Here is a 288,358-nt window from a genome sequence, read left to right on the forward strand (position 1 = left end):
GGACTTTGCAAGGTGGGAAGATTCTTGGTTTTTAATTGTGGCACGTGGCAGTCCTCATACATGACTTCATTTGGTTCTCCCAGCAATTTGTGGAGATGCACATGGGGCAGGAAATAGACTCTCTCCAAGCAAACCAGCTGTTAGGTGGCAGCACTGGGACTCAGATCAAGTCTCCTGACTGTAGTTTGCCTGTTGCTCTACATACTCTTCACAGTAGGAGATCAACCCCTTAGAAAGAAAACTTCTTTAAAGACTCTTTTTACACAGAAAAGAAGAAAGATTTCTCTAAGTTTTCTTCACCTTAGACTCTGTGCTAAAAAATCTTTAGGTTGTAAATGTGGGAGAAGGGCTGTTGGGCTGTCAGAAACCAGCCCAGCAGAGGTTCCTATGATGCCACCTAGTGTCCGTGATTGGACTTATCCACAAAGCTTCAGCTATAAACATCCTGAAAAATAATTTAAGGAAATTACTAGTAGCTGATTAATTTTGCAAGAGAATAGCTACTGAAACACCTAACATGTTTCTCTCCTTACCAGACAGGTTTCTTAGTCTGTCCTCCTGATTACCCCGAGGACCAGACCATTTCAATGAATTACTCTGTTGGATAAAACAGAAATGATGACCTAGTGAACTCCAAGATTATCTGAAAATTAACATGTTATATAAGGTCTTGGGTCAACTTGTATAATGGAAAGATCACTAGGATTAGTTCAGATCTTCACTCAGTGGGATGGTGTATGAAAGGTGCTTCATAAACTATAAAGTGCCCAGCAAAAGTGTTACATATAGCTTATTTCACAAGCACTCTCCCAGACCCTTTACACACCTCCCTTCTAATCCTCATAACATACCTTTAAGATAGGAGTTACTATGCAGATTTTACATCTGAAGAAACTGAGTCTCAGAGAGGTTAAATAACTTGCCCAAGGTCACATCGTTTTCTCTCTGCTGCACTAGATGGCCATTACATACTGACACAAAGAATTAATATTAAATCATTCAGCAAAAGTTTATGTGGAGATGAGGACTATAAGAAAAAGTAAGGTTAAATGAGGTCATAAGGGTAGGACCCTGATCCAATGGGATTATTGTCCTTAGAAGAGGAAGAGAGACTGGAGCTCTCTCTTTCTCTGCTCACCCCCACCAAGGAAAGGTCACGTGAGCACAGTGAAAAGGCAGGTGTCTGCAAGCCAGGAAGAGAGCCCTCACCAGAGCCTGGCCATACTGGCACCCTGATCTTGGACTTCCAGCCTTCAGAACTGTGAAAATGGATTTCTGTTATTTCAGCACCCAGCCTGTGGTATTTTGTTATGTCAGCTCGAGCTGACTAGTACAATGAGTATCTACTTCCCTCAAGATGCCTCCAGCTTGGTAGGGGAGATCAATAGTTAGATACATTGCAATCCACATTGCTGAGCTAGATGTATGAACACAGCGCTATATATTCCTAAATGGTTGCTGTAGCACCGAATCCTGACAATGCGTGAGATTGGCAGTCGCTTTCTACACCTGATTCCAGACAGTGGCTCTAAACTCAGTGCATTTCACAGCGATGACCTCTTACTTAGAGGTGCCTCCTCACTGATGAGCACGGACTTTCTCACAGAACCCTGTGCCAGCTCCTCTGGAGTGGAGTGTCTGGAGTGGGGTGGAGCTGTAGAGCCAGGGACTGAGTGTGGCCTTGGGTTCTGGTTCAAGAACAGAACTCTGGTTCTTAGTTGCCACATCTACAAGATGAATGGCTTTTGATTAGTTGCCATCTAAGGCAGTCATCTGAATATTTTTGCTCACCATCTCCTCTAAAAGATTTTAGAAAAACTGTGAAACTGTTCCCACATTTAAAAATTGACATCTAAAATTTTCTGTTAGAAACTTAGTTTTAAAGGATGTAATTTCCATTGTATTGTAAATGAATATTGATATTTTAAAATAAAATCATCACATGATTCTTAAGTTTCCAACAGTATCTAAATAACGAAAAAAGAAAACAAGAAAAAAACTAAATAAAAATAGATATAAATAACATATTTATTTAGAAATTCATTATCATTCATAAAAAACTGACTGTAATTTTACATTGTTCCTTTTTCTCATTGAATTACTTCCTTTCCACTTCCCATTCCCAGAATTTTATTTAATCCGATATATTTTTTATCTTTAAAGTCTTTTATTACTTAAAATTACTTGAAAGTTTATTATGGCAATTAGTAGTAAAATTTGATCAAAATGATATAAATTTTGGTAATTATTACATATGCTTAGTAAAATCTTATTGAATACATCTCTTTCAAAATCTATTGATGAATGTATTTATTATTAAAAGAGAATGTGTTTATTATTAATTTCAATTCTATTCCTATTTTTGGGTTTTATAGATGCAAACACTGAGAAACACTGTTCTCACAAATAAACAGATGGAAGTGGAGTTTTGTTATAACAAAATCAATTCTTTGAACTTCTGAATTGCATGCCAAAAATATTATAGTAGTATTTCATTAGATATTATTTTTTCAGCAGAACAGCTTTAGGTTCTCCTTCAAATTTGTTGAAAGCAAAAAATTAGAAACCACCTAACTTGCAAAGGATGGATTATCTACTTATTAGAGTCAATCACCTTCTCTGTTTCTGGGAAGTACCATAAGACACCATCTCACTTTAAGTTCTCATTCTAAAGCAAGTGCTAGGTAAGGCAAAGAGCCTTGCCATGAATCTATCACATGGATGACATAAGATGCCACCAATATTTCTTTTTGATAATCTCTGCTTTGTTTTCCCAAGACTCTATTCAGGAACAGGGTGTCTTTGAATGAAATTAAAGGCTCAAAATTTCAGGCTCAGAGAAGTTAAATCACTTGCCTATAGTCCTATAGCTAGTTTTCTCTTTGCTATCCAACATCACCCTTACCATTCCACTCTACAATATGTCTGAATTAACATATTGGCCAAAATACTCCTTTTAAACATCAAAATGCCCACTCTTAAGGGAAGAAAAGGAAAGATATGAAGCCCAAGTGTAAGTTTTTGGTGACTTATATTGAAGGCATCTCTGAAAGCAATATTTAAGTTGTCCCTTTTGTTTTGAAGCTCTTGAACGCACTATTTAATAGAAATATAATGTGAGCCACATGATACATAATTTAAAATTTTCTAGTAGCCATATAAAAAATGTAAAAACAAGTGAAATGAACATTTTATATAATGCAGTATTTCTAAAATTTTATTATTTCAGCAGGTATTCAGTATAAAAAATTACAAATGTGAAATTCTACATTCTTTTTTTTTGGTACTAAGTCCGTGAAATTCTGTGTGTATTTTACACAAACAGCAAATCTGAATTCTGACCAGCTACATTTCACATGCTCAATGGGCACGCGTGACTATTGGCTACTGTACTGGACAGCACAGCTCTTGAGTCACAAACTGTAGTGAGATTAGGGATGGCTGAGATTTAAGCCCTCTGTTTTTGTAACAAAGGAATATAGTGAACGTGAAGGAAGTGGTCGGAAAGGAGCACAGACCTATCCATGTCCTCATACACCTGTGAAAGGCATCTTTCACCCCAGGGCCTCTGCCGCACAATGGTATGAAGTGGCCTTGCTGCAGGTGGACGTACCTCAGTTTGAAGACCACTATTTTAAGACGGATTCTAGCTGCCAACATCAGTGGGAATGATGCAGTGATGCTCAAATCATACATCCATACCTTCTGAAAAAGACCTAGTTGACTAGGTTATTGAAAAATGCATGCGACAAAATATTAGCAGAAACCCCCGAAAGCCCTTGTTACTTTGTCAGCAATATCCTGGTATGACTTCTTTAAGGTGAGGTTGACAACCCAACTTCTATCACAAGTAGAATTTCTGTTAATAGCAGGAAGATGCTTTTCCCTTTGACTGTGATAGAGATAAGATTGGGTTATATTTGGATCAACAAACTAACATCAGACTACTTGAGAAGGTGAAGGTTTTTAGTAAGTGACAAAGGATCTCTTACCTTTATTTTCTTAGGAAACTCTACAGTGTGCCCTGCTAGCTCTTTTTAACTTCCCCTGTGCAATATGAATGATGGGCTTTCTTTTCAAAGGAAACCATATGCTTGATCTGAAAGGTAAGTGTAAGGACGTACTTAGTGATGCTGTCTGAGTCTGCTCAGGTGGCCATAACAAAATACCATGGACTGGGTGACGTAAATACAGAAATTAACTTTCTCACAGTTCTGGAGGCTGGAAAGTAAGATCAAGGTGCCAGCTGATTTTGTCTCTGGTGAGGACTCTCTTCCTGGCTTTGAGAAGGCTGCTTTCTTGCTGTGTCCTCACATGGTAGAGAGAGCGCTCTGGTGTCTCTTCCTCTTCTTATAAGGGCATCAGCACAATCAGATTAGGACTTCACCCTTATGACCTTATTTAACCTTGTCACCTTCTCACAGTTCCTGTCTCCAAATACAGTCACATTGGGAGTTAGGGCTTCAACATATGAATTTTGAGGGGACACAATTCAGTCCATAGCTGATACTAATGTACTAAGAGTATGGAATTCCATTTTAGAAACTCTCCAAATAAATAAAGTTATCATCTGCCTGGATAATTTCGTTAGAATGAAATTCTGTTTAGCTAAAGGCAAATGACTGGCTTAATATTTTCCAGAACTCCAAGTCTGTTTATTATAATAGCATCATTCTCTCTCATCTCCTTATGTATAAAATGGTTTCATTTTCATGGTAAAATAAATTTCATTATGACCCACACTTCTCTCAATAAAATCTCTTGGGGAAAGTTTGGGGGTTTCCAGGTAAACTAATAGTACTGCAAGATTTTTTTTACTGGACTATTTCCCCTATTTTTTTCTTTATAAAGTTATTTCTTTTAGCCTCAGAACTGCAAAGGCACAGTAGGTTTTTCCTCCTCTATTTGTTTTTTTAAAAATGAGCATTCCATAATCAAGAAGTATACTGGAAAAAGTCTTTCAAATTAATACTTAGGTATTCCTTGAGTAGTTAATTTCTAAGTGAAACAATATTTCCTTGCAAGCTTGAGTATAGTACATGAATCTATGGAACTAGAATTAATAAACTAAAAGTACCTTTCCTATGAATACTTTAGAAATTGATGTACAGAATACACTTGAAATCTACTTTTTATTGCTGTGGCATTGGGAAATTCCATGCAGTAAAAATAAAAGGTGTTTTGACTTTACTCTAAAATGAGTTTATGGTATTGAAAAGGGGGGATATTCATCCACCTTGTACTAAGTTCCTTATAAAGAATTAAATAAACAGGAACACTGTAATGGCTCAGTAGTGTTCTTCGTGAACAGTTATTACAAGTAAGGGCTGGACTGATCAAGGAAAAGAAACTCGGAGTCTTTCACACATTAATTATTGTAGGCAAGGCTACTGAAGTAGATTTATTAATTCAAAGTTATTCAAAATGTAAGTTACCAAGGATTTACAAATACAATACGATCATATTACTTTTTAGTTATCTAGTATTTGATTCTAAGAGAAAGCCAGAAACTAACTGGAATTGTCTCTAGCAATGTTATGTACGCCTTTACTTAAGTTTAGTTTTTTAATGTTATTATTTATTCATCTTAACATAAGAATAGGCTGATTGTTGTAATTGTATTACAGTTCCTGGGCTTTCTTCTCATGACTGCCTCTAAGAAACTCTAAGTTTTTGATTTATTCAGTTTGACACCCTTATACAACTCTCTAACAATTTAGCTCTGTAATGTCATAAAAAAATTAGCACATACCCAATATGCACATATCAAAAACTCACACATGCACCTCTGCATTTATGTATTACGTATGCTATAAAAAAATACAACAGAAAATTTAAAAGGTGACATAAAAATAAAATAATTAACATTTAAACATGATTTTTAAAATTGAAATAAAAAAATACAATCTGACTGGATATTCTTCATTATATTGGAAAGTCTTGTTTTAACACTTTATGACATAGTGATTTGAGTTTAATTTTTGATTTTTAAAAATATAATAGACTTTATTTTTTAGAATAGTTTTAGATTTACAGAAAAATTAAGATAATACAGAATTCTTATATACCCTACATCCAATTTCCCCTGTTACTAATATCTCACTTCAGTATGGGACATTTGTTAAAATTAATGAACCAGTATTGATACATTATTAACTAAAGTCCATGGTTTATTCAGATTTCCTTTGTTAACCTAATGTCTTTTTCTGTTCCGGGATCCTATCCAGGATACCACATTCCATTTAGTTGTCATGTCTCCATAGGCTTCTTGTGGCTGTGACAGTTTCTCAGACTTTTCTTGTTTTTGATGACCTTGACAGTTTTGACGAGTACTGGTCAAGTATTTCAGAGGATGCCCCTCTAATGGAGTTGTCTCGTGTTTTATTTCCCTATTAGACTGGGGTTGTGGGTTTGGGGGACGAAAATCCAGAAGTGCAGTGCGATTTTTATTGGATCATATCAAGGTTATTGACTATCAATCTGATTTATCACGGAGTTCAGGGCACATGGCAACTTGGGGGCCTGTGATTAAGTGTTCAGTCTCTACTAAGGTCCAGTAGCAAGCGAAAAGCTGTTTCTCAAAAGGAGAGTAGTTATCCACAGAGGAGGCTTTGCTCCAGAATCCTAAGGGTTTGTGTTGTGATTCACCTGTGGGTGCCTGCCAAAGACTCTAAACAGCATCCAAATCTGCCACGGACACTTCAAGCACCATTGGATCTGCTGGATCATATGGCCCAAGTGGCAGAGCACCTTGCACAATAGCCTGGACTTGTTGTAGAGCCCTCCCTTTCCTTCTCCCACATTGCACCTTTTTTTTGGTTGTAGGAAGAGGCAGATGCAACAACTTATCCTTTACCATAGAAGTGATATATTGACATGTCCCACACTACTGTACCCCTAGAAATTTCACTGAGGTAGAAGGCCCCTGAAGTTTTGTGAGATTTATTTCCTGTCCTCCGACATGCAGATGTCTCACTAATATTTCTAGGGTAATTCCTGATCCCTCCCCACCAGGACTAATCAGCATAATATCATCAACGTAACAGACCAGCATGAGCTCTTTGGAAGGGAAGGTGAACAAAGTTGCTGTGGACTAAATTATGGCATAGGGCCAAAGAGTTGATGTGTCCCTGTGGTAGGACAGGAGAGTGTATTGAAGGTCTTGCCAGTTGAAAGTAAATTCCTTCTAGTGGTTTTTTCCAACAGGTATAGAGGAGAAAGCATTTGCCAGATCAATAGCTGCATACCTGGTACCAGGAGTTGTGTTGATTTGCTGAAGCAGTAAAACCACATCTGAAATAGCAGTGTACTGGAGTTATCCCATAATTAGGTTTATGAGAATCCACTGTCATTCTCCAAGTTCCATCTGTGTTCTGTACATGCCAGATAGGTGAGATGAAAAGAGATATTGTGGATATCACCTCCTCTGCAACTTTAAGTCTTTGACAGTGGCACTAATCTTGGCAATCCCTCCAAGAATGTGGTATTGCTTTTGGTTTACTATTTTTAGAGGTAGAAGCAATTCTAATGGCTTCCATTTGCCCTTTCCTGCCAAAATAGCCTTAATTCTACAAGCCAGGGAACTAATGTGAGGATTCTGCCAGTTGTTGACTATGACTATTTTAATTATGCAGGATGGGTTCAAGGACACACTGGGTCTAGAGAGAGATGAACCTGAGCTAAAACTCCATTCATCACTTGACCTCCATTAAGCCTTCATTCTGACCAGTAGACGCAGTGATGTTTTGGGTTTCCTTGAATTAGTGTCAGGTTAGAGCCATTATCTAGTAATCCCTGAAAAGTCTATTTCCCTTCCCCCAATGTACAGTCACCCTGGAAGATGGCCATAGATCCTTTTGCGGAAGAATGGAAAAAGATTAACAATACTGTGTACATTTTTGGCAATGTAGCAAAATCCTTAAGAGGATCCAGTCTCCCTTTCATTCAAAGAGCTCTGTGTGTTTTAACTGGCTCAAGTCTGGGAATTGATTGAGGGGCTGTGACTCCATTTTGTTGATGCAAATTAGGATTTCTGTTTACTAGACCCAGAATGTTCTGCTTACATAGACCAAGTAAAAATTTAGTAGACTGCCCATCTATTTCTTTTCTAGGGACATGATGATCAACTAGCCAATGCAACAGGTCTCTATGAGTGAGATAATACTGCTTTGGCTCTGCTGGCCATTACAGTAACCATGCCCACCAATTTTTGGCAATTAAGTGCCACCCCTTGATTGCTGCCACTCTGGGATCCCATTATCCCCACTGCATTCAGGAATTCCAGTTTGGTGGTAGCAGAAGATATCTATGACTACAGAGAAGAGCAACCACAGCTGTCTTCAAGGATACTGGGCTCCCTCACAAGTTCATCTCTCATACTCATGATGTTCTCCGAACCCTCCTGGGGTGGGTGAGCAGGTCTGACATGATAAAACCACTCTAATGTTCCAATCTCCCCAATCCTTTGGATACTTTCCTCTACAGTATACCTGGGCACTTCTGGCACTTCAACTGCATTACTAGTAGGCACTTTTGGGTAGATGGTTAAGTGATCAATGGAATTTTCCTTCACTCATCCTTCTCAGTGGGTCCAGTGTATCCCCAAACCTATTCTTGGTTATTTTCTCAGCTCAACATGCATAATAGGAAAAGAAATACTCAGGATAACCAAACATACTGTTGGAGCTTTTTCTAACCCTTTGAAATAAAATGAATACAGAATCTGTGCTTGGTGGGCCCATATCAAAAATTTTGACCTGAGAGAATTTTATAAACTTTCCACCTTGATCCCTGTTTCCTGGGGTTGCCATAACAAAGTACCACAAACTGGGTGGCTTAAAACAACAGAAATTTATTCTCTATTTTGGAGGCTAGAAGTCTGAAATCCAGTTGCTGGTAAGGCCAAGCTTCTGAAGGCTCTTTGGAATAATCCTTCCTTGCCTTTTCTTAGCCTCTGGTGGCTCCCAGCAGTCCTTGGCATGCAGCTGCATAACTCCAATCTTTGCCTTCATCTCCACATGGCCTTGTTCCCTCTGTGTCTATACATCTGAGTGTCTTTTCCTCTTGTAAGGACACCAGTCATTAGATTTAGGACCTATCGAATCCAGTATGACCTCATCCTAACTAATTACATCTGCAAAGACCCTACTGCCAAAAAAGGTCACATTGTGAGGTTCCAGGTGGATATGAATTATGGTAGACACTATTCAACCCACTACAGTCTTACACCCTTAATATCCATAATAAATATACTTTGTAAGTTTTTTTGTATGCTCTGAATTTTCTAGCATGTGTATTTACTTCTTTTTCAAGTAAAATTAAAGGAAAAAACAACACCCCAGAGTTCTTCGCCTCAAAATGCAAACATTCTTTACATTCCATCTCTCCTTTTAATATCCACTACTATTTAGTTTCCCTAAGCTGGTCTCCCAGTCTTGCCGTTCTCCAATCTTTTCTCTTGCTGCAGACAAAATGATCTGTCAAAATGATCTCAAGGCCTTTCCATGAGGATAAGCATAAGCTCATTAGTAATCCTAACATTACTCTTCACGATCTGGCCTCCAGCATCCCTGCTCCAGTTTCATCTTTCAAGGAAATCTTCTGCTACCTACCTGTTCCGCCCCTAGACTACTTGCAGGTTTCTGAACTGCCCAAGCCATTCCATTCCTCCATGCTTTGGTCCTGCTCTCTTGGCTGAGCAAATTGCTCCTCATCCTTAGTGGCTACTCTTCTACTCCCTCACCAGAGAAGAAACATTTCATCTTCGGGTCTTTGAAGTCTGTTAATATCTGCACTTTGCTTTTGTTCCTCTTAAATCAAAATTTCCATATGAAATTTCCATACTAAATTTTGCTCCAATACTTACATAGCACTTGAGCTTTGCAACTTTTACCCAAGAGAAATCTTCCCAGATGCAGTTTTTACACTTACCCAAGAACACACGCTGCTGCGCTCGCTCTACTGGGTCGAGTTGAACCGGTTCGCCCAGCCCGCCCCCAGCCCCGGAGTCACAGGCCCGACCTCACACCTGAGGCCAAAGCCCGCCGAGCTCGGGGTCGGGGCGGGGGAACTGTCACTCGGGGAAGGCCGGAGTCAACGCAGCATCACCGGCTCTGATCACACGCGTCGCTTTACAGCTAAGGAAACCCTGCCTGGGTGGAGGGCGACGCTCGGAAGTCGAGCGTGACACTGCAAAGCACCCAAACGCGTTAGCGTCCTTCACACCCCGGCCGCTCCTCCTCCCCATCGCCCAGGACACGTGCCGCCACGCACCCGTTCTCCTCGCGCCGTCTCCCACCACCCGCCCATCTCCACACGACCGCGAACGAGGTAGGCCGGCGGCACGCGGGAGCGGAGCATGCGCAGTGACTGCGCAGCGCGGGCCCCGCCCCCGTCGTGCCCGTGCGCAGGCGCCGCGTCGCCGGCCTCCCTGCCGCAGGTCAGAGGCCACGGGACGGGCCGCGGTGACGCACGCGGAAGTGCCCGTGGGCCGTGGAAAGCATCCCTGGCAGCAGAGCGGCGGCGGCCACGGCCGGGCGCCCCGACCGCAGGGGCCCTGGATCGCTCCCAGTCGGTTGAAGCCCATCGGCGCCGCCGCCGCGGGCGGCCGCATGAGTCGGGGAATCATGCCCCAGCCCGGAGCGTGGCCGGGCGCCAGCTGCGCCGAGACTCCTGCGCGGGAGGGCGGGAAGGCGGCGGCCGGCGAGCAGCCCCGGCCCGCGGTGCGGTGCCCGGTCGAGCAGTGAGTGCGCGGGGCGCGGGCCGAGGCGGCGGCGGGGGTGGCTCGGGTCCCTTCCGCAGGGCTGGGCTGGGGAGTCCTTCGGCGTCCTCAGTTCTAACGGAGGTCGGAATTTGAAGACGTTGCCCGGTGTCCAAGTTTTTCCCGAGGGCCCCGCTCACAGTTCTGGTCACCCAGTGTCTCCCGCCCCCCCTTTGGATATCTGCATATCTCTAAAGTAAAGAAAGCTCCAGAAACTTGGGAAACGGGCTCGAGAAGAGTCTTAGTTTATTGCTAGGTCCCGGTAGATCTATCCTCCATCCTGGCACGGGGAAGAAGGAAGGCTGCCCCTGTCACACCCACGGGAAGACTGAGCCTCGCGACATGTGTGCTCTGGATGAGCGTCCCACCTGTTGGACAGACTTTGCACGGAACCCACTGTGTTTTACCTTTAACTGCTTGCCACATATCCCCTCCCCCTTTTGCTTTTACACACGAAAGTCCGTGCTGGTTTCATCAGTTCACTCTGACTTGTGAAACACAAATCGGAAGCGTTCGTAGGTGCTGCAAGGGCCTGGGAGTGCGGGTGGAAGCCAGATACTAAATTGGGTGAAACTTTTCTATACTTTCAAGTTCGAGGCACACAAGAATGCCTTTGGAATTGCAAAATTGACTTAAGCACTCCAATAACCAGTTTGACAGATATCTTGATTAGCCAGAAAGTTAATTTGCAAGGTGTGTTTAAATGTGCTTTTAGAGCTTTTTAAAAAACAAGTTTACTAAAAAAGGGTCCTCTGGAGGCTTGCTATGTAGATATTATAATAACTCATTTGCATAATATTGTACAGTGGGCTTTGGCATTCTGTTTATTGAGCACCCAACCCCCTTGGGATGGCATTATTCAGATTTAATTGGCTTATTGCCACTGGGAAAGATTTAGAGTAGGAGGTCTCAAACTCCTGCCCCCAGAGCTAGGCAGGTAACTTAAATTAGAGGAGTTGACCAGGGGTAGGCTATGAAGACCTGGAAAGCTGGTGTGTCTCTCTCTTGGGTGCAGGGTTCCCTAAGCTCCAGCCTATTGTTGCTGGATCTTCCATACTTAAAGAATCCAGATATCCTAAATTTGGAAGAAATACTCTGATTTTTAAATAGTGGCATCTATGTTTTTTAAAAAAATTGAAACCACTGTACAGGCTCATGTGTGAGCTGATGTGGCCTGTGTCTGCCAGTTTGCTCTCTCTGTTCAAGACCTATCTGAGATTCTGTAGAGGGTTATGTAGGGGATCTCTTGCCTCTGCCGCTCTGTGGGCTCATGCTGGTTCCTTTTCTGCCTTGCCCCTGCCCTGGTGGTGAGAACTGTTCGCCCATTTAGATGCTCTTCCTCTCACTTGCTGCACCTCAGTCTGAGCAGTTTCTGCCACCTGAGAGATGAAGAAACTTTGCTGCCAGAACTACGTTTCCAAATGTACACATAATTATTTGGCAAGTTTTCTGGTGGATGTAGTTCTCAAAGTCTCAGCACCTGGGGAAATGGACCAAGGTGGGAAGGAATGATCTTTCTTGAGGAAAAGCTGTTGTGGCATAGGTGCCTCTTCTGTCTACTGTCAGTAGAATTAGAGACTTAGAGCTGGAAGGAATCTTAAAAGCCTAGCATAGGTTTGTCATTTTACAGGTTAGGAAACAGTTGCGGATTCCTTAGGTGCAGCTTGGCCAGGGAGACACATAGGGTTTCAGGGCCAAGTTCCCTTATGCTTTGGTGGGAGCCTTCCCCCACCTCTTCCTGGTGTTCTCAGCAAAGGCAGAGGGACATGATTTATAATGACAGCCAAGCTTCAGGTTTTTTTTTTTTTTTTTTTCTCCTGGAGTAGATGTTCCAGTTTGTGGTTTATTTAGCAGCTTAGTTTCTTCTTCTCCCTCCTTTTGTTGCCTTTGATTATCTCGGTCCCCTTTAACTCTCATATAATGGGGAAAATAAAGGGAGGTGAGTATAACTTTCAGATGTCAACTTTTGAACATTGTATCGTAAGTTTTGTGCTTTCTAGTCTATTTCCATCTTTCTGGATCAGTATATGGGTAGTGGGGCGATTTCTCTGTGCTCTGTGATGTTTTCTCATGGGCTGGAGAAACTACTGCAAGTATCAGAAAAATACATAATTTGCAATATAATGTATGCAGTTCAATTCCTACCTGATGATATATGCAGCTTAATAGTTGAGAGTAAATTTAAATAGTGTGATGCCATTTTTCAGTCTCTCTTTTTGTCATTGAGCCAAGGTCTTTCTTTCCATCCAGATAATTGGGTTTGCTATGCACAGGAATCATTTAAAATATTTGCACCTGGAAATATGGAATACCATAAGATTGCAAACGTTTTGAGATACCCCATGGAGTCATTTTAAATATATTTAGTGGACAGTAGTTTTGAATACAAATCATAGCCCAGCTTCTGCAGCTGAATTATTGCGTTTGGGATGTGACTCTTTGAAGGCTGTGGTGATGGGTAGAAGAAAGGATGGCCTTTTTCTGAGGCAGCACAGTAGATTACCATGATTCCTTTGTGCTAGGCACACCGCATTTCACAAGGAGAGAAGTGGGAAGAGACATATAAACCACATGGATAAAGTACTTTCTAAAGTTCATTGCAGTTTTTCTTTCTTTCTTTCTTTCTTTTTGTAATCAGCTCATCTGAGAGCTGTGGTTGGCTGGCTTCTCCTGGACAAGCCCTAAAGATGGCTCCCAAGATAACTTAGGGTCCCATTTGAAGAAGTCTTATGTCAGACCAGATTAGTTGACTCTCTTGAAACTCCCTTGCTGCTTCTGCCAGCAGGTCGGCTGTGCTCTATCCCCTGCTCACCCCACTCCACCCCCAACACGTGACTCCTGCTGTCTGCTTGTCCTTAGCTAAGTTAATCCATACTATGTTCTTTGAGGACTGAGACAGCCCTGGGACATGGTTGGTGGTCAGGCTGGAAATGCTTAGGGAGTTGAGAAGAGAGACTACTCCATTGCCCTTCTCTGTCTATCTGAGGGAGGGACAGAATCTCGGGTCCATGGGCTGGCTGCTTATGAGGGCACATCATTTGTGAACCCCATTGAAATTGAAGGCAAAATTTGTGTATGTTTAGAAGAAAGGCTGAAGCTCTGGTAAAAGCTGTGGATTCTCAAAAGGATTCTGAACAGAAAAAAAGTGTTAAACCATTGTTGTTGGGTTTTGCTAAGCATACTGTTGTGTGATGTGTTTTCTGCCCTACCCTACCCCAGGAGCTGCTGGGGTGTGGGGTGGGGATAAGTTGTGTGGATGGGGTGAGAGTGACTCCCTCCCACCACTTTCCCCAACCCATGAAAAGCCTGCTTCAGGGTCCAGAGCTAGGGTGTCTCTAAGAATCAAACCTCAGTACTGAGGGTTGCTGCGTAGTCCCCAGGTACCTCTGGAAGTCACATAGAGTAGCATGAGCCAGTCATGGAAAGTCCACTTGCAGAAGGGGGGTAGAATTTTGGCCTGGGTGCCGGTACTTTCCTGCTTTTGATGTGTCGTTCACCCATCTCTGCAACCGCCAAGCCGTGGAGAAAGGCTGGGTTGAGGGGTCTTTGCTTTTCTTGTGCCTGTGTGGGAAGGTGCGTTGGTGTCACACTGGTTGACACTGTCTTACCAACACTACCTGAGCCATTAGTCTTATAGGTCTGACCAAGTTAAGCATGCACTGCAGGACTCAAGTCCAGAGAACTGAAGAAAGCCATACTTAGTTCTTTTAGACATCTAAGGGTAACTTGGTGCAAAGGTTCATAATGGTGAGTGATTTTAATGCTGTCTTGTCAGCTTTGCATATAAATTAGAATTGATTTTTTTCATGTTACGTGTTTGCTTGAATCAGAGATTGAAAAAGTGACTTTATAGAAATGTCTTCTGCTTCACTGAGCTCTGCTTTTAACTTACAGCTTTTCTGGGGAATAGTGTGATTTTGTCTCTATATAGTGAGTATTTTTTAAATGTTTTCGAAAATTTGTTAGTATGCAGGTCTTGAACAGAGCAAGAGGTTTCTTAGCATGCAGTGTCACGTGGCTTACTCAATTTGGTAGGTTACCTTAATATTAAGAATAAAATATTTCATCTCCAGCTTAAGAGAAAATGGGTAAGTACACTTTAATGGGAACTCGAAAATACACACTTTAATGTCATGATGTTAAACTAAGAATTTTCGATCTAGAAATTATTAGCATTCTGGTTTTAAAATTTAACTCAACGTTGTAATTGAGTGTGACTTGCATGCTAGGAAATCAGGTCATTTAAGACTTTGTATTACCTTTCTTTTCTACTTTTATAGCTATTTTTATGTTTTCTAAAAGAGAACTTTTTGCTCTGGTGATCATCTGAATCTGTGGGCTTCAGTGGCCTCTTCTGTGTGCAATAGTGAACACGTCCCCACCCTCACCCCAACTTGACACCCACACAAAGTTTGCCAAATTTCTGGAACTGTTCAGCATTGATGATTTTATCTTGTAATATCCCTTTTTCTTTCATTGTTTCTTTATCTTCCCTTCCCATAACAAAAATTGAAACCAAACCTTTACCGATTTCAGATTCCCAGCTTTAAATATCATTTCATCTTGTGATTATTTTAAACTTTTATATATGTATATTTATTCTTTTGTGCGGCTGGCCGGTTATGGGGATCTGAACCCATGACCTTGGTGTTACCAGCACCACCCTCTCCCAAGTGAGCCAACTGGTCGGCCCTCAGCTTTTTTTTTTAATGGCCAGCTGGTGTGGGGATCCGAAGCCTTGACCTTGGTATTATCAATGCTGCGCTTTGACTAACTGAGCTAACTGGCCAAGCCCAGCTTTAATATTTTGATACTTTAAAAAATTAAAGCAAAAGTTTGAGTGAAGTATTTTTAAAATAAAATTGTTTTTATTTTTCTTGCCCATCCCTCCCTTTCTCCCTTCTTTCCTTCCTTCCTGCTTGATCATTCTTATATTAGATAGATGAATATTTCATTCTGCCTGTTAAATGTCTTCCTTTCCGACTACACTGATTGAGCTTCATTATGTATATTTAAAACTTATCCTTTCTCCAAGGAAATACAGCTTTAGGATCATTTTTAAGGGTGGTCTTTAATAAGGGCCGTATTATGATTTTCATGTGTCCTTTGGAGGCCATGGAAGTTAGCAAATATTTGTGTGCAGCGTCCGAGTGAAATCCGGGGTGACCAAAGTAATCTGAATATGCTCTGGGCTTCTTATTTATCCGCTTCTGCTTTGCTTCTTCTGTGTATCCTGAGTCACTGCTGTTTTTTCCCAATCATCTCGCTTTCTGTTTGTCTTCCCTTTGCATTGAGTTCTCCTGTTTGTTCTGCGGTTTGTTTCTTTTCATTCCCTTCCTGTTGGCCTTCGTAGGAATTTGTATTTGTGGCTGTACAGAGATGCTTATTTAGAGAACCTCCTCTGGGCAATAGTTTTGAGATTGCTTTTTGGTTATTTTGTAGATTAGGAAGGAAGAGGACAAAAGTGAAGCCAAATGTGCATGCAGGATAGTCTCAGAATTCTCTTGAAGTGTAATTTTTAACAAATATATTTGTAGACTGTTAGAACTAAGAACTGGAAGAGGAACCATGTAGATGGTGTAGATCTCGTTCAATCTTCTCATTTTGAAGTCAGAAAACAGATGCTGAGATTGGGGAAGTGGCTTGCCCAAAGGCATACATCTGATAAGGATGTTATGAAAGTGATTCACTCTGATTACTGTTTTAGCGGATAAGAATTTCTCTCTTATTTGATAAAGCTAGGAAGGAGCCTGGAAGATGTCTGTCATTAAATTAGCGAGAGAACGGACATATTTGGTCACTTTTTATTTTAGGTCTTTGATGTATGGTCTCCGTGAATCAGGTTACTGTTTGCTTGCTTTTGACTGTGGCACGGGCTCCCTGGGTGACATCACACCTTTTACTTGAAATCTCATGGAGTTGGAGCACATGGAAAGTACCTTTTCCCTAATATTTCTTCCCTCACCCCCACAACATTAAACACACACATGCTTACACATTTATTTTAGAGAGGGAAAAAAAAAGGAATAAGAAATGATCACTGGGCAAATTGTTTACTAATACTCTGTCCTAATGGCTATAGAATGAGAATTAGTAAGAATAGCTAACTTTTTTGAGTGCTAATTATTTTACATGTGTCTATTTCTCACACTTGCCCTTTGAGGTGAATACTCTCTGTCCTTTTTACAGGTGGTTAACCTGAGATGCCGAGAGGTGTAGTTACTCTAGTGACGGTCATACACAGTGAATAAGGGCTGGAGCGAGGACTGGTTAAACCCTGATGGTCCAACCCCCGGATCCCCACTCTAACCATCGCACTCTGCATAGGGCTCACCTGCACAGCAGGCATCAGGATGTGTTAGGCAGGAGGCAGGTCAGGAGTTGTGAACCATTCAGGAAGCGGGAACCACCTGGACCGAATCCCAGGTGTGAAAGTTCAGGGTAGAGCCGGTCAAGTGTTTGGACCGAAGCATGAGTAGTGCGTAGGGAAATAATGGAATACAGGCTAGAGCGGCGGGTGAGGTCCACATTTGTTCTGGGAGTGCTTGGGAAACGTCAAACGTTTTCAGTGGTGGGCATGTTAGACTCCCCACCTCAGTCTGCCTCTCCCAGCACCCCTTCTTCATTTAAGCCCTCTGACCCCTTCCTCTTTCCCCTGGCCATACTAGGCCATGTGCTAGGAACTGGGGTGGTAAGGGGAGGTGGGGTATCTCAGTCGTTCACTTAATTCTGTATTTTTTTTTAGCCTGGAACCTCCTCCTTCCTGTGTTCCACTGTGTCTGGAGCCTCCTGCCATGTGTGAGGATGGGGAGTGTTGTCAGGGGAGGGAGTATAGGGAATTGGGGGTCTGATTGCTCCTTATGTGCACGTCAGCTGGCCTCCTTTGTCTTCAGCTCAGTGTGTTACCAATACCCTCTGAAGGACTCGGTACCTCCAATTCCTGAGCCTTTCTGGTGTTCTGCCGGGTTTATTGGCTTGCCTTCTGCAGATGCCCGTCCACCAGCCTTGGGCTTCCCTGTCCTGCTCCATTTACCACTCCATCTGCTTTCTGACTGTTTAGGCTTTCATATCTTCTGGTATCAGAGATAGAGTTGATGTTTCTGTTTCCCTTCATTGTCATTTTGGGGTGAATCTTGAGGGGAAAAAGGGGCAACTTTAGACCAGAAGTTCTGTTCTTTATCTTGGTCTACTGCCTAGGCTCTTGTTAGTTCGCTAGAGGGTAGATTCTCTTTAGGAAGCTGTTATTATATGAGTAAGAAGTCAGCAGTAGTGGTGGTAGCCATTGAGGTATGTGGGACAGTGGGGATATACTCAACAGAACATGGGTGGCTGGTTGAATGTGGGAGTCAGGGAGCAATAGGAGTCTTGGGGAGGAGTTTTAGCTTTGGGGACTTGTAATAATTATTGCTCTCCTGTGCTTGTTTTTAGAGCAGCTATTGTTATATTTGCTTGTGACATGTTGTAAAGGTCAGCAATTGGCTTGCATTCCTATAGAAGGACTTTTATTAGCACTATCTGCATTTGAGAATTGACAGAGGCATTTCAGGAGCTTTACTGATAAGACACATGCTAGGATGTCTAGGTATACAGTGGAGGTATTAATGGGTTTTACTTCAAAGCATTATCAAATGCAGTGGTGTAAATTGTCTCATTTAAAGTAAGAAATTTTGAAGTGGAAGAAAGTGGTGAGGTGGAAACATGAGCATCTAAAAGACCTGTATTTTATCAGATTGTCACCATGTAATGTGAAAAAAGTTAAACTTTTAGTGTCTTATACATTTTGTAAGCAGCTATGAATTGTGATATGACAGAAAATGTCAGTAACAAGTATTTGAAAATGTCTCCTTTGGTGTGATTTCAGTGAGGAGGACATGTACCGTGCTGCAGATGAAATAGAAAAGGAGAAAGAATTGCTTATACATGAAAGAGGGGCATCAGGTATGTTTGGAATTGTCTTATTTATAGAGTTCTTTATTTACAATAGAAAATGCAGTTAAATTGGTATATCCATTTTCATAACATATCAACATGTACTTCCTAGGCAATATTTTTACACATATAGTCTTGTCTACATTGATTATTTGTTTTGCTGTAGTATGTTTAGAGAAGACTGTTTCCTGAGGTTTTTAAATGTTAATGCAAGTATTTTCTCTGCATTCTTTACATTCGTATAGTTTTTGCACCTATGATGATTGTTTTATTTAATCTCGACACTATCCTCTCTCGGTTCATGATTTCCTTATACTTTTAGAGAGAGAGTTCAGATTTGAAGTGTGTTTTTCATTTGAAATTGAAGCACTTATTGAGAAGCTGGCTGTACACATCTTTGCATGCAGATGCACGTGAATCTGATTGACTAATGAAAAAGAATGATCATGGAATCCGTAGCTCTTATTGTCATCATCGTTTCGTGATTTCATGTCTATGTTTCTCCTCTGTCATGCCTACTCTTCTCACCCCCGCCAGGACCATCACTGCTGGGGCGAGGTGTTACTCATGGCCCCCTCACTGGTCTCTGGAGAAGTACATCCTTACTTCCTCTGCTGGCCTCAGGCAGGAGCGAGTAGGGATACTCCAATTTGGGGACACGCCATAGATAATATACAACTGGCCTTTTCTCTCTCATTGTCTATGTAATGTATGTAATCTACTAGTGTGTTTTGAGAACTGGCTTCTGTTTACTTTGTTGTTAACGAAAGCATTTTCATAAGTGTAATTAGGAACAAACAATACATAGTGGGGTTTTTGATGATAATTCCTGAGTCTTCCTTATAAGAGCTGGTGAACTCTTTGAGATCCATAGGAGAGATGGTCTCTGTCGTGGTCCGGGTGTGTTCCTGGGCCACATTGATCCTGTCCTCCATAAAGCTTTAGAGGATGCTTGTTCTTTACCGCTGTGGTTGCTCAGAATTTGCTTAGGATGCAGAATCCTTATTAGTCATCTTCCTAAGAGGAAAGTGTGTATCCAGCATTGTTCCTGCTAAGGGACCTTGTTTTCTCTTTCCCTCTGCAGGCTCTCTGCTGTGTGGCTCTTCCGCCTGGCATTGCACTGCACATGGGTATTCTGGCTTTTCAGTGGGTCTTGTAACTTGCAGCTTTAGCATGAGAGTAAAATGGATCCCTCTGCACTGCTCCTTGCACCTCAGTCCCTTTGGGCTCATTGCCCTTCCTGAAATAACACCCTTTGGAAGTGCACCCTCCCCTGAAGCAGAGCCCAGACAGAGGCAGAAAGTTTTCTTATCCACTCCCTTTGTTGGTGAAAAAATCTGGGGTCAGCAAAGTATGGCTCCCAGGTCATATCTGACCAGCCACCAGGTTTTATAAATAAGTTTTACTGGAACTTATTAGTTTACGTACTGTCTGTGGTAGCTTTTATGCATGGTAAAGCTGAGTAGTTGTGACAGAAACCTTATGGCCCTAAAGCCTAAATTGTTTCCTATCTGGCCCATTACAAAAGAAGTTTGAGATTCCTGTCCCAGTCTACCCTGTTTGTTTGAGAGTCCCAGCTTTTTGGAAAAGCTTCAGTTTTAACTTCCTACCTCCTTCTTTGTCACCATGTGGTGGTTAAGGATCAGACCTGTGGATTATTTCAGCTCCTGCTTACCATTCTGGTTTTCAAACCCCTCCCCCCCCTTTTTGGGGGACCATTAGAAATGTTCTTTCTTGAAAACAGCAATCAGAGTCTATTTAGTTTGCAATTAAAAAAGGAACTGTTGTGTTCCACAAGCCGCTTGAGGTCAGGCACTGTCTTGTCCTGTACCTCAGCTCCTAGCCTTGCATGTGACATGTAGTAGCCATTGGAGTTCTTCTCCCAAAGAACCGTAGCACAGTGGAAGTTCAAGTATCATTTTGATTCTGCCATCTGTGCCAGGTCCCCCATTTCCCTAACCCTCACTGTGCTTTGCAGGCCTCTGATTCAGCACAGGACTGTGGCCCGTGGCTTGGCCTCTTGGCCTGGCCTCTTGGCCTGTGTGAGGCCCTGTGCCTGCTCTCCTGAGTTCTAAGGTGGTGAGCCTGCCTTGTCCCCAGGGGGCCAGGTCATGTCTTGGTGTGCACAGGAATGAGGACTGCAGCGATGAGAGCGGGAGGGTGGACTTTCTTCCCTTCCTGAGCTGGACGCATGCTTTGTGATCAGGCTCATAACCCTGCCTGGGGGAAGCGTGGCCCAGCCAGTGTCCCGGCTGCGCACATTTGCAGTTCTTTCTGCTGCGGGTGGGCGAGTGGAAAGGCAGATGCAGGGGACACTTCCCTCCGCTGAGTAGACACTTGGACATTTCCTGATCGTAAACAATGAAGGGTCTTTATTCAAGGATGGGCTGTGCAGCATTGGGATTTACGATCTCTGTATATTACACCTCAGAGGTCTGTTTCACTTTTAAGCTAATTGTGATGTGTACCACAGATAAATGTATCTATATTGTCTGTATATATATTATCTTCCTTTTTAGGTGAAAGGTTGTTTTTCTTTAAAAGGACACACAATGAGATTTTTAAAAATAGACAGTTCTTATAGTTTAGTTTAAAAAAAAAGAAAAAAAGATTTGATTTGCCTAAACTGCCAGGAGAGTTTAGGGCCTCTTCCTTTGTGCTCCTGGAGCATCCTGGCACCTGCCGCACCCTGGCTTGTACAGGCCTGCTGTCCTCCTCCTTCAGCAGTCTGTAAGCCCCTCCGGGCCAGCGTCTGGTCTTCATTGCCTGTGTACCCCAGGTCCTAGCTCAGCGCCTGGCACCTATGTATTAGACAATAAATATTTCTTGAATTGAGTTGAATAAAACATTTTTATTTTGTCTACAGCTTCCTCAGGGGTAAAAATACGTTGTAAGGTACTTCTGTGTTTACATCCTAATATCATGGCTAACATCTGTCTTCAGTAATTTAAAAGGGAAGTCAAGACGTGCCTGAGAATTTACCTCATTTTCTTCCTAAAACACCCACACTGACATATGCATGTGCGTGCATATGTGTATACCACAAAATCAAACCACAAACCTCATATGTTAAACAGGGAAACTCTAAAGGGCATTTTTTAGTATACATTTGTCTGATCGTGAGTTGTATTTTTTAGTTTTTGGGGATGTGTTATTAGAGTCAAATAAAGTCTTTTGATCAACTAACATTGAGAGCTCTGTTAGTTTCTAGTATAATATTGACAATAGCCTTTTGGGATCAGGGCAGAATATAAATAAAGACAATTAAATGTAATTTTTGTTATAGTTGGTGTTATCTCTTTGTATAATGGATGTAAAAACCTAATTACAAATCGTTAGAAGTATTTTCTCACAGTTCAGACCAGTATGTCTGTAATTTGTTTAGAAAAGTATTCATGGACACCCGTGTTTCAGTGCAGTTCCAGGTACTGAAGACATAGCTGAGAAACAGGATAAAGCCCCTGCCTTCAAGGAGCTCATATTTTACTGTGTTTGTGTATGTAGGATACAGAAAAAGAAATATGGCAGGTGTTGATAAGCACTAAGAAGAGAAACAAAATGAAATAAGAGGAATATAGAGAGCATAGATATATGTAAAATAATATGAGGTAGGGGCATCAGGTGGCATTGGAGCAGAGACGCCTGTGTGGAATGAGGGAGCAGCCCTCCAGGTATCTGAGAAGAGTGAGCAGTTGTGTTGGAGAGTATCGCGAGAGGCTGCAGGTGGGGCTAGGGCAGATTCAGTGTGGAGAGTGTTGGGAGCTGAGGCCACAGGGGCAGTGGGGGGCTAGTGAAGGAGACCTTGTGGGCAGTAAGGACATGGGCTTCACTGCAGGTGAGACGGGAAGGCCCTGGAGCTCTCTGAGCCTAGGGGTGATGGCCAGCATCTAACTCATGTTTTAGATGTATCACCCTGGCCAGCTACCATGCTGAGAACGGCCTGAAGGGTATGGTGACAAGGGAGACCCTCTGGTGACCCCCATGGTTATCCAGGGTAAGGTGATGGTGGATCAGTGGGGCAGGCAGTGGTGGAATTGTGAGATTTTTGAAATGGCGAGAGAAAGTAAGGAGTGAAGGATGACTCCCAAGTAACATATTGTAATTCTAATTATGCTTTGACTCACTATTTGCTTTTTAAATTAAATTAAAAAAATTCTTTAAAATTCTTTAACAGAACTCAGATTAAGTGTGGCTCCTGAAATGGACATCATGGACTACTGCAAAAAAGAATGGAGGGGAAATACGCAGAAAGCAGCATGCATGAAAAAGGTATGAGGCAGACGCGCGTGCGTTTCCGGTCTTTCAGATAGCCTGTTGTTAGTTGTTTAATATCTCATTGCATAGTGTTAGACATTAGTTAAGACAACTGCTGTAGAGTAGACATTGTAAATGTCAGAGTTCTAATTTCAGAGACGAAGAAAAGAGACTCCAAAGATAAGGGACTGGTTAGAGTCACAGTATTAATATTGAATCAGCATTAGTTATTCAGTGACTTAGTTTCTTTGGAAAAACATGTAAATGACTGCAGTGTTTAGCGTTGGGCCAGCCATTGGTTGTCCTCTTGGGGTCCTTTGGGAATGCCCTCCTTGGCCTGGTGTCATAAAAACATCAGGATGTAGAAGGGCTGATTCCACACCCCTGCTCTCCATACCCCCTGGGTTTGGATACATGCCCTCTAAGTCCCGTGGGCCTAGAACCCTCCTGCATTCCCTAGAAGAGGAATCTGGAATTGCTCCTTTTAGGGCGTCCCAGGAGCTGCCCCCTCCAAGTCCCATTGCATAGATTGGCAACCCTAAGGTTGTCTCCAAGGCTGTGGGATGATATTGGGGACTCCCATGTTGTGGTTCTGCTGTGGCTGTTTGGGCTGATTACTTGCTCAGCTCAGACACCTTGGCAACTTATACTACATAGCTGAATAGAGCAGTAGACTATGGCTCTACCCACAGAATGTATCCCGAATCCAATATTCCTTATCAGTGGGTTCAATCATGTAAAATTGCTATTACTTAACCATTTTTGGTCTACAGAAATGGCAATTTCAACCTAAGACTTCCACCACATTTTGTAAACTGTGTTATATCTTTTGCTCATTTTTCTCTTGGGATTATTTACATTATGAGTTTGAATGCACTTCTTATGTGTTAGAGATATTTGAAGACATGTATTGTCCTCAGAGCTTGCTTTTGTAGAAAATATTGCTCATCTTTCACCATGCACTTCAACTGCCCAGAGCTGACCTTAGTAAAAATATAAGCTGCCATTAACAGAGCTCTGAGAGCAGATGTCAGCTCTGGTATGTAAACTCTTTGTGTTTTAGGCACTTGCTGGAGAACTCAATCATGAAATACCTGGGACTCTCAGTTCCAGCCAGAGGTTAAGAACATTTGTATTTGTGAGGCCATCTGCTGAAAATGCCATTGGCCACTTGTAGATTTTCTGACCTCCAGCCTTGTATCAAAATAGATAACCAGAGAGCCAGGTATCTAAACTATGTTTTCTTATCTTCCTCAGAAATGCTTTCACTGACTTGTAATTTTATTTTATGACTTCAGTCTCTTCAAAGGACCTGTTCTAGTAGTTGGCATCTTAAATTAGTCCATCATTGAAGATGTCTGAGTTATTCAAATATTCCATACTTCGGAAATCTAGCTAAAATCAATTTTGTATCGGTTTTGTTCCAGGGAAAGGAAGATTTGATGCTGCAGTTGCACTCTTTCAGTGATCACATAGTGAAAGGCACACCAGTTAGAAAAGGGTCTCATCAGGACCCATGGCAGTAATCAGAGCATCTAAGGTGCCTGATAACAGCTTTGATCTCAATTCTGTTTTAGTCCTTATTTGCCCAATTGTCTATTTTTATTTTAGATATTCTTTTGGGAGTAAGTGTGTATAAATCGAAATTTAATTTTAGAAGTTTGATTCATCTCTAAAATGGCATGAGTGATTTATGGATTAGGAAAGGTGCAGTTGAATTCACCATTGTAAGTATTCCTGGGGTAGTTAGAGGTCTACCATGAGGAAGAGGTGCATGTTAGCAGGTGTGATTCTGCCTGTTGGGCCCTTAGATGTTGCAGTGATGGGACCTCTAAATACAAATTCGACTCTTAAAATTTTAAGTACTTTCATACTCACTTAGAACATCGTCTTATGATGATTTGGGGCTTGAAAACAACTAGTAGTGATGTGCCAGTGCTGGGACACACAGGATGCATTGTGCCCACTCCCTGACGAGGGTGATACTCCTTTCTTTGTGTAAATGCAGGGTAGGAAGTAGGGTTTTGAGCAATAGTCAAGGAAGAGTGGGACGAGTGAAAGGGGTGACTGGGTCGGGGACCAGTGAGATTGGTGGCAGTGATGTCAGTCCCAGTGACTGAGCAGTGTCCAGCTGCAGAAGTCAGCATCACACATGCCTGTGGGCCGGAGTCACTAGGATTTTATGGTGTCCTTTTTTGGGGTATGTTCAAAATGGTACATTTGGATGGCTGTTTGGAGTGACCAAGCTTGTCACTGAACATTTTCATTTCCTCTTCTTATTTCCAGACTGAGCAAAAGTGACACTTCAATCTACTTTCAAAAAAAAGTCTAACAGAATTATCCAGACGTGTCCTAGCATGTAGACTTTTATATACACCACACATACCCCTTGGGAACTTGGGACTTTTTAGTATTTTTTAATATGGACTTAAAAACTTAGCACATACCTCTTTTTTCCTGTCTCTCCATTAAAGAGTTTAGGCTCAGTTTTAACTAGATTAAACCTTTCAAAATGTTGGTTATCAGTGAGTAGTGAATGTTACAGCAGTTGCTTAGAAAGGGACATGTAACTCCAACTGAGGGGGTGGCGAGTGCTTTAACACTTGGTTATTATTTTTTATGTCCAGCCTGTTGCATCTGTTACATATGCTGATATTTTGTGCTAACATATATACTCATATTTATTAATACATACTAGTATTTGTTTTAACTTCTTTTGATTAGTAAAAAGGAATTTGAATGTCTTACAGGAGGGACTCAGCCAGTCTTTTTATTTTTCCAGCCACGTGAGGTGAATTTTTTCCACAGGAATGATACTCTCCCTGCTGTCTGAAGTCAGAAGTGACCATTTTGAATTCTTTGATGCTTTCTTCCAGGGCTACGAGGAGGTTTCTCAGAAGTTCACCTCTATAAGGCGAGTCCGCGGTGACAATTACTGTGCACTGAGGGCCACGCTGTTCCAGGCGATGAGCCAGCCTGCAGAGCTGCCTGCCTGGCTGCAGGACCCGGAGCTCACGCTGGTACGCTGCTGCTGCAGGTTTGATTTCGCAATGTTTCAAATCATTTTTGTGAAAAGACTTCCCTTTTCTGCCCATGCTACCTGTTGGTGTGTCTTCAGTCTGATGTCAGCTTATGGGTTTATTCAGTGTTGTGTGGTTGGGATGATGTCACATAGTAAAGTGACCAAAAGTAATTGGTATTTCCCAGAAGAGAAAAAAAAAAAACTTATTCGAACAGTGTAGTTGAATTAGAGAGAAGATGTTTAGAGTTTATAAAAAACACTGAGGAACAGTTTGATTTCAGTTGTGGTGTTTATATTAAGTGGGCTTGTATTTTACTATTTGAGAGCCTGCTGGGGTTTAATAATACACATTTCTTTAGTTCTAGCTGCAATTCAAAAATTAGTACCCTCCACATAGTGGTGAGGGTTGGTCTAGTAGGAGGCTGGATAGCTGGATTACTGGAAGAGAGATGATTAATGTCACATGGAGAGAGGCTTCCTGGGGAGGTGAGGGTAAGGCCTGGTCCTCTATAGTGTTCTAAATCTACCACATGGTAGAGATACCCTGGTAATCTTGTGTCCATGTGTCCTGACACAGTTAAGTTTATGTAATTCATCGGATGATAAAATAGTGAATATCCCAAAAGATTTTGGCAGGCAGGAATGATTGGTCAGAACTTACCATGTGACATTAATTGGAAGGAAATTGAAAATCCCATACTTAAATAAAAAAACAAAACAAAACCCAGAAGTGCTACCAGTGGGAGAGCTGCCTAACAGGAATTTATGAAAGGATTTCAATCGACTGCAAGCCCACTATGACCCTGCATGAAAAGTGATGACAGCAATGAGTCGAAGCTCTGGCTTTTCTGTAAAAGGAATGCTTCTAAGAATCAGGCAGTGAAGTTCCACCTTGAACTGGGGTGGTCAGAGTCCATCTTGAGGGCTGAGTTGAGCTCCGGGCTGTGTCCTCAGTGGCATATGGGGTGTGACCAAGGTAATTGATCTCATTTTGGGAGCAGTTGAAGGAGCTGGGGAGTTTATCTAGAGTGAAGAAGACTTTTAGAGGAAACTTGTTTCTGGCTAAGCTACTTTAGAAGTCTTTCAGGTGGATGAAGGGTCACATGGCTCCAAAGGGCAAAACCAGGCCAGGTGAGTGGATGATATCTCCTGTCTGTTCCACCATTATTTATTTTATAAACCAGTGTAAAATCAGTGTAGCTTTATAAACTGACAAAATGACATCTGGGAAAGATATTTGCTTCTAAGCAAAGATGTATGTCATCTTAAGCAGATTTTTTGTATTAGCTTATTCTTTGACATAGAAGCAAAAGAAATTGATACACTAGGCTGTTTTTTCCTTTGCAAGTAATGACATTTATTAGTAGTAAAATATTTCAGAATTGTTGATCAGTTGGCAAAAGCTTGCCTGTGGATGGATGTAAGACTACTAGAGAAACAAACAGTCATTTCTCTGTTTTTATTTTGTTTTGTTTTAACTTCTGTGCTTGACAACCATAGCTTAATTTATAGATTGTGACATAAAGTCCTCCTAACTTAGCCTAATTTTGGCTCGGTTTTCCTTTTGAGCCTTTACCTTTAAGGGATTATTTAGATTTATGGACTTCATTGACATTGAATTCGAATTTTTATACTTTCTGAGAAACTCTGGTGCTCATAGCATCCTAAGTAATTAAATATATAAAATATGCCCTAAAAAAAGTACAGCACAATGTCCCTTTTCTCTTACTAATAGGATACATTTAGATATCATCTGCTACATTAAACATGTCCAAGTAGATTGCATTTGGTCTCTGATCAGTAGTAGAACATGTTGCATGTGTGAGTGATGGGGTTTTAAGGTGGTTTTCCTGACTTAATTTGAGTAATGTAAAAATAGTTTTTAAATTTTCATTTGCTCTTTCCAATCTCTTCCCTTTTCTATGTGTATCAGCCAGTATATTTTTCTCTTGAGAGCACAGTCTAATTAATTGGACATAATGGTATTTTTAGCATCCAATCTTTATTGAATTTTAAGAGGCTTATATCAAAAACACATTGTACCAGCCTGTGAGTTTAAAATTTACATTGATAAACTTTGATTCTGCTGTCAGCTGAAGTAATGACTTTCTTTTCTTGCTGTTACCTCACCAGAGGACTTGTCTTCATGTTGCTGTCCCAGCCCGCAGCAATTTGACACGGTTTGAACACTTTCTTTACACAGTCCGTTTTGTCGTGGCCCCTCTAAGGCTTGATTGGGTTACAGATGCAGCACATGCGTGGAATTTGAGGTGCCAATGGAGGAGGAAAGGGTATGCACACGTCTCTGGTTGTGCTTGACCAGACTGCTTTTTAACCTCCTCCTCATCATCTCTCAGACCTTCCTATGGGTGCCTTTCCATCCTTGTTCTCATTCTGGCCCCTCTGCCCAGTCTTCCCTTGGAAGGTCCACTGTGACAAGGGCCTCATTGACCAAGGAAGTAAGTGTGTGTCACAGTGTGACTTCAAGAAGTCAGGGGTGGGACTTCTAGCCAGCTGTGTCTGCTTCCATTTGTAGATTGAGAGATGTTCTCCATAGCATTTTGCATCTTCCCTCTCCTAGAACATCATTTGGTTTCAGGACATTAAAGGGAAACAGGAGAGCTGGACTGGGCGACCCTCCCTTAATCTGGGCTCAGTGGAAGAGACCCCACACTTCCTTTCTGTGGGTGCCCACTTTCTCTGGCTTTGCTCTGTTCCCTGCCTGTGAGGGTGAGCTTTGTCCTTACTACCCCTCCGGACGCTTTGGCCACCCCCTCATCTCCTGTCATCCTGCGTGGGCTTCCTGTTGGTCATTCCTGTTTCTGTTCAGATCCCAGTCTCTGTGTTTGACAGCAGTTGGAGTATCTGAGCCTTATCCCAGCCTTGGAGATGGCTTGGTCTGGCTATTCTTAAACTTGGGACAGCACCTTGGTCTCTGAGAGGGGGTACCCTTTAGAGTGTAGGCGTCCTTTGGTTTATAAGTTCACTAAATTTTAGAATGTCTCTGAACAGGTGGTACCTGTGACATTGTTTGCTTAGAGTGAGATAGAATGGTATATGGAAGCTGTTTTTGTGAGTTAGTTTTGGGGATGGCACATGTTTGTTATTTGCTATCTCTGTCGTGATTTAAGAATTACAGGCATGTGGTAGAGAAAACAGGCTGTTTTATAGTTCAGTCATCAATGAAATAACACCTAAGCTAATTACCTACTGTATTCTTAAATATTTCCAGTTATTGTTTCTTGTTTAAATCTTGTTTCTTGCTTAAATCTCCCTTATTCTAATGTAAGTCCAGTCCCTGGGCTTAGTAGAAAAGAGTGGCTATTTACATGTGTTCCATGAGTTAGGACCCCTTAAAGCATTTAAACTTACATTAAAATTTTTCCTTCTGAATAAATAATTCCAACTCCGTTGGTCTTTCCTAATAGTTTCTTTTTCATGCCTCATTTTCCAGGGTTCCTCTCTTGGAGGTATTCAACCTTGAACTGGACAATTACTCTAGCAACAGTTTGATCGATGTGCGGGAGGAATGGGGGAACACTAACTATTGTGTTTCCCTCTGTGTAGTCAGATCTTTGATGTCTCAAGAGTGATTCATTTGAGTATTATGCTCACTTTTTAGATCACGGTACAATGTCACGTGATACTCAGCTGTCTTCTGGGCTTCGCTTTACTTCGAATCCCAGCTCACATCTGTGTAGCCAGTATTTTCTCCGTTGTAGTTCTTTGTGCTTGGTTGTAATTTCTGCTTGTTGCCACCTGAGGGCGTGTTCGCTTCTGGTGATAAATCTGAGAGGTCAAATGGAGTGTCTTGTGGCAGAGCTGCCCAGTGTTGCTGAAATGCAGGACAGTGTGGGCACGGAGCTGGGCTGGTGTGGCTCTTAGGTAGGTGGTCATTTGTCATCATCATAAGATGAGGACATAACCCCTCCTCCCCTTAGTGAGTGATGTAGATCACTATCACTGTGGTAACAGTGAAGAGTGATTTACATTCCTCTTGTGGTTCTGTTTTTTTGTAGAGAGCAAACCACCTTAGTTTCACTTGATTGCTATATATCGAGCAGGTACACCTGGGATTACCATTCATGAAAGGGTCTTTTGAGTCTTAGATCCTAGAAGAACTGAACATATGGCCTCATTTAAACTGTATTTCTAACTGTTAAACAGGTTCAGGTTCCTCATAGGATGTCGTAGGATTTAATTATTGGACGATCTTTTGACTTGGAGGTGGGCTGTTTTTTCTTTTCTAAATTTGGTGGCAGTGAAGTGATATGCCTATGCCCAACTTTTTCTCCTGATACACCCAGGACTGTTGGGAGAGTTCCCATGGTATCATTGATCAAGCTGTGTCTCAGCTTGCCTTTCAAACTCCAGATTCCATTGATAATTAGAGGGAAACAAAATAGTAATTACTCAAGGGGAAGAAAAAGGAAACAAGCAGTGTGGTTCAGGCTGTCACTTTCACAGCTTAACCCCTGCCTCTTGTTCTCAGTTGTATCTTTCTTTAATCTTACTATATTGATTTGGCAGTTAAATTGAATACAATGTTTCTCTTTGAATATTAAAACTTTGAGTATATGTGTTGATATTATTTAACAAAAAATCAGAAATTGGATTATTAGATTACTTAACAAAAAATTGGAAATTATTTTCCTAATCAGGAAAGGAGCAGGGTTTGACTTGGCCCTGAACCTTCTCACATGCCTTCCTGAATCAATCTCATGCATTAGGTAGTGCCAGGGAGGCTGCCAGGAGCCCAGCAGGCTGAAGGTGGCTTGTGTGAAGCCACGGTGTGGACACTGCCTGAGCTTATAATTGCTGTGGAATGTCCCTGGTGTGGTTAGAGTCCTGCAGGGTAGATTGTACCTTTGTACAATCTCAACCAAAAAATACCATTTCACTGTAGCAACCCTCTGTAGGGTAATACTTTCTAAGTCCCTGACTGCCAGATTTAGGTCCCCCACACTAAACCCACATGACAGATTTGTAGGAATTAATTCTGGAAATAAAGGTAGGTTTTATAGGCTTTGTGGTTTGTTACAGCTTGGATTGTGTAATGGATTTCTTGGAATGTTAATACCTATTTATCTCTGTTTCTTGATATTCCAGTTACCAGAAAAACTCATAAGCAAATACAACTGGATCAAGCAGTGGAAACTTGGACTGAAATTTGATGGGAAGAGTGAGGACCTGGTTGATAAAATTAAGGAGTCCCTCACTCTGCTGAGGAAGAAGGTTTGGAACATGTAGTTTCCTGTCTCTGATAAGTGCGAAGCCCTCGCTCCTGATTGCAGACCAGTTCTTAGTTCTCATTCAGTGGATTATCAAATGCTTTTAGCTGATTTTTAGGCAAAATAATTTTTTTTTTTTTTAAAGATGACCAATAAGGAGATCTTAACCCTTGACTTGGTGTTGTCAGTACCACGCTCTCCCAAGTGAGCTAACCGGCCGTCCCTATATAGGGATCCGAACCCGTGGCCTTGGTGTTATCAGCACCACACTCTCCCAAGTGAGCCATGGGCCGGCCCCGTAGGCAAAATAATTTTAAATGAACACAAATGCTTCCCATGAGGTCTTTGGTAAAATGAGAAATATCAATGTTATATATTCTTGGAGGAGATGCTGTACAGTAGTGTGTCAGCTAATAAAATGTTCCTTTCTTAAAAGGAAACCTGAACAAGTATAGTCTTTGTTCTAAGTCATAGTTATAAGTTTTAGAGATATCAGTTTATATTTTATAGTATTATCATGATACTAATTCATGTTTATTAAATTCTTCCAAATTACACTCAGTTTTAAGATTCTGTCCTTATTTATTAAAGACTTTTTCCCCCCAGTGATTTTCCAGTGATTAGATTTAGTAACTTGTCTTTTGAAAACTTTCCTGAGTTGTAGAGAGAAGCTTGGTCCAGTTTCACTGATTTGGTGTTTAAAATTCTACCTTTTTGGGGCTTTCTACTGTGTCATCTGGGCTGGCTAGCCTTCCTGCACACTGGCCTACACTGACTTCTAGGTTGCTTGCTTTGAGCAGCTCAGGGCCCTCCTTACCAGGAACCCCCAGTTGAGGGCCTGGTGATTGCTCCAGGCTTCGTCAGGAGGAAGGGGGGCAGGTAAAGAAGGGTCAGACATGGACTTTCAAGGTCCTTCATAGCATGTAGCCCAGGTGGTGATCTGCTAACTTAAGTGTGGTCTGCTGCCCCTGGTTAGACTTTCAGCTCCATGAGAGACCATCCTATTCATTCTTGGATACGCAATGCCTAGCACCAATCCTGGCACATGATAAGCATTGGTAAATGTTTTGTTGAGTGAATGAACTGAGGGCCCTGACTTCCTGGAAACTAGTTTTTCTTACAGGGATAAGAAATGTTTACTGGAAAATATGCTGTGAAGGGAAATCCTGTATTATCTTCCTTCCACCATAAAGAAATGGGAGAGAGAGAAGGGAAGAGGGATTCTGTTCTTGTTGCCTGTTGGGATGGTACACAGGATTTTGGGGGCTAGAGGCCCATGCTTATCCAGTTCCTAGGTTCGTGGAGGGTTGACACAGGGCTGTAGCCCTGTGTGAGTGAACAGGAGAGCTCTCCAGCACAGCCACAGGTCACAATTTACTTTTCATCTTTTTAAGCATTGTGAAATTGCTATTTTTGCTTTACTAGGTGTGTCTACTGTAATTAGACCCTCATGTTTGGGAATGTTTAACTGATGCCAATTTACAGTAATGTTAAAGTTATTAATAATCACAGCCAGCATTACCAACACTTTTCTGTGCCAGGCTCTACACTAAAAGTTTCATGTGTTTCTTAATTCTCACAGCTACTAAGGTGTTGTTGCTGTGGTCATTCCTGTTTTATAGTTGAGGAAACTCAGGCCCAGAGGTCAGTTAAATAACCTGCAAAAGCCACCAGCCACTCGGGATTGAGGCCTAGAATCTGTCCCAACTGTCTGATTCAAGAGCCGTGCTCTTCATTGACAACCTGGTCTACTTCTGGAAAATATGAGATATAGACAGGATGTTCCAGCTTTCAACCCAGGCATTGGAGAGTTCTGAGCAGTCATTACCATTATTTTTATTTATTTAAGGTTTTTTATTTTTATTTTTATTTTATTGATTATTTGTATTCATGGAGTACAAAGTTGACCATCACCACCTGTACCCAGGATGTGATGGTCAGATCAATACTATCACCATGCCCATTACCACAAATTGCAGTCGTTCCTCTGTCCCCCACTCAGTTAATCCTCCCATTCCCCCCCGCCCCCCTGGGCAACCCTTGGTCTGCTCTCTCTATCTGCAAGTCCAGTGCACCACTGTGATCTTTCTTTCCTTCCTTCTTTCTGACTGTAAATTAGTGGTTGTACTAATTTACAGTCCCACCAACAGTGTAGGAGAGTTCCCTTCTCTCCACACCCTCCCCAGCATTTGTTGTTCTCTGTCTTTTTTATTACAGCCAGTCTGACTGGGGTGAGGTGGTATCTCAGTGTGGTTTTAATTTGCATTTCCCTGATGGCTAGTGATGTTGAGCATTTTTTTAAGTGCCTGTTGTCCATTTGTATGTCTTCCTTCGGCAAATGTCTATTGAGCTATTCTGCCCATTTTTTAATTGGGTTATTTGTTTTTTTTACTGTGTAGTTGCTTGAGTTCCTTGTATATTCCAGATATTAATTCCTTGTCAGATGTATGGTTGGCAAGTATTTTCTCCTGTTCTGTTGGTTGTTTCATTCTATTGTTTCCTTTGCTGTGCAGAAGCTTTTTAGTTTGATATAATCCTATCTATTTTTTTCTTTTATTGCTTGTGCATTTGGGCTCTTGTTCATAAAGTCTTTGCCCAGTCCTACTTCCTGAAGTGTTTCCCCTATATTTTCCCTTAGTAGTTATGCTGGGAAAATTGGACATCCATATGCAGAAGAATGAAACTAGACCTGCACCTCTCACCATATACCAAAATCAACTAAAAATGGATTGAAGACTTAAAAATAAGACCTGAAACTGTGCAACTATTGAGTCATTACCGTTAAATTTTACTCTTGGATTTAAAATCTGTAATGATTTTTGAGAGGAATACTGGTAATTGGTTATTCATAAGGACTGGTATTTATGTTGGCATCTCTTATTCTCATTCAGTGTAACTTAAAAGCACACATATTTATAGTGTTTTCTTGTTCACTTAAAGAGTTTGTCTCTGTTAGCTGAATACTTCACACTCTGCTTTATTCTTAATCAGGAATCAATAAGAATCTCCTGAATGGATTTATTCATTTGAAGCCTGTGTATGTTTTTAAGGGGTAAGCTTAGAAAACTTTATTTAAATATTCAGGAGACACCACAGTCTTCCTCATCTGGCTTTCATGTTGGAGGGTTGGCTTTGTGTTCCTGGTGGTAACAGCTCCTGTAAGCCTCTTTGGGGTGGAGTAATTGTAGCTGGCCTTCATGGCTTCACACGCAGGCCTCACACACACTTTAGCTCTTCCATAAGTGTCTCTGATTGACTGCTCTAATCTCATTGCTTGGGAAGTTAGGGAAGTTGGAATTTCCATTCCATGGCTCCAGTGCTTCTCCTTGTTGCATTGTGCTTTTGTTTTAAGTCAGTCATGGAAAAGTTGAGTAAGGAGTTTGTGTGGTCTAAATAGTACCATTGTCTGAGTTGGAAACTTGAATGTTGTCAGTATTGGTACATGACCCATGATCGCCTACTTTTGAAAATAATTTTTTGCTCATAGTCTGGAAGTATACCAGGGGTTTCTAGGACAAAAATTCTAACTATTACGTTACTTTCTTATTGTAGTGGGCAGGCTTGGCTGAAATGAGAACTGCCGAAGCAAGGCAGATAGCTTGTGATGAACTGTTCACAAATGAAGAAGAGGAATACAGCCTCTATGAAGCTGTAAAATTTCTAATGCTAAACAGAGCCATTGAACTATATGATGATAAAGAGAAGGGAAAGGAAGTACCGTTTTTCTCTGTGCTCCTGTTTGCTCGGGATACATCTAATGACCCTGGACAGCTGCTGAAGAACCATCTAAACCAGGTGGGACACACTGGTGGCCTTGAACAGGTGAGTTGTCCCTTTGGGCATGTATTACCCCCAAACATAGCAGCTTTAACCATCAAATGTGATCTCTCAGGTTTTGTAGGTCAGGAATTGAGGAGCAGCCTGTGGGTGGTAATGGGTCAGGGTCCCATGAACTGCCATCGTATGTTGTTCAGGGCTGCAGTCATCTGAAGGCTTGACTGGGGCTGGGGATCTGCTTTCAACATGGTTCACTCACATGGCTGTTGGCAGGAGGCCTCAGTTCCTCATGGGTAATAGGAGGCTTCAGTTTCTCACCACATGGGTCTCTCCATAGGGCTGTGTGAGTGTCCTCATGACATGGTAGCTGGCTTCTCCCAGAGTGATCCAAGCAGAGAGCAAGGAGGAAGCCACAGTACCTTTTATTATCTAATCTTGGAATGGAAGTCACACACTGTCACTTAAACCATATCCTGCTTGTTAGAAGTGAGTCACTAAATCCATTCCACTCTCAAAGGGAGGGGAATTAGGTGCCACCTTTTCAAGTGAGGAGTGTCAAAGAATTGGACATATTTTATAGCCACCACTGTTATCTCAACCTGAGCATTCTTCTGCAGGGTGGTGGATGGGATTGGTACCCTTGGCTCTGGGAGGCCACAAATAAATGAAGCTCTTGGAAGAGGCATGTGAAGAGTCTTGTTTAATCACGGCAGCTGTACCTGCATTAAGAATAGAAATGCTCACTTGGTTAGAGCACAGTGTTGTAACACCAAGGTCAAGTGTTCGGATCCCCATACCAGCCAGCCACCAAAAAAAAAAAAAAAAAAAAAAATAGAAATGGAGTCACCTTAGCCAGTGGAGCCCAGCCTGCTCTTGGAGTTTTATACAGACGCCCAGTGCAGTACTGTTCCTTATGCGAACACTTGAGGCACCACACCTTGTACTATCTTTGGTGTGTTCATTTCCCTAAAACGTCTTAACAGTTTTCTTAGTGGAATAGCCAACCATTAAAATAGCCTTAAGGTTGTCTGTCAGTTCTACCTTTCTGCTTACATGACTGACTCTCGTGCCCATCTTTTCTGAAAAGGACCAAGTGTGATGACAGGCATTGTCAGGAATAGAGCACTGCATTGGGTTCGTCTCTGAGCCATCCTGGAGGGTGTAAGTCTCTTCCGTTGTTAGTCCCAGTGTGGAGGGAAGAGCAAAGACTGATGGTCACTGCCAGGTCAGGCAGGATTGATGATAATTATTTGAAAAAATTATCTATACTCATAACGGGTTTAGTTAGGTCTCCAGAACCATAGCAAATACCTTGCAGTAAAAAGCCGAGTAGAGCATGGTTTGCCTAGTCTTTTCTGAGACCCTCCAAGGTGTGCTGTAATGGTGAGTCCTTTCTTTTTTTTAATAGCTTTTTTGAAATACAATTTACATCTCATAAAGTTCACCCTTTTAAAGTTTTGCCACCATCACTACAGCCCAATTTTAGACCATCTTATCACCCCAAAAGAATCCCCGTACTCTTTAGCAATCATTCTCCCTCCCCCCAGCCCTGGGCAGCCACTAATCTACTTTCTGTCTCTATAGATTTGCCAATTCTGGACATCTCCTATAAGTGGAATCTTACAATATGTGCTCTTTGTGACTGGTTTCCTTCATTAAGCATAACGTTTTTAAGATTCATCCGTGTTCCTCTTGGGTGTGTGTGCACATGTGCACACACACACGTAATTCATCCATATTGCAGCATGTGTCAGTACTTTGTTCTTTCTTGTGGACCAATAATATTCCATTGTATAGATATATCACATTTTATTCATCCGTCACTTCAGTGGGTATTTGGGTTGTTTCCACTTTTCAGTTATTATGAATAATCCTACTGTGAACATTCATGTAGTTTTTTTGTGGGAACATATGTTTTCAGTTCTCTTGGGTATATACCTAGGAGTGGAATTGCTGGCTCATATGATAATTCTTTGTTTAACATCTTGAGGAACTGCCAAACTTTTTTAAAGCAGCTGCACTGTTCTGCATTCCCACCAGCAAATACATCAGTCTCATTTTTCCACATCTTCACCAACATGGCTTACTGTCTTTTTTAAAAAATTGAGTTGAAATTCTCATAACATAAAATTAACCATTTCAAAGTGTCTAATTCAATGACATTTAGTACATGTACAGTGTTGTGTGACCACCACCCATGTGAAGTTTCAAAACATTTTTGTCACCTCAAAAGAAAACCCTGTACCTGTTAAGCAGTCATCCTCCATTATTGTCTGTCTTTTTGATTGTAGCCATTCTGGTGGTTATGAAGTGGTGTCTCATTGTGGTTTTGATTTGCATTTCTCTAATGACTTACGATGTTAAGCATCTTTTCATGTGCTTATTGGCCTCTGTGTAACTTCTCTGGAGAAATGTCTTTTCACATCCTTTGCTCACTTTTTAACCTGGCTATTTATTTATTTATTTTTTTGTTGAGTTGTAAGAGTTCTTTATATTTTCTGGATTTAGGTTTCCTATCAAACATATGATCTTTTCTTGATTGTCTGCTTTTTTTCATATAGAAAATGATTGGGGCTGGGCGCAGAGGGGAGGAGAAAATGTTGTGGCTTAGCCATTGCTGTGCGTTGTCTGGGATCACGGACGGAGCACCTGTTAAGCCACAGCTTGCTTCCCTCAGAATGGCCATTTGCTGTTTTCTTCCCAGGTTGAAATGTTCCTTCTCGCCTATGCTGTGCGCCACACCATCAAGGTGTACCGGCTTTCCATGTACAACACCGAAGAGTTCATCACAGTCTACCCCACTGACCCTCCCAAGGACTGGCCAGTGGTGACCCTCATCGCCGAGGACGATCGGCACTATAACATCCCTGTCAGAGTGTGCGAGGAGACAAGTCTGTGAGCGACACCTGCACCTGGCCAGCCCAGTCTGGGACAAAGAGCACAGGCAGTTCCTCAGCTTGGGCTTCAGGCCTGTGGGTCTCTAGAACGATCTATGGGAACTCTTGAGTCCCTGCGAGCCACATTGGACTGGGATGTTCTGAAGACTAGCTTTTAATAATAAGAACTAACCAGGTCTTTTCCCTCATCTGTAATGCAATATGTTTCCATGGGGGCCTTCAGAGCACACCTTTGGAAGGTGCAAACTACATCTTGTCCATGAGGCAAATACTTTTGTATCAAAGGAGACTCATTTGGAGAGGAGTATATTCTTTATCTCTCAAATCAAAACTCTGTCTGATGGTAAACTGGCGTTTAATTTTTTTTTAAGACAGTAATTTTTTTTTTTTGGTGGTAATGAGTCTGTGTAGTAATCTTTCTATGCAATCTCAGTGATATAATTCTGGGTGGATCTGTTAATGGCACAGTCTTAACATCCTCTGACAGTCTCATCTTCTTTTGGAGGGAAGAGCAATGGTCTGGATTTACATATTAAGGTTATTTTAAGCAGATCTTATAGAAAATTAAGAATTGGGTCTAAAAGTGGGTTATTTAAAGTCTTTTTTGAAGGCTGGAGGAGCTGCAGGAGGGAGTGGCAGGGGAACCTAGAATGTCTTGCTCTCTGTGACTCCGATAGGCGTCTCACATCTCTGATGTGCTGGAGTCTGGGGCTCACTGCAGATGGTGCCACTTCGGTGTAGATGAACACTGCTAGCAGTTGCGCCCTAGTGTTGGGGCAGTTAATTACTCTAAAGTTCCATAGATTCACGATTTTATAGTCAGAACAGAGTTTATATCCATCTGTGGTTTTCGAGGAGGAAACCAAGGCCAAATGATTTCAGTCACTGATCTAAGTTCCGAGGTGTAGCTGGGCTGGACCCCAGTCTTCCTGTGCTCTTTAATGCAGTGTTTGAGGGTGCGTCCATTGCCCAATCTGCATGACTGCTCTGGAGGCAGATGAGTACCAGCTAACTGCCTGCGATGTGCCGTGAGTTTACTCAGAAGCATGTAGTGTGCATGAGTGCAGAAGTGTGGCTGAGCAGCCCGTGCCCAGGACTTGGTCTGGGAAGCCTGAGGGAGGCAGCTTTCATGGTCCTGAGCGGTAGCCTGCTCAGCTCAGGCTAGGAGCGACCGCGGGGGTGGCAGAGGGGCAGCCTTGCTGAGCATGGTCTGTGCTAAGGCCTGAATTGTCTGCAAGAGGCGTGGACCTTGGCTTTTGTTCAGGGGAACCAGACACATCACTGTTTAGATCTCTCTTGGCAGCACCTGAATTAGCTCAGCATTTGTGGAGGTGGAGTATCCCTGAAGTACTGCTTTATTTTATAAGAATTAAAATCTTTATTTGGTCCAATTTAATATAGTTTATAAATTGTCTAATCTGTTTTTTTGGGGAAGGGCAAACCTTCTTTGAAAATGTAAGTTTTGCTTTTAATTAAAAATGAAGTCTTAGTTAAGAAAACTCAGGATGCACAAAATTATTCAGACTGTTACTTTAGTATTTTTCCTATTACCTCGTTAGTACTATTCACCACGTTTTGTTACATGTTTATTGACTAGAATGTTGGCATCAAATTTCTCTAAATGTGTATGAATGCGTTGGAGAGGCTTTCTGTTTTTCGCTGTGAAATGCAGTGGTGCCTTGAATAAGGAGGTACCCAGAAGCCAAATTAAATTAATAATGATGACTTCTTTTTGGCTTTGATGCTTCATTTTGGTATTTGTAATTATACAGCAGGAAATGCTTACCATTCATTTTTGAGCATTTTTTGAAGCAGAACTTGAAATGTTTAGATTGTACATGGCAGTAGGGATCTGTGCCTTTTGGGTACATTGAATCTGACCGTTGATTCTTATACACTATTGAATTTTAATAGTTCTCATGATAATACTCATGATCATCAATCTTTGCATTTTGAAATAATCTTAGTGAACTTGAACTGGACTTCTGGGCAACTTAATGTTTACATTTCATATTCTTGTTCCTATGTATGATATTGTTAGAGTATTTGCAGAAATTGTGGTCTGAACCACTACATTGATAAAAATTCAAAAGGGTGTGTTTATTTCATATTACTTTCTGTTCCAAGGCCTTGTCAGTCTCTGCTAGCAGACTGTCATCTGGGCTTAGTGGGATCATATCATCAGAGAAGCAAAACTTTCAAAGAAACGGTACTTCAGGAAATAGAAATGATTGGCCAACTTTAAAAATAACATTTCTTGATTGCAGTATAAAACTTCAGTTGCTCAGAGTCTTAATTCCATATTTCATTCTTGCTCTTGAGCTGGTCAAATGACATCAATAGAACAGAAGTTAAATTGAGATCAAAATGGATTCAAGACAATCTACTTAGAGGGATCTCTAAAACAATAAGGTGTTCTAGAAGAAGGGAAGGTAGTAGGAACTGCACTGTGCTTACTCTCTATCCCAGAGTTTATTGCGAGTTCAGAGGTTTTGGACCCTATGGTATTGGCAGAAAAATTATCTCCACCTTAAGCAGGTATGACTTATACCTTTTAACTAATTTAAGGTGCATTTAAACCTTAAGGAATTTCCCTGTGTCATGTTCTGTGGAATTAACATCACTTTTCAGAACATTTTCAGATTCCCCTCGTCTTGTGAGCTGCTACTTCTGCATGTATGACATCCACTGATTTCACTCATGCACATGGAACAATGATGGTGGCATTAGAGAACAGGGAGCCAGTACATGGTCTCTAACTTATGATTTGGGCACATGTGGGATTTGATTTGAAATGTTTACAGTTCTTCTTCCTCAGAATTTGGCATATATGTAAATGTTTTGAATGCACAGGACAGGATTAATCCTTTTTTCTTTATACAGCTATTTATACTTTTATTACACTATTATATTTTCAGTTATTGTCTGATTAGATTTTTTCTTTGATTAAGGAAAAAACAGACATTGCCTTTGTATCCTTTTGTTATTTTTTTCCTCTCTAGTTTTACAGCTTATCACGTAAATCTCAGGCCACACAAATTGATAACCCTTCTCTTGGAAGAAACACTTGTGGGATTTTATGTTTAGTATATTTTTTTTGGTAAGAGACTTATTCTGCCTGTCCTTCCCCTCACCTCAAGGTGCTGTTTTACCTGAGAGTTAGTAATCTACTTTTTGAAGATCTTCCAGTAATGACTGTGAAGTGTCGTATCACCTTTAATGATATAGGACTCCTACCATCTCATCATATACATAGGACTTACACAGACTTCCTGGCTGTGTATTGTTTTGATGTTAAAATATAGTTTGGTCATTTTCCTTTCTCTTTTTCTTAAGCAGTACTTTGCAGGTATGCCCCATTGAAAGCTAGACAGTATTTTCAGAAGCATAAGCCATCAGGGAATCTTACTGGTAAGTACGCATAAAATAAATGCCTTTATGTAAGATCTGTGACTTCTTAAAAAAATAAAAAGGAAGCTCTCAGTGTGTGTGAAGTGAATCTGAAATGTGTGTGAAACACATAAAATGCCCAGATAGTTTTGCAAAGGCAGGCACGACATCAGGTAATTTAAAAATGGTCCAAGGAACTGTAGAAGTGAATTAATGAAGGAACTGATTTTAGAATAAATTTTAAAATTCTGTTTAAAAATAAAACAACAGATGGCTGACAGACCTCCTGAGCTGAAGTTATAGAAGAATAAGAATCTGAATGAATGGAAGGACTTATGTGCATGTACTCTGCAAATTCCTATTTCTAAAAGTTGTTTAAGTTCCCTATTTAACAGAACTATATTTAATGCTTAACTATTTTGGGAAAGCTCGTTTGGGTTCTCAGTTCTAACTAAGGGAGTGGGGAGACCAGGGCACTGAGTTATGCAGTGGTTTAATGAATGTGTGAAAAGAGACATAGGCAACTGATTATTAATATTCTTGTAACTTAGTTTATCACTTGCAGCAATGAAAAGCACAAAACTAAACTGGTTTGGCTGCCTGCCACTCCTGGCTTTTCCTGGAAGTCGGTAGCATGAGGGGTGAGGTGTGGTCGGCCATGGCCAGGAGCGGGGTATGTGTGTACACGTGAGGGCATGTGCAAATGTGTATGCATGTTGGCCTGCAGTCACAGTGTGCTTTCTTTTAACGTGTGCACAGCCCCACAGCTTATAGCACCCAGCAATGTTCTGGGAGGGTGGAGGTCAACTGTCCCTTTTGATTGTAGTTTTTTCATGGTAAGCTGAAATCTGTTACTGGGAATAGTGGAATGGATTAGTATGTATAATTAAAATATAGAGGGTGGTCATTAAGTCTGGAAACAGATATATTAATTATATTGAAATGTGATATCAGTAAATCATTTATTATGTATGTCTTTGTTCCCAGGCCTTATGGTCACCTGCATACTTAAGCATTTTGAATGCTCATTAAAAGCCAGGGCTATTAATGGAAGAGGACATGATTGGAGTTTTATTTCAGTTAATCTTGTTAATTTCTTGGGTATAAGTTTGGGTCACAAATGAAATTGCCGAAACATGGGTCAGTACAAGGAAGGAACTCAGGGCTTGAAATATCAACAGTCTTGGCAGTTGTTTTCCTAGTAACCAGGGGTGTTTGAACTTGGTTCTGAACTTAAAAATAATTTTTTGTACTTAATTTTAGAAGCTTCATTTATATATTGAAAAATGTCTTGATCTGTATTCACACAAATGGTGCTAAAAATATGGTACCCTTATGGGACCTGCAGCAATCCACAGCAATGGTGGTTACTTCTGAGTATTTCAGTATGGGGACAAAGCCAAAAATGAATGTATTTAATGAGCTCTCTTCTCATTTCCATTGTTTTTATAAAAATGTTTTGGTATTGTTACCTGCATTTTCGCAGCTTCTAACTTTCTGTATTATGAATTAGAGAGGATAACAATCCAATTTTAGAACTTCTGCCAGTGGTCATGGTGTTTTTCTTCCCTGGGGGATCTGCCGTGAGTGGAGGCCAGCTGGGTAGCCTGTGGTGTAAACCTGGCCATGCTCACCTTGGCTTGTTTAGCAGTGTCTCCTCTGTTTATACTGGAAGATGTCAGCATTTGTCAAAAATTCACTTGCTCTGAAAACATGCTCCTGAGGCTCCAGGCAGATTGTGGCCTTGTTTCCCACCTGCAAATGTGGCCAACTTCCTGGCTCACAAGCAGAGTGGGAGTTTTCTCTGTCACTTGTTGAGTCTCTTGTCTTCTCTGTCAGAGGCTGAACTGACTGGGGTTTTGCTGGAGATCCCCTTTAGCAAGCCTGGCTGCTTAGGATTGTTAAAATAAATAACTAAAGATAAACCTAGAAAATAAAACTCAGAAGCCTGGCTGTGTTGCTGTGGTTAAATGCCTGCCTCTGAGGACTTTGGCAGGTTTTGGTCCAATGCTTTAACTCTCCAGCACCCCGAAGGCAGACCTCTGAAGTCCATGTGGCTGACTCCTCACTTCGCCTGTGCCCATAATGAGTAGAGGAGTCAAAGATTTAGGGAGGCGGTATTGGGCAGTGCCAAAGAGTTAGATGAGATGAAGTGATTAGCACAGTGCCTAACCCATAGTAAGTCTGGATTCAACAGCAGCCCTACTACCTGCTAACAGGGTGAGCACGGGCAAGTCACTGAACCTCCCTAGCTGTTTGTTTCTTCCTCCCTACCATGCACAGTGCATCCCGGGTGGCAGTGTTGGTTAAGTGAGGTGCCAGCACTTACAGAGGCTTAGAGGAAGACCCCCGAGGCCTGCAAAGTGGGGCTGCATCCACAGTCTTGACCCAGCCATACTTCGTGTTTGTTGAGGAGAGGCCTGCTGTGCATGCGTGGAGCATTCTTAGGCCTTGATGAATCATTCAGACTTCCTGAAATGTACCTGTAAATGTGACAGCAAGAACTTGTGTGCATTGCATCTGAATCCAGCTGTTACTGAAGGAAGTTAATCTAAAGATGGGGAAAGACAGTGAAATTTCAAAGGTATTTTGGGAATAGGGAATGAAGTTCGAGCCAGCAGAGATCTGCCTTCCTCTTAGTCAAAGAACTACTGAGTCTGGTAGTCTTCTGCAAAAAGTGCTGGGTTTCACTGATTAGGGGTTGGCATCCATCAGAAACAGCGTTAGGTTGGTAATGGGCTTCATGATAAAGCAGCAACAAACTGTTTTCCTCTTCCATTATCCCATTCATTTGGGTTAATAGACTTTCTCAGTGTTGAATATCAGCACACTTTCCCCTCTACCTGCCCGAGTTATGGTGCTCTGCTCGGCTCTGAGGGCAGTGGCTATTGCACTTCCTCCTCCACGGCCTTCTCCCACCCTAGGAAGTGGAGGGAAAAACAGAGACCCAGGCTGGTGGTCTTAGGGAATCCCTTCTGAATACTTTTACAACCATCAAATGATAAAGAGAACACCAACTGCATTTTGTGTGTTTAAATGAGGGTATTTATACAGTATGTTTCCACTTACCACTCAGTCTTGCTTGGAGCCTTCTGGGCGTTCTTTCTGTAGTTTCTCTGAATTGTCTCTCTCCTCCCCACTCCTCCTGGCCCTGCCTGTTGTCTGTGCTCAGTTGCCTGTTCATGTTCTTTGCCCCTGACATTAATCTCTTTCCCAGTTGAGTGTGTGTTGAAACATCTTGCCAAATTGTCCTCTAAAGCGGTACCGCTGGTTTACATTCCCACTGGAGAGCATATCTGTACCAGTTTCCTTAGGGCCTGGCAACACCGAGCTTTGTCGAACTCTTCGATCTTTGGAGGGCTGGTAGTTGGAAGTTCAGTGTGTGTTTCTTTACTTGTGTAAAGTTGAGTGTGTGTTGATTTGTATAAACCGTTTGCAAGTCATTTTCAGGGAGCCATCTATTCATATCCTTTGCCCATTAGTTACATTTTATAACTGCTTTTGATTTTTGTATCTGTATTTCACAGAAGAGAGATTTTGTAGGGGTGGGAGCAGCGAGAAGGGAAGGCAGACTGAGAGGAATCTGTGTTGCGCCCTTTGGTTACAGGTAACAAAAACTCAGGTTATCTTAGTTCATGGAGGGTCTGACCTTCAGGGATAGGAGGAGAGCACTGAAGATGAGAAGGCCATGGGAAGGAGGGCTGGGGTGCAGGTGTCCTAGGGACAGGGTGTGTTCAGGGGAGGAAGGTGGGAATGTCTTTATTCGTTCACCATAGAGTGTCTGCTGTGGGCCCGGCAGGGTTCCAGGCTTGGGGATGCAGGGATGAGCTGGCCAAGGCCCAGTCCTGCCAGCCCTCCCCAGCCTTCCCAGGGCTCTTGAGCATTTGTAACAGGTGAGCTGAACCAGCACGACCCCAGGGATGGAACCGCAAAGCAGACGTTTTGTCCTCCATGGTTCAAGTGTGTTCAGTGGGAGAACTTCTCCCCTCCCCCTGGATGAATACCCAGCTCACGGTGTCCCGTGACTTTTCTGAGTATTCTGGGGTAACAGAAAGACCTTATAGTCATCTTAAGTTGCCAAATGCTATTCTAATTGCAAGATTGGGGTATTGCATGTTGTGAGTTGAGGCTACGACTCACTGCTAACTGCTCCCTCTAGAGTCGGCACAGGAGGAGGAAGCCAAGGTGAGGAGGGGGAAGATCTTAACTCTGACAGTTACTGGCCTCAACTGGCCTCACTCCCTGGGCCTGGCCAGGGCTTAGTTCTTGTTTTCTTGTTCTCTCGTGGGGTACTTTCAGGGATATTTGGAAACCCCTCTGTCCCCCACCTTTTGTCCCCAGTTCAGGGCTGCTCAGCAGCAGCTCCCTTGATGTGCTGTTGCTCTCTCCTCTGACCTGCTTCCTCCTCTGCAGCCCCGAGAATCCCGTGATACCTCCAGCTTCTCTCCCTGTTCACTCAACAGGGTAGCTCTGTTGGACAGGCCCTGAGATGCCCCCCCGGCCAGCATGTTGATCTCTGTGGCCCACGTCTGGGCCATGGGAAAGCACCCTGTCCTGTCAAAGTCAAGATGTGCCAGCTAGCCCCAATGCCCCTCTTCTGTCATACTGGACAGCTGAGTCAGATACCAGTCCTCTGAGTCCCCATCACTGTAGGGGCCCATCTCAAGCTCTCTGAATGTCTCCCGAAGAGCCCTCTTGTAGGTGAGAGGTGTCATGAGACCCCTACCTGTAATACACACACATGCACATACCCCTAAGGAGCAGTGGCACTCAGCTCCGCTCTCTGCAAAGAAACCATCTCTATAAATTCTCTTTGTAAATGTCTCCTCTTGGTCCTTGAGGGATGACAGAGGCTGGGAGTTGGCTCCTGGGACAGGAGGCTGGGACACCATCACGGGTACCCCTTGGTGTTGCACCTCTCATTGAGTGTTCGCATCCTCCTCTGGCTGGGTTCGTGTTTTCCGCACATAGCCAGGCATGGCCTGGTGCCCACCCATGTAGGGGTCAGACCCCTTACAGCAACCAGTGCCTAGAGGGAAAGGGAGGGCCAGCCTGGAAGAGCAGGGTGCTCATCAGGCCAGGATGGTCTAGAACTGTCTCTCTGCAATACGAGAGGTGTGGCGAGGGAGCAATCAGCCTGCTGGGAAAGGGTCTGTAGACTATGTGCTGCAAAACTTCAGGAGGTGTCATTTACATTATAGTCAAGGCAGACATATGAGCCTGGAGAAAAGAAACCATTTGGAGGCTCTGTAGCATCCGGGCACAAGGTGAGCAGGAGCACTTGAGCCAAGCTGGTGGGACTGAAGAGGACAGAGAGGGAAGGGCAGAAGTGAGAGATAGCAGGAAGCCGGTGGAAGGGGGCGGTGACTCGACGGTGGGAGGAGTGGCGCCTGGAGTAGGGTCTTGGGTGGGTGCTAGCGTGATCCGCCTAGACAGGGAGGTCAGGAAGAACGTGTGTGAGTGTCGGCAGGGGGGAAGACGTGTACAGAGGGGCCTAAGGCCAAGGCCCCTCTGGGACCCCTTGAGGAGGTGTTGGGAGGTGACTGGATACACCAGCTGAAGCTTGGGAACAAGTCAGGGCTGGAAAAGCAGCCTTGAGAATCACCAGTGTGTATTCAGGACTGGAAACAGGCCCAGATTAGGTCACCCGGGAGCATGTAGAACTGGATTCCCAACTAAGGTGGGAGTAGGCCTGGGGGCCATTGTTATTTTTCAAAGAGGGTGGAATAAAGTAGCATCGAGAAACAGTTGCAGGGCGAGGAGGCTGCTGACATCTGGGCAGCCACAACATTCGGGAGAAAGGCAGAAGGGTGGGCCGGGTTAGGCCGCGGACTTGAGCTCCGTTGACCATGGACGTGCAAGCCTCTGTCCTAGCAGGGCTGGGGCAGTGGAGACACAGCCGGCTCTTCTGGGCCATTTCCTTTAGACCAAAAGTTTTTTTTTCATGAATCAAATGAAAGACCTGAGAGAATTTTAGGTGTATAGTATCATGTAAAGTTTGAAAATAACTATCCCATTTGTTCATTCTACTTTGGTCTTTAGATTCAAGGGTTTCTGAACTTGAGATTAGCCTTTGTATTGTTTCCAGAAGCTCTAGTAATTTTTCTTTGTTGAAAGCAGACTTGAAGTACCGTTAGCCGAGGTGCTTCCATATGTCTTGGCAAACATGGCACCTCATTCTTCGTGAACTGCCTTTGGTCACACTCTGCAGATCCCGACATTGCAGTAGATCAGAGCTATGTAGAAAGGATTTTGCTCTAGAGAGAAGACCAATCCAGAAGCATCCAGTCACTTGCCTGACTCACAAAGAACAAGCAGAGATAGAATGAGGACTCAGTTTCTGATTCGTTTCTCTTTTGTTCACAGACCAGTGTATTGAACAGTGATATTAGTATGATATTTACTGGCTTGCGTTGTCCATTAGGAAGCCTGGAGCTTGTTGGGGGCAGAATTAAAAATGCAAGCAATGCCAGCCTTCCCTCCACCCCAGCATTGCCTATAACAGTGTCAAAAAGGAAAACTTAGAAGAAGGCATGGTTTACTCTGTGATGTTACAGAAATTCTTCGTGCTTCTCTCCTGAGCTAAGCCAGTGGGACTACGGAGGATAAAGAAAGGAATACAAGTGAGAGATACTAGGAGACAGAATTGATGGGGGTGGGCGGGACCCCACTGGCATTGGGTGGGGGGAGGTGATGGAGGAGGTTTCTAGGTGGGGGATCAATGTGACTCATCTAGACAGAGATGTCAGGGGAAGCACGCGAGGGGCGAGGTTTGCCCCTCGTGGTAGTACCGCTCCCCACGGGGAAGGTGAATGACGCCTGGGCCGGCGCAGCTCCACGCGGTCTCGAAGGCAGCTGGGAACTGAACATAGCCTGCCCTTGTAGCTAGGCATGGACACATGCCATGTCCCGCATACAGTGGCTGGCAGCAAAGATGGCCTCTTAATACTGCAAAGACATGGTCAGTGGTAGAGGCAATGAGAGGGAAGCATAGAAAAGGTAGCACTGAGATCTGGGGGTTTAACTAAAAGATGTGTAAAGAGCAGCACAGAAGAAAATACGCAATCTCAAGCAAGTCAGCAGTATGTGTCTGTCCTTACTGATGACAGCTGTAACAAAATGCTTTGTATTACTCTTAGGAGGAGGTTAAAAATTAGAGCTGTCTTTAAGTTGAGATGTTATGTTTTAAAAGTAGAGCAATGCTTTTCACATAAAGATTGATAAGAACAGGAATCTCTTAGATGTGGGCAGGAGGAGTTTCATGTTCTGCTCTTCTCAGAGTCTCCAAACATGCATCTAATTTTGGTATTCCCATTTTAGATGGAGTGTAGGGAAGGAAGTTGGAGAGGGTTCTGAGAAGTACTTTCAATATTACTGAAGTTATGGGAAGTAAAAATAATTTTAATACCGAATAAAATCTGAAGAAATAGGCTATATTTACATAAAATAGGGAGTTTAGAGAAATATCCCAGTGGTTAGAGGTTTGGGCTACCAAGGCAAAGAGTGAAATTTTAGTAACTCAGATAAATTTGAAAAAAGGGAAATTGTAGTCAGGATTAGGAAACCAAGTAACCTTATGGTGAGTTAACAGACTAGTGGTTAGAATAAGAAAATCAGGAAACTAAAAGCAATCTCACTTGTGTGCCAACTGTTTCAGCTTTACTTAAAGTAAAATTAGAGTATGAAACCTATTTGACAATGTGTGAGTACAAATCCAAAAAAAACCCAAACAAAAAAAGCATAGATAAATGCTCTTAACGGTGCAAAAACTCACATCTATTAAATACATAGACAGCACTTATTTAAATGCAACATATATTTTATACTGACCTCTACAGTCAATTTTAATCAAAGGCTACACAAATATTTTAATGTGATTGGTTTTATTTTTTATTTATTTTTATTTTTATTTTTTTAGTGTGTGAAAGGCATGGATGGATTTTATTTATTACCCTATATCTGCAGTTTAATTTGAGGTAAAATATAAGCAACACATAAAAATGCCTATTTCTGCTACCATGTAATATAACTCTCCATTGTGAATATTGTGATTGGTTTTAACAGTTTAGTTTAAACCCACAGTTTTGATGTGAAACTGAAAAGCCTGTGAGCTGACAGCCACAGCACATGGAGAGGACTGACTCCCAGTAGACTTAATTTTGTTAAAGAAAGAAAAATATGGATTGCTGCTAGTGTTCAGATCTGAAATGAAGAATGAGGTAATTTCACTTTTCCATTGTAGGATCCTGTACTGTGTTCTAAATCCTAGATCAGACATAGAATGTTGGACCAGGCAGGAGCCTCAGCAATAATGGCCTAAGCCTCTCATTGGACCTATGAGCAAGATGACGCTGAGAGGTGTGAGTGACATGGACGGTCACGCTATGGGCCCAAGGCCTCCAGCTTGGAAGCTCTCCTTAAATGAATGAGGGCAGGCTTGTCAGTATCAAACAGAATCTTGTGTGTGGCTCTGTCCGGTATTCTGAAGCTCTATGAGTAGCTCCTTGGTCATACCAACTTTACTTACCCTAACAATAAATACATCATTAAGCAAACCAAAGCGTATCATTGAATCCAAGGAGCAATGTATTTGCCACCACAAGCCTTGTGGATATGGCACCCCTGGAGTAATGGGCCTTCTTCATGACGACGTGGCGGCGACATGTCCGGTGCTGTGGGTGCTGGGTGATTAGTGTTGATGTGTACCCTGTATTTCCTGTGTTACATACACAAGGGTGGTTTGAACTTCACCTTTAGTAGCTGGTTCATTCAAATGGTGGGTCCCTGCATGTTCACAGTGCCACACTAAAGGGAACCTGAGTCAACCTGGCCATAATGTTTCCCAACTCCAAAGGCACCATTTCTTGTCCTAGGCTCATAGTTTGGGAACATCTGCCTCTAAATCTTATAGTAACAACCAATGTCACTGAATTTGTAGGAAGTTGTACAGTGAATGATAAAACCATTTTTAGCTGATCCAAGAGAGAGAGAAAGGGTTCTGAGTTGTGTGCTTTTATTTAAATATATACATTGTAGAAGCTGATATCAAGTCTTCTTAGTGAAGTGCACTTTAAGTTACATAGACTAACTTAAAAAGAGGTACCATATAAACAAACATTTGCCGAACCTATGCGTAGCTGATGGCCATCTAAAAAAGTGCATACATCTTGTCCCGTCTTTTAGAGACCCTGGTTGATTGCAAATGAAGCAGAGAAAATATTATCACTAAAGTTAAATATTTTTTGATGGTATTTGCTATAATTCTCCTGGAACCACTTGCACTTGGCAAAGGATTTTTTTTTAATGATTTTGGATGCCCACCTTTGTTGCTCTTCCTAGTAGAGAGCCGCGACAGCTGACACACCTAACCTCCCCTCGTGAGGACAGGCGACGTCTAGACTTACACAAGCCTCACCATCTCTGCATTATTCCTCCTTTTTGAGGTCAGAAACTATATAATTTGTTACACCTTTCTGAGTGGAGTTTGGGTTATTCCGATTATATAATATACATTCTCTCATTTTGAACATTTGTGTAGTTAGACACTTAGACTTTGAAAGGGCAGGCAATGGGGCCTTTTCTTATATTTTTCTTCAGATTTTCTCTACATCCTGTTTTATGTGTGGTTAGATCAGCTGATGAGTCACGTGATGTTTTGCTGCCTTAAGTGACAGAAATAGATTCAGGATAACCACACAGAGGAGTATCTCTAATGTCTACCAAACATGTTGCTCAAAAACATGCTTTTCATGTTCAGCTCCTTCATATGAAAGCGCCGTCTGCGGGTGGTGTGTGCGGCCCCGTCTGTAGGGTGCAGGGAGCAGCTGGTCGCAGGCCCTGCAGGCACTCGACACTCACATCACCCCGGCGTTCAAGGCCCCACAACATACCACGTTGCAACTTCGGTTACAAAAAAAGGGGGACAGGTCTTAGAACTCAAAAGACCCCTTTTCTTGGACTGTGCACCGGCTCGGTGAAGACTTCATCCTGTTTAGAGGGCAGCTGCAGAGTCAGGCGGTCCTGGGCACTGGTCTGCTTAGAGTCCCTGAAGTGCAAAGATTTTTAAATACAGGAAAGTATTTCTCAAGGTAACATAATTTAATCACAATAATATAAACCCTTTCTGTTTTGCAACACACTCTCCCACTTCAGTTTGAAGGAAAAAAAACAAATCCAGTCAGACAGCTACTGAGTCTTTAAATCATGTTTCTAGAAAGTGAGGGTCCAAAAATAGTCTCCCTGGCCCCTTCCCCCCAGAAGGAAAGATCCCTAAATGGGGAACAGTTAAGAGGGTCGGGAGCTGTTGGCTTTTCTCACTTCTAAAGATAGAATTAAAATAACTTTTCTGATAGTTTGGATGCGTCATGACTGTCCACCCTGAGAGAGATCCAGAAAGGGCTGTGGGTGAGGAGCACTGAGCGGTCCCAGCCCCATCACTACCCCAAGGCCCCCAGGCATCCCTCCTCCGGGGCCCCTGCCCCTTGCTCCTTGCCAGGTTATTTACTGGGAAGACTCAGTGAAGTACAAAGTGCTTTTACTACTGTCACAAAGCTTTCCTCAGCCCCATCTGATATGTCTTAAACCAGTATTAAACATTTTAGTTTCTAAGGGAATCAGTCATCCATGGACATTTCCAAGCCAAACCACCTGCAGATGCTAAAAAACCAACCAGAGAAGAGTACCGTTAAAGGACATAAGACAGATCCCATGCAGGCAGTGGGGGTAGTGACTGGCTCTTATCCAGTCATGCAAACAAGTACCCCAATTAAAGAAACCCAAACAGGTGAGGGTTTCCTGCCAACACGCAAATGTCTCCACACTCCCTGTGCCACGTGGCCGGCAGGTCCAATCCTATCCTGACTCTCCCAGAGCAAGCCTCATCCAGTTGCTTTGGCTCATTCTTTGGTGTCTTACTGACGATACCCCGCACCACTGAGATCCCTGTGAGCAGGGGCAGGACGAATGGCAACTGTGCATTTAGAATAAACTCCATGTGCCCCTCAAAAAAAGAGAGGCCACCAAAGGCACTGCTCTGACCTCAGCATGCTCAGAGAAACCCTCACTATAGAAAGACTATGCTTTGAGCTGCCCAGACTTGTTTCTCAGCATTTAGAGGAAAAACTCCTTTATGTTCTTGCATTTTTAGATTATATTTGTCTACAGGCAATCACTCAACCTTGAGAAAGTCACACCTGGTCTTTCTGTGGTCCTTGACAAGAAAATCTCACAGGCGTGGTGCCCTTCTAAATATATGTCAGCTGAACGACCTGCAATGAACATGTGCTGGGGGGACATTTCTTTGGTCTCACAGGCGTGGTGCCCTTCTAAATATATGTCAGCTGAACGACCAACAATAAACATGTGCTGGGGGGACATTTCTTTGGTCGGCAAAGTCAAAGGCTTGCCCCTAATGACTTAAAAGTGGAAAGAAGTGTCTCCTGCTCCTTGGTTTGACCTCCTCTCGCTTCTATCTGGACGAAGGGATTCCTGGTTAGAACAGATGCAGAACAGTGAATCTACCAGCTTTAAGAAGTTTTGCCTTAAAAGTTGAGGCGTGTGTTAGGCGGTGACTTAAGCAGCCCGAGAGAAGGAACTGTACGAAGGATCGTGCGCTTCAAGGCGAGAGGTTTGAACAAGTCCTACAAAACCACAGTTCCGTGTCATGGTCTGGGTCTGGCGTTGCTGCCTGTGTTCTTGGAAACTCTAACAAATATTATGGCTCATTAATCTCTCACTGAAGTTGTCTCCGGAGTTATAATTACATGTTCTGGTTGCATAATGAGTTTCTAGCTGATCTTCCTAGATTTAGAGGGAACAGATTTGCTTTTTCACTGTGATCTTTAAGATCCAACCCCAGAAGCATGAAATAGTCACAAATAGTTAAAAAATACTGCTGTTTAATTTTCTAGTCATGTACTTTAAAAAAGTCAGTACAATTAGATTTTTTTTTTCATCTTCTCAATCTGCCCCTGAAACCACCCCAAAGCACTCATATAGAAAGCTGCTCTGAAGTGGCACGAAAAGACTTGTCCCCAGGGTGGGCACACGCGAGAGGCGCTGGGTATATGGATGCGAATGCAACCCTGTATGTTCACAGCTGACTTTATGGCCTTACATTCTTTTTCTTATGAGGAAAAATATGATTACACAGCACTGAAAACAATAAACACAAAAGGCCTGCTTTTTTCTTCCATTCCCATTACTGTCTACACCAGCGGACCCATTTATTCCTGGGGTACCCATAACAAAAAATAATTCTCGTCATTTTCAACCCTTACATTCATACACAAATGGTGGACTTTGTAAATCTGCTGCAAGTAAAAGACAATGTTCATTGATACAATACGTTTCAACTGCAGGTATGCTGAGCACGCACGCACTTGCCGTACTGTATTAGAGACATTTTATTGAAAATGCGAAAATAGGAAATGTATTATAGCCTAAAATAAATTACATAACATATACAGCATATATTTATATCTTTAAAATATTCTTTTTTTTTTTTTTTGCTTAGGTTCTTTCAGTCTATGAATTTTGACTAAATCAAGAATTTAGTGAACTATGTCCATAATTTTTTAAAGGAAAAAACCCGCTTTCCAAAACTTAGAAAAATATACTGCACTAAATGGACTTCAAATGTGTTATTTCAGGGAATATCACATAGTGACTTTGATATTGTTTACAAAATGTCTTGCTTAAACGTGTGGCGTGAGAGGGAAGTACTGTAGTACACTCTGAATGACCTGTACCGCGTAGTTATGACTAAGAATGGCAGAACCAGGTAATAAATCTACTTCGAAGGTTACGAGACAGCCACCTGGCATTAGAATGCTAGATTATAACTTAAAGCTTCAGTTCACTGTAAAAACTAAAAGGTGAAGTTAAAATGCTCCACTGACTCGCTCTAGCGCCACCTTCAGGAGAGGCAAGTGAAGAGCAAGCCTTTGGGCAGAGTCGTGCGAGGGGTGCTGGGCTTCCCAAACACGCCTTTCGAGATGCGACACTGTGACAACTGTAATATATACACGGTGGGGACAGCTCACTTGGATCTAGGAAAACAACGTGAAATGTTATGGTTTGCACATGTCAGTCTGCTCCAATGGCATCTCAAACCTTTCTGCAGGAGATACGTTGGCCCGACACAGTCACAAATCTCTGCTCCTTGGTGTGAACAGTGACTCCCGGCTGCTGCCTGTCCCCGGCTTTCCATGTGTGCGCAGTAGACAGTTTATAGCTCCATGGTGGCAGAGAAAGACAACAGGCCACCAGGTTCCATCTCATTGTATAGCTGCGTTATTGGGAAGCAAGTCAAAGGAAGGCAAGTTTTAACCTGTTGATTCTTAAGGGAGATGAAGGGGCATGGGGTAGTCTGTGGCCTGCTGGGCAGCGGTGACCCTAGAGGTGATGGCACAGCCAGTCCTTTGGTTCCGGGTGGAGATTGTCCACGGGAGGGGGAGACAGCTTCGACTACAAGGCAGCTATGTCTTTTGGGTTTTCACGAAGCAGGGCATGTAGTCAATTGTTTTGTTTTTACAAAGCAATAGTGAAGACCTTTCTTTAGGTCCCCACGTCAGTGTGAGCATACCCAGTATGCTAGAGAATTACATGAAACCTTAAAATCAAGGCCTCTTTCATTACCTAAAAAAACAAACAAAAAAAAACGTGATGGGAGAGGGAAGAGATGATGCTGAAGTGTCGTCCCGACTGTCCCTGCAGTGCCCCAGGGTGTCCTGTGCCTTATTCATTCTCTTCCCTCATTTCCACGATGTCCGTCACCTCCTCTGCTGGAGGCATGTCGGTCATGGCGGAATCTTCCCCCTCGGCAGCTGACTCATTCTCCATCTTCTTTTTCTGGACCAAAGAAGACTCATCAGTGTGGGGCTGTGGACAGGGACCCATCACAGCAGAACCCAGAGCAGGCGGACGCTGCCAGGGTCTCGGGGACCCGTCGCTACAGACTCGGCCTTCACTTATGGTTGGGGTGACCTCATGGCGGCTGCGTCTGAGTTCAGCATATTCATTCAGTTCAGTTATGTGTGTGCCTGGCGCTGTGCTGGGCACTTTGGAGGACAACATCTGCCTCCCTGCCCTGGACTACCCCCCATGCCCTCTGGAACTCTGCCCCCAGGAACACCACCCCCTGCGGCCCCTGCAGTCCTTTCCCCACCCCTCGGGCTCACCTGCAGACTGTTTTCCCTTCTCCTCCCGACCCCCTTACCACACAGCCCCAGCTTAGCATCTCATGGTATCAGAATGTTCCTCCTCCTCATGTCACGCAGCAGTCATTCTCTCCTACTCATTGCCTGTCCTAATTCCTGGTGACTTCATTGCCATACTGGTTCCCAGCCCCACCTCAGCCACTCCCAGGCTCACTGCACACCTTGTCACTGTCACCACCTTCAGCACCACCGACAGACCTGGTCCCCGTCCCACTGACCTACCCTTCTTTCACTGTGGCTCACCTCTGTGTCCAATCTCCCCTCTATTTTTGTTTTTTTAAGGCCAGTCAAGCGGAGCATGGGAGTAGAGGAGGAACCAAGAAATCTGTAACTGGTTGTGACCCATTAGCAATAAATGTCACTGCACTCAGACTGCCTCCCCTCCTCACTGTCATCACCTAAACGAAGTGCTCAATAATCAACTCCTTGCCCTGCTTTTTAAAAATTATATTTGCCAGGCAAAACCTCATCTCGCTAAGGCCCAGATCTCCACCCATCTCAGCCTGCACCACTCGGCTGACAGCGCTGGTGGAGCCCACAGGGCTGGGGGTGGCCAGTGTCCTGAGTCGCACGTCCAGCAGCCGGGAGTGGGCCTCTGTGCAGCCTGGCCCCTGTGCTCCACTTCCCTCGCCCGTCCACCCTGCCGTCCTCCTGGCCAACTCTGCCACCCTTCGTTTGAACCTCCAGCATCTCCCTTTTCTCAGCTGATGATATGGCTTCCTTTGCGCTGGTTGTCTGAGCTCCTATCTGGGGCGACCCCTCCTCTTGTGCACAGAGCCATTTGCATCCACTATCTGCCCCTACCCCCATTTCCAGCATCTCCTGCCTGCTGGATCATTCCCCAAAGCAAACGACAGGCTGAACTTCTCGTCCTAATTGGTTTTCTGAAATCCACGTCCACACCTCTCTCCTTTAGAACACAACTCCTCAAAAGGCTTGTCTATACTTGCTGTCTTCAGCTTTCCTCCCATTTTCTTTTGGCCCCACTCCATCAGGCTTCCAGCCCCCCAGGCCATAAGACAGTCTGGGCAAGGTCACCAATGTCACCTTCTGATGAATTCTACCATCCCACCCTGGTGTCCGTCTCCCTCCACGTGTCAGCGCAGCTGCTCCCTCCTCTTGCTCTGAGACAATCCTCCAGGGCCCCTCGCTCTCCTGGTTTCCCTTCCACCTCCCTGGGCTCTTCTCACCTCCCCAGACACCACGTGCTGGTGCACCCCAGAGGGCCATCCTCGGACCTTCTCTACCTACATCCACTTTCTGCTTAATCTCATCTCTTTCCTGTTGAATGAGTGAGATGGGATTCCTGCTCCTTAAGAACTCAAAAGAAATACACCCCAGACCATCTGCTAGCCCTGCCTGAAGGATAAACTAGTTACCTGTGACAGGTTGAGTGTGTGTCAACACTGCCTGGAGGGGAGGCGGACACGCGTGGTTGGTTAGGAAAGGCCTCCTGGAGGGGGCTGAAGAGGGGGATGGATTTGTCGCGGCAACGAGAGGGGAGAGGGTGTCTCGATTACCCAACACTTTATAGATGGGTCCTTCCTAGCGACAAAGTCTGAGTTTATAAGGACTTGGAGGAATTTGGTTGCAAGGGGAATTACCTTTTCAGGATTTTCTTACGCAGTCAGACTATTTAGTTTCTACATCCTTTAATTCTCTGGAGGCAGCACTAGGATGCAGGACTTTGACATCCATCCTTTTAACTGTCTCTCCTGAGAAAGACGCTGGCCTTTGGAAACAAGGCGGGGTGGAAGGAACACCCACAAAATCACAGAAGAACTCTGTCCCCTGTTGTCACTAAAAGCTGACTGAGGGCTAGGCAGCGTCGGCCTCGAGGGCTTCTCACGCACACGAGTGGCCTTGGAGCCGTGACAAGCAGCGTGGATCTGTGCTGATGTGTGGGGTGAACGTGAGGTGGCCCCACCATCGCCACCCCTCGTGTGGCCATGGACTTGGGTCTCCCTGCACCTGGGAGGAGGCTTCCCAGCCATGGGGGCTGTGCGCCTCTGTCACCATCCCTTACCTGTTTCCGATAGACATAGCACGCTGCGATGGCGACCATAGTGGATTCACCCACGAACCCCGCGAGGAGGGAGCCCACGCCCAGGGTGGCTCCGTGTACTCTGGGGATGGGAATACACAGGTCATCTGTCTGTTAAAGCCAAGTCCAGGCACACTAGAGTCTATGACAAAACCGAACAGCTGTTGCTCAAACCCAGGAAGACGTACAGAAGAGAGGGCCGAGCAGGACGAGCGGGATGAGAGGGACGAGCGGGACGAGCGGGACGAGCGGGACGAGCGGGAGGAGCGGGAGGAGCGGGAGGAGCGGGACGAGCGGGACGAGAGGGAGGAGCGGGACGAGCGGGACGAGAGGCGCAGCGTCCTGACCCGCCAGCACAGTGGGGGCTGCTGCTGACGTGCCTCCATCTGTGTGGGGGGTCCTGGAACTCTGGGCTGAGCCGTCTCCCTCCCAGGGACGACACAGTGGCTCTTTCCATCCAGCGTCAGCTCAGCCTCTGCTGACAGATGTGTCCCCCTCACGTGTGACCCCAAAACACTTCCCACCCTCCCCCAGGAGACTGGGAGTTCCCTGAGGACAGAGACGAGGTCCTCCCTACTTTTTTGTTTTTTCCTTTCCAGGATATGCTCCGAGGCCAGGCCAGTGCCTGCCATGCTGTCGTCAGCGCTCAGTAATGCTGCTGTGCACGGGCTAGAGGGGCACCCAGGCAGACAAACTCCGCATTTCTAATTCTAGAGATGCTTGGGGATTTCACATGAAAATGCACACTTTAACTGAAGGACCCACAGCCCCAAATCCCCAGACTACATACCCCAGGTAGGGCAGGACCACGAGGCTGGTGATGAGGACGATGATCCGTAGCACAGAGCTGGGGGCCAGGACAAAGGTCTTTTTCAGTGTCATCAGCCACCCGGTGAGATGGGCCCGCACAGTGACTGTGGGAAGAGCAGAAGCAGCTCAGCAATGCTCTGTTTCCCCCTGTCCTGTTGCCGCTGGCCCAGGGCAGCACATCCAAGCCCAGGGGCTGGATGGGACCCAGGCTTTGTTGCTGTGGCCCTGGCTGGTCACCTTGTCTTCCTGCTGGGGTTGCCGAGCCCTGCTCTGAGCCTGGGGTTAGCCCGTTCCCACCCAGCTTCCCACCTCCCCATAGCCCTTGGGGTCTAGATGGCTGGTTGCAGGCGGGTTCCTTGCCCCACCATGACTGCCGCCTGCCAGGTGGGCCCAGCCTGCTCCTGTGACAGTCCTGCCCAATCCTGCCACTCCCAACCCAGCCACAAGTTCTGATTGTCCATGTCTAGAAGAGAAAACTCAGAAAAGAGACAACTCAGTAGTGGTCAAATTTGATGCTGGGTGAGCAGAAAAGATGGGCCCAGCAGCCGTCCTCCCCTCTGGTCTGAGAGTGGCGGGGGACTAGAGGGATGGGAAAGAAGAGGGGACTGCTCTGTCCCCACTGCCCGATCCCTCCCCGAGCTTCTCTGACCACTCCCGCTGCAGTCATTCCCTTTCTCCTCCCCCCACAGGGCTGCCCATCTGCTCTGTTGCTATTTCACAGCGACCTGCCCTGTCTCCCCAGCCAGATCCACGGCCTGTGACCTGAGAGCAAAGGAGGGGCATGGGCAGACGGTACATGCATCACTGAATGCAGGTGCCATGAGGGGACAGACCCGGGCCCTCATCAGTAAAAAGTGCCCCAAAGGTTGAGATTTTATCTGGCACAGGAAAGGGCTGCAGGAAGGACAGGGCTAGGGCCTGCATCATGAGGGGAGGGATCCGTCACCCTATGTGGGCAGCACCAGGCGAAGGCTCTTGGAGCAGGACGTGCCCACCCCTGGCATAAAAACTCATGTCCAGGCTATGTTTATTGGGAAGGAAGAATCTGCCCTCCTCATGGTCTAACAGCATGTCCTGCCATCCCCAGGGCTGGGAGCACTGTATTTACGAGGCTCATTTTCTTCTCTTAGGCACAAACAGACCCACTTAGATTTGGCCAAGGGAGAGGGTGAGGGTTACAGGCGTTTGCTAACTGCTTGGCCCAAACCCAGAAGACTGTGAGGGGCTGGCGGGGCCTGACAGCTGTCTGGAAGCGCTTCACCGTGCAGACGAGGAAGCAGAGTTGGGAGGAGAGGAAAGGCAAATGGCACACCGGCCTGGGCCAGCTGGGGCTGTGTGGGGCCTTCGGCTCCTCCTTGGGTCATGACTGTGGGAAATGAACCGCACGTGTCTTACTCTCCAAGTGCAGCTCCTGCTAAGTGGCATCCCCTTCCAAAGCTTTGCTCACTCAGTGTCTACTGTACAAAGACTGACACTGCTGTGGACCCCCATCCATTCTTCCATTTCTGCCACAGCCCCCAGAGGATGATGCCTGGAGCCCAGGCATCTATGGGCGGGGGCTGCTTGTGGCCTAACTTGGGCACAGCCTGGGGCTGGCAGGCACACCACTGGTCCTGGCCTCCACCAGCTCCACAGCTCATATCTAAACTTAACTATGGCTTTGTAGATTCTGGCTTGTTAGCTTAATGATTTAGGTGGATTATTTTTGGCAATTCATTTTTGACCAGGTGACATGAAATAGCAACAGCTTGATATGTATGCACTCACCATATGCATATTATAATACATATATACGTATATATGTGCGATATGTATGTTATAGCAATGGCCGCATACCATTCAACCATTCTGCCACCTGCTTTTGTATTTGATGTAGAACTACCTCATTTACTACCTCATTCTTGCAGAGTATGCCTCATGATACTGTGTTAGCACAGAAATTCTCAAGCTGCCTTGCATCTCGGCTGTGGGCATTTTCCTTTCTGACCATATGCCAACTTTGCTCCCAGATTCTTCTTTTCTCCAGCAGTCCTCCTCTTTCTTTGTACATCTCCAGATTTTAGCAGTAAGCTCAAACCTATTTTCCTTTTTTTTCATTTTACTTTTAAAATCAATATACTGTAAAACTGACTTTTTGGTGTACAGTTCTAAGAATTTTCATGCATGCATAGATTTTAGTAACCACTACCACAATCAAGACAGAGGACGGTTCTCTTGTTCCCCCAGAACTCCACATGCTGTTCTTTTGGGTCTACTTTCCTTTCACTGTGTTTGCAACTGCTGCCCCTTAAACACAGTCATGCCTGTCTGCTTCATGTCTTGAACTCTCAACCCACTGGCTGATGTCTTTGTATCTTTCTAGTCCGCTGTACAGCTTTACACTTTTGTAGGTGATGTGACTGCAAACATTTCCAAAGGAAGGAAGATTTAATCAAGCCTGAGGGTTAATAGGAATATTTCTTTCACTCTGTTTTTCTTTACCTGGAACTGGGAAGAAGGAGAAGATACGCAAGGGAACCACGCAGAGTTCTGCAAAGGCAAAGTCCACTCCGATGATGTCTATCAAAATTTTCTCGGAAACGTTGGGAGTCCAAAACATCACAAAACAGAGCTGGAGGGAAAAAAGACATTGAGCGAGGTGGTAAGAAAAAGGCATAAGCAAGTGAAGTGAGAAAGTCAGGGATTACCCAGTCCCCGGGGAGTGACAAAGGACGGCGAACCCGCCTGCAGGTGGCTGACACGCCAGTCCCAGAGCTGCCCCTCCCTGCTATGCTGTCAGCTGCCAACACACACCCTGGTCATTTGTCACATTTGCCCCGATGAGACCCCTGCAGCCGGGCAGATGTGGCACAGCCAGTAGAGGGCTGTATGTGAATGGGTAACCGGGTCTCGTGCAAGGCTTCAGTAGGTGCTACACAGCTAGTCAGCTCAGGGTGGACATGTTTATTCACATAATTTTTCCAGCTTTAACAAAATGACAAAAAGTGACGTGAAAGCATCTGGATGGGGACAGAACCACATTGAATCAGCACATGTAATGAAAAGGGAAATATTAACAGTGAGAGTAATTATCCGCTGTAAACTTTGCAAGGTCTAGTTCAGAGGATAAGGGAAGAGACAACAGCAACAAAATTTGCAACTCTGGAAAGCAGATGGCGAGTGGTAAACTGATTGGACAGACTCAAGAAAACGGAATCCTAAACTGACAGGTGGAAGTGGACGCTCTCCCCTCTTCCTGTCCCCACAGGTCAGCAAGTGTGGCACAGGTCCTTCCGGGAGTGGGGGTGAAGGCAGGGCCCAGGGCGGAGTGGCGGAAGGTCTCGTGAGTAAGCAATTCCTCCACAGCTCCCCGTGCACAGCTGGCTACTGTGCCTCCCCAGGCTCGGCAGGACCCAGGAGCTTAGTCTCCAGATCAGATAAAACACAGGGTGCCTGGCATGGCTGAGGGCAGAGGCACTACACAGAAAACTGGGGGATTAAGAGGATTCATGTCGGGTTCCCCATCCTCTTCCTCTACTCAGCTCCTGGAACACAGGAAACCAGCAGAGTCCCACCGAGACAGGTGACCCACAGTGGTCTCTGAAGAATCTGACCAGCCCAAGAGAGGTGACCTAAAGTTTCTGAAAATTCGAGGCTCCCAAAGCAGCAGCCCCTCTGGTCCAGCCCTCAGCGAGGCCTACACAGGTGAGAAAGCTCACCCCGGTGCTCACAGCTTCCGATCAGCTGCTAGTGCCCCACTTATAAAAATGAGCAACCAGGGATCATCAGACTTGGCCGAGGGCCTCCAATAGGAAGAGGCCGAAACAGATAAAGGGGAAAAAACCTTAAAGGAAACAAAGATCATGCAGAGAGGGAGAGGGGGAGGAGAGACCGAGGGAGAGAACTTTTCTCCACCGATATTCTCAGAGATGGGAGATCCTGCATCCGTGAAACAAGAACAGAATAGAAATTTTACAAAAAAGACATTCATGCAACAAAATAGAACTTCTGGAAATTAAAAAGATGAATGCAGAAATGAGAAACCAACTGATAGTAAGATAAAGTTAGGGAAGATAGAGCAGAAGATAAAGGTATGAGAAGTACATGAGAATAGATTTACGAAAAATAAATGCCCCACATTCAAATAACAGGAGTTCCAGAAAAATACAAGTTTCCAGGTGGAAGGGGCCCATCACGTGGGGGTAGCACAGTGGATGGGAAAAGACCCACCAGTGGGGACAGAGAAAAGATCCTAAGAGCTTCCAGCTTCAGGCTCAGTGGCACTGAACACTAGAAGACATGGAGCAATAAGTTTGGAGGGAAAACTGTTTCTATCCTAGAACTCGAAACCAAACTGTCAAGTGTTTTTAAGACTTTTCCAGATATTCAAGTCCTCAAAAAGTCTATCTCTCATGCACACTTTTTCAAGAGCTATTGAGGGATGCTCTGCTTAAGGGAGGAGTCATAGGGAAAGAAAGAGAAAGACACAGGGTGAAATGCAAGAAAAAGCAGAGGCTCTGGACGGAGGTAAAGGGGGGTCCCAGGAGGGCTGCGGTGCGGCAGAAGAGGGTGAAACAGACAGGATACCTGATGTGTTCCAATACATGCAAAGAGATTTACATGATAAGGGGAAAGTGGGACAATCAATTAGTGTTGAGCATACAGAAAGCTAAGAAAAATTATAATTATTAAGTACAGGAAAAACTATAGATATTCAAGAAAAGAAGAGAATCAGGCTCAGCGTCAGAGTTTACCACAGTCATATCTATCAGGAGTTAAGGGGGTACCTCTGGGAGCAGGAAAGGGAACTGGGGGAGGGGGAATGGCTGAAGACATGGGTTGGGGGCACGGCTATTGTTGGTAAAAATCCTTATAGGACTGACCAGCTTACATTTTGTGCTTATTTTAAAAACCTGAATTAAAAGACATAGTGATATACGGCTGGCTGGTTAGCTCAGCTGGTTAGAGCGCGGTGTTGTAACACCAAGGTCAAGGGTTTGGATCTCCATACAGCCCAGCCATAAGAAAAACCCAACAACATAACAACCAACGCCCCCCCCCCCCCAAAAAAAACCTGTAACGATATACTGTGGAGGATCTATTATAAACATGTTTCTCTTTATAAATGCAATAGAGTTTTTTCAGATGTATTTTCAGCATCTGGGAAGTATATCCCAGTTTTCAAAAGTGGCAGATGTACCATCATTTCCTCCTATTGCTTGATGGTAGGACTCACATCCCATCTTTGACATGAAGGGAAAAATACTTCCTTAGATCTAGCAACTCAGAGCTCGGGGACTTTATTACCTGAGTGCCCTGGACAAGTAGACCTGTCATCTCTTCCCACTGCAAAGCTGCCAGCCTAAAATCACTCAGGCTTCAGCCCAGGTATGGCAGCGATTTCATATTACAGCTCCCAAACAACACTGAGCATGGTGTCAAGACACAATTTATTTCCCAGTCTATATGCCATCCTGAAAAACAGATGGATCCTCCCTCCTTCCAGCTTTGCTTTATATGAGGCCCCAAATATTTCCCATAGCAGGAAAGCTGTAAAGAATTGAGAGCAGGGAGCACTGCCCCCAAGTCCGGACTGGATCTGTGCCTTAGGACCTACGGATGGTAAGCCGCCCTGTGCTTCCCTAATGGTTAGAGTAAGAGACCTAGGCTACATTCTGCTAGAAACTTAAGCCTCCAGGAGAATCATTTGCATGCTTTATTTATTTTCCAGCCAGCGATGATCTGAACGTGAGATAATGCCTCAAATGAATGTTGGAATCTCTGTGGGCTTTGCAAAATCATTGTCAAGAGTGAGCCAATTGCACGTCAGAGAGAAGGGTGGTGCGAGCGTGCCTCTGTGGCAAACAAGCCAGGAAATTCCTCTCTCTGGCCTCTCCACAGGGATAATGTTCACCTGGAGGCTTTTTACTGTCTTGTAGGAGATGGCCAGTTAACCTTTGGAGGAGGGAGTCTAATTTGAGGACACAATGATAGATAGTGAATGTGCCCACATCACTTGACGCATTTACATCAATGTCAGCTAACCTGGGCGGGTGACCACAGTTCTGGTACCTTGAACACAACCACAGTGCAAAGATTTGGTGAATCTCTAACAGCAGCTTCCTGGGATGGTGGCTCAATCCAGATGGTCCCTGACTTACAGTGGTTTGACTTAATGATTTTCAACTTCACAATGGCACAAAAGTAATATGCATTCAGTAGGACATCAGTAAATTACATGAGATGTTCAACACTTTATTACAAAACAGGCTTTGTGTGAGATGATTTTGCCCAACAGCAGGCTAACGTTAAGTGTTCTGAGCACATTAAAGGTAGGCTAGGCTAAGCTATGATGTTTGGTAGGTCGGGCATATTAAATGCATTTTCAACTTAAAATATTTTTAATTTATGATGGGTTTATCAGGATGTAGCCCATCGTAACTTGAGGAACATTTGTATTCCATTTCTAAAATTCCACAGTATGATTTAACCCGGGACTTGGAAATCACGCTGTTCTTTAGCTGGTATCTATCTGTGCCAAGCATACTTTAAATGCGCCTTATCAAAGCCACATGCCACAGAGGTGCTTCTTCAGAGTTTTCACCCCCACACACCTAGAGCCTAGATTGCGTCTTCTAGGAACATTGTAACTGAAAGCTGTCAGTCTGTTTTGGGCTCGGGCAATCACAGGTAACTAAAGGAAAGGAATGCTGCACTTATGTTCTTTCTCTTTCTCCCCGAGGCCACTGAAGCCTTTGCCATGCTCCCAGTATGAAATGCTGCCTTGCCTTCCAGCAAGTTCTTCAACACTTGAATATTTCTCGCACTTTCCAGAAAGAAATGCATACAACTTAGAAGTAGGTATGATGTTTGTCAAAGGCTATGGTACCTGTCTGCAGGTCAGCTTTCCCTAAGCAAAGTACTGAGCCCTAGCAAAATAATTAGAGCAAATTTAACCAGTCCATTTCAAAAAACAAGAAGCTTTAGAAGTTAATCTAACAAAGAATATTTCAGGAAAAATGTCATTCTAATGAGTTTACCCAGGGTAGTTTGAACTCAGAACATGCCCTCCCAGGTGACCGTGACATGCTGTGTTCTTCAAATATTTGCAGAGCCTAATGACATTGATTTTCCCAGAACACAAACCTAATAAACTCCTGACAATGAACATGATTTGTTCCTCTGAGCAGCTGTGGGGTTGGGTTTTCTGCTGCAGAGTTTGCTGTCAATATTATCTCATTAGGAAGCAGCCTTCAAAATAGGACAACCCACCCAGTGCCCAGACTTTGGTTTTTCTATTTACTCTCCAAAAAAAGGAACAAGAGCTCCTTGGAGAAATGGCTCATTCTCGGACTAGAGCAGGGAATATGCAAGATAATCGACCTGGAGTATCTGTAGCACCAGAAAGTAAAGAAGTATTCGAAAAAACAAAACAATGGGGACATGTCAAAGGGACACAGGAGCCCACCAGAAAAAGCTCCTAATAGCCAAAGCTGGGACAACTTGAGCAACAAATACGAGGGTACTTCGAAAAGTTCATGAAAAGATTTGCATTATCTTTTAATTCTATTTTCCTGAGAACTTTTTGAATACCCTTGTAATGCAGTATCAAATTATAACCCTTTGTATAAAATAAATACCCATGAGTCCATACTGATATAAACAAATGTGGGAGAAGGGACAAATCTCCTGCACAGAATTCTAAATAACGTATTGGACACCTCCCTCAGAGCTGGGCGGAGCATACCTTCCTGCTTTAAGTGTGGGCTGACCACAGCAACTTCCTTTCGAAGAGCGCGGTATGGAAATAGAGCAAAAGTAGCTTGACAGAGGAGAGACCTGGCAAGCACTAGCTCGGCCAGGTGAGCAAGGTCGGCCAGGTGAGCAAGGTCGACCAGGTGAGCAAGGTCGACCAGGTGAGCAAGCTCGGCCAGGTGAGCAAGGTCGGCCAGGTGAGCAAGGTCGGCCAGGTGAGGAAGGTCGGCCAGGTGAGCAAGGTCGGCCAGGTGAGCAAGGTCGACCAGGTGAGCAAGGTCGACTAGGTGAGCAAGGTCGGCCAGGTGAGCAAGGTCGACCAGGTGAGCAAGGTCGGCCAGGTGAGCAAGGTCGACCAGGTGAGCAAGGTCGGACAGGTGAGCAAGGTCGGCGTCAATGGTGGGAAGTCACAGTGAAGCAACTCAGAGCTCGGGGACTTTATTACCTGAGTGCCCTGGACAAGTAGACCTGTCATCTTTTCCCACTGCAAAGCTGCCAGCCTAAAATCACTCAGCCTAAATGAGACATGATGAGAACTGCCTTTGACCCCTGTGCCTTCCTCCCCAGAATCCACAAGCCCAGTCTAACCACAAGGAAGACCTCAGCAAACCCGCACCGAGGGACAGTCCACCAGTACCTGACAGTGCTCCTCAAAACTGTCAAGGCCACAAAACAAGGAAAGTCTCAGAAACCATCACAGCCTGGAGGAGGCTAAGGAGACACGATGACTAAATGTAATGTGGTGTCTTGGATGGGATCCGAGGACAGAAAAAGAACATGAGGAAAAAAACCAAACAAGTGAAATCCAAATAAACTGTGGAGCTGAGTTCACCATACCGTGCCAGTACTGGTTCCCGGTGTGACACATGCTCCACAGAAAAATAAGACGGGGGGAAGGGTACACAGGAGCTTTCTGCACTATCTTCACAATGTTTCTGTAAATCTAAAGTTATTTTTTAAAAAGTTATTTGAAAAAGGAGTTGAAGAAGACCCATGACCCACTTCTCCTTTGAAGCGTCTGCTTTGAACTCTGAAATACTTATTTGTATTTCAAGATATGGTCCTCTGTGGGACAGTGTAGTCCACGCACTGTCTCTTATTCGGCCTCCGTGATCACTGGGTAGGCTTTCTTGTTTCTTTAATTGTATTAGCTTCTTTAGAATAACCACCACTGGGCCACAGCTTTTTTATTCACAACATTAAAATGCAGTTTCCAGTCAGTACATGTGCCATGGTCACAGTTTCTAATGACAATTTGGTGGGCTGGATTAATGAGTAATTTAACATTTTCTAACAGGTTTTCACTGTATGTAGTTGTCCTGCATTGGGGGTAGTATTTGACCTTTAACAATGAGCAAGGTCATGACAAAGTTTTACCGCATATTAAGGTCAGAGGTGATGAAGTAAGCCCCAAACCACACAGAAATAACCCCCGGGTGTAAGACGGTACAGTCTAAGTCAACTGTGACTAGAACCACAGAAGAGGATCTTAACCAAGACCTGCTTCCTCACACGCAGAATGGGCCCTAGGTGGTCCCTGAGCTTCTCTGGGGACAATCCAATTCTCTTTCCCAAGAATTTGGGATTGGGATTTGAAGAACTCAGGGAACATACAAACCCAGCCACATGGGGACTGCCATTTCTGCATGTCCTTTCCATTCTACAAGGGAAGGGTGCCAAGTGCTCTGGTTTTGACTTAATTTCCATAAGCTGTGGACCATGCTTTTGAAGAACTCACAAAGCTTTCTCCATTACCCTGAATCATCAGGATTAGTAGCAAATGAGAGATTCTTATCCCCTGCAGTTAGAAAAAGTAAGATACTTGTAGCTGTTTTCAATTAAAATAGTTGACCCCGGACATCATTTTTATTTGGAGTTTTTACTTAGAAAGAAAGGCTCAATATATGTTTAATTGGGTTTAAGTCCCCACTGCGCAAGCCAGTGGTTAACTGTCAACGGTACGAGTAGGAAGAGGTGGTTACAAGCTTGGCTCTGGTGCCTGCCTGTCCATGTTGGAATTCCTACCCGGCTGTTTCCCTGTGGCCTGCCTCCAGGCAAGTTTCTTCAGCACTCTGAGCCTCAGTGCCCTCATCTGTGACATGGGATGGTGTCTCTCTCACAGGACGGTGCCACTCAGAGGAGCCAGTCTGTCAACCTGTGGACTAGTCCATGGTGAGCTAAGGAGTTGACTCCATGAAGTAAATCAGTGCCCTGCTTGCTTCATTGAGAAGGTCTTGCTTGCCACCCAAACCATGCCAGCTGAACTAAACACTGCTTGGTGATTGAGTTGATTTACGTTGTGGTGCCAGCTGCTTATTTGGTCACAGCTGGCCAGACCAGCAGCACTAGCCTGTGGACCGGTGCTGAAGACACCACAACATGCACAGAATTCTCCTGCCAGAGCTGGTGCATTGCACATGATCCATCACTGTCAGCTCAACTATTACTGTAAGAGGTTTCCCGGGACTGTAATAAAATGTTAACAGTACAGTCATCTGTAGGTGGTGAGACTGGGATTGATTTTATTTTCCTCTTTGTAGCTTTCCATGGTTTCCACCAAGAACGTGTATTCTTTTTAGAAGAAAAACACTTTAAAACAGACCCCTGTATATCTCTTCACAGATGAAGTCGATCTTCATATGTGCTTGTGACAGGGATGTGAGAAGTCTTGTTTTAGAAGGACGAGCAGCTTTCAGAAGGTGGCTGACAGCCTGGTTTTAACAGCCAGGGTCTTGGGAAACTGTGTCCCACATCTCTCCATGCAGAAGGCACAATGATGTGGGGGTGGAGGTGCCAGAACAAGGCAGGCCACTAACAGATAACACACACGCCTATCTTGCTTGACTCTTCAAGAGAGCCGATGTAGACCTAAGGAATGCCATTTGGCCTTTCGATTCTTAGCATCAAATCGCTTTGGCTGTACACATGTGGGGAGCAGAGGGCAGTTCACAAAGGGTTCTGCAGGTCATGGTTGTGACTCTGGTTTTTACCCCAACAGAGATGGGAGCCATGGCAGGTTGTGGGTGGCAGAGGCATGTGATCAGATTGAAATTGTGACAGCTTCACTCAGTGCTGTTTTGGGGGCAAGGGCGGAAATGGGGGGCCTTGTCAGAGGGCTAGTGTAATCATGCAGGTGGGAGCGGGCAAGGGCTTCGACCAGCAGGGAAGAGAGAAATGGTCACTGTGGAAGCATTTGGAGGTAGAGCTACCAGGATGGGTGAGGGACCACTGTGCAGTATGAGAGAGAGAAGCGAGGGAAGAAAGACTCAGTCAGGCCGGGACGTTGCTGCCCTCTGGGGACTCTGATGGGGTCCTCTCTGAGAGCCTTCCTGGGGCTAACACTCAGCTTATGAGGAGCCACACATCCCACATGGGAGGCCACAGCATTTCACCACGACTGACTCTTAGAATCAGGGTAATTCCCAATTTTGAAAAACGAAATATGCCATTTGACCAGGGTAGAAATGCCTCGAGCAGACATGAGGCGTGAAAGTAGCCAGTGAGCCTAGTGTCTGGGGATCGGCAAGAAAGGGGGGACAGGGATCAAGCCTGTGGTCATCACCAGAAGGAATGGCTATGGTCCTGCAGAGCTGATGCTCTCAGGACGGCTGACCCATCCTCAGAGGGGTGACTGGCTGAAAAGCCACGTGGAACAGCACGTGACAGGAGGATGGGAAACCCTTTTGAGAAAGGATGATGATTATTACAATAACTGTACAGGAATCTGTGTAAGGCCAGGCTAACAAAAATCTTAGTAGGCTGAAACAGGTGTAGTAATTGACATCTACTTGCAATAGATGAAAGTAAATTATATCTACCACTGAGAGAAACAGAGCTTGGTTTTGTAAGCTGGGGAGCTTGGAAAGGCACCTTGCAAAGTGTTTATGTAGTACCTAATATTCTCCATCCAGCTTGCTGATAGTCATAATTATTCTTACACATCTATCTTGAATGCCTCCACGAGGGAGTCAACGCAACCATTACTGTTAATGTTACAGCATATTCCTGGTAAAGAAATTAACATTTTCAGATGTCGTTTTATAATCAGTTTTTTTAATAACATAAAAATGAATTCATCTCTGCTATCATTTAGGTTTAATTAAATTGCCAAATACACACACTTCATGAGGGCACAGTCTTTCAGATGTAAGAAGACCCTAAATTCTTAAGGCCCAAAGCATTGGTTGAAAGAAAGAACTCAAACGGCAGGGGGCGCCACACACCAAGCCCGCAGAGGCTCATCGTTCTAATCTCTCCCGAGTCCCCCAAACCAACCAGTCCGCCCTTCAAATCTACAAAGTGAGCTGACTTAAAATGCAAACCCTGGGCTACTGAAGCTTCCAGAGAGAAGCGTGAAGTGGGCAGAGGCTTGGTGGGAAGGAACGAGGTCTTACCAATGACATGTCACATGCCAGAGCTTTCCGTATGTTACTTCATGTAATCCTCCTACGATCCTGGCACAGTTGCCTGATTCTTTGCTCCTCTACTGATGAGGACACAGGGTCTGAAGGGCCTGTGTGACTTGCCCCAGGTCACCTGTTGTAAAGCGTGGGGCCGAGGCTTCACCCAGGCCTCAGCCTGCTCTCTCCCTATTGCCGGGATGTCTGAAGTGGCTGGAATGTTCTGGCTATTGGTACACAGTGCACTGGTGCTGTGAAGGGCACCAAATGACAAAGTTCTGGATTCCATTTGTATTTACCTTTGGAACGTTTTTTACCTGCCAGGCACAAGCGAGTCGTTGTCTTCCCTGGACTTCGGGAACAATGAGGTCGCAGTCTCTACCTCCCGGCGGGGGGTGGGGTGCCCCGAGCAGAAACGAAGCCTCCCACAGGCCATCTTGGTCCGGGCCAAGGGTCAGCATGGCACCACGGCCGCAAGAAGGCCTCCAGTACCCTCCCGGGATGGCTGAACGACAGCGGCGGCGGGTGGGGAAGGTGAGCCGGGGTCGTTCCATGAACTGAACTCTGAACTTTGAAAAGAGGGCCAGCCGGACAAGGCCCTGTTGAGTAGCAGTTTTTACTATTTATCAGCTAGGACTCTGCTGCTTTCTAGCACACAATCGAAGGACACACGACTAACGTGTGTGACGGAGACGCAGCTTCAAATGATGGGAGGCGACCGAGAGTAGGGAACCCCTGGGTGCTGCCCCACGAGGCGCCGTGCAGAAGTGAAGTGCTGACCCCCCGACACAGGGATGGCACACGGAAGGGCGAGCTGAGGAGCTCGTTCTCAACTGCAAGCTGCAAAACTGGCCCTTACAGGATGAAAAAAGTCTTCTCACTGGGGAAACTGAGGATGCGAGGGGCAGCGCCGGAGCAGCCTCCCAGCCTTGCCTCCTGGCCGGGGAGTTTGCACTCCCGCTGCCGTAACCTTGATCCACCAGCACCGCCTTAGACAGCGGCTCAGACCTTCACAGGAGCAGGTGTCTGGAGCCTGGGTGCTATTGGGGATTAGGGGTGCTAAAAATACCGACACTGGCACTAACCTTGCTGCCTTTCCAAGGTGGTGGCAGGCTTGGGAGGGGGTGGAGGCGGGGGAGAGACAGCTGAATTCTCGTGTGTTCCTTGGGAGTGGTGCTTCCGAGGACTTATCTAGTGTAAGCAGCAGAAAATACCTCACCAAAGGGGATTATCTCAGTGGGCCGCAGAGAAGGAGCCTGACGGGGCGGGTTTCTCAGACTGCTTCCTTCTTTGATGCTGTGCCTTTTTGCTTTCTTTCCCTTTTGGGCTGGTCTCTCTGAGGTCTGAAGTTCTGAAGGTTTAGGACTAAGATGTTTTAAATACTAAATACCTGCATCTCAAGTTGGGCTGCGGTCCCCCCACCCTGAGGGTGCCTGCTTTGCTCCTGGCCCCTGGGCAGGCAGTCAGGCCTGACACAGCAGCCAGCTGGCCGTGTGGCAACTCCATGCCCGGCGTTCTGCAGAACACGAGGAGAGGATCTGCACAGACCCCTCGGCCGCCCCGAACCCTCTCCAGCAGGCTCCAACCCACTCCCTCCCAGATAAGGCTAATGCCAGGAAGCTGCAAGAAGACAGCCTAATTGTGGCAGGGGAAGGGGAGATGGCTACTGTTGTGGGAGAGAGTGACCATGACCTCTGGAATTTACAGGAACCAGGGAGATTTTTTATTTTTATTTTTATTTATTTATTTAAAAAGATGACCGGTAAGGGGATCTTAACCCTTGACTTGGTGTTGTCAGCACCACGCTCAGCCAGTGAGCGAACCAGCCATCTCTATATAGGATCCGAACCCACGGCCTTGGTGTTATCAGCATCACACTCTCCCAAGTGAGCCACGGGCCGGCTCAAAGGGAGATTTTTTTTAAAAGGAATTAAGGAAAACAGACAGGGTCCTGCACGCTCCTCTCATGTGGACATGGTCCCCGCAAGGGGCCTTCCCTGACCGTCCCATACCAAATGGCATCTCCTGCTCCCTCTTTCATCCTTTCACTCTATTCTTCTCCAAACCACCTGTTACTACCTGTAGTAGGCTGCATAAGGACTACCTAAAGATGTATTCACTCCCTAATTCCCAGAACGAGTAGATATTACCTTTTATGGTAACAGGTGCAATTAAATGAAGGATCTTGAGATGAGATTACCTGGGTGGGCCCTAAATGCCTTCACACATGTCCTCCAAGAAAGAGACAAAGGGAGATTGGACACAGACATGCAGAGGAGGTGGTGATGTGAGGACACGGGCAGAGGCTGGAGTGATGCCACCAGGAGCTGGAAGAGGCAAGGAATGGATTCTCCCTAGAGCCTCTGGAGGGAGTGCGCCCTGCCTGCACCTTGATTTCAGTCCAGGGACCCCACGTTGGACTTCTGGCCTCCAGAACTGCAAAAGATTTAATTTCTGGTGTTTTAAGCCACAAGTTCAGCAGCAATTTGTTACAGCAGCCACAGGAACCAAGCACAGTACCCGACACCATCCTATGTATTTATGTTTACTGACTGTCTTTCCCACCAGATGATCAACTTCGCAAGGACAGACTTGTGTGTTCACCGTGGTGGCCAGTACCTGGCACGTAGCAGGGGTGCAAGCACTTGCTGAATGCGTGCACAAATAGATGGGCATGTGCTCTTTCTCTGGGTAACTGCGACCGTCAACAGAGACTCTGTAAACACTGTCAATCCCACTGGAAATGTGCTGCTCCAGTGCCCAGGCACTGGATGATTTCAGTGATGCAGATGTCCACATCTGTGTGCGACAGGGCAGGGTGGAGAGAGACAGGAGAAAGTGGGAAGGGCAGGGCCATGTGCGGGGCTCCCGAGCAAAGAGGCAGTGAGGCGACCCGAGGACGCGTTCACGCGGCCCTGGTGTCCAGGCAGTGCTGCAGCATGCAGGCTTCCCACGTACATGCTGTGGGTATTCCTTCTAGTCTGAGGACTCCTAAATGCAAACATGTTTACTAGGCCTATGTGTGGCTTAAAATCTGTCCTTACTGGCATTGTCTAGTATTTGGTAGATGTCTACAGTTCTATCAGCCATCCAGAGGACTCAACGTATTAATTCCTCTCTTTCTGTGCTCACTGCAGCTTCGTGGATAGTGGGCATGTCTGAATGAGCAAGATGACTGAAGGCTGGGGTGAGCACATCTTTACCTGATGTGGGGGGGCCAGGGGGCTGTGGACAGGGGGAAAAATGGTGCACACATGTGTCTCGTGTCTATAGAAGGTATGCATGAATCTATCAAGAAATGGACTTTTTAAAACACCAAAAAAAAAAAAAAAAAACCCAAAAAACAAAAAAAACCCAAAAGAACCCACAGAAATTTAGAAGGATATATGTACAAAATTCATAAAATTATTAATTGGCATCAAATATACTAATAGCCATTTGTTTACATATACAGTCTCCTTTCCTGTCTCTGAATCCCATGTGCTATGTGTTGAATGTGTCCTCCAAAAGTTCATGTGTTGGAAACGTGATCCCTACTGTAACAGTGTTAAGAGGGTGGGAAATCCGAATATGATATTTGAAAGGTGGGGCCTTTGCGAGGTGACTGGGTTGTGAGGACAGTGTCCTTGTGAATGGCTTAATCCATTCATGGAGTAAAGAGTTATTGTGGGCATGCACTGGTGGCTTTATAAGGAGCACGTGAGAGAGCTCTTACCATTCTCTCGCCATGTGATACCCTGTGTTGGCACAAGACCCTGTAGAGAATTCCCACCCAGAAAGTGGTCTTCAGCAGATGTACCCCTTGGACCATGGACTCACAACCTCCAAAACTGTAATATATAAATTTCATTTTTTTATAAACTACCCAGTTTCAGGTATTCTGTTATAAGCAACAGAAAGGTACTAATGCACAGTGTGCTGGGGACCACTTGAGTACCTGGTGGTCGGGGGATGACTGGGAGGAGAGCCAGCATTCTTTCTTACAGCACAGGCACTTCACTAAGTTATGACCCCTTTTAAAGGTCTTATAAGGTGAGTAATTCTTATCATTTCTGTGTGGCAGCTGAGGAAACTGAGGCTTACAGTTTTCAGTGACCTTCCCAAAGCCACTAAGCGGTTGAGTGGTGAAGCTGGGATTTGAACCCAGGCCCGTGGCTCCAGGGCCCATACCCATAAGCACTGTGCTATGTAGCCCTGAATTCAAACTTGAGCTAAATCCATCTGCCTTCCCCCTCCTTTATATCAACAGGCACAGAGAGGGCGGTCAAGTGTCACAAGCACCCATGTCACACAGTGTGACGAGCAGCTCTCCGGGTTTGAGGACGGGGATCTGTGAGAGGAGATGAGAGGTCCGGTCCTCTGGAAACTTCTTTGTTGGTAACGGTCAATTCATTCTTCAAGCCACATCAGGGAAGAGCCATCTCTAGGGAGGACTATAGACAGGCGCCTGAAAACCTCCTGGTGCCTAATTAATGGTGAGCAGGTGTTTGAGGCACTATTATGCGCCATACATGCTGGGGCTCAGCAGCACACCATGGTTCTTTTGGGCTTGCACTGGGCTCAGAAGGTGTGAAAGGACCCCAGAATAATTCCATGGCACCATTCAAACCCGTTTACTTTACTTTGTCTGAACAATGGGCCCTCAGACCCAGAGCTGGAAACACAGTGGTAAGCCCTTTAAAAGAAAATGAAGAACTTTTTGAACAAAGGCAACATATTAGCTAAAGCCTAATTCTCTTTCCAGGCTGGTTCTAAGTACTGCCTGCAGGCGCAGGAGACACCCAGGCCTGGAAGAGGGAAATCAGTGAAATCCCTCTGTGTGACCAGAGTGTTTTTTGATCTTTTTCCTTTGTTCCTGGGTCAAATGATCTTTTACTTCATTAAACATACAAAATGGCCATTTAGCATACTAAGCAGCTGTTTTAGGTCTTCACCGTGCTTGTTTCACACACTGCTCGATGTAATTACCTCTACTGGGTATGTTGGGGGAGATAATTTACAAAAACAATATTTTGAGATGTTTGGCACGGGCTCTGCTGGGCTCCACCTGCTGTACACAAGGGGATCAGTGGTCCGTCAGGCGCTGCAGCCACCAGGAAAGCGCTCAGGTGCGGAGCCCAAAGCCCCCGGAGCGTCCGAGCAGGCGCTGACCTCAGCCAGCCGAGAAGCCACCAGCACCCCATCCTTGTTTTCTCCCCAGGGCTTATCGTGAATTGTTGTCGGGACAGTGTGGAACTAAGCACCTGGTCAAGCTGATGTCTGGTTCCCACACACAGTCATGTGCCCCTGCGTAAGAAGAAAAATGCTCCCAAGGCTGATTTTTTGTCTTTAAACTGAGACTAATAAAAACAATTTTTTTAAGAGCTGCAGAAAATCATAAGGTATTATGAAAGTCTATTAATTAAGCTCTGCTGGGTTACTCTGCACTCGTGTGGAATGATGGTTCGGGATGGACATCTCCTTACGACACATCTGCTTTTACACCAGTGGAAACGGCATCTGTGAGATGGGACTCGGGTCAGGCAGCACTTGTGAGCAGGGATCCAGGGGGCCTGGGCTCAGTGTCCCTCAGTGCTGGGAGCGGCCGGGAATCAGCTCGTCAGCAGGCCCCGCTGTGTCAATGCAGTGTCCTCCCCATGGTTCTCAACCTCACTCAGGGGGTGGATCCCACACGTGTTCTCTGCAGAACCCAGGTGGGTACTGACACGCTAAACTGAAAATAGGCAATTTTCATAATTTTGTGCCAATCCAGATACCACTGGTAAGGTTCAAGTGGAAAATAGAAAGGATCAAGATTGAGACAATTTGGGGGGATAAATACAAATCTGTAAGATACTAGTTACTTTATTTCTTGAAAATTAGGAAAATATTTCAGCTTTTCAGTGTTAGCAGTGGCACAGGTTAGTCCTGGGTTCTACAGGCTCCTTGTTGAGATGTACTGGGCTATTCAATTAATAGAAAGCAGAATAAAAACAAGAAGCAAAGTAACCTAAATCTAACACGGTACTTCTGTCAGATGCTGTAATAACCCCCATCCCCAAACAGACCATCAGCAAAGATACAATTAAGCACATAAATGCAGACACAGGCTGCACTGCATGCCAAGCATGCCTAAGCAAATCTACTCACATGGGGAATCTGGAGATAAAATAATAGAGATGACTTGTGGAAACTGACGGGAGGGAGAATTTAAAAAGAAAATAAGTCAGTTGAGTAGTGAAAAGTCTGGTTCATCAACATGTTCTCACTTATCTGTGTGGCTAAAAATAAATAAATAAATACGCAAATAAATGGGGGTGGGGTGGGGGTGGGAGCAGACACAACGATCCTTGAAGCTGTTAAGACAAGTGAACAGATAAGAGGCTGATGAGATGGAGGGAGGGAGGATCGGTAAAGGGACACAAAAATCAACCATATTGTATATTGATAAAATAAAATAAAATTAAGAAAAAAAAAAAAAAAAAAGCCCGGTTCATCAACCCACGTGGCCTAAGTGATGACGGTCAGATTCCCTTCATTCAGAAACATGAATGTTAGTTTGCCAGGGCGCCTGTAACAAAGTACCACGAACTGGGTGGTTTAGAGCAACATGAAGTTACTGGCTCACGGTTCTGGAGTTTGAAATCAAGGTGTTGCACACCCTCTGAAGGGCTAGGGAAGGTCCTGCTCCAGGCCTCTCCTGGCTTCTGGTAGTCCCTTGTCTGTGCAGCAGGACCGCAGTCTTCACGTGGCACTCTCCCTGTGTGCACCTCTGTGCCCAAACTCCCCTCTCATAAGAGCACCCGTCATATCGGCTTAGGGGCCCCCTTCCTCACCCACCAGAACCTCATCTTAACCCTATTTTCAAATAAGGTCACATTCTGAGGTACTGGGGGTTAGGATTTCAACACATGAATTTTTGGCAGATACAATTCCACCCATAACAATCAGAATAGAAGGTTCTGGGTTAGTTCTAGGTCTCCTTTTTACCGCTTACTGACTTCAAAACCCAAGGCTCAGAAAGATCTAGAGTAAAAACCTATTTTAACTTTTTTTTTAAGAGCCAGATCCTTAAATCCTAACAGTCACTGCCTTGGATACCCCTGCATCCTACTGGGCGAGGCACTGTAGTTTGAAGGCATACTGGCGGGCTTCCCTCTCTCTCTGCCTTAAGTGACAGCAACACCCCACCACCCGCCCCATCACACACAGTGGGATGTAGTCTGGGCCCTGGTACAGCTCCCTGAACTCAGCACCATCCAAATGTGGGAATGCGGGTGCACAAAGCCCACTCTGAACAGGCCTGGTGAGAGCCCCATTCCACACCTGCCTCTTGAAACAGGCCAGTTCACCAAAAATCAACTTGCAGAATAACTGATTTGCCAACCAACGATTTGTCGAATTTACCGATTCCTTAAAAACTTGTCTCTTTTAAACTCTTCTAAGGTTTATAGTAATTTGTACTGGGAGGACTGGCAGGGCCCTGGAGAGCAAGGTCTCTGGGGCATCGACCTCCCCCCCATCTGTCTATACCCCGACCTCTGCCATTCTGCTCTATTTTCTCTGACTCTTAACCTCCCCTCGCTTTTCCTGACCATCGTCTCAACCCCCTTCTCCTGCCGACCCTCACGCTACTCCACCTCTCTCATATTCAGTCTCTCTCCTTTGCGTGATCCTTGCTTTCCCCCTCCTCTGACTTTCTCTGGGTTTGGCACCCAGGGGGTGCAGGGTATGGCTGTGTAGGTTGTCTACTGCACAAAAGTGCCCTGTTGGCTCTGCTTGCCAAGACCCATCTGGATGGATGCCCATTTCCATTTCAGCAGCAGCCAAGCCTGTGCTTTGCATGGATTCTTCTCCACCTCTCCTGAAGCAAAGGGGCCCTTTTCTTGGCACCAGCTTCCCGAAGCTAGAGCAGCAGGGAGCTTGAGAAGAGAAACATCAAATGTTCTTAAAATGCCATTGTGAAGTCAAAATAGAAATGAGTCAACTAAAAGCATCCAAAGCTGTTAAAACTTCTCTGTTTAATATGATTTGCTATGAACTTCAGAAAGAGTTTTTAAAAAAAAAGTTTTGGGTAAATTGGCAAATTTGGTAAATTCAGCAGCCTGATCTGTTGGCTTTCACTGAATTGGCCTAGCATCCAGGAACAGAGAGCTCGGTTACCCTTTTGGGACACTTCTTCCCCACCAAAAGAACCATTGGGAAGACACCACCCACACTGGTTAGTGGTTCTGTTTTACCCCCAAATCTAGAGTCCAGGAGGAAGTCACGATGGACCCCAAGGGGTTTATGAGAAGCCAGGTTTCTGCAAGTTTAGTGTTCCCAGTCGCTTTCCCCAAGCAAGAGGAAGGACTGCGTGCCTGCTCCCCTCTCATGAGCCATTCGCTGCCACCCTCCTCAGCCTGTGATCCCAGATCGCGTACCTGGGGAATCCCAGCCTTTTAGGACACGCTAAGTGTCACCATGCTTTACAGTCAGGCACTTAAGCGACGGAGGTCTCAGCTCTATGGGAAGGGTCAGGGCGAAGTGGCCATTAGTGCTCTGACTCCAGCACCTGCAGTGCCTTTCTCCACTGTTCTGCCTTCTCCTTGGCATACGGGTCACCAGTCTGCACTCTGGTCTCCTCTGCGTGGCTGCTACACCGCACATTTCCACATGGAAGCACACCCTTTGAAGTGGATCTCCAAATGGCTCTGCGCTGTACGTATTTTCAGACCATTTTCCTTCACCCCAACAGCAGCCTGTCAGTCTGGAGGTACCTGCTAACCTCGGTTTGCATAGGTCCACTCCCTTGTCAACTTCTACCATTGTGAAGCTAATCTTTGGATGGACTAAAGACACCCCTTTGTCTCATGCTCACTCCCATCAGAGGTTTAAAGAGATCAGTCAGCACCTCCTGCTGAGCACACTTAGCTGCAGCTTGGGAGGACTGAAGCAAGATGCTAACAAGAATAGAAAATATGTCTATTTTTCTCCTCTGTGCTCCTGAATTCACCTCCTCTTCCGACTGGGCAGAAGACATTTGCCGCTGTTTTCAGAACCCAGTGTTTCAAAGAGACTTCTGGATAAGAGGAGGGCAGAACCAATTTTTGGAGTAGGAGAGACACTCTAAATTTAAATCGAAAATCTATGACAGGGAATAAATAAATATATGACACTGTAACACGCTGCAACGTTAGTCTCTTGTAACTGTCAAAAGTGACGCAGGTGTATTTTTCACAGGCAAAGGCAGATATTGAACCTGAAATGTCAGGGCCTGAGGAGTGAGTCCATTCTGATGGAAAGGATGAATTTTTGTTCTGGACAGTACGTTTCCCTTTGAAAAGCAGCAACCATCACTGAGTCACTGAACGTTGCAGGATGTGTGGGGACAGCCCTTCTCAAAGACCTGGGGACAAGAGCTAGCTTTGCCGAAGAAGCTGAGCACAGAAAAGTGTGCTAATGTTGGGCGATGCGCAGAGAGCAGTAGAATCGTCACGAAGCTCGTACTTTGTACATAAAATCAGGAATAAACATGAAGTGTGCTGCTCTTCAGTGTTTCAATGACCTCTGCTACATTAATTTCCTGACATTAAGATGTCTTAAAGTTCAAAAAATGGAAATAAACTTGAACATAAAGGGCCCCTTAAAAGCTTTAAAAATAGGATAATCTGAGTATAAATAAGGAAATTGTCTCTTGCCAAGGGTGTCATTGGTACCTTCCTGAGCCTTATCTCATAGCTGATTCATGTGTTTATTTTCTGTTGATTATGCCCTTCTGTGTGTCAGGCAGGATGACAGGCCCTGGGGATAAAAGAGGACCACATTGCAGACCCTGCCTTGTGACGGTCAGAGCCTAAGAGCAGCAATGGAGATACAGAATGGCTACAGTAAGTGATGTAGAGAGGTATGCACACGTTATAGTGACAGTTTAATATTTACTTCAAGAAAAAAAATCTCCCCTTACATTTTTTCTATGCATCTTTTAATGACAATTCCACTAGCCAAGATGTTGGATCAACTGATTGAATCATTATTATAAGGATAATGTACATGAGACACTTCATAAGCTGCAAACTCAAATACTATGGCTTTTCAGGTGAAGAATCCACCATTTCAGGTGTGGTAGCAAAGGCCCCAGGCTGGAGGCCTAGGGACCAATGTTTGTTCCTACTCTGTGGGACCAGTGCAGTTCGGAGGACAGGGCCCCAGAGAACGAGTCCAGGAGGCCGGGGTCTATCCAGTTCTATTACTCGGTACCTGGACAAGTCACTGGTCCTCAGTCACTTCCTCTTCTGAGAAATTATGAGTTCTGACTAGTTCATCTACAATAGAGATGACTAGTTCCTTTCCAATAGAGGAATCCGAGTCTCTGGTGAAAATCTACCAAGATACTTCTAGTTACAGATGGTTTTTAGACCTAGAATTAGAATAATTAATAAAACCTATACCTGGGAAATGTAAGCATTTTTCCAGATCATAAGTAGTTATTTCAAAATGAACATGTCTCAGGACCATTTTTCAAAGGTACAGATTATTGCCCGTGAACTGAAAGAGAGTATCCTTAAACCCAAACTGGGAAAGTTCTCCATCAGACTCAACTTCAACTGTGAGAAGATGTTTAAACGGAATGAAAGAAGACACAGGAGTTGAGTCTCTGGACTGCTGAGCCAGCAACACCCAGAAGCTTCCAGCTTTGTATGCAGATGAGGTCCAAGTCACAGAACCTGGCGTCAGAATCAACTCAACTTTCAACTTCCAGTCAATTAACACGGCCTCTAAAATCTGAGGTCTGTTCCTGGAATAAAAACCTTCTCTGTTTTTCCTAGCATTGCTCTTTTAAATAGTTTCAAGGTTGTTCAGTGTTTTGCTCATATTTTAGGGAACTATGGAAAAACTTGCACACTGTAGAGAGAATGCCAACAAGGGAGCAGGGTCGTCTGGGGTAACGGGTCCCAATGCAAACAGGCATACGCTATCAGAAATTCCTGCTCAGTGAGGTGACACGGGGATATTTCCAACACCCCCCAAGTTTTATGAGGGACAGGCTGGCAGGAGGAGCTGTGTCGTGGGTGATGGGGGCGACTGAGGACACAAGGTCATGAGTCAGTGGTACCAGGCCATTTGCTTTGCGTTGTTACCGTCTGGTTCAGGGGTTGGATCAATGGATCAAATATTAAGCTGTGAGCTTTAAAAATATGTCCATTAAAGGTTTGAAACATGTGAAGGGCTTGATTTTTAAGGCCCACTAACAGGGCTCGTCCAGCTCAATGGTTCTTGTGATGATGGTTACGAAGGTGACAGTTCCTGTGTTCCTGTTACCAGCATGACCCAACTCCTTGTGTGGCCTCAGGTACTCCGTGTTAGTTACTGATGACAGCTGCGCACGCCCAAGCATTTCTGTGACATACTTAGATTGTGTATGTAAATGGAAATATTCTATAGGATTTAAAAAGAAATGTACAGCCATAATAACAAACAAGGAAAACTGAGCTCCAAACACCCATGGTTCTTTTATCCTATTCTCATCTCCATCGTTACAACCTAGAGAGCACCGTCTACAATGTCAGGTTGTTTTAAATGTTTTTTGACAGATGTTATAAAAACCTTAAATCATATACTGTGTCCTCCAGATTGTAAAGCACACACACATTTTCTGCATGTTTTCTGAACCTTATCTTACACATCTGAGTCACCCACGGGAGTCTGATAAGGGATGCGTGTCGTTTGTTAAAGGCTGTGCACGGAGAGCGGGCAGACCCTGCCTGTGGCATGGTGCCACTGCGCTTGTCCTCTCGGCAGACAGGCAGGGCCTGGGACCCAGCAGGAGCTTGATACGACGTGCCGAGTGGCGAACAAACAGGTGGGTGACGACAGCACAAACGTAATTGGAAAGTAACTTTTACCAGGGAACGGAAATAACACCATTACATTTGGAAAAGGGACAGGGATGGTTATAAAGTTGACTTTGGAAGTTTAAAAAATGGGCTGGAAATTATTCAGCAAGACAAGAGTTTTAGTCAAATTAAAGGCAGGGTCTGCCTTTCTTCAGCATTTAGGGAAGTCCCGAGAAACCCCAGAAGGGGACCCTTTATTCCTAGATTCAACGGCCTCTTTCAATAACAGTCGTTCACATTTTGGGAAGAAAATGTTTTGAAGAAGTTGTTAATTAATCTAGCATAACATTACATTAGGGAATACAAGATTTCTTCCTTTAAAATGGCAATTTCCTCCTTTACAAAAACAGAGAGAGAGAGTCTCTCCTTACCGTCAGCGACAAGGCCATGCAGACGAACGTGAACTTCTTGATGTGGGCCGCGGTGACTGTGTTGCTTGTGCTCGCCAGTTTATTGCTGGGGTTATTCTGGGGAAAGAAATGGCAGTAGTGACTGGGCTCTGGCTTAATCCTGGCTGAACCCCCGGGGATCTCAAAGAGCGTCTTGTTTTTGATTCATCTGATGTGCCTGTAGTACATATTTTGAGTGACAGCTTGGAAGGTGGCTGTCATGTTGCGTCTCTCTCAGACAACTGTCAGGTTCCTGTACCTGAACGTTCACCAGGGTGAATTCTGCACTGAATCCCCTTGGTGCTCGGCTGCCCACCTCCCCTAGTGCAGGGCCTCGGCCCCAGCAGACCCTGTGCTCAGACACCAGGGGCATCTCTCTAAATGCCACGGCCCTGCTCAGTGACCTCCAGGGCTCCTCCTTTTCCTACCAAATGGACTATAAATGCCACTGGGTATTCAAAAGGCCCTGCTCTGTCTGATGCATGTTCCCGCCATGACTCCTCCACCTGTGTCTTAATGAGGCTTCCCCTCTTTCCTAACATGACTTGTGCTTTTGTTCCTTCTTCTCCTGTTGGATCTTCTGATTTTCTTCCAGGCCCCTCGTCGTCACGCCCATCTGCTCCCTAAAGCCTCTCTGAGACTGCTGACCTCCAAGCTGACTCCAGCCTCACTTCCTGTACTGCCTGACAACCCTGGAGCTCTCTTAGGGCAGGTACGTGTCCTGTCACATGTTCAACCCCCCAGAGCTGCCCTGAGATAAAGCCGGGGGTGTCCCACCATCTCTAGCACTGAAGCACTTGGCACCATCTTTCTTGAGTAGAAAAGGTGCTCAAAGAGCATGTGCTATGTTGAATTTTATGCAGACACTGCAGGTGGCTCAGATGTCCTCTTGCACATCACTCATCTGAGGCTTGCTGAGGCTTTCCCAGCTCCCCTAAGCATGCTTCTCACTCCCTCAAAAAGAGTGCCTAGCCCCGCAACCATGAAGATCAGCAGAGAAAAATAACCCCTGCTTCATTACGGAGCCAATTAGTCTCAGAGCTGACTAACAAAAACCAACCCTGAACACCTGGCTCTGCATCAGCCTCATGAAACACGCACACGCACAGCTGTTATAGGAGCCACTTGGAAAAAAGCTTTTGATTTTCCCTTATTGCAGAGGCTAAAGTAATCTCTCCAATCTCTTCCCCTTGTGGAGGCCAGCAGCACAAACCTCTCAGTGACTGCACATTTCCTTAATTCTAGTCTTGAAAACCTATCTGCTTTTTGGTATAACAGGTGGTTGCCCCAGCAATGTACGAAGCACGGTGCATTGGAAATCTCCTCTGTTCTCTCCAGGGGTCCCCAGGAGTGGTGCCCTGAAGGGTCCACCAAGAAGGAGGCAGGGTTGGAAAGAATTAGGCAGCCTCAGCAAAACACACACACCTCCCCTGGTGATAGCAACATACTACAGCTACTTCAGGGGCACTTTGCTTTGTAAAACAGCAACTATTTCTGCAAATATAGTTGAAATAAACTAGAATGTATCATTAGACTAGCACTGGTGTTTCATTCTGTTTGCCTAATCTGCTCAGAAGCATACTCTTTCCCAGATGATCACTGAACATTAGAATTTGCACAAGTGGAAACCTCTCTCAGTTCATATTTGGCTAGAACTACCAGAAGGTATGTGAGAAATTTTAAATCCCTTATTCTGGAACTCACAAGAGACTAAAGATTTCAACTGTCAATGCAGCAGATTCTGGAAGTCCGCACAGAGATGTCTGAGATCTTGGTGAATAGACGGTATTCACAGAAATGGCTTGGTTTAGCTCACTGGAATGCTTGGGAACAATAGGTAAGGTTTTAAAGGGATTCTGAGTAACTCGAGTTTCTGGCTAGAGGTATGCTTGTTAAAGGAATTTTTTCATAGCCAGTAACCTCCGTGATCATAAATAAAACAATGTTTTTCTTGGATGCTCCTACCAAAACCATACAGTGTTGTATTGTTAAGTTTTGTTATTTTAAGGTGGCCAAAACCAATTTCAGATGAGACTTTTGCAGCCAGGAGGTTGTAACACTTTAGTACGTGCCCTTCTCATGCAGTTTCATTATATAATCTTATTCTTCAGAAGCTAGAACTGGAATTTAGCAAGAAGACTTATGTCCATTTTGGTTTTCTAGGATTTATGTATATACACACCTGAAAGGAAAACAATGATTTGTATCTATAGACTGATTAAAACCCACTCAAACACAGAGTGCCAGCTCTCTCCTGCAAGGGACTCATGCCTTCTGAAGTCCACTCTCAAAGGCAGGAATCGAGAGCATTTTCTAGGAGGCTCTGCATCCTGAGGTTGCAACTGAATGTTTGCGATGGGTGGTGGGTCCTAACCTAGTCTGCTGAGGAGGTTCCACGCCCAGTAGGGCCATGGGCGGGATCACTAGCTTATCTCACACTAGATGACTCACTGGGGTACACAATGTGTTTGAGGTGAGCATGGGTATGGGAATCGAAGAGGGAGGTGACAGTGACACAGAAGAGCAGCATGGGGGCTGGGCAGTGGGTAAGAATGCTGTGAGAGGGAGGACAGTGGAAACTCTACCCAGGGGCCGCGGGAGCAGAGGAGGAGGTGGATGGAAGTGGTGACATCTCTCCAGACTTGATCTTCCATCTCCACCTCATCCCTGTCGGAGATGCTTGGGAGGCGGCCCTCCAGTCAAGAGTGCAAGGTGGGGTGGGGGGTGCTCAGAAATCTCTCCTGGGACCCCACTCCTCAGGTCTTGCCCCTTCCCCGGAGCCCATGAACAGTTTAAAGGGGCATTTCAGAAGCTGGTGGCCATGTGAAGAAAAGCAGAAGGCTTGCAGCCTGTGGCCTGGCCTTGCTTGTGTGGCTTCCCAGGGCTTCCTGTGCCCACCAGGAGGCAGGGTGGGGGAGGGAGGGAGGAGGCAGCCCCACATTAGCCAGAGTCAGAGCCCCAACTGCCCAACTGCCCGAGCTGATCTGCTGGGGCCCCTGGCCAAGAGGTGTCCTCTCTTCATAGGGCTCTTGTGGGGATAAGACGAAATGGTATCAGCAACGGCTCTGAGCTAGTTCTATAGAAATTCAAGGCAAAACAGGAGCTATTAGTGGTACCAGTGGCAGGCTGTTTCCTTCTTTCCTAGTTTTTATTTTAAAACATTGTGTACTATTTTGGGGGCATGTTCTGCTAGCTGTTTATTTTAGAGTAAAAGCTTGTAGGTTCAAATAATGAAGCTTTAATGAAATAGGCATTTATCAAATGATCAGCGTGACAGTCCCGACTGGACCTCGGGTTACAGGTCCGGAGGGTTATGTTCCTCGGCTGTGATAGAAGCTGGGGGAGGACAGAGCTGCTGTCAACAGAGGTTTTCAGCTGCAATAAGTCTTCTGCATTGGAACCAAACTGTATCCAGGTCTTGCTGTATGGACAACGTGTGCATGCATGAACTGAAAGAGATCTGCATGCCCATGAGCTGAAGCACATAGTCTAGTGTCTTCCCTTAAACACATGGCATGAGGTTGGTAACCTCTTAGTTTAACTAAACAATCCACAAAACAAAATCTAATAGATTAATTTTTTTAAGGTTTATTTTCCCTTTTAGAAACCAACAATTTCTCAATAGGAATAACCTCCACGTGACAATAGGCATATCAATTAGGTAAAGCATTATAGGATCAGCATCAAGGTAAGCTTAAATTTTCCCTGTTATTTTTTGAAGAAAATATTCCACAGTTATCTTCAACACCCCCAACACTGCATTAACCTTCTAAGGGGAGGTGGGACTGAGAAACACCAGTGTTCCCAGAAGAGATCCCTGTCTGTCAAATAGTAATTTTAAAAAGCATGTTCCAGACACCGCACTGCACAGGTCCTCACCTTGTCAAAAGCAGGATAGACGGCGCGGATTTCCGTCAACCAGCCATATGGCATGTGACCCACGGGGTACGTGGCTGTCAAAATTGCCACCGCCTAGAACAGGGGGAATCAGCAGAGTTAGCATGGGCATCATCAGCAGAAAGTCCTCCAGGAGCTGCCCTGTACTCTGTGACAGAGCAAGTGGTCTCAGGTGCGGCTACCAGCGACAGATCCCTCCACACGCGGTGACCAGCACTGGCCAGCCACAGGACGAACGGGAGGGGAGTGGCTGAGAGAGCCTCGTGTTCTAAGGGGCAGGCACTCTGATGCGTCCCTGGGGCCAGTGGAGTAGACAGAAGACCAGAAGGACACGAATCCAGTGAGAAACAGGCTCAGATCACTGGCTCAAGAAGCCAAGGTTTCAACCCGGATCCCCCAGACTCCAGAACCTTTGCTCTTTCCATTGAGCCACACCGACCCTTCTCATCTAGCTCAATTCTCGAGTCTCCAGAGGAAACTGGGAGCCCTCCCCTCTGTCCTGAGAGCCTTTGCTCGGTGTCCCCTCTACGCCTCTGTGCTGTCCTTCATGTGGCTCACATGTTACGTGCGTGTCAGTGGCGTTGTGCTACTCTCCTTCCAACTTGACTCACTTCCATCTTCAGCCAGTATGGCCCAATTTGGATTTTTAATTTAAGAAGATTAACAAATATTTTGTACAGGAAGCTATCAATGTGTTTCCATGAAAATGAGAGTTTCTTCTCATATGAATGGAAAGGAAGAAAAATGAAAGCAAACAAAACATCTAAACCTACATTCCGGCAGGGTGCAACTCTCTACCTAGTAAAGGAGGAGCACAAGCTTCATCTATTTTAATTAGCAGGACAGAAATGCCCAGGGGTGCCAGGAGCATGAGGTAAGTCCCCAGCTGTGTAAAGAAATTATGGTAGAGTGTGGTGTGGTGGAACAAAAAAGACAGCTGGAATTAGGCGGACCTGGATCCAAACCTTCACCTCATCACTTGCCAGCTGTGCAAAGCATGCAACCTCCCAGGGCCTCCCTTCCTGTTCCTGCAGCAGCACAGTGAGAATGATAGCACCCCTCTCAGAGGGCTGTTGCAGAGTCAACAAAATGTACATAAATGCCTAACACATGAGTAGATGATCAATAAACGTCAGCCCCCTACCCCACATGCTGGGTCTATATGCTACTGAGGGCAACTATGAAATATCTCTCATGTACAATTTGTCCTTTTTCTTAAAAAAACAAAATTTAAAGGGAAGATGAAATTCTAGCACACAGGTGATTGAGATAGTCCCATACTTTTTACTGGGCAACTTAAACTCAACTGTTCAAGTAAAATAGCTGCTGTGACATTCATGATTCAAAAAACAAAATCCAGGAACAAACTGAGGCAAAAGAACATTCTGCTTTTGATTTATGGGCTGCTCTTTCCAAGCCAATGTGAGCCGTTTCCCAGGACATGGAAACTGGCAGGACACCCCAGCTGGAGATACGCTGACAGTGCACGCAAGGGCTCCAGGCTGCTCCTTTGCAAAAGCAGCATGTAAACAGGAGGCCCTAGCGAGCAGCCACCAGCCTTCCTTAAGGATCAGCAGTTCCAGAGACAGAATCACTTCTCCAGAGGGCAGTGAACAAAGGAAGTAATTCTATTTGTTCACACCCAACTCGAGAGAGGGAAAAAATGAGTTGACTCTTTCTTTGGAGTAGCTGCCAGTTTCCAGATACATTTCCTGTGTTGTGAGTGATTAAAAAGGTTGGTAGGTTGCCGAAGAGCAGGTAAAGCCATGACAGGTAGGCTGTGTGTGCAAGAAAGTGGGAAGAACAGGGGAGGGTGGGCTGGGAGGCAGTGGCCCTGCACCCTCTGGGTGTTCTCACTTCTGCTACCACGTGGCACGCTCAAGGTGGTATACAGGAAACACCCCCTGCAGCTGCAGCGAAGGGGCCATACTGACTCCATTAAAAAATGGAAACCTGGGTGAGAGTCAGAAAACCTGAATTCTCACACTAGCCCAGCTTCTAGCTAGTTTTGTGTCTTTAACCCTTCCTTCTGTGCTGTTTCTCATACAGTAAATGAGAAGGATGAATTTAATGTTTTCTTCCATAATCATGAAAATATAAAATTACATGATAAGTCACTGAATGAGATCATCATGCTTCCTAGTGTGACTACATCATATAATTCAGTATTGCAGAATTACTTGAGCTCTTAAGATGAACTGGAAATAAATTTTAGTCCCTTCCTCCACTCCCCCACAAGGTGATTACAAGTGCCCACATCCCCCAAAAGTGGCCTACCTCTGTAGCTGCAGAACTGCCACCAAGGTCCCGGGAAACAAAGAGGTTGACAATAGGCCTACTGATTCTCTGTGTGGCCAAAATTAGAGCCAAAGGCCACCAGAAGCTCAGCATTTTTCTTATTGTTGCATCTCCCTGCATTAAGAAACAGAGATACAAGTTCACTAAACTCCAGAAGTAGAACAGAGAAAACAATCAGAATCAATGCTTTTCCTTTTTATGTCAATCACGAGTCAATTCACTATACTTAAAAGTAATATAAGGAAAAGCCTCTGTAGACAAATCAAGATGAATTAAAATAAAATGCACAGTCTTATTAGAAATTAACTCATGCAGTTGGCAAGCTACTGTGAAAACAAAGCACACACTGAAGCTTGATGGATCCCAATCACTACTTTCCACGCAGGGAATCTCTAACCAAGGTGGAACCCAACTGCACATGGTCTGAGAAACAGGTTTGAAATGAGCCTTTGTTTATATCACCAAACTGGCTGGCTAGCAGCCATGTCAGTAAGAGGTAACTCTTAGAAATAAAAAATTATTATAATTTTCTTTGGAATTAGTCAGCTCATATAAATGTGCCTAATTATTCTGGCAATGTATAAATCTACTACAGAGGTTCTTAACTCTCAAAGCTCTCATAGAAGTCATATAAACTGTTCAGAAGCATAAGCAAAATAAAAGTGATAAAGAAAAAGTGATTTCTTAAGATTTATGCAGTGGAAGTGTATGATATCTTTAAAGCCTGGCTTTTATTATGCACTGGTGGTTTTGATTCTTCATGAGTGCAAAAGTTATATCTCAGACGCTTTAATTTATTTCCCTTTGTTGGTGGCTGAATATTAAGAGACAGATTGTTACCATCAAGACGAATTTGATGTGATTGGCCTAGTTATGGAAATAACTAGATAGTGTTTCATTGATGGCTTGACCTCAGATGGAGCTAAGTGGTCAATACAATTACTGTTCTGACATGATGAAAGTAACGTGTGGTCAAAGGAGAGATCAGGGTGGAGTGTGGTGATTTATTCAGGGGTATCTATGATCATTCATATCTGCTTTATAGCTAGATGGAAACAAACCAATGAGGTCATACTTGAGGGTATGAAAAATTAGCATACATATAAATCAGACACTGTTTATGCTTATGATGAACTAAATACTTTGGTTACTTGTGTTAGATTATGTACTATCTTTCTTCTTTCTTGTTCAACTTTCAAGGCACAGGCCAAACTCTACCTCCTCCAAAGACACCTGCTGTGGGTCAAATGTGTCCCCCAAAAGTTCGGTGTTGGCAACTTTACCCCCACTGTAACAATTTTATGAGGGTGGGAAATCCATTTATGATATTTGAAAGGTGGGGCCTTTGAGAGGTGATTGAATCATGAGGACTGTGCCCTTGTGAATGGATTAATCCATTCATGGAGTAATAAGTTATCCTAGGTGTGGACTGGTGGCTTTAAAAGGAGCACATGAGGGAGCTTTTACAATTCTCCCCATACGATACCTTGGTCACCACAGGACCCTACAGAGAGTTCCCACCCAGAAGAACTCCTCACCAGATATGATCCCTGGACTATGGACTTCTCAGCCTCTAAAACTATAAGAAATAAATTTTATTTCTTTATAAATTACCCAGTGTTATGTATTCTGTTATAAGCAACAAAAAATGGACTAATACAGCTTCTTTCACTACACGAATAAGTTCTTTCTCTCAACTTCAGTGGCTTTTATATTCTCACTGAAGTTCATATACTGTCTTGGATTCATGTCTGATTGTTGCTTCTGTGTTGGTCTTATCTGACATATGGGACATAAAGCTACCTGAGGACAGAGACCGTATCTTAAAATTTTCTGTGCTGCCCTATGGTTCCTACTCCTCCGCTTGGTTCCTAGGAGAAACTGAATAAGAGATTGTGATTGGGGCCAGTGCAGAAAGTATAAACTAAGCTTGGATCCCTGCTATGAAATTAAAAATAATGTGAACTCACCGTCCTAAAATCTTTGTTGACTATAGAATAACTTACAATAGAGAGTAAGAGGAGCCATTGATGTTGTACCTACTCCTTGGCCTGACATGACTTGCTGAGCCTCAGTTCCCTCCTATGGTGATAAGGAGGCTGGATAGTAACCTCTAAGATGACTTCGATCTCCAGAATTCATTAATTCTCCAACTGTGGTTCCTTGCACACACTACTGAGGCACTTGGCCTTTGGGTATAACATCATGGCCAATCTGATTATTTGACTTCATTGATTTCTCATTTCACGTGGCGATGGAATACAATTTTATTCTACTTGAATCTCAGACAGGCTGTGGTCGAGTTGGAAATGACATACCCCCAGCTCCGGTCCACTTCTGTCAGGGATGATGTCGTGAATGTTCTTGTAGTAGCCCAGGCACAGAGTGGTGCATCGCACGAGTGCGCCCATGTACAGGGACAGGATGGGGATGAGCAGGGGCTCCCGGCATTCCAGGTGACTGTGAAGCAAAATGGCTACAAAAACAACCTGAGAGATGGGAAAGAGGAAAAAGTCATGGGGGAGAAGAGAAAACTGATCAGCAGAAGCACAGAGTCGACAGATCTCTGAATGAAAACCTTGACTTGTACACAGGGACTTGGGCTTGATTCAACGCTGCTCTTGTACAATTCAGGTGCAGACGTTTGGGGTTCACTGGAAGAACACACCAATCGTTTTGTTATACTCACCATTAAGATTCCTATAAGGCAACTGCACATCTGGTTAAGGTTATTGCTTTAAAAATATCAAGCAACTTTGGCCTCCTAGCTCCCCTTTCCTAAATGTAGTAGAGCTTTTCCCTCTTGAGGCTGGATACTGGGATGCACGTGCAACCCACACCTGAGGACGCAAATTACCTTCCAAAGGAAAAATCAGTGGTGATCAGTGATGATATACAGGAAAAAGGACATTAGCATGTGTAGAGTGAAAGTCACTGAAAATGCTGCAACAAGGACCACCAGTAATTGTTATAAAACAACCTAAATTAAAATTTAAAATATTACCTTATAAAAGTGGAATAGGTTGAAATAATCAGAGTCAGCATAGATTGAAATCATAAAACAGTATCAATCTCTATTGAATGGTACAGTCTCTAAAGCAAATTTAACAGTGTGTTAACCTCCCCATCCTGGAGAAATCAGAGAGTCACCTCAGCCTGTCCAGAGTCCTCCTGGGACTGACTCATTCAGAAGACCCTGGAAGCATACTGAGTGCAAAAGCAGGGTAACTGGGGGAAGGGGGAATATTCCTGAGCAACATCAACTTTAATGACCAAATGTCCATGGAAAAATAGGCATGTTAAGCATAATCCCACTGAGTGATCCTACCCAAAGGATTATCCTGATCACAGCATTATCACGAAATCAGTGATGGTAACAAGTTGCAAAAGGAGCTGGAGAAGGAGCATGGTTCGTGACATCAGGACAGTCATCACCACAGGGAGCACCGAAGAGCAGGACAACGGAGAGAGACCCTTCTGAACTCAGCAAAAGTTTTAGAAACTAGAGGTGGTTTGCTGATAGCACACGCTGACTCTGGAGGCTGGGCTGTCGTTCTGAAACCCAGTACATGAGACTGGCCTTGCCACTGAGTCCTCAGGGGAATTCAGAGGACAGAGGTACTGCTTGGCTGCATGGACATGACCAGGCTGCATGGAGCACAGGCAGTGGGAGTGGACACAGTGGGGGCAGCTGTCCTCCTCCCCGTCCCCCTCCGAGGATTCTGCGGAGCTCAGCAAGGGGAATGAGGGAGCCGTGACTAGCTCCATGCTTGCTGCTTCCACGTGGGCCAAGTGTAATGCATGACCTGAAAGATGAGAACACCTGGTGGAGCCTGGCTAAGGACACACCGTGTCTGGAATCAAAGACTGAGTTCTGTGAGAGGGCCACAATGCTCACTGATTTATCTAACTAGTTAAAGACCTGTAGGACATCCTTATATGCATGCTTTGGAGTCAGTGTATCTTCAGCAAGCTTCCCACTGAACACCTTCAAAACCAACAGTGTGAAACTAAGATGATAATGTTCAGGGACTGAAAACCAGTTGTATGAAAAATGAGTATGTGAACATCAGCCCCTCCTCTGCCAAGTCCAGGAAGGCTCAGCAGGACCAAGGAGGAGGATCTGGACAAGAAGGAAAAGGGAGACACAAGTTCAAGAGGAATGACTGTGGGATGACAAGGAAATGGCTTGAAGAGCGGAAGGGAGGGAGAGCAGCGTGGACTCTCGGTCAGCAGCTCCCTGGGCCAACGTGAAGATGTCAGCCTCCCCCTGCATTTCTGAGTGATGCCATCCCTGGTGCTGGGGATCAGTGATAAATAAGAGAGTCCCAGATGCTGCTCTACTGGAACTGGCAATCTAGAGCAGGAGACAGAGCATTCATCAAACAATGCTCCCAGTGAGCATCCGCTGCCCAACTGCAAGGAAAGATGTCCTGGGAGGGGCTGAGCTGGCGCCGCGGGTGAGGGAGTGGCCCCTGCAGAGCGCTGTCTGAGCTGAGTAGGAGCAGCAGAGTTGATGGGGGTGGGGGGCCAGGACTGAGGCAGCAGAGCGAGCAGTGTGCAAAGACCTTCTGGGGAGGGGACTCAGCCAAAGTGAAGGAAGGACCTGCAGTTGGTGTGCAGAGAGTGAGGGGATGAGGAGAGTGCAGGGCTAGGGAGGGTCTTCAGCACCTTGCAGGCCATGATCAGGGTTTTGGCTTTGTATCAAGAACACCAGGAAGCTATACTTTAAGCAGGTTATAAGCAGGAGGGAGGTGGCCGGAATTTTACTGGGAAGAGATCACTGTGGCTGCAGTGGGGCAGGATGGAGAAAAGCTGGAGGAGATGGGCAGAGGTGAGATAGGGTGAGCCAGGAGGTTTCTCTAGTAGCCCAGGTGGGACAGGATGACCCCGTGGACCAGGGTGAGGGCAGCAGAGATGGGCAGAAGAGGGCAGATTAAAGGAGCATTTAGGATTCAAAACTAAAAGGCTTGGTGATGAAGGGAGACTCTTTTAAGGTGCTGCCCACTTTCTGACCAGATGCTAGTGTCATGGAGTAACTCAGAAATGAAATGCTTGATACAGAAGATCATATCATTAATTCAGGCTTAAGGTGCCTTTGAAGGATCTGGGTGGAAATGTCACCATGACATTTGCATAGGCTTGTCCAGAGCTCAGAGAAGACAAGGCTACAGATATTCATTTGGGGATCATCAATCACGTTGTAGATGGTATAAACCTAGGGCATGAATTCGATTCTTCAGGAACAGAATGCAGAACGGGCAGAAGGGCCGTAAGGAACACCAACGTTTCTAAGTCAATGAAGGAGGTGGCTTCACCCAGGAGGGAGCAGTCAACGGAGAGAAGGGCTGTGGAAACTGCCTGCCGGGTTTAATGGTACAAGGTCATTAGTAAGAACTGTCTGGATGAACTGCTGGGGGTGGAAGCCAAACCTGAACAGGTAAAAGAGTGAGAGGCAAGTGAGAAAATGGAGAAGGGAGTGGAAACCATGCTTCCAAGAGGTTTGGCCACGAAGTAATAGACAGAGAGAGAGAACTGTGGCCAAAGGGGACATGTGATCCAGAGAAAGCTTGTTGTTTTTGTGTTGAAATGACGTTTGAGCACATGTATGTGCATGAAGAAATGATCGCAGGGAGAGGGAAGGGATCACTGACAACTGATTGCTGAGTAAGTTTCCCGAGAGAGCAGGACCAAACCTGAGGAACAGGTGGAGAAGTGGCCCCGGACTCCTCTCCTACAATGAGGGGGAAACAGAGCTGCCGCAAGGGTTTCAAGGTAAGCTTGTAGGTGTGGTGGCCAGAAGCTAAGCATCTGGTTGCTTCAATTTTCTCCATGAAGTGGGAAGTGAGGTGGTCTGTTGGGAAGTGAGGTGGATGGAGGCCTTCTGAAATAGTTCCTACACAGTCAGCTGAGGTTAGTGATGAGATCGGACATTTACAGTCTGATCAGTCTGTCCCGCTGTGTAACTTTCTGCAGAGTCATTTGCCACCAGGGGCAGGTAGAGGAAGATACATAACATAAGTTGTTTCAGGACTGGGATTTTGCTGGAAAGCTGAGATGAAAAGGCAGGAGACAAGGGAGATTATGATCTGATCTTCCTTGGGATGGCAGCTGACCTCAAAAGGCAAGGGCTGGTGGCAGCATAGAGGTCATAGGATGTGAGGTCCCAGAAAGGGCAAACAACCTCAAGGAAATTCTCACTTTGATATTGAGCAAGCCAAGACAGCCCACATGACCATGAAATGAAACAAAAAACAGCAATATTTTGCATAAATCCCTATGCAATATGATTGATAGGAATATATGACCATTACAATAATGGTGGCACAGTAAAGCATGGCACCTTTGAACCAAACCAAGAGCTTTTCTGTACTATTGTGTGCAATTGATTAGCTGAGTAAAATTTTTTTAAAAAGGAAAGAGTTGCCACTGAAATTTGAGGCATTATAAACAATTTTCATTTTGTCATTGGGGATGACTTGTTATCTATGTCAAGGTGGTATTTTAAAGTACTTTGCTTAAGATCTATTTACTCATTAGCAAATTAGGTAACTAACACACACTTTTTTCTCAGGGGGGGGGGTGTGTGGATAAAAGACTTAAGAAAAAAATAGAATTTATTCCCTCAACCAAATTATGGTAGGAACTCAAAAAACAAGGTTTAAAATAACTACTCCACCAGGAACAGCCTGAGGCCAGATGGCATCTCAACCCCACTTCCATCCTCCTGCTAACCAGATCTGCGTCTAAACTTGCCATCCTTCCCTCAGCAGGCAAGAGCTAGGCTCAGATTTAAAACTGAAAAGGAAACTGGCTGTAGGTGTATTGGCAAAGTATTTTCCAGAGGTATGCTTTTCCTTTCTGCCTTTGGATGCTTACTATACGAGTCTTTATTTTAGGCAAAGTTAAGAGGTTTTTTTTGCCTTTGAAAAAACACACATCTACAAATGCTAGCTGAGTTGCTGATGACAATGTCTGAAATGAGAGGTGCTTCCTTAATTTTAAATTAAGTGATTAAGGCAGATTAGTTCATCTCTCAGAGGATGCTGAAAGACTGGGACAAAATTCTCTAATAACTCTACAAGAAAATTAACAAAATAAATCTAAGAATGTTGGTAGCTAGTATTGAGGTGAGCACACACACAGTGTTAGTAGGAATTAATTTAAATTACTTTTAATAGTGATCCATGAAGTGAATGCAATTAACTTGGAAATTTAATTCTCGGTCTTTAGGGAGGTACTAACAGCTCGAGAGTAGATTACTGAAAAAAGGTGGCTGAAAGACGAGGGTGCACAACAGGGGAAAATGCATGGAAAAGTTCGTAGGATGGAATTGAGAATTTGGAAGGGAGTTTAGTGATCAGTCTAACCTCCTCCTCTATGAAGAAATCATTCTCCCAAATCCCTGACGTAGAAACTTAGTCTAATTTAGAAATTGTAGGAATTAAATCTAATTTTCTGCTGAAGCTTTTCACGTGGTCTCCTTGGTAGGAGAAGAAGGCAAGAACAGAAAGCCAGGGCTGGCTGCCAGACCTCAGAGAACCAGACCCAGCAGAAAGTGAAATGCAGGCCTTCCTCTCAGACAGCCTGAAAAAGATAACTGAACCCACCTCCCGGTTCTTTTTATTTGGGGAAATCACGTGGGAACAGCAGTCCTGCAGCACAACAACATAAGAAACAACGTTTAAGAATAATTCCTAAGTGGGCTCTCTCTAGAACTGAGTGACGGACTGCAAATTGTTAGGCCAAGTGCACAGTGACCCTATGACCACCCCAAAATGTACCAGGTGTGACTTTATAGTCATTTCGTATGCACACTCTTTAAAAACAAAGGTCAAAACCTCATATAACAAATTTAAATCCAAATAACCCGTATTCTAGCAAGACTATACATACTTTTTACTATAGGGATTTTCCTTTTCTCATTCATTAGCAAACACTTATTGAAGCGCACATTTGCTGCTGCTGAAACTAGGTGGGATGGAGGAATGCACCGCACAGTGAAAGAAAAATACAGCACCGGCCAGTTCTGTTACACACGCCAGACAGCTACTGAGTAGCTCTGGGTGACACACAGACCATACTCACCTGAGCTATGACGTCTGAGATTGAGGCACAGCCCACCAGGAAACTGTATTTGTGTTTTAAGAGAATGCCAGCGTGGGTCCATGCCTGCCAGAAAGAAAATAATTTGGCATGAGGTACATCTCTGGGATTCTATTGTTTCTTGTCATTGCAATTTACTGCGCATTCCTGAAATACACTTTATACCCCCGAGAGCCTTAGCAGCAAAGTTATGATAAGTCTTTGGCTGGAGAGTTTACTGTAACTTGGTCTGGTGGCTAGCTGCATGTTAGATTTTTAAGTGGAATCAGTGACTGCACATATGAAGAGTCTTCAAAAAGTTCATGGAAAGATTTGTGTTATCTCTTAATTCTATTTTTCCATGAGCTTTTGGAAGTACCCTAGTATTATTTAGTACCAATTATATGTAGACTAGTGTACCGGTTAAGTACACTAGTTGTGTGCCCGGCAGGAAAGCTGAATGAGTAACAAGAACGGAGGAGACCCAGTCTCTCTCCTGGAGCTCTCTGAAGCACAGAAAAGCAGCATTATCCTCGTATGAAGCATGTTAGAATGAGGGCTTTAATTTGGTTCTGAGTTATTACAGTCATTAATGTAATCAATCACTCATTAATCAGTCTCACTGATGGATTGACGTTCTCTATTTTCTTGTCTGTAAGTTTGGGCAGGATCTGATCTGACACACTATGTCTTCAGGGAAATGAGGAGGAAGGTCCTATAAGGGCAGCAGATAACAAGAAGCCCCGGGATGGCAGTTCTACAGGTTTGAAGTTCATGAGAGGATCTGCTTAAGGATTGTCCTTCTTACCTTCAAGACTGATTTGGACTGCCACAGAAATAACACTTCACCTGAGCTAAACACTACCAGATAAGTATGATCTACTCCCTAGGTCTGCGTAGAGGATTCTTAAAGCAAATGTACTTCACAGGGCCTGGTTTTCCAAAGCCTTGCAGTTTCAAATATTGACCTTGCAAAGGACAGGAAATTTTCCTCAGTCTATAAAGTCTCTGGTATAAGATAAAGAATTGTAACACGGCAAGGTTGCTGGCTCAAGGCCAGGCTAGTTACTGATTGTTATGTAAAGATACTGAGAAATTGCTGTAAAATCACTTAATTGTCTAATGGAATGTCATCTGACTTGTTTCACTGAAAGTTATCAGCCTATATTGTTAAACTATAACCCCACCTATGTCTCTTGTTGTAACTTCCTGGGCTGAAGAATAAATGTGGGAAGAGAACCCCAATTCCGGGTTCATTTCCCAAGGAAGGGATGCCTCTCGCTTGAGGGTTCCGGGGAAGTTAACCACTTCAGGGCTTCTCACTGCTCAGAAGAGATGGGCTTTGAGTAATCCTTTGTGACTCTGTCATCCAAGGGAAGAGGGGTGACAAATCTGTGGGGGGCAAAGCAACAGGTCTGTGTCCAGGCTTTGTATAGCAGCTTCCACGTCCTTCCTCAGCTCATAGGTCCCAAAGTGCCAAGTGTTAAAAGAAACACAAACTGTAGGTAAACATTTGCAAACAGGCTTGTGGGCTGTCCTTGCTATCTGAAACTCATCTGGATGAGAAGCTTCATGGCTTTCAAATATTCTCTCTCCACCCAACAAATCAGGGCCATGCTGCTGGGGGTGGGTGGGGGAGGAGGGAGGAGATGACCCACTCTTTATAAACGTTTGCTGTTTTGATTTTTATTAGCAGTCTCTTACTATTATACTAGGGTCTTTCAGGGGGAATTCACAGATGAAATATGGAAGAAAAGGGTACCAATCACAAATGCTCTGTTGTAATACTGCGTTTTAGCAACTCTCTCATGGCAAATAAATACAGCCGAAGAGTAGTGGAATACAGTGTAGTTAAGAGTCTGCAGCTCACTTTTTCTGATGTCTAGAGTTCCTGGAGTTCACCGTCTAACAGTAATTCTTCTATGTGTTTAGATTCCCACTTGCAATCCAGGTGGGAGGACAGGCTTTAGAGCAATATTATGGATTCTGCCGAGGAAGTTAGGCTTTAACTCTTTCAGGATGTGAAAAGGTTACTCCATTCAGTCCTCCAGCTGGTTTAAAAGCACGGTGCTACCACCGTGCTCTGTGGACCACAACCCGTCTGCCTTTTTCTGCTGCCTGAGTTAACTGCAGCAGCTACCAGAGTAAACACACCTGCAGCAAGTGAGAAAAAGCAAGTCCAGGTACAAGTGTTCAGATGACTCAAGTCTCGCTCCCAGAGTGACATCATAACACGTAAGAACCAGAACTTTCATGTCCCAGCTAGCAGGTTAATATGTAAGGCTAGCATGCAAACCGGTAGAAAGCTGTCAGAGATTCAATGAGGCCGTGCCAATAACCTAACTACCGGCAAACAAAGACTTCTGATGACACTGTAGAAGACGAGCCATATGTCTTTGCACCTTGTCTCTTTCCTTAACACAGATGTGCACTTAGCTCATGTATCTAACGTATATAAAAAAAAACTTGAGGTAGGGGTGGGAAACAATGATCCAGACTAACATACTTTTGAGTCTCCTTCCAAGGGTAATTTAAAATGGAGCCCAAAGAAAGGGCTTATTTTCCAGTATTGAACATTATTGGAAATATATAAATATATTGCTAAGTCTCTTTTATATCTATGACACAGTTGAAAAGAAAAAAAGCACTGTCTGAGAATGCTTCAGTATCATGACAAAGAGTTTATGCGAGTGAGCAGACCCTTAGCTAATGTAGCAAGGCTGGTTACTAAAGTAATGGAATCCTATCAGCAATGTTCAAGAGACTCTTATATTAAAGCTTTGGGTGTTGATACCACACAGGTGGGAAGTTTTTAAGAAAGCTATTCAGATCTTTTGATCCTGAGTATATCAGAAAAGAACTTTGTATTTGAATCAAATTTTTCAAATGGTCTCTCTTGCCGCCCATCAAAACTTGTGGCAAATACAGACAATTCTTGTAAAATAAATTGACAAGATGGATGGTTGAAAGTCAACGGTCAGCTGGAACCCTGTGCACTACTATATGGGATATACAATGATAGAGCTACTATGGAAATCAGTGTGATGACTCCTCAAAAATTAAAAATAGAATTACCATATGATCCAACAATCCCACTTCTGGGTACAGACCCAAAAGAACTGGGACCAGGGACTCAAAGAGAGACTTGTATACCCATGTTCACTGCAACATTTTCGTAATAATCTAAAGGTAAAAGCAACACAAGTATCGATGGATGAACAGATAAGCAAAATGTGGTATATACATACACTGGAATATAATTTGGCCTTAAAAAGGAAGGAAATTCTGACACGTGCTACAACTTGCATGAACGGAGGACATTATACTTAGTGAAATAAGCCAGCCACAAACAGCCAAATACTGCATGACTCCATTCATATGAGGTACCTAAAGTAATCAAATTCATAGAGTCAGAAAGTAGAATGGTACCCAGGGGCTGGGGGGAGGGCAGATGGGGAGTCACTGTTTAATGAATACAGAGCCTCGGTTTTGCATGATGAAAAGAGTTTTGAAGATGAGCTGCATGACCACGTGAATGTTCTTCACGCTGTCGAACTGTACACACAAAAATAGTTGAAATGGTTAAAATGGTAAATTTTGTTACCACGATTATATTTTACCACGATTAAAAAAAAAAGCCAACGGTCTTCTCTACTCACCATGGCATCCATAAAGGGGAAGGCAGCGAGGTACAGGAAGGCCCTTCTTGTTTTACTCCCCACTGACTCGTCCACATGGTGCAGCTTATTGATAATGTAGTAGCCTAAGTCACTGTAAGCTGCGAAGGGTCAGAGAACACGCGTGGTGATATTTAGAAAGAGACAGCCTTAAATGTTTTCTATCTCAAAACCTTAAAAACAATTTTCAACATAATATTTGTTTGTTGTAGAAAAATTAAAAAATTTAGATAAGCCAATAGGAGAAAGTCACCTACAATCTCATCTCTCTACCCAGAGGGGTCACAGCTAACACTCTGGGTTCTAATCACCCGGTTCTGTTACGGTGTGTGTTTTAACATAAATACAGAATCATACTATAAATATATTCTTTCTAAACCATGAACATCTTTCCATGACATGCTTCTACACTTTAATTCACTGGATTCCTTTCGGTGAATTGAATTCCTTTTTGTAGGTTTACTTAGTCTCAACTCGGTCTCCTATTATTCCACACTCACGTTGTTCCCATAATTTTGATTTTATAAAAGAATGCCTGATGGATAGATTCGAAGCTGGATGTTCACACATATCCTTAATTATTCACGAAGAGAAAATCTCTAGATGTCGATATGCCTTTTCAATACAAATTTTAAAGCTAGCTTTTGAACAGAGGCTAGTCCTTTTATTTCAGCTTTTAGGAGGAGGGTGGCAACTCGGGGTCTAGTCCCGCACAGTGGAATTTTGGGGCTCCTCCCGTGCTGGGATTTGTTACCAGTGTGACTGGAACACAGCAGGCACTCACCAGTATGGGCTGAATGGATGTGTACTTGCTGGGTGGGTATATGGGAAGAAAAAGAAAGCTCTTCCTAATGTATTAGCTGGGCATTCTGACAAATATTATTAGCAAAGACTCGATAAAATACTGAGCTATTTTCTACCTCATTGATATAGGCTTATATTACATACGAAAATAGTCTCTGTGTTTTTCAGTGTTTTCCAGTGTTCCACCAGCGGGCCTTCCTACTATTTTCATTCTCTTCTGACTATGGATATTAACGTATTTGACAGTGACAGAAACTGCTTCAAAATTGGAACAAAGCTAGAGTGCAGAGAGTCTCACTTTAGGCGAAATAATAAGTATTCCCCCCACATTTCAAAGTTTGGGGGACAACTTATTACCACATTAATTGGTTAAAAGAAATAACCCTCCATGCTTTGTCAGGCTTAGTGTTGAGTTATGGGAACAATCACAGATTTAGAGATGATCTCCAGGATACTGAAATGCCCGAATGGGAACCATGGCAGTGGGGGGTGGGGCAGAGGTGCAAGGAAGTGACGTCAAGGGAGGGAGGCTGGGATGGTTGTGACTTCCGGAGACCAAGTGGGGGCAGGGTGGGGGCAGGTGCAGGAGGAGAGCTCCAAGTCTTCCCGGGAGGGGCAGAGGGGAACAACCAAAAGGCCAACTGCCAGGTGAGCACAGGTGCCAGGTGTGCAGGGCAGGGGGGCCATCGGAGCCTCTGCAGTAGCAAGAAGAGAAATGCAGGAGACAGAATGGCATGTGGCAGAGAGAGAAGAGACCTGGGGAGATGGGATTAGTTACAGCAAGGGACGTGGAAGGAAGGGGTGGCTGTCACGTCCCTGCCGTGTGGATGAGAAGCCGTACTGAGATGGAAAGCGCATTAGAGGAGGCTTGACTTGACCCCGGCAGGCAGGGAGGGTGAACTCCAGCCTGATTTTGCAGCTATGTAAGAAGTGCATTCAGACACGAGCCAAGCTGGCCGCACCGCAAAGCCAGATGAAGATGTTACTTCATCACAGAAATGGTCTACTTTGGGTGCCGAACCATAGAAATTTTGTCTTAATGTTTATTGCTGCTGCTGTTTATCTGCACATTTGTTTTCATTCAGTCAACAAATGTTCACTGGGCAGGGACGTGTAAGGAGGCAGTTTCGACCCTGCCCACACCACTGCTGCCACCCCAGCAGAGGCCACCGGGGGCAGAGTGAGGCATGGCAAGTGCAAGAGCACGGGGCTGGCTATGAATAACTCGTGCACTAAGATTCCCTGGTAAAGGTCACAGCCCATATAAAACGCCAGCTAGGTGGACTTGACTGCAGTGGCCACAGCTGGGGACCATGGATCTGGTGAAAGGCTGAGATCTACTAGGGCCATATTATGGGCTGAACTATGTGCCCTCAAAATCCAGACGCTGAAGTCCTAACACTCACTACCACAGGATGTGACCTTATCTAGCAATAGGGCCACTGCACATAGAATTCATTAAAAGGAGGTCATACTGGAGTAGGGTGGGCTCCCAATCCAATATGACTGGTGTCCGTACAAAAAGGGGAAATTTGGATACCGAGACAGACACACACAGGGAGAATGCCATGTGAAGATGCAGGCAGAGATCAGGGATGCTTTACACACCAAGGAACGCCAACGGTTGTCAGCAATCTCCGGAATCTATGGGAGAGGCATGGGACAGATTCTCCTTCACAGCCTCAGGGGGAACCAACCCTGAGACACCTTGATCTCGGACTTCCAACCCCCAGAACTGTGAGATGATACATTTCTGTTGTTTAAGCCACAGTTTGTGGTACTTTGCAACAGCAGCCCTAGGAAACCAATACAGGTGGCTTCTGAGAAAGGGAGAGAAAGAATTATTTTTGTTAGATTTGGGGGCAGCAGCAGGAAAAGACAGAACATGTCAGTCTGAGCAGTTGAGCGCTGGCACATGGTTCGCATTGCTGCCTGGGAATAAAGTGGTCAACGGAATTAAGTTTCTCCACCCCCATGAATATGCCTACTTATTAGAATATTTTAACTAACACATCGGAAACAGTGCCTTTTATGCAGGGTAACTGCAGTAAATATTTAAAGTTTAATGGGGTCTGAAGGACTGCTGGGGGTTCTCAGTCCTTTCTCCTTGGGATGAGCCCAGCCCAGCTTTCTGACTCTGTGAGAAGGTGTCCCCACCTCCACCGCCCTTGCTTTTTTGACCATGTGCTGGGCTCTTCTGGGGCTCCCCGGGTTCCAGGATACTTTAGGACTTATGGGTCCAAGCCTCCTTTTGCTTCTTTTGACTTCATTTTAGTCTCTTCCTTTTTCAGCTACTAGAGAAGAAATTTGGAGGCCAAGGAAAGAAGCTTTTTCTTACTTCCTTCTACTCCTCCCCTACATAGTAGAAGAAGAATCTGATTGTAACTACAGAAGTTGCTTCTACCCTGAGAGCTGTCAGTGTAAAATCCCAGCAAGTGCTTACACCCACACTCTCCTGCCCCCACCTCCCTTTCTCCTGTGCTCCTGAGCTATGTCCAGTCAGAGATGATGGCTGGGGGTAATTTGTTTAAAGTATTTTGCACAGGGTGCCTAATTATCAAGCTAGCTGCCTTAGCAACATTTAGTAACCTTCAGCTTCTATAAACTGCCTTTCTAAGATTGTTCTGAAACAGCTTGTATTCTCTAAGAAGAGCAGAACATTATAAAAAAAAAATTAAACAAGGCTTTTGAGTAGATGTAAATAGATTTTGTGATGTCACGATGGCCTGTTTACAGGTAGGTAGACAGCTCTGACCCTGCCCAGACAAGGAGAAGCAGAAAGCGCCCTTCAAATCCATAGCTGCTCTGACCTCAGCCAACCAGCATGACGGGCTCTTTCTGGAATTGGTGGTTCTCAAACTTGTTCATCCAGTAGTTACTAGCACTTGTTGCAAACCATAAAATATTAATATTAATTGAAAAAATATACATATATTTTCCCACAGGCACTGAGGAAAAAGTTTTTTACTCCAATTTTAGTAATAGGATAATATGTGTATTTACAAGAGGTAAATTTGGGAACCTTTATTCTAATTAAAATCCCCATGTTCTCAGTGCTTAAAAGTCTCAAAAGTACGATTTGTTGACCTACTCTGTCCTGTTTATGAGGCTTTTCATGGTAGCAGGTAACTTCACACCTGTGTTTCTAATGTATTATTTCCAAAGTGTGTGTGTTCATGTGGCTGACAGGCCATATTTAAATCACTTGAACAAATATGTGTTGAATGACTTGTATGCGTCAGGCACTGTGCCAACTAACTCAGCTATGAAGGGGACAGTTCTGGGACACAGACATACAATATATATCTATATGTACCAGGCAACATTTGTCTGGAGAATATGGGAATGGGTGGTGTAAACACTGCTTAGGCCTCAGAGAGATATCATAAACCCATGTGTAACATCAATAAAGTAAATGTGGAGTTTTAACACAAGAACAAAAATTCTTTCTCATTGGTATCAAGACTTGGTAGAGTGGCGTTCAAAATAATTTATTTTAAGATATCTGCTTCTCTCTAGAGAACATGTCTTATTTATGTCTGAATACCCAGAATCTAGCCCAGTGTTTGCTGCATAGGAGATGTTTGATAAACGTTGACTAAATGCTTGAATCCATAATCCCCAAAAGAAGTGATTAGGGTCACTTCTTTGATAGTAAAAATGTCCCCACTGTTTCCCTCCTCTGTAACGTGATTCTGCAGCTCTGCCTGTCAAAAGCTGGAGTCAATTTCTCTACCCTTTGAACCTGGGCTGGCTGTGACTGGCTCTGGTCAGTGGTGGGCAGTGGGCATGATGGTGGCTGCTTCCGATTCTTGGCCTCAGCAGCCTGTGTGCATCTATCCTGCCTAGGAAGATGGCCACAGCCCTCTCACAAGTCTGGGCAATGCTAGTGGAGGATGAGAGACCGCATGGAGGAGAGCTCGGTGGTCCCAGCAGAGGCTGTCTAAGCCAGCCTGCAGTCAGCTGAAAGGCCCCCAGGGAGCCAGGATCCCCAGAGCTATCTCCTGACCCTCAGCTGACCACGGAGCCACGAGCCCAGCCAAGTCCAAAAGAACCTCCCAGGCAACCTGTGGTCTGGTGAGAAAAGTACATGCTTGTGTTTTGAGCCAATACTTATTGGGGTGGTTTTTTACATAGCAATAAATTGTGAGACTATACTGAAACTGTCTGTTCATTCCTAGCACCCTTGTTGGTATAAATTATGTCAAATTGTACCAATTTTTACAGAGCTGGTTGATATTCAATGAATAATGGAAATGTTTGAAAAGAGAAGTCTGGCAAACAGAACCAGTCTAGAAGTTACTTCAACTGCTCACTGTAGGAGCACAGGAACCCGCAAAAGTTTCATTCCCCTGAGTTCTGCTGGCGACCTGGGCTGCTTCACAACACTGAAGGGGCTTTGCCAGTCACTGTTGAGAATAAACATGTAGAGAAAGCTAAAATCCACAGCTATGGTTTCTACATCTCCGTGAATTGGGAGGTCATGATAATTTCCATGCAGGTAAAGTGAATTTAGACTCAAATGAAACCAAATACAAGGTCAGCAAGTTTTCCTCTCTTATAGATTGATTAAGAGGGAGAAACAGGGTAACACCTGCACCAAGACCATGGACCTAAATTAAGGCATGGTGGTGGTAAACCCTGTGCTCTGTAGTTTTTAAAAATGGTATCTCATGGACTCATCTATAATTAAACTTAAAAAGGTGACACTTACTGGCAGTTGCCCAACAAGGGCCAAGAAAGCCTATGAAGGCTCCTGCAATTTGGGTATCTAGAGCCAGGCTATGAAAAGTAGCTTTTGGGCCAGTGGATCTTCCATACTTCGAGTCTGCCAATCCAACATGATTCCTAGTGTCTACTCACTTGGCTCACTGCATAAGGTTTGGGTGGGTGGTAGGTGTTGCTGGGTACATTTCTGGAGCCATCTTTCTTTCACAATCTCCACCAAGCATCCCTGGGGAAGTGCCTGCGTGTCAGAGGAATCCACCCCAGCCATATCTGGGGAAACCCATAACCATGTGCACACATCTCAGTGATGGGAGAATGCCTAGCTCACCAGTGAGATCCACAAAGGGGGAAAAAAAACAAAAAACAAATATGAAACGCAAGGAAAAAGAATCCCGTAACTACAGCAAATGTAATGAAATGGACCTAATAAAAGATTCTTTCCTTCATTGGGACAAACACAATTAATAATGGATGACAAAAGAGCTTTTAGTGCTCTTTGACCTGAGCCTATTTCAATTGTGCTACTGTGGCCCGATAACTGATGCACAGAGAGGACATTAGGCTACTGAAAACAAGGAGCTACACCTGCAGCTGGCGATGTTCACATCTGAAACCTCTTGTAAGTGAAGAATATCATCCAGGGATTGGTAGATTGTGAGTAAAGAAAAGTATGGAGTGTTGAAGTTTATCCAGACTGGGAAGAAATCTAAGACAGGGATCACACTGGGAATCAGGCTTTCTCCAACGCCTGGAAGCATCATGGAATACACAATCTTTGAAAGAAATTTTAGAGTACCAAACCAAGGAGATGATGCAGAATGATAAAGTACAGCTAATTTTTATAAATATAAGGAATTTCTTTAGAAACCACCAAGTTATAAAGAAGCAAATAAGCAGAACATATAGACCTTTATTGGTTAAAGCTGAGTTAAACATACTTACGTGAACACTAGAATAAATCTGCCTTATTCAATATGGTTGTCCCTGAGATGTCACAAAAAGTGCCCACAGGTGTCAAAGGATCTCCAGGGGACTCGGCACACAGCTGTAGGCTGTCACCATCATGCTCTCCCTGCCTGTCTCCTCTCTGTCCACTGGACCTCCCCACTCCCCTCCCTTCTCTCCAGCCCTCCTTCCCTCTTGTTCTCCATCAGTCAGCTGAGCTCTTCCTAGTCTCAGGCTCCAAAGCCCCCTTCCCTGGCTCCCTGCCCCAGCCCTAGCACAGGGCGTCCACCCCAGGACCTGTTACATTCAACCCTGAACTCTTGCTTCATTTCTTCCTGATTTATCAATGGGCAGCCACTTCTGCCTTCCACACCTTATCCTCTCCAAGAGCTCCTCTTCTGCTTGCTCGCTGTCACTGTGCTCTCTCACATCCAGGGGAGGTTTTTAACTCCCCCCACTTTGACTTTGGTTTACTTCTGCCATCTCTAAAAAGCTCTCACTGGCTGAAAACAGTGTTTGCCAGCATTCTTCTAGAAATCGGCACTAAACACATGCACACACTTTCCATCAGCTACATCTACTCAGGAGAAGGGTGTATCTGGCCACCGTATCTTTTGTGCCTACCTCACCTCTATTCTCAATTTGTGGTCAATTGATCCTCGGATGACATGCACAGGCTATGTGTTCAGTACGTACTTTGCTGAACCACCATATAGGACAAGTGGGTACTGGATCATTTTCATGGTGAGTGCAGCAAAGGGCAACTCTTACTCTCACTTTTTTGGTCTTGGGAAGAAGAGTTTATGGAATAAAAGCCCCCCACATTCAAAGCAGGAAGATGAGCTCTGGTAACACTAGGGGTGTATATCACTTTACAGTAAAAATGGTTCGCATTCATATTAACAACATCCTACGGGAAAATGAATGAATTTTATCAGCGTTTGAGAAATATTCTCATTGAACGAGCAGAAGGCATCATGCTGGGGAAAGTTAACTAATATCTTTTTTTTTTTTTTTTTGACTGGTAAGGGAATCGCAACCCTTGGCATGGTGTGGTCTGCACCATGCTCAGCCAGTGAGCGCACCGACCATCCCTATATAGGCTCCGAACCTGTGGGCTCGGTGCTACCAGTGCCGCACTCTCCCGAGTGAGCCACGGGGCCGGCCCAACTAATATCTTAAAGAATAAAATGAATGAACAGGTATAGTAGGAAGCAAAGCAAAAAGGAAGCAAGGAATTGCCCATTAAATCGAAAAAATGCAGAATGCCACGAGTCTGATGGGATGGAATTAACAAATGTAACAGGCAAGAAGAGTCACCACTGGGAATTCTATATGACTACAGCAAAATATTAATTTAGAGCACAGGATTAAATTCTTGACTCTATTTTGTACCAAAGATGAGAAAAACATTACAAAGGGTTGGGCTGAACTTCAGCTCATCCTTTCAGAGGCAGTTAAGAAACGCCCTAGTAACAAGGCCTTTCAGTCCCAGCCCCCAGGGGAAAGAATCTCTTCCGGCTCCGTGCTCTCACATGTGCTTATGTAAATGCCATTGAAAAATCAGAACTTGATAAAAATAAATTCATTAAGGTGACGAAGAAATAGCACCCATGGAAATGCTTATGGTGATTAGACTAGTTTTGCCAGAATAAAGGAACACAGAGGAACTAAGTTTAAACCCAGAGTTCTCTGGTTCCTATTCCCACTCTGTGAGTTAAGCACGGTGGATTTATAACGCGTGGCGTCTTGTACTTACGGTAGGCCCCACTCAGGAGCTGTTCATGCAGGGACTACACGCTCATTTCAATATTAGCCCTAGCAAAGGTAATGAGGACTGCCCGAGGTCGTGCAACGGCTTCTCAAGTCAGATCTGTTTGGAGTCTTTGCTTTTTTGTTTTGTCTACATCCATGCTCCCCTGTCATACTTATCCAAGAGCTGACTGTTAAAACAGAAATGTAAGTAGCTGTCTTCAGCATCACTAAGAAGTGAAAATAGGTTTAAGTGTCTGATGTAAAAAGACTGATAGCAAAAGAGAACCCATTCACCTATTTAGAAAAGCTCCCTATTTTAAAATAGTATGGCTTTTTCTCAAATATATACCATCTTTGAAAATGGCCCAGATCAAATCTAGCTGCAGAAATTCTTCAAATACAGGTCCTTGTACAAACATTCAGTCCCGAGTTAGCGTTCAGGGCATACACTGAGGGGAGGTAGGTCATCTCCTCTCCACCCCAGGCCCCGGAGCTCCGAGCACAGATTCCATGACCACATCAACACCTGGGCTGGATACTTGGCCCATCACCAGACTTGCTGTCTTCTACACTGTTCTTAGCATGAAATTCTATGCCACATTAACAAGGAAACCACAAAGGCCTAACCCTATTTACTTTTAGATTCGCAGTTATGTGAGTAAAAATTAGCTGTCATGTGAATACACTGTAAATGGTTTGCTTAATCTTCTGGCTCCTTCATTCAACACTGACATTTGTGCTTCTCATACAACCAGCAATAATTTTAGGGTACACAATGGGTTTATGAACATTCATGGTGTTCTATGCAACTGGCTTTAATAGATGTGCCACTCAATTTTTATGCCAGGTAAAAAAGCTGTTCTAAAGCTAAGAAGTTCCAACATCATGCCCTTGGGGTGTTATCAATACCAAGAAGATAGCAGAAGTAGAACTCCAGTCCTGAAGCAATGTGCTTTTCTAAGGTCGTGGTTAAATCGTAGGCCAGTCACTGTATGTATGATATAGCTTTCTTGTTTCATGAAAAGAATGTTATGCCAAGAGTATTTAGTCTTGCCTATGAATAAAATAGAATAATGAGGGCCCAGAACAAATTAATTTAACAAATAAAACAATCTGTTATCTGTTCTCACTACTGATAAACATTAATTCTAAATAACCATCATTTGATGTTTATTCTTCAGATTCAATGAGTCTGATACACATATCTCTAACAAAAGCACCTGCTATTTTGTGGAACTTACAAAATGCTGTTCCTAGATAGGATCATCTGTTTGTGAAATCACCGCCCCCCCACCCCCACCCCGTGACTTTGGGAATCAGAGACACAAAACTCCAGCTTTCTAGAAAAACACACTATATTTTCTTGAGGTAGGAACACAAACTCCTAACTGCCATCCCCCAAAATTTTCCTAAGAAATGTTTGATAATTCCTGAAGATCACTTATTCCAGTAAATATATGTAGATCAATGAAAAGAAACAAGAAATTAACAAAGCTAGACCTCACCTATCAGGGTGTGGAAGACGGCAGCAATGGCACCCGCCACCACCATGCACAGGACAGCTTTGGTCCTGTCTCGCTTGCTGTTCACAAACACCAGGCCCACGTTCTTAAAGTCACTCATGGGTCCCGTGAAGAACTTCATGAGGGAATAGGCCAGCCCGTAGCTGGCCAGCATTTCCACCGCATCTTCCTTGACAGCAGCGATGCCCCGGTTCAAGGCCTGTGAGGGGAGAAAAGACAACCCATAGCAGTGTAAGAAATGGAGTCTCATTTCTGGGGCATCACACTTCTAGAAGCAAACTCAGTAGACCTTGTTTCTGTAGAAACGCTCAGCAGCTTATAGGGTAAATCTCACTGTAATTTGATAAAAGTTATTGATTTTCATGTTAGCTTCAGTTTGGGAATCTTTTCGTGGGGGAGATGCCTGTATGTCAAGATTAAAGTTATAGAAAAAAACAAGCATGTATTTTATGTTAATATCAGAAAACAATTCAAAGAAGTTCTGATAAAATGTTGATTTTTAAAAAAACCAACATGTTAAAATTTATTTGTAGGCTGAATTCCCATAACAGAATAGGCATTCTGGAAACGAGTCAGCCAGTTTATATGGGGTGGGTGATGGGTTCTTCTTTCCTTAATGAAAGTATGTGTGTTCACACGTGCACACGTAACACTGGGTATGTGTTTTGTGTGTACCTTCATGGCGCAGAGTGAGTACTATGCTATGAAAAAAGGTATTGAAGGAATTTATGATACCATCAATAGATGCTGTTCACCTGACTGTTACTGTGTTTTAGCTTGAAATACAGTCCCGAGCTGTACGCAGACAAATATGAAAAGAACACATTTAGACTAAATACATTGTTTTTGTATAATGCTTGCTCAGGAAGATATGGTCATAGAATATTCTGACTACTTTACCCATCTTCCACAAGAGACCCTCTTAGGCACTGGAGGTCTTGTTGGGATGGCATTTCCAAACTGACTTTCCCACTTAGTAGATAAACAACACAGGAGATAGTGGGAATGGATGTCCAGGTAGGGAGAACTTTCTAACTCAGATGTTTCCAGAACATTGCCTCTGTCATCAGGAACAGGCAGCTGGGCAAGAGAGTCAGCTTTCTGTACGAGGGGCCATCAAAAAGCTCATGGAAAGATTAGTATTAACTTTCAATTCCATTTTTTCATGAACTTTTTGAAGTACCCTCATACAGTTAAATACTTTAAAAAATAGACTTTATATTTTTAGGGCAATTTTAGGTTCACAGTGAGTGGACAGTACAGAGGTTCCCATTTACCCTCTGCTCTCACAAACACGGCCTCCCCCACTCTCAGCATCCCTCACCAGATGGTACACTTGTTACAACGGATGAACCTACGTTGACATGTCATTATCACCCAAAGCCCTAGTTTACATTAGGGCTCACTCTTGGTGGTGTACATTCTGTGGGTTTGGGCAGATGTAGAATTACATGTATCCACTATCATATGAGTATAGTCATATTTTTAAAAATGACACACAAAGTCTTGGCCTGCCTTTGTCACTCATTAAATATGGGCACAATCACATTTGTAAAACCCATACTCAGTATCTGCTACATAAACTCAAAGCAGAAGAAATGAAAGAAAAGCATTTTTCCTGCCTCCTCCCTATTTCTGTTAATCAGAGAGCTGTTGACACAAACATACAGTTATAGCCACAGTCTGGGGCTACCTTGTCATACTCGTTAAAGCTAATTTGCACAGCACTAAATGGGTGCTTGAAAGAGGAAAGGCTGAATATAACAAATGAATTCAAGAATTAATATTCAAACACATATAAGATGTAAGAATCATGCTACATTATAACAAAACAATCTATTGTGTTTCATTGAATCTAAGACACTGTCAATTTTAAGTTTACATTATTAGTTTACGTATCACTAGGAAAGAAAAACACTTCCAATTATATTTAAATGCCATTAGTTGGAAGATGTATCCAGATTTCAGAGACCCTGAAATGTGAAAGCAAGAAGAAAAGTATGCCTCAGAATCTATGAAGTGAGGTATTAAGAAATTCATTAGTTTCAAAGGCTGATCTGGGTTTCGGTCCCTACATCCAAATATGGTGACAGCACTCTCAGCACAGGCACAGGAAGAACTAATCAGCAAAACTCAAGGGCTTCACATTCGTTGCCTTTCCTTTGTTTTATGCCCTTTACAGGAGACATAGCTGACTGATAGAATAAAAACTTACAGAGCTGATCATTCTTTGCAAAGCACTGTTAGGAAAAAAAATATATTGGCAGGAGAATACCAATGTGTAAAAATGATTTTAGAAAAATCTAGAATGAAGATGTATAGTAGCTGTGGGAATTCATTATCATTCTTCTGACAAAGTTACAGGCTAGTTTCAGATCATTGTTTCCAATTATATCTCTAATTTTCTTTGCCTTTTTGCCAGTAATAACTTGAAAATCTCCTAAGTACCTTCTTAAATTCTGCAGAGCACACTTGCCATGACACCTTTCTTTGAAATAAATTTTTCCTTCTACCAAAGTTGATCGAATACTTTAACACCCTAAAACAAAAGAAAAACCAAGATGCTCCTCGATAATAACCCTGAGTTCAATGGGCACGTGAGTAAGAGGGCTCCTGCTATGTGTGAAAACTTACCACTTGCTAACCTGCCAAATGGGTCCCTTTGGACTTCTGTGGTGGACTCTGTTGGTGCCCCACCCTGTCCCCTGTGTTGGGCAGTGCACCCCTTCCCAGCTGCTGGGAGCTGGCCACTAATGGCTCACAGCTGCCTCCTTCTCAGGGAGAAGGACCCCAGCCACTCTGGGTGGCTTAAACACACCTGACCCTCACATCATTACCCCCCTACCCCCGGCAGCACAAAGCCAGTGACTGGCTGACACAGCTCCCCTGCCTCCATGTGGCACTGCTCTGGTCCAATTCATGCTCTAGAGTTCCTGGGGGGTCAGGGGGAAGCTAGTCTGCAGGGACGACCACATCTTTGCCTCATTTGTCCCCATCGCCCTCTCCTGAGAGCCCCTGCTCGATAAGTCACAATGCACAAGAATCCACACACACAGCTTTTGCTTCTAGAGAACTTAAAACAGCTTCTCATTACTTCTCCCTCAGATGCTGAGGACAGTGTATGGTTTGTTGTCTGTCTTTCCCATCCTTCCCCAAATCTATGATTGTGAGTGGTTTACTTATTTTTATTACTCAAGTGTGTTAAACGATATAGATTATGTACAGCACAATTTTTAAAAGCACCTACTAGTAGGACATCTAAATAAGGACTAGAATTTTTATGTGTTTTTTTTGGCAAAACTTTATTTTTGGCTAAAATGACATCAGTCCTGGCTGGGGCATCCACTGCAGTGCTTTCTATTTCCACCAACAGTTCCCTGACTTGAGTCCGAAACCCAGGGCTGAGGCAGGTGAGAAGAAAGACGGGCACAGGTAGTACTAGCTCTGTCAGCAAGACTGCAGGAGAAAGTTTCATTTAGCTCAACAATTATGGTAATTTGCATAAAAGACACAGCGTTTAGAGTCATGCAGACTTGAGCTGGAATCTGATTCCATCACTTAACTGCTGGGTAGCTTTGGCCAAGGTCCTTATTCTGCCTGAAAGAACCCAAGCGATCTCAGATGGGATATAGGTAGTGTACAGGGCACCAGGCAGTGCCTGGCCTAGAAAAAGCACTTAAAACAGGCATTTGTCTGTTTTGTTTACCACTGTACACCTTCCAATTTGATAACACTGCAAACACTCCAATTCTCCAATATTTGTTGAATGAATGAATGAGCAATTTTCTACCAAGAACTTTAATGTTCAAACTAATTTTTATGAACTTAAAAAAAAAATCACATTTTACTTGTAAGATGTTATTGCTTATAAGCTTTACCATTGATTTATGTTTTTAATGACCACATTAAATGGACCACATTATTTGAAAAGCATATCCTGATCTCAAGAAACACTGAAATGCAAGAAAAAAGCTTCAGAATTGAGGATGTGCTACATTAATGTTATTTAATTAACATTATATTATTCCCATTTGTAGCATGCATCTCCCCTAATTTGTTCAATTCTTAATTTCACGATTTTCTTTTGATACCAGAAATAATAAGTTATTACACTTGTATAGTCTATCAATCATTTCAGACTTTGCCGTTCTTACCTACCCATACATAATTTTGCTCTAGTTTATGGCTTCATTTGCACACTTAACTTTTTAATTCTACTGGAACTTATGATGTGAGTTATGGATTAAAATTAACTTCTCCAAAACCACTTATTGAATAAACCAACCACTGCCCATTTATTTCTGATGGTTTTTTGCCATTCACTAAGTTCTTAGTTCTTTATTTGCTTACGATTTCTTTGTCTGTCTGTCCGTCTGCTCACCCTGTTTATCTATGTTCCCTCCCTGACATTGTGTCATGTATCTATTTGTTATTTATTGTCTGTTTCCTCTACCTGAAGGTAAGCTCCAGGGAGCCGAGAACCGTTTCACCACTGGCCGCTCAGACCGACAGCACGGTAGGGCATCACGTGAGAGATGATCAATAAATATTTGAAAGGATGAAATAAAGTTGTACAAACAGTTTAAACATTTACTGGGATCTGTACTGAAGAGAGGAAATAGGGCAATGAGCTTGCCGCTTTGTCGGAGGAGCTTATTTAGACAGACAAGGCAACCCCTCGAAGGAGGTGACATCTGAGCTGAGACTGAAGAACAGGACTGAGCCACTGGGCGAGGACCTGCAGGAAGGCAGATGCCCGCAGGAGGTCTTGGTGTTTTTAAGAAACAGGAGTGGGGTCAGGAAGAGAAGCGGAGAGGGGTGGAAGAAAGGTTTGGAAGAGCAGCAGCGCGGAGGTCATTCCAGGTGGCGATGGAGAACGTGTGTCTTGTTCCGGCGGTGGGAAGCCACGACAGGGTCTGGGCAGAGGCGGGAGAGAGGCTTGGGCCAGCTGCGGTGATGGAAGTGGACGGGAGAGGGCAGGGCAGAGACGGGAGGTGGACAGTCCTGCAGGAAGCCAGGTCAGAGAGGGTGGTGGCCTGGACCAGGTGGAGCAGTAGAGATGGAGAGAAGCAGATTGATGGAGGTCACGTAGATGGATCTGGTGATGGCTGCATGGTGGGCGTGAGGACGGGGGAGAAATGGAGGATGACTGTTGAGATTTTTGGGTTGAGTGGCTGTTCTGCTGGTGCAGCTGTTTTCTGAGATGGGGACACTGGGGGAGGAAAAAGCAAGAGCTCCACTGGGAGTCTCGTATTGAGTTTGCAGAGAAGTCACGTAAGATAGTCAGCTATGTGAATCTGGAGTCCAGGGGAGCCACCTGGGCTATGGATGTACACTTGCCAGTCATCAGCATGTAGACAGTATTTAAATCCAGGGGACAAAATGAGGTCATCTAGAAAGGATATATATAGAAAGTAAAAAAGTGCCCAAGATTCAGCCCTGTAGCACCCTAGGAATAAATCTAAAAACACTAAGGGTATGGCAAGGCTTCTGTGTTCTCCTGGTGTTGTGACTGGGCGACAGTTTACTGCCGGGTGGCTAGCTACTATTTTCTGGCAACATCACTCCCAAATACTGCTGCATCTCTAGCTGAGACCAGAAAGAAAAGTTGCCGTGGCTGGTAAAGAGGAGCAGCTATGATCCTGAAGTCCAGCTAAAAAAGTGTCTATGGAATGAATTAGGTAGTAAAGCAGAATCTGGCCCAAGACATTCATAAGTACAGAGGTTCACCTGCTGTTCAGAGGCAAGCATCCAAACGTTCACGGGCTTTCCAAAGAAAAGACACTGTATTTTACGGCCAGATCTAACAGCACTCCAGCAATTGTAAATATGAAGCTGCCTTTAGTCACAGCCTGGGCTGGTCCCAGGTGGCACGGCACAGGGCCTTTCCTCTCGCTTCAGGGTCTCTACGCCGCGGGACCTCAGCAATGGAGAACATCTGCCTTAAAAACACATCTGCCTCCAGAAAGCACTGAGTGGGTCCAACGTGCCTTTGTACCTCTCACTCTATGCCAGGCTCCTGGAGTTTGTTGCCTGTTCCCCCCCCCCCCCCACAGTAAGTTAGCAAAATCACAGGATATTAAAAAGTAGAAAATACAACCTCGGGGAAATGACTACCAAATCCCACAGGTATGAACTGATCTCCCTGGTATGAACTGCCTAGATCATTAAATCTTCAATAGACATCCTGACATTTTAAATTTGGGATCTAGAGACCAGAAAAAATCTCTACTCTGCAGACTGAGATTCTTCAGGGCAAAAGTCACCAACCAACTCACACCCAATTCTGCCAACCATTTGATGGCAATGTTAGCACCAAGCATTCGTTGCAAGTGGGGAAGAGTGTTGTACCCCTTGGGTCCAGGTGGTGACTCTTCCTCCCTGAGTGTAGGTCTGGGGCACAGGTTGCCCAGCTTATCTCCTGTCTGGGAAACCTGGGAGGCACTGCTGTGTAGATAGGTCATTTTTCTGGGTTAGTACAGAAGTTGAGCTGATGAACCCCAGCCATGGCCACTGCGACACAGTGGTGTGTAGTCTGAGTCCCCTGGGCCTCTGGATGAAGATATTCTTTTCCAATCCTCCCTGCAGTTTTGATGGTGGTTATCAGAACCTGGGCATGAGCTTGGAGGTCCTGCTCAAATGGATAGCACTTCCCTGCCTCTGCCATAGTCATCAAATAGTTACCTCCACCTGCAAGCAACTTCTGGCTGCAGGTGTCCACCCACCAGATGCCATGAGGTGAGGACACCTGCAGCTGCATTTTGCTTGGGGTTGTCCCCGTCCTTCCAGTCCTGCAGGTGGGGTGAGCGTCCTCAACTCTCCACGCTGCTTCCAACCATTACTTTTCTGCTCTTCTGTACATTCCCTGCCTCTTTGAGACCACACCACCCAGCCTGTGCCTCTCTAATCTCATCTCCCCTTGGAATTCCAAGTAGCCAAGTCAAGTGCCTTTGGTCCTTTGGACTCTCAATGGGGATTCTGCCACTGGCTTGTAATCTCTGCAACTCAACTCTGGAACGTTTCAACATTTGTAGGGTCAACCCAGCCAATACTTTCTCAATTCTTTGACCTCCTCCGTGCCAATGACCTTCTCTACTCTGCTTCAGCCACCCACTCTTATGGCCACACCTTTGACCTCATTGTCCAGAGTTGTTCCACCTCTCAAATTTCAATGAAAATCTCTGGCTGTGCTCTTCTGCCATTTCAGCTCTCTGTTTCTCCCACTCCATCTATTCTAAACTTCATTAAATTTGTCCCTCTCCTGGCTCCCTGTCTTCCCTTCCTTACTATTCTAGCCCACATTTCATGGTCTTCAATTTAACCACACCCTTGCCAGTACCCACAACTCACTGTCTACAGATCTCTAGCCTCAGATTCATCTCATTATTTACCTATTCTACTCTTGTCAATATTTGTAGACTTCTACTTGGGCTTTGAGAGCTGCTGGAATCAAATACACAAAAACACAGTCTTCTGCCACTACACACTCACGGTCTCTGCTGTCAGCTGTGCAATCATCCTTCTAGTCTTTTCCATTCCCTTCCCTCAGTCTTCCCAGGCTAAGGAATCCTGAGAAAAGTATCCCCTATTACTCAGCAAATAACCTCTTACTTCATCAGGAATCCATCAGGAAGAAACTAAATTTCTTGTTGCTTCTTGCCCTAAAACAACAAAACTCAACAAAACATCTCTGTCCCAAACCCTTCCTCATCTCCTCTCTCCTGTTACAATAGAAAGGCCAGTGTGACTGGGGTGCATCTAGGGCTACCTGTCTGGGGCTCTGCATTTATGTCCCTCTGACATTTTCAGGAGCCTAATTCATATTCACCATTTGCTCACCTGTTTGTCTGATCCTTGCTACTTGACTGGCTCCTCCATATCAATGTTTACACCTGCATAAATCTCTTCCATCTTGAAAAGAAACCTTCTCTCAATTCCATGCTTCTCACCTTCCCTCTGTGCTTGGCAGCAGCCTGCATGGCCCCACTATTCCACTCATCAGGGTGGACTGTGGTTGCCTCTTGCTGGGGACTGAATGTCTCCCCCGAAAACTCATGGAAGCTTGATCCCCATTGTAACAATGTGAAGAGGATAGGAAATCTGATTACAGTATTTGAAAGGTGGGGCCTTTCAGAGGTAATTATATTGTGAGGACTGTGCCCTCATGAATGTATTGATCCATTCATGGAGTAATAGGTTGATGGGTGTGGTTCTGATGGCTTTATGAGGAGAGCAAGTGAGAAGGTTAGCTCTCTCTTGCTCAGCCCATTCTCACCATGTGACACCCCGGTCACCACAGGACCCTATAGAGAGTTCCCACCCAGAAGAAGGCTCTCACCAGATGTGTTTCCTGGACCTGGAACTTCCTTGCCTCCAAACTGTAAGAAATAAATTTTCTTTAAAATCACCCAGTTTCAGGTATTCTGTTATATGCAACAGAAATGGACTAATACACCTGTTTACTTGACTACCCACCTTGCCAGTCTTTTGACTCCCTGAGGAAGGTACTGGGCTTATTTGTTACCAGTTTTCCTGCATCTACTTAGTACAATACCTGAAATTCAATACGGGAACAAATGAATGTGTTAACTGTGACACATAACTTACGTCTGCGCATTCATAAAGAAAACCCTCCAATAGTAGATTTATTTTCTGGGTAAAAAACCTGATTTTTAGTAAACATGTACAGTGATGACAGTAGCACTGTACATGTTCATGTAGTTGATATTTTCTCAACAGAAAGGCAGGGGCTTCCCCTGTTCTTTCTACAATGTCACACGGGCACCCAGTTGGCTGCTTAAGTGGAGACTCATGGACACAAATAGAAAGCAGCACTGAGCTACATAATAAGCCTCTTAAGTGTAAAGCTTAAGCAAAACTTTTTCCAACTCCCTTTTTTTTCATTTCCTTTGGATACTCACTGGGATACAGGACAAAGTGTTCCCTTATGGAGTTAACTCCTGTAACAGAGGTTAGTACCATAAGGAGAAAACCAGATGTTTAGGTTCAAAGGATAAGGGAGTCCTTTCTGACCAGACCCTGAAGAAGCTGAGAGAACCATCAGAAAACCAGGGAGGTAATCTCCAAATTCCGAAAGGTGGGTGCCTGTTAAGAGCAACAGGGCGCTCAAGAGAGATGGCCGAGCAAGTCAGGCAGTGCCAAGAGCTGGTGGGCCCTGATCTTGGAACTGACGTTCATGGCCACATGGTGAAAAAATGATCACGTTGCTCATATGGAAATGGCTTTTCAAATTATTCCACAAAAAGGTGTCCAGTTGGAAATTAGTATTATTCCCCCAAATAGCGAGAGACTATTATGTGAATTGCTGAAAGTCTCGTTTTTTCACTGTTGGTAAGATGAAGACTTCCTTCACCTGCCTCCTCCTACACTAGAAAATCCAAGGAGACCTAAGGGCTCAGTAATCATTTTGTCCTGCTAGGAAACAGTCTAGGCTGCCACCTGATCTCTGTCTACAGCTTCAAAGATGCTATTACAGCTATTATGACATGAAGTAAACTGATCATTGTAGCAGATAAAATACAGTTTAAAAATATTTCTTAAGCCCTAAGTCCTCAGCAAATTTACATGTGTGGAAGTGTGGGAAATTCAGAAGTGCATGTCTAGGCAGAGCTACCTGTGGGAATAGCTTCTTCCAATGACACAGATAATGACCAACTTTGAATTTCAATCCTCTCAAGGAGTCTGGGTTCCTGTAATTTTCCACTGTTATTGTTCTGTTTGTCTGTGTTTTCAAAAGTAGTTTGGGTTAAATTAGATCACTTGTCTTCCCGGTAGTTTTCCAGCCATGTTTTATTTTCTCAAGGATCTATATGGCTCTAAATGAGACACCCTTGCTCTGTTTAGCTGGAGCTCTAACCACGAACTTGACACCCACACATGAAGGTGTGGTTTAAAGGGAGCGGCGGTCAAGTAAAGCCTGGTCTCCTTCGTGGGCAAGGTTATTGCCCTGGGCAGTGCTGTCCACATTTAGTGCTTCCTGAAAACTCCAAGACAACACCAGGCAAGTCCAAAATACAACACTGGTGTTTTCTGTCACTTCCCACACCTGGAGAAGAGTTTCTATAAAGAATAGAGACCAACTACCAAACAGGGTATGAGGATGTTTAGCTAACTCAGTTTTCTCCTGTGGGTTTCTTCAATATGTCAGGAGAAATAAAATACATTTTCCTGTATGACTTCTTCATCTGAAAATATGTTCATTCATTAAAGGGTATATTCTAGTGTCATAGGACCCTCCTCAAATCCTCCTGATCTTTCCCTTTTTTTTTTTTTTTTTCCTGATCTTTCCTTTAAACATAAAACTTATTCACTGGCTAAATTTAATTTTAATTCAAAATGGTAGAAGGTTTGGTGAGGAAGAAATATGACTAGGAAAATTCTAGTGTACTTTAAAAAAACCAAAATATCCTGTGCCACTTAAGAATCTTTACTTATTCCTCACCTTGATTTCTCATCTCTGTTACTGAAATTCTCATATTTCCTATTTATTTTTATCTTAATAAAGATATATGGTTCCAAATGATATTTCTTAGTTAATTTCTCAAGATTATGCTCATTCTACTTCAGGACTGAGTTTAAAATGCTTTTATGTTTTAAAACAACAACTCCATAAACAATAATCTGGAACAGAAGATTAACTCTGGGATCCTGGGAGTCTTTCTACTAGTTCCCCACGCTTACTCTCTCCTTGCCTGGTACCGGATTTTTTTCTTCTCGAGTGCTCTCGCACCTTCACCTTGGCTGTGGGTCTCTGGGAAGCTCAGAAGCATCACTCCTTTTTCTGACTCAAGTGCAACATCAAGAAATGTCATCTGTTACCTTCTATGATGTTTGTAAATGCATTTACACTAAGTGAATGCTCATTTGCATTTGGGCATTATGTAATCCAATGACCACGATGATGATGATGAAAATGTCTTAGCAGTTAGCATTTACTGAGCGCCTGCTCTCTGGCAGACACTATTCTAAGATCATTACTTCTCCCGAAAACTCGGTGAGGGAGGTATTGCTACTTCCCAGCTTACTGGTGAGGAAACTGGCATTTGGAGAGGCTATGTATGTCACATGGAGCTCGGAGAAGAATCCAGAGAGCTTGACCTCAGAGCTTGTGACCCTAACCTTTACTCTATCATACTAAAACCAACCCTCCTTTCACTCTTTTTTTTCTTTTGGTGGCAACTGGGCAGTACAGGGATTGAACCCTGGACCTTGGTGTTATCAGCACTGTGCTCTACTAACTGAGCTAGCCGGCCAGTCTTTCTCTTTCACTTTGTATTAGATATTGTAGTTGGTACCAAATTCTGCCTAAGAGCAATACTTTAAACAGAGAAGACTAGCTATCAGATCAAAGAGAACTTATGAACAGACTATTCTTTTTTTGAAAACTTCCAAAAATCCTAAAGTAAAGATGATTTTTTTAAACAGTACTATGTAACCAGCATAATGGTGTAAACACAGAGGATGAACTGAGGGTGACTGAAGACATCATATATCTGAGCTGTGCCTCAGGGCGATTATGTGGTGCAGGGAGCACTGGGCAGCCCGGGAAAGGCTGGGAACCTGGGCACACAGCACCCCGGGCCGTCCCGCAGAGCTCAGGCACCCGCTCATCCGCCCCAGCACGGCGGGGGTGGCGCTAAGAGGCTCTCCACGTGGCCTTCCAAAGACGCTGACAAGAATGCCACGGGCTCCTTTTGCATGCAGGATAACACATCATCCCAGTGTCTTTCACTTGTCTGAAGTTTTTACTCACTTCTCACTGTGGGATGCATCTGTTTCTGCATGGGGGTTCAGTTAGGGCTCACTGTTGGTGTTTACGTGACTGGCACACACCAAGTTTTCTTGATTTCTCAGTATGTGGGGCTTTTGATCTGACTGTTTTTAGGAGGTGAGTGAGAAAGAGTGGAAAGTAGTCATCAAACGAGTCAGTCCATCCAGCCCATGACTAGCCGCACTCAGCCCAGTTTGTCAGGAGTCAGTAACATCACCCTTGACTCTGAGGACAAGAAAAACATCACGGCACAGACTGAGGGTGGTCACCGTTCTGCACACACACGCACACACCCTGAGATAGGAGTCCCAACACAATTCAAATCGTGACCCTGAACTGTGGCCACGCTGTCTTCTGTGCTTGCTTTGCTGTGTGTGAGTAGGTCTGTCACTACCTCCCATCCCCCCGTTTATGACCTCCCCATCACCCCACTGCTTTTATTGGTTTAAATTATTGATTTATGGTATTCTAGGTGAAGTAAATTCATCTCACTGAATTAAGCTGTTTAGAATATAGTACAAGAAAGGACAAAGGATATCCTCGTGGCAGCAGCAAATTAGGCAAGAGTCAAATAGTATCACTAGTTGCAGCACTGATTTAAGAATTATATATCCTGAATTTATTTTCTTTGCAACTATAACCATACTTCATGCCTATGATTTTTCACCTACAAAAAGTGATACAACAAAGTAATAAGCTATAGAATGTGGATAAAATGTTAAGTGCTTTGAAAATTTCTAGGCTAAAGATAGGAAAATAAGCTCATTTTTATCACTCATTATTTCATACACATAATACACGAGGCAGTAAAATCCAGATGAACTACAATTCAGGCCTTGCATATCTGAAAATCAGAGCAGCCTGGAGAGCTGTCTTGCTCTAGCCCATTCACCTACATGAGCAAGGGGACAAAGGGGACCCATCTCCATCCTCCACTTTGTCTGCAGGGCCCTGGAAGAAGGCTGAGGCATCAGAAGGCATATTTGTTGATAGAGTACGATAACTCATTCAAGAAACACTTATGGATCACATGAAGAATAACCACCGTTAACATACATGGTACTGCAAAGTCTTGAATGTGACTTCACATGTTACTGTATTGGTTTTATCTAACACCACCAGAACAGAGCACATAATGAAAATTCCCACTTTGTAGCTAAGGAAACTGAGGCTCAAAGAGACTGCATGCCTAGCCCAAGGTTCTTGGCTGATTACATGGTTCCACCCAAACCAGAACCAGTGAGACTGTTGGGCTGGTGCTCTTTCCTCCTCCCTTCCACACAGACTGGACCTGGCTGGGGGTGGCAAAGGATAAATACCTCTCCCCCAGCACCAGGCTAGCAGAGCAGGTGAAGGGCTGTGTATGTCCTCACATGGAAATGGTTTATTACCTGCCCAGACATTTAAGTGTGAAAATAATAATTATTAAAGCAATGGTTATTTTTACATCAAGGCTATTTAGTTTGGGGAACTGGAATGCTCTTGTAAAGAGGGTACATTAGGTTGAGTTAAAACTTCCTTGGAGGCTTTTCCCTTTGAATGGAATAAAGGGGCAGGATCACAGCATCTAGGGACAGAGCGCAGGCCTGGTCACTATCCTACAGGACAAGAAGCTCAATAAAGCTCCCTGGACAGAAGCTTCCAGGGAGATCCCCATGGAAAAGGAAAGTATCTCATTGGCAGGTCACTCTTCTCTGCCTTCTAATGCTCTCCTAAGATGGGCAAGTGAGCCCTTGGAAAAGGCATCTGTTAAAGTTAGTACAACCTCAATCAAGGCCTTAATGATTCTAAACAGAGGAAAATTTGTGATGCTGTCCCCATGGACAACAGGACAGTCCCTGTATCATCTGATTGCAGAAGATGGGTCATGCCCAGTGCTTTCAGTGGCTCCAGATATTGCATTATGTGTTCCGTGTGTGGTGGGCATGGGGTTTTCCTTAGCTCCTGTTCATATTTCTGACAGTTGAAGACTGAGAACAGACAGTGAAGCTCCACAAAAAAAAAAAAAAAAAAAAAAGAAAGAAAGAAGGAAAAAAAAGAAAACTCCACTGCCCAAATGGTATTAAGTCTTTATAAGTCCTGTGAGATTTCTACTCAGAGAACCCAAAGTAAAAGACTTATATGTAAGTACAAGTGCTAAATCTTACCAGTTGAAATTGAAATTATTATTTTAAAGCATTATAAGAAATATTAATATAAATGTACATAAAGAGAATAACTCTCCTGGTCTTCTCTGATAAAAATCCTTAGTATGTGTTTATTACTTAAAAGTAACCAGTGAGGGCTGGACAGTTAGCTCACTTGGTTAGAGCATGGTGCTGATAACACCAAGATCAAGGGTTTGGATCCTAGTACCAGCCAATTGCCAAAACAAAACAAAACAATAAGTTAAAGATAACCAGTGTAAAGGGAAAAAAAGAAAACAAAAGAAAAGCCTACAGTCAGCCCTTCCTATCTGTAGGTTCTGCATCTTCAGATTCAACCAATCAAGGATCAAAAGTATGTATTCAATCCATGGTTGCTCGAATACTTGTAGATACCAAGGGATGACTATTTTCTTTCTTTGCTTCTGATGACACATTCTCTGTCTTATTAGACTGATAATTTTTTTTGACCAATATCAGACTAATAGACTGCTTCTCCCATTATAAAAGAGACAAAACTATAAAATTCTTGGGAATAAATTCAACAAGTAGTTCCTAGATAAGGTAAACCATACATTTTACTGAAGTTCATAAAATAAGACTTTGATAAACAGAGGTAAACTATGTTCTGTGATGACAAGACTTAATATCATAAATGTGTCAGAGATCTTTCTGAATTCATTTGTCAATTTAATGGAGTTTCAGCCAGCATTCCACACATTTGGGCTTTTATTTGGATCTGAACAGAGTGATTTTTAAGTTCATATTGGAGAAAAACCTAAGAAAAATGTGATAAGGTCTCATGAGGGGTTGCTTGCCTTAACAGATATTAAACTAACCTCACAGAAGAAATACTAATGGAGCATATACACATGAAATGACGCTGTACCTCAATAGGAGCCAGAGAAATAAAAATTGAAACAACATTGCCATCAGATTAAAAAAATTAAAAGAATTAAACTCTATTGCTGGCCTCCACACTTAAGGTTTAATGGGAAATTTCATACGGTATTGGCTGGCATGTAAACTGCTACGATCTTATAGAAAAGTAATATGTGAAGAGGTATTAAAATTAAGTGTTCCAACTCCTTGATTTAGTAATCCCCCTTTAGAAATCTGTCTAAACAAAAGTACTAGTACATAACGATATGCATACAAAGACATTCATTAATACATTCTTTGCAATGGCACATAGCTGACAGCAATCCATTCATTTACCAGTACGGGAAAGGTTAAATAAGTACGGCATATCCATATAGGAAAATGTTACACACAAAGCATGATGTGGACCTAAATGTATCAAACTAGAAAGAAACCCATGATACACTGTTAGAAGTAAATTGTACCTCTAGCAATATAGTACATTCTCACTCTGTTAGAAATAAAGACTCTCAAAAATGTATGAATATATTTGTTTGAGCAGAGAGACAGTTGGAGAATGACATGTACCAAGCTGTTAATACTGCTTATTTTAGGACAGGTGGAATTAAGGGGGGATGGGGGGCAGGAAGGAGGAAATTATTAACTTTACACACATCTGTATTGTTTTACTTATTACAAAGAGCAGATATTACTATTATCAGTTTAAAATGAAAAATAAATAAATAAATAAAAGCATCTTTGTCGATGCACACAAAATAAATAGAATGCCTAACTTTCTAGTGCAAAGTCAAATAACCACCCGCAAAGCTGATGTTGATATGTTGCTGTCATGCCTTTAGTGATCACCTGTGATGCTGTCTCTAAGCAGATTCAGGACCATCAGTGTTGCCCTTGTTAGAGCTCTAGATTAGAAAGCCAAATCTTTGAATTTCCTGTCTGTACAATGTCTTAATCCAACTGAGACCTTGGCTACCTGTCTTTTTCTTACCTTCCATTCATTCTCTGAAAACAAGGTCAAGTTGCTACCCCTGGGAAACTCCTCCTCTAACCAATCTAAGTCACATGACTGCTCCTGTGGCAGAAATTACTTTTGTTTATCCATAGAACTATTCTGTTCATTCAACTATACTTAGCTGGTAAGGTGTATTTGCCTGGCACCATGCTCTTTACCAGATCAACGTACAAGATGTGGTGGCCAAACAGACTGTTAACTTTTCATGGGGAGAAGACAGCAGAAAGGCAGAAAGAAATATACGTAGACACACAATCATTGAAACAGAGGCTATGCTGTAAACACGGTAGGATGGTTACACAAGTCACACGGATGGGATAATAATTCTAGTTGGTCAAATGAGTGGAAAAGGGAACTTCAGAACAAAAGTATAAGGAATGTGCTCTAAGTCACTGTGCAAAAAGAAAAAAAGTGCTTCACGTGCCACGATGTAACTCGGACTCTTTGGGTTTAACAACATCTAAACTCATTTGGCGTTTATATAAGAATGTAAGAATCGTTCCAACCTCAATGTTAGAAGTGTTTTACAAGCCTCATTCTTGAGCTTTCTTATGGTTTAAATGCATTTTTTTTTTAAAGCAAATTTAATATTGTCAAATCACATTAAGGTCAAGTTCAGTAACTCTAAATCCATGTTGCGCTTCCAGTATGGTGGTGATTTAACAACAAAAAAGCTATGCCCCTTTCTAAGCTGTGTCCATCTAGAAATTTTCCAAAGGGTTCAGCACTTTGGGTGGTAGTCTCTTCTTAACACTGAGGAATAAACCAAATATGCATTTCTCCCTATTTTACTGACAGTAAAAGGAAATCTCCCAAGATTATCTGTTAATTTCAAAATGGCAAAGTAAAGATTTTAAAAACTGCACTTTAGGGATTAAAAAAATGATAATTCTGGACTTCGAATAGTACACAGATTTTCTTGTCATATAAAATAACTCTGACAGTATAGTTTAGTACGCTTTAAAGTCAGTTTTATAAAACCTTTCAGTTCCCCAACACAGAATATGATGTTTCCTCACAAGTTAAAATACATTAAGATTTTCCCTCTGATCTTTCTAAAACTACAGAACAAAAATGTTTCCCTACATTACTTACTTCCATGTGAAGATGAAAGTACACAGAACAGACGAAATATGACATAAACTATCTTCTTACCTAATTTTTAATCCTCTCAAACACACATGGAATTTAAGACTAGTCCCATACGACTGTGTTACATGTTTTCTTGGCTTATGCAAAAATTGAAGAATTCAAAGAGAAAAACACTGATCAGGGAAAAACAGGAAGTCCCAGCTTTGAAAAACACTCAATCCACCTTCCATGCAAACCACAAAAAGATTAGACAAACTAAAATTTATTGACATTGGCTGTAAATTTTGAAAAGGGATAGAACCTTAAAATATACCTGGAGTGAGATTCAAATCACTGCCTCACCAGTTCTTTTCTTCTTGTAAAATATATTTTAAAAGAACTGTTTTTGTACTTATATGAAGATCCACTGTTTTCAAAACCCTCCTACATGTGGATGGGTCTGTGATGGGCCTTTTCTCATGAGTTATTACATTCCATTTAATCCTTCTGAAGACCAGCAAGGTAGGGGAGTCTTAAGTTTGTGAAAGATGGGGAGGCTAGGGCTCATAGGGAAAAATAATTTATCCAAGGTCATAAAGCTACTTGGTGGCAGAATTGGGACTTTGGCCTCTAAATCCAGCCAAGTCAGCTGGAAAGTGTGTGGACCATCAGGTTTATATCTCAGTTTCCCCACATACTAGATGTGTTATCTTGGGCACAGGACTCAACCTCTCTGAGCCACAGTGTCTTCAGTAAAATACAGGACTGCGTGGTTAGCTCAGTTGGTGTTACAAGGTTGCGCTCTAACCAAGTTCAAGGGTTCAGTTCCCTGTATCGGCCAGCTGCCAAAAAACAAAAACAAAAACTCAGTAAGATAGGAATGCTCATCCAAATCTGTCTCCTGTAAGGCAGATCTTACGGTTAACTGAGATTTGTACCAACAGAGGCAAACCACCAACCCTCTCTTTCTCCCTCCAATAAGAACAGTAACGATGCAATGCCTTGGAGGTGTGAGTCCCTGACCAAAACCAGAAGCCCTGGCCCTTCTGAAACCCCAAAGACCCCATAGGACTTCGGGAGGCAGTTTTGGTTCAGGGAAGACTGACTATTAGTCCTGAAGGCCTCTGGCATGTCTAAAAAGCTTCTGGAATTTATGCTTTTTAGAATAGCCCGGACCTGTGGGCAGATTCAGGCCAGAACCTCCTCGGTCATCTGGGTCACACTCGCATGGCCTCTTAGTGTAATCTGGAGGGGGCTGTGAAGGATTCTAACTCTGGGGGAGCTGAATCTTCTAGAAATGACTGTGCTCACCCAATCTGCCTGAGATTTAATGACTCCCCAGTCAGCAGAGAGGAGAGAAACCCCAAGAAGCGGGACTGTGATAGCTGCTTTGTGATTTCCATAAAAAATGCAAAGATACAGACCCAATGAAGTAGTTTCAAAAGTGCCTTCTATACCAAATCCCTCTGCTGTCTACCCAGCCTCCTCTGGCTTTAATAGTCTTTTCTTATTTTCATTATCTTTTTATAAACAGTTCCCTTGCTTAAAAAATGAGTAAAAATTGATTTTGAATAAATTCAGCCACACAGTCAAAAACTAAGCAAAGTCAAGCAAATTTCTCATTACTCAATATTTATCCTCATTGATTTGACAGCACTGAAAGAAATGTGTGCACTGAAGCGCCTGTTTTACATTTGCAAAAGCAGCTTCTGATGATACCACGACACCTCCTCATGAAGTCAAAAGTCTATGGGGCTTTTACGGTGTGGCCCTCCCAACTCTTACCTTCCACTCCCGCAAATCTCTGCCACTGGAACTGGCCCATCTGGCAATTGCTTGGTTAAGAAGTATTTGTTCAGTACCTATTATGTGCCTGGTGCTGTCCTAGGCAAGAACCAGGGGCACATGAAAGAGGTTTAAAAGATGGTCCCTGCCTTCAAGGAGATTACAATGATAATATGGAACAAGCAAAGGACAAATGAAATGCTAAATGGTGGCACCAAATTGAATAGCAAGAGCAAGTTCTGTGTGCTGGAGAGGAAAGGGCATGGTTCTGGATGCTTAGAGGAGAGGGGGAGGGCTTCGAGTGGGGCACAGGGAGGGACCAAGCCCAGCCTGCTCTGGGCTCAGAGAGGAGGCTAGCTGGAAGAGGGGCACAGTGGGGCACAGGGAAATGAGGGTAGGTGTCTAAAGCATTCCATTAGACCAGGCAGGGGGGTTGAGGAGAGATGTGATGGGTGGTAGGAAGGGCTGCGAGCTTGCGAAGGTAGAGTTTATGAAGACGCATCTGGTGGGAAGGGGCACAAGATACTACAATGGCCAGACAGTAGCGTCAAGAAACCGACCATTGTCACAGTCCCCAGGGAAGAGGTGCTTTGTCCAGGACCCATGTTTTTCGTGGTGGGAAAGGAGAATGGGAGCCAACATATATTTGATGTGAGAAATAAGATGTTTCTTGTGTGCCTCCTGTATCCCCTCTCCCCATGTTAATCTCGCTGACAGTGGGACTGTACCTCCCTCACCACCATGTCCAGGTTGTCAATGAACACTGACGAAAGGAAAGAACCATTTCTGGGTTTCTAGCTGAGGAGGCAGCAGGGGTGTCACTGCCTGAGTCTAGGTGCTTGAGAATACAAGCTGAAAACACTACCTGGGACAGACTACCCATTCTTGAAGCTACGTAAAATAAAAATAAAACAATACTTAGTTACGACAAAGCCTGAAATAAAAGAGAGGTGGACATGCTTACCAATGTTTAAAGTGGGAAGGATGTTTGTTTCCTTTGACTCAGTCTGCCTTGACCCTGACATCTAAGGATCCTGGGCTTGAAAGATGCCTAAGGGGACACCGTGCCTGGCTCAAGACCCGATGAGGACTCACCTCTGTCACGCACTCAGCCCATGTTGATACCACATGTGTGCAGTGATAGCTCACGGGGGATCCCATGTATCCTGGACCGTGAATAGCCAAAGACCTAACCCCTAAATGCCCCTCACCTCTTGTGGCTTTGCTCAGTAGCACATGGAAATTTCCCCAATTCCTGGGGGTTGTGCCCACGCAGAACTGGCATCATGGTAAGGACAGTAGGGGATCAGAGGCCAGTGAGACCACCGGACACCCAGCAGCACAGTTCCCTGGAGGTAAAGCAGGTAAGTGATAAGAGATGAGCAACCAGGAGGTGCACAGGGTGTGTGGAGACAGAGCACACAAGCATAGGGCAGCAGCCAGAGCCAGGAGGTGCTCAGGAAAGGCCGCTCCAAATCTCAATGTCGCTCTCTTCGCGTTCCCTGGCTTAGCTCCTCCTGCCTTGGAGAAACCCAATCCCAAGTGAGTTTGTCCTGGGAGTTTGCGAGTGACACCTGGTGGCACAGCTAGCTGGGTGGCCCTGGCAGGAGCAGTTTCCAGCCCTGTTCGCTCTCCCCTGGGGCAGTTAGTCCCCTCTCTCTTCATCTGCTATCATCACATTTCTGTTGCTGACTGCTGCACAATGAATGGGGCCACCACCCACTGGGGGAAAAATGTTTTTCTCTAAGTGGAAGAAGTAACGTTAACAAGTGATGCATTGTGGCCTGCAGAGCAAATGTGTTTGCTAAGCTGCCACTTATCTGATGGCACATTTCTGTTGGGATAAACAGAAATATCGGTAGGATCTGTTTGTACTGGTGAGAATCAAACCTCATAGGATGTAAACGGAGTCAATGCAACTAAAGGCCTGGCTCTGTTCTCTCGAGCAATGGATAACTGGTGTGTGGACACCAGGAAGTCCCAACAGTTTTGGGCAGGAAAGCATTGTCGGGAAGTGTGCTGGGAAAACCAGCCTGTTCTGAGGCAGCAGAACCCATTTTCAAAGGACATTTATCTCAGCCACAGTGGAGACCTGGAAAAAGCTAAATTTACTCAAGCTGGAGCTGTCGCCTGCAGTTTTCTGTGTGTCCACCCTAAATCCAGGGTATAGTTGCAGTGGGAACACACAGAAAGGAGGAAGTGGGGTTGCAGAGAGGAGCCCTGACCTTGAACATGAACTGAAGACTGCTGATGTAGCACAGGAGGATGTCCAAGCGGCTTTGGGGGATGTTCCAATTAAATGACTTTCCTCTCCCTGTCCTTTCTTCTTCTCACCCTAATTACTTAATAGTTCTCCTACCACAGAAAATCCTTTGCCTACTGTTAGATCACAGTCTAAAGACAAATGTCCCCAGGCTTACTAACTGTTCCAGTTGGAAATACACTGTGGTTAATTGCTGACCCTGACAGCAGATCGCTTCTTAAGGCGCAGTTCAATTATTTTTCCCATGGAGGTGACAAGCATAATAAGCAAATGACAGTTTCCTACAAGTCATATCATAAGCCTGCATTTTACCAGATATGGCCTTAAGTTTGTAAATCAAGGTTTGAAACTGACCAGTTTTCTTTTCTTGGAATTATATTAAAATTGCATTTAGCAACCTGTTGTCCTAGGATTTCAAAGAAATACAGTCTGCATTTGCTGCAGCACAAGGGGAGGCAACAGAAACAGATTTCCCTTTGTGCTTGGGAAGGTATGTTCTTGTGTTTTCCTTTGCTGTACTGTGGATTTTCTGAGGTAATGGAACCAGAAGGCGGTGCACAGGAACAATGTGTACCTTTTAGTACTCATCTGAGTGATACAAAAAAGCCTGGACCCATGTCTGGTCCCATGTGCATCCACCCACTGACTCTCATTCTACACACACCACTGCAAGCAGCTGCCCTTTTCTGAACCTGGGTTCTTCACGTCTGGGCACAGAAACATTTTCCATCATCTATGTGGCATGCTAATGGCAATGCAACATTTGGTCACTAACTTGGAGCCATTACCACCAAACATGAAAATAAATGAATAAAAAAAGAAAGAAAGATACAACAATCACAATAACACGTTGAACTTTCAAAAGGAGGGAACAGAAATGAGGTTACCAGAGGTGGGAAAGGGGGAGGGGGAAGGGTAAGGGAGGAATCAATGAAGGGCCATGAAAAACAATAACACTGTATAATATGGAATACACGAATTATCCTGATTTGAGCACCACATATCGCACATAGCCATTGAAATGCAACTCTGTACCCGACAGACATGTATGATCAATTATGTTTCAATAAAAAAGAAAAATTTAAAAAATGTAGTCAGCCACAAGAGGGTGGAAGAAAATTACCTTCAACAATGGTAGTAAAATCCAGTCATGATCTACTAAACACTGTTGTTCACTATTTGAATAGGCAGCATTTTCTGAACTAGAGAAATCCCCATAACAATATTCTGTGGTTCTTAAACTCATTTTAAGTAAAAATAATCCCCAAATTACATGAGATTAATAGGATATGAAAAAATCAAGAAGGAAAATGCTCGATTCTTTAAGCAAACCCTTAACTCTTTTCAAATGAGAACTGTACAAGGGATGTTGCAAAAGCAGATTACAGGACAAAATATATAAAAGCATATCTCCTGAGATGAGCTTGGAGACTGCAGGACTGGTTAATTATTCCCTTTGCAATGTGACACCTTTTCAGTGACCTGTTTCTTGGTGCATTTTATAGTGAAAATTATTTGGGGCACATTTTCCTTCCAGATTATCAGAGTGGATCTCAGCTGGAAAAAAAAAAAAAATCTCTCTTTTTGATGTGCTATTTTTACAAAGAAATTTATATCTGTCTTTTGAGTATAATTTGATGGACATACCTTAGAAGATTTAACAGAATGACTGGATCGAAAAGTATCCTACCAAGTTGTTTCGTTTATCTCTTATCTTTACATAGGACCCTAGTAGATGTATTCTTGATCTTTTTAAGTCCTTAAATTCTCTCTGACCTTCCTAAAAACAAATTCCACTGCTTCTAATCCCTCCCTAATGCCTAACCTGGTGATTAGCAAAACTCATTCTGAAATACCCTAGGTTTAGAAATAGACAAGCCAATGCTGTGTTTCTGAAAGTACGTTCTAAGGAACATGATTCCTTCCAGATGTTAATAGGTGCTCTGTATTTAAAAGGCTTTAGGCATTGAAGTAACTTTAGGAAATAAAGTTAAACTTTTTTTAACTACAGAATTTCTCAAAGACTTTAACATTGCAATGTATGCTATAAATCTCCAAAGAGAAAATGGCATTAGAGAGTTTCCCTGATGTTTTTGCTACAGAACCTTGTTTTTGAGGTTCATGTTGCAGTCATCCATGGGACATTTTGGGAATTGTTGCCCCGACCCCAATTCTACTGTGAAGCAAAGCAGGGTCGGGGGAAGTGGATTCAGTCGGGAAACAAGAAAACAGAGTATCTGTGCCAGTCCTCAAAAGCTCACATTGTGACTTTTATCTCTCTTCTCATTCTGTATATCCCCTAAGACACTAGTATGTCATGAAGACAAGTTAGAACTTTACAACCAACATTTTCATTTTGTAAAATGGATTAGAAAATGCCATCACACATATGTCTATGATGGGTGTGTTATGTGCATGGACACGTGTCTGCAGACTGGGTCGCAATACAGGATCATTTCTCATTGTGCGTCGCTGTCAGAACAGTGTGGCAGCTGCTGCCCCAGGAGATTGCATCTGCTCCTATAGCTGCAATTCCCTTCGTCATGTGGACAATGCCCAAACCTACATTCCCGCCTGGGACTCCTCTCCTTGGCCTTCTATGGGCAGCGTCAACCGCCCACCAGATAGCTCTACTCCGGTGGCCGGCAGGTGCCTCAGTCTCAGTGTGTTCAAAAATGAACTCATCATTTTGTCCCTGATGCTCCCCAACGACATCCAATTAATGTTCTATTTAAGTGCTCTCCCCACCAAAACTTGGGCATCACCTCTGATGCTTCCCTCTCCCCTATTTCTCCATTTCCAATCAGTCCCCTCATTCAGTTGATTGTACCTCCTGAATATCAACCGTACTCTGCTTCTCTCCATCCCACCGCAGAGTGCAGACCAGTACTGCTTCTCGTGCATTCTGCTGGAGTCCTGCTACTACTTGATCTCTCTCCACCCTGTCCTGCTCCCTTCCAGTCCATTTACTGTTATGCAGCTGGAGGGACCTTCTGAAGCTGCAGATCGAATCCTGTCACTCCTTCAACAGCTGCCTGCTGCCCATCATCCCTGGGCCAGAGTCCAGTCTCCTCAGTTAGGCTTTTGAGACCCTCCGAGGGCAGCACTGTCTCCTTCAGTGCTGCAAATTCTTCCCTCACCCTCAGGCCTTCCCACTCCCCCTCCCAACCACCTTTACTTGGCAACTCCTTTGCATCCTCTGTCTTAATATCACCTCCTCTGGAGGCTTCCTCTGATCTCTGGGGTAGGGTGGCAGCCACCCCCCATCCCATTCTCCCAGAGCATGTACAGTGCCTATCATGACCCCAATCGTAGCTTACTTAATTACCTGGCCCACAGTAGGTGCTCAATAAATATTTGTTGAATGGCAGCATGACTCTCATCCATCTTTAAGCAGTGATATTAGATTAGCAAATTTGCTGTTCCAACTGGTAGAGTGATGTCTGGTAAGTACGGTAATAACCCTAGATTAGCATTTTCCATACTGTGATTTGCAATGTACAGTAGATCATGAAATCAACTTGATGGTTATGTCCAGCACTTAAGCATCTTTGAGTTGTTTGAATGTTAGTATGTATATACTGGGCTGCAATGTAACATCTACCATTGTGTGAGATGGCTGAAAAGTTTGAAAGCCCCACCTCTAAATCTGTTTCCATAGATATGGGCTGAAGGCCCTGGACTTCGCGCTCTCTAAGGTCTTAAGTTTTGGTCTCTTTTTTCTCTTCTGCCTTAAATTTTTGTATTTTACACTTCTTCTATACTCCCTTGATCTTAGAGAAATCAAGGTTACAGTTTAGTCTGTGATCACGGCAGCTTTCAGATCTATTCCCTCTCCAGCTGAGCGCTCTTTCCTGTGTTCCTTACACATGGCCTCTGCAGACACCTCTAACTCTACACGTCTAAAACTAACAACTACCATTTGTTATTGGCAAGGGAATGTGGGAAAAGTTTTATCATTTTGTCCTATAATAATCTTATAAAGTAGATCCTATTACTTCCCTCATTCTGTACAAAGAAACTGAGGCACAGAGAATTTAAGTACTTACCCCAGATCACACAGCTAGTGAGTTAACAGAGCCAGTCTGAATGCCACTCTGCAATACATTTCCCCCAACTCTGTATCTCCCCACCACAGCAGTTCTGAAACTGCATTGTAATGGGTTGCTTGCTGCATCCCTCAGGAGATGAAAGTTCCAGATATGCAGAGGTGTTATCTATCCTTTGTTTTCCAGGCACCTCACACACTACAAATATCTGTTAGATGGCAGAATGAATGAATGTTTAGAAGTCTCTGATTGACTGGCAAGTAAGAAGCAGGGAAGGAGCCAGCCAGAGTGAGAATATGGGTCTACTTTATGTCGACTTTGTTTTTTCAGTAAAAATAATGGAATTGTCTGTCAGAGATGGACTGAAAATTGTTGTTCGAGACTCAAGGAGTTGAAGATTGCAACAGAATTTTGTGAAACTACTGCTGACTTTCTAAATAAGATATATTCTTGCTATGTGCACACAGCTGAGGAAACAGATATTGAATATATTTTTTGAATAGGGAAATGAAGACTCATTATCAGCACTCACTGATCATTCAAACAGGGTGGTACTGGACAGAGAACCTGCAGGCCTTGAGTCTAGATCTTTCTCTGGCACAACTGGCTTTGGGATGGGGGAAGTCACCAGGTCACCTTGTGTAATTTGGGGGGCCTCTGAGGTCCTCTAATTATGTGATTCTCAATATATTTGTATACTAGCCTGAGGCAGCTGGAGATAACCAGGTTTGACTCTTTGGCCTTTCTCACTTTAGGTGTTTATTCTGAGGTCTCTAGTTTGCATGGAATTTGCCTGACCTTTCTTATCACCTTGTTGTTGTCTACACACCCAATCCACACATTTCTTTCTGCATTAGATAGTAGCTTGCATTGATTAGTTGATATAATGTTATCAAAGCTAGATGTATAACAACTTTGTAGAGGGTTCCAACTGGCCGCAAACATATTAACCTTCCTTTGCCAAAGGAAGTGAAGACACTGTCGCTGTCGCTGGACAGCGTGCGCTGCTAGCCATTTGCCTTGGTGAAACCAGACTCCCTGTCTATCGGCTGTCACTCAATGGGCCATTTGGACAGCCTTCTAGCTTCAGAGATCTTTTAAGTACTCTGATTAGCATCTAGCTTGGTGTTTTGAGAAGATACATATAACATTAATAGGTAATTCCTGACTTGTTCACAACCTAGGTGGGAAGACAAGGTAAATGTATAAAACTTATGTACTACAAGTCGATACATCATTACAAGCCACTTGGGTGCAACTTTGTGACCATAGTTTTCAATCCTTCCACGCTCCTGCTATTCCAACATGCTTATTTTGAAAACACTAAAGGAACAAGCTGCCTAATTCAACAGCTGTTGAATACAATTAAAACATTAATCAGTTAAAGAGAATTACTGCCCATGTAGCATTTCTTCCCCACCACAACCTGCCCCCTCCCCAAACAAAAAAACTCTACACATCCCATCATAAAACATTTGAGCTGGGAGAAAGAACCCAATCTACATAAGCCTACTGCTTCTTCAGGGTTAAAATAAGAAACTTCAATGTTTTAAATGGAATGTTCACACAGTTTTAATAATTATTATTGAATAATTATCCTGGAGTCCCACTGAACACTCCCCGTGTGGCAGTCTCTGATGAGCAATCACTACTATCCTCATTTGCACTCTGTCCCCTTTCCTTGGGAGGTCAGGGGAGGCTTGCTGTGGCTGCGACAGGAGGTCACCCTCCCTCTGCTAGCAGGGCAGGGGTGACTGTGGGCCATTAGGAACAGAGCGGGTGAGTTCCTGTGTGTGTTGTTCTTGGAGGCCCTTCACATGGGAACGGGCCGAGGCGGCTCTTCGATCAGATGTGGTCTGTCCTTGGGCATCATCAGTTTTGACTGTCCTCTTGTGACCACTTGTAAATATAAAAAGGAAATGCCGGAAAAGACACAGTTAATTCCTGAACTGATACCTGATAAGTAACAAAGGAGAAAGAAATACCCCAGCAGTACCTCTGCATGGAGAGTTCTCTACTTTAGGAAGCCTGTATTGTTTTACATATAAAATGAATTCTCCACATCTGAACAATATTGGTCCTCAGGAATTCAGAAAAATATGGTTTTACTTAAAAAAAAAAAACTCATTTAAAAAATTTTTTTATTCCATATGATAAAATGTTTCTTGTCTCTTTCTTCCTACCCAGGAAATGTAAACCATTGGTGAAATGTTTCATTAAACCAATTGCACAGAGTCACAGCTACTCAGTTGCAACTACACAGTTGTCCTCCGTGATTTGCCGTAATAGTAATTACTATGCTGTTGAGCCAACACAATGAGCTTGTGAGGGTTTAACGATTATAATATTTCTTGAGCACTGTATCCTTAGGTACCAATCCTTAACCTAAACCAGTTGTGAGAAAGGTAGATGTATTAAAATACATTCCATTTTTGTATGTATATCTCTACATGCACCTGCACTAGTGTCCTCTGTGATTTATAAATCTCTAAAAGGCAGGAACTGTGTCCCCTGCAGTAAGTGCACGTGCCAGCAAACAGCACGTGTGAGGAGGGTGTCCAAATGCTGTCATGGGCTGTGTGTACATCACAGCAAGAAGCACTGATTTTCCTCCCCGCAGTTCTCTATTTCTCCTTGATATAAACTGTTCGTGCAATGACCACGATGCCTTTCTGTAGGTATAAAATCCAGAAGCGAGTATGACCTGCACAAGTTCAATTCCCCCCTTTCTGAGTTTCCTGCACTTTTCAGGCTCAGGCCAGAGACCACTTGAATGGGAAGCCTCCAAAGAAAACTCTGCACCACAGGAAGCCGGGTGATGACTCAATAGGAGGGACCTTCCTCTGAGTCAGCCGGTCTCAGCATGACCCTAGAGGAGTACTGGGCTCCCGAAGCCAAAACAGAATTAAGATCTGAAACCAAGACTTCACAAAGGAGCCTGCACAGGAAGTTGGTTTTGGGATGCCAGCTGAATTCAAGCCACAGACACGAACTCTGTTTTCATTTTCTGGTTACATTCGTGCCTGTTATTCTGACTTCCTGGGTACTATGTACCACCAATGGCTTCTGAATCCCTCTAAGGGAGGGAAGTAGCAAGGTGCAGTTCTGAATTTCATGTGGGAGGAGGAGAATAACTGTTATAAAAGCATGAAAATGATTAACTTTAAAATGTAAAGTAGAAGAATGATGAGCGTGTATGCACACAGTTGCATTGATAAGTCAGTCCACGCTTAACTTTCATCGATTTTGAGTTTAAAGTTCCCAAGTGATATGACTAATCACATTAACTGTGAATTCAGTGCCTGGTCATTTATCCCAGCAATTTTAGGTTTCGGGAATCTCTTGCAGCTCTAAGAAACCAAAGAGACAGCTGCCTGTTTATCTTCTCCTTTCTGTCCCCTTAGAAGCCACGGCTCATCTTGGGCCCCCTGACTTATTATTCCAGGATAAACTTTTTGTTTCTACATCTAAAAGTCTGCAAAAAAAAAAAAAAAAAAAAAAGAGTTAAGGTGAAATCAACCTTGTGAGTCATTGTCAAGTTCATTTTTTACCTCTTTACCCAGACTACTAAATGGGATAGTGCATTCATAAAATTCCAGATTCAATGCTATCGTTTCCATGGCGACAAAATGTCATCTTACAGAGAATTATGATTTCACCAGGGCACTATGGGGTGAAGAAGGTAGGTGGGAAATAAATGGACTATAAAAAGCAAAAGATAAATCATGTTTGTATAAGTACAGATCATGATCCTTCTGGTACAGCCCACACAGCCCCCTAAATAAGTTAACCTCACTGCCCTGAGCAGCGTATTGTATTCCAAACACTTCACTTTGGCTGGTAACAAAACAGTCCCTTGGCTTTCAAAAGTCTCAGTTCTGCCAGTGAAATAAACAGTCACTTCATGTCCTTATTTATACATAATAAAATTGCAGGGCTGACCAATAACTCCAGCACAGAGACAGGGGAGTGGGAAAAGAGGAGAAACCTGTGGTCTTAGTAGACACTAGGACTCTTCTGACTATTCCACTGGCCACTCAGACACGTTACACTTTCCCGATGAAGCCTCCCTGTGCAATTGCAGACTTCAGTGGGAGGCAGGATTGCTGGTTTCAGCTCATAAAAACCGCAGTATACTGTGGACCTTTTTGAATTGCCTTGTGGGTGTGTATTGTGGGAACTAACAGCTTAAGAGCATTCTGATTACGCTACTTATTGTCCCCAAATACAAGCAAACAATTAACCTTGTGTGATAAAACAACAAAAAGAATATTGAAACTTGGATTTTCAATCCACCAAATTTTTCATTTCCTTACACTTTAACACATTTCTATTTCAGATCAAGCTTCAAAATCTCTTTCCTTGTAGTCCCTAGGGTCTAACTCAAAGAGGAACTTTACCAGTTTCTCCTAAGTTCCTGTTTTCTGCTAAACAAATTCCTGAGCACTATTATTAATCCTTTTCCAAGCTAACCAGCCAAATCAGCCATGGCAGCCAGACCCCAGGGCTGGGATATCTCATTCACTTTTTCATAACCAGGCCCTGCTCCATATAATCCATCTTAATTCAATTTCTTCTATTCTTAATACTTCAAGGTCTGAAGTATTATCTGAAGGCAGATAAATGGCACTACTGTGGCTCATTAGAAGCACTTTTTCAAGTTTGAATATAGAAAATAATATATTTGCCTAGTTCAATTCATGTACTATATATTACAGTCCATTCTTCCCTCTCCATTTATATCCCTCTATAAAATTCTTTTAATCTGAGATACTTTTAATCATTTAATCCTGAAGGTGTTTGTTTCTGTTAAGAGTATTTGCCTTTAAACCAAACCAAACCAAAATTAAAAGGGCCTGAGAAGTTTGAAAACTACCAAGGGAAAATAGATTTTTCTTTAAGGGTTAATGTCCTTAAATTAAAACTAAGTCCCCATACTGGCCAGCCATAATAAAATAAAATAAACCCAAAGCCCCAAACTTACATTTTTTACCAAAATGTAAATAAATTGAGTAGTCAAATTTGTGGCAAATGTTTCTGATTGGAGACAAGTTCCCAAAAGCCCCTTCTTCTGCCTGTGCTGACATACGGGCCACCTCCTCGCTGAGGCACTCCCTTGGCTATGGGTTCATAAAATCACTAATGACTTTCTGGTCTGAAGACAGACTGCACATGGGTCACAGAACATCCCCTATCCCTAACACCACGACATGTTTTCCAGTTTTAATACAATGAACAGGCAGTTCTAGGGCTTGTGGGTGACAAAGACTCTCTCCTTGACCAAACTTTAATTAGGCTCCTTTGAGCCCTCTTTCAAAGAGGTCTTGCCCTTGGGCCCTGTCTTCAGCCTGCCCAGTCCAGTTGCAGCGAGAATCCTGCTAAGTCAGTTTAGAGAGAATTCCCCTACCCTTGACACCTGTTTAAGTTCCTCATCCCCATCTCTGATGACTAAGCCTTTGGGCTATCTTCAGCAAGAATTCTATTATGTCAGTTTAGCAGGAATCCCCCTACCCTTGATATCCCCCTCTTAGTAATTTTCCACCCACTGACCCCTCACTCTGCTCATTGGCTATAAATCCCCACTTGTCCTTGTATTCAGAGTTGAGCCCTATCTTTCTCCCTATTGGGATAATCTTGACACCTACGTTAATAGTCTTGAATAAAGTCTTCCTTATGGTTTTAATTAGTGTCAGAATAATTTTTTCTTTAACATTGGGACAATCAAAAGATGAATAAAGTATAGTCCTTGCCCTCAAGTAATTGACAGTCTACCTAGAAACAGATATACAATAAGCCAATATGAATACAGAGCAGCATGTAATGAGTGCTCCCTAGAGTAACAGAACACGCAGAGCGCTAGGCTTTGTTTTTATCCAGTGTAATCAGCCTCATCGTATTTATATATGGTTGAATAGGTCCTTATTAGCATAACCCATATTTTTCAGTGCATGTAAAGGTTTTAGGATGATACAGGATGGTGTTAAAAATAAGTCCATAGATACAGAGCATGAATTTCGGCAAAAATACTGTGCAGATTAGTAATGTAAATTGTCACCTGAATTCCCTAGGGAAATGTTAAGTTCAGGTGGCTATTAAAGAGTTATTTGGGCTAAATGTAAATTCAGAAGAGTCACAAGAGGAAAGAAGGAGAAAAACAAATTACAGTGTGTCACGGTATCCTCAGCTTTGTAGTGTTAAGGTGATCACAAAGTTCATGTGAAGAGGATCTGTACTGCTGTGTGTCAGGATGGCCATCAGTACCTGGGTCCTCCCCATCACCTGCTGGCCAGGGCACCTCTCAGAGGCTGAGCCCCTCATCTCTGTCTCTGCCTCAGCCTATCAGCTCCAATTCCATCTCAGCTCTACAAGTGCTTCTCCACACCGCTCCAGCATCACCTTCTTCAAACATGAGCAAGTTCACGCTACTTCCATCTCCAAAAGCCAGCAAAGACTCCCATCCCTACAACATAAATCTAAACTCCTACCCATGGGTGATTTGTGCCCTGTTCTTCCAGCTGCCTCTCGCTGCAGGCACGGTCTGTCTCTGCATCCCATGTGACAGCTCTCCGTGCCTGCCTTCCAGCCCCTGAGCGTCACACCAGCCACTTGCCGTCTCCCTGGCTCCCACTGATTTCTCAGGCCAGACTCTTCTCACTACTGTTCTCCACCTTATCCTAGTCCCACTGATCTCAGTGTTGTTTTCATAGACAATTGCTAGTCTCTTCATGACATTTTGACAATTTATTTCATTCCTACATAGCTTTATAAAGTTAACTGTATATGATGTAGTGAAGGAGGCAAACATAAATAGTGTGGGTACAGGAGATGTGTGTGTGTGTGTGTGTGTGTGTGTGAGATCAGTGTACGAGCTCAGCTTCCGAAATATCAGGTATCTACAAATGTAAATAAATAAACCCCAGAGTGGATGGATTAAGTAGGATCCTTTTTTCAATCAGCACAATAGTCTGTTTCTAACACCAATCTGCATGTTATGGCATTGCTGACTCAGACTCAAGGATACACCCTGAATCTACACGTCTAGGAATCGACCTGAACAACGGAGACTTTCAACCTACAACACCTCCCGGGGCCACGGAGTTCACTAATAATCACCCAATCCAGTTTTCTCTACCTCCCTCCCCTCTCTAAATAAAAGTTTGCTTCCTTCAAATTTTACCAGGGGGCCTCCTAATTCCAGAATGCCAAAATTTACTAACCAAGGGCATTTTCACTCTAGTCATACTTAAAAACAGAATTGGAATGCTTAACAGAGCTTTAGCCTTCCCAGTCTGAAGAGTCCTAACCTTTGAAGTATGTTCTTATACACCATCGTCTCATCTCTGTCCTTCTGAACATGTCGTTTGGCCCTCTCTGGAAATTCTGTGATACTATGGAGACTGACTGTGTGCAATATTCTAGGTCTGTGGCTTTCTGGAAAAGTAAGAGAACGTTTTGTTTCACTTTCAATATCTCCACCTAATGATATCCACTGGGCGACAGCAGATCTCTGGGCTGATGTTTTCAAGAAACTTAAGTCAGTCTCCTGGGTTGTACCGCATGTGAGGATTTAACACCCACTGTGCTGTAACAAGAGGGAGTCCTGCCCCCATAAGTCCACTAGTTAACAGGTGCCCAGGCTGGAGCTCATCTGCCTGTATGCATATGAATATGCGCGTGTATGCATGTATGTACAAGGACACAGAAACTGCTCATCGACAGTCTCATCATTGCAGTCCTAGCTCTTTCACCATTTACTTCTTCCCATCGATTGCTGTGAAAACATGAAAGATCTTGAGGTCTGCAACCTTTCCAGGGACCCCCACAGTTTCTACATTTCCCAAGCAATGTGCCTGTTCTTTGTCTCTTGTGCCTAAGTCAGTTCTCATGATGACAAAGTACTCATTGGCCGCTACGAAGGAGCATTCTTATTTATAAGATAATAACCACAGCCAGGCCTTTTCCAGACAAACAGAAAAGGGAATGCCAAGTGTACACAGGGATGGGGCCACAAGGCAGACACACACAATGACAAGTGGCCAAGAGCACAGAGACCCTGGCAAACTCAGAGACCGAATACCACCATACACAAATCAGAAAGGATTCTGAAGTTTGCCTGGTCAAGTCTAAATCAAGGCTCTGGCCAAAGTGGACGAGTTACTGTTGTGAATGGCCAATTCTGTGTGACAGCCCCTATTTTTCTGTTTGTTCCTTCCTGTTCTCTAGGCTGCCCAATCCTGGCTTCCAGCTAATGTATTTTTGGCTATCAGTCTGACAAAGCATTGAAGATAAGCTGCTGAAAAAGTATTCCTGACTTACAAAACATTCCCAGTTATTTTTCTAATGTGGAGAGCACATTATGCTAAATTTCTTTCTTTTCCAAACCTAAAAATAGTTTACTTCACATTGTGGTCCAAGGGGTTGAGGCTGAAGGAAGGAGAGGACATTCTACTTCTGGGTCTGCCACAACTGGATGCGTCACCTACAGCACGTAACCACTCTGGGCCTCAGTTTCCTCAAAAAAGAAAAAAGAGGGTTGGTTTAGAAGCTCTAAGAAAAGAGAGGAGCGACTTTAAATGGGTCTAAGTTTAATTTCTTCTAAACCTCAAATAGCTGCGTTGACGCTTTCTTCTGTCACGATGCTTTCACTCCCAATGATGTGATTCAGTGCCAGAGAGTGACCAGGGGATCAGAAAAGGAACAGGACAGAGCACAAGGGGGAGGGAATGGTTCCATGTAGAAACTGTCAAACTTAGAAGTGAGAATAAATCGTGACCCTCTTATAAGGGAGGTGCAAAAGCACCTCAGAGATAACTCACGTGTCTGGCTCTATTCACAAAAGGTTTTCATATTTTCAAGTGCTGTTTCAGCATCTTTCTTGGAACATTAAGTACACCTGACTGTCCCTCAGTAGAGTCTCTGTAACAGGTTGGTCTGGCACCAAGAAAAGCTTCTCAAAAAATCACCCAACCAAGAGGCAGGGCAGTCAACACTGTGAGCCCTGAGCTCTGGCCAGGAGCAATGTGACAGCAAGCAAACTCTCCCAGAGGGAAAAGGAAAACACTCATCTAGGGTGTGACCAAAGGAGGGGCCACAGGCTGGTGGCTTGTGCTTTTACCTGACTGTATGGATATCAGCTTTTCCATAGGTATTGCCATGAGTTTCTGCTGGATACAGTTTTTAAATTAAAAATAATATAAAATCTTTGATGATTCTGTGGCATGGTATTTTCTGAATTCAAATATTTCACTGGATAAAATGCTTCAATTCCTTTAGACCTGAACTCTCATTTTCTGTTGTTTTTGCCAAGTAGGCAGATGGAAAGGATGTACCGTGCAAGAGTCTAGGGTTGGACGCCGTGGGGTAGAAATGATGAATCAAGTCTTACTGATTCTGTTTGGCTTTCTGCAGTGCATTTTGGCAGCCTCATGTTAGATGTGTCAGAGGCTGTCTGACCACGCATGAATCTCGTTGATGGTGAAGGTTTCTACATGTGCTGCTAAAACACGAGGGAAGAAAATGATGGAAACTCTTAAACACGGTGGAAATGAGTGAAATGGAAGGATGAAAGAAAATAAAGAGTGAAAAAAGGAATGAAAGAAAAAACAAAGAGCCCCAATGAATTTAGGAAGTAACACAGGTGCTGCTGAACGACCATGGGATGAAATACATTCGTGGTGTCAACTTGATCTTCTCCCAGTTGAACATTCTGCATTCCCCAGAGACTGTCTAACCAGCTTTCTTCTTACTTTTCTATCCTCCCACCGTGTTTATCCTACATAGAGCCAGCGAGGAAGTCAGACTTGTCTTACAAAGTGTGACACCTGCCGTCACTTTATATGTTAGGTTCACAAGCGTGAAGAATCAAAAGGTTGTTTATTTCCCCAGGGGACTTTGTCTAGAGAACTGTTCCCAGGCGGTAGCAATGTCTCCGACAGGCTACATAACCTATAGACCGGCTTCACCTGGATAAAGGTGTCAACTCACACTTTGATTGTAAAAAATAGTTTGTTGTAATAGGAACAGTAAAATTTAAAATCTAAAAGCCAATACAAAAAGAATAAGATTTAAAGAAACTAATCACTAGGAGTAGTTACCTATCTCTTTAGTCTGCCCATAACAGTTATAATTCATTATGCATCCTGATGAAATGTTTAGCTTTTCTCTCTCCTACTTTATTCTACATGGAAGCCCAGGGTTTGACCACATCCATAGTTAAGTCTTTACCACTCTCCAGCCCAACTAGCAGGAGGAGAAAGTTCTCCCTTCCCCTCTCCATCTTTCCCTCCTGGTGCTGTTCCATTTTTTTTTTTTTTTTTAAAAATAAAGCAGTAGCAGAAAAAAGGATCACCCTCATGTAAATGAATCTGTGCAAACTGGCTTCCTTAGTCTCAAGGTTGCCACTTTTCTAATGGAAGCACAACAGTTCAAAGACCTTTGCTTCTTTCACCAAGAAATAAAAAGCCTTACTCAACCATTACCATTCTGTGTATGATGTTTTTTTTTGTTTGTTTGTTTTTTTCAAAAAGATGACCGGTAAGGGGATCTTAACCCTTGACTTGGTGTCATCAGCACCACGCTCTCCCAAGCGAGCCACAGGCCACCCCGTGTGTATGACTTTTTGAAATATGCTCACAATGGATGCAATAGAGGTTACCTTTAGCAAAGGCCTTACCTAGAACTTATATTTAATTGCTTCTGAAGAGCCACTTTTGGAAAGGGCTAATTTTCTTAAATCATGAAATACTCTATTCTAAAAACAACTAAACAGAAATGTATCGAGGCTTTAACACAGAGATTGCAAGTGGCTTCGCTATGAATTAACGATCAGGCTGCCAGCTTGCGCTACCCCATGTCTGTCAGGAACGGGCACTGCAGTCCGGTGTCCAGAAAGAGCTGATGTGGCTCTGGAAAGTAACTTTCAGGAGAGTTTCCATAATTATCTTCAGAAAAATGAAATACCAAAACTAAGTATTATTTTGCTATCTCAAGCTCTCTCTCTCTTCTGCATAACTTGTAAAATAACTAAACACTGAGGAAAGACATTTGGGCAGGAAGTCTATGCATCCATATCTATGTGGGACCATATTGCTATAATTCGGTCATGAAAATCTGCAACAAGGACCTGGATGGACTTTCTAAGAAATAAGCCCAACATTTATACAAGCAGGTCCTCTCTGCAGTAAAAGTGGGATAAGCAGGTCCTCTCTGCAGTAAAAGTGGGATACATTACAATGTAATCCTGTATCACCTTCATTTCAGTATGTTTATTTCTGCCACTTTCCATGCAAACACCCACTGACTTCCTGCAAATGGGTTAAAATACAGTAAGCCTAATCTCTAACAATCTTTGCAACTCGTATACAACATCAGTGGGAGACACATGCCCACATATTTTGGACAAACAGCACAGTATAAATTAAAAACACCTTACACCCATAGAAACAATTAAGACTAGGGAAACCCAGTATCTTATAAGTATTTTATAAAGTTTTAGGCCAGTTTTTACACTTTGGCTGTAAGCATAATAAAATGTCTAATAATATAATATTATTATTATATAATAATATATGTCTAATAATGCAATATTTATAAACAATAAGCTTTCTAAGTAAGTATGAACATCAATTCTGACCACAGAATTTACTTCGGCCTGCCTAAGGTAGTGTTTTCTGATCTCTCGAATGGGTGAAAGAACAACTTACGGTGTATCTTTCTACAATCAGATTGTTCTAAAGTTTCAAAGCTTTCTGTGTAAGTTGTTGATAATTTTATTAGAGAAAAAGGTTATTCTGACACTTGTTAACATGTCAAGGAAGACTTTATTCAAGACTATCACAGTAAGGGTCAACCGTATCAAAATAGGGGAAAGGGCAGGAGCTCAACTCTGAATATAAGAACAAACGGGGATTTACAGCCATCAGGCAGAGTGAGAGGATCAGTGGACGGAAATTGCTAAGAGGAGACATCAAGGGTAGGGGGATTCTTCCCAAACTACCTAACCACATTCTTGCTGAAGGCAGTCCAAGGGCTTCACATCAAGGGTGGGGGATGAGGAACTTGATCAGATACCAGTGGTGGGAGGATTCACACTAAACTGACTTGGCAGGATTCCTGCTAAAGGCAGGCCAGGCAAGGGCAGACAGGGGACGGAAAGTTGTGAAGCCCGCTCAGAGAAGTCTACCTAAAGTTTGGTCAGGGAGAGAATCATTGTCAATTTCTACCATACAAGAAAGTAAAATTATTAAACTTCAAAAACACACCAAGACTTCATAAGAGCATGACATCAGATGGATGATAGATTTGTGGTTTTGTAGATACATTCCAAGTTAATTCTGGGCACATGCCTCTAATCCCTTGTGGGTAATAACCTAGCAAAACCTCCATCTTCAAACAACAGCAGTAAACTCAAAGGTCATAGCTTCTTCAAAATGAGGGCCATCTGGTCAACAATGACCCTTTTAATTGGCTGGGAAGACAATGTATGTTATCAGCTCACTTAGAGTTACAGTAACAGCACTTTTATTCTCAAAATAGAATGACATAAAATAGTCTGTATTCCAGAGAAGCCCCAACGGAGGAAAATCAGATCAGATAAAGACTCCATGATATGTTCTGTGTATGAGTTAATACTATTATTGTTATGGGTAATTATGGTTTATACTTGCTATAAGTGCAGGCTTAGAAGCATTTGAAATGGCATTAACGTGCAATTTTTCCACTGACCATACTAAATCAAAACATAAACATTCACTAAACAAAACTTGTACATTTTCAGGGGAAAAGCCCGATACAATAAAAACAGGCTTTGTAATCTTATAACTAACGAAAGCATTTTGACTATAACTGGAGTCTTTAATTTCTACTGTATCTCATCCATTTGTGTGGCTATAGCAACAGCAGACCAAGATAAATGAGTGAAAAAAGGAATCCTTTACATTAAAGCTCTCCGATGTAATTTTTTAAAAAAATTTCTTGTAGGAAATGACTAACATTAGATCAGTGGGTTGCGTTTTTTTCCCAATGAAAATAAGTCAGCTCTGCTATGGAAAAGCATTTGATCTGTGCAAATAAACATCAGAAATAAAGTTATATTTTCCAAAAAGTCCTGTCAACATTTTCCTTTCCAAGACCTGACATTTAGTTTTCTGCAAATGAACAGACATTTCACATGATCCTTTTCTTCCTCCTACCTGAAGTTGGAATCAAACCATTAAGGGACCCACTTTACAAAAACATCAGACCTGTACTGTCAGTGCAGCAATACCTTACAACATGTGGCTACTGAGCATTTGAAAAGTGGCTAGTCTATACTGAGATGTACTGTAAGTGTAAATACACACTGGACTTAGTACAAAAAAAAAACCCTCAATAATACTTTTATTTTGATTATATGTTGAAATGTTAGTATTTTGGATATGTTGGGTTAAACAAAGTGTAATACTAAAATTAATTTCACCTGTTCATTCTTTTTAAATGGAGCTACTAGAAAATTTTAAATTACATATGGGGCTCATATTACATTTCTGTTGGACAGTGCTGCATGAGACACCTTCTCTGCGGGAGGCTGTTTGTCCTAGCCATCTGAACAGAATAAAATATTTCACACTTTGGAAACAGCACACCAGCAGAATCACATAATGACACTACAACGGGCCCATCTGCTCAGATATGGACTCAACTCTGGTATATCATACTTTTACTGTTCATAAAAAGGTAGTGGTCTTTATTTTTCGTGACATATGGCATGCACTTAAAACTGCAATAGTAAAAATTCTACCAATGAATAGAAATTGCATGACCACAAATCTTCAAATCCAAGAAATACATGAAAATAACTTCTGCCCTTTCTTTGTGTCCTAAGTACCTACCATTAAATGCCACTAATATTGTAATTATTTTGTGGTTATCTGGGCTTGGTAATATTAAGTACACTATTAGGTAATTTTATAATACTAAATAAAACCAAACATTCAACTACACAGCTACATTGACTCTATTTGCTGCAAAGGGCAAAGTATGAACTTCAGAGATTACTAGTAACAGTTGTCTAGGTAGTCAGAAAGATGAATCTATACTATTTTAAACCTACCTCATTAGAAAACAACTTTAGTTCATTTATTTTATTGGTTTTAAGGGCTTTGAGCTATGATTAACTTAAATGTCACTGTGTCTATCTCCCAGAATATCAAGAATAACAATAATAATTCAAAAACAAAAATATTTTTTAAAAAGGAGAGATCTTGTTTATAAAATGAACAGTTTGCTTTGGAAATGAACAGTTTACAAGTGTTCTATGGCAAGAAAGTAATCATAGCATGGAGTTTGAGTAGGTGATCCTACTACAAATAATTCAGTAATTGTGAGGCAGAGAGACAAAGTGGGTGTTTTCAAGTAAACTTGAGATCAAAACTCACAAATGACTTTCAAGGTCATAGCCTCTGACGCATAGGAAGCCATTTCCACATTTAAACATTCCTTTCTTCCTGTGATGCTGCTGCCCAGATAAACAGGCAGCAGACAGAAACCCACTGAACAAGTAGGTGGTATGCAAGAATATCTTATACTGACCAAGAGTCCACAGAAGCCTCAGACAGCTTGACTGGAGGAAAAAAACATCCCCATTACATTTTGTCTCCACAAATATAAAGGCTGAAATGATCCATTTCCAGTCAGACCATCCTTCCTTGAAAGGGAGGGTTGGGGGGAAAGGTTCTGATGAAATATGATTAGGAAAAAATTACAAAGTGATGGAAATGGATTTCCCCCCCCAGATTTCTTATTGGGGGGATGGAAATTAAAGTCAAGCAGACCTAGCCTAGAAATGATCTGTCTGCTGCATACAAATAATTCTTGTTTAGAAATCAAAACCAAAACTGGACTAGAAGGCTAAAGAGCAATAATGACTGGGTGATTTTTTCCCAAGAATAGAGATATAAAAAAGTGGTTTCTTTTTTAATGTTAAAATTAAGCTGAGTTTGAATTAGGAAGGCATGGTCATGCATGTCCACGGTCATGAAATTTAAAATACAATAGTTCAATGTTCTGTAAAACCACACAGTACCCTCAATATTAGTTCATGGAATGAGAAGAGCTGTGTTATGTCAATCATAATAAAAATAAGCAGTCATTACCAAACAATGCGAGTTAATAAATGCAATGAAAAGTCCTGCCCTTTATGAGATCATTTAATCAGCTGATAGGAGTGACTGCCAACACTGCTGGTTCTGATGGGTTATAAAAGGGTCCTGTCTCTCAAGGATGAGGTCCCAAGTCCAAAGTCCCTATTAAATTACCACTGTTACAGCCTGAGGAGTCGGCCCTGGATACTTCTATTTTCTGCCTGGCCCATGACTTGAGCGTGGCCTGTCAGAGATCATAGCTCCAGTTATACACCCTGAAAGGTGAGCAATATCACTTTCTCAACTCAATGAAAATTACTCTGAAGAACAAATGTGACAAAGAATATTATAACTTTGCACAGTGGAAAATGCTTTTAAGATCCAGAGGTGACAGGCATGGGATTATCACCTGTTATTAACGAACAGAGTGCATGGTCTGCCTAACTGTTGCTTGTGTTTTTATAAAACCAAAACAAAGCAGCATGGAAAAGAAAAAAACACATGTCCATACAACAAATATTGAGAAATAGGAGCTTTCCTCATTGGACTGCCATTACGGAGATTTTCAAAAGGCAGATGAGGCTGCAAACAACTGGGCAAACACCCAACCGTCCTGTGGCCTGGCCAAAAGTGTTTAAGTAGATACGGCAGCACACAGAAATTCTAATTACTCAGCTATTCCATGACCTGTCAAAGCTCTTTGTACTACTATACATCTGCTGTTGCCTCCATCTGACATCTGTTTAAATCTCCACTTCTCAGGGCTTTTACAAACACATTTTAGTTCCATAGATGGACCAGAAATCTGTGGAACTGATAAAAATCGTAATGAGCTGACTCATCGCAACTGATCATGCAGAATCTCTTTAGAAAACAAGTGCCTAATTCAAAAACCAGTCTTTAACACTGTCCATCTAAGGGGGCACAGAGAATTGTGCCTTTTTCTCTATGATGCTATACTTGAAAAATTAAAGCACAAATATCGGTCATATCAGGTTATTTAAACTGTATGATTAAAATATGAACTGCTGATCCCAGTAAGAGACCTACCAATTTTTCAAGGAATAACTAAACAGTTATCAGAGGTTAAGACATTAAAGCCACTTTTCTAGACTAATGCAATGTATTCATGGTTAACCTGTTAATAAACACAGCATGTTTCCCTAAGCAAATAAGTTAAAGTAAGCCAAAGGATAAAGTACACCCCAATGTGTGTTTTTCCACGCATATGGGTATTAGGTTTTCTTGACAAACCACCCAGCTCAGGACATATTAACAGATGCTGTATCAGGTAGAGTGAACACTCTGAACTGAATTAAGTCTCTTCTGCTGTCTGAGGCACTTCAAAAAGTTTGTGAAAAAATACAATTAAAAGATAATACGAATCTTTCCATGAACTTTCTGAAGACCCCTCGTACATCTGGATGTGGTGTCCTGCAACACAAAACTAGTTTCTCTCTACCAATTTTTGTCAAGTTATGGATTAAAGAGATAGTGTAAAAGACCAACTAACAGCTTTCTTAATCCTGTTTGTGATTCTTCAGCAACTCATATTTGTTTTTTTGGATGCATGACTCCTCTGTAGTTCAGTTTCTTCATCTATCAAATGTTGATAATTCTGGTACCTACCTCATAAAGGCTGTGGTGGGAATAAAATAAATTAATTTCATCTTCATAAGTAAGATCAAATAAGTATATACAGTACTTGGTATGCTGGGACACAATAAATGCTCTACAGGTGTTCTAGCATTCACTATTTTATCCAGAAATAATAATATAGCTTGAATTTCTGCATGGACATTAGAATTTCATGTCAAATAAGGGAGTGGATTTTCATATTAATTCTTCAAGTTCAACTAAAAAAGTGCTTATGCTTCATAGTGAAACTGCAAACCTAAGTAAAAAATCATCAATTTGCTATCGGTTTATCCATGTTCTGACCAATCTCCATGTTCTTCTCTGTTTCCTGGGCACACAGCCAAAACTACATTTCCCAGTTTCCTCTGCAGTTAGGTGGGGCCATGGGACCATTTCTGGCCAATGGAATGTGGGAGAAGTAATGAAGTATGCAGCCAATGGAATGTGGGCGATGTGGGAATATGGGAGATCTGGCCCCCACAAAGTCCTGTGCAAACCTTCTCTCCCCTCTCCAGCTGCCCGAATGCTGAAAATCAGTGAAGAGCTCAGGGACCTAGAATACAGCAGAACTGTTACATACAGGGAACCTAGATTCCTGGAGCAGTCACCTCACTGATCTGGGCTAGATGGCTGAGATGTCACCACTGTGTGTCTGGCAGTTGGAACACTCTAATCCCTGGTTTTTCCTTTCTTTTCAGCATGACTCTAACATATTTTAGTCAAAATAACAGCTAATACTTTTACCATCTGCCAAACACCATTCTGAATACTTCACAACATCTCTCTTAGCTCTTTTGATTCTCTCACAACCCTATGAGCCAGCTACTTTTTTACAGATACGGAAAGCGAGACACAAAGAGTTAATATAGTCTACGGTACACAGCCAAGGTAAGCTGGTCAGCTGGGGCTGGGTGAAAACTGCATCCAGCCTTAGGGTCATACCCTCAACCACTCGTCTCAACTGCCTTTGAATGATAAATACAAACAACTTTTGGGATTGTTCACCTAAGTGGTACAGAGACTCAGTTCAGGAACAGTTGAGAAGGCTGGTTGTCAATAAGGGATCCCCAAGGCACCTTTTTGTAGCATATCCCACTTTGTTGGTTAACCAGGTATCTCATCATCTCCTTTGGCTTCCTGAGGCTCCCAATTTATTTTTTAAATTTTTTAAAAATTTTTATTTTGTCGGGCCGAGCCTGTGGCGCACTCGGTAGAGTGCTGCGCTGGGAGTGCGGCGACACTCCCGCCGCGGGTTCGGATCCTATATAAGAATGACCAGTGCACTCACTGGCTGAGTGCCGGTCACGAAAAGACGACAAAAAAAAAAAAAAAATTTTATTTTGTCGATATACAATGTGATTATTGTGGCCCATCACCGAAACCTCCCTCCCTCCTCCCTCACCTCCCTCCCACCCAACAATGTCCTTTCTGTTTGCTTGTCGTATCAACTTCAAGGAATTGTAGTTGTTATATCTTCTCCACCCCCCCAGTTTTGTGTGTGTGTGTGTGTGTGTGTGTGTGTGTGTGTGTGTGAATTTATTTATTTATTTTTAGCTCCCACCAATAAGTGAGAACATGTGGTATTTCTCTTTCTGTGCCTGACTTGTTTCACTTAATATAATTCTCTCAAGGTTCATCCATGTTGTTGCAAATGGCAGTATTTCATTAGTTTTTATAGCTGAGTAGTATTCCATTGTGTAGATATACCACATTTTCCATATCCACTCATCCGATGATGGACATTTGGGCTGGTTCCAACTCTTGGCTATTGTAAAGAGTGCTGCGATGAACATTGGGGAACAGGTATGATGATTTCCATTCCTCTGGGTATATTCCCAGCAGTGGGATAGCTGGGTCATATGGCAGATCTATCTGCAATTGTTTGAGGAACCTCCATACCATTTTCCATAGAGGCTGCACCACTTTGCAGTCCCACCAACAATGTATGAGAGTTCCTTTTTCTCTGCAACCTCGCCAGCATTTATCGTTCAGAGTCTTTTGGATTTTCTGAGGCTCCCAATTTAAAAGATCCTCTATGGGCAGCAGAAAATTCTCTGAACCAATGTTGTATCTCTCCTTATATCAAAACTGCTGTCCTGATTTGATCATCACATATTGCACACCGGTATTGATATTCAACTCTGTACCCCACAGACATGAACACTCAACTATGTTTCAATTAAAAAAAAAAAAAAAAGATTTGCTTTTAGAATACACACACACACACACACACACACACACACACACACCTGCTGTCCTAAAACCTATTTTTCTTGGGATTCTGCTCACTGAGAGCTGATAATTTGGTAATTTGATACATTATATCAAGGTTCTCCTTCTCTCAGATTACCTTTTATTTCAAAAGAGGCCTTCAGGGGACAACGCCATAATGTGAAATGGCAATATGGTTGCCAACAATTGCCAATATCCCCAGGCAGGGGTAGGAGCCATATCTGTTAGCATGAAGAAGCGTATTTGGCGTACCTCAGATCATATCACGTGACACCTATTCTAGCACAGGATAAGGGACCTATTGTAGCATAGGATGAAGACCAACTATAAACCATGTGTTGCAGCAACACCTTACTTTAAGCACTACCATCTACTTTATGCTATTTACAAAAAGGAAACACTGTAATCTCACCACGCAATGAAATACAAAGCAGTACATACCACCCCAAAATATCTTCTAATATTAAAAACAAGCATTTTTTTTTAACTGTAATGCAATTCTTTGGGCCCATACCATGGAATCAAACCATCAGCAGTGAGAGGATCTCATTACATGGAAAATTTATGTGTGAAACTTGTTTCATGTCCTAGACTTTCCACACGCTTTTGGAAAATATCAGTTTACTAAAATAAGGTAGATCCCCTTGCACTGTATCCAAATTAGATGTAAAAGAATAAGATAGAAAAGACTTTGGCCAAGTCAAATGTACATATCTTTAAGGTCTGAATTACTCAAGGAAATTCCTTATATGGCAATCCTTCAGAAGAAGCAATTTCAAAGCATGAACCTTTACTGCAGTTTTAGGTAATTAATGACTCTTACTGTCTTTTATAATGGAGAGAAACAATAGAATCCAGAAATACCTATTTAGTAGTAGGCGCTATGCTAAGCACCGAACTTGCTTTATCTAGTCAGACATTCCCTATGAAATATGTTTTCCTATCATCTCTTTCCCATTACTTTACAGAGGAGGAGGCAGGCTGGGAGAAGTTGAATGATTTGCCCAAGGTTACACCATTAGTAGGTGGTAAAGCCAGGACTGAACCCAAGTTAATTAATTTTTAACCACTACCATGCTGTGTATACAGAAACACTTGTTTTGATATATAGATGCCTGAGGATGCTCTATTCTTCTTCCTCAATCTTGGCGGTCAGGGTTTCTAGAAATAATCCAATCGAACTATCAAAAGCCAAATATGCTATACAGTTAGGATTCAGCTTCAACTGGAAAATGTCAAAGTTCTACAAATAATACAGGCTCTGAGATACGAAAGGAAAAGTGTCAAATCCCTACTTTATAAATAAATGACCAAAAGCTTAGGAAGAACGGATTTGGGCAGGTTGCCTGTTCTCGTGCAGCAAATCAACAGGAATGCCTGACATTCCTGATCTAGAATCCACTTCTGCCAGGCTGTGCTGCTCCACGATTACATATTATGCTTGTCTTAAGAATCAGTCTTCGAAAAAACCTCCTCCCCCAACCATATTAAATAAAAAGAGCTGTGTTTTATTTCAGCAGGGACCTGAGACAAAGATAAATAAGCTGCCCTCCCTGTCCTCAGGTTGTACAGAAGACGTAATACAGAAGACGTAATACACAAATAAGTTCTGTGTTTTCATCAAAGTTCCTTGTCTCATAACTGAACAGGAATTTCAGCCGGGAAAACATCCACCTAGCCTTTAAAATGATTGTTCTCAATATTAGCAAGTTAGCCATTTCATAGACATCAGGGAATTATCAGTACGTAATTTCTGATCCTGGTCTTACCATTTCTGAATTTGGGGGAGAAGAGCTAAATTTTTGATCTGTAAGATGGATAAAGGGATGAATTAATGTTAGGAAAGCCAGTGCTGGAAAGCACTTCATTAAATGCAACACTAAAATCACTATGACAGATCGAATATATACCTAAGGATAACTATTGTTTTTTTTAAAAAATGGGGGTAAGGAAGCAAAACTGTCATGTTGAAGTCTTCCTGTGTGTTTGAGGCTGTCCTTCAAGACGACCCTCCTTATGCGTGGCCTCATGGGCAGCCGCACTTTCCTAAGCCATGGCTGGGTCACGCTGGGCACCCATTGCTGTGGCTTGCCCCGATGCTGCGGTACCCCTCGCCCGCTTGCACACACCCACACGGGCCGGAATAACCACAGGTGGGGACAACATGAGTAGGAAATAAGGAAAGCAAACCCCAGTGCAGGGGGAAGAGGTCAAATCAAACATGCCCCTGAGCTGAGGGGACGGGAAGCAGCTGGAAGACGCATCCTGATGGCTTGGGTATTTAAGCGTGGTGGGGAGTGGAGAGTGAGTGTGTGTGTGCAGCGTTCGGGATAAACAGCAACAGTGCTAACTTAGACAAATAATTGGGTCATAACTATGCGAGAACAGCAACAGTAAGTCCAACCAAGATGGCAAGGAGCTGCTGAGGAGTTCACAGTTGCAGGTCTGCTTCCCAAACTGCCCTCCCACAGACCATTTTGACAAGCACTGTCCAAAAAGGGAGTGAGCTGGCCCCACTGGCGAAGCACTGAATCTGATTCATCACTTCACCTCCAACATCTAGCCTGGTGCTTGGCATTCAGAAGGCACCAACTGTCCTGGTTTGCCAGGGACTCATGTGGATTTAGCACTGAAAGTCCTGCATCCCGGGAAACCCTCAGTTCCAGGCAAACTGGGTCAGTTGGCCACTCTGAAGGTGCCTCATGTTGAGTACTTCTCTCAGTATGCCTTAACAGGGAGGTGCTTAGTAAATTGTCCTTTTTTTTTCATGGACACACTTTTAGATGAAGTGACTGTCTCCTGATAAATAGAGTATAATTCAAAGGAAAACTGTGACTTTGAATAATCCAAATGCTGAACCACGCATAAGGCGATAAATCCAAAAGCATTTAAAGCTGTTTTTAAAGTCATAAAAAGCAACCTTCCGTGTGTGTGTGTATATATATATATATATACATATGTTTTACATTAAGATGTACTATTTTATAGCACTGTTATAAATGGTACATTTAAAAAGCAATATTCTTTAAACTCAAACTTGTACGAAGTCTTGCAGTTTGTGGTTGCAGGAAACTCCTCCAGGGGAGTGGTGACCCCTGGAAGCCACTGAGAAGGGATGTAGCATCCCATGTGGAACTCTGCCCCAGAGGGAGTACAAAGCAGGCACAAAAGCCATGACTAATCCCCAATCTCCCTTTACCAGAACCTGAAACCACTCCTCCCGCATTCCCCTCTTCATGCAACACGCCAGCTTCCCGTAGGCTCGGTAGCTTTGCTTGCACTCTCTAGGGACAGAGGAACGTGGCACAGTGATAGATCAAAGACTCCAGCAAAGCGGGAAGAACCCGGCTGGGGACTCAAGGAGGGACTGCATCGCCTCCCTCACCCTGGCACCACCACCATTTGGCCCATGTTGCAGGAACCCCCCTAGGCTGCTTCATCAGACATTTAACGGCCCTTCAGCGTCCTCTGTGACCCCAGGCTGCCTGCCTGTTGGCATTCTTTTACTTATTTTACTGCCTTGGGATTCTGGACCCAAAATGTGAGACTGGATATTGTCATTGATTATTTATAAATTTTGGAAACTCATAGAACTCTATTTCTTTCCATGGGTGTTTAAATACATGCTAATTGTTTGCTACCAGAGGAAAAAAAATCTATGAAAATGCTTAATTCCAAAATGATGTTTCCACCTGAATTTCAGCACTAGGCACTTCCTCTAGAGTTGGTCAGAATGGTATAAGGACAGTTCCTGTGGAGTAATTCCTGGTTGGGCTACAAATGCAGCTTTTCACTGAATGGGACTGTGGTGTTCGACTCAGGAGACCTTTGGGAGATAACAGGAGGCCTAAAAGCAAGGATGTGAAAACTACATATAACAAGAATCTGACAGATGGTCACCCTTTGAATTCCTAATTGGAAGATTTTAAAGTTTCAGTATATATCCAATTAAAAATGTTTGTATGAGGAGCCTACTTAAGTGAAAGCTACCCAAAGAACCCCCTATTTGCCATTAGTATTTACTATTATTTGTATTATTGATTTCTCTTAATTAAGTCACTAATAAGGTCTAATGAAAAACAACTTTTCTGTGCTTCTCATATCTTTGCACCTTGCTGTAGTTGAGCTCCCTGGTGACTCAAGGCATTAGGATGACAGAACGACATTTGCTAAGATGCATCATACAAGGGGTCTTCTAAAAATTCATGGACAGATTTGTATTATCTTTTAATTCCATTTTTCCAACAACTTTTTGAAGTACCCTCGTACACAGTTCCATGATCCCACTTCTCTGGGGGAAGGCTTTTATAGTATTTGTAGCCATGATTACCACGGTGCAGAAGGGGTCCATGGTCAAATGCCCAAGGAGAGCCATGCACACCCCATCCCCCCCCCAAAAATCCTACAGTACAGGAAATCATCTTTACTGTAGTCAACCTAACATTGCCCAAACTTACATGATCACAGGGCCCAATCTTCACCTAAAACTTCTTATCCTGCAACATATTCTGGGAAACTTGGTCAACTAAGGTATTCAAAGAATGGAAAACAAACTATCTTTTTCTCAACTAGCATATTAATCTTGCTAATTGAGGAAAGCAGTTACCAAACCTATAGACTATTTCCATAGATTAATCTTTTTCATCACAAATTAAATTACTAAGAAAGATAAGGATGGGGCAATAGCCTTTAAGGAACAAAGATGAATAATTCATGAAAGATATTTTGCTTTTAAAATTTTCCCTAAATTTTTTGGGAAAACAAATCTGTCCAAACAAATATCCAATTCTCTACAGTATTTCTCAATAGTTCAAAATACCAACTGTGCACAGATCTACTCAAAATTACAGTGAAATTTCTTGGCAACCCGCTTGCAAGAAAAGCAATTTTTAGATCAATAACCTCCACATACAGGGTTTTTTAAAAAATATTTTCTGGTCTAAAATCATACTGAGAAATAAGTTTTTAAGTAGTTATCTTTCCAAAATAGAACACAGTTCAAAAACTAAAAATATAAAAATACTTAAAAGTTATTAAAAGTTTGCTATCATGGACAAAATTTTTATTGTCTCAGTGAAAATTCTAACAGCTTTCCATGTACAAATAAATATTATTTCCACTATTGTGGTGTCATAAGCTCCAAAAACAGTTGCAATGAGGGGGAAAAATATTTCTAGATTATTTACAAGCAGCATCCTTTCCAAAAAATTCAATAACATAAGTCAATTATCAAATTATTAGTTAATGATCCTTAGGGTAGTTACACATGGGGGGAAGGTAAAACATTACATTCAGTAAATAAGTAGATTTATAGAACTGTTCAAGTCATCTAGAAAACAGTAGGAGAATTAAAAATATTCTAATAGATTTATTTAAAAGTTCTGAAGGAGGAGTTGGATGAGGTAAGTTTCCAACCAAGGTTAAAGTAGATTTTCTTTACTATTCATGCTTCAGTTTCTTAATTTTCAAATTCTCACCTACTACCCTGCAGAGCTTGTTGGGCTGTTAGAGATACTCATCTTTATAACACTTTGAGCAAGGGAAGCCCAAACAAGGCTCCTGCCTGCTCTTTCCCTGGTCTGGGTGTAAGGTTCAGGACCAATCCCCAAGGCTACAGGAGTAAGAAGGGGGATAGTTATACTGAGCATTCATGATTGAAAAGGCTGCTGCACAACCTCCAAAGCCAGTGGTGATATTTGCCAGAGACCCTGCAAAATAGCCAAGATGTTATCCTCTGCGAATTGGCCTATGACAGCCCTAAGGGAAGTGAGCCAAACTGACCTGCCCCCTGCCTAGCCAAAATATTATGCAAAGTAGAAAACTACCTCATGCATAATCACATCCTCTTATGGATCATTCCTTTATTCAGGCAACATGCGTATTTATGGACAAAGGAACTAACACTTTCTCTCTCTCTCTCTCTGCCTCTCTCTCTCTCTCTATTAAACCTCTTTTCAGCAAGTAAGTAACGTGAGGCTCCTGCTGAGGCTTATTCACTCACAGCCCCACCTGGCTTCTAAATTCAGAACATGGCTCACCTTCCACAAAACCATAGGCACCTTTAAAGTACAGACAGCAAGACAAAGAAAAGCACTGTTCTCAAATAAGACAGGCAAAGTAGGCCAGAAAAGGTTATTATTTCATTAACATTAATGAATCATGCAAGATAAAGCATTACTTCTGATACTAGTACAATATCAAATTTTATATAAAATTTAAAAATATGAAAGAAGGGCTACTGAAGTGATAAAGAACAGGAGCTCTACCGTTAGCCTGTCTGGGCAGATAAGAGCTCTGCTGTCTGAGCCTAGACAAGTTATCTGATGTTAGTTTCCCCATCTGGAAGACGGAGATAACAGTGGGACCTGCATCACAGAGGAAAGCACCCATAAAATGCTTCGTCTATGCACGGCCTGGAGTAACATGCCCTCCATAAATGGTGATGGCTATTATTACTACTGATAATTACAGTAAAGGCAATCATGCTCAAAGACCACAAGGAGAAAATGACACTGCTACGTTGGGGGAAAAACTCATATATACTGAGGATTTACTAGGGAATTTCTTGAGATTCTTAAAAAATAGAAAGATCCATGTGTGGTCTTGGGCAAGTGAACTTACCTGTGCCTTCGTTTCCTCATTTGGTGAAAGAGGATAGTAACAGCAGCTGCTTCATAGGATTATTTACAGGATTAGTAAACCAATACTGTATACATAAAGCACTTAGAGCAGTTACCTGGAACACAGTCACGGCTAGATAACTGTTTGTTATTACCAACATCAAAACAAAGAAAAGCTCTGTTCTCCAATAAGACAGACAAAGTAGGAAAGAAAAGGTTATTATTTCATTAACATTAATGAATCAAGCAATATAAATCATTACTTCTGATACTAGTACAATTCATTTTACTTTTTATGGTGACACAATCTTTACAAGGTATTTTTTTTCTTAAAAAAAATTCTGGGTTTGTACAGAACTTGTTAACTTTTAAAGTGCTTCCATATATATTTTTAATTCCGTTGAGACTAAATGAGATGAATGTTGCACTTCTGGTTAATCATTAGAATAACTTGTCTCTTGGGAAGAGTCTGTCCCATTGTAAAAGGAACCCTTTGAAAACCCTGACAGTGGGTGCCCATGGCCAACCTGGTACATGTTGAACTGCTTCCCGAGTCCAGCCCTATTGACTTGAAAACCATTTCTACAGTCAGTCCCTTAATCATCTAGACATCTTTGTGTGTTCAGTGGTAAAAAGCAGCGGGAGTCCTATGCTCTTCCCCGACAGGCTTCTGGTCCTGCTTCCATCCAGAAACTCTGATGCCACATTCTTACATAGTTTTGGCTGGTGAGATTCTGGCAGACGCTCCTGCTGGCTACTAATTACTTTTCCTGTTTATCTTTCTGCTTAACTAGTCACCCTCTTTGTCTCCTGACAGAATCACGCTCCAGGGCAGTCCTCCCAACTCCCCAAAACCACAAGTCTCTTTGACTCAAGAGCCATGCTATCCTCTGTGCAAGCTTGAAATTGGCAAGCTCTGCTGTGGCAAGTGCAGCTGGGGGCCACGCCCCTGCTGGAGGGAAGGCAGAGGAGACAGAGGAGGGGACGAGCTGCAACACAAACAACTGGTCCCTAGGGGCTCTTTGCTTAATTCCAACTGTATTATTTTATTTGGCAGATGACTCTTTGCACATTTTCTGATAAAGGAAACTTTAGAAACAATTTATTTTTTCAATACATCAGTTAACGAGCATAACGAAACTCTCCATGGTATGAATTTTTCTGCCAGTGTACACAGATTGCAGGTGTGCCTAGGCAAAAACCCAGCCAAGTCCCTCTGGGCTCCAAGGTGTGCATGTGTTGGCCAAGGAATGAAATCACTAACCAAGTGAAGGCAAAGAACACCAAGGGCCTCAGAACTGGGGACTTGGGTGTTTGTAAACATTAGACTCTCTGAACAATAAGTTACCCACGTGAAAAACTATGCATAAAAATCTTAGCAAAGGTCCTTGAAGTGATTTTGACCCAGTTAGCCAAACAGAACTTTACCTCACTTTTAGCAAATTGAGCCTGGTGCCATATGACTTTAACAGGAGAAAGGTCTTGAAAGTAAAATACGGGATGTATGAATGAGTGGTGTGTGTACGGAGCCACAGCAACCATGATGCTCGTATTTTCACATCCTGACTCGAATTGCTAGGTTTAAACCTAAGTGAATTTAGAAAGATAAACTGATTTTTCATTTCTGGAAAGAAAAGATTATGTTGTTTCATTATAACTGTCAACAGTGAGAGTAGTAAAGCCAAGTAAAAAGAATGCTAACATGGATTAGTTAAACGTTGTAACTTGAACACACATGGTTTTGGCTTAATGTCCTACAGGGTCTTCCTGAAGAACCATCCACCTGCATTTTCTGCCAAGGCCAAGCATCTAACCTCAACTCCGAGACTTTCACCGTTAAGAACAAAAAACAGAGGGATTCCTTTTTTTTCCCCCCTTCGGTATAAAAAAGGGGTTTTGTTTGGTTTTGTTTTCAAGGCTAGCTAGATTTTGATCAGTCGCCAAACTCACATTGCATTTAGGCTGAAATCAAGACTACAAAATGTCAAGCCCTAGATTTTCTTTTTTCCTAGAAGAAATGACAAGACACTGGAAAACAAATGAAAGTCCTAATGGTACTCTCTTTTCAGCCTTTCATTCTCAATATTCTAATTTTGCATCACAAATAAAATACTGTATGTATGTTGTGTATATCTGTGGGACTCAGTATTTATTTTGACCTGGCAAGAAATGTAGAAATGGTAGAACATTCCCCACTCAAGGTAGAAAAATTAACTCTTGACTGGCCAAGAACCATTTAACCAACAGCAGGTCAAACCATAGAAAATTACCAGAATCTGCCCTTTTGGTGATCAAACCTAATAACTGTCCAGGCTGGCCCTGTCCTCTTTTTGAATGTTACGTAAATCTTCCAAGAATAAGAAGGGGATATATGAGAACTTCTTAAACATTTTAAAAAGGGGACTCTTGCCACATAGGTGACAGGTGATAACATCTGTTTTCAACCTTACCACTTGTCCTATAAACACATAATTGCTCATGAACAGACCCCAACTTCTGTTCTCAAAAAGGGGAGTGTCTGACCAGGCAAGGAATCTCAAAAGAACTTCTAAATAATTATTTATTTTTTTCTCTTATTGTACCCAAGATATGGTTTAAGAATTTTTAAGAAGGAATATTATATTATTTCAGCAAGGTACATATGTTCCCCATTTTCAATTCTGCCCTAAGACAGAACCACAATAAGAAAGTTGTTTCTGCTACAATTTTCTAGGAAGAAGATCACTGTTTCCTTCACATGTTGAACATGGAAAAATCACAAATATGGATTATTCTTTTCTAGATTCAGAGCTTGAGCAAATTCTTATTTTTTTCTAATTTGGTTGTTACTGTATCATACTTGGGATCCCAGGTAAATGGAGTTGTGCGTTTTCTTGACTTGTGACACTTGTACTAATGGTTCATTTAGTTGCCCATTTCAAGCAAAATTGATGCTTATGAATTTGCTTCCTGAGATGGTTTCTAGAAATGACAAATGATTTGATTTAGCAAGTACAACATTTTCAAATTCTCTTCTTCAAAATTCTGCTGATTTATCAGGTTAGATGAGCTCCAATGGACTTTCTAAAGAAGCCCAAGCAGCCTCACTCATTGTTGGTCCAAAAGGAGAAGGTTCTACCACCCAAAGACAGCCAGGGTGCATCCTAGAAGGCGACTCCAAGGTCATCTATGAAAATGGAAAATGAATGGAAAAATAGGGAATTTCTGAGTGGAGCTGTAGAAAAAGAACTCACAGCTGCTCCTCATTAGTGTTTCATTTGGTTTTCTTAAACTTGAGAGGCTAACACCTTAATCACAGTCTTTTCTCCTTTACATGTTGGGAACTGTTCTAAAAATTTTGAGGGGGGATGTAGGTTGAGACTAATTGCATGAGGATACTGTCATTACTGGAGAGGCAATCATTAGGTAGAACTGGGCAAACAAAATGGTTAGAGTGATGAAGAGTCAACATACGAAGTTTTGTTTAAAAAAAGAAAAAAACGGACTCTTGTGCAATCTGGACAAAAAAGAGGTCCAAGGGAAAACAATGCATAAAATATGTGATAATTTCTTTCTTGTTTTAAACTTATTTTTTAAAATCATGGTAAAATATACATACCATAAAATTTATCATTTTAGCTATTTTTAAGTGTAAAGTTCAGTGGCACTAAGTACATTCACTTTGTTGGGCAACCATCACCACCACCCATCTCCAGAACTTACCTCAAGGTGGAAAACACCTTGCAAAACTGAAACCGTATGCCCGTTAAACACCAAAGCCCCATTATCCCCTCCCCTGCAGCCCTGGGCAACCACCACATTGTCTCTATGAATCTGACTACTCTAAGTCGCACGTATGAATGAAATCATGTAATATTTGTCTTTTTGTGACTGGTTTCACTTAACATAGTCTCCAAGGATCATCCACGTTGTAGCGGGTATCAGCATGTGGTAATTTAGTTCACCAAAATCCTAGAATTCCAGAATTAGGTGTTAGTTCCAAAGCTCTAAGGAATTAGTTTTAAGAAAAATAAAAAGGATAAGTGTTTTACAAAGGGGTAATAAACTTTGAGCAATCTGTACCCCCAGAAGATAACAGAAAGCTAATTAGATAAGTGCTTTCACTAAAATTAGAAGAATTCCTAGAAAACAGATACATCGGAGGCTATTTACTACGGTGAGGAAGTTTACAATACTATTCAGTTTGCTTTAGGCAGAGATGATAAACAGCTGATTAGTGTCCTTTCTGTAACACTGATCTCACCTGAGAGCTGGTTTCTTACTTGGCAGAGTGATCTACCAATCACTTCTGTGCCTTCTGGGCCTGGTGATTGCTGATGTGTTTCAGAAAGGCGCAACCACATCAAAAGCTCAGCTCACTGGCAGATCTGAGGGCCACCATCAGAGCCCAGCTCTGATCCAGCAACACCCCGACGAGAATGGCCTGGAGGGGCCAAGCCAGCTCAGCAATGTCTTACAGAGTCCTAGGGCAATCTTGGTTTCTCAGTCTTGGCAAGCATGGTTTGGCCTGTAGGACACAAAGATCTAGGTTTGGCCTGTGGGACATAAATCCTCTTCTAGAGCCTTCCTTAGGGACCAGGTATGTCTCAATCTGCATAAGATTTAGGGGAACTCAAATGAACAGATCTTCCAGGCCTGCATGTCAAAGCCTTTGGTTTATAGCATCCTGAGAAAACCGTCAGCTAAGTTTCTTGGGCTGGACTTGGAATGGACCACACTTGCAGGAGCAGGGAGTGGGCATTTTCTTCTGTCTAGCCTAAGTCTGAAAGACAAACACCAAAGTGTCTCTTCCGTTCATTTAGTGCTGCTCATAAGCCATGCATACATTCATGTCACCAATGAAGGGCGATTTTCCTCCTCTGCTCTCAGGAATAGCACCTAGAGCAAAATGTTCTGAACATTATAAGGCAGAACACATGAAGATTCTACCCAGCCATCTCCTATGTTCAGCATGCTCTGTTCCCACTGTGGTTCTGCTGCAGGACAGCAAGGTCTGTTTTGAGAGTTTCAAGGTAAGAGGGGCGGCAAGTTGAGGCCAGACGTCCTGGAGTGATCAGAACATCACAGTGTGGTAACTGCCTACACTCAAGCAGCACACAGCCCATCTCCCAGGCTGTTCAGCTCCCTAACAAGCCGGGCCTTCCAGAGACACTGGGGTCTCATTTTCTATAACGCACCAGACCCCAACAAATGAGCCTCCCTCCCAAACAACTACGGAGATTGGCCAAAAAGAAAAAAAAAAAAAGAATCCATCTGACAGTAGCAGGAGAGATGAACCAGGCAATGCGGAAGCAAGAGCAAACTAACACCCAGAAGGAAGGCTGAACCTAAGCAAGAGAAAGGAAGGAAACCAGTCTAAGGTGGGTTTTTCTCCTGTTGCCTTGCCCTGACAATTCCTCTTATTTCTTCAATGTATCCTGACTCTTGTTATTTTTTTGTGGGTTTTTTTTCTGTTTTTAATTATTTTTGATTATACATATTTATAGGGTATAGAGTTGACTCAGTATTTGTATACAGTATGTGATGATCAAATCAATATTATTAACATGCTCATCATTACAAATTGCAATTATTCTTTGTGTCTCTTACCCAATTACTCTCTCACCCCCCTCCCCCACCTCTAGTTACTATAGGTCTGTTCTCTCCTTCTGAACATTCAAGGTTTTATTCTCTCTCTCTCTCTCTCTCTCTCTCTCTCTCTCTCTCTGCTCCCACGTATGAGTGAGGACATGCAGTATTTCTCTTTCTGTGCCTGGCTTATTTCCCTTAATATAATTTTCTCCAAGGTCATCCACATTGCTGAGAATGGCAGAATTTCATTCTTTTTTATGGCTGAGTAGTAGTCCACTGTGTATATATACCACATTTTCCTTATCCAGTCATCCGTTGATGGGCATTTAGACTGACTATTATCAAAAAGACTGAGAATAACAAATGCTGGCGAGGATGTAGAGAAAGGGGAACTCTTCTACACTATTGGTGGGACTGTATATTAGTACAGCCATTATGGAAAATAGTGTGGCAGTTTCTCAGACAACTATGGATAGAACTACCAAATGCTCCAGCAATCTCACTACTGGGTATATACCCAAAGGAACAGAAATCATCATATCAAAGGGATGGATACCAGCACCCCATGTTTAGTGCAGCTCTATTTACAATAGCTGAGATACGGAACCAACCTGGTTCCTGGTTTATTCTCTGGATGAGGGAGGATATGGGCCATCACTAAAGAAAGATTACATAAGAGAAACAGTAAGGAAGACTTAAGGCTTACAATAATGAAATCCCAGCTTCCAAATGGACAGAGCCTAGACAGCACCCTTCATGCACAGTGGGCACACATTTTGCACATAATGTATGTAAATATAAGCCTGAGCTATTTTAGACACCTGAGTGTGACCTTTTTGTAATGGACAACACATTTTTCTCTCCCTCTTTTAAGTCCTAGAAGAGCAGGAAAAAGGGGAAGAATAGAGTGTTGCTGAAGTCAAGTTCACGTTCAGAGCAAAGCAAAGCAGAAACTTGGCTGTAGAGCAGATCAACTTATTAGCTGGATTGCAGTGATTTGTCTCGCTGTGCCTCATGCTTTAGTTCCCCTGCAGTTAGGTGTAACATAAAGCCTTTTTTAAAATAAAAAATCCCCAAGGTTGGCAGTCTTGGGACAATTCTGGTATCTTATATACCTCTCCTACAGTCCTTTCTTTCGCTGCACAATAAGCAAATAGGCTTGCTTATTTTCTAAATGCACAATTATGTTTCACTTGCCAAATTTCTCTGACCTTACTTTTTGGCCTAAGGTGTTTCTAGTAACATGTAGTATTTTGGTGTTTTCAATAAATTTCTTAGCTAACAGCTCAAAAGAAGAAGTCCAACTTTCATTTAGAGAAGGCCTCTCAACTAAAGAAAGATATTTATGCTATTTCTATCTAAACTGAAGCCTTCTAGCTCTTCAGATTTGCTCTCACTTTGCTAAGCTTTCACTGTAGACATTTAGATTTTATTTGGGTGTCTTAGCTATGACTCTGAGATTTGGAGAAAGAGCAGAGGTCAAAGATAATCTTATATTTTCTATATTTCCAATTGCAAATGGAAGCTGGGCCATCTGGACCTGGGTGGCTGTTTAAAGGCGAGTCCCCTTCACTGTCTGCAGCATTCTGCTTTACAGTGGCACGAGAAGGAAGAGCTTGCAGACTTGGGACCTGTTTGTTGGCACACTCCTCAGACTTTATGGTTTTTCGTGTTTGTTGTGAGTTTGACAGTTATTTCTGCTTTTCATGCCCCCCACCCCCACCCCTCTCTTCTTTGTGCATAACAAGCTCATTGTCTTTGTCTCAGAGAACTCTATGTTTCTGGGAGCATCTTCCAGGGAGGATTGGAGCCATAGGGTTAGTATCAATTTTCTCCTAAAAAATGTTTCCCTTGGAGGAGAAATTACTAGCCAACCTATCATATTATCAACTTCTTCCTGCTCTTGTTCCTGTTTACCTAAGCGTGCAAGGGGGGAAAAAAAGCCCCTTCTCTACAACTGAACTTTCAAAGAAGACTTAAATAAGATATCTGACCATTCAGTATCCAGATTAATGGTGTTGACAGAAACATGCTTTCTAATAAATCCTCCATTTTTGTTATTTTGGCAAGAACAAAGATGAGTACTGTTTTACCTCTTTATCTAGTTAGTGATCTATAGTAAGAGACTACTTTGGATGAATAAATGAGTGCAGAGCTGTCTTTCTCCTGTTTATCCTCTGCCTTAAAACACAGTACTGAGGTTTGAAGGTATTACTGTTAGCAGAAGAAAATCTGGTGGGTTTTGTTTGTCTACTTGTTTTTTGACCTTTCTGGCTTTTCTAAGAAAGGACAAGAAAAGAAAATAATATAAAGTAAATCAAACAATATGGTGTGGATATATTTAGGAGTGTCTGTCCAAAAAGAGCTATCTTGAGAGTTTCTTGTAAGATTTCAGTACCTTCTGCCCTTACAATATAGTTCTATAAACATACAGGGTCTTCTGAGCCCCCTACGCAAGCACTTGTGTTGACAGTGACTTGAGAGGAAGTTACTCCACGTCCTGCCCTTAAGAAACAGCATGGGAGTGCTGGAGTCCCCCTGGGTTCCAACCCACTAAGGGAGCCAGGCAGAGCCTAATTGGACTCTCCCACACTGGGCTCTGAGGGGAACTTTAATGTCCTACAACATTATCAATCATCATAGGTGCCAGGCAACCAAGGACATGTCTAACTAGCTGTGAGCCAAATGTAGTAGATTACTATGCTGGTACTACAAACCACGGCCACAGAAAATCCCTAGGCTTTTCATCAACTAAGAGATTCTAGTAAAATGCTTTTTGGACACTGCCAAATTCTAAACTGTGAGTATCTTTGGGTAAATCATGCTTAAGGCAGCATGTCAGACTGCTAGGAAGTGGTTATCATTTTAAAAGACTAAAAACTGTTACCTACATGTATAGGACTACCGTTTCCATTAGTCAAGGGTTTAAGACGGCATTCCTACTGCTTTCCTTTAATTTACCTTACAAGCAATGCAGAGACATTCCCCACACATACAGCAGTAGGAAAAGAGCAATATTTAAAATTTCATTTGCATGTATACAGCTTAATATCTAGAAGAACTGGAACTATGACAAGAAATGGATCACAACATTTATTTAATAATTAATTTTATGTAATTTTTAGTTTCTTAGCTTTTTAAAGGATTTCTTTTCAAATTATTTCATATGTGGGCAACAGAATAGTGGTTCAAGACAAAGCTCCAGATAAGCAACTGATTATTGTCTCTTGGGCTGTTTTTACTAGAGACCTGTTTTACATCCCCTAGTACAATTAACCTGAGAGAGAGCACACCCACTGGACACATATGGAAAAGTGCTGTTAAGGATGAAAATCAAGCGTGTGACTTTCAAGGGCTTACAGGTTGTCTTGTAAAATGAATGCTTTTTTTCTGATGCTTCATCAAAAGCAGCACATTGTTTTTAGGGTGAGGAAGGGAGCCAGTAAACCATGGTGTTGATTGACAAGAACAGAATCTTTATTATATTACAGGCATGTGCCACGTGACGTTTCGGTCATCTATGGGCCACATATATGGCAATGGCTACATTGTACAGCCTGGGTGTGTAATGGGCTATCCCATCTAAGTTTGTGTATGTGCACCCTACCATGTTTCCACAGCGGTGAAATCACCTAATGACACATTTTTCAAAATGTATCCCTGTCGTTAAGCCACGCTTTCATGCATATTGGCGAAAAGAAAAAGAGGGGAAAGTAGGCACCTCAGAATGAATGATTATGTGGCCAGTAAAGAAAACATGAAGATCACTGAGGAAAAAAAAGGCCTGTTACTGGTTTGGAAACAAAGTTGCCTTTGCTGCAGAGGCTGGTGATGTGGCACTCTGAATAACAGCTGTGCACCATGACACCCAGACAGTGTAAGGAAGGTACTACCCTGTAAATCTCAGACCTGTCTGCTGCAGCAAAGACGAGGAGTAAGGTCCCAGGGCTGTTAAGTGAACCAATGGTTGTAATCGAGAAGAATAGTATATATATGCTTCATTGGTATTCCCGTGAACCAACTCTGGACAAAAGCTGCCCATTAGATCCCTAACACTGCTTGTCACATCAGCCGAGTGACCATCTCATGCTCAGGCTGCCAAAGCAAATGAGTTGGCAGAGTAAAAATCTATTTTGTGTCTGTAGATTAGTGCTGTGGATTGATTGAATTGTGTCCTCCAAAGTCCATGTTTTAGAAGCTTAATTCCCACTGTAACCATTGAGGGTGGGAAATCCTATCACGGTAATTGAAAGTGGGGTCTTGAAGAGGTGATTAGACTGTAGGACCATGCCTAATGAGTGGATTAAGAATGGTGGTCAGGGGCGTGGTTCTGAGGGCTTTAAAGGAGAGCATGTGAGAGTCTCTCTCTCTGCTCCATTTTCTGCCATGTGAGACCCCTGCATTGCTGTAAAGCCACCACCAAAGAAGACCCTCACCAGATGTGTTCCCTGGACTTTGGACTTCCTAGCCTCTGAAACTGTAAGCAATAAATTTCATTTATTAATTAATTTCATTAATAAATTAACCAGTTCCAGGTATTTTGTTAAGAGCAACAGAAACAGACTAACACAGATAGCAACCCAGTCTCTCTCACAATCTTAGGATAAAGAGATTCTCCTACTCAGTATGGGAGGACCATATGCTTTCAAATAACTGCTGCTCCTTATGAGACACTAGGAAAATGACAGTAGAAAATTCAAAAAAATTTTTTTAATTTTTTTCTTTACGTTTTACACTCTGTTCTATGAAGAAGCATTAAGTGTCATTACTGCACCTCCCCCCCCCTTTTTTTTTGCAATAAGCAGTAACAATTATTAGGAGGAGAAAATATTTTATTTCGGGAGAGAGGTAAGTTATAAATTATTTTTAGTGATCTGTTGAAAGAAAATAGTGATTTATCCCTCTCTATTCTCCCTCATCCCACCCCCACCCTTAAAACCCAAAACACCAAAACGAAAAAAAAAAAAAACAACTCTCAAAGAAAAGTAAAGGAAATAAAATGTTTTCACTTCGAGGAGCTGTCTATCCCTAGAAAAAACAACAGCAAATGCATAAGAAAGTATTTCTACCTTTTCAGAAACCACAATGATATGATGACTGCATGGAATCTAGGATCACTAAAAGATTAACTGTACTCTACCTTCCCACGATTTGGGTTGCAAGCTTTATTTTAGAAGTCCCACTATCGCCTGTGTGGCAAATCCATGTTTTGATTTCTAAGGTTTTTGTTTTGCTTTTTTTTTTTCCTGTAACTGAACTCCCCCATTTTAAAAATAATCTGGTTTATTTCAAACAGGCTGTAAATATTTTACATCATGCTAAGGGAAACTTCAAACAACAGAAAACAATCAAAATGTTGCCAGGGTTATGCAACCAATGACTTAATAACCTCAAAAAGGAAATATTTGATTTTAAAATAATCCCAAACAAGTACGTATCATGTTTCTGGGTTGAGGGGATGGGGTTTTAGTTTACAAACAGTGTTAAATTTTTAAAACACGCTGCACTTGCGTCCACCCTTTTCCCTTTGGACTCGCAGCTCAACCTCGGTCGCTGAGAAACTGGCGCACACTAGAGATCAGATTTCTTCCTTGTCATATCTGCATGGCAGGTAAGTGCCAGATATATTTCATCATCCATCTCCTCGCTTGGGTTTAGGGGAGGGAAAGTGTTCTAGTTCTACTTTTTGGCCGCATTCTTTCCCTTCGTGTAATGGTAAGTGACGTAACAAAGTCAGAATCCCTAAAGCAAAGGGCTTTCCTCCCTTACAGTGTTAACTATATATGAGTTGTCCATAAACCATGGTTGTTTACATTATGTGCACATGAAATTATTACAGATTGTTATTATCAGATAGAGTGAAGGAGGAAGGAGAGCTGGACTCAGTAAGCAATATTTTTTGCTAGCTACTAGATTTCTATTACTTCAGTGCTATTCTCTGTTCAGGTCCTATTGCTATGACATGTAATATGACATGTAATATGGCACAGTGAAAGCTTTTTGGTTTGGCCACACCCCACTGTGATGATCAAAAGTGCAATGTGGAGCAGCGAATGCTCTTCACTGGGAGAAAACAACTAATAAAGTAACAACTCTTCTCATGCATGTTGCTCTTCACATCCGGGGCTGTTCAGTCTAAATCTAACCACAGTTGTCCAGGACAATCCCCGTGCCCTGGGTGAAGATACACACTTGTCGATCAAACAAGACTGCCAGCCAGGAAGACCCTGCTTATCATGATCACCGGATGTGCACCCTTGAGAAAAGCTGGTCTTCCTTGTGCACTTTCTGGGCTGAGGGAGGTGGGGTTAACTAGGGGGGTTGGGGAGCCCTCTCCCTTCCCTCCTCACATCCCACCTCCCCACAATGTGCCCTCCAGGGTTAAGACCTTCTTCTAACCACTGAGTGCCTCTACAGTACTCAAAACACCCTGACTTTGTTCCTTCCACAAAAAAGGCATGTTTTTTGCATGTTTCCTTTTGCCACCTGACAATTTGTCACCCAACCCCCAAATAATTGTTTTTCAATGTAGCTGATCTCACTGACATCCACATTATGACCATGTCAAATCCATGCCACAACTAAAACTCCCCGATACAGATTTGCCCTGGGAGGATCTGCTTTCCTCCCGGGGTGGGGAAGGGAGCCTGCTGGTTGCACATGAATGCATCCTGGGCTTCCCTGCTGCAGACTCTGAGCCAAGTGTGTGTACCATGGCATTGTGTTTAGGAAGAAATCTAATCAACCCTGTGTGCAGTCCCTCCATTTAGAGGGGAACATGTGCTCCAGCTGACAGAAGATGGGGACATCATCCGCCCTAACCTTGAGCACATTTGGTGGCTGGTATTTTCAGGCATTCACCCATTGAATTCATTCAAGCCCTTCTGAAGTTCCTACTGTGTGCTGAGTACTCTAGCAGAGGGAAGCCAGGAGACAGGGAGAGCAGGCAGAATCACATGCCAGCCCCACCCTCAGGGATTCATGGTAAGATGGGGGACAGGGGTGTCCCACTACACTGTACTATTGCACCTCCCAGAAGGGTGTGATGAACACAATCTTTCTCTCTCTTCCTCTTCTGGAGCCAGCTGCCCTGAAAAAGAAAGGAACCCATCACAGCAGCAACCTGAGCAACTTAATCTGAAACTAATGAATGCTTGGGGGGAATAAAAATCTTTTAAAAAGACCTAATTTATGAAAAGGTGCTGAAAAACAGAGAAACTGTAATGTCTGCCAGAAGGCACAGACAATAAAGCCCAGAGAGCCCACATCAAGTATTTTTCGGTTTTTTAACCTGATAAGATTTTTAAGAAAGCGCTATACTCGGCAGTGTAGATAAGGAGAAGGAACTATGAGGTGCTCATATTAGTGTAGGGGAGGGTGGCGAGGGGGCAGGGAGAGGCCGGATACAAGTCATAGCCACGTGTCATGAATGTGTAAAGAGGAAGAGAGCGACCCACATGAGAACAGAACTCCAGTGGGCGGGGAGGAACCTGCAGGTGACACTGAGACCTGCTGAGGCTGTGATGTGATCCCATGCCAAAAGGGAGTGCTTCACCCTCTCTCTTATGACAGTGCAAGGCCTTCAGAGGGGAAGGGAGGGGGAGGTCACAAATGTCAGAGGAAGGGAAGGCTACCAGAAGCTGGAGTCTCCCCGCCTCACCGCTCTCCTCCCCAGTTCTCTGTAACACCAAGACTCTAACACTGAGACTGGACTGTGCTCCTCCAAGTGCCAAGAGGATCCCTGCTCAGCAGCAACAACAGGGCTCGGAAAGCAGAAGGTTCTTCTCAGAGGAGGGAAACAGGGTGGCCAGGAGGTAGTCACATCCACTGGCAGCCCCTCTCTCCTGGGCAGGGACACCCCAGGTGCCCATGGCTTGTGGAACAACGATTACATTTAACGAAAATATACTCTACAAACTGTGCTCTACAAATGTGAAGTGTATGCCAGGCTGGAAAGGGCAATGTTCATTTTGTTGCATCCTGAAATAAGACTGTTCACTTCTGCTGAACTAAAAAGAAAAAAAAAACGTGGGGCAGGTTAAGCACTTGTTTTCCACACCCTCAATCTAAAGCATTTGTTTTACTTACATTAGAGATGACATGACTATTTCTCAAAAACAAAAATAAAAAAAGGAATGTAAGTGTTTGGATATGATACATATAATCAGAGCTATTCCTTTTATAAAATGGGTATGTGCTGATTACAGAAAATATTTTCACTTCCCCAAATTCTCATTTAAATGTTGAGTTTCTCGCAGCTTATGGGTTTCTTACTATTAAACGTTGCTTTTTGCATTATGTTGCAAGAAGGTATGAATTGAATGGAGCTACAGGTAAGCTTAAATCGATGGATACAGGGAGGTGTTTTAAAATTTTTCTCTCACTAGAAAAACACAGCAATAACACACTTAAAAATAGAATTTGAATGTCACTTAAGGACTAAAAAAGGGAAAGGAAACATAATATGGAAGTGACAAAGCCCTTGGAAATTAGCCAGCACATAGGACATCATTAGGTCAGAATAAATTACAGGGCACAGAACATAATAAAGTCCAGGTAGCCACTGACAGCGACAATCAGAACAAGCATTTCTCTAACCATAAAGAAATGAGTTATTTTCAATGCAAAAACACTTAAACTGCCTCACATTTGGCCCTAGCAGCAGACAACCTACCGCTACTATGCTTTAAATTATGATAAGTCACAGGCGATGACCTGTGATTCCTCAAAAAATGTCTTCCACATGCAAATGACATGATGCACATTATCTTCCTCTTACCCCTCTCACCACCTCAAGCTGTCCTGGGTGCAAGATGCCAGCAGGGAACAAGAGTCCTGTAGCATCCTGCAGTGGATCAGCCTCACCCAGGAGAATTCATCCCACTGCCAACCATTAATCCCACCCCAGGAGATCTGTTTCACATCCGTCCTCCTCTTTTCCAAATCTTGTCAAGGTATCTCCACGGGAGTCCACCTCCCACTCATCTCCCACTTACGAGTTTTCAAATGATCCTAATCACAGCTGAGTCACGTGCATACAAAAAACATGGTAATTTTAAATTAATCCAATCTCTAGGCCCTTGGCACCAACCTGCCCCCCAAACAGCCTCAAGTGCCCTACATTGTAATTAAACTGTCCTGAAAGTGCCATTAATCAAGACGAATAATATTTTTCAATAATACTGGTTTTCCTAGTTACAATCACTCTAGCAGTGTGCTTTTCTATTACTCCTTGCTGCAAATCTATAGTATTTTAATAACATTAGGGATTATATAACTTTGGTGGAGTGGCCTAGAAACCTAACCACAATTTATGACATTATTTTTATGGGAATATATATTCTAAGTGAATTTTATGAATTACAACGACTATAAACTGTAGACAATATTAAAAACAAACACACACACATAAATCCATAAAAGGAAACCCCTAAAGTTAGTCCACTCCCTACTGTTTACACAGTAAACATTTACTGTACAGAAAGAGCAAACCAAGGAGCCTCATCAAATTTAATTCCAGATGGTATCTCTCTGCTGTCACCAGGCACCTGGTCCAACTGTAACATTATCCTTAGCACAGCATGAAGATCATGCAGATAAATTTGCCTCCCCCAAAGTTCTAACGTATTCCAGTGCCAAATATTCATAAATATTTTTGAGTTTTCTATATCACAATTTCATTAAGGCAAATGGCTGAGAACTAACAGTATTATAATAAAGCAGTTTTAAATTTATAGGAATAAATGAATATTCACAGCATTTGCATTTAGGTAAAAATGAACTCTAGAAAATCTCCCATTTGCAGAGAATGTACTGAAGTTGCTGCAGGAAGAGAGAAGGGGGGTGGACATGCTGAGTATTTATTGTAGCTCCCACTGTTTATGCATAATCTGTATTCTCTCAGGCAAGCAATTTAAAACATCTCACTAAATCAATTCACAAATTAACATGACTGCAGCAGAACTCAGCTCTTTTCAAGTTTGGTGGCATCATCGCCCACCCCATCCTCTCCTGCTCCTTCTGATCTGTGGCCCAGTCCATTTGATTCTGGATTTTCTCCTTCAGCCCTCCCTCCCCGTCCTAACCCTAATCTAGGCCACCACCATTTCTCTGGTGGTTGCCACAATAACCTCCTAATTAGTCTCTGGACTCACTTTCCTCTAATTCATTAGCCACACTGAAACCAAAATTCTCTTTCAAATACGCAAATCCGAGCACACCACACCCTACTAAGAATGCTTTAAAGTTCTCCACTGCTCTGAGGATCAAGTCCAGACTCCTTCCCCTGACTGACAGGGCCCTGCCCAGTCTGGATTCTGCTTATTTAGCCAAAATCACCTCTTGCCACTCCCCTGGCTTTGTTCCCTGCTCCAACCACACCAAGAATCTTTCATTCTTCAACTGGAACTGTTGCTTTCCAGAATGGGGACTCACACAGAATCCCAGAGCAAACCCCTGTTTTCCCCTCTATCAGCCCTGATCCCATTATTTGGTAAGTGCCTGCTTGTCTCTGTGCCCTAAAAGATAGACTCCCTTGAAGGCAAGGACTGCATCAGTCCTTTTTTTGACTCCATCTTTAGTGACAAGCCTGGGATTTTGTAGGTGTCCAAAAAACACTTATTGAACGAACAAAGTCATGAGTACACTCTTGCCCTCTGTATTCCATACTTGCTATTATTTAAAAGTGAAAATACTCCAAACTAGTATACTGAGCACCTGGAGAAGTGAGCAATAACTTTTAGCTCACGAAGCAGACATCATATGTTGTTTCAGAACACCTTGGTGTGTTACTGTCATAACTGTCAACACAACTGAAAAAGGCTTGGTCCCATTTGTATGTCTGGATTAGAGAAGGGGATCAATGGTGTATGGTAGCCACCTTCTCCCAAGCTCATGTCAAACAGCAACCTGTAATTAAAAGAGAATTAAATCTAACCTATCATTTCAAAAGCACAGGTTACTTAAATCCTAGTACCTCCATTAAAAAAACACTACTGATGAACTTAGAGAAAATTATGTTAAATGAAATAAGCCAGGCACAGAAAGAGAAATACTGCATGTCCTCACTCATAAGTGAGAGCTAAATGAAAAAATAAGTAAAAAAAAAAAAAAGAGAGATACAACAATCACAATAATTCGTTGAATTTCAAAAGGAGAGAACAGAACTGAGGCCACCAAAGATGGGAAAGGGGGAGGGGAAAGGAGATTAGCAAGAAGTCGATTGGTAAAGGGCCACAAAAAATGATCACATTGTGTAATGTTGAACATACTAACTATCCTGATTTGAGCATCACATATTACACACAGGTATTGATATTCAATGCTGCACCCCACAGATATGTACAATCAATTATGTTTCAATAAATAAATAAATAATAAAAAAAACACTACTGAGAAAGTCCAGCCTTAAATATCTCCCCCACCTCCCCCAAAGGAGCAGCATGCTGATATACATGCTGTAAGATCCAAGTGTTCCAAGCTTCTGTCATTCACATGCATCTGCCTGCCCCTAACCCAGCTGGCTCTGGCTAAAGAAATCTCCTTCACGCAGGTTACCTAATAAATACAAAGCAAGAAAAGTCAGCCAAGAATGCATAAAAAATAAACAGGTGTAGCAGCAGCATACCAGGCTCAAAGTCTTAGCAACACCATCTTACATATGTGCAGCACTTCACACTTTCCAAAGCACATTTGCATCCAATCTGTTGGGTCTACACCTCCAAAAGAAGACACATCAACCCTTTATCCCCATTTGACAGTTGGGAAAGCTGAAGCATGCAGAGGTCAAGTTCTGTGCTCAAGGTCACACACCCAGTGGGCACAGAGACAAAGGTAGAATCCAGGGTCCTGACCATCAGGCATGGCTGTTCTTTCTATCCACCATGCGGTGATCAGCTTGCACCACTGCTACTGGGGGAGTAGAGAACAAACCACAGAAGCTCAGTTCACTCCTGTATGAGCATGAACATGAACCACTTCTACTCTCCGTCCTCTTTTACCCCTTTTTTCCAATATGGACTCTAAACTGCAGGAGCAAGTGAGACTAAGAAGCCATGGTCAGGGGGATAGAAAAGAGAGGACATTTCCCCTGCCATTTTTCTAAATATCACTAGCTCTGCAGTTCTGTAGAACACTGTCAACACCAAATATTCTCCTAGGAGACTCTAAGAATAAACCATCAGTCGGACAAGCCGGGCTCCACATGCCACAAATGATTTATTCATTCATCTTTAAAACAGGGAAGATAACTCCCCCCGGTGCATGCCATATACCCAGAGCGGGGACAGGAAAACTTCTCGAGCATCCATGAACTCATTGAAAGAAGGCACATTTCTCTGCCTTGAACCCTTCAGGGACTGGGATCTTCCCACAAGTAGGCATATAAAACCAATATGATCCCTGCCCTCCCTGTGCTTATGCCTAACCCCATGCACAGTGCCCATCTGGTCCAAAACGCATTTACTGGAAAGAATGTAAGCTCAGAAACAGTTTAAAAGTATTGCATGATGAAAAGCTTAATTGATCTCTCACCATTAAAAGAATACTTTAAATAAAAGAAGTATGAGAAGGAGTTCAACATGGTGTGGCATAAGAGCTAAAATGCAGATTCTAGAAGTAGAAGGGAAGAGCAGTAAAAGAGCCTCAGGGGAGGGACCGCCCACTGAGCGCACATCTCAGTGGCAACCCCCAAGGTAAACAGAACAACTTCCTACAGAGTTAATAGAGTGGTGACGGCCACTCAGCAGAAGCCTTGAAAAGGTGCACATGTGCCACCAGGATTTTATAGCTATTGATCCAAAGAAATAATCGGCTGTGTGCAAAGATCTCTGTACCAAAAATGTTTCATAGGATTACTTATAACAAAAATGAAACAGAAATACCGTGAACATCTAACCACAGAAGATGGGTTAAATATATGATGGTACCATGTGACGGAATGCTAGGAGCATTAATCATCACATTTTAGGTGAATATTTAAAATCAAGGGAAATTGCCTATGATATAAAGTGTGAAAAGGTTACAATTTTGTTCTAAAATATATGCATAGAAAAGAGATGAGAAGAATATACACTAAAATAAGATACAGATATCTAGGTAGTGGGCTTGTATAAGAGTCTTATTTTCTTCTCGATACTTTAATTTTCCTTCTTACAATGAAAATGAATTATATCTATAATTAGAACAAAATTAATTAATGTAATCTTTTATTTTATTATTATTTTTTTTTTAAAAGATGACTGGTAAGGGGATCTTAACCCTTGACTTGGTGTTGTCAACACCATGCTCTCCCAAGTGAGCTAACCGGCTGTCCCTATATGGGATTCGAACCCATTGCCTTAGTGTTATCAGCACCACACTCTCCCGAGTGAGCCACGGGCCAGACAATAATCTTTTTTTTTAAAGGGAGATTCTCTTCAAAAACCACAGGCTTTCTTTCCAACTAGCTTATGATGTTAATTTAAAAATTTTTAATTTTGATAAAATATAAATAACATAAAAACTTATTCTACTTATTTTTGGCAGCTCACCTGTACGGGAATCTCAACCCTTGACCTTGATGTTTCCAATACAGTGCTCTAACCAACTGTGCTGGCCGGCCAGCCTAAAAACTTACCTGGCTTATCTAATTTAGCATATTGTCTGTAAGGTTCACCTATGTTGCAGCATACATCATAATTTCATTCCTTTCTAAGGCCAAATAATAGTCCATTATATGTACATAACACATCTTGTTTTATGATGTTAGTTTTTAAAATTTTAGACCTTGTCCGAACATCAAAATGACCAGCAGTTCATATCATTTAAGATGTATGTCACTGGAAGATTTAAAAACACCAGATAGTGCAAATTCAGGGAAAAAGTTATCTTACACAGAAAGTCAAACTCTCCATTGACCTAAAAGCTACTAAAATTCTCAATATCAAGCTATACTTTGCAACAAGAAAGAATAATGGTACTATACACTGTAATAACAATGAGTGGTCCAAACGCACTTACCCAAGGACCAAATGCATGTGTTTCATTTTGTACAAGCAATTACAAAGGCGTGACATAGAGATCACAATAGTGGTTGCCTCTGGGAGAGAGTGTCAGAAAGACTGCTGAGGGGCACCAGGGATGTTTCTGGACTGATGGAAATGTTCCATATGCTGACGAGTGTGAAATACACATGCATATGCATTTGCCATTTGTCAAAACTCATGGACATATATACTTAAGATCTGTACATTTCACAGTCTGTAAATTATACCTCACTTTCTAAAAAGGAAAGAAAAACAGGCTTACCAGCCCCCTCTCTGAAAGAAGCACATAAGCCTAAAGGAAATTAGAGTAAACAAGAATTTTCAAAAAGCAAAGGAGATTCTGCAGTTCAGCTGTTGAGGCTCACTGCCACCAACTGCTTTATGGCCCTTCAATGGGTCTCTACTGTCCCTGGAGTTAAGTCCAGGCTCCTTTTTCTTCAGTGCTGAAACACTGGTTTGTCTTGGAAAGGCTGCTAAACACAAGGTGGACCAACTACCTGTGATGCTGGGGAACCTGCCCACGTTCAGGAAACAGCCCAGTAGGCGCGAGCCCCGGCTGTGCAACGCCTCTGCGTGGGAGTAGAAATGAGGTTCACCATGTTGCACAGCAGGATCCAGCGGTGCCGTCCTCCCGGGTGAGGCAACGTTGCATCTGAAACCACCAGCCATCCAAAGAAACAACGTGGTCTCTGAAAGGCCACGAGGGAACCACATGCAAACGTGAAGTCTGAAGTTGAGGAGGGTGATACTCCCTTATCAGGCTGGCTGCAAGCTGCCTTTCCAGCTTCTGCAGCATTTGACTTGGCTAGAACCATGAAGAGGTGAAAGTTACCTTGTTCTTATTAAGTGTGGTTATTTGTGACTCTCCTCTGCACTTTGTCTTTATAAAATGCCAAGTTTAGGCCATACATTGTGGGAGGTCTCGGTGTCCTAGCCACAGTGAATTTCTTGCCAAACCATTTAAAGCACTCAGAAGTCAGAGAAATTCTTTTTTTTTTTTTTTTTTTGTAATCTATTATTTTAGATTCTCCACACTACTACTCCCCTCTATTAAAATGCATGACCCAGTGGCCAGCAGCTCTCTGGATTGTTTATGGGGCAGCATTCATGAGCACACAAACTTCTTACCATCTTAAAAATCAGCTTTGGAAACACAAATGGCCACACCCTAAGCCAAATGGCAAATTAGAAAGACAGTCAGGGACTCAAATACTTTCCTCAACTTACTGTGATTTTTTTTAGAAATGGAGCAGGGATTCTGATATACTTATTGATGTGGGCTCACTGTAATGTCACTTAAAGGGGCCAGTTCTCATAGCACAAACGCTCACCCAGGACTACTGAACCTGCACTCCAGACCCAAAATAGTCCTCCTTGGGTCACTCACAAGTCAGCCACCTTCACTTCCCACGTCCTCAGAAGACGGTAACCACAAAGCTAACTTCTGTCCCTCCTCATTCTTGCTTCATCTTGCTCATTAACCTACCAGTAGACACTCTGTTTTCCAGCCATTTATTTAATTCCAACTAGATATCCAGAGAAGCCTCAGCCTCACTTTTCAAGTCACCTTTGCAACTTCGTATCCAAGGATTTCCACTCTTTCTTTGAATTTCCACCCAGCCTCAAGCCAGAGGTCCTCACTGGCAGCTTGTGCAGGTGGAAGGGATGGTGAGGCCCAGGAGTACATGTGGAGATGGAGTGCAGGTGAATGAGCAGCCTTTGGCCTCCTCTTGCTCCAGAATAAGGAGCCACACACAAGCAACCCCTTCTCTGCCCCTGAGGCTGGGGACAGGGATGTCAGCCCATTTTGGTGAGAAGACTGCAGATTCTTACCAACAAACCCACCTTTTAGTGTGACCTCTGGATCATTAAGTACCACTGAAAATCTAACAACCAGCTAGAACCTGTGACCTAACTTAAACCAAAATATACTCCCCTAACTAGCAAAAAAGCTGGTCAGTCTATCCCTAGGGACTCTGTGCTATTTCCTGAAGCAGATGTACAGAGTGTGTCTTCATAACTTTTTATCTAGGGGAATAAATACCCCTGTTGCCCTGACCAATAGTCAAGTTACTTTCTTTCCCAGAATGGACTTTAAAAACATTTTTTTTTTAAGGATATGATAAGAATGGATTTTTAAAAATTTATTTTTACATTTTATTTCTTTTTGAAATATAATTGATTGTATGCATCTCTAAGTTACAGCATTGAATATTGTTACCTGTGTGCATTACATGATACTCAAATCAGGATAATTAGTATATTCAACATTACACAATGTAATCATTTTTTTTGTGGTCTTTTTACCAATTTCTTGCTTTTTTCCCCCAAGATGTTAATTTTAATTCTTAAATTAATTCGTTTTTATTGTTGGTTTTTGGTGGCTGGCTGGTATGGTGATCTGAGCCCTTGACCTTGGTGTTACATGGCTGTGCTCTAACCAACTGAGCTAACCAGTGAGCCCTAAAAACATTTTTTGGCATAAAGAAGCAATCACATAGGAGAAACAGTAAGTTGTGATGCTTAAATCTTCTAGGTAACTGAGATGACTCCTATATATCTTTGTCATTTTAAGCTTATCTGTTGCTCTAGCATCATGAGTAGTACTTGGTTGTCGGAATAAGAGCTGAATGATTTCCAAAGCCACGGCAATAGCGAAATCAAAAAACCAAACCTGGATTTGTATGGCGTGATATGAAGCTTGCTAATTTACCTATGTTGTGACCCTATCTTCATCTTTGCAGACCAGTGCCGTCCACTCTGATGACAACAGCATTCAATCTGTCCCTAGGGACTCTGGGCTATTTCCTGAACTAGATGTACAGTGTGTCTTCATATAGGGGAATAAATACCCCTGTTGCCCTGACAAATAGCCAAGTTACTTTCCTCCCCAGAATGGACTTGAAAAGAGAGAAGAGGCTGCAACACGCAGATGAGAAGAACTAGGTCCAGACATCTTGCTGGTTATCACCATGACTAGGTCCAAACCTCTTTCTGGTTATCACTATGACCACAGACTTACTGCTCTATTGCAATTACTGAGTCTCGTCCTGAGTTATAATAAACTGAGCTGTACGATTAGACATTTTGCTCTGTGCTGCTCTGATGGCAAAGATATTTCATGCGTGTTTTCTTAACCAGGATCTAAGCAATTTGAGGGTGGGGCCATGTCAAATACAGCAACATTTCCTTCCCACACTCAAAGGTTACTTCACTGATACTGACTCCGGAATCTCTCTAAAACAGGAACAAAATTAGCACAGGAAAACAAGGATCCCAAAGTACAGTCATCGCTAGGTATCCATGGGGGGTCCTCCCATGAGTACCAGAACACTAACGCTCAAGTCCCTGATATAAAATGGCATAGGATTTGCATATAACCCACACAATAGGTAAGTCCTATAACCTCCTTCTGTATACTTTACATCATCTCTAGATTACTTATAATACAGCACAATGTAAATGCTATGTAAATAGTTGTTATACCATATATTAAAATTTGTATGATATTTTTTACTGTTGTATTGTTATTTATTTATTTTATTTTTATTTTTCCTGAATATTTTCAATCCACAGTTGGCTGAATCCTTGGATGTGGAAACCATAAATATGGAGGGCTGACTGTATATATGCTTTTCCTAAAGGAGGCCTCCAAAGTTATTTGTCCTGGAATTGTAATGAATCTCAGTTTCCTGGGCCCTGAGCAGATCCTAAGCAGAAAATTAAAAAGCAAGAACTCAATACATATTAGCAATTTTTATTGTGTTCTGTCATTATTATTGAAGTGGTTAGGTTGGCACTTTGCAGCAAGAAGAGGAAACAGAGTTGGCAACTGGTTAGTAGACAAATGATGAAAGCAGATACATGCCCTGAAAAAAAAATTGTTTAAAACCCCACCGTATCTCCAAGGGTCTCAAGAAGCCCACAGGACTAGTGGTCCTGCAGGGCTCTGGACTGGCCAAAGTCAGTTCCCATTGGTTGGTGCCAAACTCTTTGTTAAGTACTTTGAATATCATATGTAAAGGGATTAACTCTGACTTCCAAGCACAAGAAGGAATATCACAAGCCTCCAAAAATGTTCCATTATGTTTTGCATACTATATTCATTTAATAAGGTAAAGAATTATGCAATATAGGTTAGAATTCCAACAACACTAATTCTCATACTAAAAAAAGAAGAAAGCCCAATGATTTGCACTTAAAAGGATAAGCTTCAGTAATCAAGAAAATTCACTCACATGGGTAGCTCATATCCAGATAATTCTGCTGAAAATAGGATTATCTCTATTGCATCTCCACAGCAACTAATAGAGTCACAGGTATTCAAAAAATACCTGATTTGTGTATGTTTTTAGAAGTAGACATTACTCAAGTCACTCTAGTATGTTATACCAGGAGTTTAACGAGGTTTATTTACTCCAACTCACATAAGACATTAAAAGAATGATTCTCCATCCATGGTCTAACCTCCTCCCACCCCAACATTACTGGCCTCACTGTCCCAAATCAAACAAGGAAGAGTGAAAAGACATGGAAATCAAATTACTTGCCACTAATATAAAACTGGGCTTGTTCACATCTAAAAAGTGCTACAGGACCATGAATGATATTATACTGTATGCTTTAAAAACTGCTTTTAAGAAATTTGATCTATTACTAGTAACAGATTTAAACATGGTCTCGATGTATGAAGGATGTGCTTGGAAAGAAGGAATGTGAAAAAGTAGTATTCAGGCTGGTCATCAAACCACCTCAATAAATAAACAAATGAGTAAACAAACCAACCTTGGGATTATACCTTTGTGATTCTAGAAACAACCTGCTTACCCAAATCATCTAAAGAAATGTACTTTAAATGTAGATGCACATCTAAAGAGAATTAGAAAACTCATCACAGAAGTAAGGATCAGTTAGACTAAGGAGGTCACGGTGTCCTTGACTAAATATGGACTGCGAGAAAGGCGTGACCTCATTTTCTGTGTATGAATGAGAAACTGAAATAGGCACCAAATCATGCCAGGCATAATACCCAAGGCAGTGAGAGAAGGCACATTAGCTTCTTATTACACAAAGATGTTCATTGAAACTTTATATGACAACAAGCAAACAAAAAACCTCAGTGATCAAACAATAGAGTAATATATAGCTAAGGTAATTACAGTAGGCTCATATAATAAGAAATTATGCTGCCATTTAAAAATTATGCTCAAACACTTTAAAATGCTTCTGTGTTCTGTGAAATATTTCTCATACACACACACACACACACACACACACACACACACACACACATTTCCTCAATTACGTTAAAAAAAAATTGATTAGCAGGAAATACCCAAACTGAAGGAATTTTCTCTTCAGAGTGTAATTAGAGGGGTTTTCCCCCCTATTTTCTTAATACTTACCAAACATTAAACAATTAGCATGTATTATTTGTATAATTAGAAAAAATAATTATTTTGAAATTCATTTCACTAATGTAGAATAGATTGGAGGGGAAAAAAGTCTCCCCTATGGTTACTTAGAAACTGGGCTTCAGATTTACATTTCTGTCTTTAACCACTTTGGAATGTCATCCATACAACAGGCATTATTACTTAAAGCGGGTTCTGACTGGGGACGTTTCCTCCAATGCTTAGTGACCCTGGATAAGAGTCCTTTCCCAGTAGGGACTAGTGCCATATACTACACTCACTTTTTCACTCCTGTACCTCCTGGTCTCATGAAAAACTTTTGTTTGTTTGTTTATGGGGGGAGGGAGGATGTGCTTCTCTACTCAGTAGCCAAGAAGAATAGTTATTAAGCTATTTTTCCTGGGCTTCTCTTTTTTGCCATTTTGTGATATTAGTAATTCGTGACCCTCTTACATAGGGTGGAAGCCTAAGACTAGATCTCCTAAATTAGAAATGGAGGGAGGGGCTGAGGAAACATTTTAACATTCCTGTTACATAGCTTACTCCAGTAATTGTAACAATCCATATGTAAAACTCTTCATTCACAGATAAATACCTCAGGTCTTCGAATTATCTATCATGTTGGGCCCAGCTAATTTCAGTGAGTCCTTCAGGGCAATTTGAAATACCTAAAAGTCACCATCTTAGTGTGAAAGAGTGAATTACCCGATGCTAGAGAGAACACATTTCTTAGGGGAGAACAATTTCAACTCCCTTTTCTCTTTCAAAGTCTTTACAGCAAAGTTGTCCTTAACATTGTGTCATTAAGAACCTTTAAAAAATTCACCAATTTATTCTACATAATTTGGTGAACTTGGCTTTTAAGGAAAACAGGGACTTTGTACCAAATGTAGTTTTAAAAAGAAATAGCAATCCTTCAAATATGGTGAGATCGGATAGACATTTGTAGATACTTTAAAAGAAATACACTGTTTAGAATATATTTGAGCATCCTGTATCCTCCTTCTTTCCCTAGTAATTTGTATCGTCCTAACGATAAAGACGAAGTAACTTCTAAATAATTTTATTTTGAAATATCAGTTGTTTCTCTCTCTTTTTTTTCCCCCTCCCCTTGGCCAAAGTCTATGCCAACCTTGTTAAAATAAGACAGGGTGTTGATTTAATTATCTGGATACTTCAGCTGTTCTTACATGAATTTCTTGGTCACCATATTCCTTTCCTGAGAGTCCTCCTTATGTTTGTCTTACGTCTGCTGAGTCTTTAAAATTTAAGATATGACAGCTTAGACTAAATGTAGACCTAGTCTGGGAATCAGAAACGCTAGAACTTATTCCTAAATGCATACATGCCAGGAGGTTATGGGCTTGAACCTTCATGCTGCCATTGTGTACCAGTGTGATCGTGAGCAAGGGACTTAACATGCCTAGGCCTCACACTCTTCCCTCGTAGATAGTATGTGCTGAGATATTATAAGCACGCACCGGTGCTCAATGAATGAAAGGAATTAATACTTTTGATTCTCGATCTGCAAAAATGAAGATAAAATAATTCTAGATATACTGCAATTACCAGAAAGTTTTATATATCAGCAGAATTCTACAAACATTATTTTAGTTTCTGCAATAATAGTACTCTCATTCTTTTCTATGGTGCCTATGTTTATAAAAAGTAGGTCATTCTATTTCATACAGCTTTTTGTTGTCGTTCAGTGTAGAATTCAATCCCACTCCTATCCTTTCAAATTACTGCCACCACCAAAATAAGGAAAATGTGACAATAGGTTTTGCTAGTTTTGTTAGAATAAATGCTCCATAATATTTGAGTTTCCTCCCCAGCTGAGCTATAAAATGACAGAGAAATCTAGCCACAGATAAGGCTCATGGAGAATATCTGGAAGCTCTAGATAGATTGTCACAAGGGTTCTTCATAGTCACCCCCTCCCCCCAACTAATAGCTCTTAGATCATTAATGTGTAATTCCATTACATGATCACATACGTGCAGCTTATTCAACTTTTAGCATAATCTTGCACATAGCTGAATTTCCATTTTAAAAGTTCCGTCCATGTTTTCTAAAGAAACCACAAACTGTGATGCTTATATTCATAAAAAAACCTTCTCTTCATCTGAGAAACATTTAAAACGATTCTGCCATCCCTTTGTTCTTGACAAGTCAGACTTAAAAGCTAATGAGGTTTTATTTTTTAATTTTGCATTTCTTAATTATCTCGAAAGCATGTGAACCAGAAGCTGCATTTATCTTTGTACTCCCTTGTCACCTCTCCAACTTAGGATTGTAAATTACTGACATATGAATCATCACTCTCACAGCGAGGCGTAATTCAGCTGCCCACTCCGTGGCAGGACCTACATGTGTCCATCTGTCTAGAAACCTATAAAAGCTCATGCTGACAGCTGCATATTTTCAGAAGTCTAATGTAGACCTACTCTTGCAAATTGGTTCATTTCTCCTTTTTATTGTGTTTCAGAGGCAGTTGGGGTAAAATGCTCTTCTATTGATTGCCCATACACAGCAGCCCACTCTTCAGCTCACACTGTAATTCTTTCCCTCCAGTTTAAGACTGAGAAAAAGTTGTGTTCTTTTCACCCTGTACATTATGCAAAACAATTACCATATGACACCAGAAGGCAAAGCAAGGTTTTGGAAATCTATCAATTTCTTCCCCTACCTCTCTACCCCTAACTCTGTGATAAAATATCCCTACTACCAGGCAGTCTATAAATTCATAAATACTCTGTTGTTTGAGGGAAAAGGACCTCAAACAGCACTTGATAACATTTTGCTTCTGGGCAAAAATACAATTTTAGGAATCAGCTATGATAACCAAAGGATTTTAAGGATGAGTTTGAATTATTAGACCCACTAGGTTAAACCATCTGTAAGGTTGTCTCTTAGGTCTAGCCTCCCTTTTATGACCTCAGGAGATCCTTTTTCTCAGATTAAAATCAAACCCTTAGTCATAGCAGCCTTTGATTAAATCACGCAAATGGGAGGCAATATTGTGGTATGCTTCAGGTCGTTTAATGATGCCAAAGACCACTCTTATTTCCACTAGTTATCCCTATATGATTCTTCACACACACACACACACACACACACACACACACACACACACACACACACACACACACACACACACACACACACACACCCCCCAATTGAGCAGCCTGGGCTTTCTGACAGCCTTAAAATAGTAAAAGGTTCAGGTCAATATACAGCATTTGACTCATCTAAAATGTGCAATGTAGAAAATTCATGTCTAGAAACTTTTCCACAGATTATAGGAAATGTTCAAAGTCACCAGTTAGTTATGAAAGAAGGGAAGGTGGGTGGGAAGGAGGTGGAGCAGTTGACAAGGAGAAGCCCTTGGGGTACCCTTGCAAGGGACTGACAGGGCAGAGTGGCAACAGAAAAGACAATATTTCGCCAAAGGAAACTGGTGGGCTCACTAGACAAACGGTCTCTAGAGGATATGCCACACTGTGAACACCTATCAGCAACAAATGCAGAGTAAATAGTAGCTTACAATGTGGGCTAAGTATCAGGGAGCTCACAGAGTTGCAATTACTCAAAAGTTCTGAGCACAGAGAGACAAATCCAAGCAGTTATTCATCAGATGGAAGAATCAAACAAATCTCTGGTTTGCCTTCTGAAAAACTGGCATTTTAAACAGTGCATCAAAATAGGTGCATAGTCTGTATAAATATCCTTTGAAGTCTCTTGACATAAAGGTAAAGAAAAAAAAAAAAAAGTACCACACCACCAGGAGTGTGGCTCATCACACGCCCTGGCCAGTTCGGACACCTGCCCTTCAAGGTGGCATGCTACTAACGCCCCTGTCCCCAGATCCTAGTCTCCGGCCTTAGAACGCAACTGCATCCCTCTGGAGGCCCCGCAGAAACCGTCCCCACAGGCACAGTGCAGGGTACCAAAGTCCTGGCCGCTGGAGAGCCGGCAGCGCTGGATTTGCAATGACGCCACATGGAGAAAACATGAAAAAGAAAAAGGACGAGAAGGCGACACCAATCAAAAATGTGCTCCCCTTCATTCGTGGTCCATGATAAAAAAAAAATCCCAAACTAGAAATGGCCAATGGTCGGCTTATCAGAACATATTTGGGACACCCTAATCTTTACCTGGGCTACAAAAACCAATTTTTTAATTTGAAATACTTGGGAAATCAACTTGGACACATTGTAAAAAAAAAAAAAAAGAAAAAAAAAAAAATCTCGCCACCATCACCATCACCACCAATGACAGATAAATAAAACCCCAGCATTTAAGCTACTAGAAACTCTATTTTAGTTACGGAGCTGAGGTTTACATAATGACAAATTACATAACATTCCTTCCGTGCAGTAAAACCGTTCTATAGGTGAAGCCCACACCGCCGATCTCTTAACGTTTTCCAGAGAGAGCTGGGAAAGTCGCTGAAGAATTGGGGGGCGGGCGGGAACGGGGCGCTGGGAAAGTCATCCTTGACAAGCTGCAAACCCAGCCGTGTGTTCCGGGGTGAAAGGGGACTCGGAGCAGGTGACTCCCCTCTGTCCCCATCCCCTGGCGCCCGGGCGTCTAAGGCCGAGGCAGAGCGAGAGGGGCGCGGGGTGCCGGGCGCGGCCGGGGCTTACCTGCTCCCCGAAGTCGATGGCTATGTTGGTGATGCCCAGCGGCACCAGGAACCGGATCAGGGGCCAGTAGTGCGTGAGCGCCGGGAATTTCACCATAGTCCTCGCCGGGGGCTGGCCCCACACACATCTGCCGCCGCGAGTGGACTCTGCAGGGACGAGGGGCGCGGCGGGCGCGGGGCGCGCGGGCGGGCGGAGGCCGCGTCCGGCGGGGCCTCGGGGCGGCGGCGGCGGCGGCGGCTCCTCGCGGCTGCGGCTGCGGCTGCCTCCCCGAGCGCGGCTGCTCTAGCAGGAGATCCGCGAGCTCAAGTCCATCCCCGCCGCCCTCCCACACAACAAAGCTCTGCCGGGAAAAAAAAGAGGAGGGACGGCGGCGGCGGCGGCGGCGGGAGGCTGTGCTGACAGCGGCTCCATTATAAGCGCTCTGGGCCCGGAAATAAATAAATAACCGCGCGCACGAGGCTTCGCCGCCGCCGCCGCCGCCGCCTCCCGGAGGAAACCAGGGGCGGCGCGGAGGCGCGGACACCGCCGGCGGCCCCGGGGGCGGCCGCGCGGGCTGGGGAGGGGGCCGGGCCGGGCCGGGCGCGCCGTCGCCTGCGCTCGTCACGGCCGCGGGGGGCGCTGCGCACGCACAGGCCGCGGGGCGGGACTCGCAGTGGCGCCGCGGGCGGCCCGGGGGTGGCGGCGCCAGCCTGCGGGGGCAGCGGGGCTGAGGGCGCGGCGGGGAGGGCTGGGGCTGGGGGACGCGGAGTGGGTGCGGCGGGGACCCCGGGCTCCCTCGAGGCCCCGGGGCCGCCCCCTGCAGCGGCCGGGCCCTGTCGCTGGAGTCCTGCGGGGCTGGGGTTCCCGGCTGTCCCGGGAGGGCTCGGACGTCTGGAAGACCTGGCAGTCGGGGCAGGCGACGTGCGCGCCGGCGCGCGAGGAGGGGTCAGGGCGCTCGGGGGCCGGGAGGGAGCGGGGCCGGGAAGGTCCCCTGCCCTCGGGGGCCGGCCTGGAGTCGGGTGGGGGGACATGCCGAGGACGCAGGTCCCAGCCGGTGCTGGGGACCTGCTTCGGGGAGACTAGGGGCCCGGGAGCGATGGAGGTGTCGCCCTGGGCGGGCGAGGGAGACCGAGAAAAGGTCGCCAGGAAGGGAGCATCTGTCCCAGGGTTTCTGAGGGGAACGGTGACCTGCGTCCTTTTGTGGGGCGGATGGGGGGTAAATGCTCGGGGGGCAGCAGGGACTGGTCCCCGCAGGCTCCCAGGCTACGGCGATCACGCTTGTCTCCAGCAGACAGTAGTTTGCTAACCGTGAGCCGGAGTCCCTTCAATGTGCCGCTACTGTAAGAAAACAGGTCATAAAACCTCTCTCTTTTACATAACAGGAAAGAAAGAAAAATCTGTTTTGTAATACCGTCCCCCAGTGACTTCAGCGTACTTGGTAGCTGTGCCGAAAGAGTTTTCCCTACAACTGGACAGTGTGACAAGAGTGCCAGCCTCCATCTCCGCACCCCAGCGCGCTGTGACAGGAGGGTTGAGGACCGGGTGGATGAGAGGGCCTCGCTGCGAGCTGGTCTCATGGGCGTGCGACCTGTGCGGTCGCATAGGGCCGGCACTTACGAGGAAACATGCTTGGCTTGACGCTCTGCTGTTGTCCTCTTGAAATTCTTAATTTTTGAACGTGGGGCCCTACATTTTCATTTTGTACTGGGCCCGGCAGATTATGTAGCCTGTCCTGCTCTTATTTTGCACCCCACACACATCTTAATGTTCAATAAGCACAAGGAATTAATTTATTATTAAAAGTAATAAAGTGTTTTGTGCCTAGGAATGAACCTATTAGCTCACATTTAGCTTTGCAAAGCTTATGTTAGTAGTGAGCTTGAGACCTTAACGTCCTGGCTTCAAGTATTTCACAACTATTTTGAAAGTATTAAATGTTTCCGTATTTTATGCCCTTTAAAAATACCTTTTTAAAATTCCACACAGTCTGAACAAGGCCTTGAGAAATAGGAAGCTAATTTACTTTGTATCTCTGTTTAACCTCAAATTACAACCCCTGTAATTAAAATGAAACTTTGGTAGTTATTTATTGTGTTAAATGTGTCAAACAGTAATATTTAGACGATTTCCCAGCAAAACAGGCAGTTTGTGTGTGCAGGACTCTCCTCAGGAGCAAGTTCCTGAAAGGCGTGTTTTAATATAGTTGAATCTTACTTTAAATATACAAAGAAAGCATGTTATTGAAAGGAATTCTCTCAGAAAGAGTTCTTTTCTAAAGCAAATACACCTCATGGTTTACCCATTCTGTTATTCTAGGTTTTCTTAGGCTCATTTTACTTAAAGCGTTCTAATTATGCTAACGTTTGTCTAGAATGAGGGATTGATGGGGTCCTAGATCAATTGATGCACATCTGGTCCACTTTGCTTACAATGGTCTGCGACAACGGCCACCACATCCCTGCTGCTGGCTAGTGCAAATGATCCCTGTTGGTCTTAAGGGGGAATGGTGGGAAAATTCTAAGTGAATCAATGAAACGTGATCATCCTTGTTTGAGTATTCTAAAAGTTTATTTTTAAATGAGTGATTTAGCTGTGTCATTTTTGATTGTGGCAAAAAGCAAGTTTTAGGTTTTAAAGGCCTATGAATTTCAATAACACTAAGGTAACATGGAAGTGAATGGGGCATTTAATTATTTTTTCTGTTAGAGTCTAAATCAGATAACAGATTTTCAAAGGGAATTTTTGGCCTCTCTCTCTACCTTGCTGTTTTTAAACTTAGTAGTTATTTGAAAAGACAACTCCAGAATATGTGATGATAACAAGCAGGAAGTTATCTGAATGATTCAGAAACCACAAAGAGATCCCAACGTCATTTATGTTAGATTCAGAGGGTGTTATCTTTTAAAAGGTACTTACAGGCTTATCTTCTATGTATAAAGTCTTAGATTTGATTGCTTTTGGTCAGAGATCATTACAAGATTTATGGACTCTACATGGCAACAGTGGATGAAAAAAATATTTGCATGTAGGAAAAAAATGCTGGAAGAAAATATGTTCAACTATGAACTGTAGTTGGTTGTAGCTGTGTGATATAAATATAGGTGATTACTTTCCTTTTGTATTTTTCTGTGTTTAACATAATGGGCATATGTAAATTTATAAAAAGAAAAAGTTTTTACAAAACTAATTTGAAGTGCAAGGTAGCATTGATTTCAGAGCATGGAAAAAATTACTCTTTGCAAAACCATTTCATAAATGACCAGCAATATCATTTTCATGCCTAAAATGATTAACTCCAATTTTTTGAAGAAGCTAATGCAAAAAGAAATACGAAAAGTTACTTATATGTCTGACTTACCTTTCTTTCTGGAACTGATCTTAAATGAGTATGTTCAAGTTATCCCCAAGAAACATCTGCTACAAAGGACAGAATAAAGGATCATGTTTAAGATTATCTGGTTCTAGAGCTCTGTAACTCAAACCTCCTTGACTTAAGGAACCCAGTAACATCAGATTGGGATTGTAGTGATAAACATGGTTTGGAAGCAGATGACATATAGATTTATATATAAGCTTGACTTTACAGAGTTATCTACATTGGTTACACATAATTATTCTATATCATGTATTTAGTATAACCAACTTATTTAACAACTTAGTTTTGATGTAAAACTTAGTCCTGGAGATTGGTGCTTAGATTTGAAATGAGCAGTAAGCCCCCCCAAATACAGTAGACTACGTATAAATTCAAGACTTATGGTTCTATGTCTGGGCCTCATCCAATTTTGTTCCATGGCTCATTGGGGATGTAGTGAAGGGAAGTCTCCAATTCTAGCCTATTTAATTGTATTCATATAAACAGCATCCTATTGATGAAGTCATGATTTCTGCTCAGATACCAGATTCCAGAGAGCACAAGAAAAGTTGCTTCCTTCCCCCAAATTTTAACATTTACCATCTCGGTGTCATTCCAGCCCAAAGTCTAGTCATACTGTGCCTGGGCTAATTATTAAAGTCAGTTTTTGTACTCAGCACAGCCCACATTTTTGGACAGAGGAAGTGAATGGCATGGATAAATTATCCCTAAACTGACATTTGCTATCAATAAGCTGGAATTAGCTAAATTCTGCCAAGAGTTACAGTTGTCACTTTTAATGACTTCTTTAATAATATTTTTAAAGGGAACACAGAGATGCTTCAAAATGTGTCCTGTAGAAAGGAATGGGGACAATTTCTGAATACTGATATGAAATGATCTACATAATATTTTAAGTGAAAAAAGCCAGGTGCCAAATCATAAAATGGTGTGCTTTTTGGGGGGTGAAAAGCAAGAGAAATATGAATATGGGTGTGTGTGTATATGTGAATTTGCTTATATTTGTGAAAAGACACACTGAAAGGATAAGCCAAAAATTAATTAAATGTTTATATATGGGAGAAGGAAAAGAACAGGGTGGAATAGGGATGGAAGAAAGACTTCTGTGAATGTTCCTAATTATCTAATTTTGGCTTTGGAAATATTCATGCTTTACCTGTTGAAAAAATAAAATCAAATCAAAAGAAAAAATTATGGACAGCAGACAAATGTCGTACAAGTTTTTTTTTTCTTGTTTATTCCCCTTTTATTCTGAGGAAAGGATTTGAGGCAGCTTCAATCAGAGCACAGATATCTGTCTTATGCACTTTTGTAGATTTTTCTATAATTGCTAGACAGTAAAACATTTGGAGAGACTATTGCGAGGTTAATTATATAACTTGATGGCATTGTGTATTGGTAACTATTAACTTACTCCTACTTCTAAAAAGTGACCTACAGAACACAAGTAGGTTTTGGGATGGATTCTGCTCATGCCCCTCAAAAAAGGATACAACCACTACCAACTTACTTGCAGGATTCTGAAAGTAATGTCCTTTACATGGATAAGCATTTGATGATTTGCTGACATATATTTGGCTCATTCTGGTGAAACACAAACGGTAAGGGTGTATGTAATTCATCCTGGCTCTGCAAATCTTTGGTCTGGCAATTCTTATAAGCACCTTATAACCGATTGTGCCACTGCAGCTACAGATCTGGCAGTTCTTTTTAAAAATTAATTAATTAATTAATTAATTTATTTTTTATTATTTATTTTCAAAAGTAAACTTTGGGTTTTTTAATTTGTTTTTTATTTTTTATTGCTTATGAATATTCATGGGGTACAAAGCTGACCATCACTATTTGTGCCCAAGATGTGATGGCCCAGTCAATACTGTCAGCATGACTGTTATCACAAATTGTGATTATATATGGGGTACAGAGTTAACTATCAGTGTTTGTGTTCAGTATGTGATGATCAAATCAATATTATTAGCATTTCATCACTACAAATCATAATTATTCTTTGTCTCCCTTACTATAGTACTCCCTAGTCCCCCCTTCCTCCCCCGCCCACTTTCCCACCTCTAGTAACTATATAGGTCTGTTCTCTCCTTCTGAAAGTTCAGAGTTATATTGTGGTCTTTCTCTTTGTCTCTCTCTGTCTCTGTCTCTCTCTCTCTTTCTCTTTCTTTCCTCCCACTTATGAGTAAGGACATGCTATATTTCTCTTTCTGTGCCTGGCTTATTTCTCTTAACATAATTTTCTCCAAGCTCATCCATGTTGCTGCGAATGGCAGAATTTTATTCTTCTTCATGGCTGAGTAGTATTCCATTGTGTATATTTACCACATTTTCCTTATCTGGTCATCTGTTGATGGACACTTAGGTTGGTTCCATATCTTGGCTATTGTAAATAGAGCTGCGATGAACATGGGAGTGCATGTATCCCTTCGACATAATGATTTCCATTCCTTTGTGTGTATATCCAGTAGTGGGATTGCTGGATCATATGGAAGATCCATCTGTAGTTGTTTGAGAAAACTCCATACTGTTTTCCATAGTGGATGTACTAATATACAGTCCCAACAACAGTGTAGGAGAGTTCCCTTTTCTCCACATCCTTGCTAGCATTTGTTATTCTCAGTCTTTTTGATAATAGCCAGTCTAACTGGGGTGAGGCGATATCTCAATGTGGTTTTGATTTGCGTTTTCCTGATGCTTAGTAATGTTGAGCATTTTGTCATGTACCTGTTGCTCATTTGTATGTCTTCGTTTGAAAAACATTATCCAGCTCCTTTACCCATTTTTAAACTGGATTATTTGGTGTTTTTTTTTTTCTTTTTTTCAACAGTGAAGTTGTTTGAGTTCCTTATATACTCTAAATGTTAATCCCTTGTAGGATGTGTAGTTTGCAAATATTTTCTCGCATTCTGTATGTTGTCTTTTCACTGTTGATTGTTTCCTTTGCTGTGCAGAAGCTTTTAGTTTGATATAGTCCCATTTGTTTATTTTTTCTTTTGTTGCTTGTGCTTTTGGAGTCTTATTCATAAAGTCTTTGCCAAGTCCTACATCCTGAAGTGTTTCTGCTATGTTTTCTTCTAGGAGTTTTATAGTTTCAGGCCTTATATTTAAGTCTTTAATCCACCTTGAATTGATGTTGGTACATGGTGAGAGGTATGGGTCTAGTTTCATTTTCTACTTGTAGATGTCCAGTTTTCCCAAACCCTTTTGTTCTTCTTTTTCCTCTCTTTCCTTAACTTCTGCTTGTTTTATTTAAATGACCAGAATAACATACAATGCCTATAATTAAAAATATTTGATAAAGCTTAAATTATTATTCTTGCTATATATCCAAGGGTTTTTTATGTTTTAAAGCTCTTTTGAAATATTTGATCCTTTCTCTTCCATTCTATATTTTGGCAATTAGACTCGGGGTTGTCTCAGAATCTATTTGTAGTGTATAAGTCTGATATCTACCACAAAATATTAATTTTCCTGAGGTTGGAACTATTTAAAGTACTGTTACGTCTTCTTTTAACCCCCCTACTTCTCACCTTCATGCCTAAGACAATAATAGAAACAAAATGATATGCTTTGAATTGAGTTTTCTATAAGTTTTTTATGTTTAATCTCTAAGCTGATAAGTGTGTTATCCTTTCCATTTTAGAGTTAATACTCTTTGCATTATTAGCATTTTGATAATATATTGAAATCAGATTCTCTTGCTTCTCAGACTTCACTATCCCAGAGAAGAGGTAGACAAACAATGTTTCTTTGAATTGTTACTGCCTTTTAATTGAATCTATTTTCCCTTTTCAGTGTTACTAATTACTTTATAGTAGATATCAGTTCATCAGACAAATAGTTCAATATCAACTTCACATTAAGCACATAACTTAGCCCTAAATTCCTACATCTCCACCAGAGGAATTTTGTACCTGAAAATCTTTTTGATTTCAAGGTGGTATCCCCTACTTATTTCATGATTTTACTTTAGACTCAGTAGAGTGATTGGTTGGACAAGGTACTCATGAAACCAAAGTCATTACAATTTCTATATAGATCTCTGTTAACTTTGTTTTATTTCATTCAGTAGCCTATGTTGAGTGCCTGCTGTGTGCCAGGCATGGTGCAAGGTGCTGGATATATGACTGAACAAAATAAACACGATCCCTATAAGATTAGAAACAATGCAAGATATGCCCTCTCACCACTCCTACTCAACACCATAGTGGAGGTATTAGCCAACGCAATCAGGCGTGTAAAAGTAATAAAAGGCATACTCGTTAGAAAGAAAAAAATAATTTTTATTCATGGATGACATAATAGTTTATGTAGAAAATCCCAAAGGTTCTACAATAAAGCTACCAGAACCAATATGTGAGCTTAGTAAGGTCACTGGATACAAAGTCAATATACAACAATTGTATTTATATATACTAGCTGTGAAAATTGGAAATTGAAAATGTAAAAGTATTATTTTCAATAGTATTAAAATCCACGAAATACTTAGGGAAAAATCTAACAAAATGTGTGCAAGCTTTGTATGTTGAAAACTACAAAACATTAGGAATTCAAAGAAGATCTAAATAAATGGACAGGTGTAATGTGTTAAAGAATCAGATGCCTCAATATTATTAAGATATGAATTCTACCCCAATTGGTCTATAGATTAAACAGAATCCCAATCAAAATCCTTTGGAAAAAGAAAAAGCAAAGGACTGAGGATAACCAAAACAATTCTGAAAAAGAAGAGCAAAGCTGGAGGATTCACATACTACCTAATTTCAAGATTTACTATAAAGCTACGGTAATTACTGCAGTGTGGTACTTGTAGAATAGACACCTAGATCAGTGGAATACAGTAGAGTCCAGAAATAGACCCTCACATAAATGGCCAATTGATTTTTCACAAAAATACCAAGGTAATTAAGACAGAATAGTATTTTCAACAAATGGTGCTGAGACAATTGGACATTCATTTGCCAAAAAAAAAAAAAAAAGGAACAATGAGCTATATCTCATGCCATATATACAAATGAACTAAAAATAGATTACAGATTAAATGTAAAATGTATAACTATAATACTTCTAGACAAAAACATGGGATAAAATCTTTGTGACCTTGGGTTAGGCAAAGATTTTTTAGGTAACAACATCAAAAATACAGACCACATACAAAATATTTCACAAAGTGGACTTCAAAATTAAAACCTTCTGCTCTTTGAAAGCTACTGTTAAGAAAATTAGAAGACTAGCCATGGACTGGGAGAATATATTTACAAAACACACATTTGATAAAGGGCTTGTATTGAGAATATATTGGAAAAACTCTTAAAACACAGTAATAGGAGTGCAAACTACCCAATTAAAGAATGGCCAAAAAATTTGAACAAGTACTTTGCCAAAGATGTAAGGAAGGCAAATAAATGCATGGAAAGACTCTCAACCTCATTAATCATTAGGAAATTGCACATTAAAACCACTAAACACATACAGTATGGCTAAAATTAAAAAACAAAAACAAAAACACCCTAACATTACCAAGTGCTGGTCACGATACAGAGTGAATGGAACTCTCACTCATTGCTGGTGGGAATGCAAAATGCTACAACCACTTTGGGAAACAGTGTGACAGTTTCTCATAAACCTAAATTTATACTTATCTAACAACCCAACTATCCTACTCCTAGGTATTTACCCAAAAGAAATGAAAACATATGTCCACAAAAAGACCTGTATGTGAATGTTTATAGAAGCTTTATTCATAATTACCAAAAACTGGAAACAACCCAAATGACCATCAACTGGTGAAGGGATAAAGAAATTGTGATATATGGTGGAATACTATTCAGCAATAAAAGAACCAACTACTGTTACATGCAACAATATGGACAAATCTCAAATGCATTATTGTAAATGAAAGGGTTGGCCACAAAGTGATATGAGGGAACTTTTTGGGGTGATAGAAATATTCTATATTTTGATTGTAGTTATCATTATATAACTCATGGATCTGTCCCCCTAAGAAGGAACACATTTTATTGTATGTAAATTATACCTTAATAAATCTGACATTAAATAAAGTATATGTGTACAATAAAACAGAACTTAATCCCTTCTTTCATTGAGCAGCCATGAAACAAACACAGAAATAGACATAAAATTGTATACTGCATTCAACAATACAGGTGACCATCTCATGTTATAAAGAAGGACTGGATAAGGAAGTCTGCAATTTATGTTTGAAAGTAAAAACCAACCCAGCTAATATGCTTTAAAATTTGGTACAGATCCTTGCATTTGCTGTATTACTAATAACAGCTAATATTTATTGGAATTTTTCTGTATTCCAGACACTGCTACATTCCCTGTATGCATCATCTCATTTAATCCTCAAAGTAATCCTATGAATTTGCTATTACTTTTCTGTGTACGTGAGGAAGCAGAAGTATAAACACAAAGGTTAAGTAAATTGTCTAAGATCTCACAACTAATAAGCAGCAAAGTTGGTACTCCAACCCAGATATGCATGATGTAGAAGATATCATCTGTCATGCCAGGGCTTCTTAAACTTGGTATACTTAAAATGCAGAGTCTCAGTACTCACCCTGAGATTGTTATTTAGACAATAGAACAGGTGCTATGTTTTGAATGTGCCCTCCAAAACTCATGCAAAATTTAATTCCACTGTAACAGTGTTGAGAGGTGATTAGGCCATGAGGGCTCTGCCTTCATGAATGGATTAGTGCTGTTACTATGGAAGTGGGTTCCCGATGAAGGATGAGTTTGGCCCCCATTTTCTCTCTTCCTTCCTTGCTAGCTTGCTGTTCTGTCTTCCACCATGGGATAGTCCTTGCCAGATGCCAGTGCCATGCTCTTGGGTTTCCCAGCCTCCAAATAAACTTCTATTCTTTATAAATCACCCAGCCCCTGGTATTCTGTTATAGCAGCAGGACACGGACTAAGGCATAGGAGTAGGTTGTGGGAAGCTGCATTCTCACAAGCACCCCCAGAGATTCTGATGAAAGTTGTACAAAGAACCTTCGACTATATGGACTACATATTCTATATGTATATACAGTATTCCCCATGCATACACTATTTCAGATGGTGACTCTAGCCAAGGAAAAATGATCTCCTCTCAGTGGAAGCTGGACTTAATAGGAGCCAAATCAACTCTCTTCTGGTCTCATCAATGGATTTAAAAAGAAGATCTAAAAGCCTAGAGGGGCTGGTAGAATCCACTGCTGAGAAGGCAAGGAGAGGCAACATTTCAAAGGCTGAACAGTGGAACAGACAGCTCAGATCCAAACCACTATATCCCTCCATGAAGCCCACAGCCAAACTCTCGAATGAGAGTTCTATGGAAAGGAACTTGCAGAGGATCTTACAGCCCTCAGTGGTGGAGGGTTATCCGAGCAAGAACCAACCTGCTGGTGGGCTGGAGAGAAACGGGAAACTGGAGAGTGAGTTCAGGGCTCAGCAAAGGTGCCTGGGGAATGAGATCATGGAACTGTGTATCGAGAGCTTAGGTAGCAGGTGAAGGATCAGTAAGAAGGAGGATCAATAAGCACTGGAGTGTAAAACTGTACACGGCCCATTTTACCATTATTATTAACAACTCGTGGGTTGTACATTTTCTATGTATCAGGAATGGTGCTATGCACATCACGCGCATTATTACATGCTGCTGTTCTAGGCGACTAATGTCAGATTCCTGCCCACAGTGCCAATTGTAAAGCCAGGGCTGGGTCTGGAGCTCCCAGACCCATCAAGTCCATTGTCCAGACTGGGTTACGAATCCTTCACACACCAATCCTTCTCCAGACCCCTCACCAGACCCCTCAAATGCCAGGCTGGGTCACCAGAACCCTCACATGCAGGTCTATGAGCTAGGTAACCAGCAAACAGATCCTTGGAAGCTGTAGGTTGGAAAGCATGGCCGCCTGGGAGGCAGCAGCCACCTGAAGCAGTTGACTGCCAGCCAGCCTGCTTCACAAACTCTCTGAAGATGACAAGAATAGTAATAAAACTAAAAATATACATTGGTGCCCATGCACACTAACTACACACACACACACACACACACACACACACACACACACACACACACACACACACACACACACACACACACACACACACAATTTGCTTACAAAGGATGTGCTGAACCACACCCTACCAGACCCAAGGCTGACCATTTTCCCAACACATGTAATCCTCATGACAAGTCCCTGAGGTAGGGACTATTCATTACCACTCTATTTTATAGATAAGGAAACAGGAACAGAAAGCTCAGATGCAAACCACTATATTCTACTTCCTCTTGTCTGGGGATTGCTTTGCAGAAGATGCTAGACTTTGTATTGTTTAGAAATGAAGGATTCCAGAACAGATCCAGGCTGGAAGTACCTGGGGAAGGATCAGTAGAATTGAGTGGACCATGAAAGAGACTCAGAACCACAAACTAGCAAGGCTGCAAGGAATTGTAGAGATGATTTAGTCCAAGGATGTATCCTGCGCTTTAGTTTAAAAAGAGACAGGAAAAGGTAAAGTGTTCATGGAGAAAGAACAGCTTGACAGGTCATTTCTCGAAAACAGGAAAATGAAGGATAGCTTGGGAGAAGAGACAGTGGGAAGTCAGGGTTTTCCAAAGCTGGAGGAGTCAGGGTCACCAGCTGGAGCAGTGATGGGGGCTGCCTTGATCATAATGGCACAGGCAGCCTCTCTAGGGTTCTGCATCATTTGCAACGTACTTTTCATGTCAATTGCATTCGTTTCTTACAACTAATCAATGAGAAGGTATATTAGTTGAATTCTTTTGGGAGAACATAAGAGAGAAGTCAACTTAAACTAGCCTAAATTGAAAAGAGGGCTTTGTATGAAGATATAGGCATGTCCCACGGAACCCAAGTCAAAAGCAAAGTGGCCTCAGGCAGGGACTGGAAACAGGGATTGAGCTGTCTCAGGACTCTGCATCTCTAATGACTATTTCTGTTTATCTCTTGCTCTCTCTTGCTCTCACACTCTTCTTTGTCATCCTCTGCCTTTCTGGTACAGAGAGTGGGTAGAAAATGCCCATCCCATGGCTTCTGAACTTAAATAATAGGTCCCTTTTGCTCCCAGGTCTACATTTCAACAAAAGGGATCCTGAATGCTCCAACTTGGGTCAGCTGTCCAACCTGCTGCAATTGGATAAGTCAGGGGTTGGGGGCATGTTGTCCACAATGACAACTGGGTACCTGGAGAGGAGCAGCTTAGTAGACAGCTCAGCAGGTGTCTTACACGTGGCACCCTGTCCCTTGTCATGTAACATGCATATACATCATCCCATGACTATAATTTTTCTAAGATGCCTCTGCCTGGCAAGACCTAACATTCCAGTTACAACTGCAAACATGCCCCCTCCTTCCCCAACAGAAGACAGCTCAAAGTCATGTCCAGCCACTCAATGCAACATTGTGGTCCTGGCACCAGGGTTCATAGATGGTCTCATCTTTTTCTATAGAGGGAATATTTACCCTTTTGCCATATAAGGTGACATTCTCAGGTTCCAGGAATTAGGAAGTAGGTTATCTTCAGATGCCATTATTTAACCTATCACCACCAGCTTCATTAAAAGTTGAAATGAAAGAGGTGAAATTCATTTTAATTTATTTTGTTTAACCTAATATATCCAAAATATTACTATTGCAACATGTAGTCATCAATAGATAGTTTACATTCTTTTCTCTTACTAAGTCTTCAAAATCTTGTGCTTGCCCGGCTTCTCTATTCTCTCTGGGTGTTTGGTTAGTTGTTCTTGGGCTGGGACACAGCTGCTCACACTGTAGGATCGTGTTCAGGTAGAGGGACCCCACTCAGTATCTCTGTTTTTATAAGGTGTCGTGCTCTTTCACCTGCCTGTAATCCTGCACCCACTGGACCAATTGTTGAGCTAGGGCTGGGTCAGGAGCTCACAGACCCCTCAAGCCCATTGTCCATACTGGGTCACAAACCCTTCACATGCCAGGCTGTGTCCCCAGACCCCTCACATGTCAGGCTGGGTCACCAGGCCCCTTACACGCAGGTCTGTGAGCTAGATAACCAGCAAAAAGGTCCTTGGAAGCCATAGGTTGGAGAGCATGGCTGGGCGCATGGCAGCTGCCAGAGGCAATGAGGCAGTCAACGTCAGACAAGTTGCAGCGAGGCACATGCGCACTAACTCCACTCACACACAATTTGCTTACAAAGAATGTGCCGCACCACCCCCAACTGAGCCTAAGGCGAGGGGACCTGATTAAATTATTCCATTTTCCTAACATAAGGGAAGGGTGGCTTTGCCCAAGGAAATAAACATCTTGTGCTCAGTTGCCTGGAGTGCTAAGCCCGGTGCCAGTGGTCCAGAGGAAGGCCAGGAAAGCCAGCTGTCTGGTACCCAGAGACCTTGGCTGTGTTGTGTCCCATGGGAAGTTAAATTCAGGTGCAGCCCCTTTCTCTGGCAGTTGTGTGTGTGGGAAGGGGATGGCCTGGCAGGGCTTAGTCCTGGGACCCCTCTACCTTGTTGCAAGGAAACAAAAACACCGGGAAGTACCTCTTCTGCTCTTCTGCTCTTCTGCACAGCCAAAAAGGGTGGAAACAGGATTTTAGATGTCTGATTCCAAAGCTATTTCTCTCAGCTACCCTACTCTTCTGCTCTTTCTGGTCTGACCATGCTTGGTCCAGGCCACCACCTGAGGGGGACTGAGATAGGGATTGCTTCGGAGGGCAGCTTCCATGTGGACCGAGGTAGGACAGCTTGCAGGCGTTGGCAGGATCAGGGGCAGGGCAGGAATTGGGGCACACCAGGGTGCTTCAGGAAAAGCCTTCAGGTGTGGACAGACCCGAACGGGGAGGCAACGGCCGTGCTCCTCACAGGGAGACTTGTTTTGGATGGAGAGGAACTCCTAAGTTGTTTGTTTTTCAGTGAACTGCTCCACCCAAGAATGTTCCAGTCATGTCTTAAAAGGCTGAGCCCCTCCAGAGAGGGTCTGGTTTCCCTGAGTCAGTGATTTTTGTCTCCTTTGGTCTATCTATGAATGCTGCCAGTTTGTCTCCAAAAGAGTGTTTTGCCCTTAGGGTGGATGGGACTCAGGCGACTCTGGACTGAGACCCAGTCCTCTTGGCCTTTGGCTGAGTAACTTTCCAATTCCCTCCCAGTCCTCGGGCCACAGGTGGGTGTTTGGCTTCACCCTGACACTAACCCACAACTCCAGTTGCCAAGGCAGTCTGCAGATGACAGGTACCATGAACATTGCTGACCCACAGCCCTATCTTGGGCTGGTTTGGCTGCCGACCAGACCAGGGGAGCTGATTGCTGGAGGCTCTGTCCCAGAAGTAAAGAAAAGCATCTTGTCCCTGTTCCAGTGTCTTCCCAGAAGTAAAGAAAAGCACTTGTCCCTGTTCCAGTGCCTCCCAAGGACTCTACTAAGTGCTTTCAAAGCATGTTTATAGCCATGTGTTGAGGGTGCTTGCTTTTCCTTGATGTGTCCACGCCGGAGCACGTAGCTCAAAGATCAAAGCTCAAAAAATGTGCAGATCAATAGCAAGTGAGATTTGTATCCCAGTTTCCAATGCAAAGAACAGTGCAAGTTTGTTTGGTTTGCTTTTCCCTGGGCTTACCTAACTTTTCCCCACAAATTACATATATTTGTATTTGTATCATCTCCAAAACAGCGTAATAGTCATTAAAGGTAAGATTGTGTTTTCTGAACAAAAAAGTACCATTTTTGGCTACTTTTAACAGTTCATCTGAGAGGTGTCATTGGAGGCAAAAGTATTTAAGTTTTGGCTGGTATATAAAAAACATCATGGAACACATTATTTGAATTGAGACTGTCCACCCCCACCCCCCCGGGGCATTTGATAGCTGTACTTAAAGACTGTCCAGTGCAACTACCCTCTTTATGTGTGTATCTGGCAGAGCCAAACTCACAGAATCAAACTCGGTGACAACAGAGGAGGACTGGCCAGTGACATTCTTTGTTGCTGCAGTAATCTCTATTTCTTCCTTCTTTCTGTTCTTAGGTTCCCAGTGGAGAAGATCAGCATGGTGGGGGAGGGCTAGAAAAGTTGAAGGGCCAGGAGGAAAGGCAAAAGTTCTTGGACAAATTATAATGAAAAGAAGAGCAAGCACAGCAGCAGGTAGTACTTATGAATTATTCACTATGTGTCAAACCATGCTGGGTGCTTTACATGGATTACCTCATTCACTCACTCATTCATTCATTCATCCAATCATTCAATGGTTATTACTGTCAAGCAGCATTCTAGGTGCTAAGAACACAGTGATGAATGAAACCGAGTCCTTGCTCTCACGGAGCTGACATCCTAGTAGGGAGTCAGACAACAAATAAATTCAAATAGAATGCCAAGTAGAAGAGTGCTAAGACCAAAAATAAATCTGAGCACGAGGATAGAGGAAAACATGGTCTCAGGGGAGTCGCTCTGTTGGGTAAGTATCTGTTAGCTTTTTAGGTAGGCTCAGGACCTGGGAGGGGCTTGGCAAGGGGGAGAGTGGACAAGGTCTGCAGCGTAGCTATGGGTCCGAGTGAAGTGGGGAAGCCATTGGAAATTGTTGAGCAGGAACAATATTTTGACATTGATTTTTAAGGAGTTGCTCTGCCTGCTTAGTGGAGAAAGGCTGGAGTAGGGGTCAGTGTGGAAGCAGAAAGCCCAGCGAGGAGGCTACTGCAGGGGTCTAGGAGAGAGATGGTGATGGCTTGAAGGCCTGAGCTAAAACTGGAGGAGGAGAAAACTGGTAGGTTTTGGATATTCTCTGAAGCTATGATGGAAGCATGTGCTCATGATTCAAACATGGTATGAGAACAAGAGGCATGGATGAGTGACATCTAAGATTTTGGCTGGAGCCCAAATTAGAGGTACCATTTCCTGAAATAGGCAGTGTAGGAAGAGGAACTGGTCTGGAGATGGAAGTCAGGTTTGGTGTGAACATGCCAACTTTGTGATGCTTGTCAGGTGCAGACGTCATAGAGAGAGTTGGGTGGATAACCTAGACCAGCTGCCTAGGTCCCCCCAAAACTTGACCCCGACTCTGACAGTGTTTAGAGGGTGGAAAATCCTGTTATGATAATTGAAAGGTGGGGCCGTGAAGAGGGGATTAGATTGTGAGGGACCATACCATAATGAATGGATTAAAAATGGTGGTCATGGGTGTGTTCCTGAGGGCTTTAAAAAGAGAGTGAAGGAGGAGCTGAGCCTCTCTTGCTCTTTCTCCTCTCCCATTTTCTGCCATGTGAGAGCCCTGGGTCAATGTTGACACTGCCAAGATCCTCACCAGATGTGTCTACTGGACTTTGGACTTCCCAGCCTCTGAACCTGTAAGCAATAAATTGTGTTTTCTTATAAATCACCCAGTTTTGGGTATTTTTTTTTATAAGCAACAGAAATGGACTAATACACTGGAGCTCTACAGAGGGGAGGCCAGAGGTTTCGATTTAGGAGTCATCAGCAGGAAGGTGGGAGGTGAGGTCAGGGGCCTGGTGAGATCACCAAGGGAGGGAGAAGATGTGCCAAACTTCACGCATGGGAAAGGGACAGATACTGAGGGGAATTCAAGGAGGCAGGAGGAAAACCAGGAGAGAGTGCTCATTTTGACAACAAATGGAGAGAGTGACTAATATGTCTAATGTATAATAAGTTGAGTAAGATGATAACTGAGAATTGACCACAGGGTTTAGTGACATGGATTTCATTCATCTCAAAATCTTAGGCGGTTTACACTGTTATTATGTTCATTTTACAAATGAGGAAGCCACGACTCAGAGAGATGTAAGTAATTTGCCTGGATAGAAAATAGTATGGAGATTCCTCAAAAAATAAAAAATAGAAATACCATATGATCCAGTAATCCCACTAATGGGTACATATCTAAAGTATATGAAATCAGTATGTCAAAGAGACACCTGCACTCCCAGGTTCATTGCAGCATCATGCACAATAGCCAAGATACCAATGGATAAAGAAAATGTGGAATGTTCACACAGTGGAATATTATTCAGCTTAGAAAAAGAAGGAAATCCTGTCATTTGTGACAATGTGGATGAACCTGGAGGATGTTAAGTGAAATAAGCCAGACACAGAAAGACAAATACCTCATGATCTCACTTATACGTGGAGTATAAAAAAGTGAACTATTGAAACAGAGAGTAGAATGGTGGTCAACAGAGGCGGGGGATAGGGATGGAGATTGGAAAGATGTTAGTCAGAGGACATGAAATTTCAGGTAGACAGGAGGAAAAAATCCAAGAGATCTATTATACCTCATGATGACTACAGTTAATAACAATACATTGTATACTTGAAAATTGCTAAGAGAGTGGATTTAAGTGTTTCATCACACACAAAAAGTATGTGAGGTCCTGCCTATGTTAAATGCTTGATTTAGCATTCCACAGTGTATGCATATGTGAAAATGTTATGCTGTACCCCGTGAGTATGTACAATTTTTACTTGTCAATGAACAAAAAAAACCAGATGTAACTTGCCTGGGCTCACACCATTATGTGATGGGGCCAGAATTCATACCTGGGCTCTCTAGCCCCAGAGGAGATGCACATTCCCCTTCCTAGTTCCAGCTGTGAGTGCTGGGGCTTTTTATCTCAACTCCTGGGTAAACAGTGGCAGTGCTCCAGGAAGAAGCCTAGCTAAACCCCATTTGGCGGAAGACAGATTTTTGCAGAACTTTCTGAGAGAATGATTCAAAATGAAGCCAGAGGAAGGATAATGTAGAACATTTAAGAGATGCCTGACTTACCACTTTATCTTTGGTTTCAGCTCATGATTGCTTAAAAAATTTACTAGTGTGAGAGAGAAGAAAAGGCTCAAAATAAGTGTTTATACAAAAAAATGTAGTGGGGGATATGCAGGTTTTTCTGGCAGATTGCAGGCTGCAACACTAATTCGTGGGTGAAATCGCAGCTCTCTGTTTTTTTCATTTCTTCTCTTTTATGCTTAATGCACATTAAAGAAAAGCTAATTAGGATACTATAAGAATAGCATAAATAATTCTCATCCCTAAATAATGTCATCTAGTCACTGCAAAATATTTTGCATGAAAAAACTTTTTTCTGAGGAAAAAAATAGCTAACGAACTGCCCTACTTGATGTGTATTATTTACTGACTGTATATTCTTAAAATTTCTCAATATTTGGAATATAGATATTCAAATCTAGGTTTCCCAATCCAAGGCCGAATGAATTTGAATAGGTTTTATAGGCTATAGGTGCCAGTATGGTTTTTTAGATGATAGCTACAAAATGAAAGATTTTTAATTTCAGTGTGAATTAGTTTTCTACAGCTGCCGTAACAAATCACCATAAACTGGGTGTTTTAAAGCAACAAGAATTTATTTTCTCACAGGTCTGGAGGCCAGAAGTCTGAAATCAAGGTGCGAACAGGGCTGGGCTCCCTCTGAAGTTTCCAGGGGAGAATCCTTCCTTGCCTCTTTCAGCATCTGGTGGCTGCAGGTGTTCCCTGGCGTACAGCAGCATAAATCCGCCTTCTCCCCTTTATTTCTGCGTTAAATATCTCACTGCCTTTCTGATAAGACACTGTGATTGGATTCAGGGCCCACCCTAAATCTGGGATGATCTCATCTCCAGATCATTAACTTTTTCCAACTAAGGTCACATTCACAAGTTCTGGGGCTTAGAATTCGAACATACATTTTGAGGGGCCACCATCCAACTGTTAATCAAAAGAACATGCTCTGACCAGGTCAGCTGAATTAGAGTGCGTTGGGAGATCTGCAATAAGTCAGTAATCATGTCTACCTGTCCTGAAAAATGTTATCCTAAGACCATTTTACTTAGAAGTGGTTGTAATGGCACCAGAAAGCCATAAAATAACCTAAAATACTTATCACCCTCACCCTAGATCCATGCATGTAGGATAGAACCTAGCAACAATCCCAAATCTGTACGTCATATACAACCAATAGAAAGCCTGATGAGGTAATTAGGTGGGGCTGTCTTCTCTCTCTCTTCCTTGATTCCTTCCCTCTTGTTGTGATTATAAAATGTTAAGCCCTGCTGGTCCTCTTTAGAACACATTTTTAGGGCTACCTGATGTATGCATCTCTCCAGTTGCAATTGTCATAATGACTTTGCTGTATGTATCTATGTCTAATGACTATGCTATATGTATTTTGCTATTTGTATCTTTGCTATATGTATTTGGTCTCAGTTTCTTTTTAGGTCAACACAATCCGCTATCTAATGTCATACCCCAAAGTGGTGGGAAGGAATTAGAGGTTTAGGGCGTAGTGTTCCCTCTGACATCCACTTTTGTAAGTGTTGGCACATGACACCACGTTCAAGAGAACACAGAAAACGTACGTGAGGAGTTTACATAACTGAGAGACAGAGGACGAGATGGCTTACTTGCAATCCCTCCTTGCAGGTGTCTAGGTCCCACCGCAGAGTGGAATGAGTGTGCGCTCTGGGTCAGACACACTTGGTGGAAACTGACTGTCAATTACTGGCTGTGTCCTTAGCAATTTTTCTTAGCCAGGTCTCAGTCTCTTGGGCAGACAAAAGGGTGTCCAATGTAAATCTCTGGCACAGTGCCTGGATGATTCTACAAATATTAGTGTCCCCCTTTTCTCCTTGGGCAGCCAGGATGGCTGCATTTCTTTCCTGGTGCCATGCAATGTTCAGTTTTTAACCCTGGAACTCCCCAGCTCCGGGAGAACTCGGGAGCATTGGTCTGGTTCCTCACATGCTGCCTTTGCCTGATAGTCTGCTCAAATTCTGTTCCCACAGGATGTTTCCAATTCCCTCATTAGGTCCTTCCCTTTTTAACTTCCTTTGTTTCTTGCCCAGAAACCATAATAGCTTTTCTCATCTGTTCATTAGGAACCCCTGGTATTTGGTCTCAGCTTCTCAATTCAACCCCATAAGGCCTCGAGTAGGTTTGTGAAGGAAACAAAGATGAATCCCATAGTCCTCGCTCATGGCACTGGAACCTGGTGATGACTTCAAATGTCTCTGAGCTGCTACCTGGGGACCCAAAGCTGGGCTTCTGGCGGCTGTGCGTGAACTGGATTTAAAGGGCAAAGAATTGAAAGTAGCAAGGAGTAGGCTTGTCTGGCTGCTCAGGAGCTGTGGGTTGAACAGGGCTGCTGGTAATGGGAATGGAAATTAAGGGTCTGGAGATGCAGCACGAGGGATCCCAGCAGTCCAAATGATGGGCTGCTCAGCTGAATGAAGGAGCCCTGGACTCGGAAGCCAAGAACAAATGTGTGAGCCTGGCATGTCACCTCATCTCTCTGAGCTCCATTTTTCTCCTCTGTAAAAAACAAATAAAAAATCCCCAGAAATGATAGGTTGTTTGGAAATATAAATAAGATCAAGGGGCATAGATGCAGATGAATGTAATTAAACTCCACTGTTCTTTTGTAAGTAACACAATATGGCAGTTATAAGTCAGGTGCCTCTAGGGCAGAGCCCTCTGTCTGTCCTACAAGGGCATCTTATCCTTGAATACTGAGAGTGAGCAATAAATGCGATCCAATGGAGGTAAAGTCAACCTGGTCAGTGTGAAGAGTTTTGACGCTGGCCACCTCTGATCCAGTTGTCGTCTTTTGTTCACCGACAGTTGGGCTAGGGTAGTGCTTCTCAAACCCTAATGCAGACTTTCATTCAGCATCTCTAGCAAGTTCCCAGGCAATGCCATTACTGCAGATCAGAGGACCACACTTTGAGGAGCAAGGGGCAAGGTAACACCAGGGGATTCAGTCACTGAAATACTCTTGATTCTTCAAAAGATTGACACTCAGGACTTCGTGAAAACTGTCAGCTGCAACTTCTCTTTCCTTTTTCACTGAAAGCTCATCTTCTTCAGGTCAGAACCGGCAGAGAAAAATGTCCTTAGGGCAACCCAAATAGAGCAGAGGCAGGAAGGCATAGGGAGGCTACCACCATGAGGAAAGCTAGGTCTTTAGTCAATAAGCATGCCTACCCAGGATAACAGGAGGGAGTTCAGTCTGCCAGATGTTCATCTGAGCATTTTAGGTAGAACACTATAACTTGGTCTAATTCTCATCTAAAAGCCTAGTGGATCATTATTTTTTATTTGTTTTGTTTTTATCTTATATCCCTTGAAATTTTGCTCAGAGCCCACCTGCTCTGAGAGGCCTGTCGTTCCTTTTCCTAACTCTCCGTCTCCAGTATTTGCTTCTGTCCTGAGACCGGTTTCCCTGTGTGTGGTCACACTTTGTGGGTACCCTTTAAACTATGAACTCTCTGAAGGAAAAGATGGAGACTTTCGACTCTGTGTCTTAGGGGTCTGTCTTTGTCTGTTTTCTGTTGCTCATAACAGAGTACCTGAAACTGGGTAATTTACAAAGAAACAAAATTTATTTATTTATCAGTTCTGGAAGTTGTGATGTCCAAGGTCGAGAGGCCACATCTGGTGAGAGCCTTCTTGCTGTGGGTACTCTCTGCAGAGTTCCAAGTTGGTGCAGGGCATCCCATGGAAAGGGGGATGGATGTGCTAGCTCAGGTCTCTCTATTCTTAGAAAGACACCAGTCTTCCTCCCATCATAACCCATTAATCCTTGAATCATCTCCTAAAGGCCCCACCTCTCAACATTGCCACATTGGGGATTAAGTTTCAACATGAGTTTCAGAAGGGACAAACATTTAAACCATGGCAGGATCTTAGACAATGTCTGGAATATTAATAAACACTTCAGTTCTAGTAACAGTTATAGTTACAAATTACTGGTTTGTTGAAACAAAGACTCTTTGCTAATCCTCCTTTAATCCTCATAACAACTCTGAAGTTTTGCTGTCTCTCCGTTTTGTAGATGCCATGATGGCAGCTCAGAGAGGTTAAGTGACTTGCCTTATGTCATACAGTTGTCAACTGGGGGAGCTAAGCCTTGGATGCAGGTGTCTTGGTCTCTACTGTCCAAACTCTTCCTAACTGCCTTGGAATGACTGAATGAATAAATGCACCCACAGCGAATTTTATGTTTACCATTACCTGGAAAATGTAGGTGGCTGATCATAGCTTTGGCTGAATGTGCTGACATCCAGAGCAAGTATTCTCAAATACTGGTCCATGGGCCTATGCTAGCTCAGAACCGAGGATTCACCAGTCTTTGATATGAGGAAATAAATTAAATTTATTCCATTAAACAATTGCCTTAACTATGAGATCATGTCCATTCTTTCTTGATAGTCAAGTGACCTTCCTTTCATGAAATAATGGCAATAGTAACTGGTAGTTAAAAAAAAATTTTTTTTAATTGGCAAAATAAACTAACCATACTGAGTTGTAAACCCATTTTATTTTTTAGACTTGTTGTGAAATCCCAATGCCTGTGAATGAATGTTCTACAGAAAGTAAGAAGCAATAAACAGCTGAGCCCCTATTTGAGAGCAAATAGGCAGGTGCCTTTAGTGGATGATTTTAGTGGGACTGCAATAAAAATTTCTGCTCATAAATATCCCCCTTCCCACCACACCCAGCTTACTCTGAACAGCCTTTGATAACAGGACTCAACATCCATGAAAGGAACATTACTTTGATTTGAGCAAAATGCTTAAGGGCTTTCTCTTTTAAAAAACTTCTGTTCAAGAGACATACCACATGTTCTCACTCATAACTGGCTGCTAGGAAGGAAGGGAAGGAGGGAGGGAGGAAGGAAGGAATGAAGGAAAGAAAGAAAGGAAAGACTACAACAATAAGTTGAACTTTCAGAAGGAGAGAACAAACCTAAAGGCACTAGAGATGGGGCAGAGGGAGGGAGGGGTTTGGGAAGCGATGGGTCAGGCAAAGTGCATAAAGGAATATCATGATTTGTAAGAATGAATATGTTAATAATAACTACTACTAATAATAAAGATGAGAGAAGTAAAGTTAGAGGGTAAAAGAAATATTGCTTGTGAAAAAAACAAACCCAAAAGAGTTCTGTTCAAATGGGTGTCCTGACAGGGTGGCTTGGATGGGAAGAGGACCGTGGATGTTGTGTGCCTGTCTCCTGCTGGTACAGTGTCTTAGTCCCTTTGGGCAGCTATAACAAAATAACTTAGACATGGTTAATTTATAAACGATGTAAATCTATTGCTCACAGTTCTGGAGGCCGGGGAGTTCAAGATAACTTAATTCAAGATGCCTGTATACTCTCTGTGTATGCTGAGGGCTTGTTCTTTTATTCAAAGATGGTGCCTTTTTGCTGTGTCGTCACCTCATGGAAGGGATGAGCTATCTCTCTGGGGTCCCTTTTAGAAGGGCACTAATCTCATTCATGAGTGTGGAGTCCTTATGATGTAATCGCTTGCCCAAAGGTCCCACCTCCTAATACCATCACCTTATGGGTAGGTTTCAACCCATGAATTTTGGGTGGACATACATGTTCAGACCATAGCACACAGGATACTTAATTTTCTTGGAAGGGATAAAAAAAAAACTCTGCTCGGAGAACATGCATTTCTAAAGGCTTTGAGAGAGGCAGCTAGAATTCCTGGGGAGCAGGAATAAGTAAGATGTGAGGATAGGGAGGAGGACCAGGCACTGCCTAGCAAGGCCAAGGGTATGTAGCTGAGGGAACGGGGCTAGTGGAAGCAAATCTTAAATAGTGGGGATGCCCAGAGTGATGCTGAACGAGTGCAAAGAGATGGATGATAAAATGATAGGGAAGTCAGGTTTCACCTGTCAATCTATCTTGAGGCAAAAATCCAAACCAAAGTAAACACACAAAAACCCAAACTCTCATGCAGTCCTCAGAAATTGGCCAGTTTCCACATGCAAGTGGCAGAGGAGCTGATGGAATTTTTATAGTCTGTCTAATTCAGGAAGAATAGAGTCATGCGGGATGTCTTTCTTACTGTGTTCGTATCATTGTCTGGTGATTAGAATGACTGACATGATAAATACAGGTAGCTGCAATCCTTTTCTTACCCATATTTCACAATATTCAGTCCTACACAACAGAATCAATCTGGTACCTATGACTATAAAAAGAATATTCTTATATGAGGCTGTAGGTTACAAAATTGAATGCACAGTTAAAGGGCTTGGTTTGTGGCTGACTGCAACTTTATTGTTCCCTGGGTGGGTCATGAATCATGGCACCCAGTAAACAAACTCTTATTACCCACTTGCTAGCATGCAGTATCTGCTGCCACTATAGTAAAACTACCCCTCATTGCCAGGTAGCTCAAAAGTTAAAAAGCCTCCTTTATGAGGTAACAAGCATTAGAAAAGCAGAAAGATTTTATGTCATTATAGCAGTTGGAACGATCTTGCCATATAATAGATTTATGATGTCTGTTGTAAAATGACTTTTCTGAATGTTAAAATTAGCAGTGGTCAAGTATCAAATCTGGTGGCAATTTACATCTGTATGTTGTCCAATAATTATAAAGAGACAAGGACTTCTGGCTGGTAAAGGAGATAATGGTCCAGAAATATTTCTTCACTAGGAGAGACATGACCCAAGGACTGAGCCTAAATTTATACTAATGTCTTTATTGATTTGTGGGGGACAGCGGAATTGAAGTCTTCATAGATTTTGAACATGGGTGGATTTCTCGTTCAAAACACCAAGCAAATGCCTCAGTATGTCTCCCTGGAAGGCAGACTTGAGATTTGGCAGCATGGTGACAACTCAGATGGGGCTACTGTTCCTAGGGTGCTTGCAACTCAGAAGGGATATAAGACATGTATGTGCATAACTCTAGAAAAATGTAGAAAATGATGACGTGCTGGAGGGAGATCCAGAGGAAGTGAGAAGGGAGAGGTTTCTCCCAGCTGGGATGTGCAGAACAGCTTCATGGAATGTGAGGTGTTTGCACTGAACTTTCAGGGAAGTGGTCCAGAAAGACGACCTAAAAACAGTTGATAGCTTAGTAATTAAGCGTAAGGCACATCGAGATGTAGGGAAGTGCATTTCTGCAGATGAAACAGCATGTGTGAAAGCATGGGGTTTTCCATGGGGTCATCCGGGGCAGATGGAACACAGGGTTTCCTGTGACATGCAGTGGGGTGTTATGTTGGAAGATGGGATGGGCTTAGACTGCGGGCAGCTTTGACAACCAGACCGCAGACTTTGAGTTTTATTCCGTGTGTGACTGTTGCAGACGCTGTCGTTGGCATACGCAGCAGGTATTACTCTCTTTTTCCTTTGCTAACAGGGCCATGGTGGTCATAAACTTCGCATTTTATTGAATGTCAGGGTTTATAAAATGGAATGGTAGGTGTTTACCTACAAGTATCAGGCAGGAGTTGATTAGTCCTTTATATGGACAACTCTGGGGTCAGGGTGGAGAGGACTGGCAGGAAAGGAAAAACTCGAGACAGCCCACAAGTCACAGTGAAGGCTGTGAGGGGAGTAGCAATAGGACACACCTGGACACCTTCTGGAGTAAAAAATATATATACAAAAGTCATTTCACAAAACACCGGAAAACTATGATACCTTGACCACATTGAAATGATAACAACACATTTATTTTGATTTGCTTTGTTCTAATGGACAGCTTAACTCCTCCACAGATCTGAAAGTGTTGTAGTATGGCTTCTTGTTCCCATAATCATGGAACCAGAAGGCCCTCGCCACGTGCTGTGACCTGGACTTCTGGCAGCCCCCCCCTCCCCCAACAGTATTGGTAATAATTTTAAATGTAAATGGACTGTAAGGGATGAATTGTGCCACCCAAAAGGATACGTTTAAGTCCTAATCCCCAGTACCTTATTTGAAAATAGGGTCTTTGCAAATGTAATCAAGTTAAGACGAGGTCACCCTGGAATAGGGTGGACCCTAAATCCAATGCCTGGTATCCTTAGAAGAAGAGGGAGGCTTAGATCCCTACAGAGGGAAGATGGCCATGGGATGAAGGAAGCAGAGCTTGGCATTATTCTGCCACAAGCCGAGGAACACCCAGGATTGCCATCAGCACCTGAATCTAGGAACAGGCAAGGAAGGAGTCTTCCCTAGACACTTGTGAGGGAGCCAGACCCTGCTGACAACTTGACTTTGGACTTCCAGCATCCAGAGACTTGAGAGAATTAATCTCTGTTGTTTTAAGTCTCTGCATTTGTGGTAATTTGTTATGGCAGCCCTAGGAGATGCAAGCATTGACCAAACACTGCAATTAAGAGACAAAACTTACCTGGAGAAGCAACTTAAATACTGTTTATAAGAGACATACTTTTAATAAAAAGACACAGATAGGTTGACTGTAAAAAAAAATGGAGAATAATATATCATGCAAACCAGACAACCAAGTAGACTTAAGGTAGAGACATTTCTGTCTGATGAGATAAGCTCTTCGACAGGAACATATAATAATCCTAAAGTGCATACAACTCGTAACATAGCTTTAAACTATATGGAGCAAAAATTAGCATAAGTCAAAGGAGAAAAATAAGCAACCACATCATAGCTGTAGATGTTCACAACACACTTCTCTCAGGAACTGATAGAATAAGTAGGAAACAAACTCAGGACACATAAAAAAATATTTGAGCAACACTGTTTATCAACTTGACCTCACTGACATAAGTAGAGCAATGAGTTCAGCAATTGCAGAAAAGTCTCTCCACTCCCCCGACAGATAGATGTCCATGGCATGAATGGTCTTCCCAAGTGTTGGGAGGTTTTTGATTTATTTTATTGTTAGAGAAATTCCTCCTCATACTAGTTACTCAGACTTTCTATAAGGACAGAGCAGGCATAGCTTGCGATTTTCTCACTTTGTTTCCTATTTCCCACTGCTTTGGTGGCATAACGTTAGGGCCAGAGGACGAAGAAGGCGACCAGGACACAGGAGTTGAGTGGCTCAAGATATATGCATATTTATACAGCGGTTCATACATATATGTATTTATATGAATATGATGATAGGACCAGAATTTTAAGTACAGACATTTATTTGGAGGGATGAGGGTGGGGGAGGGTGGTAGTGTTAAGAGGCAGGAGACGGGGTGATCTGTGACCAAGGCGACAAGTCAGGCTCTAGACCCAGGGAAGCAGGTTAGCCTTGCTTCATTCTTTCCGTTAAGCAGGGGAGAGGCGAGGCTGTATAAAGGGAAATGAGATAAGGAGTGGGCTGGTGGTAGATTATGGGAGGCAGTACAGGGGTTCAGAGTGTGGACTTTGGAGTCACACTGCCTGGGTTTGAGTCCAGCTCCACCTCTTAATAGCTGTGTGACCTTGAACAAATTACTTAACTTCTCTGTGCCTCATTACCTCAACTGGAAAATGGGAATAACAATGATACTAAGTCATAAGGTTGTTGTGAGGATTAAACAAGTCGATAAGGTGGTTGTGTCCTGGGCATGCTATTCAAATGCTTGCTGCTTCTGGGAAGGGCACAGCAGGGAAACTGCTGTAGATGTTGACGCAGTGGAAGGTATTGGTGCAAAGGTGCAGGCCAGGCCAGAGGGTGCCTGCTCAAAGACCTCTGGGCTTTTGGAACATCTTCATAGCATCAGAGGGAGCCCCGAGGGAGGTGGTCCCTGGAGGGCCCGAGGAACAATGAGTAAGAAACTTGAGCCTCAAAAATAAACTGTTCCTTTCACCAGGCTTAGCAGTCTCCTCCAGCATCGTCTCTCCAGTTTATGCTGTTGGTGTTTTAAATGTCATGACTTTTTTTCTGATTATAAAGGCCCAGAATAAGTGCAGCATTATTTGTAATAGCTAAAATTTGGAAACAACCTAAGGGAAAGGATAAATTAGTTATGGTATGTTTGTTTCATGAATACTCTACAACAGTTAAAATAAATGATTTGGTTCAATACAGAGCACCCTGAGTGGTTTCTTTATGAAGGACACAAAGAACAACATGATATGTTTATGAAAGCATGAGCTTATAGAAAAGCACACAAACACAGCCTGGATGGATGCATGCTCAGGAAGAGGCCACTGGGACTGGGAGTAAAGAGGACTCAAAGTTCATCTGCAGAATTCTATTCCTTTCTTAAACATCAAAGCAAAAACAACAGTTAACTCTGGGTAGGGGAGGCATTATTTTCCTGTACTTTCCCCTATTTTTAAAAAGTTTGCATGCCTGTTGTAGAAGATTTAGAAAATAAAGTACAAAAAAAGCGCAAATAACTAGCATTCAGATATAATCACTATTATCCTTTTGTCCGATGACGATGTGTGTAACGTGCATTTGAAATTGTACTGTACACGGTTTTGTAAAATGCTTTTTAAACTTAGTACATTACGTTTTCCTATGTCATTAAATGTTCTTTAAAGATATGATTATCAGTGGCTGAAAAATGGTTCATCGTCTGCACATACTAAAATTTATTCTATTATTTGTCTACAGCTGGATATATAAACTCTTTCCAACTTTCGTCACTGTAAATAATGACAAAAAGGGGCTGTGAACATTGTATACGCCTGATTATTTCCTTGAGATAAGTTTCTAGGAATTGAATTATAGGTTCAAAATGTATATGTATGTATATACATTTATTTATTTAAATCATTATACAACGTAGATGATTTTTACCAATTCTTCCCTTTCCTCCCTCCCTTTTCCCTTTTACTCCCCCATTAACATCTTATCTGTTCTCTTCTCTTAACAAGTTCAAGGAATTATTGTGATTGTTGTGTCTTTTTTTCTATTTGTTTGTTTGTTTATTTTTATTAGCTCCCACAGATAAGTGACAACTTACGGTTTTTCTCTTTCTGTGCCTGGCTTATTTCACTTAACAGAATTTTCTCTAAGTTCATCTATGTTGCTGCAAATGGTAGTATTTCATTCTTTTTTATAGCAGACTAGTATTCCATTGTGTAGATGTGCCACATTTTCTGTATCCACTTATCTGATGATGGACATCTGGGCTGGTTCCAACTCTTGGCTATTGTAAATAGAGCTGCAATAAACATGGGAGTGCAGGTGTCCCTTTGACATGACGATTTCCATTCCTTTGGTATGTACCCAGCAGTGGAATAACTGGATCATATGGTAAATCTATCTGTAATCATTTGAGGAACCTCCATACCATTTTCCATAAAGGCTGCACCATTTTACAGCCACCAACAGTGTAGGAGGGTTCACCTTTCTCTGCATCCTTGCCAAATGTATATGTATTTTTAAGGCTATTAATATACATTGCCAAATTGGTTTTCCAAAAGGTTAGACCTATTTACACTATCAGTAGTGGATGGGATACTTGCTGATTTTAATGTCCTTTAATTGGTTATTAAGACTACAAGTCTCACCCCACCTCTATTGCAAATCTGTTTTTCCTGGTCCTCTAGGTTTGTTTTCTTTTGGACTTCCTCTAGGGGTAGTACGAACCTCAGGAAGGGAGTGGCTTCTGGCTGGAGGACAGACTTGGTGGGCGATTTCCCTAATATTTGCTCCTGTGGGAAACTCAGAGTCAACCCCCTACCTCTGATGAATTCAGTCACTTCCAGTCATTAGGGTGAGGGCTGTCTTGTTCCTGCTCACTGCCTCCTACACGGTGGCTCACACACACACTACAGTCCTTCAGAGAGGAAGGACACTTGTTATTTTGTAGTTGTTGCTATCCTGTATTAATGGAAAGCCAGTGACATTACTCTCAGCAAAAACACAGATGTACCCTAAGTGATTGTCTCTTTCTAAATATGAGAATTCAGCCCTGGTGTTTGTGGTAGCCCACAAAAATCCCTTCCAAATGGGAGTACCTCTTTGACTTTGATTCTAGTTAAGGGGCTATTGTTGAGTGTCATTGGCTTAGTGGGAGAAATAATGGTTTAGCCTGGGCCTATTAATTTACATGTAACATGGATTTGTTACAGCTCACATATTTACTTCCAGATATTTGTAGACATAAGTGCCCACTATTTTGAAAGAGCATAACACCTTGTGATACTGCACTGCTTTTAAACTTACATTCATATAAAGCAGGAATTATTTGCACATCCAACTGTCACCATAAGATTTCCATCCATTCAAAATTTTAAAGTAAAAAAGTAGCTGCCTCCCACTGCCCTCAGGATAAACAGCCACATCCTCACCATGAACCACAAGCCTGTCTGGTTTTGTTTCATGTGAATTTCCCCCCTCAAGCCTCCTTGGCCTTGTTTCTAGACCTCAAACACAGTGTGTTCCCCCTGGCCGCAGGGCCTTTGCACATGCTATTTCCTCTGCCTAGAATAGTCTGCTTCCTCCTGGAAATTGCTCCTGATTCAGCAGATGCCACCCCAGCACCCTCCTTAGCCCATCTTACTGGAATCACTTAGATGAACTAAAAAATCACATTGTGAGGAAAGGCTATCCTGGATGCCTCAGACTATGTCTGGATTCTGATTTATATTATCATAGCATCTTGTGGTTTCACTTTTGATGCTATGTAGTTTATAATTCTGGGTTTATCTGTGTCATTTGGGTTTGGTGTCTGTCTCTCCCATTGGTCTGTGAGCTCCAGGAGGAAGGGACGACTTTTTCTTACCACCATGAGCATGGCTGCCAGCATAATTGCCAAGCTAGGGCTAGGGTCTGGAGCTCACAGACCCCTAGAGCCCATTCACAAACCCTTCACATGCAGGTCTGTGAGCTAGGTAACCAACAGAAAGGTTCTTGGAGCCTTGGTTGAAGAAGGAATAGTCTTTATTCAGCACACACAACACTATGAGCCAAGCAGTCCACAGAGAAACTCAGAAACTCAACTGCTACTGGCAAAGTCCAAAGAAAAGCTGAAGAACACACAATAGCAATTAACTAAAAAGATACATGGGTGCACATGTGCACTAACTCCTCCCACAAGACTTGTTTACAAAGAATTAAGCATGTGCTGCTCGACCCCCCAACCAGATCTGAGCCGAGGGAGCCTGACTAAATTATCTTATTTTCCCTATAACAATGCTGGGCAGATCAGTGCTGAATGGATGCTTGTTGAATGAATACACGAATACTGACATAATAAGGCTGATGGCTTGGTGGGTTAGGGCAGTGGCTAAGGATCCTGGCATGCAATTTCTTTGTAAGGGGATAAATTCTTTCTTATGTCATATGAGAGTACCATTAAGAGCAGAGTGTTAAGACAGATGGGCAGGTTTTCTCAGCTCCTAGTGATAAGACATTGCTACTACCTTTGTCTGTCTCATTTGAAATGGGGATAATATCTTCACATCTCCTTCATCCAAAGACACCATTGACTTTAAGGTGACCACCACTTAACAACTTTTCAGTGAACAAACCCAAACCATACCAAAAACAAACAGAAAACCCTCACCATTGCTCCTACATTAAATACACATATCGATTATTAATACACAGCCAATTCCAAGGCACGTTAACATGTTAAAAAAAAAGAACATGTTAAAATTTAGACAAAAATGTGGCAGTGTCTACCACAAAGGAAGACTGTGAATCTACCACAAAGGAAGACTGTGAATAGTAAAAGAGGTGAATGAATATTAATTGTTTTGCTAAGTGTCTGGTATACCATGAGCATTTATTACGATTAGTATTATCATTTTACCTTGAATGGGTTGCCTTATTTTTAGCCTGTGGGTCGTATATCACCAATGACACTAAAGGGTCCATGTCTTCCATTTCTTTATAAATCCAGTCCACCCTCCCCCAGTATTTAGTAAGATATGGCAAACACAGGGCAGATGTCAATAGTGTAGAGTAATGAGGAATTTGAGCCATGAGGACCAAAGCTGTTTGGGACCCTGCCTCTTGCATGAGAGAGGTGGGGAAGAAGCCAGAGGGAAGGGACACGGCCTCCCAGACCGTGGGCACTCAGTATCTGGCTCCTTTGTCGAGGGAAGAAAAGCCCCCTGTTTGGTGAGCCTGCACTTGCTGGTTCTCTGTTGTGGTCAGGATATTATTGCTGTCTTTTCTGTGTTTTTGTGGAATAGCATCAGAGCATGTTTATTCTGAGATCACTTTTGGCATTTCCATCCTGCTGCCACCTGGCCCAGGCCTTCATTACTGCTAGCCCCGTGCAGTTACCTCCCCGCTACTTCCCCACTGGCCTTGGGACTTGCCTCCGTGCCGTCGTCCCAATTTAACTGAATTTGGTGCACACGAGCAAGGCGCTGTCCTGGAGTCATCCGTCTGAGAATGGATACACTCATTTTGCTCCCCTGGACTCCCACAGAATGTGGCTGAACAGCACAGCCATGGCAAGCGTTACTCTTATCAACATGTAGAGAATAAAGTCAATTCTCCAAGTTCGTCTGATCTACGAAGATTTCCAAAGTTAGATCCCATTCCAACTTCCTCACCTTCCTTCTGCTCAACTCTGGTTTGTTCCTGACTCCCTGCCCGGCCTCAGATTCTAATCTCATGTGTTCATTCCATCAAGCTTCAGTGTCCTCCAGTGTCTGGAATAATCTCCCACATGCTCTGTCCCTCAGCATGCTGCCCAGGCATACCCTACAGCTCTTGACTCCATGCCCCTGTTTTGGAATGCAGTCAGACATGAAAGAAGCCGGTCTCCCTTCTAGACTATAGGCTCCTTGAAAGCAGGGGCTCACCTTATTTTTCTTCATAATGTAGTTTTTACATGTACCACACAAAACGAATAAATTGCTTTCTGGTTACTGAAACATCACAAGGAACTTATTATAGGGTTTCAACTCAGGTGTGAAAAAGCAGTAACAAATTGTCTCAGTCTATTTTCTGCTGCTATAACAATACCACGGACTAAGTAATTTATAAGGAAAAGAGATTTTATTTGGCTCACGGTTCTGGAGGCTGGGAATTCCAAGAGCTCAGTGCTGGCATCTGGTGAGGGTAATTTCATGGCGGAAGGGCAGAAGGCAGAAGCAAGTGCATGAGACAGAGAGGAAATCAGGCTGACCTTGTCCCTTTATCAGGAATCCACTTTCTCCACAACTAACCTACTCCCTCGATGATGGCATTAGTCCATTCATGAGGATAGAACCCCTCATGACCTAATCACCTCTTAAAGGTTCCACCTTTCAACAAAGTTATAGCAGCAATTAAATTTCAACATGAAATTTGGAGGGGACATTCAAACCCTAGCACAAGGTATCCATCCTTTGTCACATAAATTAAATCTGTGAAAGAAAAAAGGTGCACAGTAAAGGGACCTTTCTTTTGCAATAATCATTTCTTTTTTGTAATTCTTCCTATGAACAATTTAATGGTGCAGAGGAGACTTTCTTTTCTCTGCTTTGGCTATGTGTCCATTCATGAATCCAATTCTCAGAATACAACTAGAATACACTTTTAAGTCAATGCTGGTGCTTTACTGTATGAAGGGTGGCTTGAACTTGGATGTGAGGACCAGGAGCTGAAGACAGGATCAGTTTTGGCTTGGCGACCTGGATTTAGGTCCCAGTTGGGGGAGGCCATGCTGAGCTTCCCTCTTCTGTTGCAGTTCCTGGGGCACAGTGTGAGGATACTGAACATTCTCATCTTTAAGAACTGACTCTACCAGCTTTCAAGAAAACAGGTATCACAGAGAATTATTCTATACCAATGACCTTATAATATCTGAAAGTGGAAATTCACGGCATTTTAGGGTGCCTGAACGAAATAATTCGGTAAGCAACATAGCCTGTTGGGGTTTCCATATTGCAGTCTATGGATCCATTGAGTCTTAAGTGTTCTTTTGAAAGTAAAGGTTTTTTTGCACATGTAAAAATTATGTAGGATATAATTTCTAAATCTAATCCCTTTTCTTTTTCAGCGACCAAATTAGATTCATATCTTAATCTTGTGGCAGGCATGTTTCCATGTGCAAATAGTCACTGAACAATAAATGATATGGTTTTATAGCTTGATAGATGATTTTCAGATTTCTTTTAATCATCAAAAAGTCAAAATAGTGGGCCAGCCCCGTGGTTCACTCGGGAGAGTGCTGCGCTGGTAGCGCTGAGGCCGCAGGTTTGGATCCTATATAGGGATGGCCGGTGCGCTCACTGGCTGAGCGTGGTGCAGACCACACTGTGCCGAGGGTTGCGATCCCCTTACTGGTAAAAAAAAAAAAAAAAAAAAAAGTCAAAAATAGCAATTTTGAATTTGAATAAAAGTGAAAAAGCCCTTGTAAATGTTTGAACAGGTTTAGGGGTCAGGGGTTGTGGGTTCCAACCTCCATGCAGAGTTGATTGAATGTGGTAACCTTGAACAAGTTATTTTCTTCTCTCACTATTTGTCTCTCCAGTTACAGAGCAGAGACAAAGGTGACAGAGAACCTTTACCCACCCCAAAGATGTGAAGTAAATAGAATCAGGTATGGAAGCACATCCTTAGAATAAAGGTTGCATGTAAGTTTGAATTAAGTAGTGAGTCTAAGTTGTTTTCAGGTCCTGCACTTTCTATGTAGATCTGTGATGAAATATTTCTGTCTCATTGGCAGATAATAAGTTGCTCATCTGTCATAAACTCTTCTGTAAAAATCATTTATCTTCCCTCTCTCTCTCATGACCACTTTCATTTTCAGGCACTGCAGAAATGGCCTCCTTTTCGGTGACGGAGGTTGTCTGAGTGAGCATTCCATCTTTGCGTGTTCCATGTTACCTGGTAATATAAGCTGGTACCCGGTGCTGGGGAGGGTGTTCATGGGGAGTGGGGGATGGTTTCCCTCCTTAGTGTGAGCCTCCCTAGTCTAGGGCAACAGGTTTCAGGGCAAGGTACTCTTTAGTCTAATTTTCTTGCATTATTTTAACCTGATGTTAATGGAAATCAACAGCTGGGTAACCTCTCATCAAGCTCTGGGAAATGCATCCCTGGTTTCTTAGGTAAAAGCTATTCAGTGAGAAATGTCATTCTCCAGCTCTCTCCGAGTCTTGTAGTTTTTATCAGAATAGAGTTATTTGCCTTAAGGACTTTTCTGAACCCATTAATTTTCTATAAATGATTCTCAATTGAAATAATACATTTTTCATTATCTAGTTACTTTCATTGCTGGAGACTCAAAATATTAAAAAAGATCTTAAATTGCTATTCAAGGACCATTTTTGCCATTGTAAAATTCATATATGGTGATATATAGCAACTATTTTAATTCCTTGCTGCCATATTAATAAAATCCAGATGTAATATGAAGAGAAAGGATCTCGTATCTTGATAATACTGCAGTGCTCTTTTAGAAATGCTGAATAATCACTCTGGCTGGAATTGGAGTGGCAAGGGCATTATTTGAAGAGCATCATATGATGCTTCGTGACCTAGAGAAAGTATGACCAAACTTTTTATGGAATCTGAAAGGCTCCCCTCCTTCAGATCAGCTTTGTGGGGATAATGCTTCTTAAAGCCACATTTTCTCATTTGCTTTTTTCTTACATTTCTATAAAAGACACTGGCTTTAGGGTAGATCTCACATAATCACTGGTGGCGTGTTGCATTTCAACCCCTTTCCCTTAGATTGCAAAGCCCATCTCTGAAGAATTCCAACCTTATGTTCTCATAGGTCTGCTTAATCTCAAAGTTGCCTGCTTTGGGGAGTGATCTGAAGGTTTATGTAGGTGTGTGCACTGAATACTGCTCAAGCCTGGTCAGAATGCTCATTCAAAATAATACTTTGTAGAATTTCAGCACCTCTTATTTCAGATGTTTAAAACTGTTTTGTAGGAGGTGATTTTTTTTTAGCATTTTGTGTAAAGAGGGGAAATCACATGATCTCTATTAGTATTAGCTGTATAGTTAGAAAAGGAATCTCCATAAGGGATTGCTGTAGCAAAATGGACTTTTCTGGAACCAGCACAATATTTTTGTACTTAAAAATAGTTAACGCCAATGTTTAACACTGCCCCTCCCCCCCCAGTATCCCATGAGAAGGAATTCCTGGGTATTAAGAACATTTTAGTTACATAGTTATTTTATTCTTAGGATGTCAGTGCTTGAAATAATCCATTCCAATAGGGAAGGGATGTTTCTTTCCAGCTATAGCAACAAAGGGTTACGTTTTTTGCTTAAGGTTAGGATAAAGTTAAAGATAGTTGTGTCACTGAAATGCCTAGAGTCCTTCATGTTTTTATCTTAATTTTTTTTTATTTTTAAAATTTTTATTTTATTTTCTTCATTGTGCGTGTGTATGGGGTACAATTTGTGGTTTCAATACATGCCTATATGGTATAATGATCTATCAGAATAGTTAGCATGTCTGTCGCCTAAACATTTATCATTTCTTTGTGGTTATAACATTCAAAATCCTCTTTTCTGGGTATCACGAAATATACAAGACAATCTTATGAGGTGTTGTCACCCTTGGGCATCAGAATTTATACTTCCTATAAGTTTGTAACTTTTTACAAATCTACAAACCTTTCCCCGGCCTCTGGTAATCAATCTTCTCCTCTATTTCTCTCTTTTTTTCTTCTCTTTAAAATGTATTCTTTAATTGACTCGTGATAATTATATGTATTTATGGAGTACAATATGAGAATCATTTATGTTTTTATTATGCATTTTAGCAAAGGGTTTATATTTGTTCTAGTATTGTTGCCCGACTGGTATGTTTTGGCCCCAGGACTAGCTTACAGTTGCTAGTGGGTGAGGAGGACAACTTAAAATTCCTTTGCAAGCCGTCTTTCAGCACGTGGAGGGTGGGAGTGGAGTGCGGACTGCACTTACTGTTCGAGTCACGCCGGACGCCTGGCGCTGAAGTGGAATGTCTGTCAGCATGACCTGTATCACCGATGGTTCTCTTACCACTCCTGCAAATGAATGCTCAGAGGAAAACTGGGACATGTGTGTAATGGAATACAGGTGTGCCACTTGAAAAAGATCTCCTAAAACTTCCTGAGATCGCATTGAGATTTGTGTTACAATTTCTTTTTTTTTGGAGGTATGTGAATGAATTAAAACAACTACTTAATGATATAAAGATTATCCTGTGAGTGAACCCTGCAATATGAAAGCTTGACAACCAGTGGTGGTAAGTAATAATTATTCTATGTTTCCTCACTTTTTTCAGATCCCCTACTTAGTATTCTGTGTTTGTGAGACCACAGGTCTTCTATAAGGTTGTGATCTCTGGTGGCATTTCTCCAGCTCATTATTCTTAGAGCTCTAGTGTCTTACAGACTGCTAAAAGTTGTTTCATGAATAAGGGATTTTTCTGGATGTATTAGTCAGGGTTCTCCAAAGAAACAGAACCAATAGGATCAAAAGGATATGTGTGTGTGTGTGTGTGTGTGTGTGTGTGTGTGTGTGTGTTGGGGGGGGAGAGAGAGAGAGAGAGAGAGCGAGAGAGAGAGAGAGAGAGAGAGAGAGAGAGAGAGAGAGAGAGAGAGAGATTTATCGTAAGGAATTGGCTCACGTGATTATGGAGGCTGGCAAGTCCAACATCCCTCTTGTTTGGGGAGGCTGGTCTTTTTGTTCTGTTCAGGTTGCCTGGATGAGGTCCACTACATTATGGAAGGCAATTTGCTTTACTCAAAGTTCACAGATTTTAAATGTTAATCTCATCTAAAACACCCTCCAAGTTGACACACAAATTTATCCATCACACTAGCAAAACAAAAAACCAAACAACAACAACAGCAACAAAAGGGAGGGGAGGGGGAGAGAAACGCTGCCCGCTGTAGTCCTCTTATGGAGTGAGAACCACAATACACATTAACATGAAATAAAGGCCCTGAAAAGTCCCGCAGTGAAGGCATCTTTTCATATTTCTATAGCCCCATCTTCCCTAAATTTATTTGCTCCTGGAAGCTTCCCTTCCTACTTTTTTTTTTCCTTGTGAAAACTCATTGCCATCTTGCTGGATTACCAGTGTTTAGAGCAACATAATCAGGTAAAAAACTGGTTTATGGAATGGTGTTTGTTTAGACAACTGACTCATTTGGAAATTAAGTTGACAATACCAGCTTCATTAATGGAACCTAGTAGCCTAGATGGGTAATTATCTATTCGATTTATTGGATGCTTATTATTGGCTCTGTTGGCTAAAGCGTGACACCCATGAATGGGAAGTGAGCGGTGGGGATGAGGGGTGGGCATGTGCATGTCACAATTGTGCCCACACACAGTCATGCCCAAGCAGATCAGGGCAGGGGGTGTCCTACCACGGGACCTCATTTCACCTCATTCCTGGACAAAAAGCCTAGTTGAGCAAGGGACAGTGGCAGAGAGAGCACGAAGGCTGCCACCCACTCAGGAGGGTCCATGGCATGGGATTCCATGCACAAGTGGTAAGATGTGAAACATGGGTGCACTTAGGAGTATCATCAGTGCTAACACAAAATGAGCATCTGAAAAAGACACAAAAATAAAGGGACTCATAAGTAAAAGAAAACAATATAGCTCCTTTTTTTCCCTATGTGTATATTCATAGGCTTATAACATATGTTTATTTATTTATTTTTTAACTCACAAAAATAATGAAGCATCTTTAATCCTACCATCCTGGAAGACTTGATGAGTGCCTGAATGCAGAAAGGCATGGAAGTATCATATTATTTGATAAAAATGTCCTGAAGCCACATTCAAGTATGTGACAATTCTAGGTGAATCACAGAAATCTCTCAAGCTGTATAACTTTATATGAAAAGGCTAGGTTTGTACAGTTCATTCACAGATAATCATCACATTGAGATAGTAATCACCTTGCCATGAATGTTATCCCTGTTTTGTCCCTTTGTCTTTTACCCATCCTCAGTCATCATCCCTGGTCCTCAACAGCATTGGATTGAGGGAGGTGGAACAGAGAGCAGGGGTGAGGAGCAGAGGACCCAGGGCTGCCAGGGCTTGGTTTGCAAAAGATGCCCTTGGAAGGACACTTGCTGAGAAGGTGACCTGCGTGCTAAATTATGGAGCATGGATTTTACCTATCATGAAGAGCTGGAGAAGCAATGAAGGCTTTTCAGCCGGGAGTGATATGAATAGATATGCATTAAACTCATCCTGATATCCTCTGAAGTGTGAGTTGTGGAAGGGGGGGGGTATGGGAATTCAGGTGAGAATAAGCCATGGTATGCTTTGTGGGCACCTATCTTACATATTTTAATAAGCATGTGGCTTCTGGAGGGCCGGTATGTGTGCTTGCTTATAGTACAGTCTGTTTTGCTGTAATGTGTGTGTTTAGAATACGAATTCACTCCCATGCAATTTGTAAATAAGGGAACGATGTCAGTACTGAATCCAGTTTGCACCTTTCCACATCAGGTCAGCACCCCCATTTCCCCTTTCCTGGGCAAGGAGGCATCAGTGACAGCTTGTGCTGCTACCTGGTTTCCTGACATAGTCACTTGTCTCAGCCTTCCCGGGTGCAATGGTCACAGTCAGGCTGTGGGGGCTGTGACAGTGGCAGCTCCCATTCTGCCCAGCTGGACCCTCAGGGCTCTGGTTTTCCAGCTGCTACCTGTGGTGGGCGTGGAGGGTGTGACACACCTGGAAGTCAGCGGAATTCTCGCACTGTGAGGTGAACTTTACCAATGAAGGGCAGGAGGCAAGAAGAAGCAGGTGCATTAATTGCCTGCCTCCCATCCCCATCTTTCTTGAGATGTGGTGGCTCCCTATGACCTTTCGGGAGATGGCCCACGTGACTCAGAGTCCAGGGTGTTCTTGAGGAGCTGTGGCCATCTCGGTAACACAACCTTCAATGTGTTCCCTCCTTCCCTGCTTTGTTCCCCTTCCCCCTCACTCCTGCAACCCCCAAATAAACCATGAGCTCTGCCTCAGGACTCTGTTTTCCAGGAAGCAAGAAAAGCTGATGCCAGTTTAAGGGCAAACAGGTCATTTTGGCTCATATGTGATTTTTCCTACCAAGGGAAGCCACAACAGATAATGGGAGTAGAACTAGAACCTTCATCAGGAAGGAGAAAGCCCTCATCGCTGCAGCTTCCCAAGCAGCAAGAGCTTTTGGCTGCATTTTAAGAGAACTGAAATGAGGCCCTGCACGCGGGGGCCCCCTCCCTTGAGAGGCAGGGCTCTGGGCAGGCGAGGCCTTCTCAGAGCTCCCCTCCATCTGCCTTCCTCAGCACTCCCCAGCTCTGCTCTAAGGAGATGCTGACATTTGCACCCTGCCGTTTCTGTGCATTTTTAATAGGCCAGTGGTAGCCTCCAGCCAAGCCCAGCTGCCTGCTGGGTTTGTTCAAGGTATCTCCCCAGGAACCAATTATCGTTTTTTGTGGTGACTCTGGTTACAAACTTACCTAAGTTTGGATGGCTTGCCTAACCCCATTTTTCTCATGAACGCTGTAATCTGAGTGTGTGATTTTTGAGGATGTGAGATGTGTTCAGGTATGAATATGTTGCAGTCTAGCAGCAGCGTTGGAATTTCACTATGTCTTCAGTTACCAGTAAAGAGCATTTCTTCCTTGGCAAATGTGTATCCAAAAATCAACATCCTAAAGTAAATTTGAAAAAAATGCCATTTAAAACACAATTCAATCTGTATTTTGGTGACTCAGAAGATACCTCAGTAGACGGCAGTGTGTCAGGGATCATGGTTATGACTAACAATTATAACTGTACTAGAGGGCCGAGCCCGTGGCGCACTCGGGAGCGCGGTGACGCTCCCACGGCGGGTTCGGATCCTATATAGGAATGGCCGGTGCACTCACTGGCTGAGTGCCGGTCACGAAAAAGACAAAAAAAAAAAAAAAAAAAAAAGCTGTACTAGAGATGGTTGGATAGTCTGGTTAATAGGATCTCAGACAGCAGAATTTTCTACACTTTGGATATAACCATCCTATACGTCTACTGTAAAAATCCCTTATAAACACTGATAAGTTACTAATAAAACAGAGACACAGAAAAAGGACCCCATCAAAGCTTTCATACTTCTAAAATAAAGTCAGAAATAGTTGTTGGATGTCTCCTACATTCCAGATACTGTTATGATTTATCATATTTCCTTCTATCTTCAGCGCAGAGTCCATGCATTTCACCAGAACAACTGCCGTTTCAAGGATAGTCAAGAAGGAATTCAGGCTTGTAACACCAAGGTCCAGGGTTCGATCCCTGTACTGGCCAACTGCCAAAAAATGCCCCCCCCCCAAAAAAAACCCCAAAAAATAAATCAAAAAAGAGGGAATTCATTCAACTTCTTCAAAAGCTACGATCTCTTGGCTTTTCATGGTTTTGAGCAATCCTGAAGAGGTTAATCCCAGCTGGCCATGGCAGCCAATGCTTCTCTGCTTTGTTCTTTCCTTCTAGGTGGAACTGATTCTTATGATTTAGGCATTGCTGTGAGTCATTACCCACTGCGATGGCATAAAGCGCCAACGCCAGCCTGGAGGACAATCCTTCACAGTAATGGCCACATTCGCTGTGCTATGAGATCCTAGGACTGAACTTTTCACCTGCGGAGATGGTAGGAAGCCATCTTGCCAGCGCTGTGCATTGAATGATACAGTTTTAGTGCTGGAGGCGAATACTTGTAATGAAAGCAATAATTTTTACTTACTCTTGAAGACCTGTTTCGAAATAGTAGACTACACTCAGCAGGCAAAAAGGCAATCTTGATTTTTCATGTCTCATAAACAAGGCAACGAGCTCTTGTGTTGGAAGACATAATAAAGACTTAATTTTCAATATTTTATGTCTGGGTATGCATTAAATCCTGAAGGGTGACCCAGACCTGGAAAGTTAACTCTAGCTGGTCTGAAGGATGTGACAAGCAGTGGCCAAGGAGGAGGGTGGCAGACGAGAACGAGGCGTGCTGGTGGGGAGCTATGTGTGGCTTGCTCGGAGCCTGCTGTTGACAAGCCAGCAAGGCAGTAGAGTTTTTAAGAGCATGGGCTCTGGAGAGAGACTGACTGCCTTGGTTCCTATCCTGACCCTGTCACTTACCTTTCTGTGCCTCAGTTTCCTCATCTGTCAAATGAAGATAACAAGCACATGCACCTGGAGAGATTGTGAGCCCTGTGTCAGGTATGTGCTATGTGTGTAAAGCCCTGAGAACAGTGCTTTGCACAGGGCAAACCACATGTGTTAGTGACAGTTCTTACAGTTCTCATTTTTCAAAGGTTCAGAGATGCCAATCAATTTGTCTAAGGCCACACAGCTAGTGAGTGAGTGAAATGGGATTGTGCTATGTTTGAATGTGCCCCCTAAACAGCATGTGTTGGAAACTTAATCCTCAAAGCAATAGTCTTAGGAGGTGGGGCCTCAGGGGAGGTGTTTAGGTCATGAGGGCTCCACCCTCATGAGTGGATTAGTGTCGATCATAAAAGGGCTTGAGGCTGCAAATGTGATCTATTGCTCTTTTGTCCTTCTGCTTTCTGCTACTAAATGATACAGCGAGAAGGCCCTTGCCAGGTGCAGGACCCTCACCCTTGGACTTCCCAGCCTCCAAAACTGTAAGAAATAAATCTCTGTTCTTTTTAAGTTACCCAGTCTCAGGTATTCTGTTATAGCAGCACAAAATGGACTAAGACAAACTGAAACTCAGTTCTGCTCAAAATCTTTTCTCACTTTTGTGCAGAAAAGAGTAACTCAGGAGAGCTGTTATAAAAGTTAATGATGCCCAGCTCATGTCCCCAGGGTGACACTTAGTGTCCAAAGAGGTAATGCTTTGGATGAGACAACACCAGAAGCTGTCCAGGATAGGTGGAGGGTGGGAGTGACCCCCGTCCTGGGGATCATGGAGTTAGACCAGGGGAAACCAGAGAAAAGTTTGTAGTGCCGAAGGCAAGAATCAAATTGAAACCAGTCCTATGGAAGATTCCTCCTCAAGAGAATTCTGCCGACCTGTGGCTTTGATATAGGATGGCAGTTTTGAAATATTCTTCTTTTCAGTTCCATCATTCTTGTGTTTTTTTTTTGTAGTAACTTTATGAACATTGTTTTATTTAATCTGCCCACAGCCAGCATTTATTTTTTATCTTTTTATTTTTTAAAAATTTTATTTTGTCGATGTACATTGTGGTTGATTATTGTTGCCCCTTACCAAAACCTCCCTCCCTCCTCCCTCTCCTCCCTCCCACCCAACAATGTCCTTTCTGTTTGCTTGTCGTATCAACTTCAAGTAATTGTGGTTGTTATATCTTCTTCCCCCCCTTCCTGTTTTTTTTTTTTTTTGTGTGTGTGTGTGTGTGTGAATTTATATATTAATTTTTAGCTCCCACCAACAAGTGAGAACATGTGGTATTTCTCTTTCTGTGCCTGACTTGTTTCACTTAATATAATTCTCTCAAGGTCCATCCATGTTGTTGCAAATGGCAGTATTTCATTCGTTTTTATAGCTGAGTAGTATTCCATTGTGTAGATGTACCACATTCTCCGTATCCACTCATCTGATGATGGACATTTGGGCTGGTTCCAACTCTTGGCTATTGTAAAGAGTGCTGCAATGAACACTGGGGAATAGGTATACCTTCGACTTGATGATTTCCATTCCTCTGGGTATATTCCTAGCAGTGGGATAGCTGCGTCATATGGTAGATCTATCTGCAATTGTTTGAGGAACCTCCATACCATTTTCCATAGAGGCTGCACCATCAAGAAAGCCTGCCCATTTACAATAGCCACCAAAAAAATAAAATACTTAGGAATTGAGTTAACCAAGGATGTGAAAAATCTCTATAATGAGAACTACAAACCACTGCTGAGAGAAATTAGAGAGGATACAAGAAGATGGAAAGATATCCCATGCTCTTGGATTGGAAGAATCAACATAGTGAAAATGTCCATACTACCCAAAGTGATATACAAATTCAATGCAATCCCCATCAAAATTCCAAAGACATTTTTCTCAGAAATGGAAAGAACTATCCAGACATTTATATGGAATAATAAAAGACCACACGTAGCCAAAGCAATGCTGAGCAAAAAAAATAAAGCTGGAGGCATAACACCACCCGACTTTAAGCTATACTTCAAAGCTATAATAACCAAAACAGTATGGTTCTGGCATAAAAACAGACACACTGATCAACGGAATAGAACAGAGAATCCAGAAATCAACCCACACACTTACTGCCATCTGATCTTTGACAAAGGCACCAAGCCTATTCACTGGGGAAGGGACTGCCTCTTCAGCAAATGGTGCTGGGATAACTGGATATCCATATGCAGGAGAATGAAACTAGACCCATACCTCTCACCATATACTAAAATCAAGTCAAAATGGATTAAGGATTTAAATATTCACCCTGAAACAATCATTCTTGTGTTTAAAGTGTTTATGTGATCGCTCTGCTGAGAAAGCTTGTAGGTGGCGGCAGTGAGCCATCAAGAATAAAGGCATTCACAGTCTTTTCAATATTTGTTCAGTGTGACCTCCCCAGCTCCTAGAACATTGCCTGGCAGGTATTAGGTGTTCACTGATGTTTATTAGATGAATATTTATTAAATGAATGAATGGATGGATAAAGGGAGGGAGGGAAAGATGACTTAATGAATAAAAGTTTTGCATGCCAGGAAAGGATGGAGAGGAACTTAATGAACACCGCCCAGTGTCCCCTAGGCTGGGGCCAAATGTGAGCCCCCGCAGAGCTGGCTGGGAGACCTAACTAGGGCTTGAGAATGGCAGGTTCTCTACAAGGACTCTGCACCTGTCTCCACTTTCCCCCTCTCTGGGGCAAGTGTTCAGCAGGTAAACAGTGGATTCACCCACATGGGACCCACACAGGGCTTTCAGGACATGCAAGAAGAAAGAATCCCTGTTATATCCAGTTTTCACTTTTATGGGTCAGAGTGGCTCCTGGAGTATCACCAGAAAGCACATTATGGCATCCATCTGGAGATGGGGGTGGAGGAGGGAGCTTGGCTCAGTGAGACCCATTGGGAGGCTATGTCAGTAACTCAGGTGAGAACCAGGGAGGGCTTGATTCAAACACAGATGGTGAGAATGGCCTGGAGGTGGTGTATTCTGGAAATATTTGTAGGGAGGAATTGTTGGCACTTCTAGGACTCATCACATCCTGCCCTGAGGCCTTAGATGTCCCCAAATAAAGTGAGTTTATAGTTTCCAGCTGAGAATGTTGGCCAGCCACCAGCTAATGCTAGGAATTGGCTTTTTTAGAATGGCCTCTATATTCATTGCTTTTGAATTTCTGAGTACCATCTGTTTAACTCTACACTTTGTTTCTTTCCATACTTTAAATAGAGACCTATTGAAATGGCATTTAATTCAGATTTTTTACACCTATGAAGTCACTGTACCTTTTCTCATTAAGCTAGCATTGCAGACCCCCTTCCCTCATTTCTGTCTGTCTGTCTCTCCTTTAGCTATGAATGGCTCCATGCATTGCAGGAGCACCCTGCTCTGTAACTTTGGTTCTAATGCCAGGAAGGGAAAACTTTTGTAGCCCACACACGCTTAAAATGCATTCATGATTCCCTTGACCCTGATCCGTAGGGTTGCAGGAGGCTGCAGCTATGGCAGAGACAGAGTGTGTCTGCTGTCAGGGACCCCTATTCTTCTTAAGGCAGGTTCTCACTCATTCCTCTGCTTCTCCCTTGAATTCTCTAGTTCTTTACTAGAATCAGGATGCTTCTCCAGATATCTGCTGCAATTGCTAACAGCTTCAGGGCCTGTCCTTGCTCTGGTGGGTAACATCTGCCTGCCAGCCATTGTCTGTCCACACCAGGAAGATTGCTTGCAGGGAGACTGTGTAAACAAGGCAGAGTGCAGACTATGGTCAGTCCACTTCCAAGGATCCACTTCATGTCTTTGTCTGTGGACCCGCCTTGTGTTTTTTTATTTTATTTTTGGCGGCTGGCTGGTTACGGAAATCCAAACCCATGAACTTGGTGTTACGAAGCTGTGCTCTAAGCAGACCTGCCTTCTTGTTATTACCCATTTTCTGTGCTCAGTTCAGCCTCATGCTCTCCTCTGACCTGTGCCTTTTTACTGTACCTGGGCTTTGGTAGTGGCTTATTGGCCTCAGCTTTGCCCATGTTACAACCTGTACCTCGCTGCCTGGACGGGACCCCTGAATGCTATGTTCTGACTTATTGTCTAAGACCTGGAAACTTCTCTGTGCCCTCTAGTTTGGTCTGGGAACCTAGGTTCTGACCTTGCCATTGCTCTTTCCCTGTTGGTCTTGTCCTGTGGTGTTTCATGTCTCTTGGTGGCCATGGAAGCCTCTTGGCTTGGCTGTCCCCACACGAGCATGTTTTGCTAAAAGAGAAACTAGTTCCCCACATCATTATGTAGGGCACTTCCTCTGGGCAACCTGTCAGTCATTCCATGTGTGGACCTGAGATTTCTAAGTTCTATCTCTCCTATCATTCATCAAATTTTGAAAACCCAACATTTTATCCAGAAATTATATTTGATGAACCGAACTACTTTGATTACACCTTTTAGATTTAAGCTGTGCTTTATTGGTCTGTGTTTGAGGAATGTATATGCTTACTTATGGGGTATGCTAATCCCCAAATATGGCACCTTGGCATTTGAACAAACAGCAGAAGCAAGAAGGCCACTCTCACCTTTCCCTATTCTCCCCTGAAGCAGGTCATCAGATCCTTCTTTGAGAGGTTCCCTCCCTATACTGGGAGGAAAGGAGCATCCTTATTTCTGAAGACACCATCAGATCACACCCCTTTCGTTCGACCATACTTCTCCATGGCTACCCACTTCTTCATCAAACCTTGTGTGAAAAAATACATAAGTTTACCTGTGCCAGAAGACAAAATTACAACAAACTTGGTTTTAAGACCTGAATTGGCTTTTGTCTGTGATTCTGGAATCAGGCAGCCCTCATTGTATTAAATAGAGTGTTTCAATGAGATGAGCAGAGGCAGTTGGCTCTATAGACAGAAAAGAGCTGAGGAAAGCAGAAGCAGAGAACAAAAGCAGATTGGTCATTTCAAAGCTACTTTTCTTGTAAAGGTTAAAGCAGAGGGGACTTCCTCATCATGCCAACTGAAGCTGACCTGTTTGGGGATTTGGCTATTATCTCTCTCCTGATTTCTTGGAAGGTCAGATAAACAACTTAGTGCTGGCTCGGTGGTGTGGAGCATCAGCATTAGTAACTCTAGTTTGGTTTCGTCTGTTGGTCCTAGTGTGAGAGCTTGGTCCAAACCAATGGCCTGTTGTGAGTTTTCTTTAATGATTACCCCCTTTTGGTCACTCTCACTTAGGTGAGAAAAAACTTAGGGTGTTGGTGCTGTTCTCAGTCACCATTATTTTGAATATTTAGTCTCAACACATCATTCATAGGTCACAGTGTCCTCATTATCAGTATTTCTTGGAGTTTCCATCATTCCAGCTGCAGAGAGATCATTTAGCATTCAACACATGGCTGCACGTAGACATTTAACACTTTTTGAGAGGATATAGTGCACCAGGGAGACCACAATTATGACTATCAGGAAGATAATACCAAGAGTTTGGAGTATGACCAAATCAACCAAAATAAAATAGATCAAAGAATGAGCCAGACAGGGAATTTACGCATGTTAACCAAGCCGCCTATTTATTCTATTTATCCACATGCAACAAGAAGTGCCAGCAACTGCACAGACCCCTTCTCATTCAGCTAGTAGGTAATCAAGCATTTCATGACTGGGTTGAATTAGAGCAAGAAGTGAGAACAGGTGGGTCTAGAAGTCTTACTCTATAAAAAGGATCACTAGTTGAACAACAACTGAGTTAGGGATGTTGCTAAAGTTACGTACTGGGGGGACTAAAAGACTCCTTAGGTCATCTGAAGAGCTGGGTTTTGCATGACAGATTCAACACTTCGTCAAGTTGCCTATAGAAATTCCAACTACAGCATTATCCTGCCAAGTGAAAAAGGTAGGCATAGGCAAGGAAAAGTTAACAGTGGTAAGAATCTCATATGATAGGGAGTCTTGTTCTGATGTCCTGATGTCCTGGGAAAAGCTGTCCACAGCACAAAGTCATCAACTCTTGTCTTGGTTTGCAGTTCGAATGTCTCCGGTTATGGCATTGGGTGTTTTGGTGAACTCTCTGTGTGGCCCACACATCAGGAATGAAACATGTCTTTCGACATTTACATCAAATCGCCCAGCTTTAGTTTATAAGACTTCAGGAACAGAATAGTTCTTATTCTCAGTTAGAGATTTGTAACCAGATATTTGAGGAAAGTAGAAGAATTCAGGATCTAGTCCATTTTACAGTAATATAACAAAAACTAAAAACCAATGAACAGGACTACAATCTAATAACAGGTACACTAAAGTTTTTCTTCTGAAACATAACTTTTTCTCTACAGTTACCCCCATTTCTACCAAAGATAATTCTGGAAGGATCAGGTAGGGAGAAAAAGTAAATGTTTCAATTTTTGTTCATAAAAGTATACTTTACCAAAGTGCTGTCAGCTATAGATAGCTTAAAAGAAAAAAGTTCCCTTAATTCTGAAAGCAAAACATTTAATGAAACAGCAAAATTTCAAGTAAAAAGTCATTAAAAACCCTTGATTTTTTATCAGTTCATTTAGTCTCAGGTAATTAATTCTTGTTGTGCTTGATCTTGGTTAGGAGTTTCATGAATCCATAAGTTTTCTTCATTAGAGTTCTGCAAATTCTTACCCAGTTGAATCGTATGATCTTGAAGTTATTAGGGACCTGTATTTTTCAGAATCCTTTCTATCTTTTCCATGGATCGCCCATAACAATTTCGGACAATAGCTGCTTGCAAAAAACTTTCAGAAAAGCATCAGAATGAAGCAATTGACTGTGGATGACAAGACTTAAAATTGCCATGGTTAAAGGCCTGATGAGAGTTTGTTATAATAATGATGCGACTGACAAGGAAATTTGGTTATTTCTGTGGCATAAAACCATTCAACATAATAGTCAAAATTATGGTTGATAACATATCAGGTTTCTAGAAATTTTTTGCAAGTTTTGGAACACTCATAATAATATGCCCATAAATATAACATACAGAAGGCTAAGCATCACTTATTACATGATAATGCTTCCCATATAATTTAACATGTCATATAGGCCTAAATAGTATGCTGTCTCTTTACAAGGTGAGAGATACATTCTTTGAGGTTTTACAGGGCCCAACTAGAAAATCCTAATGTTAATTTGAGGCCCAAAAGACTTAATTTAGAATTTAATTTTGGGAAGTTTGTCAAAAATGTCAAAAGGTTAAAAAGACTTCTCTTGGTTGTCTACTTAATCAGAGTAACAATAAAAGATTTTAAAGGCAAATACAGAAGCTGACGTAGTTGTGAACAAAAACTTGGCTCTTTTAATATTGGAAAGACTTACCGTTTTTTAAAAAAGTAATCACAGACCTAACAAAATACAGTACAAAGCATAAGAAATTATCTTGATAAAACACAAAATTTTTGTTTCCTTGGTCAATTACCTAAAAGGTAAAGAAAAACCTTTCACTATTTCCTACTGAAAGCAAATCAATTCTTCAAGAAAACCTTGGTTGTTTTAATACAGGGGAACAAATTGCAGTTTTGCATCAGTGTACCTTTGATATTAAAGCTAAATTTTTAGAAAAAGTTATAGATAATTCCATTCAGATCTGAGCCAGCTTGATCACACATAAAATTCCTTTCACAAGATTCATCCTTCAGAAACCTCTAAAAGTTTCTTCTTCATCCAGTTCTCTCATTCTCCTATACATACCCTCTTCTCATTTTGTAACAAAGTTATTCTACGTTAGAGCAAAAATTACTCTTTTTCCTTTCGAAACACATCCTCATATCTTATAACTTCCTCTATAAAGCATGCCTTACTTCTCTTGCATACAGGGTTGTTTTCTTTATTATTTCTAATTTTAATTGCCATATATTAATTAGAAATTTTAACTCAGTAATCTTAATTTCTAGTGAAAACTAGCAGGCATTGTGAACTGTATTATATTAACATTCACCATTTCATAATTTCTAAAAACATGTGTTCCCTCAATTTTTCATGTTTATTAACAGATTCAAGTATGTTTAGATTCTCTATACTGTATAAAACAAGATGCCTAAATACATAGATCTTAAACTTATGTCAGCAATTAATGTTCCAGTATTTTAACTTACTTAGAAATGACTCAGACGTTTCATAAATATCTGTTACTTGATTTAACATAACATGACCTAAGATTTCAAGGGATTAAAAAAAGATTTTTGAAACTGTCAATTTTATCTTGATAAACCTTTATCCCATCCACATTCACCTAATTTACTCATTCTTAACAATTATGCATGAATTGCTCCTTAAGCAGAACTAGCCATTGAAAGAGTTCAGGAAATGCCACCCCAAAATTGGATGCTTTGGTATAATGATCCTTTCTAGCTGAAGACATCTGAAAAATAACAAATGTAGGGAGAGGCTTTCTTTGGACTCCCCTATCTGCCCAAAGACAGATCCTCCAGAGGAACTCAACTGTCATCAATCCCCTCCCCTACACCATCATCTTATATTATTTTATTTTTGGTTGACAAACCAGGCTAATATCAGAAACATCACCGGAGCAAAGAAACTAAAAAGTTGAACATGGTCCTCCTGCCCCGCCCCCCTTTTCCTTCCATGATAGACATTCATTGAGCAATTTACTTTCATCATGCATTCTGCTCTCAGATTGAATTTATAGCTTTGTGACCTTTTATATATCTAGGAGATAACAAGCCTGTTTGACTAGTAAATGTAGGTTAAAAAAAAGATGTATGCTTGCATCATAAATAATGCTGACAATTCTGAAGACATTCCTATTTTTATTCTACCAACAATTTAAAAAATAGCTTTACTTACCAAAGATTATCTTAAGTCACATGAACTAAAAGGCATTGAGTTTCTCCTTTTCTGAGAGAGTACTTGATTTAAGCACTTTCTTTTTTTCAAGCCAATTAAATAGAATTTTTAATAAATTTTGGCAACATTATCCAGCGGTAGAAAAATATCACATACATATAACAGGCATACCCACATAGACATACACAAACACAGACAGAGCAGCTTTAATTAAGATTTTTCATTTGCCAGTTTCCAAATACAGAGGTCTCTCCTTATCCACGGTTTCGCTTTTAGTGGTTTCAGTTACCTGCAGCCAACTGCAGTCTGAAAATATTACATCCCTACTCTTGCACTTTGGGACCATTATTAAGTAAAATAGGGGTTACTTGAACACAAGCACTGTAACATCGCAACAGTTGATCTGATAACTGAGATGGCTACGAAGTGACAAATGGCAGTCCGGTTTGGATGGAGCAGAACTGGGCAGATTTCATTATGCTACTCAGAACAGTGCACAATTTAAAAGGTATGAATTGTTCATTTCTGGAATTTTAATATTTTTGGAGCATGGTTGACTGTGGGTAACTGAAAACACAGAAATCAAAACTACAGATAAAGGGGGATTACTGTACAGGAAAAAACATAGTGTGTATAGGGTTGGGTACTATCTTCAGTTTCAGGCATCAACGGGGGTCTTGGAACTTACCCCCCATGGATAAGGGGGGATTGCTGTATGTTATTCTATTCTAGGGCCAAGATAATATTCCTTGGTTAATGTGAGTGGTATAGGGTAAAACCATAGGACAACTAATCAACAAATATTTGAAAATCTCTATTATGTGAGATACAAATCTTACTTTAGTTAATGGTTCACCACAAAACTCTGTAATAGAACTTGGGCAGTTTTCTGTGGAGGAATTAAAAATGGGCCAAAATCAAGAAGGTAGAGACTTCATCTGAATTAATCAATTGTTGAAAAATGGGCTTGATTTTCAGAAGGCAATATGGTTTTTATGGTCTTCTTAACATTGTCATTACAATTACTGCCTATAGTATTTTGTATATAGTATTCTGTATATATATAGTAACATGGGTAAAAATTATTACTAATCTAATTTTTAGAGGTTAGTAAAATAACAGGAACTTCTTACTGTCAAACTCTTCCTAGTCTCTCTAGCAATTTGCTTATGCCCCAAAGACTTGAGTTATAGACCACTAATACCTAACTGAGATAACTCTTGGTTATACATATAAGTCCAAAAATTAAAAAGGCTATATACATCTATATTTCTGTAGTAGATTGAAGTATGTCACTCAAAAACTCAATGAAGCTTGAATTGTGTCCACTACATTTTATTTATTAGAAACTTGGCCCCCACTGTGACTATTAAGAGGGTGGGAAATCCTATTACAGTAATTGAAAGGTGGAGCCTTGAAGAGGTGATTTGATTGTAGGACCATACAGTAGTGAATGGATTAAAAATGGTAGTCGGGGGTGTGGTTCTGAGGGCTTTAAAGGAAGAGAAAGGAGAGTCTCTTGCTTTCTCTGCTTCCACCATCTTGCAATGTGAGACCCCTGGGTCACTGTTGCCACCACCCGATGTGTTCCTTAGTCTCTGGACTTCACAGCCTCGGAAACTGTAAGCAATAAATTTCATTTTCTTTATAAATCACCCAAGTTTTGTGTATTTTGTTATACGCAACAGAAATGGAGTAATACAATTTCCATTTAATTTTTTTTTGACTTTTTTGGATTGTGAAGTCTCATTCTTTGACAATGGATAAAATCACACTTTTTAATTTAATTTGCTGGGAATTTCAGATCATGCCAACCGAATGAAACACAAGCACTGTGTTTCACACAGTGAAAAAAAAGCCAATATTGTTTAGCTCAGCGAACTCTGATGACAGTTTACAAATCAGTTCCTAACATGTTAACCACAAGAAGGAGAGTTTGTTAGCCTGTTATATTTGCTTTAAATGTTGAACTGTGGCTTTATTACAAACAAAAATTATGAAACACACTCATCCACTGTCATAAACTTCTGACTATTAAAAACAAGTATATAATAAAATGTTTTACTCTGAAGCTTAGGTTTAAAACAAGGTGTGAAGGTGGAGAGGTTTGCTAATGTTGAACACAAGTCTTCCGTCACAGGGACAATTTGTAGTGTATGATGGATGAGGGTGATATTTAAAAAGTTTTGTCTACTATCTCCTTTGCAAGAAATAGAATCAGAATTACTTGAGAATCTGTCCAGTGTTCTCTTTACTGTATCAATTATTTGACTCTGGAGGGAAGTCACAGCATCTTTAACACATAGTCGAGTGACTTAAATAAGGGGCATGGAAGCCCTGCTAAAGGTGGTTGCTGTAGAAAGTGGCTGCAGAGAGTGGTAGGGTCCCCATTTTAATTACAGGGCTTAATCATCACCTTTGCCTTCTGAATGTTTTTCTACTCATTGCATCTCATCCCTGAGGATGGCAGAGAAGGTGAAATGCGGGCAGCTGTGGTGAGATATCTGGCGTGAGAGAAGCTTCCCCTCCACCCACACACCCTTGCCCAGTGTGGGCTGAGTTCCGGCTGGCTGGCTTTTCCTAACCTCCAGGCTGACTCAGCCTGTGCTTGTAACCTAGTCATATCCCCTGTCTCTCCATGATTTGCTCCTCAGGCAGGGCTGGCCCCTGGCTCACTGGTACTGGGATGGCACCACATTCCTCTTGGGGTCTTCCCACACTGGACTTGGAAGAGCCCTTTGTGGACATCCCCTCAGCCCCTTGTTTTGCTGATGATGGAATTGAGGCCCAGGGAGAACGTCCTGTGGTCATGTCCAAGTGGGTACAGACTTTCTGTCTTCCGGATGTGTCCTTCCTACCCCACCAGGCTCATTCTGCTCCTTACCTATAATTCTCCCTCCTAGAGACCCATCCCTTTGGAATTACTGGAGTCCTATTCAAGTCAAATACCTTTTGGGAGCGGTGCCATCTTGGCCAATCTGAATGCAAAATTGTCAGACACCTATCTCATTAGGGAACATGGCTGTAAGTCAGGTTGCTGGGGGTGTGGGACTTCGGTTGAGTGAGAGATGACAAGATTCCCTCTGGGGCATGAGGATCTGGCCTGCGCCGCTCTGTAGATGATGGGCTGAGGGTCTGCGGGGTGAGGAGGAAAGGGGCAAACTGGAAGTTGTCCATCTGCCCACGTCACTGTTTCTTCTGTGATTTTCTTCGCATGTGTCCACCCAAATCTGCTCTTCCACCAGTCCCTACTGTCAGCTTTCATCATCTGAAATTCTGTTCTGTGCATCTCAGGAGCATTTAGAGGACTGTCTTATCTCTGACTAGATTTAGCTTTGAGCTTCTTGGCTGAGAGCTGCTCCATGGAGACAAAACATTATTATTGGTACCTTTGAATCATTAATATTTCCAGCTATATTAGCCTATATTAGCCTCTTTTGTCCTGCAATATTTTTGTTACCCAAATGGAGGAAAATTGACTTTTATAATTCTGGATGGTGTCAAATTGTGACAACTCCGTCAGGATTTAGGTGGAACTAAATTTATTTATAAATAGTTTAAATTCTGAATGGTCCAAAATGACTTTCATATATATTTTTCTTTACTTCAAAAGATCAGTAAGTAAGCTATAATTTTACGTTCTTGTCTCAGAGTTTTTCAAAGAAAACTATTAGTGGGGGCCACCAGGTACAGGTAGTGAATGAAAAATAGAAATTTTTGGAAATATAGAGCTTTTATATTAAGGATCAATGACTATGTTTTAAATTAAAGATTGAACTTTAGCTGGAAATAGCATCTGAACTCCCTTTTCAGCAATGTTATTCACTGATAGATTCTTATGCTAGAGAGGCTTACTATCAGGATTCTAAGTGAATCTTAATTCAAATTACTTTAAACATTTCCCAAATAGGTTCTATGAGATGCCATAGGTTATTCTGCAAAAGGAAATACTAGCCATGGATTTTTTTTTTTTGCCCTCTAAATTGTATTTTAAAATTATATGTAAGAAGACTACTTAACACATATGACATTCCATCCATTAGTGACACTGAAACAGCCTTTTATTGGCTTACTGTCAATTTGACATAAATGCTCTCTTTGAAGACCACTGATCTATGCTATGTATCATGTCCCTCAGTGTCAACATATATTAATCATGCTATTTCATGCACTTAAGGTTCTAAACAATTATGTTACACAAACCCACTTTTCAAGATCTATAGCTGACTGAGGAAGATTAAACAGAAGAGTGGGATATTGTGATACTCAAATTATGTCTAATATAAGTGAGCTGAAATGGGAATACTTTAAAGAGAATGTTAATAATCACAGTCTTTGGTTTCTGTACATATAAAAATTATTCAAGATAACAATACATTTTAGAGCAGCCTAATTCATGATTACTCAAGTATTATAACACCAGCAGTTCACATCTCTCCCTTTGCTACAGCGCACTTGTAAGAAATAGGATTTCTCATATTACACTGCTGTGAAAACAAAATGTGTGAAGTTGGAGTTTTCCATAGTTGTTGAGATCCTGGGATTTAGTATTGCAAGATAAGTTCAAATCCAGATTGCAGCTACTTACTCTCAATTTCAGCAAGTTATTAAACCTCAGTAAGCTTTTGTTTTCTTATTTATGGGGTGAAAAAATCAGAAGGAGATACCTCAAAGGATAATTTTGAGGGTGAAATATAAACTGTTGAGCGCAGTATCTGGTATGTAGTAAATAACCAGTTCAGATTAGCTATTTTTATTTGCTATTCTTTATGCTGCATCTTATATCAAGACTGAATTTAGCAAAATCATTCTTTCTAGCAGCATATTAAAAAATAAAAAAATATTTTCCTATTTATTTTTTGCTCTAATAAAACATTTACAAATGTCAATTAAATTTGGGATTATTTCTTGTGACAACTCAAGTTAGTATGTTACCTTAGCTCCTGTTAGTTTTTAAGAGTGTTTTTTGGTCAAATGAGCTCGGAAAGTGGTGAGATAAGCTATTTATCTATTTTAAGATGAAAAAAATTACTAAATACAGTAATAAAAGGATTGAAATGACTTTTCTATGAGGGTATATACCACAATTGATTTAAGCAATCCTATCTAGGTGGACATTTAAGTTGTTTCTCACTTTTTGCTATTACAAATAGGGCAGAACATGCATAATTGGTAGAAAATAAAATAAAAAAATCATATTTGTTTAATACCCTTTTTGAACGACTGTAGAACGTATCCCCAAACTCAAAGACATAGGAAGCGTGACTCACACATTGTTAGTGGGAATGTAAAACGGTGCAGCTACTGTGGAAAAGAGTTTGGTGGTTCCTCAGTAAGTTAAACATAGAATTACCACATGACCCAGCAATTCCACTCCTAGGTGTGTACCCAGGAGAACCGAAAACAGATGTTTAAACAAAAACTTGTATGTGAATGTTCATAGCAGCACTATTCATAGTAGCCAAAAGGTGGAAACAACTCAAACGTCCATCAAGGGATGAACCAATAAACAAACTGTGGTATAGTCACACAATGAAATATTATCCAGCCATAAAAAGGAAAGAAGTAGTGACACGTGCTACAACATAGATGAACCTTGAAAACATTACGCTGAATGAAAGAAACTGGGTACAAAAGCTCATATATTGTAAGATTCCATTTATATGACATATCCAAAATAGGAAAATCCATAGAGACAGAAAGCAGACGGGTGATTGTCTTGGGCTGAATGAGGCAGAAGAGGAAAGTCTGCTTAAGGAGTACTAGTCTCCTTTTGGGGTGATAAAAATATTTGGGAACTTGTTAGTAGTAATGGTTGCACAGCATTGTGAATGTACTAAATAACACTGAATTGTACACTTTAAAATGGTTAAAATGATAAGTTTTTATGTTATGTGTATTTCAAACAATAAAAAAATAGAAAATTCCTCTATGGTGCCCCTGCAATACTAACAAATGTGTAAAAAACCTTCAGCTGGAGATGTGTTTTCATGTAATTTGTCCTGTTCATCCAGTGGTCATCTCACCAAATTGCTTTTGTCCAAATTATTTCCTATGAGGATCTCTTGTTCAGGGAATGGTGTTAGGCATTTTTGCCCTAACCTCCTGGACTGGACTTAGTTGAAAGGCATTTTGATGAAAATAATAAATCTGCAGTTTAGGTGAGGCACTGTCAAAGAAATCCACTTACAGGCAGACATCTCCTGTTCACACTCTTAGTTTTATTCCCTCTTTCCAATTTTTCTCTCCCTTCTCCCTCTACATTTTCCCCTTAACTGTTGCTTCTATTTCAGGCTTTCCAGGAATACGCAGGAACATTCTCTTGGTGCACTGAGAATTTGGGGTGCATGATGTTCTCGTCTCTTTTTTAGATTGAAACAATCCAGTCCTCAAAACACTCAGTTGACAAATTGGGCTCCCATAAAGAATTTTCTGTGTTTGGATTCATGTCAATATACGTACTATGAACACAACTTTCTTCTTAAAAAAAAGTCAAGGAAATGCCTGTATTTTTTCATCTATTTCTGGTCAATTCTTTTCACAATTTACTGTCAGAGAGCTTTAGAAGAAACATGTTTACCACTTTTTAAACTTTTGGTCAAAAGTGATTTTTAAAAAGCCAATGTAATTGATATCTAATGTGAGAGATTATGAGAACTAGGAACATTGGACTGGAATTTAAAAAAAAATCCTATTATTTACCAACAAAGTAGTAATTTTTTTTAATCAAAGTGAAATTCACAAAACATTTTTTTTTTTTTGAGGTGATGGTAGTGATCTTTATCTTTTTTTTTTTTTTTTAAAATTTTATTTTGTCGATATACATTGTAGCTGATTATTGCTCCCCATCACCAAAACCTCCCTCCCTTCTCCCTCCCCCCCTCCCCCCCAACAATGCACAAAACATTTTAAAGCACACAATTCACTGGCATTTAGTGCATTCACAGTGCCAGGCGACCCCCACCTCTCTGTAGTTTGAAACTTTTTCATCACCCCAGTAGAACAGCCTGTACCCATTAAGTAATCATGCCCCATTTGTCTTTTCCTCCATCCTCTGGGAACCACTAATATGCTTTCTGCCTCTATGGATTTGCCCGTTTTGGATATTTCATGTAAAAGGAATCATACAGTATGTGGCCTTTTGTACACGGCTTTTTTTACTTAGCATAATGCTTTCAGGTTCATCTATGTTATATCATGTGTCAGTACTTCATTACTTTTTATGGCTGGATAATATTTCATTGTGTGACTATACCACAGTTTGTTTATCTCTCGACCCCTTGATGGATATTTGAGTTGTTTCCACCAAAGCAGAAACCCCAGGGTCCCTGGACTCTAAGTCCCCTACCCCAGACACTTTCCTGTGAGCCAAAAGTGCATGAAGTGCTAGCGTGTGACCGTCTCCTAAGAAAGGCCACAGGCTGCAAGAGCCTCACCCCTGGACCGAGGCAGCAGGAGGAGGGGCTCTGCTCTGGAAGGCAAGGCATAGGCCTGGGTTCCGAGGACAGGGAGGGAGGGAGGGACTAGCACCACGAACCTTGGAGCTGGGGAAACTTGATGCAGTCCAGGGTAGCAGGCAAATGAAAAAGGGAGCTGTCAGCCTGGAGTCCAAAGAGGGTAGGGTTGGAGGAGTGGGTAATTTCTGCACCCCTGTGAAGGACCAAGTAGGGGAGGCCTTGGGGGTCTCAGAGAATGGGACAGCCCCAGAGTGGCCATCTCAAATACCTCTCACACCACCTCCTTGGTCCTGGCCGAGCACTGATTTGGTTCACCATGTCCCAGCCTTCCTCAGACCGAACTGGCTCCTGCTTCATCACAGCCAGCTCTCTCCTGTGTGCTCGTCTTGCCTCATCCCCCACTAGGACCTCCTTGTTCCCCATTAGGGCAACGGGCACATCAGGGCAGAAGTGCTTCCCCTTCCATGTCCACTTCTCAGGAAAGTTTTCCAGGCTGTCGGGGCTGTCAATGGGGAAGCACATGAAGATGAAGTCAGTGTCCGGGCAGGAGAGAGGCCTCAGGCGGTCACAGTCTTCCACACTTCTGTGTCGCACAGAGCCACCTCCACCTGCTTGCCATCCCCCCAATGTCTGCATGCAATATGGTTATCAAAAACAGAGGGAATATAGAGCTGTGGAAACTGATCCTTGCCGAAGACGAGGAGGAGGCAGGTCTTTGCACAGGCACCATGCCCCGCAGTTCAGCTTTGGGATTGCAGCCAGGGTGATGGCTCTGGTGCCTCCAGCTGCGCCGCAGGTGCCCAAGGCTGAGACCGACAGGCCACTGGAATTTTGATAGGGGTTGCATTTAATCTGTACATTGCTTTGGGGAATATTGCTATCTTAACAATATTAAGTCTTTCTATCCACGAACACTGATGCCTTTTCATTTATTCAGGTCTTCTTTAATTTCTTTCAGTAATATTGTGTTTTCTGTGTACAAGTCTTTCACCTCCTTGATTAACTTTATTGCTAGGTTTTTATTCTTTTGGATGTTATTGTAAATAGAATTATTTTCCCAATTTCCTTTTTGGATTGTTCATTGCTGATGTATAAAAACACAGCTTATGTTTGTGTGTCGGTCTTGTACCCTGCAACTTTGCTTAATTTGTTTACAAACTCTTGCAGTTGTTTTACAGATTCTTTGGGATTTTCTAAATATAGAATCATGTCGTCTATACATTAATATAGTTTTCTTTCTTCCTTTCCAATGTGGTTGGCTTTTATTTATTTATTTATTTCTTGATAAATTGGTCCGGCTAGGGCTTCCAGTATAATGTTTAATAGCAGTGGTGAGAGTGGAAATGAGATGGGGATGTTTGTTTCTACCATTGCTATTCAACACTTTACTGAAAGTAATAGATTTTGCAGACCTTTTTTTTTTTTCAAAGATGACTGGTAAGTGTGGAGGATACTAACATTTATAAAGCAAATGTATTTCACAGGGCCTAACTTCCAAGGCCGTGTAGTTTCAGGTAGAGACTAACTTTTTAGAATTATACATAGAAACGTTAAGCTTGTGAAAGACAAAGAACTTTCCCTGAGCCAAAGTCTCTGTTGTAGATAAAGAATCGTAACACAGCAAAATTGCTGGCTCCAAGGGCAGATGACCTTGGTGCAGCTAAACCTAATGATTGTTGCCTTGACAATTATCTTACTGTTCTCTTTGTAACCACCTATGTTCCTTTTCTGTAACTTTCTGGCCTGGAGAATAAATACTGAGAAGAAAACAGAGTTCAGTGTTAATTTTCTGAGGAATGCCTCTCTCTTGAGGGTTTGTGGAAATTAACCCCTTTGGGGCTTCTTACTGCTTAGAAGAGTAATCCTTTGTGTCTCTGTCACCCTGTGGGGAGAAGTGACTGGTAAGGGGATCTTAACCCTTAACTTGGTGTTGTCAGCACCATACTCTCCCAAGTGAGCCATGGGCTGGCCCCTTTTTTAAATCTATTCCAGTTCAAACACTAAAGCCAGTGGCTCAATAGTTTCCCATTTTTTCTGAGGTTGTTTTTTTGGCAAATTTGCTGTAAAAAAAAAATTCATATCCAAGAACACAGAAATATGGGAATAGTCCTCCTGGAAAGATAATGACTGTCTCAGAGCCATGTGTCTTAGTGTATAAGAGGGCTAGATCTACTTTCTGATAAGGGGCCATCAGCTCAGAATTGTTTCTGAAATTAGGGCTACTGATTGAGTAAGTGTGGTGTTTTCTTAGAAACTTCTGGTTCTTTCTAGTTTATAATGTATAATGAAGTAAAAGGGGGAGGGAGAGGAGAATAGGAAATTGTCAATAGCTGACCAAGAAATGACAGTTGGCAGCGAGGGAGAATGTGGAAGAAAAGCAGAGTTAGAAGAACTTCAGTGGCCCTTGTGGTGTCACCATGTCAACGTGTGATGCAATTAATAACTTTCTTTTAATATTTTTTTAATTTTAGTTTTTAATAACAAAGCCTTCCTATATACTTTGCTAAATTTCTTTTAGTTTATTTATTAATATTTTTATTATTATTTTACATTCTAGGATGTTGTTGTGGAGCAGCTGGAAGAGGGGGAGAGGGGAAAGGGAAAGGAAATGGGATGGAAGAAGGAGGAAGGAGGAGGGGTGGGGTTGAGGCCTGTGGCACCCCTGTCATTCCTGCAGGGGAGACTGGGGGGCTTCCAGTGGTGGCTTGGTCATTGCTGGGCTGGTTGTGGGTGTCTGGGGCGTGTGGCCGAGGCGCTTGGCTCCCTACTGCTCCAGCTCAGGAGAGCTCAGGGTGTTTCCTGCGGTGGCTCAGAGGTTGTCGCTGGCTGGTTGCAGGTGTCAGTGGGGCGTGTCTGAGGCCCTTGGTCCCCCACCCTCGGGACTGGTTGTGGGTGTCAGGTTGTGGCTGAGGCCCCCAGCTCTCCTACCTCCCTGGCTTGGTAGCCCAGGGGACTTCCAGTCCTTCTAGGTTTTATAGGTGTTCTTTGGTGATATGAGACCTTTACTAGTTAATATCAAACTTTGTCTCTGGTGAGTATTTTTTCTTTCAGTTCTGTGTTGGATTATTTGCTGTTCCTACCACTTAAACTCTGCAGTGGAACTAATTTGTTGTCCTTTGCTTACTTCTTAAATGGGGGGACTTCCTGTGGAGACCAGCACTTGAGCCCTGTGGTTGAGCTAAATCGTTGCTTTGCTGCTCATTTCTGGGGGAAGGCTTTTGTGCAGCTCAGGTTTTAATGGTTGATTTTATAGGTACTTCTGGGTCTCATGAGTCCAGTACACCTGGGTTGTGTAGAAACTCTGGTCTGGGCCTGAGTCTTTTCAGCAAACTGAGCCACCTGCAGTTCTATATTCCTGACCAGTCTCCTCTGAGTGGTCCTGTGCTGATTGGGGGGCCGATCAGTTGTCCTTGCTGTGCCCCAGTGTTAGTCCACTGGCCCATCTCCCCTACGGCCTGTGCCCCAAACACTTCCCATGGGACGTGCCATGTGCCAGTCCCTTGTGATGACTCATTGTCCTCTGAATGGCTTCTTTTTTTTTCAGTTGTTGTGGCTCGTTGCTCCTGTGTGGGTCCGTGGGAACCCTGTTAGTGGTCTTGCTGTCCTGGGGGCCACCAAGGCCCTCTTCTCCCCAGCTGCCTCCAAGCAACTGCATCCGAAGGGCACAGCTGTGGCTTTTGCCAGCTCCTGCTCCATGCGCTCAGCAGCTCCAGCCTGGAAGTGGCTGGGATTCGAAATGGTCAGGGCAGTTCTTTGTTTCTTTCATCATGGCTTCTCCTGACTTCATGTACTCCATAGGTCTCTTCTCTTCCCCTGAGCTCTAACAGCCCCAGCTTGGCTATCACTGCTTTTTAATAGTTTTAAGTTGGTTGATTTGTGGGAGAGAGTGATGCTGGGGACCATCTATTCTGCCATCTTTACTGGAAGCCTCAACTTTCTTTTATTTTTACTGAGTCCATTTCCTAGCCCCACGCCTGGGCTCTCCGGGACGCCCTCTGGGTGGCCCCATGGCCAGTGCAGGTGAGAGCGATGGGATCTGGGACACTTGGGGCTACTCAGGGCAGTATAATCAATAACTTTTAAGATAACCTTGAGTTAGATGAAAGGCCAAGGTATGTGTGGTATAAATCAATCACTGAGTGCATCTAAGAAAAAGTTCTATAAATACAAAAGTTCTCAGAAGGGAAAGGTTCCATTTCACAGATTTTATATTTACATTGTATATTTCATTCCTTGTCAACATCAGGGAAATTAGTCACTACATGAAATGATAAAACAATCTTTTAAAATAAAGCTCTTCTGACGTATTTCTGATGAAGGGGACAGGGAAAGGATGTGAAACTTCACAGTAACTTATCCCTGGAAAAATAGATTGATAGCTTTCTTCCATGAAAGCCTTCATGGGAGTGATTTGAGTACATCTCTACCAGTAAATATTTAGACCAGTGAACAGATGGTCATTTTCTAAGCAACTAAATCTTGGGGTACCACATAATTTATTGCCCTTTCCAGTTCTCCTATATGCTTTTCTAGAGTGGCCTGTTTTGGTGATGTGAGTGTGGCCAAGACGGAGCTGCCTGGTGGGTTTAGGTTCACTGAAAGACCAGGGTGAAGAGGAGCTGGTTTCAGCCTTTTCTTGTGCACCCCTCAGACTTCATACCCCTGAGGCAGTCTGGGACCCTCTTCATCTTACCAGGGCCCAGAAAGTGTGGGAAAGTCCTAAGATTTAGCTGTAACTGCACTCATTTCTAGAAATTAGCAGGAACTGAGCAGAATAATTCTTATTAGGAATAGTTTTGCTCCCAGACACTTTGTTGATAAGTAAATTTTACAGCAAAGCAATCACCAAAATAATAAAGCAAATGATATGAGCATACTTAATCATGTGAATGTCATTTATGATTCCAAGGGCTAAAGGTAATGATGGTGAAAAATCAGAAACGATTTAGTTTAGGTGAATGTTCTAAAGGTTACTTGTCTGACTTCAGCAGGACCTTATATTTAGTAATCACTTTCCAGTATATGATTGAGAGTGTGTGGATCCCTCTAAAAAAGATGTGGTGGATAAGGATGGCTATTGGAACAGTGATGGAAATAATGAAAGTCATCGTGAGCATCTATTAGGTACTAGGTACAAGTAGTTCACCTAAAATAACATGGTTAGTTAGTAACACTTAGGAGCAGAGCTGGAATTAAAAGCTCTTACCCTTTCCACTCTGCTGTACTGATCCCCAACCCACAGATATGGTGGATAATGGAAAATGGATATCAATTATCTGGAGATACAATTATCAGTGGACCTAGGTCCTAGTCACAAGTGTCTTCAGTAATGGCAAATCATATGGTCTCTGTGAATCACAGTTTCCTTATTTGTTAGAGGAAGTTAAAACAGGCTCTACCTGAATCCCACGATGATGGTGAAATCAAATGTGATGTATATGAAAGTGCTTTGCAAATACTTTTCACGGTATAAAGCACTGTGGAAAGAGTTATCCAGAAGATTCTGCCTCAATCACATTTATAGTAAGACCTTTGGAAGAATTCTTTTAGCTTTTTAAATTCTCTGTTTTTTAGATATGTAAAATACAGGGAGAAAAAGGATCCTTTTGTTCTCATTCATCCCAGGCATTCCTCATAAACACTTTTTAAAATGGTTTCTACGGAGGTGCCCTTGGCTGTTTCCGGGTACTAACTTCTAGGTGGGCCAGGATAATTCTGAAGGCATCCTGCTGTCCTTAGTGATGATTAAGAATCCCTGAGATTTTAAATGAAGATTTTAAGTGAAATCTTAAAATGAGATTTTAAGTGAAGCTGTTAGGATCACTTTGGTTTTAAGTAACAGAAATCTTCAACTCAAATTAATTGAAACCTCAGGAAACAGAAGAAAAGTTTTAATCTAACTTAACAAGAATTTCATGTGTAGGGCAGCTCCTGCTGCGGTATCTCAGGACCCTAATTTTGCTTTCTGATAATTCTACCTATGTTCATCTTCACCAGGTGTTGACCTCATAGTTGAAATTCCAGGTATTGAAACCTACAGGGCATCATCCCAAGGAAGAAAGGGAAACTTTTCCCGTAAGTTTTTTTGGCTGAAATTGGATTACATGCTGCCTCTGAGCCAATAACCAGCAAGAGGAATGGGTTCACCAAGGCTAATCATTTGGGGTAGAATGTATTTTGGGGAGTCAACAATTAAGACCACTGTAATGAAGCAGACTGAAAGGAGCAAGGGGCCATTTGACACTATGAAACCTCCATTCAAACTCTGCAGAGTAGCCTCTTTGTGAAGCTGCTTGCTTGGTTGATGGAGATGACAAAGCATCTGGTATTTTGCACTTGTCACCCAGGTAGATCATGACCAGCATGAAGAAACTTATAGGATAGTACCTGTTCTGTTGCCACACTAATTAATTTATTTTGAGATTTCTGTATAGCTTTTCTGGGGAGGCATGTGAAAGAGAAGGTATAGTCTCTAATTTTCCCAACTGGAACACCCACCTCAATACAAACACATGCATTATCGTAATTTGACACACGAATTTCAGCACCGCACTCTACCGAGTGAGCCACGGGCCGGCCTAATGACACACGAATTTCAATGCAGGCCTTTTGGGAAATTATTTCTTAGCTTCCAGAAATGTATGTTAAACTCTAATATGCTTCCTTGTTAGTACGAGTAACATTTCATTAATGTTGGCATCCTGAAAATTCAAAGGACATTGATAATAATAAGGGAGGCCTTGAGAATTATATTTGGTAGGTTCCTCTTTCTCTTTATTTATTAATTTGTTCAAAATAATACATCAAAACTGTCCAAAATGGGGTTCTCTAGAATTAGTCTACTTAGGTTCGAATCCTGGTGCTCCATCACTTACCAGCTGTGTGACTTCAGTGGGCTACTTAGCTGCCCTGTGCCTCAGTTTTCTCTTTTGAAAAATAAGTATAATAATAACACCCACCTTACAGAGTTGTGAGGATTCAATTACATATGTACAGAAGGTATTTAGACCATGACTAGCATGTGGAAAGCAGCCAACTGATGTTAACTACTCTTATGACTACTATATTACTACAACCACCATCACTACTATTACTATGCACCAATGGGTGCACAAACCTGAACAAGAAAAAGGCACAGTGTGAGATTAATGTATTTTAGATTATGATTTAGTGGGGCAGATGTTGGAGAGATAAGAGTATTAGTTAGCTGCATCACCAGCAAACTTATTATTTCTTTGGGAAAATAAGAAACAGAAAGTGAAGTGGAGCCAGGGAACGTAAGCCTTACCTTCACCTGTCAGTAGGCAGAGTACAGTTGTAATGTGTTTTAAGCCATGCACCCACCCTCTGTTTCTCAAATTAGACTGAGTATACAATTCCAGTTGAAGACATTGAGTTGAAAGAAAATTTCTCCTTTTTTTTTTTTTTTTGGATTTGCAGGGGAGAACTACAGCTAATGTATTCTTTTTTTTTTTTTTTTTTTTGTCGTTTTTTCGTGACCAGCACTCAGCCAGTGAGTGCACCGGTCAGTCCTATATAGGATCCGAACCCGCGGCGGGAGCGTTGCCGCGCTGCCAGCGCAGCACTCTACCGAATGCGCCACGGGCTCGGCTACAGCTAATGTATTCTAAGAGAGTATTGGTTGTACCATATAATGACTTTTACAGAAAACAATGAGCCTCAAAATCTTGTCCAGAAAGGGATGACACCTCTGAAACCCTGTATCTCTTTCCCGAATAATTTGTTGACTCTGTTTTAGCTGCTATCCATGTATCAGCCTTTAGTTAATCCAGACTGGGATACAGTCACATAGTGTAAAAAGGACACTAACTCTGGGACATCCCTATCTGTTCCTTGATGAAGGAAACAATTCTCATCCGATAAAAAAGAAATAATCAGCAAGATGTAGTGTATGTTTTGATAGAATGAAAAGTGTTCTTCCTGATGAAAGCTTGTTGGAACAAGACAAATCTTTGTTTATTTTCTGTCTTCATCTACAAATCTATGACAGCAGCTGTTTATGGTGCTTGTTATTAAAGCCAGTATGAAGAACAGTTTCTATTGTTCAATCCCCTGAAGAAAATATTTGAGAATCCAGAGCCTCCACTATCGATGGAGATAATCTTCTGGTGAATTCCTGGTCTGGACAATATACCTAAACTGTGTGTGACTGGTTTCCCTGGATGATTGGAATTTGTTTAAACTATCAAGTGCAGCTCAGCTTAGAGGTAAATATTCAGCCTCTGGCTTTCTCCTTTTCTTACATTTGAGTGAACATTTGATGTTGTGACAGGAACAACTCATTATGCTTATGACAAAGCACAAAAACTGTCTAGAAAAATATCTACTGATCATTTAACCATGAACCATGACTAATAGTTATCTAAATGGAATTAAGGGCAATGACTCCAAGAAGTTCATAGGAAAAAAGTGCTCAGTGTTTTCTAGCTACAACAATCATGCAGTTTTTTCCCTCTTTCTTTTATAGATCCTTTTATCCCTTATCTCAAAAGGCCTAACAAGAACCCTTTTATTTATCCTGGAATATGTCCTTTTGAAAAGCCCTGTTATACTGTCCTCAGAAGCATTTATGATATAGAGAAATCAAAATAATAATACTGAGGGTGACCAACTTTGAGATTATTTTTTAAATGATCCTAACACCAGTCATTACAGGTAATGTTATTAACTTCTCCCCCTCTGTTCAGAACAGCAGCTATACCAAATGCTTCTGCGAAAATATTTTCTGAAAGTGTAATTTCAGGGCATTTTTTTTTTTCGCCTCTTATTTTTGTTTTGAATATAGTTAGAGAAGGCAGTGATTTCTGATAAACATCATTCTTCCATTATGTTTTGGAGTGAAAAACGAAGTGGTAGATATTTTTTTCATTGACTGCAGTCATCTTTTGAAGTTTTTATTTAGCATCAAGGGAAAATTAATTCCTTGCAGGGCACATCCTGGCTGGAAGGTACGAGGAGGTGAAGCACCCGGTGTAATATCCTGAAACAGGTACTCAGATCCCGGATAAACAGACCACATCTAGCTGAAAAACTTGCCTCCTGTGCTCACAGACCCAGGGGGCCTGCGTCAGGGAGGGCATTTTCTTCATTTTCTGCGGAAAAGTAACCTATCATATCAAATCAAATGTAGTTTTTGTTATTTCTGGGTTATCTTTTTACTTCTCAGCACAAATGATGGCTCAGCAGGTTAGAAACTGTGACATCAGCTTGGTTCAAAAATAACCTTCTGAATTCATTATCCCATTCCTATTTATCAAGCAGGATTTGAGAAAAAGGTCATTTGGCATATTTTATTCTATATTTTAGTTCTGTTAAGGACCAAATAAAAACAAAAGTAAATAGTAGTTAAGATAAACTGAAAGCCTGAAGTCTACTTGACAATACGAATTAAAGTCACCGTATTCATAGTTCTTTTCTCCCAATTTCAAGGTCTCAAGACAATGGCACGATCAGTAGTTATTCACAGAGGCAGAAGCTACAAGATTACCTGCCTTCAAATCCCCAACCTGACAGCTCCTTACACCTGTCACGTTAAATATAGTTTAGTTTCTTTATCTTACTCACCGGTGTGACATTTATCAAATCCTCACACAAAGGCGTAGGTTGGAGAGAATGACAAGATCACATTATTTAATGGACTCCTAAAATTGACTGAAAATAATGAAGTTTCACTTTAGACGTCTTTCTTTTTTTTTTTTTTTTCCTTTAGGGTTCAAGTGACTGATTGACAATCTGCACACACCATTTGGGGGCTCATGTTTCTTGAAGTGATTTGTACTTTGAAATATTGGCGTGAGAGGAGACAGGTAGATGCTCAATGTTTCATAGAAATGACAAGAGACCCTATTTAATCAACTGTAAATGATGTACTCAAAGAGAAACATTATAGCCTCAAAACACATGCATTAATTCAACCCTGTAGCTCTATATCCAATCATATAAAGTTGCATTTAGAGTTACATAGTATCATGCATTGTTCAAAAATTTCATCTTCCCCAGTTTTGCCTTATTTTACTGTAGCAACACATCAGATCAGTAAACAGATATGTCAGGATCACAGACTGAAAAATTGTTTATGTTTTGAACTAGGTAGTTGTTTCTTCCCAAAGTCAAAACCCCCATTCGACTTAAAGGATGGCTGGCTTTAAGGTGCACAGCCCTGCAGGTAGTCCTGTATCTCCAGAGCAAGGCTTTATGGACAACGCAGCGCTCAGCATTTTTCCCAGGATGTTTTCAGCTTTTCAAAAGTCTTTCTTTTGTTGTTTATTCTTAGAGAAAATGTAAGACTTAAGTCATGGGATTTGTTTAATCATGACAATATATTCACCCATCGTCAAAGTGGACATTGCACTTGTTCCCACAATAGAACATTTCTGGAATTCCCTTCAGAGAGTTAATTGCCTGCACTGGGAATGAGTCAGCACTGCAGATTGAAGGTTCCAGCCTCTGGCTCTCTCACCTCTCCCCCACCCCAACATCGTGTCACTCACCTGGGTTTCATCCAGCCTTGCCCTGTTTTCTCGTCCACTTGAGTTGACTGTTCATGAGTCTGTGAGCATTCCGACCCTCTCCTTAGACTCCACTGGACTCTACAAACAAAAACGAAAACAAAAACAAAAAACCTCCTGGAAACTCAGTCCATCTTTTCCTACATCTCAGCCCAAATCAAACATCCAAGAGAGTTATTCTTCTTTTCCATTAATCACGCTACCTTCTGGACTCCATTTTCTAATGTCTTAGATTCCTTAAATGTCACAGGTTTCTTTCCTGCAGCCCCACCTCCAGGGTTTTTCCCCATCAAGAAAGGTGACACAGCCTTGTGTTTCTACTTGCACCTCTTGTCTTCTCCAGAAAAATATTAGAATTTCTAAAGCTCTAATGATCTAATATTAGATAATTCTAAAGAATTATCATTACTTAGTTAACAGCCAAAGTGAGAGTACTCATTATTTATATATGATTGTTTTTCTGTTATATGTTGAGCTTTTTCTTTGGCATCCTTCGAATATTATAGAGCAGGCACCATTAACATATAGAACCAACCTTAAATAATACCAGTAATTAAGAGTCTTGGAATGAACTTTATCTCTACCACCCTTTTCCCAAGTCCTATCCCCTTCTATACAAAATTAATGAGATCTTTTTTAAACTTAAAGTGTATGAAGGGTTTTCACTTAGTCAAGGGGAACTTCTGGTTATCCTATACTTTTAAAGATTGTCCTAGAGTGTTATTTCCATGTAGTCAACAGTTGTGTCTATTTTTGCTCAGCATTGTGTATCTGTGCTTAGAATAGCATTTGGCACACAATAAGTTCCCAATAACTGTGCAGTCTGCCACTGGGCAACTTTGAGAAGTTCAGATAGTGTTGACAGTGCTGGTTTGCGAATCTGAGTATGGGAGGGTAGACATTGCATACCTGCATACCTGGTCTGAGTAACAGGGAACTTACAATCAGGTTGGGCATACCATGCTCAGAATGGTTAAGGTGGGAAGCTGTCTAATGTGTTCATATAGGGAGAAGTAAATTGGGAGATTTCCATTTCTATAACATGTTAATTGGTTTTAAATTTTGTCCAGAATAATTGAAAATGCCTCTGATTGGAAATCCCAAACGTTTGGGAAAATAGAAGTTAAAATTTCTTTCCTATTTAATAATCATCTGACCAGTTGGATTAAAAGACATATGCTACTTTTTTGGCTCCATTTAAGGATTCTATTTATTACTGGGCACTATTATATTCAGTGATATGTGAAAAACAAAGAACCAGAAGTCATAGGCTTAAACAGCACAATTGCCTGGTTGAGGCTGTTGTGGAGGGAACACAGTCTGAGGTTCTCAAAACACAAGTTCCCTTGCAGGGAACACATGGGCAATGGCGGCTTTTCAACATCTCTAGCTAATACTCCAGTGTGTGTGACAGAGCATTGGCCTTTGCCATACAGTGAAGGGTTCCAGGACACAGTTCTGCTTCAGAGCCTATGGTGCCTGGGTAGGACTTAAAACAAACAAACCAAAATCACCTTAAAGGATTCACCAGAGTATCCAAGAATGCTCACACTGTGAAGGGGCTTAGTGACCATCCGAGCAAATATCCATTTTATGGACCACGACAGTAGGTGCCGACAGGCTCCATTAGCTGCCCAGCACCAAACAACTGGGTAGAAAGAAACAGAGTTGGAATTTAAATTTGGTAGACTCTCCCCACTCTACTCTTACCTATTTCCTTCTTTACTCTCTCCTCTGAGCATTATTTATCCAGACCCTAACTAGGAAGAGCTCAGTTCTGCAGTGGGATCTACACAGGCCACATTGTTGGAACAGCCAGAGTGAGGCAAACTATTCCCTGTTGAGGGATTCTGCTCTGGAAGCACTGCCCTTTGCAACACCACAATGAGCCTTTGTGGCGTTCCTCAGGGAAGTGATCACGATGCTTGTTTCCATTTCTGGGCCATTGTGGTGCTTTGGGTGGCACTGATATAGTTAGAAGAAAGAGATTTGGGTTTAAGATTTTAATTACTTTTGTTCAGGCCTTGATATGATGTCAACGAGCCAGGAACAAACGGCACCATTTGTTTATTGTGTGATGTAGATTTCTTTGGGGCATTTAGAAAATTGAGGAGAAAGAATGAAATGATAAATAAAGCAACAAAAGAAAAATGCTCAGAGGAATGGTATAATGACTTGGGAAGAAATGTGAGTTTCTGTATAGTCCTCAGCCTTCTAAAGCTCCTGATTCAAATCTCAGGTGAAATCAACACCCTCTATAGTCCCACACCTATATATTTTGGGGGGAAATAACTATCCTCTCTCCACATTTACTGTTGTTTTTATACAATAGTAAATGTAAATTATTGGTACATTAAAAATAAACTTTTTATTAAAGAATAACAAAAATAGAGAAAAGTATGTGATTAATTTTCACAAGGTGAACACAAATTATAAGTGCCATCCAGGCCAAGATATAGAACATTACTGTCAACTCAGAAGCCCTCCTTAAGACCCCTTCTAGTCACCTCCTCCCCACCCTCCCACCACCCACAAAAGTAACCAATATCATGACTTCAATCACTGATTATTAGATGGGCAAGTTTTTGAATTTTATATGAATGAAATCATATAGTAGGTACCCTTTAGTGTCTAGTTTCTGTCATTCAACAATTTGTCTGTGAGATTCATTTATGCTGTGGCATGTAGCTGGCTTGTTCATTCTCATTTTCATATAGCATTCTGTTAGGTGAATAAACCACAACTTATCCATTTACTTTTGATGGACTTTTGAGTTGTTTCCAGTTTTTGGTTACTATGAAGATTGCTTCTTTGAGCATTCTGGTATATGTCTTTTGGTGCACACATGTACTCATTTGCTTTTGCAGGTATACTTAGGAATAGAATTGCTGGTCATAGGAGAAGCACATGTTTAGCTTTAGTGGATATGGCCAAACTGTTTTTAATTGGTTATATTAAATGACATCAACAACAACAATGTATGAAAAATATAATTGTTGGATATTGTAAAGTGCTTGTTCAAGTTTTATTGCCTATTTCTCTGTTGGATGATGTGTTATTTTCATTGACTTGTAAGAGTTTTTATATATTCTGGGTATGAGTCTTTTGTTGAATAGTATTACAAATGTTTTCTCCTCATCTGTTGTTTACTTTATCACTTTATTAGTGGTTTTTTTTTTTGATAAACTGAAATTCTTACTTTTAATGTAGTTGAATTTATCCAACATTTCATTTATGGCTATTGCTGTTACGTCTTTAAAAATTTTTTTTTGCCTTCCCCAAGGACAAGAAGATATTATCCTTTTATTTTCTAGAATATTTATTGTATTTATACCTACTTGTACAGCTACAATCTATCTGGAGTTGATTATTATGTATGATGTGAAGGACAGATTTAGGATTTTTTCTTTTCATATGGATTTTAATTGCTCCAGTGCAGTATATTGAAAAGGCCATTCTTTCCTCATAGGACTGATGTGTTGCCTTTCTCAAAAATCAGGCTACAGTTTCTGCACACTTTATTCTGATCCATGAGTTTATTGATCTATCCCAGAAGTGATACTACACTCTCTTAATTGCTACACCTTTATAATGTATCTTGGTATTTGCTCATGTAAAACCTGTAGTTTTTTCATTTTCTAGACTTTTCCAGCCCTGCTGGGATATAAATTTACTTGGGAATAACTTATTTCTTTATAATATTGACTCTTTCAATTAATGAGCCTGGCATAGCTTTCCACTAAATCAAATTCAAAAAGTTTCTCTCAATATTTTTAACTTTCAGTGTAAAAGTCTTGCAAGTCTTTGGTAGATTTATTCCTAGCTATTTTCTTGCTTTATTATACTGGCTAAAACCCCTAGTTGTTTGAAAAGAAGTGGTCATAGTGGCATACTTATTTTATTCTCTACCTATCTCAGGGGAAGATCTTTTCATATTTCACCATTAAGTATAATGTTTGCTGTATAGCTTTTGTAGATAATCTATATCAGGACAAAGGAAGTTTTCTTTTACTCTAAGTTTGCTGAAAGTTTTCATTTTTGTTAACATGAGTAAATGCTGAATTTTATCAAATGTGATTTGTGCATTTATTGTTATGATAATATGACTTTCTTTTTATTATGTGATGAATTACATTGATTGATTTTTCTTTTGGCTTACAAACAATAGAAATTTACTTCTCACACTTCTGGAGGCCAAGAAGTCCAAGATCAAAGTGCTGATGAATTTGGTGTCTGGTGAGGGCCTGTTTCCTGTTTTACAGATGGCTGTATTCTTGCTGTGTCCTTACATAGTGGAAGGGGTGTGGGAACTGTCCGAGTCCTCTTTTATAAAGCTTAATTCATTTTTCAATATCAAACCAATTATGAATTGCATTTCTGAAATCAACCCAACTTCGTTGTGATATATTGTTATTTTCATATACTGTTGGACTTGATATATAAATGTTTGATGAGTACTTAAGCATCTGTGAATACCCTATAGTCAAAGACCACTAGTAACATGCGTGAAGTTGAGCAAGTTGTATTTATTGTTCATTGCAGTGAGGGAGACTGCACACAGTAGGAACCATGAGGGTTCCTCTGCACACAGAGACCTGTAAGAGGGAATTAGGAAGGATTTATTATAGGATTTGGTGTATTCAGCGAGAGTTTATGATGGTAGAGCTTTTTTCCAATCATGCTGTCAGGAAGTGGGGACTATTCTATAATTGAGTATTGTATTAGTCTGTTTCTGTTGCATTGGTATTTCTATAACAAATTCCTGGAACTGTGTACTTTGTAAGAAAAAATTCATTGCTTACAGTTTTGGAGGCTGGGAAGTCCAAAGTCCAGGGAACTCATCTGGTAAGGGTCTTCTTTGGTGGTGGCTTTATAGCAATGCAGGAGTCTCACAGGGCAAAAAATGGTGGAGTGGAGAGAAAGAGAGAGAGATTCTCATGCGTTCTCTTTTTTAAAGCTCTCAGAACTATGCCCATAAATTAGGGCATGGCCCTTACAATCCAATCATCTTGCCAAGGTTCCACCTTTCAATCGTCACTATAGGATTTCCCATGCTCTCAGTACTGTCACAATGGGGGCCAAGTTCCCAATACCTGGAACTTTGAGGGGAATAATTTAAGCTTCAGTGAGTTTCAGGAACATTCAATCTACAGTAAGTATCTTAATAATTCTTATCTATGAGGCCAGAAGTATGCATTGAGGCTATAGTTGTAATTGGTAAAGGATCAACAGTCACTTAAAGTGTCCAGTCATTTTTATGATTTGAACAATGGTCTTTATTTTGTCTGTATTAAGACATGATTTTGGAGTGGTCTTAGTCTATCTTTTTAAAAAAATTGTTTATTTATTTATTTGTTCCTTTTTTTCTTTCTTTTTCTTTTTTTAGCTCCAATGTGTGAATGAGAACATGTGGTATTTTTCTTTCTTTTTCTGGCTTATTTTACTTAACATAATTTTCTCCAAGCTCATCCACATTCCTGCGAATGGCAGAATGTCATTATTTTTTTTATGGTTGAGAGGTATTCCATTGTGCACACATACCAAATTTTCCTTATCCAATCTTCTGCTGATGGACATTTAGGTTGGTTCCATATCTTGGCTATTGTAAATAGAGCTGTGATAAACATTGGAGTGCAGGTATCCCTTCCACATGACGATTTCCATTCCTTTGGGTATATGCCCAGTAATGAAATTGCTTGGTAGCATGGCAGTTCTATCTATAGATGTTTGAGAAATCTCCATACTGTTTTCCGTAATGGCTATACTAATTAATATTTCCACCAATGATATATAAGAATTTCCCTTTCTCTACATCCTTGTCAACATTTGTTATTTTCTGTCTTTTTGATAATAGCCAGTCTAACTGGGGTGAGAAGATATCTCAATGTGGTTTTGATCTGCATTTCCCTCATGATTGGTGATGTTGAGCATTTATTCATATATCTGTTGGCCATTAGTATGTTTTCTTTTGAGAAATGTCTATTCAGCTCCCTTGCCTACTTTTTACTTTGGTTTATCTATTTATTTATTTTTTATTTAGTTGTTTGAGTTCCTTGTGTATTCAGTATATTAGTCTCTTGTCAGATGCATAGTTTGCAAATATTTTCTCCCATTCTGCAGGTTGTCTCTTCACCTATTTATTGTTTCCTTTGCTTTGCAGAAGATTTTTAGTTTGATAAAATCCCATTTGTTTATTTTTGCTTTTGCTGCTTGTGCTTTCGAGGTCTTATTCATAAAATGTTTGCCCAGTCCTATGTCTTTGAGCATTTCCCCTGTGTTTTCTTCTAGAAGTCTTATAGTTTCAGGTCTTACATTTAAGTCTTTAATCCATTTCAATTTGATTTTTGTATACGGTGAGAGAGAGAGAGAGAGAGTCTAGTTCATTCTTCCACACATTGATATTTAGTTTTCTCAGCAGCATTTATTGAAGAGGCTGTTCTTTCCCCAATTTGTTTTCAGAGCCTTTGTCAAAGATTGGTTGGTTTTAAGTACATGAATTTATTTCTGGGTTCTCTATTCTGTTCCATTGGTTCATGTGTCTGTTTTTATGTCAGGACCATGCTGTTTTGGTTACTATAGCTTTGAGGTATGTTTTGAAGTCAGATAGTGTAATGCTTCCAACTTTATTCTTTTTGCTCAGAATTGCTTTGGCTATTTGAGGTCTTTTGTTATTCCATATGAATGTTACTATTATTTTTTCTGTTTCTGTGAAGAATGTCTTTGGTTTTTTGATAGGGATTATGCTAACTGTAGATCACTTTGGGTAATATTGTTATTTTCACAACATTAATTCTACCAATCTATGAGCATGGAAAGTCTTTCCATTTTTTTGTGTCCTCTTATTTCTTTCATCAGTGTTTTGTATTTTTCATTGTAGAGATCTTTCACCTCTTGAGTTCAATTTATTCCTAGGGGTTTTTTTTTTTTTGATAGCTATTGTAAATGGGATTTCTTTCTTAATTTCTTTTTCTTCTAGTTCATTGTTGGTATATAGAAATGCTACTGATTTTTGTATATTGATTTTTTATCCTGCAACTTTACTGAATTCATTTATCAGCTCTATGAGTTTTTGGTGGAATCTTTAGGTTTTTCTATGTATAAGATTATGTCATCTACAAACAGGGACAAATTGTCTTCCTGTTTTCCAATTTGGATGCACTTTACTCCTTTCTCTTGCTTTATTACTCTGGCTAGAACTTCCAGTACTGGAATAGGCATCCTTGTCTTGTTCCTGTTCTTGGAGGAAAAGATTTTAATTTTTCTTCATTCAGAATGATGTTAGCTGTGGGTTTGTCATATATGGCTTTTACTGTGTTGAGGTACTTTTCTTCTATATGTATTTTGTTGAGAATTTTTAATCATGAAGGGATGTTGAATTTTACCTAGAGCTTTTTCTGCCTCTATTGAGATGATTATATGGTGGTTCATGTCTTTGAATTTTTTGATGTGGTGTATAACATTTACTGATTTGTGTATGTTGAACCATCCTTGCATTCCTGGGATGAATCCCACCTGATAATGGTGTACAATCTTTTTGACATACTGCTGGATTCTGTTTGCTAGTACGTTGTTGAGAATTTTTGCATCTAAGTTCATCAAGGATATTGGCATGTAATTTTCTTTTTTGTTGTGTCTTTGGTTTCATTATTAGGGTGATGCTAGCCTCATAGACTGAGTGGGTGAATATATTTCTGCTTCTATTTTTTGGAATAGTTTGAGAATAATTGGTATTAAATATTCTTTAAAAGTTTGGTAGAATTCAGCAGTGAATCTGTCCAGTACTGGGCTTTTCCTTGTCGGGAAACTGCTGATTACTGATTCAATCTCCTTGCTCATTATTGGTCTATTCAAGCTTTCTATTTCTTCTTGGTTCAGTCTTGGTAGGTTGTATGTGTACAGAAATTTATTCATTTCCTCTACATTTTGAAATTTCCTGGTGTATAGTTGTTCATAGTAGTATGTAATGATTCTTTGTATTTCTGTGGAATCAATTGTAATGTCTCCTTTTTAAATTCTGATTTTTGGATTTTCTCTCTCCTTTTCTTGGTTAGTCTAGCTAATGGTTTGTTGATTTTGTTTATTTTCTCAAAAAACCCACTTTTGCTTCATCAATCTTTTGTATTCTTCTTTTTTTTTTTTTGTCTCTATTTCATTTGGTTCTGCTCTGATCTTTATAATCTCTTTTCTTCTACTAATTCTGGGGTTAGATTGTTCTTGCTTCTCTAGTTCCTTGAGGTGTAACATTAGGTTATTTATTTGAGATCTTTCAATATTTTTGATGAAAGCACTTATTGCAATAAACTTCCATCTTAGTACTACTTTTGCAGTACCCTATAGGTTTTGGTGTAATGTCCTTCTGTTTTCATTAGTTTCAAGGAATCTTTTGATTTCCTGCTTTATTTAAACTTTGACCTATTATGCAGGAACATGTTGTTTAATATCATATACATGAATAATTTCCAAAGTTTCTCTTGTTATTGATTTCTAGTTTTAGTTCATTGTGGTCTGAAAAAAATACAAGATATGATTTTAATCTTTTAAAATATGTCAATACTTACTTTGTGACCTAACATGTGATCTATTCTGGAGAATGATGCATTTGCTGATGAGAAGAATGTATATTCTGCAGTTGTTGGATGAAATGTTCTGTAAATATCTGTGAAGTCCATATGGTTAAAGATGCAGTTTAAATCCAATGTTCCTCTGCTAATTTTTTATCTAGATGATCTGTTTAACACTGAGAGAAGGGTGTTGAAGTCCCCAACTATTATTGTATTGAGGTCTATTTCTCCCTTTAGATCCAGTAATAATTGGTTTGTATATCTGGATGCTCTTATGTTAGGTGCATATATATTTATGACTGTTATATCCTCTTGCTGAATTTATCTTTTGTATAATTGTATAATGTCCTTCTTTGTCTTTTTTGATAGTTTTTGGTTTAAAGTCTATTTTATCTGATATTAGTATAACTATACCTTTTCATTTTTGGTTTCCATATCACCTGGGATATCTTTTTTCATCCCTTCATCATCATCATCATCATCATCATCATCATCATCATATTATTATTATTATTATTATTATTATTATTATTATTATTATTATTATTACTATGTGTGTCTTTACTGGTGAAGTCATTTTCCTCAGGCAGCATATAGTTGGGTCTAGTTTTTTAATCCACTCAGGTAGTCTATATCTTTTAAGTCATGAATTCAATCCATTTACATTCAGGGTTGTTACTGAAAGGTATTGCCTTACTCCTGACATTTTATTAATTTTTATGGTTATTTAATATTTCTTTTATAGCTTTCTTTCCCTTTTATTGTTTGTCTTTGTTGCTTGCTGGGTTTTTTGTGTGTGTGTGTGTGTGTGTGTGTGTGTGTGTGTGGTGATAAGACATACGAATAATCTCAGAGGAAGCAAGACAGCTGACTAGAGGTTGTTTGGTGCTTATTCCCCCACGACTACCACCACAAAAAGAGATCAAAACAGCAAACAAATATATTCTGATGGGAATTACTGAAAAAATATGCTGCCTAGCACCACGGGAGTGATTTCAAGATGGTGTTGTGACATAGCTGCTTAGGTTGGGAATGCAGGTTCCTCTCTCTGGGCTTCTACCATAAAGCTGTGCAGCTGCACAAACTCCCAGCTACTCTCCAACTGGGTTTGGGGCCTGAAAGGACTGGGGATTTTCCTGTGGCATGAATTTCTGGTGTTTGTGGTGGCAGTGGAAACAGCTGGGTTTTCTTCAAGCTTAACTTCTCTCTGCCTGACTATGAGCTGGCCCCTACTGTGAGGCAGAGGCTGATTGCCTTGCTCTGCTCTCTAAGGTGCTATTCTCATCTTCTGTGCTCCACAGGGATTTTGTCACTCCCCTGGTGCTCTGTAGCATATTTTTTCAGTCACTCCCATCAGAATATATTTTTTTGTTGTTTTGATCTCTTTTTGTGGTGGTTGTGGTGGGGGAATGAGCACCAGACAACCTCTAGTCGGCTATCTTGCTTCCTTTGAGATTCTTTGCATGTCTTGATCCACCACAGTTACAGACTGACCTTACCTGCTGTTGGTGTTCTGTAAAATGGCTTGCTTTCAACATGAGAACACCAAGGCCTACCTGTGGGTGCCAGGCCAGCTCTTAGCAACACCAAGGCCTGTATGATAGTGCCAGCCAACTCCCAGAAGTCAAAAGATGCTTTTCTCTTTTTCACATCTATGTTTATGAGAGAGATTGATGTGCAATTTTTCTTTTTTGTAATATTCTTTTCAGATTTTGGTACCAAGTTTATGCTGGTCTTATAAAATGAGTTAGGAAGTATGGCCTTTTTTTCTATTCTGTAGAAAAGTTTGAATAACATTGGTATCAATTATTCTTTAAATGTTTGGAGAAGATCCCCTGGTGAAGTTGTCTGAGCCTTAACAAAGACTCTCTCTTTGACCCAACTTTAGTGTCAGGTTCCTCTGAACCCTCTTCTAGACAAGGCCTTGACCTTGGCCCCTGTCTTTGCTGTGCCTGCATAGTCCAGTTGTAGCAAGAATCTTGATAAGTCAGTTTAGAGAGAACCCCCTACCCTTGATATCTAATCCCCCTCATTATATAATTAAATTGCTCACCTCCTACCCTTGGTGACTGATCACCCTGACCTGCCTGCAACAAGAATTTTATTATGTTGGTTTAGTAAGAACTTCCTTACCCTTGATGTCTCCTTTTTATAATTTTCCATATACTGACCCCCTCATTCTGCTCATTTGTGTTCTTTTTCTGTCTTTTTTTGCCTCTTTTGAGTTAATCTACTTTTTTATTATTTGATTTTCTTATTAGTTTTGTATCTATATTATATATAGATAAAGATTTTCTTATAAGATGTCCCTATGCTATTATTTTGGAAGTTATCCAGGGGATTAAAACAGTCACTCTTGACCAAGTCCAGTATGATGTTAGTGAGTTCTTTACCACTTCTAAGACAATGATATGACCTTAAAGCACTTTGACTCTACAAGGAGACTTCAAAAAGTTCATGGAAAAATGGAAATAAAGGGTAAAAATAAAAAATATAAACTTAATTTCTCAGGATAAGCTTCATCAAATTCAAGACACTTTTGTAAGCAATGGTACCAGCCATTTAGTTTATTCCTAAAGAACCAAGTGTCCTGAGGATTTAATCATGTCAATGCAGTCTTTTTTTACACTATCAAATGAAGAAAAATTGGCACCTTTTAAAGATTTTTTTTAAGATTAGGAAACAAAAATTATTCAAAAAGAGCCAAATCAGGACTGTAAGGTGGATGCCTAATGATTTCCCATGAAAACTCTCACAAAATTGCCCTTGTTTGATAACAGGAATGAGCAGGAACACAGTTGTGATGGAGAAGGACTCTCTGGTGAAGCTTTCCAGGGTGTTTTCTGCTAACTTTCTCAAAACGCTCTCATAATAAGCAGATGTTATTATTCTTTGGTCCTCCAGAAAAAATGCCTTGAGCAAACTTTCTCGAAACACTCTCATAATAAGCAAATGTTATTATTCTTTGGCCCTCCAGAGAAATGCTTTGAGCATCTCCCCCCAAAAGTTGCCATACCATTTGCTCTTGACCTGTCTGCTTCTGCTTTGACTGGACCACTTCCACCTCGTTGTAGCCATTCCTTTGATCATGACTTGTCTTCTATATTGTACTGATAAAGCCGTGTTTTAAATCCTGTTACAAGAAGTGCTTCAGGGTCTTGATCCCACTTGTTTAAAATTGCCATTAAAATCTCTGCTCTTGTCTGCAGCTGACCTGGATGCAAAAATTTTGGCACCCATGGAGTGGAAAGTTTGCTCAATTGTCATTTTTCAGTCAGAATTATGTAAGCTGAACCAATTGAGATCTCTATAGTTTTGGCTATTTCTTCTGCTGTTAATCATTAGTCCTCTTCAATTAGGGCACAAACAAGATGAATTTTTTCCTTGAAAATTGATGTGGATGCTGTCCCTTCTTAAAATGAGTTATCCATTTTTAAACTGATTTCGTTGGGGGTATTGTCCTCATAAACTTTTTGTAAAGCATCAATAATTTCACTATTCTTCCACCCAAGCTTCACCATAAATTTGATGTTCTTGCTTCAATTTTGGCAGAATTCATGTTGCTCTGATAGGGGCTCTTTTCAAAGTGATGTCTTATCCTCCTTAGTGCCTCAAACTTGATCCTGTTCAGACATGTTGCTATGGATTGAATGTCCCCCCCCACCCCCAAACTCACTGAAATGTAATCCCCACTGTGACAGTGGTAAGAAAGTTGGAAATCCTACTATGGCAATTGACAGGTGGGGACTTGAAGAGGTGATTAGATTGTGAGGGCCATGAACTGAGTAAATGGATTAGTGGATTGATGGACTGATGGATTAACAGTGGTCATGGCCATGGCTATGTTATAAGGAGAGCAAGTGAAGAGCTTAGTCTGTCTCTTGCTCAGCCACTTTGCTGTGTGATAACCTGCTTGCCATGGAGAGTCACCACCCACCAAGAACAAGAAGGCCCTCATCAGATGTGTTCCCTGGACTTTGGACTTCCCAGACTCTGGAACTGTAAGGAATAAACTTCTATTTCTTTAAAAATTACCCATTTTCAGGTATTCTGTTGTAAGCAAAGAAATGAACTAAACACACACATTATAACAAGTTAGTATGTTTGATTTGGTGCAAAAAAATTTTGCAATCCATGCATAGTTTTTTCATAATATGTATTTTCTATGAACTTTTTGAAGACTCCTCGAATGTACCCCATCTTTGTTATTTGTCATGCAGTTTAATTCTACACATATTTAAATCTCCATAAGATATTGTTACTGTTTTTCACAATTAATATTTATTTATAGTTACGTAAATTTACATTGCTCATTATTCCTGTGTGTATTTTGTGTTGTAAGCTTTTGTCTGACATACTAGGAAAAGCCATTGCTGAGTGTTGAACTCATCCTTGGTGTCCTCCTTCTCTTTGGTACTTTGGCCTCTCAAGGCCACTTTTTTAGCCTCAACTCCCATTTGGTCTTCCTAGCCCTGAAACATTGCTTGAAGCTCTGCGGCTTCTCTGCCTCTCAGCCTCTGCCCTCTGCCCAGTTTCTCAGTCTCAAGCTCAGGTGCAAGAATTGACACATGCCCTGAAGGTGAAACTGGAATGCATAAATTGGGCTCACTTTGATAAGCTTCCCTTCTTTTTTGGATCTGGTGACCAAATTCTGCCTGGTTGTCTTGGCAGTTCTAGCATAGTTTTAAACAAGTGAGAAAAAAGATTTCATCTGTTCTTTAAGTTTTTCTTTAGCTTTTTATAAACTACATCATAGCCAGAATCAGAAGTCCTATAATTATATTTTTCATATATATATTTTCTCTGGCATATGGGAAACTTTGGTTATTTAAGAAACCTACTAGTATGTGTTGTTTAAAGAGTCTACATATGGAGAGAAGTAATGGAGAGATTGCTTTGTCCCAGGGAACCCATAGCCAATTCCAGACCCTCTTTCTTCTGAGTTGGAGCATAGAGTTGGGAGAGAGTCCCTCACTCATGTCTCACCTCTGTTGCAGCTCCAGAGGGACACAAATAATGCAGGGGGTGACTGCCTGAGTTGTTTAGGAACCTGGGAGGGCCCCCCAGCCTTCACATGCCTTCTCACCCTCCCCAACCCCTGCCTGCCATAGGTGCCAGAAATCCTTCAATAAGGAACAGATTGCACTACTCAAGGTAGGTTAAACTCTTCAAAACACTGAGAGCCCAGGGTAACACACTGACTTTGGCAAATGGCAGATATTAGATTCTTTTTTAAGAGCAAGAATAGGGAGCTGGGAAAGGCATGCTACGACAGAGGGAAAGAGGCAGAAAAGTCTGCAAACATTGTGATCCTGCCTCTGCTAATGTCTAGAGGACAGAGGCCGGTGATCCTTCTATTGCCACAATAACCAGAGGGACCAGTTGGCTTTGATGCCCTTTTGCTCCTACATCAACCAATAGTCATGCAGTAGATGGGCTACTGAGAGTGTGTTAGCCAATCCATTTTCTGGTTGCTTTTGCCCTCTGCCTCTGCCTCCCAGGCTGCACGAATGGCCCAGGGGAAGTCAGGTGGCAGGAAAAATGATCATACAGTGACCCATTGTATGATCCGTTGATCTTTGGGGTTTTCTCTCACTAATCATTTGTCAGGGGCACAGCCCTTTTGAAAACTGATTATTGCTGAAGCTCCATAAATATTCTTCCTCATCTGTTGTCTGTTTGTGTACGGCGTTCTATAAATACATTAATTGGTGCCACTTTTAATTTAACTGTCACTGCTGCATATTTTCTTGACAAGCTTATATTAAACTCTCTCACACTGGAACAAAATAAACTACCCATCCATAAGGGTCTATTTTGGCTAAAAAGGAATGTAACAGGAAGAAAAATTGTAGTTTTTGTGGTGGGGAAAGGACTGTTAAGACTCATCAGTGATAATTTGTGTGAAACACTTAGAGTAAAAATTCCTTCTTAGAAGTGGGAGGAAAAATCCTCCAAGAAACTACTGAAATAAGGAAGATAAGGTGAAATTATCAGAAGAAACAGCTGCAATTTAGGAAATGGGCTGAAACCAATTTCAACCTCTTTTTAACGTTCATCACGTCGTACATATTTTAGATGACTTGGCTTTTGGTAGAATTTCGGAAACCATATTCCCTATGTGTTCCTTTCTGCCTTGAAAGGCTGAAATCATTAAACAACAATGGAAACCCAACTGGAGCAAGTGCCCATTTCAAGCGTCTTCTATACTAGACAGAAATTGGGACTAATTAATTTTACAGTATTCTTACTACAACCATCTACACAGCTTTCAAAGACCTAGGAGCTAATGATTTTAAAGGTCTGCTAGTCTATGTTCTAACGTTTATAAAACCAATCTTTTTGGATTTGGCAATTGAGGTAATATGAGGACCTTTATTTCTAGATGAATTTAGGATGATATTGTCTAAGAACAGTAGACTGGTGTATCGGTCAGGTCATTTCTGTAAGTATAGATTCTTTACTTAAAAGTAATGTTTCCTTTGAGAACAGAGAAAATGTGAAAAAGGAATATAGCCACAAAACTATAAAATGTTCCTTTGGCCAACCTGTATTTATTTTATAGAAACTTTCATTGTTGCTTCATATTTTTTATAACTGGAGGGAGTAACGTTAAATGTGACTCAGTATAACTTCTTCAGTTTGTTTAATTTAATAATTTTAAGCATGTACCATGTTGGAACATACAAAATGCATGCAACAAGAATGAATGTAATACACCTTCAATAAGAAAGGAAATACTTTGAATGTAGCCTTAGAATCTACTCCTTGGTCACTTAATACTGACCCAGCAAAAGTGCGGGATATAAAGGGAAAAAATCACTCAATTTATTTGTTAAATGTAGTTTGTCAAATGCGATTGTAGATTTCTCCTTCTTCCACCAAAAGCTATTTTGCTCCTTTCTTTGCTTGTGTAGCTACATTTTATCAAATATAAAATTAAAATTATTTAAAATACGAGCTCTGTAGTTATAAACATGTTAAACGTCTTCCAAGATGCTTTGATATTCCCTGAGTGTGACAGATACTCCTTGTAAAACTCTGGGCTTTTTCAAGTCCTTTAAATTCTATCACTGTACATGAAGAAGAAAAGGAAAAGAAAAGCTTAAATATTTTAATCTTTATTTTCATGATAAAATTATCTTGAAAGATTTCTATGAAAAAAAGCAACTTTGCAATTTTAGTGCCTGAACAAAAAGCAACGTTGCCTATATTTTGTGGGAATGGGCAGTGAGTCAAGGTATTTACAGGGCACTTCTTGAGGGCTGACAAGAGCAGGGCCTGTAAGGAAAGCCACCTGGGAGCAGGGAGGACTTGTGCTGGCCGACCACAGAGTCCTCTCAGCTTGTGGTGCTGAAACTCAGGGGTTGGAATCTGCTGCATGGAAAGGAAAATTTTTATACCAGCGCTTTTCGTCTTGACTGAGGATGAAAGCATAAACGGGAGTGTTTGCGTTTGAACCTCTTGCAACCATTTTCTTGGAAAGTAATGCTTAAGTGTTTTCTTAAAACATCGTTTGAAACTGAAAATGCCAACCGTAGGACTCATTAGTTTGTCTATGGGTGTTTTGCAGAGGCTGGCCCAAGGCTGGGCATCTGGGTGTGCCTATGTGGGCTGAGTGAGGTATAGGCAGGACTGGACACATGACTGCTGAGAAGCCTTGAAAATAAGTCCCATGATTGTCTGCATTTAACTCCCTTCAGAGCCCAGAGCTCTTGGCTCCACAGTGTCACTGCAAGGCCACACTACAGAGACTCACTGTGCCAGAGAAGCCGTGCTCGCAAGGATGGGCCCCTCGCTGCTGAGCAATGCTCCATATATGTGCTGCTGTTACGTTAAGCCAGCAGGAGTGGTTCCTCATGTGTGAGTGAGAAAGGGGCAATCAATGGGGATCGGGCGGAGAAGTTGCATTTCTGTGATCAAACTCATTTCTATTATCAAACTGTAATCAGACTTTTTGATTATGGAAGGTCCACTTTACACTGTGACTTAGGACACAATTGCATTTGTGTATGTGCACCCACACCTGCACACCAAACTTAAACAAAAGTTACATAGATGGTTCTCCCCTTTATTACCTGTGATTCGTTCTATTTTCCATCCTTATCCTATCTATCCTATTCTATGCAATCAATGCTGTCCTATTTTATCCTATCTTATCTTACCCTATCCAGTCCATCTTCTCCTATCCTATCCTACTCATTCCATTCTATCTATCCTGTCTTCTCCTATCCATTTTCATACTATCATATTTATCCTATCATATACCATCTTATCCCATCCCATCTCACCCCTTCCCTTCCCATCCCATCCCATCCTATCTCATCCTATCCTGTGCCATTCCTTCCCTTCCCTTGCCTTCCCTTCTCATCCCATCCCATCCCATCCCTTCCCATCCCATCCCATTCCATTCCATCCCTTTCCTTCCCATCCCTTCCTTTCCTATTCCTTCCCATCCCATCCCATCCAATCTCATCCCATCCTTTCCCTTCCCATCCCTTCTCTTTCCATCTCATCCCCTCCCTTCTTTTCCCTTCCCTTCCCATCCCATCCTATCCCATCCTATCCTCATGCCATCCAATGCCATTACTTCCCTTCCTTTCCTGTCCCATTCCATCCATCCCATCTCACCCTTCCCCTTCCCATCCTTCCCTTCTCCTCCCTCCCTATTCCATCCCATCCCTTTCCTTCCCATCCCATCCCATCCTTCCCATCTCACCCCATCCCATCCCATCTTTCCCTTCCCTTCCCTTCCTATTCCATCCCATCCCTTCCTTTCTATTCACTTCCCTTCCCATCCCATCCTAGTCCATCCCATCCCATTTCATCCCTTCCCTTCCGATTCCATCCCATCCCTTCTCTTCCCATCCCTTCCCTTATCATTCCATACATCTCATCTCACCCCATCCTTTCCTTCCCTTCCCTTCCCATCCCGTTCCATCCCATCCCATCCTATCATATCCAGCCTATCCTATTCCATTTATATCCAAAATGCTGGTCATGACTCATTACATTTGTATTACAACACTTAAACATGTGATGGAAAACACTGGATCTACTTCTAGAAAATAGAACCAGCAGAGGTGCAGCTTCATGAGCACTGACAATGATAGAATCTCTGTACGGGAAACAATCTGCTACCTGCAGATACACCAACTTCTGACAACATGCCCAGCCCTTCTCCCAAGGTGAGAGGAAAAAGAGAAGATATAAGGGTGTGGTCTGTCTGTAGATACAGATATACACAGGGATGGATGGATACACGTAGTTTGTTTTTGTTTTAACTTTGCATAGTCCCCAAACTTGACTTTCCTTTCCCTCAAGTGGGATAGGAAAGAAGAAAACCAGTATCAGTAGAAACTGGAGAGTATATGAATTGATGTTGGGAATAGCAACTGTCCCACACATCAAAGCCAGTGGTAAGCAGAAGTTACTCTCTCAGAGGACTTTGAGTAGACTAACTGGTGATCAGGAGTAATGCCTTGATGTGGCATTAATTTGCTTTCCATGGTCAATTCTGGGAGACATTTTTAAAGCCCCTAGAAAGGAAATTAATTGCCTACTTTTCCTGTGATGTTAATGGTGCCCCTTTGGGTTTTCAAATGCAACTTTCAAAGGAGAATATGATTTGGTCCATAGTTGTATTTATTTTTGGTTTTCCAGAGTCTGGACTTCTTTATTAAAGACTGTCAACCTAAGGCTTCCACCACAAAGATTTAGCTCCATGTTTTTAAAAAAAGGAAAGTCAAAATTGGGGTTAATGAAAGTGAAAAATCTTTGAATCTCCCTGTGGGTCTCATGTACAGACATTTGTTTTGCAACTGTCTCTTGCCTGGGTGCGCCAGGTCTTTGCAGACCAGCTTGGCCAGAGGGAAAACAAAATAAACTTTACCAATGGTGGCTGTCATAACTAGCAGCCTCCTTTTTTTTTCTTCCTACCAGACAAACATTTTTTTCCCCTCATTAAAATTTTGTCTGTATTTGACATTTGAATCACCCTACAAGGCAGAATATTGTTTTTGTGGAAACCACTGGGGAAGCGTCTCCTACATACTTTGCCCGGAAAAAGTCCAAGACATCCCCTTCTCATTTGCCCCTGGCATGGGAATATGCTCTTCTTGGCTTCTCTGGGTCATGCACGGTAACCCACATGGCCCTAAGCGTGGAATCAAATACCTTATCCGGTACCTGAATACAGTGGAGGAGTTACGCTTGCATGCTCCAGGTAGCCTTGAGACATGGTCTAGGTGAACTGTTAACCTGCAATGGGCCTGCCTAGACTTCAAAGGTAAGATGACCTAAAATGCTTCTAAAAGCCTGAAGATATAAGCCAACAAAGTAAATAAAAATACAGAGATTACAGAGATTCTTGGAGGAGGCAGCAATTGAAGTATTAGAAGCCGACTGGTCAAAATGAAAGTACCTTGCCATCGCTGCTTTGTCTAGTAGACAGCTGAGTACCAACACTGGGGCAGAATTCTTAGGCTGCTCTTCTGTCTTCAGATCTCCAAAATACTCATCATCTAACTCATTCTGGTTCTCACCCAGGCTTACAGCCTCGACTGGCACACCAGCAACCCCCAGATCAACTCCTCTACCACAGGCATCGCTTCCAGTTCCATATCTGTATATCCACAGACCCATGAAGTTAGACATGTCTCCAAATGGCCTATGTTTGCCCCAAACCACCCCTCTCTTGTTTTCCTTATTTCCATAAATGACACCATTTCCCCCTGAGCCAGAAGTCTGTGTGCCATTCTTATTTTTTCCTCCCTCATCCTTCATCCTGACATCGAATTCATCATTAAGATATCTCTCATACTCCCCCTTTTTCATTTTCCACTGCTGATGCCTTAGCTCATGACTGTTGATATCACTGAAACACCCTTTTAAGTCTTAACTCAGTTTCCAGGCTGGGACAATATAGGGGTGGTTCATGACATCAAAGAAGCAAAGGCATGGGTATTAGCTTTCTGGTGTCTCTAGGCACTTTTTAAATACTGGGAATATATGGGCCCCTCAAGTCATGTAACATTTTGCCATTCCATAAGTTCTGGTTTTGCCATTTGAAGCACCATCATTTTATACAAGAAGAGTTTTACTCATTATTCCCAGACATCTGGAGCATTGCTCTTTATTTGTGACAAATCTATAATTTTTCCAATATCAGTGTCATCTTGCCATTGGCATCTGTGTCTTTTTCTCATTAAATCTGAGATGTTCCTAGTTCTTGGTGTGACACGTGATTTTTGATTTTTTCCTGGACATTTTGGGTACTTTGTTATGAGATCCTGGATCTTACTAACTCTTCTGTTTGGCAGACTTCCTCTGACACAGAGCTGGAGGGGAAGGGGTGCACTGCCTTGTTACTGACAGGTGGGGTGAAAGTCCAGGTTCCCCACTTGGTTTCTTTAGACATCCCCAGGAGGGGGGCCCCCCATTACTGCTGGGTGGAGGTGGACTTTAGGCTGCTAATAGGCCTCCGCTGACACCATGGTGACAGGAAAGAGAGGGTGTCTCGTTACTGCTTTCTGTGTGGCTCCATGACACTGCATGGGGCTGTGCTCACTGCTGGGTCGTGGTGAAAGTTCTGGTCTTCTAAGCCTTTCAGACACAGTTGGGGAGGAAGGGGGTGCCTTGTCCCCAGTGGGTGCAAGTGGAAATCCAGAATCCCCATATGGCTGGGGTAGGGTGGTTGTTGTCTAAATGTTTCCTGTCTTGCTGTGTTGTACCTTCCTTGTTTTTTGGCTAGAAGGGACAGGCTTTTCTTGGGGAAGTTTTAAATCTGTGCCTGTTGTTGCTTCTAAGTTGCTCCCATCTTGCATACGTGAGGCAGAAAAAAAACCCAGGGAATGCAATACAGTGTTGTCCTTGGGTCCCGAGGTCCCTTGTCCGTCTGTCGCCTTCTCTCCAGCATTCAGTCATCTTCTGTTTGTTTTATAAATAATATTTGGGGTCTCCAGCTGTACATCAACTTCATTTCTTTAGATAAGATGTGTTTGTGCTTTCTTAGGAATGTTCCCAAAATACATACGAAGGGTCCGAGGGTGCTAAAATGTACCACCGCTTCTCCAGGCTTCAGATCCTGCTAAGCATCTATTCCCCAATGTCCTGCAGGCGCTTAAAGTCGGCAGATTGCCCTCAGTTCCTTCTTCTACTTTCAGTATTCCCACTGCTGATACTACCATCAACTTATTCATCTGAAGTCACGCTTTGGAAGGTAGTTTAGACTCTTCTGCACACAGGCGGTCATTCATCATGTCTACCTGACTGTGCTGCCTAAGTATCTCCTGAGCTGACCATTCCCTGTTTCATCTGAGCCTTTGTCATCTCTCGCCTGGCCTGTTACCGTAACTTCCTGACACATTTCTCAGTATCTACTTTGTTGCCCTTCAAGCCATTTTCCTGCTGTTCTGACATGCATCCTTCCAAAATGAATATTTGGTTGTTACTCCCTCTTCAGATCCTCTGTGGATCTCTCCAGGGCCATTGCCCAGTGGGCAGAGCACTTGTGATTAGGCCTCAATTTCCAGCCTCACCCCAGTCATGCCCTTCTGGAATGTTCCAGAGTATACCCCTTGCTGCAAGCTGTCTCATTCCTCTGCACCTTCCCCTGGGCCTTTGCACATGGCTTCTCTTCTCTTGGGAATGCCCCCACTTACTCCGTCCTCCTTGTCTACCAATCTGATTCTCAAAATTTAGTGTATACATGACTTCATTTGTGAAGCCTTCTTAGATACTGTACTTCTATCATTGTACTTAGAATGAGGTATTGTAGTTATATTGCTTTACACGTCTGCCTCTCCTAGAGACTGTGAGTGCCCTTCTGACCATGTGGTAGAATACCGTAGTGCTTAAAAACAAGATGCTGGAGTACTGAGTTTAAATCCGGACTTTTGCTTATTAGTTCTGTGGTCTCAAGTAGGCTACTTAACCTCTTTGTGTTTCATGTGAGTCGTAAGTGAAGTGGAGATTATTGTAAAGACTGAGTGAGATAATACATCTAAATCACAGAGAACCATGCCTGGCCCCAAGTAAGCTCTTAATAGTTGTTAGTTATGATGATTATTTTTACTGTAATTTGCTGAACCATCCTCCCATTGTTGAATATTTGGATTGCTTTTATTTTTTTCCTTTTTGCTATTGTAGCTAATTCTGGAAGAACATGTAAAAAGGATAACAAGAGATGAGTAGAGTTGGGATTACTTCCACACCTTTGTATCTGAGGTTGACAAAAACAACTTAGTTTTCCATCCATGTTTGAAATGGTTGCTGAAAAATCTTCGTATTACTTGTGATCTTTTCCACACATGTTGAGGCTTTTAAAATTAAATGTTTCTCTCACTATTGGAAGAGAAAAACATCAAAGGAAGCACATAACAAATGAATTTGATCCTGAGTAGGGGTAGGGTGGAAAGCATTGTCATTCTGTATTAGTATTTGGAGTTTTGTGCTCTTAGATGGGTGTACTAGAGTTTTTCAAGAATATCTTGACCTTGTCTCTGCTGTACCTTTGTCTCCACCCCGGATAGCTGGGTTTGTAAACACAGATAAAGTGAAAAGCACAAAGTTCCTCTGTACTAAGGGAAAACTCATTTGAGGGGTTGAAGCCACACTACTTTCAGCATTGAAGTGATAATGGCTTTAGTGTCTTAGTTCGGGCTGCTGTACAAATACCATAGACTGTGTGGCTTAAACAACATTTCTCTCTCACAGTTCTAGAAGCTGAAAAGTCCAAGATCAAGGTTCTGGCCTGATTCAGCTCCTGGTGAGAGTCTTCTTTCTGGTTCACATATGGATGCCTTCTTCATGTATCCTCACATGGCAGAGAAAGATTCTCTCATGTCTCTCTTTAGAAGGGCACTAATCCCCTTCCTGAGGGCCCCACCATCAAGACCTAATTAAATCCTAAAAGCCTTACATCCAAATACATGAAAACATGGATTAGGGCTTCAACCTATACATTTTGGGGGGGCGCACAGACATTCAGTCCATAGCAGCATCCTTCAGGAGGGGAGGGATGGGGAGTTTTCTGAGAGGAGATCTCTGAAGTGAAAATGTAGCCTCCAGAGACAATTGTGGTTTCAGGACTATACTATCTGATTTCAGCCCATGTCAGTGAAGCATGTGTTGACAGCTGGAGTTTAAAGGACCTACCAAGAGCATGTTCCATCTCTGCTCTGAGGTTCTTATTAAGCAGAGCTAAGCCTTTCTCTTTGCTTCCTGTTCTTATTAGTGAATGCTCCCCAAATTTTTAACACTTATCTAAAATCTATACTACTGTAATTTAGAGCTTTTGCTCTATGTCTTTGTCAGAGTGGGATGGGATCAGGATAAAGATGAACGAGTCTCAGCTTCAGGAGACCCTTACTGTACTCTTTCTATATATAAAGAGAATTATTAGGAAGTGATTCTGTGTTCTCCAAGGTAAGTAAGCTCAAACTCATTTCACTTGTTGACGAGATTTCAGTTTTAGAACCATTTAATGCTCTGTGACTCTTCTGTGAAGCCTGTCATTTGGTCTTGGGCAGTACTTTGGATCTCATCTTTTCCAGATCAAGTTTGAAAATCAATTCCATAGCATGGATAGCCACTTTTCAACTGTATGCACTGTTGTGCATAGATTATCTTTTCTTTGCCCATGAATTACACTGGGAAAAGCTTTGGCTGTTTCCTTTGCCCCAAAAAACTCTTCCCCAAGAGTAAAGGCCCTGAGACAGGAGTATTCCTGATGTTCAAAGAACAAGGGAGCAGTTGTGGCTGGGGGCAAATTGTAGGAAGGGAGGTAGTGTGTGTGAGGTAGACATGGAAGGCCTGATAGAGGTAGGTAAGGTAGTTGGTATGGAAGTTTAAGTCATGAAAATCCAAAATGCAGGGTACACTTACTATCAGTCACATGTGTATTGTGTCTTTACTCCTTACTAATCCTTAATTACAGGTTATCTCATTTATTAAAAAGTCCAAAATCTTTGTTCACTTATGTTCTTGGCAATGGCTAACTCAGCTGTAACTCTCCTCTTGACTGTTGTATTCATTGTATAATTTTTTATTGTCTTCCTTAAAAACAAACATGGGAAATGATTACTGATAAGTTCATCTTCTGGTTTTATGCTAATGATTTCTGGAATTCCACATCTTGGTATGAGGCGAGATAAGTAAAGATTTATTGATTTAAACAATGTGAGTGAAGTGCTTTTTTATTTCTGTAAAATCTCTTAACACTTTAAGCAGATGTCACAGATCTATGAGGAAGTGAATTTGCTACTTAGCAGCTGTGGTGGAGACACATTTCCCAGCGCTTTTGTGGCTAGGTGTGGCCATGTGACTGAGCTCAGCCAATAGAATGCAAGAGGAAGTGAGGGCACCACTTCCAGGCTGAAGTCACAAAAATCTCCCAGGCCTTTTCCCTTCAAAGGGCAACATTAGAGAAAAAATGTGGAAGACAGTGGAACCACAAGAAGGAAGAGGCACAGGTCCCTGAATTACTGCTTGAAGGAGAGGCTTATTGATCAGAAACATCTGTTTCAGAATTTACATGAGCAAAAATACAACTCAGTTATGTTAAATCTGCTAAGATTTCAGGGTTTATCTGCTCATCAGCTGGCAATTCCTTAACCAACAGAAAAGCTCTAGGTTTTTGGCTCAAATTTAATTCTTATTTTCAGTTTCTATAATAGCACTGCTGTTAAGACCACGAACTTTGGAATCAAATAGATTTAGTTAGCTCTTTCTAGCTATGTAAATATTCTAACTTTTCAGAAACTCAGTTCCTTTATCCATAAAATGGGAATATAATATATACTATTTAAGGTTATCCTGAGTGTTAAAGGAAAAATACTTATTACAGTGCCTGACACATAATAAATAGCCAATTATGGTATGGAAATTGTATTTTATTTCTATCCTTCTCTCCTTAATGGAAAAATGATTCTATATTAGTGTGTTTTAACTATTCCCCTATGATTTCAATATTACTTATGGTCAGGTAACACACTGTGCATTTCCATCCACATGGCTATTTTCCCTTCTTCTGTCTGAACATTCCTTTCTTCACCTGGAAGAAGTTTCATCCTTCAAGGACTAGCTAAAAAATTACTCTCTGTGGCAGATTTTATTTTCCAAAAATGGCCATAGCATATATCCAATCTCACAAATTCTTCTAGAACCTTACCATTTCCCCATCAAGTGATTGAAAAGACTTTATCACCATGTGAATAGAATGTGGCAAAATTGATGTTATGTGGCTTCTGAGGCTTTTAAAAGCAAAATGGGTCCCACTAATTCCCTCTTTTCCCCTTCCAGAAAACTCACTCTTAAAACCCAGCCATCTTGTAAAGGAGCCCAGATAACATGGAAAGATGTATATAACATCTATATACAGATGTTTTAGCTAACAGTCCCAAGTAAGGAACCAGGCAATCAGTGTCAATCTCCAGAAATATGAATGAATGAGCTTTCAGATGATTCCAGTTCCAAGCCTGTGAGGCACCCCAGCTGATGCTGAGTGGAGCAGAGACAAGCCATCGTCACCAAGCCCTGACCAAATTGCAGATTCAGGAGCAAAATAAATGTTGCCATTGTCTTAAGGAACTAAGTTTTGAGGTAGTCTGTTAAACAGCAATAAATAGCAGAACACCTCCTCTATGAAGCTACCCTTATGACCTCTTGGTTTTCTCCCTTCTCCAGAGCTAATAGCTTTCGTTTGTGCTCCCTTAGCATTTCATTTATTTCACTAGCACCTAACAGTTTGTTAAAGTTTGTGCAATCCTTGAGGGCAAGGACCAAAACTTGTTCTTGTTTTTACATTACTTGTAGCATCTAATACAGTACCTGGTAGAGTGCAGGAACAGAGCAAGTGTTGATTAAATAGCAGTGGAGACTGTTTTGCCTTTCTTTGTCAGAGCTGTTATGGTCACATATAGAAATTTCCACTCTGTATTAACTTCTGGTGTGAAGCGGCATTTGGAGCACAAGCAAGTCGCATGAAGCTCCAGGATGGTGATGGCCATTCCAGAGTTTGTAACAGAAGTAGATGGGAAAGCCAACACAAAGACAGGAAAGAATCTCCAGCAGTCACCAAGCAATATTCCCCAGTCATTTCTGATACTCTGTAAAGCAGCTTTAAAATGTGATCATTGTCAACAGGGCTAAATATTATGGAGCCCTTAATTATCCTTATCAAAATATCCTTTGTAGGAAGAGGTCTTAAAATGTTTATAAGCTGTAAATTTTTATATGACTTTCAATGATGCTATCTTTAACTAGGTCACAAAACCTATTGTCACAATAGTACCTTGAGCACAATGAGCTCTTTTGTTCTGGGAATCAGGGCCAGGCTTATTCTGCTACTCCTCCCTGTTTTATGATCTTGGTAAGGTTGACCTCTGCTTATCTTGTGGTGCTTATTCAACAAAAATGAAATTCTTAACTGGGCTCATTCTCATGACTGACTGTAAAATTTTTCCTTTTAACTTCATCTGCTAACAGAGGGAACCAGCCCTTCCTTCTCCTGTATGCTTGGAATAAATGGGATAAAAAACAACAATCAAAATAGCTACTGGAAATGTTAAACTAACTGAAAAAAAGAAAGATGTTGTGTTTAGTCTTAAATTTTGTAAGATTCTCAAGTAGTCCTCAAACATAATTAATTTAATTAAAAATGCTGTGTTTTTCTAAAACACTTTTTTTTCTCTCTTCCCCACCTCCTCTGCCATCACCCTGGGAATTCTTTACAAGAAAGAACTTTCCCTTGTAGAATTGTCGTAGGACTTACTTTAGACATGAGTTATTTTTGTGATAATGGGAGATTAATTGATGAGTGGCTGGAGCAATCTTTATTATTTAGTACTGCTATGCTTAAATACTTAGTAGACAATTGTCTTAGTGATTAAATTTGCCTGTTAAACAGTAGCTTTGATAAACATTGCAAGAGGATACAGTAATGCAATCTTCTTTTAGTACTTTAATACTTTATTTGATTGTGGTTTTTAACCAATAAAGAGCAGTTTAGTCCTCAGAGATGAATGGGTGATTCCCATTGATTTGTATGGAATTCCCACGTATTTTTTTAGAGTGATGGATGGGTTATTGTGGTTGTTTAAAAAGAAAATTGTATTCTTGGGCTGGAGATTTTATGCTGGAGAGAGATGGTATATAATGGATAAAATTGGTCATGGAAGTCCCTGACACTTTCTGGTGACCAAATATCACTGAATGCTTAGCTCCTGTTTCCAGGCTGAATAACGTTCCCTAGTGATTCTCTATCACATGCACTCTGGTGTCCCTGTATCAAGGACAGTGATACAGTTCACTGTGAAGCTTTTAATGAGGTATCATATGTAGGTGCATAGAATGCTGTCTGGAACAGAATAAGCACTATGTAAGTGTTTGAAAGAATTATTAGTAATTATTCCAAGACCAGCATCAACATCAGCTCATCAACCAGGTAAGTTGGAAATGGAAAGCATGAATTAGGAAGGATGGTGTAACAGTTGGCTTTTGCTATATAATATAGAAACCTCAAATGTGATGGTTCAAAAATAACCATCATTTATTTAGTTCATGATTCTGTGGGTCAAGCTGGACTGGACTCAGTCTGGCAGATTTTCTCCTTTGGCATGTGGTGCCCGGCTAGTCTGGGATGGGCTCAGCTGGGATGGATTGTCTTTGCTCCACACGTTAGCTGGAGCCTGGTCTCAGGGTGAAGACAGAGGAGCAAGTTACAGGCAAAGTCCCAAAGAGAAGCTCATATTGGCCAAAGACAGCTCCAAGACTCACTGGGTAGAGAAATAAACTCTGCCTGTTGATGTGAGGATGTGTAAAATCACAGTGGGAGAGGCGTGGAGAGAAAAGAGTGAAAGATCTGGTCATTTTTACACCATACCATTGATAGTGAGATGGCTGATGTGAGGGTGAAGCCGAGAAGGACGCATGTGTGCGTGTGTGTGTTTGTGTGTGTGTGTGTGTTTGCCTGTATGTACAAGTATATGTATATTAGGGAGGGGAACTGGTGTCAGGTGTAAGACAGAGGGGAGAACAAAAGTGATTCCTTAGTCATGGTTGCAAGTGATTTAGAACATCGTGGTACTACGTAGATAAACTGGAGATATAGCAGGAGAAGCATTCCCTTTGAGTGGATAGAGTTTAAAACAGAAGTGAGATTTTTGGAGAAAGTATCCGGCAGGTGGTCCAGAAATCCAGTGAAAAACCAAGCCTAGAGACAAGATACTTAGGACGTGGATAGATGTAAACACATGTCAACAACAACACGGACAACACATCGTTTCCCCAGCCACCATCCACTCCTCTTCCCTGGTGGTCACGATTATGCAGTTTACTTTTGAGTTTCCTTCTGGTGAACACTCCCTTTCCAGCTGTTAGTTCATGGGATTTGGACAAGCCCAACCCTGTCCACTCGCCACTCAGGCCTGGCCAATCAGCACATTCCATCCCTCTGGTCACAGCGATTGCTTTAGGAAAGGCACACCTGACTAAGTTGGGTCTAATAAAACTAAACCTCAACTTTTGTATTGGAACGAATGGAACTTTTCCTTCTATTGGAACAAGTGAGCTGGGAGGCTATAGACCTGCTGGAGGTCATTTTACCAGTAGAGTCTGCCTAGGAGGGAAGCCAATAGAAACAAAAGTAGAACCGAGAGAGAGAGAGAGAGAGAGAGAGAGAGAGAGAGAGAGAGAGAGAGAGAGAGAGAGAGAGAGAGGCAATTTAGACACCTGAATCCAGCTGAAGGTAAAGCCATGTATACCTTTCCTCCAAACTTTTTCAATTTCAGGAGCCAATAAATTCCCTTTTTAAATTTAAATTAGTTTGAATTGGGTTTCTGTCATATATTACCAATATGATTAGAGAAGAGAAGATAAACTTAGAAAATAATTACATTTTAGGGGGCTGAAGAAAAATTAAAGCGTGAGTAATAAAAGCTTCCAGAGACAAGAAATCCAAGGAGGAGGAGACTAACAAACAGGAGAGCAGAGGCAAATAACAGTGTTAATGTTGTCACATGTTGGGGAGCAAGGCCTCTGGATGGATCATTGACTTGGGGGCCAGGACAACCTCCACAGGAGAGCTCTTGGCAGCCAAGGCACGGAGAGGAAGGTGCACTGCCAGGACTAAGGAAAGAGTGGGCAGTTTCCTTTGTCCATAAAAGGGACTCCTCATCTCTTGGGCTTGAAACCTTGGAATCCACTCTTCCGCCTCTCCCTGCCACA

At 42.2% G+C, this 288,358-nt stretch overlaps 3 protein-coding genes across 6 annotated transcripts; 1 reads left to right on the forward strand and 2 right to left on the reverse strand.

Annotated features, from left to right (window-relative positions):
• Nucleotides 1–10,455: 10,455 nt before the first annotated feature.
• On the forward strand, nucleotides 10,456–84,180 carry OTULIN (OTU deubiquitinase with linear linkage specificity). 3 transcript variants are annotated; one of them, XM_063083485.1, is made up of 8 exons: nucleotides 10,456–10,741; nucleotides 18,621–18,697; nucleotides 22,863–22,957; nucleotides 25,819–25,962; nucleotides 31,074–31,199; nucleotides 34,748–35,017; nucleotides 83,306–83,422; nucleotides 83,989–84,178. In XM_063083485.1, exons 1-8 carry the CDS (start codon nucleotides 10,611–10,613, stop codon nucleotides 84,070–84,072), a joined length of 1,044 nt encoding a protein of 347 aa, XP_062939555.1. In that variant the 5' UTR covers nucleotides 10,456–10,610; the 3' UTR covers nucleotides 84,073–84,178. The 3 variants fall into 3 exon arrangements, with proteins under 3 accessions (XP_062939555.1, XP_062939571.1, XP_062939562.1); XM_063083501.1 differs by lacking the exon at nucleotides 31,074–31,199 and having other exon boundaries at nucleotides 83,989–84,180; XM_063083492.1 differs by lacking the exons at nucleotides 83,306–83,422; nucleotides 83,989–84,178 and adding an exon at nucleotides 37,677–38,217.
• On the reverse strand, nucleotides 48,990–191,211 carry ANKH (ANKH inorganic pyrophosphate transport regulator). 2 transcript variants are annotated; one of them, XM_063083470.1, is made up of 12 exons: nucleotides 190,687–191,211; nucleotides 110,405–110,621; nucleotides 100,650–100,768; nucleotides 96,994–97,077; nucleotides 91,224–91,394; nucleotides 88,885–89,019; nucleotides 86,590–86,682; nucleotides 82,693–82,788; nucleotides 60,814–60,943; nucleotides 58,313–58,436; nucleotides 57,505–57,604; nucleotides 48,990–51,304 (listed from the first exon to the last, which is right to left on the reverse strand). In XM_063083470.1, exons 1-12 carry the CDS (start codon nucleotides 190,780–190,782, stop codon nucleotides 51,296–51,298), a joined length of 1,374 nt encoding a protein of 457 aa, XP_062939540.1. In that variant the 5' UTR covers nucleotides 190,783–191,211; the 3' UTR covers nucleotides 48,990–51,295. The 2 variants fall into 2 exon arrangements, with proteins under 2 accessions (XP_062939540.1, XP_062939532.1); XM_063083462.1 differs by having other exon boundaries at nucleotides 48,990–55,110.
• Nucleotides 191,097–191,696, reverse strand: LOC134370415 (basic proline-rich protein-like). Its single transcript, XM_063087543.1, has one exon. The coding sequence runs from the start codon at nucleotides 191,694–191,696 to the stop codon at nucleotides 191,097–191,099; it is 600 nt and encodes a 199-aa protein (XP_062943613.1).
• Between the last annotated feature and the right edge of the window lie 96,662 nt (nucleotides 191,697–288,358).

This window comes from Cynocephalus volans, chromosome 2, assembly GCF_027409185.1.
Source record: "Cynocephalus volans isolate mCynVol1 chromosome 2, mCynVol1.pri, whole genome shotgun sequence".
In the NCBI taxonomy this organism is placed as follows: Eukaryota; Metazoa; Chordata; class Mammalia; order Dermoptera; family Cynocephalidae; genus Cynocephalus; species Cynocephalus volans.

Coding starts and splice junctions, on each gene's coding strand:
- OTULIN (XM_063083485.1), top strand. CDS start 10,611: ATGAGTCGGGGAATCATGCCCCAGCCCGGAGCGTGGCCGGGCGCCAGC. Junction 10,742..18,620: donor GTGCGGTGCCCGGTCGAGCA/GTGAGTGCGCGG, acceptor GTGTGATTTCAG/TGAGGAGGACATGTACCGTG. Junction 31,200..34,747: donor TCACTCTGCTGAGGAAGAAG/GTTTGGAACATG, acceptor TTCTTATTGTAG/TGGGCAGGCTTGGCTGAAAT.
- ANKH (XM_063083462.1), bottom strand. CDS start 190,782: ATGGTGAAATTCCCGGCGCTCACGCACTACTGGCCCCTGATCCGGTTC. Junction 100,769..110,404: donor CGTCTTCCACACCCTGATAG/GTGAGGTCTAGC, acceptor GACCCTTCGCAG/CTTACAGTGACTTAGGCTAC. Junction 89,020..91,223: donor GAAGTGGACCGGAGCTGGGG/GTATGTCATTTC, acceptor TTCTTAATGCAG/GGAGATGCAACAATAAGAAA.
- LOC134370415 (XM_063087543.1), bottom strand. CDS start 191,696: ATGTCCCCCCACCCGACTCCAGGCCGGCCCCCGAGGGCAGGGGACCTT.